The 253,206-nt window shown below is 37.5% G+C and overlaps 3 protein-coding genes and 1 long non-coding RNA gene across 7 annotated transcripts; 3 read left to right on the top strand and 1 right to left on the bottom strand.

Annotated features, from left to right (window-relative positions):
- Positions 1-13,167: 13,167 nt before the first annotated feature.
- PDCD10 (programmed cell death 10) lies at positions 13,168-57,186 on the bottom strand. 3 transcript variants are annotated; one of them, XM_043473815.1, is made up of 9 exons: positions 57,036-57,109; positions 45,803-45,873; positions 40,996-41,203; positions 32,180-32,233; positions 25,215-25,332; positions 23,501-23,627; positions 18,129-18,207; positions 17,745-17,827; positions 13,168-14,235 (listed from the first exon to the last, which is right to left on the bottom strand). In XM_043473815.1, the coding sequence occupies exons 3-9, from the start codon at positions 41,089-41,091 to the stop codon at positions 14,154-14,156; spliced, it is 639 nt and encodes a 212-aa protein (XP_043329750.1). In that variant the 5' UTR covers positions 41,092-41,203; positions 45,803-45,873; positions 57,036-57,109; the 3' UTR covers positions 13,168-14,153. The 3 variants fall into 3 exon arrangements, with proteins under 3 accessions (XP_043329750.1, XP_043329749.1, XP_043329751.1); XM_043473814.1 differs by lacking the exon at positions 45,803-45,873 and having other exon boundaries at positions 57,036-57,186; XM_043473816.1 differs by lacking the exons at positions 45,803-45,873; positions 57,036-57,109 and adding an exon at positions 56,492-56,639.
- Positions 57,187-57,543: 357 nt separating this feature from the next.
- Positions 57,544-131,969, top strand: SERPINI1 (serpin family I member 1). Of its 2 annotated transcripts, none has more exons than XM_043473812.1 (9): positions 57,544-58,024; positions 102,827-103,094; positions 104,104-104,334; positions 106,160-106,354; positions 108,180-108,384; positions 115,028-115,125; positions 129,787-129,873; positions 131,320-131,409; positions 131,639-131,969. In XM_043473812.1, the coding sequence occupies exons 2-9, from the start codon at positions 102,845-102,847 to the stop codon at positions 131,713-131,715; spliced, it is 1,233 nt and encodes a 410-aa protein (XP_043329747.1). In that variant the 5' UTR covers positions 57,544-58,024; positions 102,827-102,844; the 3' UTR covers positions 131,716-131,969. The 2 variants fall into 2 exon arrangements, with proteins under 2 accessions (XP_043329747.1, XP_043329746.1); XM_043473811.1 differs by having other exon boundaries at positions 57,545-58,035.
- Positions 131,970-145,424: 13,455 nt separating this feature from the next.
- Positions 145,425-152,979, top strand: LOC122445096. The gene is made up of 3 exons (XR_006270449.1): positions 145,425-145,467; positions 150,651-150,744; positions 152,804-152,979. It is a non-coding gene; the product is annotated as an uncharacterized LOC122445096 (long non-coding RNA).
- A 56,591-nt stretch (positions 152,980-209,570) lies between these two features.
- Positions 209,571-238,176, top strand: LOC122445176. The gene is made up of 8 exons (XM_043474136.1): positions 209,571-209,680; positions 217,012-217,156; positions 220,078-220,171; positions 225,961-226,079; positions 228,567-228,709; positions 234,263-234,460; positions 236,803-236,864; positions 237,986-238,176. Exons 1-7 carry the CDS (start codon positions 209,655-209,657, stop codon positions 236,846-236,848), a joined length of 771 nt encoding a protein of 256 aa, XP_043330071.1. The 5' UTR covers positions 209,571-209,654; the 3' UTR covers positions 236,849-236,864; positions 237,986-238,176.
- The last annotated feature ends 15,030 nt before the right edge of the window (positions 238,177-253,206 follow it).

Here is a 253,206-nt window from a genome sequence, read left to right as displayed (position 1 = left end):
GAGAATGTATTTATTCTTAGAGATACATGGTGATTGATGTATTGAGGATAAGGGTCATGATGCTTGTAACGTTTGCAAATGACTCAACAATAATGATCACATATTATATAACAATTCTAAATATTGATACATAGACATATGTTATTGAATTATTCTTACAATTCTGTAGCTTTAAAATTGTTTTCAAAAAATAAAATAATAAAAGTTTTCAAGATAAAGAGCAAATTTCAGGATTTGAGCCTGAGCTGGGGGAAGTGCCCACCGGTGCCCAGCTGAGTGTCTGGGGGTCATTTTCATTCAGGGAAGCCATTGATTTTGAGGTCACTTCAGTTTTTACAGTTAGGAGTCACCCAGCATCCTCCTTCAACCCAGGTGCCCACTCTCCAGCACAGCTTGCATCTCATAGTACTCATTATTAACTTCTCCAAAGTCATTTACAAAGTCATTTGCAACTTCATTTGTGGCTCAAATTGAAAAGAATCTGTCTGCAATGCAGGAGACCTGGGTTTGATCCCTGGGTTGGGAAGATCCCCTGGAGGAGGGCATGGCTACCCACTCCAGTATTCTTGCCTGGAGAATTCCACGGACAGAGGAGTCTGGGGGTCTACAGTCCATGGGGGTCCCAAAGAGCTGGATACGACTGAGTGACTAAGCACAACACAAGTACAGGTGCTTGGACTGTGACAGTCCTTAGAAACTCGTTTTTCTTAGGTCCAGGATACATAAACTCCCTATAAATCCTAGAGTTAATGTGGCAAGAGCAATTCTAAAAAAGGTCAAATGCAAGACATTTCGAGGCTTGAAAAAGCCACTGAACCAGGTGTAAATTTTTTCTCATCATCTTGCAAGGACTTTGGGTTTCCCCCTCAACATTCCTTCCTTGTCCCTTCCTTGCTAAGAGAATCCCCTTTTCACAGAGAAGTAATTCATACCCAACACAAGGCAAGACAGGTTGTTTTCCCAGACTCCCTCGCAGGCAGAGATGATCACGTGACACAGTGACATAATTCTGGTCAATGAGACTATAGGTAGAAGACTGTCAGGGCCCTGGAAAGTTCTTGTTTTACATGATAAAATGGGAAAGGCACCCCCTCTTCTTTAATTCCTGCCCTGAATCTGGACTCTACCACTGAAGCCGCTGAAGGAAACACTTCAAAAATCTCATAGGTGTTGTCACTTAACCAACATCAGCAACTGGCTTTTTTAAAAAAATTCTTGTTATATTAAAAACAAACAAAAAAACCTCTCCTGTTGCTACTCGCAAACTAGTATGTTCTTAATGCGTGTGTGCACAGTAAGTCACTTCAGTTGTGTCCAGTTCTGTGTGACTCCATGGATTGTAGCCCGCCAGGCTCCTCTGTCCATGGGATTCTCCAGGCAAGAATACTGGAGTGGGTTGCCATGCCCTCCCCCAGGGCATCTTCCCGACCCAGGGACTGAACCCATGTCTCTCTTTTTTTTTTTTTTCCAATTATTTTTATTAGTTGGAGGCTAGTTACTTCGCAACATTGCAGTGGGTTTTGTCATACATTGACATGAATCAGCCATGGAGTTACATGTATTCCCCATCCCGATCCCCCCTCCCACCTCCCCTCCATGAACCCATGTCTCTTACGTCTCCTGCATTGGCAGGCATGTTCTTTACCACTAGCACCACCTCGGGAAGCCTTGTGTTCTTAATAGATACAATTAGGAAGATGATAACACCATTCGCCTTGTTAGAAAATACTAGAGAATACACAAGGTTAAAAGTAACAATCGCAGCTTTAGACTTTGAACCTAGGTTTCTGAGGACCAGCTAACTGGGGTGTCCAATCAAGAAGAAGCTATGAGTGTTGGAGTGTTTCCTTAGGCATTTTGAGTTTGGGAATGATGGATTCAGGGGAGGAAGGAGAGAGCTCAAGGTGAGAGGATGATAGACATCAGCCTTCTGACCACTCACCACAGATAAGTGACACCCGAAGTCATTTTCCCATATTTCTCCACTTTCTGTATTTTTGGACATAAAGGAGGCACAGAAAGAGGTAGGGATTGTTTTTCCTTTGTGCTATTTCTGTGACCTGGAAAGTACCTGTTGTGTATGGTTTTTGTTTTTTCTTTTAAGTAGGAAAGAAAAAATGAGAAACAGTGTTTAGAAATCTAGTTGTCTTTTATTAGAGAGTGGTAAGTACAATTGAGGGACCATTCTTTTCTAAATTAAAAAGAAATTCTGACTAGTCAGGAGAGTTCTGTAACTGACAACTCTCCAGATAAGCCCACCTTCTTTTCCTGCCTTTACTTCAGTGATGATTTATCAGCAAAAAAAAAAAAAAAAAAAGAAAGGAGGGGATGGAGAAATTAAAAGAGAATAATGGGTTAAGAAAATTAATGAGTACCTAAATATCAATACTTCACAAATAGAGCTACTGAAACACTACTATTAAGCAACGTACCTCGGGCTATATCGGTTGTAAGAACCAGGCTCACTCCAACAACCAAGTAATGGGGATTTGTTACATAATATGACTAAAAGGAAGGAGAGAGACACATTGGGCACCCCTGAAGAAGTAAGGAATTACTGGTATACCTTGTTTTACTATACTTCACAGATATTGCACGTTTTACAAAATGAAGGTTTGCGGCAACTTTGTGTCAAGCAAATTTTCCAGTAGCATCTCTCATTTTGCATCTTCATGTCACATTTCAGTAATTTTTATATTTTAAATTTTTCCATTGTTATTGTATTTGTTATGGTCATCTGTAATTTGTTATCTGTGATATTACTATTGTAAAAAGATTACAACTCAAAGGCTCAGATGGGCTTCCCTGGTAGTTCAGATGGTAAAGAATCTGCTTGCAATGCAGGAGATCGAAGTTCGATCCCTGGGTCAGGAAGATCCTCTGGAGAAGGAAATGACTACCCACTCCAGTATTCTTGCCTGGAGAATTCCAAGGCCAGAGGAGCCTGGCAGGCTATAGTGCATGTGGTCACAAAAGAGTCAGACATGACTGAATGACTAACAGTTTCATCTTTCAAAGGCTCAGATGATGGTTAGCATTTTTAGCAATAAAGTATTTTTTAATTAAAGCATGTACATTGTTTTTTAGACATGAAGCTATGATGTACTTACTAGACTACAGTACAATATAGATATAAATTTATATACATTGGGAAATGAAAAAACTTGATTTGCTTTATTTTGGTGATCTGGAATTGAACCTGCAAGATCTCTTGAGATATATCTGTACAGCAGAGCCAAGTCTGATGCAGTACTGGAAGGTCATTCTAGAAACAAACTAGGGCTGAGAACTGGATTATTTTCTTTCAAGAGCAGTCAATTGAATTTTCACCTAAATGTAACTTGAGTGCTTCTGCTGTTTATTTTTGTTTCTACACCTACTTTTTCACTACAAACTGACAATTTATCCTCTGATCAATTTTCTCCACCTCTTCCTTTCTGCTTACTCCTACTGTGGGCTGGTATGTGCTGCTTCTGCTTTATAGCTTCCTTGTATCATTTCAATTTCCTTTCTCATAGTCAGGTGACTTTCAGAATTACCTAGCTTAGAATTTAGAGCAAGATCGAAGGGGCCTGGCTGTAGTGGCCATGGTTGAGCAGAGATGTACTACAGAATAGCTATCTCAAAAGCCAATCCCAGTAATTTTTGCCCTTGGATAAGGTTTCCACCCCTGTTCCAACCAGGGTAGATGCAATAATGTGTCTGGGAAGTGTAGATGAGTGTAGATGGGAGACGTCACATTGAAGTAGCCAAGATCCCTTTTCTTCAGCAATGACCATGAATGCAGCAGTTTCCTTCAAGGATAGAGTCTGGAGGAAGTAACTCACGGGGGGCTTGTGTATACCATCAAAATAAGAGAAAAATAAGAAATATGCTGGTAAGTATAATGGTATTCAGAGAATGGTTTTCTAACTATATTCGCAAAGCCAGACTCTGTAGGGTAGTTGTAGATGAAATGAGATATTAAATATGCTGTTATGAATAGCTGATGTGATTTAGAAAGATGACTGCTATTTCCCTGCAGTGGTATCAAATGACCGGGTTTATTTTCTCAAAGACCTTAGTAACACATGCTTGAAAAAGCTTAGCACTTCTGCTTGGAATATAAATGTCAAACTGTCAAAATCATAAAAATGCTCTAAAACAATTTCTGGAAAATGCGTAATAGAAAAGAGAAATGCATAAACATTATAAAAGAGGTCAAATATAAATGTCAATCAAGAAAATAGGTGAAATAGATGCTATAATTGCCCCCACCTTAAATCTTAATTTCATTTGGAATTCAATCTATACAATTTCTTTTTCAAATTACATTTAGAATAATATCCTGTTGATAATTTGTAGCTTTTCATGCAGTGTGCCAGGTGATAAGACATCATTTTTGAAGCACTCTGTTCTCTTATTTAGCATCTTTACAAAACAAAACAAATATCTTGATTATTTCATGCTGAGTGAAACATTTGAGCACATTTACAAGGTAATGTTATTTAGAATCATCTTCAGAACATTTTCCTTCTGCTTATTTCTTGTAGTTGAAAGGCATGGTATGCAAATTCATTTTTAAATTCTTGAGTGTTTCTTTCATGGGTTCCCTCCCTCCTTTAGTATTAATTTTAGCAAATGAGACCATCTATCTTAGGTCTTCCTTAACATAGCCGAAGTTCAACAGTTTTCCTAGCATTCTCTTTGCTGATCCTCTTTTCTGTTGCTGATCTCAGCCTTCCAGCCTCCAAATCTGTGAGAAAATGAAATTTTGTTGTTTAAGCCATGCAGTCTATGATATTTCATGACAGCCAGGGTAGGCTGATTCTGCTGGGCCTACTCCTCATTAATAACACCAAGTTTTACTCAAAATGCATGCTTTTACACTTATCACAGTTGGTCTGCATAGTTCACTGGAGGGCTGGAAATGACCTTTGGGCTTTCCAGACACATTATTGCTTAATTTGAAGCCCAGGAATATCCCAGTTTTGCCAACATGAGGATGCCACTTAGAACTTTCTCAGAATAGAAAACTGTCTCCCACCGCTAACCTGCAAGACAACAGCTAGTCAGCCAAGACCAGAGCAAGACCAGAAGCTGGCTTCTGACCAGTGCTGCCTGTAGAGGAAGGATACTGGGAGGACTGAGGGAGTCCACAGCTTCTCAATGAAGCCTGCCTCCCTAAACACGGAGTCTTCATTTACCTCCAAAGCTGAGTCTTTTAATCCATAGGTTTCAGGAATTTGGGATTTCACAAACCAGCAAAATTACTGGAAAAACTCAGAAAGGAAATGCCAGGTTTGGAGAACAACAGTGGCTGTCTAATTCTTAATATCCCAAAAGATATTTGATATCCTAATTGAAAGGACAAATTCAATAAGAGTAAACGAAATGTTAGCTGATTTATGCCTTCAGTGTAACTAGGAGACAGCAAATGCCACAACTTTCAAATCACCTGTGAGGAGAGAGGAAAAATCCGCCAGTTCTCACTTCTCTCCTGCTGTTGGCAAGCCTGTGAGCCAGGAGAGCAGGTAAGGGGAAGTTTGAGAGTCTCTGAAAAGGAGCAGAAAGGAAAAGAGGACTTAGAAAAAGCAACAGTAAAATCATCCCTAGAAAGAGAAAGTGCAACATTAAAGGCCAAGACTCTGAGCACAGGTGGGTACTTGATAGAAAGTTCACAATATGAGTTGCAGGGGCTGGATGCGGCAGCTCTGGTGAAGCATTGCATCCAGAGAACAAGGCAGTGGAAGAAAAGAAGGAAAGTAGAAGCGGAAACTAAGTATCTAGCAGTCATAGAAAAGAGACAGGGTAGACTGGGCTCTTTCCCCTACAGCAACACAATCCATTTTTTGCTGCTATAAATCCTCCCAAAATAAGCCACTGAAGAAAACTGGGCCAGTCCACCCCAACTAAATAAAATATCCTCAAATAAGCATGTGGTATATGAAAAATTACTTCCACTCCCCCCCCCTCTATTTCCTCTTCTTGGACTCTAAAATCCCTGTGGATGGTGACTGCAGCCATTAAATCAGAAGACGTTTGCTTACTGGCAGGAAAACTATGACAAACCTAGACAGTATGTCAAAAAGCAGAGACATTCCTCTGCCAACAAGGTGCCTATAATCAAGGCTATGGTCTTTCCAGTGGTCACATACGGTTGAGAGAGCTGGACTGTAAAGAAGGTTGAGCGCTGAAGTATTGATGCGTTTGAACTGTGGTGTTGGAGAAGACTCCTGAGAGTCCCTTGGGCAGCAAGGAGATCAAACCAGTCCATCTTAAGGGAAATCAACCCTGAATACTCATAGGAAGGACTGATGCGGAAGCTGAAACTCTGGTATTTTGGTCATCTGATGCGAACAGCTGACTCACTGGAAAAGTCCCTGGTACTAGGAAAGATTGAGGGCAGAAGAAGAAGAGGAAGAGGGCATCAGAGGATGAGATGGCTGGATGGCATCACGGATGCAATGGACATGAATTTGGGCAAACTTCAGGAGATGGTGAGGGACAGAGAGGCCTGGCGTGCTGCAGTCCATAGGGTCACAAAGAGTCAGACATGACTGGGTGACCGAACAACAATATGAAAAAGTAGACTAAATTAGAAATACAAGTACTAAGGGCAGAAATGCACAAAAATAGGGAGAGATGAGAGCTGACTAAATGTAGGGGGGAAAATTACACCAGAAATAAAGATTAAATTACTAAGTGTCTGAGAGAGTAGACTTGGATAAAAAATTAACAAAAAATCTTGATGAAAAGCAGGAAAATAAATAAAGCAAAAAGTAAAAGAAGGTCACAAAGAAAGTAGAAGACAGGCAAAGAGAGTTCAACATGTTAATCAATGTCCCAGAAAGACAAAAGAACAGAATAGAATTCGTATTTAAAAGTGTAACCCAAGATCACTTTACAGAAATAAAGTAAGACCTCTATCCACACATAAAAAGGACCCATTACGTACCAGGAAAATTGACCTGGAATGACTAACTCTGATACATATCCTAACAAAACTATTAGACTCTGAAAGTAAGGCAAAAAATCCTTGCATTTCCAGGCAAAAAGACAAATAATGTAAAGGCAAGAAAATTAGATTTACATCAGATGTCTCAGAAACAACATACAAAGCAAAGCAAAAGTGAAGCTACAATTTTCAATAAACTGAAGGAAAGAAAATGTGAACTAAGGATATTATAGACAATTGAAATAGTCTTTAAGAAACAAGACTAGAGGAAAATAACGTTGAACCTGCAAGAGCTCAGAGAGTACTATATAAATGTGTAGTTATAGAAGCTTCTAGATGATCTTCATCCAACCAATAGATGACTGAGAAAACAGGCAAAGGGACCATGACATATGTGAGCATTCACATGTATGTGAGCTCACAATATGTGAGTATTCATATGTTTAACTGTAGCATTTACACTGAAATAATGGTGGATTATTTCTTCTACCTTTGTAGAAGAAAACAAAGGTAGGAGAAAAACACGTAATATTCTGTATTTTGATAAAGTAGAAAAACGTAATTAAAAATAAGAAAAGGGAGAGAAAAGGGGGACAAGATGTAAAAAAAGAACACTGACTCTCATTTAGATAACAGGTGAGATTTAAAGGATATGATTTAAAACTGACACACCAGATAATAAAAATTTTAAAAAGATTAAAGAAAAAAAGACTAAAAATACTATATTAATACAAAGCCACCACTAAGATAAAACTATAAATCTTCGTAAATACCAAAAGGAATTTTTTAAGTAGAAAAAATAAACATAATACATAATTAGCCCAAACATAGTTAATGGGGCTTCTCTGGTGGAGGTTAAAAATATAAACCTTCCTAAATACCAATAGGAAATTTTTTTTAAAAAGCAAGTAGAAAAAACATCTATAACATAATACATGCAGAAATTACAACATAGCAGAATTAGCCCAAACATAGTAGTCATGACAATAAATGTGAATGGGCTCAACTCAAGGTCAAAAGACAAATTTTAAAAAACACTACTAAACAAGAAAAAAAGAAAAGGACACTTTATAACATTAAAATCTACATTCACATTTAGGATGTAACAGGTATGAATATCTATACAACCAATAACACAGTAACCACCTATGTAAACAAACACAGCAAGAGATGCAGGGAAAATACACAGAGAAATACACTACTAATAGAGACTTTAACACGGAGTACGTGACAGGTCGAGTAAATCAAACAAAAAATGTATGTATGTATAACACAGTAACCACCTATGTAAACAAACACAGCAAGAGATGCAGGGAAAATACACAGAGAAATACACTACTAATAGAGACTTTAACACGGAGTACGTGACAGGTCGAGTAAATCAAACAAAAAATGTATGTATGTATGAACTGAACAAGAGGGTGAAAATATACAGAATAAGAAATGACAACAAAGAAACAGCTATGATACAGAGAAAAAGTTTTTAAAACATTAGTTTGCTCACTTCAAGAGAAATACACATGTGAAAACCAGAAGAAATGGACACTTTCCTAGAAAACTGACTCCTGTAGAGATAGAAAGCTTAAAATTTTTTGCATAAAATAAATAAAATTATCAAGCAATTACTCCACAAAAAAAAACACCAAGCCCAGATGGTTTCATGGAGGAATTAATAAATTTGTCTACATAAACTTTGCATGGTAAAAAAACAAGCAAATTCAAAATCACAAAGATACAGAATTGGCCCTTAAACATGAAAGATGCCTAACTTTACTCATAGCAGTGAAGTGCAAATGAAGGTATAATGAGTTACAATTTCTCACTCATCATGTAAAAAATTCAAAAGCTTGACAATTTTAAGTGAAGTTTTGGGTAAATAAAAGGCCTCATACATTTTTAGCGGAATAAAAATTGCCTCAACGTTTATGGAATTTGTCAATATCTAGTAAAACGTCATATACATACGTTGTTGACTAGTACAAGCCCACTTCCAGGAGTCTCCTCTGAACGTATACTTCAAACAAACCAGAAATAGGTATGTAAGAACATTCACTGTAGCATTACTTGTAGCTTTGCAAAATACTGAATACTATCTGAATGCACAAGCATAGGAGATTGATCAGATAAATAAATTAGGGTACCTACACACCCTGCAACACTAGGCTGCTACCAAAACAAAAAAAGAGAGAGGATCTCTAATAGACTTAGGCATGGAGTGATTCCTGAAGATATTGTGAAAAGAACCATGTGGAATACTAATAAACACATGAAAAACACTGCACTTCATTCATCATTAGGGACATTTCCCTGTGAGATATCATTTTATATGTACAAGAATGCCTATAATAAAAATAGTCATTAACAAATGATGCTGAAGACGTAGAGATATGGGAACATCCTTCAATTGCTGCTGGGAATGTAAAATAGTATACCACTGGAAAACAGTATGACATTTTCTTAAAAACTTAAATATAAATTTATCAAACAACCAAACATCTCCACTCTTAGGTATCCACCCAAAAGAAATAAAAACCCATGTCAATAAAGACTGGCAGGTGAATGTTCATAGCAGCAATGTGCATCATAGTGAAGAAGGAAGCAACTCAAATGTCTATCAACTATTTAAAGGATAGATAAAATATAGGAGATTCATATAATGGAGTATTCATTAGCATTGAGTACTGATAGAAATGCTAACATGGCTGAACCTCAAAAACATTATGCTAAGTAAAAGAAGCCAGACTAGAAATGTAACATTGTGTGATTCTATGCATATGAAACATCCAGAAAGTGTTTAAGGGTTGCCTGAACCAATATCTGGGAATGAGGACTTTTGCCATAATGATAAAAGTATTCTACAATTGTAGTCAGTTTGCACAACTCTTAAAATGGGTCAATTTTATGACACTGAATTATACCTCATTTTTGTGAAGGCACATATGTAAACCATGCACCAATAAAGTTGCACTTTATAAAAGCAACTATATTAAATAACTAATTCTCTCAATTTGTCTGATTCTTCCAGTTTTTGCACTAAATACTCCATGTGCCAAGAAACAGCGGTCCTAAGCAAACTGGGAGGGTTAGTTCCCTGCATGAATTCTACCTTTTGCATAAGAAAGGAGGGATAAGAAAACACATTATTTTTCTTCATAAAAAGAAACACGGGATAAAGACCAAAAAACAGTGGAGTTGGATACCTACTTGGCAGGGTGGGAAATGGCACAGACGGGTAAGAGTGTGACACTTCTCTAGTAAACCTTTTGGTATAGTTCTTATGTTTAGAAGCATGCTAATGTTCTATATATTCTTAATAAATAAATGTATAAGGATGCGAAGTGGGTGGTGTGGGTGAGTCGGGGGAAGGAACCTTAAACCTGGAAGAAAACTGAAACAAGTGAACCCAATTTATTTAGAATAAAGTACATAATCACAGTGAAGGAGAAAAAAAGGATTGATCCAAGTAACTCATGAACACAGAATGTAATTGCATATCCTTAGTCTTGGGCAGAGTACAAACAGTGAAAGAACTGCAAACGATCTTACAGTCTTTTAAGTTTGCCTTCTACAGTGATAGGGCAAAAGAAATTCTAAAACTATTTCAAATGTACTGTAGGACTGAACAAGTGAATAAATTGATGTTTCAGTGAGTCGGGATTCTGGGGGAGGGACACAGAAATATGGAATGGGAAAGTAAGAATGAATCCTAGGAGGATGGATTGCAATCGGAGGTATTACTGTGAACTCACGACTTCTGAAATCACACATAATGTGCATATGACATGTAAAATGTATGTGTACACGTAGATTTGTGTGTACGTGTTTGTACATGCACATTTCCTAGTTGTCTGAATAAGCCTAGAAGCAGACGACGTCCAGTAGTAATGAGCCCACTCAGTAGCCAGACCTGTGTATCTCTTATCATCCCCCAAGGCTCCCTGGAAAAACCGCAGATTCCAAATTGTGGGACATACTTAAGATAATGTACTTATGATAAAAAAAAAAAAAGATTAAGTGGAAGTCACAAGGACACAGAAATCAGATTGAAATAGAAGGTCCTCATACTGATCAAAATCTAAGACCATTTAAGTATCAAAATAAGTAATGAACTCTAAGCCATTGAAAAAATAGAAAACCAAAATAAGTTACTGTAAAAATTTATGTGGATAGATATGGATGAATGAGAGGATGGAGAGAAAGGAAGGTTCATATTTAGACAGTAGAACACTGTGAGTGGGTACATAAGATATGCTGGCATTGGGAAAATCACCATTTTGAAACTATCAAAGTAAAGACTGAATAAGCAAGAATCATCAATTGATACTAGATGCTGGGGGTAAAACATTGATGTTGCTATTTAGCTGCTAATCGTGTCCAGCTCTTTGCGACCCCATGGATTGTAGCCCGCCAGGCTCCTTGTCCATGCGATTTCTGAGGCAAGATTACTGGAGTGGATTGCCATTCCCTTTTCCAGGGGATCTTCCCCACTCAGGGATCCAACCTGAGTCTCCTACACTGACAGACAGATTCTTTACCACTTCCTCAGGTTGCTTATCAGGTGCAAGATGAAAATTGTAACTATACATTTGTGAAACTGACCACCACCTTGACTGAGTGACCAAAATTAACACCAGTGAGGAACGGATGGGACACCGTGTAGTATTCTGACCAAGAATGCATAAGTAGAATCTAATCACAAGGAAACCCAAAATAAGGAACATCCTATTATAAAGAGAGGAGGGGGCAGGAGACAGAAGACTGTATTTTTCAAAAACATAAGTAAACACCATGAAAGAAAAAGAGCCATGGAAATGACCCAGGGTAAACTGACCCAGGAGTTTAAGGAAAGGAAAACAAATAAACAAATGACAATATAAAAATGGTAAAATCTTAACAATAGGTCAGTCTGGATAAAAGACAAGTTGATGTTCTTTGCACTATTCTTCCTCTTGCTAAGTTTTGGTAAATTTGCCATCAACTTGAAATTATTTCCATATGAAAAGCTAGTAACCAATTAGGAAGGCCTTACATTGGGTTACCAACCTCATTTTGCCATACAAGGTTATCACAATAGTGCAATCATGAAAGAAACCCAAACTACAATTGTATCACTTTGTTTAAAAACAGTGTGAGAAGACATTTTAAACATCTAAAACATAGTTATGGTCTCAAATAAAAGGAGACCTCTTTAAATAAATTTAGATTTATGAAAAAGACTTATCACAATGTCTCATTTCCTGCTATGTCAGCTTGGTCAAGGAAACTATTCTAAACACTGCATTTTTGGCAGTGTATGAAGTACAGTTCAGTGAAAAGAGTGTGGAATCTGGAGACAAATGTTGAATTCAAATCCTGTCTCTGGCAATTACCAGTTTTGTAACTGAAGCTCTCTTAGCCAGTTTCCTCAACTGCAAGGCAAATATGACAAAGTCACAGGACTACAAAGAGAATTGTAAGAAATGGATGAGTCTAGAAAAACGCTTGATACAGAGGTGCTCAACAAAGGTCTCCTTTCTTCCTTCCCTCGGGAGCCACTTTTCTGTTCTCTGGAGTTGTATCTGACTCCCTGATTCCAAAACACAAACCACTAAGATCATGTAAGAAACTGAATTATCCTGAGACTAAATCTCCTTTCTGGAGGTAAATTTCATGAAAACAGAAAAACGGGATATATTGCATAGTAGAATAAAAAGATAAAAGAAAGTTAAAAAAAAAAAAGATGAGCTGAGGCATGACTGGTTAACAGGTGAGTTCTCTTAAGGAGGGAAAGACAACAGGAAGAAAGATAGTACTCATTCACGTTAGAAAAGTCTGCTGCTCAATGAAAAGAAAAGCAGTATTTTTTTTCTTCATGTATTCACAAGTGTTTTGCAAATCACCATTCATCTGCTTCCAAGAGTGAAAAACAGCTTATGCCTAAAATACACAGTATTAAAATCACCAATTATATGTGTTTTACTAGCTAAGTGTCACTGAAGAAAAAAATCAGTATGTCTCTAAGTTATGATATTTCATTCAATTGTCTATCAGTTTTTTTGCTTTCCTACACATTTCCTGTTTACATCTAAGTGGATGATTTCCTTTTGTATTGCTAATGACAGTAATTTTTAAAAAATCTACTTTCTAAAATGGGGGGAAATTTTTAAAGAATAATTAAATTGCATTATAGCAAAAAATTGATATTGTCAACAGAAATTAAACATTTAAAATCTTTATAAAAGATAAACAAATTCTGATTTTTTCCTTTATTTTATCATAATTGAAAAATGAAATCACTTAACATGAATACTTGATACATAATTTCCTTAGAATTTCTCTACGGTGAACCAAAACTGTACATATTTAAAGAGTGTATATAATATTATTAACACTCATGACAATTTCAAACCAACTAGCATTGGTATAGCTTCAAATTACTATTAGTTGTGGCTATTTATGGAAAAAAGGCGCAAAGCTTATTAGGGCCCAGCATACCAGAAAGACTTAATCTTACATAGTCACAGAGCTCAAAAATGGCAGTAGAATGTGAAGACACTATAAACCGCCATCTGCTTCTCATAAGTCTCTTAAAACAAAGGTTGGAAAAATACTCAGTACCTCAAATATAGTAACTAACAAAAATATCTCCATCAACTACTTTTTGCCCAGAGTGATTAAGGACAAAAAAATAGGAATTCTTGTTGCTTTATTATCTGATAAACTGCTAATAAGCTCCCCTTAGAAGTTCTTTAGACATTACACCAAGTCTTCTTGGTCTTCTGATCATATATATATTCACATATATATATGCATTTTTTCAAGTAAAGAAATGTTTAACAGATGTAAACTATTTATTGAATATTTGCCACCAAATATTGTTAAATACATTATCTTGCAGCATATCGCTTTCAAGTTAAAATGTCAGAAACAAACACCAATATTTACAATTCTTTTAAGGAATGTTATATAATGACACATTAAGGCGTAAATTCTTTTGGCTTATAATTCTTAAAAGAATGATAATAGCAAAAGTGATGCAAAATCTTCAGTGTGAGATTATGATTAAGCTACATTTTACAAAAATATGGTGTAAGATGGCAATAATCCCATTCAACATCCTGGATTATTAGATCCCTACAGGAGGGACTGATAATTTATACAGTCAAACTTTAAAATTTACAGATAAAGGCAGTCCAATACTGCCACTGAGAAGTACATCTCTTAACATATACAACTCTCAGGCCACAGTTTTGAAGGTCTGAAGTATCAAGTTGGTTTGATGAATTAGTCGGTTGGCACTTATGAACACATTTATTGCCCTGTTTCAAAAAAAAAAAAAAGAAAAGAATAAGCATTAATTTTATCCAAAAAATTAATTCTTTAAAAATATTTATACTTAAAATGCCAAACTAGCAGCAGCAATACAATCAATTTAGGACCAACAACAACAAAAAAGGCAAGTTAGTACTGAGTAGCAACGTTTATCCCAACTTGGAAGTTAAGTGTCCTGCATCATTGGAAACTATCTAGGAGTTACTGCCCCCTAGTGGTCCTGGCTGCAATAAGGTGTTGGTGGGCTGCTAATGATGGGGGGGTGCCTCAACAACCAGAGTGCATTTTATAGGAGTTCATTTTACAGGTCGAACATGTAACTGGCCAAAGAGGAGGATTCGAATGTAGTCTCCAGCTGTGGTTTCACACAAGTTATCAAAATAAGACCTGCTAAAATACCATATTCAGTCTCAAAATCTCAATGAGATGATACTTGGGAAAAGGTTCATTACTTTGATTCATCCCTATCCTTACCTTCCTTCAAAAACAAAATAATTGAATTACTTTTAGAATTAATAAACTTTTAAAATAAAATAATCATGTGGTTTCAATATTTAAGAGTTGACAATGTGTAAAAATATGTTCTTAAAAATTACTTCGTTCTGAACCACATTCTATCAGCCCATCCTCATGCGATCTGGAGCACAGAGATGATGCTTAGTCCCCCTGCGTGGCCTTATCAGTTTTCAGGAGCATAGCTAAAGCTTGTACAATCACCCCTCAGTATCACACAAGGACTGGTTCCAGGAGTCCCCTCAGAAACTAGAATCTGTGGATGCTCAAGTCCCTTATATAAAATGGTGTAGTATCTGTACATAACCTAGGTACATCCTCTGATATACTTTAAATTATCTCGAGATTACTTGTTATTCCTAATACAGTGTAAATGCAATGTAAATAGATGAAGTACAATATAAATGCCATGAAACTTTCTGGAATTTCTTTCTCCAAAAATTTTCAACTGGTTGAATCCAAGGATTTGGAATTTCCCAGGTGGCTCAGTCGGAGAAGGCAATGGCACTCACTCCAGTCCTCTTGCCTGGAAAATCCCATGGACGGAGGAGCCTGGTAGGCTGCAGTCCATGGGGTCGCTAAGAGTCAGACACGACTGAGCGACTTCACTTTCACATTTCACTTCATGCATTGGAGAAGGAAATGCCAACCCACTCCAGTGTTCTTGCCTGGAGAATCCCAGGGACGGGGGAGCCTGGTGGGCTGCCGTCTATTGGGTCGCACAGAGTCGGACACGACTGAAGCGACTCAGCAGCAGCAGCAGCAGGTGGCTCAGTGGTAAAGAACCCGCCTGCAATGCAGGAGATGCTGGCTTGATCTCTGGGTTGGGAAGAACCCCTTCTCCTGAGGAGAAGGCTACCCACCCCAGCATTCTGGCCTGGGAAATCCCGTGGACAGAGGAGCCTGGAGGGCTACAGTCCACGGGGGGCAAAAGAGTTGGACACTGAGTGACTAAACAATAACAAAGGGATTTGGAACCTGTGGATATGAAGAGCTGACAGTATCATTATCTTAGGCATTCCTCAACAAAGGGGGCCTAGGAAAAATTAAATGAATCAATGCAAATTCATCCTCCTATTGAAAAATGGCTCAAAGATCAGGCTCTATTAATAATTTTCAACTCTGAGGACACAGGGAGAAAACTTGTGGTATGTTATTCATATGCAAACAATGGTAATTTTAAAAAGCTGCTGAATGGAGAAAAAGTAGTAGCAGGGAGCCTGAATAATCCGTATGCCTGTTTAAGCTGTTAGAAATAACTTTGGGACCAAGGACAAAGATTTTTAAAAACTGAACCCAAGTGATTCTACTGTACAAACAGGGATGAGAGTAAATAATTTCACATTAATCAAAGTTATGCTCTAAATGAATTTCTACCTTTTAATGTGCTTATCCCATGTTGTTCTTAATTAATCAGTATCATAAATAATCTCCTTAATGCAAATTATTCTTTTAATGTGCTTTTTGGTTATTTGGACTTAGCAGAGGAGACCAAGGAAAAACAGGTGTAAGTTTATTTTCAGAACACACCTGCCAGCTTCTTAAACTAAATCAACAAGGTACGTTTTCCTTCACACAACCTGAACGGCAGCATTAAACAACACAAAATCATTAACAATATTTAGCACAACATCTTTAATTTATAATAAAATGGAAATATTTCAATCTGTTTGAACTATTAAAAATGGCTGAAAATCATTATACCACTCTAATGTATTTTATTACTTTTTAATATTACTACAATAATACTGTAACAATTTGACATGGATGTTAGGATCTTAAAATGTCAGCGGTGGGACAGGATGTTAAAGCTCCCTGCCAACTATATCTGAAATAATCACGATTTATTCTTCTGCTTCAAGCATTGATAGAAAATGGTCTTGTCCACAAAATTCTATTTGAGGTACAAAGAATTCTCTATAAAGTATGAGGCTGCAGAAGACATAGCCTTTGGATCAGTTTATACATCGTATGTATGTATATGTGTATGATACATAAGTCACATAGTATTTCTTGGTTTTCTAGAATGTTCTGTAGCCAAGTGTATGTAAATTTTAAAATAATATCTAATTTACTTTTTTAGTATACTTTCTGTCTTACAGAAAGCCTCTCTTCTATGACAGTGGATTACAACCTTTTGTGGCTCTTTAAAAACACATGAAGCACTTTTAAAAAACACCTTAACCCTGGCCCCACTCAAGCCAATGGAATCAGAAGCTCTGGAGGTGGGGTCGAGGCACTGGGATTTTAAAACACTGAATACAAGTGATATTAATGTGCAAAAAGGATTGAGAACCACTGTTTTAACTATAGTACAACAGTTCTTAACAGAACTGTCGCATTCATATCATCTAGAAATTTCTTAGAAATGTTAATTCCTGGGCCCATCCTAGACCGACAGAATCAGAAACTCTGGACCCAAAAACATTTTGTCTATAACCAAGCCCTCCAGACGACTCTGAAGCTGTTCAAGTTTGAGAATCACTGCTTCAGGGGTTGGTAAAGTAGCCCAGTAAGCCAAATCTCACTACTGTGCGGCCTGGAAGCTAGGGATACTTTTACATTTTTAAACAGTAAAAATTCTTTAAAAATCAAAGTAATGAGACAGTTGAAAATTATTCAATTCAGTGTCTATAAAGTAAGTTTTTATTAGAACACAGCCACAGAAATGCTCACTTGTCTCCATATTGTCCACAGCTGCTTCCGCGCTACAGCGGCAGAGGTGAGGCGCTATGGCTGCAACAAGCTCGCCACGTTAAAACATCTGCCACCGGGCCCTTTTCAGAAAAAGTCTGCAACTGCAGCTCCAGACTACCGTCATGGCTGGATTATCAAACACCCCCTTTCCATTTTTAACAGTCTATCTTAGTAGTTGGCTTAAGTATTAACAATATAGTAGAAGAGTTAAATATATATGGTTTCAGTATCATAGAAAGCCACATAATTTTACAATTTTAAAAGGGGGATAAATGATAATACTTACTTGCCATCTTTAAAATAGGTTTTCAGAGTATCACTGAAACTTTTAGAGTACTTTACGAATTCTTTCTTTTGGTGTTCAAGTGCCTACAAACATCAAAAATAATAAGGAAAAAAAAAACAAGTAAGAAAAGAGAAATAACACAAAAGCCAAAGTCAGGGACAGAAGATTACACAGAATTAAGAATACACCTTATATTATAGATAATCAGTTTTAGGAGTATTCACTTAAATACACGTTTAACAGCACATTCAAATTCAAGGACAAATCCAGTCATTAATGATACAAAACCATTTTCAATAATTCAACAGTCATATTATTCAATAAAACAACTAGATGTAAACCAACATCTAGGGTGGCAGCTTGTAAGGTTTCTACTAAACTTACCCTGCGGTTCTGGTATTGATATTTCTTGAAGACATTGTTTACTGTATCAAGAAGTTCTTTTATTGCACTAGCTATATCCCTGTTGGGTGAGGAAAGAAAGGATCTTCTTAAAATCAGTTTCATTTGAAAGAAGTCTCCATACACAGCTATGTTTAAGAATCACTATACTTAATTACCATGTGAACACTGTATCAAGTCAAATATTTGACTGGCTGGTTAAGTGGGGGATTTTTAGCCTGTATCCTCCTGTGATCCCAGCTACTCCTGCACTGCTGAGGAAACACTACACAACTAACATCAACTTCCCCAGATCATTTTCATTTTATTCAGCATTACCTACTCAGTTAAGAGAGACCTCTGACTCTCATATTTTCCTGTTGTGACTTTTCCCTTCTCATGTAGGTGAATTTGAGCAACTGTATTATTCACTTTTGCTATCTCATGAACAATTATATGAAATTTTGCTATTACATGTAACTCACTCCTGTATTTAAAACATTTCAAATTATAGACCTGATAGTTTCGATGTTTAAAATATTTCCTCCTCAGATGTAGCTATTCTCCCTTAAGACACATTTATCTAGCCTCCTCTCTAACAACCATGTATTCTCCTCTTTCAAATCTTTGTGTCACTATTTTCCTTAGAAAATATATTTATATTTCTGGGAGAGACAAAATCAGAATATTCTTCTACCTTAACCTTTCCAACAATCATCCTTTGACTGCACGTGCATCACCATTTCTCTCCCCTTTCTAAAGAGAGAAGAAATCAATCATTCTCATTTGAGTTGACTTTTCTTCCTATCCCTGTTATCATTTTTAAAAATTCTCATCTTTTCTATCTATGCCCTTTTCAATTTCCGTGTTCTAACTTCACAGCAATATTCTAGCAAACTGAACTTATTGTAAATTCTGCATTCTCAAACAGCCTCTCAGTCTCTAAGGCAAACCTTCTCTTTTTCATATCCATTCTCTTAGCTGTTAACTGCTACAAACTTTTGCTGTTCAAATGCAATGCAAGTGTAAAGATACGAATTAGTAAAACATCAATATATACTACCCAAAACACAACCTTTTATTACCTACCTTTTAATCACAAATGTCAGATTTTAGTTATTTCATACTTAAAACATTTCAGCTAAACTATTTAAAGAAAACCTAAAAGCTCTGTGTCCAGATTTTTCTGTGTGTTTCACAGTTTATTTTTAGTAAATAAGCATATGGAAATTCTAAAAATTACAAATATAAAGGCTTTTGGTATAAAAAAGCATTTTAGCTTATTCTGCAGTAGTAATGACCTTCTAATTCAATATTTCAATAAATATTTCCTTATTACCTCTTGTAAGTCATACATCGGTAACAGGTTGAAACATTAAAACATTAGATATTCAAAAAGGACAATAAATTTACATAGAAATTATACCCATCCACTCTCTTTTTTTGACCTCTAGTAATAACAATTTTTAGTTACATTAACTGTTCCTTTGTGTTTTCAGGGAAGCTGTATCCCTGTACTGCTGTGACAGGCATTAAGCCCCCTACTGCTTAATGATGGTGTCATACAACCATCCTATTATGTGAGAAAAATGACAATTTCAACAAATTAAAAAATGTCCAATCTCTGGATATGGAAGATTCTTCAAACCCACAATAAGCTTATTCAAAAGGAATACAATAAAGCAAATTACAGTAATCAGACAGCTGTTTATAGACAACCATATTCTGTAGTGTACCTTATGGAATATTGGGAATCTGTCTGTTCTTCAAAAGAGAAGAAACTTCCCACATGATTCTGCTGATGAACCAGGTTTGGAAACTATTGTTTGGGAACTCAGAACCTAGAGCTGAAGTTTGATCCACTATTTGCCACAGAGCTTTATAAAGACCAAGATTGTCTGTCCCTAGGCCTGGCCTTCTCTAAAATAATCTGCAGCAATTTATGTCAAATATTAGATGATCTGTATGTACACAGAACAGCATCTTCATTTACGGCACTAAGGTTCGCGCCAGAGAAGGTAGTTAACTACTTGAGGGTTTGTGTCCTAAAGAGAAAATACCAGCACACACACACACACACACACAAAATACTTCAGACAATTAAATAAAAAACTGAGGAAAACCTGAGGGGTAAAACAATTGTAGTGCATCCCTGGGTTGGGAAGGGGAGAAGCGCATGGCAACACACTCCAGTATTCTTGTCTGGAGAATCCCCATGAACAGAGGAGCCTGTCAGGCTGCAGTCTACGGGGTCGCAAAGAGCTGGACACAACTGAGCGACTAAGCACAGGCAGAGTTTGGAGTTAATGAATTCAGCAATGAGAGACATATAGGATGGCAGAGTAGGAAGGAATTTTAGCAACTTGCATGTATTTAGTGGGACAACTTTGGGGAAACATATATGCTGAAAAGGGCAAGAGGCATCAGAAGAAATGTAATACATCTTACAAAAAAATTGCATGGGACAGTAGAACTTCTGGCACCCAAATCTGTGTAATTATGTTTACACAAACATACTGCAGGAAGGAAATTCCTGTGCTGTATGTTCAATTTGATCTAGACTGGACACCCTGGAAAAGCTATTTTGAGGCCATCATCAAAACCAACCCTTACAAACCCTCACCTATGAATATCCAAATATAGATAAGGGTAAAGAGATAAATGCAGAGATTTCTGGACTATGAAATCCAGTTTCCACTAGTTATCCATTAATTGGAAAGTATCCTAAGAACTAATTTCATAAAGTATTTGCATAAGCTCAAATGTAGTCAAACAGAAACATTAATCAAGTCATTTTTACTATCCAACTTCATAGAGGGAAAAGACAAATCTTATTTCACAATGCTTTATGTGCTGTGATGCGAGGTTCTGTGCCAGGCACTGTCTACCATTTTAAACTCACAACTGTTACCCTCATCTTCACAGGAAGAAACTAGTCACAGAAGCTAAGCAACTTGCCAAGGTCACAAAGCAAGATGTTGCAAAGTCAAACCTAGGTTTGCTGGTATATACAAAAATATCTGGATATTTGTCATCTGACAAGAGTACTTTCTCATACAGCATTTTGGACAGTGCTAAGACAGTAAGTATTTGATACAGGTATATTGAAAAGTATTGTTAAAATAATGAGAGAAGAGGATATTCACCTTAAATATGAGAAAGTAAAATAATAACTGCACAATATGTTGTGCTTGAAGGATAAACTGTTTTTATTTCGGCTCAATTTTATCCACTAATTTGTCAAACAATTAATAGCAGTAACAATATATATCAAAATTTACCTACATGTGTCAGTGATACAAACAGCCATAGCCATCCATGCTAATACACACAGGGTTAAATTTCAGTCTTAGAAACAATACATATTATCAACAAAATTTCCATGGCAAGTGATCCATCTTAAAATGGATACAAAATAAATTTTAATTCAGTTGTGCGGAGCACACTCCAGAAAACGGAACTGAAATACTATTATTGCCCCGCAAATGAGACAAGACCCTAATTCAGCCTCTGTCCATGACTAAGGACAAGACTCAGAGACCCTTGACCTCAACTTCCTTATGATTAAAATGTGGCTGGTAATAAAGAAGTTTTCAAACTCCCTCTCTTTAGAGTAACAATGGGTTTAGCAGAGATGAGTCCAGGAGTCCTTGAAGTGGAAAGAGGGTATCAAAATAGCAGGCTGAGGGTTCTGGGTGTACCATCTCACTCCCAGCTTCAACCACAACACTATTCTCCCTCTTACCTACCGACATCCAATACACAGGATGCCCTTTACCAGGCCTCTTCCAAACAGCAGAAACATTCTTTTTTTCAATCACCTGATTAGATCGACATTATGAATCTCTATGATTGGAAAGCACCAGAGAAGTCCTTGGAGTCAGTCTGCTTAGGTTCAAACCAGGTTATATAATGCAGCATATGATTATCAAAATAAATTATATTATTTGAAAATTCTAGAAATAAGTGTTTAAACAGTTGTGTTTGAGATCACTGACAATTATGCTTTTACAGGCCAAACATGTTCACTTTATACAAAACTGAAAATAAAAATCTGTAATAAAAACAACTAAGGAAAGCTGAGGCTTTCCAATAAAAGTAAAATATTTACCTTAAGGTTTTAGTCTTTGTGACGTGGACTTGACTAGTCAATGGAGTCTTTTGTACTCTCCGATACTCAATCAGAGGACCAAAAAGAACACGGTCATTCCTTGATAGTTGAGTTGGTACCTATTACCATTATTTTCTAAAATGGGTCACACTCCTCCCTCTATCCCAACAAAATGTAGCCAGTCAGCTAAAATATAATTTTGCTATGTGAATTACAGAGAACACTCTTCCTGTAAGATGTATGGTAATATTTATTCCAGGGGAGCCTCCTTCAGTTCTTGAAAGATGTAATGTTATGATGCAGCTTCTTCCAGAAAAAGATTTGTGCTAAATCCTTCCTTTCTAGCAATATTTTTTTTTAAAAGTCTGGTTCCAATAGTGCTTACCTGCTTTTTTTAAACTTATTTTAATTGGAAGATAATTGCTTTACAGTGCTGTGTTGGTTTCTGCCATACAACAACATGAGTCAGTCACATGTAGACATTTGTCCCCTCCTTCTTGAACCTCCCTCCCACTCCTCCTTTCTAGCAATTTCTACTTGTTTCACCAAAAGGTTGCACTGATAGTCCCACTAGTTATTCCCAGTTCTTTGGTCTACCCATTGAGGTGGAAGAAAATTATCAGACTCTTTAGTTTAAAAACACTCATCTAGAAATTACATTTGGAGCTCCCCTCTGATTCCTCCGCCCTCTCACCGCTGAGAATGCCCCCGGGGGGAGGTACTGGTGTCCCTGTTCGAGAAGAACCCTTCTTGCTGCTGCCCATCAGCAGGCTTCTTGCTGAAGTGAACTGTGTCAGCTCAATTTCTTCCACTCTGCATCCCAAATGCAAGGATTTGGGGAGGTTCACAATTTGGTCAGTATTAGAAAGTGCTATTTACAACTAAGAGTACTTCATTATGCTAATAACATGAACTATTTCTGAAATAAAAAACAGTATTGGTATCCTTTGTTATCAATCTCAACTACCCTCTTCACTTTAATCTGACATTTACACTCTTCCACTTCTTATGAAGTTCAAACTGCATTCTAGTTTATGTACATTCCATTCTCTGCTTTTAAATGAAACATTCTAAAATATTTTACTGTACTCAGAAGCCAGAGGCAGTTTAGAAATTAATAAAAAAATATAGCAATTTTCAGATTTTTTATTTCAAATTAATATTTCAACTTAACATTAATGTCATACCACAGTAAAATATCTAAAATGAGTGGCCCTTTTGAAGTACTTAAAAAAGAAGAAGAACCAAACCAAAAGCTGCTTACTTGATTGTCTGCAGAAACCTCACTCTGTCGTTGATCTCATCTGGGATCTTACTGAGAATCTGTTTAAGTGCTCGTGCCTTTTCATTTAGGTCCTGGAATTCTGGCTCTGGTCGTTCAATCATATACTCTGATGAAATAAATACGTAGTAAAAAACACCATGCAGCTTACTGCCAAATTCAAGTCTAAGAATTTCCAATGTGTTGGTCAAGGAGGTGAGTGGGAAGATAAAAGGCTAGAAAACTAGGAAGAACAAGGTTACAAAGCAGAATTCATTACAGTTTAACTTAGTTCAGTAATTGTATTAGGGCTCCCTCCAAGTAAAATATCAGAAGATAAAAAAATGAACATTTTCAATATGGGATAAATGGAAATTCCATGAAATCTTAGAAATAAATAAAATTTAAAAGGAAGGCTTACTCAAAATTTTCAGGCCTCTCAAGTTACATTTCACAAAGAACATTTAGTAAGTAATGACATCTATAACAAATACAGTGGCAATATATATCTGCCAATGGTGAATATGAGTTTAATGAAAGAAACCTCTACATTGAACATACAATGGCTCATTACATCAAAACTCCAAACCTACTGAACTCTTCAGCACATTCTTGAAATCTCACTTAAAACAAAAATACCACCATAGAAAGTCCAACATAAGGCTTGGCATCACAAAACAGCAACTTTGGTAAGGAAGTTTAGTCAGATGCAGCAAAGGCAAAAACTTTACAACCAGATTCACTGTAGACTTGGAAACATTACAACTCTACCAACTCGTCAATACAACCTGGCCTGAGAGGCTGTAAGTGCTCAATCCAGAATAATAATGTGGACTTTCTCATAATTTACAGAATCAGTTAAAATAACTATTTTTGTTCTCCCTTAATAAACACATGAGAAATTATACCTCTATGTTTTTCTAAGTTAGAGGGAAAATGACTACTAAATTTAAGTGAAACCCATGGCTTCCTAGGTGGCTCAGTGGTAATGAATCTGCCTGATAATGTAGGAAATGCAGTAGACAATGGGTTCGAACACTGGGTCAGGAAGATCCCCTGGAGAAGGAGATGGCAACCCACTCCAGTATTCTTGCCTGGAGAATCCCATGGACAGAGGAGCCTGGCGGGCTACAGTCCATGGGGTTGCAGAGTTGGACATGACTTAGCGACCAAGCACACATACATTTCTAATTATTTAAAAAAGCAAAAACATGAAAAGAGGCCAAAAGGATGATTAGTAATATTGTTCTCTCAAATCTGTATTTGAAAAGAAAAACAAAAAAACCCCACAAACATGCTATACTAAAGTTTAAAAAGAAGAAACTCATTACTTTCAAACTGGTATCTGCATAAAGTCAACACAATAATAAAACCACCATTCCAAAGAGCTTCTCTCTTCATTAAACTAGAACTCATCAAACATATTAATTAATAGGGGGAAAAAATAAACCATGTAGCATAAACAAATGCTTTACTTCTAGTAACTCAATCTGACAAAAAATAAAAAGAATTACATTTCTATTTTATATGGGTTCCTCCCTGCCTCCCCCCATTTTCATTTCAAAATAATAACAATAACACTAACAGTAAGAGGGAAGGGAGGAGAAGGGGAAGGGGAGAGGAAGGGAGGGGAGGAGCAACTTTTATCAAATAAGAAAGATTTGGAGGAAGAGCTTTTCAATATCTGTAAGAAAACTAAACAAGACTTTCTGATTACCTTCTACATCATCAGCTGCCATTCGAAGAAGGGATTCTGTGAAGTTGACTTCTACACTTTTTTTCTCTAAAATTTTCATAATTATGTCTTGTGTGAGTCCCGGATTTTCTTTTTCAGCCTATAAGAAAGAGAAAGCTAGTTTTGAAATACAGAAACTGAATCATTATTTTAAAGCCAAAACCTAACCATTCAGAATCTCCTGGGACCTCCTTAAACTGATCAACTTACATATAAGGGCAGAAATCTTTGCAAAGCAAGCGTCGTGATGCCATTCACTTATATGTGGGGAGAGTTTGTGCATCCATAAATTACTACAGTCATGATCCAAACTTCCATCTGAACATAATGTATTTAACATTTCCTACTTCTCACTTATACTCACTTGCAATAAAACTAATAACAAACATAGAAATAAAGAGTAAATATATGTACATGTATATATATATAGATAGGTTTTCAATTACTTTTTTCAATAGTTTAAAGACACTGAAGATTTTTAGCTCTTTTTCATTAAGCAGTATTTCAACTTGAAGATCAAAGAGTAACTCATCTCACCAATTTCTTTGCTGCAGATTCTCTGCATTTAAATTAGCAGACTATCAGGAAAAACAAACAAACAAAAAAACAGGATTCATTTTGGAGGTTTTATTGAAGCTATATGATCCCTTAACTACATTCTCACACAATGATTTTCATTTCCTACTTTATTTTTGCAGCAAGAATATTTCCTTCACTAGCTTTCAGAAAACCATTAATCCTTTTACTACCTCCTAAGCTTGTTTCACTAATGAGTTTGCACTGATTCTGTTACTTACGTTCCCTAGGGCACTAAAATCTTCTCGTCATTTCAAGAATGAACATAAAAAGTCCTGAGTTTACCAAAGCTAGTTTTCAAGATTTGGATTTTCCCTTGTAATTCCGCCCCATTTTATTATTTTAAAAAAATTTTGTAATCACACTCTGTTTCTTTTAGGATGCCTGCCAATTTTAATCATCATGCTGATGATTTCCTCTCTTTTTTGCCCTGGTACTACATAGTAAATATGATCTATCAAATGGCAATCTATTTGCTTCCTGATGGGCCAAGTTATGTTTAGCTTCTGCCGCCTCAATTCTGGTATCACTGCAGTTTCAGCTTGCTTCAGCTCTTTACATTATAACATCTTGCTTCTTATTAGATTTCAAGCACCAAAAACTGAAAGGTTGTGGAATGAAAGCAGAAAAGAAAACATACACATTTAGTTCAATCCTGGGATCATTTTAACTGTTGTCAAATGCTTACAGGAAAGTCATTTTGACAGTTAATAAAGTATGTCCTACTGAATTATTCTTTAAAATCTGTTTGATTTTCCCTCTCATGAATGTATTTAAAAATCTATTTTAATAAATAAGAGTTGTTGAAAGATAAGCTGTACAAAAAAGGCTTAAGATGGTGTCAACATTATTAATTTGGTAAACTGCCACAAAATAACATAGTTATTGGATAAGAGTGAAACAAGCCAGTATTTGGTAAGAGTGGTTTATTTTCTGAGTAACATTATATCTACCTACACAATGAATTATCTTAGAAAGTGGGGGAGATTTTCTATGTGCTTCCAGAGAATGCCAACAGAAAAATACAACTTCTTTGGTTAAGTTACAATGAAGTATGGAAAAAGTAAAATGCTTCTCCAAGTGTGAGAATGATGCTTTCAGTACCCAGCTCGTCTGGAGCCCTCAAATGCCATAGTTGAAGCATTAGAGTCCTCACAGATGTCCCTACTTTAACTCAGTTCAGTGTTCTTACTGCCAAAAGAAATACCAAGATACCTAACACTGCTGTGTAGTAAGTAAAGTTCAAACAGCTTTAGTAAGTACTTACGTCCTAACAACTGAGTAGCCTTTAAAAAATCACATGAATTGAAAGAAAAACATTTTATTTATTCTTAAATAATCATGATTTATTATTAATGAGATGTGAGAACCTGTTGGGTACTGCACAATTTCTCAAATGTTGGAATTAGATTAGAACTTTCTACCCTCATTTCCTATTGTACACTGATTTTCTTGTGAACTTGCTTTCTATCAACAGCAGTGGCCAAAGTCCAGTTTCACAGATATGACATCACTGAAAGGAATGCAGCCCAGGTGAAGATGTTGAAACTGCAAACTGTCTCAAGCTTGTTCACACAGTGTCAAGTTAATGCTGAAGTCCCCTATTCCTTCAAATGTTTAAAATATCTCATGACACCCCTCTGAGTTTGCTGCAGGGTCCCGAGGTACCTTGGCACATATTCTGGGAACAGTAGTTTAGCATCTTCTGGCTGACGTCCTAGTTAAACTATTTTTTATCTTAGAGGCCTCAAACATAACCAGTGACTCTAACTGAAAAACCCTTAAATCAGACACTGTATCTATACCTTCAAGTTTTTCTTCAGAATACAATCTTAAACTCTGTGCTATCCAACTTTTATGAAAAGCCAAGGGCAGAAATACCCTCTCTTGGGATCAATGATCCTTAACACTATCAGAAACCTCCCAGAGGGGAAAGCAGGATCGATATCATAAAAGATAATAATCACTATTATCTTGGGAAAAATTATTTTTCTCCAAATAACAAAAATAGGTATTAAAGCTTGATAAATATCACTGGTGCTATGAACCAAGAACTGGAAACATGAAAATATAACTGGATATAAATACAGATATATGGCTGGGCAAGGTTTTTTTTCAAGTAAGTTAAAGTTTAAAAATCACAAAATCTTAATGTTTTTAATGCATGCCCTCCTTTAAAATCATTTGAAATTTTAACAAACAGCATATAGTAATTAAGAATAAATCAATGCAAAACTAATATACTTTCCTCCAAATAACTCTCACTATCCCTAATTAAGAATCAGTGCCATGCTGTTTACAACAGCTAAGACATGGAAGCAACCTAGATGTCCACTGGCAGACGAATGGATAAGAAAGCTGTGGTACATATACATAATGGAATATTCAGTTCAGTTCAGTTCAGTCGCTCAGTCGTGTCCGACTCTTTGTGACCCCATGGACTGGAGCACTCCAGGCCTCCCTGTCCAACACCAACTCCTCGAGTTGACTCAAACTCATGTGCATTGAGTCAGTGATGCCATCCAACCATCTCATCCTCTGTCATCCCCTTCTCCTCTCGCCTTCAATCTTTCCCAGCATCAGGATCTTTTCAAATAACTCAGTTCTTCACATCAGATGGCCAAAGTATTGAAGTTTCAGATTCAGCATCAGTCCTTCCAATGAATATTCAGGACTGATTTCCTTTAAGATGGACTGGTTGGATCTCCTTGCAGTCCAAGGGACTCTCAAGAGACTTCTCCAACATCAGTGTTCAAAAGCATTAATTCTTCAGCACTCAGCTTTCTTTATAGTCCAACTTTCACATCCATACACAACTACTGGAAAAACCACAGCTTTGACTAGACGGACCTTTGTCAACAAAGTGATATCTCTGTTTTTAATATACTATCTAGGTTGGTCATAACTTTTCTTCCAATGAGCAAGCATCTTTTAATTTCATGGCTGCAGTCATTATCTGAAGTGATTTTGGAGCCCCCAAAAATAAAGTCTGTCACTGTTTCCATTTTTTCCCCATTTATCTGTCATGAAGTGATGTGACCAGATGCCATGATCTTAGTTTTCTGAATGTTGAGTTTTAAGCCAACTTTTTCACTCTCTTTCACTTTCATCAAGAGGCTCTTTAGTTCTTTCTTCACTTTCTGCCATAAGGGTGGTGTCATCTGTGTATCTGAGCTTATTGCTATTTCTCTCAGCAATCTGGATTCCAGTTTGTGTTTCATCCAGTACAGAATTTCTCATGATGTATTCTGCATATAGTTAAATAAGCAGGGTGACAATACACAGCCTTGACATACTCCTTTCCCTATTTGGAACCAGTCTATTGTTCCATGTCCAGTTCTAACTGTTGCTTCTTGATCTGCATATAGATTTCTCACAAGGCAGGTCGGCTGGTCTGGTATTCCCATCTCTTGAAGACCTTTCCACAGTTTGTTATGATCCACACAGTCAAAGGCTTTGGCATAGTCAATAAAACAGAAGTAGATGTTTTTCTGGCATTCTCTCACTTTTTCGATGATCCAACGTATGTTGGCAATTTGATCTCTGGTTCCTCTGCCTTTTCTAAATCCAGCTTGAACATCTGGAAGTTCACAGTTCATGTATTTGTGAAGCCTGGCTTGGAAAATTTTGAGCATTACTTTGTTAGCATGAGATGAGTGCAACTGTGTGGCAGTTTGAACATTCTTTGGCATTGCCTTTCTTTGGGACTGGAATTGAAAACTGACCTTTTCCAGTCCTGTGGCCACTGCTGACTTTTCCAAATTTGCTGGCATATTGAGTGCAGCACTTTCACAGCATCACCTTTTAGGATTTGAAATAGCTCAACTGGAATTCCACTACCTCCACTAGCTTTGTTCATAGTGATGCTTCCTAAGGCCCACTTGACTTTGCATTCAGGATGTCTGGCTCTAGGTGAGTGATCACACTGTCATGAATGGAATATTACTCAGCATTAAAAAGAATGCATTTGAGTCAGTTCTAATGAGGTGGATGAAACTGGAGCCTATTCTACAGAGTGAAATAAGTCAGAAAGAAAAACACCAATATAATATGCTAACACATATATAAGGAATTTAGAAAAATGGTAATGATGACCCTACATGCAAGATAGCAAAAGAGACACAGATGTAAAAAACAAACTTTTGGACTCTGTGGGAGAAGGCAAGGGTGGGATGATTTGAGAGAATAGCACTGAAACACGTATATTACCATATGTGAAATAGATCGCCAGTCCAAGTTCGATGTGTGCAATAGGGTACTTAAAGCTGGTGCACTGGGACAACCCAGAGATAGGATGGGGAAGGAGGTGTGAGGGGGTTCAGGGCAGGGGTACACAGGCACACCCATGGCTGATTCATGTCAGAGTATGGCAAAAACCACCACAACACTGTAAAGTAAATAGCCTTCAATTAAAATAAATTAATTAAAAAAAAAAAGAATCAGTGCCATGAATAAAATTTACCCAGATCTATCACATTTAACCAGATTTATCATAACCACATACTTTAAACAGTTTGCTTTTTAAGTGTACTTTAGAGGTAAAACGTCAGCTTATATATAAGGATATTACAAGGAAAAGCTTAATAAAGTTCATTACTTTATGTCTTTTATGACTGTCAGTGGGTATATAATAAATACTTGAGAGTGAGTCTTCCTTATGAGGACACATTGGAGAAGTTTCTCTCTCTTTTTGATATCGGAAAAGCCAAAAAACTGACTTTTGCCTTATCAATACTACAGTGTGCAAGGGATCACTTTCCCTTCTTTGGCCACAAAGATGGTTAAAATATTCCCCATAATGCCACCCTGACAACCAAATATACCATTCCAAATCACACTGATACTTAACGCAAAGAAGAAAACAAAAAACAAATAAACAACAAAAAACTCCACTAAGGATGGTGCTGCTTCATTCATTCTCTTCATTGAACCAATGATTTGGCAGGATATATTTAAATAAAATTAGTATGCATGTGTATACAGGCACTGCATGTTAGAGTATTACATCAAAATAGTACTGATCAATACACAAAATGTAATTTCTAGTAGTGAAATAGACAGATGTCTAATGACATTATTTATGCTACCAGGTAAGAGAGGTATCAATAAGCTAACCTTTGCCATAAAGAATTCAAGCTGAATATTCACAGTTTCAACTCCAATGAGATTCAACTATAAATTTATTCTAGATTTAAACATTAAAATACTTGAAATATAAGTTGTTTTAGCTATTGATGGGAGCAAACACACAAAAAGTAAATAAAAATTAAAAATTTGGGCACCCTGATATGTATCTAGGTCTTCCCAGGTGGCGCTAGTAGTACAGAACCTGCCTGCCAGTGAAGGAGATATAAGAGAGTCAAATGTGGGTTGAATCCCTGGGTCGGGAAGATCCCCTGGAGAAAGAAATGGCAACCTACTCCAGTATTCTTGCCTGGAAAATCCCATGGACAGAGGAGCCTGGCAGGCTACAGTTCATGGTATCACAAGAGTCAGACACACCTGAAGTGATTGAGATGGATATATATTTAGGATGAAAAGGATTAAGTCTTACATGTAAGGCTGCACTCAGTAAGTGGAGTAGGGCTATCCAATAGAAATATTCAGTAGGAGCCTATCTGATTTTAAATTTTTAGTAGCCACATTAAAAAAGTAAAAAGAAAAAAACACATGAAGTTATTTTAAGAGTACACCCAAAATATTATCATTTCAACATGCAATCAACATAGTACATATTACTGAGTTGCTTATATTCTTTTATTGGTACTCATCTTCAAAACCTGGAGTACAACTCAATTTGAACTTGCTATATGTTAAATGCTCAACAGCAACATGTAAGCTAGGAATTATCAACTTAACATCTTCAGGGCAATGAAACAATAAGACAATGAAAAAGTTCATCCTGAGTGACTCAGCTGATCCTCAAAATATCCTTGATGTGATAAACACAGAGGTCTTATTTTCCCACTCAAAACACAGTTTTACACTTACGTTCTATAGTTAAAAAGAGCATGAAGAAAATCTTTGGGTGTAACTTTATGAAAGTTTTTAATATATCAAATAAAACCGAATTTTAAAATATACTCTAAAGCTAAAGAGAAAATATTCTGAAGCACGAAGTGATGAAAAGCTGAATGCTACTGAAACAGCACTTGTTCCAACTCACTTTTTCAGAGTGTTTTAAGCTTTAAAAGTGTACACTAAAACAGGCACAAGATGACTGAAAAGGTTTTCACTAAACAGCAAAACAAAAACAAAAGAGAAAGGTATCCAGAAAGGTTAAAAAGAAAACTGACATTTATGACATGGTATATAGATTTCTTTGTAAGATACATTTTAATCACCATAAAAATAAATTATCTGTGCCTCACCTTAATGAAAGCTGCTCTCAGTGTCTGAGCTGCAGACAGATTTACTCGTTCTAGCTGCAATAAAAATTTTAAATCATTAATATCAGTTTTCTGGAAAAAATACATTCCTGATACTGCATTTTGCAGTAATCACACTGATACACCCATCAATTAACAAACACAAATTGCTAATGATTCTGAACCAACATAGTTCTTCAAACAGATGATATAAAATTTTCATTAGAAAGGATGAAAAATTAAGATATTAGTCCCTTATTTATTCCTTTGGGGCTTCCTAGGTGGCGCTAGTGGCAAAGAACATGTCTGCCAATGCAGGAGACTGAAGAGATGCGGGTTTGATCCCTGAGTTGGGAGGATCTCCCGGAGGCAAGCCATGGCAACCCACTTCAGTATTCGTGTCTAGAGCATCCCATGGACAGAGGAGCCTGGTGGGCTAAAGTCCACAGGTCGCAAAGAGCTGGACACAACTGAGGCGACTTAGCACACACCACCTTAAGAACGATTTAAGGTAAGCACAGAATACAAAATACTATACATCCCTAGTAGAAATAAACATTCACTTAAATTTTTGAAAATGGGTGGAGGATTCAAGATTAACTTTCAATGTTCTGTTAAAAAGAGATGGCAAATTATGTGTGTATGAACTATAAAATGACCAAAACAAAGAAAATATGTATTACTTAAGATTTTTTGTGTTTACTACTTTACTCTTTTATTAACTGAAACACAGTTGACTGACAGTGCTGTGCCAATCTCTGCTTACAGCAGAGTAACTCAGTTATGCACACACATTCTGTTTTTAATATTCTTGTCCATTGCAGTTTATCCACTGTATATGTAGATTACAATACACCATTGTATATATGCACCACATCCTCTTTACCCATTCATCTGGTGACAGACATATAGGCTGTCTCCATGACTTGGCTGCTGTGAATGGTGCTGCTATAAACACAGGGGTGCATGTATCTTTTTGCATTGTAGTTTTGTTCAGGTGTAGGCCCACGAGTGGGATTGCTGGATCATATGGCAATTTTATTTTTAGTTTTTTGAAGAACCTCCACACTGTTTTCCATGGTGGCTGCACGAACTTACATTCGCACCAGCAGTATAGGAGGGTTCCCTTTTCTCCACACCCTCCCCAGCATTTGTTATTTGTAGACACTTTAATGATGGCCATTCTGACTGGTGTTAAGTGGCACCTCACTGTAGTTTTGATTTGTATTTCTCTAATAGTGATGTTAAACATCTTTTCATGTTGCCTATTGGCTGTCTTCTTTGGAGAACTGTCTATTAAGATCTTCTGCCAATTTTTCAATTGGGTTGTCTTTTTGTTGTTGAATTGTATAAGCTGTTTGTATATTTTGAAGATTAAGCCCCTGTCTATAGCATCATTTGCAAATATTTTCTCCCTTTCTGTAGGTTGTCTTTTCATTCTTTTATGGTTTTCCTTTGCTGTGCAAAAGTTTGTAAGTTTGATTAGGTCTCATTTATTTTTGTTTTTATTTCTAGTGCCTACTACCTAACTCTTTTAAAACTGCTTTTTCATCTCCTCAGTTAGGCATTAAACTAAGATTAGTCTTTTTTTTTAATTAATTAGCAAACAGTACTGGTAAAAAAGGTTTGTTACTTAAATTGAAGACTGTGGGTCATCTGAATTTTATAGATGGTTTATATCTGTCTTTTTTTGAACCAGAATTTAAAAAATGGCTACCAAAAGTTCTGAATCGACAGTTCAACCCAAATGCTTTTAACTTTTATTATCAAATGTATAAGGATTATAATTCTGAAAGATAAACGTCCTTATTAAACACTGTATAAGTTGCTTTTCATTGGGCTAAAGAAGGTATACAATTTCATAAAAGTTACTAATTTCTTGAAAAATTAATTGCCAGGCTTAAAATAACTAGCTTCAGTTAAACTCAGATTTTGTTAGTCCCTAAGAATTAGGCCAGTTAACTCAATAAAACTCAATGTATGTATTTTTTTATTTGGGACAATATTAACCCTTCAAAATCAATGTAATCTTACAAAGATTTTTATGCAAGTATAATATTTCTAAAAAAACTTATGGTTATAGATCAGTTATGCAATAACTATTATTTTTGATTCTTTAAGGCAATGAAAACAGTTTTACATACACACATACAATCTAGTGACTCTCCAAACAGTTTAAATCAATTTATTTTCTAAATAAGACAGAAATGCCAAGAACCTTATCTCCCTATGAGTTACCTGCCTTAACAAAAAGAAAAGCACCAAAACTGGCCAAGATTAACAATTTATCTCCAAAATAAACAATGGGCCATTCAATTTTGTATTTATTTAACTTGGCTTCTAGAAATCTTGTAAAATCTAACACCGCCCTGGTAAGTAAAAGGAAAGACACAAGGGGATCCAGGTAGGCAAAAACAGCAAGTAAGCAACTAAATAAGATAAGTGTATTTAATTACCTAATGAAGGTATATCTCCAAAAAATTAAAATTTCCTTCTTCCACCAAATTCATTTAATTATAATGAATCGCAAAGAAGATTTAGCTCTTCTGATCTCAAGTTCTTATTGTGCAAGTGAGGCAGAGGGAGACAGACAGAATAAATGTTTCCTCCCTGATAGGAACCCATTTCCTTGTTCAAGTTTACACCATACTGACCTCTTTCGCCAAGTCAGAGGTCTGAGTCAGATGAGTGCCTTTCAAGCATCAGCATTAACTCACTCTGTACTGCCCTGACAGGTATATTAAAGGGTCAACTCAAGTAAAAGGGGCCGCCAGTCAGTGAGGAACTATATAATTAGCCAAGACAGACATCTACAGCTCTAGATTTCTAGATTAAGTTTACATATGTATACATGAGAAAGGAGAGAAAGGTCAGACTTAACATACTACATCGAGTCAGGGATCTGTGAAGCACCTGACAAGAACTCTGCTGGGAGTCATTTGGGATACATTATTTACCCACACATCTTACAATAATCCCACCAGGATTTATTACTCATAAGATATTCACAATGCCCAGGCAATACCAGGCATATAGGCACCTACATACATTCAAAAAATACTCTGAATGAAACTTAACCTTTCATCCACAAATTTACCTAAATTGGTTTTGAATCTATTTATAATTTCAGCCTCTAATACTCAGGTAGCAAGGTATGTTTACACCTTCCCTGTCATAATGTGCTTCTATTTCAGGCCTCTCACATATGATAGATGATTTCATAATAAAATCATGTTTACCTTACCTGTACCTTTCATTACAGTATCAGGTTCCAGTAATATACCAGTAACAGCTACCACTTTACTAAGCACATACTATGGACTTTATTATGTATTTTTATAGAGTATGTCTAACTAACCCTCATAATAAATCTGTAACAATCTATCATCATCTCCATTTTATAGAGGAATAAATTCAGTTTGCAAAAATTTTCCCAACATAAAAGAGCTAAAAAGTACAGAAACAGGCTTCATACCAGATCTGTCTGGCTCTAAAACCAACACACAAGCCACTTAGCTCCCTGTCCTCACCCACCCTGTACTCATCCTCTCCAGGCCGGCTTCTGTCCCATCACTGAATCTCTTCAACTGCTTAAGAACCAACAATGTACTGAATTTCTACCATGTGAGAGAAGTCAGTGTGAGAGATAGAAAGAACCCGAGAGAGATATTCCTGGAACCCCAGAAGATTAAGTAGGTACACAGAAGCTGATGGGACCACTGTTAGCTGAAGTATGAAGATGAAATCTAAACTGGTCCTTGAAGAATGTGACCTCCTAGAATCCTCCTCCTTAGTGTTTCTTCAGGGTTGCTAACATCCTGCGGATATAATGAAGTTATGTCAGTTTGGAACAGATAATAATATCCACTTTGTTTCCAATACTTTTACTACTGGGTCCAGTATTTTTCAGCTTTTGGGATAAGGGTCTTTGACTGGCGTATGTTTAAAGAGCCAGTGCAATCATTTTTCAGCGGTGCCTGACAGTGCATATACCATATTTTAAAACCAAAGAAGAAAAAAAGGGATATATGATGACATTTTTGTATTAACGGATACTGGGACATGGAGAGGCACTCCTAGATCTCTGCCATGTTGGATTTCCATGTCGCCAGTAAAAAAAGTTAAGACAGAGGGAATCAGAGTAAGAGAAAAGAGCACATAACACCTCTCCTCACTCAGAGACGGAAGTGCAACTGGAGGGAAACTATAGGCTGGGTGAGCTTAACATTAAGGTCTCACCTCAACCTCACATTTTGTCTCCTCTCAGTTGTGTGAGCTCCTCCTGCAACTTATTCTTCACAGCTTTTGCGACCACTTACTGTTAACTAACTGCAAACTTTTCAAATTTAACTTTTTGGATCACTTATAAACATATTTTAAAAGCTTATATAATTTTGAATTCATAGAGAGCTTTTATTATATCACTCCCTCTAGAAATAACAGTTCATTCCTATACTTTATTTTCTAGTATCAAGCCAATTTCTTTTTAAAAAAAAAAATACTTCAAAAAAAATTTTTGATCATGCTATGCAGCATGAAGGATTTTAGTTCCCTGACTAGAGTCTGAACCCCTATCCCCTGCAGTAGTGGCTTGTAGTCTTAATCATTGGACTGCCAGGGAAGTCCCTCAAGCCAGTTTCTTAAACCCGATATTAAAAAAATATATATCCACTTAACACTTTAGTTGGTCAAGTTTTAAACAGTCTTACAAAATCTTTTAAGTATTTTTTTTAGGTCAAAATAATTAGTTGGTTCCAAATTGTCTATAAAACCTGCTTCCTCAAAACCAGGCCTATTTCCCCCACGCTGATACCTTCTTCCTTTTACCCACCCTCCTCCCAATGCCATCAAGATTATTGATCATATTATTTAAAAGAAAGTTAAACTGAGCCAAGAATATAAACTCCACATACATCTCTTGTGATTTAAATGATAAAGGATGAGTTAGGTTTTAAAAAAAAGCCAGAACAAAAACAGAAGTAGACAGAATCAAGAGGCCACCCATTAAATTTTATGAGTTTACAAAGGCAAAGTGCAATCATCTATTCTGTACATAGTAAGTCCAATAAGTGGCTCTAAAAGAATCAGTTTCTGGGGTTGCTAAGTTGTCTAGCAAAAAAATGAGCAGAGCCATCTAACTACTATAAGAATATTCCACTAAAACACTGCCTAAAAATGTGCACACTCTCAGGTATGATCACAATTTTACATAAAATTATGTGGAAGACTCCTTAATAATAAGATCTAATACTTACACATGTCTGGTATTGTTCTAAGCACTACATCAATTCACTTACTTCCCAGAGTTGTGAGAATTAAATAAAATATTGTTTATCCTCATTATGCAAAATAGAAAACTAAGACAAGATTATATAGCATAGTAAATGACAGAAAAGTAAATCAAATCCAAAATATTAACTATGATCACTTCTGAATAGTGGGATTATAAGTGAAGCCCACACCTTCACTGTGGAGAAGTGTAAATATTTACTTAAAATTTGAGGTTTGATTTTTTTAATAGGAAAAATATTTGTATTTGCCTTAAAAGTTTTCTTTCAAGTCACCGGAAAAGAACATACATGATATGTCTTTTCCTGGAATGAAGAACAGAACCATACATCCTTCCTTCTCCATATACAAAGAATCAGCAAAAAAGAATACAGTACATGAGAAGCTGATCTATATAAGACTTGGCATGAGGTTTCTATAAACTCATTATTCCATAATGCAACCAGGAGACCTATTTCACAGTACATTTACAACACATGCAATATACTTGGACTCTGAACTGTGCAGCAGCTGACTAAACAAGAAGCTTACTTTCGGCATAGCTTCATTAAGTTTAGCAAGCATCTTGCTCCCAGAATGTCATAAATAACTTTCTCCTGTGAGCTGGAGTAACAGTACTAAAATTTCCCCAGGTGTAAGGATATCCTACTATCTAAAAATCTGTTCTGCAAAATGGCTTCTAAGCTACCATTGTTACTATTATGAATGTAATATTAAGGTGAGCATGCATAAGTTTTTTAACTCTTCCCTACAGAGTGGACAAAATTTAATGAATCATTTACCTTCAGAGTAAAACTTTATCCCATTGTGGTGCTACTTTTTGTAAAATTAATTTGACATCCATTTTATCTTTAAATATGCAAAGCAGAGAAAAGCAGAGCCAAAGTAGATTCTAATTTCCCCATTACTAGATTTATAGAAAAATCCATGTTTGAACTAGAGTTAAATAAAGGTATCTTATTTAAGATGTTACAATAATACATTGGAATGCCAGAGAACAATGCTTGTATTTTATTAAAAAAAGAAAAACAAACTTGATACCATGATGTTAGATCAGTAAATTCAATTTGAGATATTAGACCCTGACAACTTGACGTAGTATCTCTCAGTCTGACACAACCAGCCACTTCATTTCCAAATTTCACTTCAAACAACAACTATGAATCATCTGGCAACATGTTCTAATCTTGGGTCCATTATACCCCACATGTTGTTCAAGTTTCAGATTGCTGAAGAGATTTGCTGGTTCATTTATAGCCATTTCTTTTTCTTTCAAGTTAATTCTTCTTACATATGAACAAAGTAGAAAAGGTATTACCGATATTAATCTCAAGAGTTCACGTGAATCCTACATCCTGTACAACTGTTTTCCAAAGTCAAGCAACAGTGCTCGCTTCGGCAACACATATACCAAAGTCAAGCAACACATAAAATCATTTCACCATGTGGAGGAAAAGGTCACTCAAATTTTTAGAAAAAAAAAGCTTTTCTCATTCCTCTTTCATTAACTAGAGGATTAAACTGAAGTTTCGCAATGCAAATTGACCTTCCTTAAAGACTCAAGATACCAGATAAATATAGAAAGTGCCCCCAGACAACTTGATCCAGTAGCCTACAGAGTTAGCTTTACATAAACACGAGAAGAGGGAGCATCTCTGGATGGAACTGTCATGATGGCTCTTAAAGAACCTGAGAAGTTTAAACACTAAATGTCAAGACAGGTTACTCATCTATCCTTCAGTGACTCTCTTTACCTCATACCTGGTACAAGCATAACTGAACAGTTAATAACTGATTTGCTTAAACATCCGTGTTCCCTGCAACTCTTGACAAGAAGTATGCTGACTCTTTCTTCCTCGTATCTCCAGACTCTTGCAGCGGACTCAACAAATAGCTGGTATTTAGTAAATATTTACTGAACAGCACTGAAGCACTGCTTCCAACAATAACAATAGTCTTGCAATGCCTGGGTAAAGTGTTAGAACAAAATGGCAAAATTAATGACTGGAGTGTTGGCTACAGCTACCAGAGATGGGTATAGCCAGCCCTAGAAGAATACTTCCAATGCCATCACGATAGCAGGATAATCGTGACAGGTTTTCCAAAAGATGCCTCCTCTTTGCTTCCTCTTCAGTAAACTTCTAAATTTCCTAACTGCCCAGCTAGGTGTGGTCATAAATCTATATTCTTGCCAATGAGATGTAAATGGAAGTCTCAAGTACGACTTTCAGAAAGGTTACTTTAACGAAGCTTTATCAGCTGGAAATAAATCCCCACCCCCTGCTTCGTTTTTTCACCCCTTTCAAACAACTTAGGACAAAGCAGCAGCCATCCCACATGCTGACGTGACCTTGACAATGGAAGGCAAGCACCAGGATGATGAAACAGAAGACAGGAACCTCAGTTTTTGATGATACTGACTCATAATACTATTAGTCCTGGACCGCTTGCCAACAGAATTTTTTATGTAAAGAAACAAACTTTAAAGCAAAATAATCTCACATATCAGGACCTCAGTTCACCATTAAAAGGAGGGGACAAATTATCTCTTTCAGAACTTCCAGTTCTAAAAACTCTACATAGCTTAGCCTATTAAATATCAACTTAAAAAAAAAAAAACCCAAAATGTATCAGCATTATTAAATCCTGGAAAATTCCTCAAATAAAAAAGCAATTATATCTTCTCTAGATACAAAGCAATGGCATCTTCCATATATCAGTAAAATTATGTTTTGTCACTACTCACTCTAACTTTAACTCAGGGATTCCCTCATAGCTCAGTTGGTAAAGAATACGCCTGTGATGCAGGAGACCCCAGTTCCATTCCTGGGTCGGGAAGATCCGCTGGAGAAGGGATAGGTTACCCACTCCAGTATTCTTGGGCTTCCCTTGTGGCTCAGCTGGTAAAGAATCCGCCTGCAATGCTGGAGACCTGGGTTCAATCCCTGGGTTGGGAAGATCCCCTGGAGAAGGGAAAGGTTACCCACTCCAGTATTCTGGCCTGGGGAATTCCATGGTCGCAAAGAGTCGGACACGACTGAGCGACTTTCACTTTCACTGTAACTCATTAGGATATTTTCGGGCCTGCTCTTCCGGCTACCTAAAAGGTGCTAATCCCCAACTCTTCAACACACTAACCCTTATTTACCTCTTTCAGATGTTCGCATATATGTCTCTTATTCCAGTGAGGCCTGTCCTGGCCCCTAAAATAGGTCTCACCTGCTACTTTACTTAACACATTTTGTTTTTACACTTCATAGCACTCATCACACTTCTTCATTTATAAAATTACTTCTATTCTTCTGTCCAATGTCTCTCTCTTCTACTATAGTGAAACCTCCAGAGGAAGAGCAAAAGCTCAGGGCTTTTCCCTCACTGTTTTATGTCCAGCCCTGGAACAATGCTTAATACAGAGATGGAGTCCATTTATATAAGTACTTGTTATATGAGGGAACAAACAAACAAATGAATAAATGAAGCAGAAATAAAGAAATCCCACAGGTCATATGAAGAAATGTTTATTCACTTACCTCATTAAACACAGGATACATGACTGCATAGAGGGGCATAGAAACCATAGAAGTGGTCTCAGCTTCATTCTTCATCTCTTCCATTGTCATCCTCATTCAAAAACCAACTACAGCAGAAAAAGCAGTGCTAAAATGCAGAGGAATCTTCATTCACTGCAGTCTTTCTTCTCTTCTTTGTGATAAAATAAAGCACAAAACATATACTGACCTGGTTAAAGGGCAAGAAAGAACAGATATTTACTATATTAGAATTAGGAATAAAAACTTCAAATGTTTAACATTTTCATTAAAATTTTTTGCTAATCCTTCACTGATTTTGTCACCTAAAAAATAACAAAAACATAGCAACCATCAGAGATTTAAGGCTAATTTTTAAATTGGGAAAATTCCACCAAATGTGATCTATTTGGGGGAAAAAAATTGATCTAATTTCTTAATTAGATAATTTATTTAATATTATTTAATTTTGCCAGGGCCATTTTTTGAATCTTTGTCCAAAGTTAACACAGAAACTCGGAAGAAAAACCATGGGTACTGGAAGTTTGGAAATAAAATATTGAGAATTCAACAATATAAGAGAAAAATTTTGCCTTGAGGAGTTGAGGAAATGTGTTGCTTTTGAAAAGAAAGCGACTATATTTTAATTCCTTTGCTAGGCTGAACACTAAGCCTAACTATAAAGTGAAAGAGTAATAGTAGTTAACATATTTATATATTAAATGATACATAATATATGTTCAACAAAATATGTTCAACATAATATAAGTTCAACAAAAAAAGCTATCAATTTTGAATAATTTGTACCTTTTATAAAGCATTTTCAGATTATAAAATATTTTTCACATGCATTCAGTCCTCCCAATAACTTACCTTATAGTAACTGTCATTCTAATTTTACAGATGAAAAAGCAGGCTCAGATGGTAAATAACTTGCCTAAGATTGCACATGCAGAGGTCTATGAATTCAGATCTGACACTCCCAAATCAAGAAACAGAGTATCAAGGGAAAACCAAGAACCTCATCTACCCAAGAAAGTACCCAAGACGTTATTCATTTACTGAATAAACATATGTTAACCACCTACTACACGCAAGCGCAGTGGGGGATGAAAAAGATCCCCCTAATCTTTGGTTAGGTTCTAATTGTTAAAAAATTACCTGATGCAGACTGTGGAAGACCTAAGCAGTTTGAAAGCTACAAAGGCTAGTGCTCATAGCTTCAAACAAACTCTAATGACCTGTCCCATCTGAGAACTGCTTACTATTCCTCCACATTCCTACCAGTGAAGTGGAACTCGACACTGACTGACAACAACTGAAAGTTTAGTCTTGTTTCTGGTAGTTCTAAACATGGAAATTTTTTCCTGTTTCAGAGCTTACAGCTGCTTCCTGAATTCACAGAATAAAATAATTAAATAAATAATAAATAAAAGGAAGAAAAGGCCAATCCCTAAATTTTATCCTTTAAGACAAGTGAAAACCATTATCTGATGAGTCAACTGGTACTTAAATAGACTTCTTTGGTCATACAGCTTAAGGACAGAATGGAGGAATGAAGCTGAAGGCAGGAAAAATCTTAAGACACCTAATGCATCCAGATCAATAGAACCTGAATAATAAAAAGAGCAAGTAAATATCTGCTGTTACTCTCTGACTACTTAATAAACCATTTGATAATCTGCCTTTCCACGTAAAATTAACTGTGAATACCTTTTCATAATAAACTTGGAACAAAAAAGAAGGGCTGAAATGCTGTGATACTAATCAAAGTGAAAATGATGGATACCAGATGTACAGTATCGATAGTAAATGAAGGCTTCAGTATCTATGAAAAAAGAAAGTGAAAGACAGCAGGACAGGGCCAACAACAGAACTTGAAGAACTATTTTACAGAATGACAGGGAAACAAATCTTTCATTTATTTAATGAATATTTCTTTTAAAAAAAGAAAAAAATTTATTGACTATGTATACAATATTGGGTCTAGTACTAATACAGAACAGTGAATAAGACAAGACCTCAGAGAGCTTATACTATAGAAGGAAAGATGAACAGCTGTGAAAACCACACAAGATGCTATGCTTTTATGGGAGAACTAGATAAGAGGACCAGTATCAGGGGTTTCCAAGAGAAGGAGGTCAAAAGTTTTAGATGCTTCTGAATATGGACAATAACCTAAAAAAAATTTTTAATTTCATTTCTTGATGAGGTCAAGTACAACACTCAAAGAGTAGTGTCACTTGTACACAGAGGGCGCTACCAGCAGAGGCTGGGCTGGTGAGCTGGCAACTCAGAGTCTGAGTTTTAAAGGAGCTCAGTCAGAAGGAGGGACAAACTAAAGGCCTAAGATACTGAGCACGCTCAGTGGGGTCATTTCTGTCTTTTACTCTTGGGAAAACATGCCTATCCCTGCATATACAAAGGCAGACACAGGTGAGCAGATTAGTAAAGTGGCTAGAGTCACTTTCTGAATTCCTGCTGGTATCTCCCTATCTACCCCACTAAACTTGCTCACTTAACTTTTACCTTTTCAAATACTGGCATTGATTTTTTTAAAAAACATTTTGTCTAATAAGTGGTACTGGACCATGTTGGAAATTTTCTCTTAAGATATTATTTAAATTAACTGTCTCTCTGTATAACTGTCTCTTTCTCTAATTTACTTATAGGTATATAAATATATACATAGTTTTTCTTGCCTCTAAAACTAACTTTACTATCAGCTACTATTTGTCATCAAAAAGACAGTATTAGAGCAACATTATGGGCTACACAGGTGGCTGGTTACCTCAACACTTAACCACTCTTTCAAAACATTGTTCCCATGGGAAAATGTTCCAAAGAATCAATTTATATCTGAACTTTTCAGAACAGACAATCACAAGCTGGGCCAAACAGTTTCATTAGCGTTGATACGTGAATAAAAATCAACAATTCCAATAAGGCTTTTTAAATATTAAACTGTTCTGCCAATTTTAACATCAAGTTAAAATTCTGTTGTCAATCCTTCTACATGCTTCTTCACTTGAATAGTTCAATAAACAATGTGCAACTCTATGCCACTTTAATGCCAAATTTAGTCTTAAGAGTTTCTGCCACACACAACGCAACCAACCAAAGGAGTCTGTTCATTTAAAGAACCACACGGGTGTATCTCAAGGCTCAGAACCAGCATTCCCTAAAACAGCCTCACTTTCCCCCTCTGGGGCACAGCAGGGCCAAGGCTATTTACTCTCAAATAAAATGTGTGAACAAATGGGAGTTCTCGGAATTGATGCATACAGTCCTTGGGAAAAACAGAAGCTTCCTAAGTAAAGGAAATTCTAGACTGAAAAATATTTGTAGGCAGGTTGTCTTGCTTTTCTCTATAGTCAAATCTAATACTAGCCCCCTTACATGATCCCAAATTCTTATAATTCCTTTCACTTCCCTCCCTAAAGGAGGAAAGTTTTATTTATTTTTGTTGGCTCTCCAAACTGTCCATAATATTTAGCTAAAAAAAAGTTTATTAATTCCAGCAGTAAATAGAATCCATGAGTTCATGCTATAATTTATAAGTGTATTTCTTTTCCCCAATAGTGACATTACCAGTCAGCATTAGCAGGAACACAGTAGACCTAACTTAATAAACGTTTGCTGAAAACATAAATTAATGAGACAAGAGATGGGCAATTTATAAGTTGAATCAGTCTTGCTAACACTGTTCAAATATTAAGTCTAACGAAACAAAAACAAACACAAATCTAAATAATTCTATTAACGAAGTCTGGACCCAGTTACATTTACCAGTCATCATGTCTTTTGGCTATCCCAAGCTCTTCCTACTGTAGTAAGCTGAGAGAATATAAGCATCAGACTACTGCAAATAAAATCAGAATTCCGAAAGAAATTACATGAAAGCCAAAGGAAACCAAAGGAAACTAAAACAGAGATTATTAATTCTAATGTCTTAATTAAGGCTACAGCTGGCATATAATTTAATAGTTCACAAAATTCTCAAAGTGGAAAGCATTCCAACATTGGTTAACCTTGCTTTACACATAACCAAGATCCAAAAAGTCACCCAGCTTTCAGCAGAAAGCAAAACTTTATGAGAAAGAGTGGAAGAGTGCTGCAGTTTCCAAATGCCGAACAACCTAAGCCATCACAATCACTTCAGAGCTTATTAAAAACATAAGTTCTCAAGATTACTCATAATCTCCAAGAAAGGACTAAGGAAGCTGTATTCTCAACAGCCAGCCCAGATGATTCTTGTGAACAGGACAGGTTGGATATCACCAGTATGGAAAGAACAGTGGCTAGAGTCAGAAGAAAGAAAAAACAAACTGCTAAGGACAGTCTCCAAGACACAGGTAAAATTAAGTTTGACTCAGCACCTGAGACAAGGGTTTTTGGTCCTCCTGACTTGACAGAAGTTTCACTTAATCACTGGCCTTGTTTCCTCATCAGAAAGTATAAAGGAGGTAAAAACTGTATCATCTTAAAGGCCATGGAACTTTAAAAATCAAAGACAGTAAAACTTTATTCCTGGTGTCTACCAAGGGTTCCAAAGGAATCTCATAAGAAATTAAAAAAAAAAAAAACAAAAAAAACTCACGAGATCATAGAAAATATTTACAAATTCTGATAAAGGAGATTTTCTTGAATGATTGACTCAGGGTTTCAAATAACTAGCACCACTTTGCTTTCTCTCAAGCACCCAGCATCATAAATCATACCCAGAAACTGAATTTATTTCAAGGTAGGAATAGATCAGTCTGGCCAAGTCACATAGCTGGAAAGGTGAGTATTTGATATCACAACCTACCTTTTAGAACCTTCTCAGGTCAAAATGTTGTAGCCACTTCCAAACAAGAGACAAAGGTTTAGCGGAAGATGCTAGGAAAAAGGCAAGCAGAGGAAGAGGGTAAGCAAGAGATCCTACTTAGACCAAAATGAATTTGGTAAAGAATCCACCTGCTACACAGGAGACATGGGTTCGATCCCTGCATCAGGAAGATCCTCGAGAGGAGGAAATGGCAACCTACTCTAGTATTCTTGCCTGGAGAATCCCATGACAGAGGAGCCTGACAGGCTACAGTCCACGGGGTCGCAAAGAGTCAAACACGACTGAGGCGACTTTTCAAGGTTCTAAGAAAGGCTTAACACTTCACCTAAAGGTGAATGGGAATAGGGCTGTTTGAATTACACAGTGGTTTACCCCTTACTTTAACCAGTTTCACTTACCTAAGGTCGACCAAGGTCCAAAATATTAAATAGAACATTTCAGAAATAAACAATTCATAAATTTTTAACTGTTCGCCATTCTGAGCAGCATAATTTAATCTCATGCCCTCCAGTCTGAGACCCCCCAATCATAGATATCATCTGCTCCTAACATGCTCACATCATCATGGATTGATGATCCTCCTTCAGATGTATCATCAGGTCAATAGTAAAAAAACAAAAGAAGGTCAATAGTATCCTAACACTAAATCACAATGCCTATGTCATTCACCTTGCTTAGTCTTATCACTCAGACGTTTTATCAGCCAGTATCACTCACAGGAAGGTAAGTACAGTACACTAAGGTATTTTGAGAGACCACATTTGCATAACTTTATTACACTGAATTATTGTAATTGCTCTATTTTATTATGACTGCCAATCTCTTGCTATTTATAAATTAAACTATCATAGATATGGATGTATAGGAAAAAAATAATAGTTAATATAGAGAGCTTGGTACTATCTGAGGTTTCCAACATCCATTAGGAGTCTTCAAACCTACAGACATAGCAGGGGGGAAGGTGTGAGGGGGCTACTGTACTTAATTAACATTATTAGCACTGTCATTAGAGTGGTGAGTAACAAGCACAGTGACTCTAGAACCAGACTTGCTCGGATTCAATAAACTTTTCATTCATCCAATAAATGTACTGGGTAATAACTACCACTCGCCAGCCCGTTCACTCACAGGCGCCCTCTCTCTCCACAATTTGAGAACCACTGCTCTAGGCATAATCACTACACAAACATTATGAACAAAGGTCAGTGGTCCGAATAGTAAAGGTAAGGGCTGGCAAAAATTATCCAGACTCAGGTTTTTTCCATAATTCAGACAGTTTCAGATCTCAATCTCTCACCAGTAAATTTATCTGTACTGTTGTCACACACTCATGCATTTAAGAAACCTAAACATTAAGACTATAAAATTTTAAAGCGAAAACAGCCGTTAGCACATATTCCTCTACACTATCAAATCCAATCTCCAAACCTCACAATTTAGAAATAAAAGTCTCCAGAAATTCACATTAAGAAACTAAACAGTGACTTATTTTAAGTATACATTCTATAGAGCTACTATAACCGATTGTATGGGACACGTCTGCCATGTCCAAACTGCCTGCCATGTCTTCTATCTGCCCAAGTGATCTACTTCTAGGATCACCTGCCCTGCTCTCTGCATCCTCCACCGATCACTCAACTGAGAGTCAAGACCCCAGACTCAAGGCAGAATGTTTAGAGACGAACGCCAATGGGAACATGGCTCTGATTCAAGGTCGCCCTAGGGTATACAGCAGCACAAGTCTGTGGATCTTCCATTTTTTGATACCAAGACCTCTGACTCATGTACTTTAAAAGTTAACTGCATAAAAAAAAAAGCTAACTGCATCATGTCAGTGTAAGAATATTTGGGGGGAGTAGTTTCTAAATACAGAAATCATAAACGGACAAGTAACTAACATTTTCTACATACGGATGGATAGCACAGAGTAGAAGGTAAGTGCTCAGATTTGAAACAGGTTTAAGTTTGAATGGGTGATATCACTTAATCTCTTTTTAAACTCAATGAGAAATTTACTGGCAATACTGACTGAGGTACTCACATCACAGCGTTATTAAGAGTACAAAATGCATGTACTTATTGCAGTATCTGACATACAATAAACATTCAAATTATTAGTTACTGATATTTCATCCAAGATTCTAAGAATCTGACACAGCATCAGGACTGGAATGAGTGTGAGGCAAACCAGATGGCTAGAGCACAAAATTAAGCTCTTCTAGGACAGACAGCGAGTGCCTCCTGAATTTTGTACACTAAACTCTTTGCTTGCCTCACCCTCGTCCTGCCCCTGCACAGTACAAGGATGGGCCAATACTGATTACCACAATGTCAAAAAGGACACATAAAATAGCCTTTTAAAACCTTTTCTTCCCCACTTGCCAAAATGAAGGCATATATAAATTACCTGGGCCACCCCAAAAAAGTTACAGGTGTCATCCAAAGCAAATTACAAAGTTTAGGAATTCTTAAAACATGTGATCATCAAATGCATTTTAAAATTATTTGCTAAGTCTTTGTTAAAATTCTTATTCTCTTAATGTACGTAGATCAATTTAATAAAGAAAGTTGTGGCCCAGAAGCAGACTTTTTAGAAGAGTGAAATCAAGATGTGGTCAAAGAGCTTCCCAAAAAATCCGTAAGAGGGGATAATCTATACAGGAAAACCAAAAGAGAATAGAATCAAAAGGCTTGCTACCTCTGATGGGAAAGGGGGACAACAAAAATAGCAACAACTGCTATTTGAGCTTCTAAGATATTTCTGCACAAGTTCAGGGGAAAAGACACATCTCTTTGGCAGTGACAATACTCTACTTTCCCCCCATTCGAATGCCTAAAGTTTCGTTCAATTCTGGTCTGAACAAAATTTAAATGAAAACATTTGTTGGAAGGCAAGAAACAAATTTGTTCCCTTGAATGTGTTCATCTTTTGCCCACAAAGTTCTTAATCTAGTGGTTCATGAATTAAATAATGCCTAATTGCCTAATTTAGTGTTTGAGGTACATCTCTGTATTCTCTTTATCATTGGTATTTGTGAGTTTTAATTTCTCTAATACAACTCTAAAGCCCTCCTTTAAAACCCCTTAGAAATTCAACTTAAGCTCTCACGGGCTCCCTGGTGGATCAGATGGTAAAGTATCTGCCTGCAATGTGGTAGTACTGGGTTCTGTCCCTGGGTCGGGAAGATCCCCTGGAGAAGGGGACAGCTACCCACTCCAGTATTCTTGCCTGGAGAATTCCATGGACAGAGGAGCCTGGAGGGCTAAGTTGCAAAGAATCACACACAACTGAGCAACTAACACACACACACACATCACACGGGTCAGGCTCACCTGCTCTGTATCACTTATAGTCTTACATTTTCCTTAATAACTCCTTACTGCCCAAGGTTCGCTACAGTATGCAATGTGTATTTTCTTTATCAAATTTCTTTGCACCACAACACTGCCACAAGGCCCTTAAATGTTGATAAAATTATTAGCCCCAGATATTAGATTGGTACAAATGTAATTGCAGTTTTGCACTGTTTAAATTTGCTGTTTGATATTGGAATATATTCTTAATAAATGTGGTTATGCTATACATCATTTTAATGTGCATTTCTCACTTTATGTTTTTTGCTAATGATTCATTACTTGTTGTTTATTTTATATTTATTCTGGACTATGGAAATGATGTTAGACAAAATGCAAATTCAAGCAATTTTCTTATCTGAGTTCAAAATGGGTCATAAGGCAGCGATGACAACTCACAACATCAACAAGGCATTTGGCCCAGGAACTGCTAACAACACAGTGCAGTGGTGGTTCACGAAGTTCTGCAAAGCAGGTAAGAACCTTGAAGAGGAGGAGCACAGTGGCCAGCCATTGGAAGGTGACAACAACCAACTGAGAGCAATCATTGACGCTGATCCTCTTACAACTACAGAAGAAGTTGCTGAAGAACTCAACATTCAACCATTCTACAGTCATTTGGTATTAGAAGCAAACTGGAAGGTGAAAAAGCCAGTTAAGTGGGTGCCTCATGAGCTGACCGCAAACCAAAAAAAATGATTGCTTTGAAGTACATCCTTCTCTTATTCTATGCAACAACAACAAACTGTTTCTCAATTGGATTTTTACGTGAGACAAAAAGTGGATTTTATATGACGACTGGTGGTGATGACAAGTTTAGTGCTGGACTGAGAAGCAGCTCCGAAACACACCCCAAAGCCAAACTTGCACCGAAGTCCTGGTTACTGTTTGGTGGTGTCCGATCCACTATGACATTCTGAATGCCAGTGAAACCATTACGTCTGGTAAGTATGCTCAGCAAACTGATGAGATGCACTGAAAACCGCAATGCCTGCAGCCAGCATTGGTCTACAGGGCCTAATTCTTATCCAGGACAACGTCTGACCACACGCTGCACAACTAACACTTCAGAAGTTGAATGAATTGGGCCTTACCTCATTCGCCAAGTTCACCTGACCTCTCATCAACCGACTACCACTTCTTCAAGCATCTCGCCAACATTTTGCAGAGAAAATGCTTCCATAACCAACAGGATGCAGAAAATGCTTTCCAAGAGTTTGTCGAATCCCAAAGCATGGATTTTACACTACAGGAATAAACAAACTTATTTCTCATTGGCAAAAATGTGTTGATTGTAATGGCTCCTATTTTGATTAATAAAGATGTATTTTAGCCGAGTTATAACGATTTACAATTCACAGATGAAACTGCAATTACTTTTGCACCAACCTAATAAATGGACTCTGACTCATTTGTTTAACAGTAAGTGAGAATAAGGACAAGATTCTATCACGATAATGACATTTAACTTCACCTTTAGCTCCAAGTGATCTCAAATAAAAATGCTATTAGTCACAAGAAGAAATGAAGGAGACAGAATGGTATCTGTTTGTATCATATATACAATTCCTCCCATGACCTTCACTTATAAAACTGTAATTCATTTTTCAAGGAAGAACACCAAAATTAAGGGAGGACCTCAGAAACCTCTCAAGTTTTGACAATACTGTCAGAATGCCAATTTTATTACGGATAAAGGCATCTGCAAGTGTCTACTCCTGAATAAAAGGCCACAGCATTATTCAAAATCCTTTGGAATTAAATTAGACAGCCTTGTAACAATGTGAACTGGTATAGGGAGCAGTTGCACTCTGGAGGCTAGGTATGACTCATTTACCATTCCCAAAGGCCTTTGGTTCCAGCAACATAATGAAGTCTAAGAAGGCAGCAAGGGTTTAACACCTGAGGGTTTTGTCCTGCCTGGACTCCAAACTCCATTAGATTTCCAGTTCATCCTGAAGACAGGATGGCTGAGTAAGGCAGAAAGGCGTATTTCAGTGCCAGGGACCAGAAGGTAACTCAGAGAAACTATCATTTTTTCCCCTTTCCTATTGGCTCTGATGCGAAATTATCAAATGAATTGATACACGGTCAAGGACTTAATATATCAGAAAGACCAAATGTCCATATAATGGTCTTTCCACCCCCCTACTATCCACTAAATTATAAACATGTAGAGAAGTTTTATTCCTTTCTCTATTTCCTAGTACCTAGCTTGGTACTCCGCACAGTCAGTCTAAATCAGCAGCAGTGTTGGAGATGCGATGATGAAAAGCTAGATACAGTCGATGCCCTTGAGGGTGTGCAGTCTTGTAGGGAAGAGAGATGATAAAGAAACACATGTCAAGCTGCCACTTCACATAACTCCAGGGAGCACACCTGTGTCACACTATACATATACTTGTCCTATGCAAATTCAACAGGCACGTTTAACATTTTTCATTTTTGAAGAAAACAAAAAGAAAAATAACTATTGAAATACTGGGTGATTGTAATTCCATTCCACAAATATAAGCCCCTGAATGAAAGCGATAAAGTCATGGATCTGCTACCCACTACTGGACTGAGGGCCACAGCTGTCCCCCAAATGAGAGGCTCATCACACTGTGATTCTCGTAGTATAATGTACATATTTCCTTTCCAGAAAGATCTCTGAATAGCAAGTTAAATACTTGACCCAGCACTCAAAGGAAAAGTAATTCTATCCCAATGCAATAGGAAAAATGATGTTTATTAATGCTATGTCAGTTTCCAATGTGGTAACTTGCAAAGTGTTCCTTTTAGAGTAAATTTTAAGATAGGTAATTTTTGCCTGCCACCTTGACTTTAGTATCTAAGACACAACTTTTTGTAACTGGAACTCTAGTCTGAGTTGAGCCCTCCATCGATGCTCAAAAACTAACATCATTTTTACTGCCATGATTAAAAATGTAGTGCCTTAACTTGACCAGCATGGATTTAAATCCTAATTCCAAGCAATAAGTGGTTGTGTAACCTTGCGAAAGTTACTTAACCTCCCTATACTTTAGTTTTCTTAAATTGGGGATAACAGTGCCTCTACATCACAGGGTTGGTACAAAGATTTAACGCAATTTTACACATAATATATATTTAACAAATATATGATAAATGAATAAATCATAGTATCATTATTATACAATCTACCTTTTTCTGGTAAACTTATTTCCAAAGAACTGGCCTGAGTAAACAGTAATGACTACTACTTAATATGTTCCACTACTGTTACCCAATAATTCATAAGCCAGCTGATGAAAAAGAAAAATCTTTTTTTTTTAAATAGCAACACCTGATTCTAGACAACTGTAGAGTGACACTGAGTTTGAAGACTTTTTAAGTGGTTAAAAAAAAAGATTATGCACACCAAAAAACATAAGCATGACCTTAAAAAATATGATTATAATATTACATTGTATCCAAGATGCAATTAGCTAAAATGAGAAAACTAAATTCTACATACAAACAAAAACGGACCACCAAACTACACAGTTTACCTTTCTGCCAATAAATTATTTCTAACTGCTACAATAAAGGTGCTTACACTTTTTACATCGTGTGTGCGCGCGTGCTTGTACTGCTAAAATATAAATCTCTAATAAGACTGCAACTTTCTGTAACATTTCAACTGCAGCAATAAACACCGTCAATCACACTATTTAACTTCTAAATCACTTCTGCAGTTTATATTGTGGAGAAAAAATTGTTTATCATGGAATTAGCTTAAAATGTTATGATGTTACCAATCATAACAACCTTAATCATTGAACAAGATATAAGAAGCAGTACCTCAGTTTTATCCTTCACATATTGGTATGCTAGGTCAATATGAATTTTATTATCCTTGATTCAAGTAACATAGGGACTTACTTAAAAATCTAAGTTTAGGATTTATCAGAGACTTGTATTAATAACAAAAAACTGGACCAAATATGAGCAAGCACTTTTTGACAATATTTTGTGGGAGAGTGAGTTGGTAAATTCATGAAGGCATGCAAGGCTACAGCAACTCTGAGCTGCTGAATTTATTCTATACCATTATTATAGTACTCTGAAGGATCAAAGAATTTGTTTTCAGAACCAAAACCTAACACAATTTATTTCTGAATTTAGTCTTCATGTTTTGAAAATAACAGTTTTACTCTCGTTAAGTACCAAGGTTTAAAGCAAATAAGATATTACCTTAAAACCCACTGAAATGTGACAATTTTCATGAAGCTCAAACTATAACCTCCTTTGAAATAAACACCACTCAGTTTTATAGTCACCTTGTCTAAGGCAAGTTATATTAAAGGTAAAATTCAAAGGAAGATTACTGTGTTAAAAAACAAAACAACAAGGAAAAGGGAAAATCATGAATTTTGTTGAGGACAGACAAGCTAACAAGGAAGAATGCAATTCACAGAAAGTTAGTTTCTTGCATATCTGTATTTTATTATAATGAATGTTGCTTGCAAGAGCAGGATAGTGATAAGGTCTCCACAACACTGTTATACAGAAATTTTGCTGTAATAGAAAATGATTCCTTTGCCATTTCCACACAGAAAACTACCCTGATTTTACAGACCTCCAAGAAAGAACAAACATCTTTCTACAATTTGTATCCAACTTCTGTCAATAACCTCTTTTTATCCAAAGGCAGGAAACAAATCTCCTTTATTCATTTTTGTATTTCTGCCCCTTGCAGAGTGCTGGACGCACTGTGCATGAAAGGACTTACATTTATTCATACATTCAGCAAATAATCACTTACTACTTAACTTTCTGCCGGGCACTGTATAAGTAATGAGGTAAGGCACATGACAGATAAGAGCCCTGCTCAGGAAGCTTACTGTCTAGTGAGGGAGACAGACACTTATCAAATAAACACAGAAATAATTAAGTTCCTATTGTGATGATGCTACAAAGAAGTACAGAGTATGGTGAATATATAGTAGGAACTCAGTCTGGGGAAGGAGGAGTCAAAGGTCAGGGAACATTCCCCTGAGAAATGACACCTAAACTGAGACTTGAAAAGTTAACCAGGAGTTGGCCAGACCTGGGGCTTCCCTGGTAGCTCAGACAGTAGAATCTGCCTGCAAGGCAAGCAGGAGACCCGGGTTCAATCCCTAGGACGGGAAGATCCCCTGGAGAAGGGAATGGCTACCCATTCCAGTATTCTTGCCTGGAGAACTCCATGGACAGAGGAGCCTGGTGGGCTACAGTCCATGGGGTGGAAAAGAGCCAGACTTGGGAAGGGGAGGTGAAGCAGTCCAGGCAGGAGGAGGAAACAGGTATAAATGCCCCCAAGTCAGGAAAGAGCTTATGCAGGTGGTAACTGAAAGGCACAGTAAGCAAGACAGGCTGGGGATAAGGCTGGAGAGCTACACAGGAAACAAAAGAGAAACTGTTAGCACTGAACAGAGTAACAGGGTAAAAGTACCTGAATATTTAGGGCATTTTAAGTCTTTCTCTCATGTAAAAATAAACAAGGAAACTGAGTCTTTATCTCAAAGTATTAAAAAGATCTATAGTTAAAAAGACCTGGATTATGCCTTGATCCCACCAGTTACTAGTTACAGAATCTTGCACTTAAAACCAATCTGAACTTCTTTCTTTATTCTCTTTGTAAACCACCACAGTACTCCAGCATGTGACTGAAAGATGATAAATACAAAAAAAAATTATCCTACCATTCTGTTACTGACCAGACAAAATGCCAAAACTACGATGACGCTCAGAGATGAAGAAAAGTTAGTGGTAGAATCTAACCAAGGACAAAAATTAGCATGCACTAGACAAGTGTGTTATATTAATTTTACTAATTCCCAAATTTTGCTGACTTTTGGTTCAGAAGTTCATTCCACAACCTTCCAAATGCATGCCAAAAATTAGAACTCATTTCTCACTTCCTCCAGCAAACCAAATGCCTGTATGTGGCCATATAGAAAATATATTAACATTCTTTCTTTACTATCACTGACTCATGATCAGTTTATGGTTTACTTAAACTACCGCACCCGTCTAACACAGCACTGAGTCAGTTATCTCCACATAATTTCCACTTGCTTAGTTAGGTCTTCCTTCCTTGTGCAGTACATTTCTTACTCATGGTGCTAACTATTCTTGATTTTACTTTATTCTATAGTATTCCACCTCTCTTTTATTTTACAAGTCATTTTTATTTTAAAAGGAATGTAATAGTACTCCTGATCCTAGGAAGTGTTTTTGCATTCAAAAGTTAGACATATTGTGGGTAATTTTAATAACTGCAGAGTACATTCAAACGTGCCATATTTCAATGGTCAATGCATACAACAGTAAGCCATGACAGATTACCTGCGATCAACAGATACCTGATTCTTATATATAAACTTATCAGGAACAAATGTCAATGAATGTACTACTAAAAGTCTACTAAAGAACTGTCTAATATTTATGCACTAATTATAGTTGGTCACAACAATGGATAAGACTGGAACAAGCACACTACTTTCTGCTCAATACAAAACATAAATGTACTATTTTTCCATTCTTTAACATAAAACAAGGATGAGTTAAAACTCATAGATGGTAAGAAAAATAAAATGTACAAAAGCTTGAGGTTATTATTTACACACACACATACGAAAAGAAAATGAGAGGAAGTAAAAACAAAAACAAAAATGTCATGTTACCTCCAAAAAATGCAGCGCATCTTCTTTTCTAGTAATGAACACACTAAACTGTCTCTTGCTGCTGTATTATTTGAAAAAGTGTAAAATAAGTTTTGTGGAAGAATCCCAATCCCATTGTTCTCAGTTGAGAATAATAATAATACAATCCTAAAGTAGAAAGGGAAAGGAGTATCTTTCACGAGTAAAGACGAGCCATATCTCCTGTCCCATTAACTACCCCTTAAAACGGTAGCACCATTCATCACTTAATATACCTCTAATACAAGGAAAAAATAGCTACGTCGTAATTGCTTCTTATTTTTCCAATAACAGATTAGAGTGAGTGCTTCTTTTATTGAGGAATTCACAGATGGCTTCTTAGAAATACCTAAAATGCATTACTTTGCAACTTCCTCTTCAAAAAACACAACCAACCTCCCCACTCTTTCTTTCTGGTGCGGCAGCTCTCAGATTTAGAAGCTGGATTACAAATGGATTAGAGTCAGAAGATCTGTCCCTACGTGTGTGACCTTGTGCACATCATTTACCCCCTCAGTTTCCTCATTAGCATCCCACTAGGAAAACTTGAAACAGCAAAGGTGTAAATACATATTAGGAATTACATCTTTATAAAGTTAAACTTGCCTATTCAGGGCAAAATTACCTCCTTAGAGGGACCACATCATGAAACTGGAACTGAATCCGTAGATCTCTGTCAACATTTTGACTGCTCCTTCTACAGTTCTCTTCTCTCAAAGGGCATAACCCGAGTCACCTCAAGAGTCGACTCCAAGTGCCCCTTCCTTCCTCCACTCCTTCCCTATCCTACTTCTAAAGCTGGGGGAAAACAGCAGTCTCATCTCCCCGCCCCAAGCCACACCTTCAGAGGACCCCACCCCAGGCACATCCGCCCTCTTCCTACTCCGGGGGCAGCAGAGGCCAACCTCGCCCTTCCCCTCCCGCCCCCACCTACAGGAGACTTCCTGAAGGCGTTCAGGCCCGAGCAGGGCAGGCGGCATTTACAAACCCGCTTTACGCCACTCGCGTAGGGTAACCTCACTTACGCCCATAGGGCCCCGTTCCCAGCCCCGTCCGCTCCGCCTGCCAGAACCAAGCCCTAGTGCCTTAGCCACGGCCCCTATGTGACCCCAGACCTCTTCAGCTCCACGCGGGACTACGGGGACTGGGACAGAACAGCCACACCTTACCGGTTACTGAGGTACTGACTTCACTTCCCACCTTTGAAGCCCTCTTCAACTCCGGATCAATTCACTCCGGCGACGCCGGAAGGACCCGAGAGGAACCAGGCGTTGTCCGGAATCCTGCCCAGCCGGAGTCGCGCAGGGGCCTATGGGGATTCGTAGTCCTGGTCGCCAGCATCGTCGGCAATTCCTGCATACCCAGGACTACAATTCCCGTCAGGCTATGCGGTGCAACTGAAGACGATGGGTGGGGACACTTTTAGCCAATAGGGGGAGAGTCCCTGCCTTTGCGGGAGGAGGTGAGAAGAAGAGAGAGAGCGCACGGAAAGAAGAGGAAGGGAGGGGTCAGCTCTCACCTGCGCCAATCAGGATGCAGGGTCGGCCCGGCAGGCGGCTCACCCATTGTGGGGGCGGGCTAGCGGAGGCGAGGAGGGAACGGGGGTGGGGGAAGAGCTTCAAGTGGCTAACGTGGGGCGGCTGAGCCTCGCGGGCGGCGGGGAAGTCGCTGGGGAATCGCCAGGGTGGAGGGAGAGCGAGATGTGGGGATGCGCTCTGGCCGAAGAATCAGTTTCCCCGAAAGCGGCCGGGCACCGAGCGTTCAGACCTGCGGGTCAGGCAGGGATAGCTTGAGGCTAGGCTACTCGCGGATGTGCCCTGATGGGGCGGGGAGCTGCTCCAAGTGTCAGGCTACTGCGTGAGGGGAGAGGGGGTCACCAGAGAAGGGAAGCGACAGAGAAGCTGCAGGAGTGTGAGGGAACGCGTAGGTACCCGGGCAGCAGCTTCCCGCTGCCTCCAGCCAGGACAGCAGCCGGAACAGCAGGGGGAGGAGCAACAGCTGCTGAATTCGCCAACTAGAGGAGGGGGAGGCGGAGCTTGGGTCCCTGTAGCAGCCGAAGGCGCAGCCTGGACTGTAGTTTCCCGGGAGAGAGAGCAGGAACAGGAGCGGAGCGCAGTCCTTGGAAGCCTCAGGTCCAGCATCCCGCCAGGGGTTGCAGGTGTGTGGGAGGTAAGCGTGGGTGCCTCTCCTGGGCATCTGCTCTGCCCAGGAGAAAGCGTCTTCCAATAGGAATTTTATCAAGGCACAGCTAAAAAGAGTCTCTGACTAAGGTTAGCGAACTGGTGCAAACCCTTTTAGGTGAAAGATGTACGTTTTTGGAGTTTAAGGGGGGATAAGGCAGCAAAAGGTGGCTTGACTCAGGGCATTAAGGGCGTGGTTAGTTTTTGATTTGAGTTGTACCATTAAACTGTTCTGGGAGATTTTAAATTGAGGAAACCCTGCTAATTGAGGACAAGGTGGATGATATTTGGGTAGGTGCGTAGCTGGTAAAATACAGAAAATTTTGTCATTGATAGAGAATTACTTCGGAACTGTTTCGCCGGTCAAATAACTTTGCAGTCTTCCTCACTATGTACCCTTTATGTTGTTTTTATCAGATTGTCCTGCTACGGACCCGTTTTCGGTGGTTATACTGCAGGTTTCTAGAATTGCGAGATCTCTATTAAATAAGCAAATGCAGTCAGGAATAATCAAGATGACTGAACCTATCAGAAGTATAACTTTTGCCAGCAATCATGTAAAAATGCTTTTTATAATAGAGGGATACTTAGCTTTCCCTGCCAGTGGCTCTAGAATATCGGAACAAAGACCAGGACTCAGCCTACAGTGGGAACGTATGTTGTACTTCACGGCTGCACCTTATTCTCTCATTTGTGTCTAGTAGGATTTGTACATTTTAAAAAACAAAAGTACCAGAAGAGCTGTGCAAGGATCTTTCCTGTTTAGAGATCATGTGCTAAGTGTTTTCCCTTACTATGCATTATGATGGGTTCAGACTTAACACACCGTAATGGTATCATAAAATAATAGTTTATTCTCAGTAGGAGAATAAACCATGTGTGGTTTGATTATAATTAAATACCTGTAGATGGAAATGTGTTTTTAATCCTAAATAAAGATGAAAATCCCATCTACCAGTTACCATTCTGTGTAACTATGACAGAATTACAGCCTTTTTTTTTTTTTTTAAAGGTGGTAAAAAGCTATTTGCCCAGTTCATTTTTCTTTTTCTTTTTGTTAAAGAGGTTCCCCCAGATTACATAGCTTTTAATCATAGTAGCATATTGCAGCACATTTTGCCCTGAAATGCTTTCTTTGTGACAGTTGTGTATTTCAGAGTCTGCCTGAATACTTTAATTTGGGTTTGTTTGTGTTTTTTTTTTTAAACTAGGGTCAGTAAAATGGAGTAATTGCGTTCTATTTTTTTGTTTCCATGGTTTGCTGATTCACTCATGATTTTTGGATTTTATTTCTGTAACACACACAGAATTCTTTTCTGAAAAGAAATGTCTGGAAAGAATTCATGGCTTCAAGTTCAATCCTACTGAGTGCTACTACCACTGATGCGCCTCAGTGACTTATCAGTGTATATACTCCGAAAGCCCCTCCCATACTCTCACACATTAGAGAGATATATAGGGGACACATCTTAGAAAAACAGTGTCTTTTTAGATTGTACTCAAGTAGAACAAGTAAGTATTAGAAGCAACAAAGAGCTTAGAAGGAAGAAAAGGCAACAGTAGCCACTAAACTTCGCAACCATGCTTAAGAACGTATTTTATCTTTGCTACATCACCAGAGAGTCTGTGAATCTACATATAGCTGATATGACCTCTGAAAAAGATTTTAGGTGGAAAAATGGGTACTAGGGTGTAGTTAGGCTTGGAAAAGATTGTGTTTGCCCTTATTATTTCTGATTAAGTAGATCATCCTGAATCAGAGTCTCAGTTTCTGTCTCAGGCTTTGCTACTGATTCATTTTGTGAAACTGAATACTTGCTGTCTACTGGGTTTTCTACCATGTAATAATAATAATTAAGAATAATACTGGCACTGAAGTTCTTTCAGGGTCTTTATCAAAAGATGTTTTTGACAGGGTTTGGTTGGAAGTCAGTTAGTAATCAAGTAAATAAGATAGAAAATACGTACCAAAACAGTTGAAATTCAGATGTACTTTGAATCCCAACTATTTATATGTCTTGATGCTTTGAAGCATCAAAAAGGAATTCTCATTATGAATGAATGAGTCTTTGGTATTAAAGAACAGAATTTTTCACCTTTTCCCAAGATATGAATCTTTTTTATTGTGTCAATGCAAGAGATTGGGTTTCTGTATCATTTGAGAATAAGAAAACCATGTTTTTATAAGGAAGAAAATCATTGGCAGTATGTGGCACTTGAGTATTTGTTACCTTGAACTCTTGACACATTTTAAATTGGTATTCCCATTAAATCTCAGAATTCTTAAATGTTACTGGTGAGAAGTTCCTCGTATGACAGTTTATAGTTTTCTGTGAAGCATTACTTGGTTTAAAAGCACATTATTCTGCTCTTTATTTTTACTATTTGCGTATGGCTATCAGAGTATGTATAGGATGAGAAATGAAAAAAATCAGCAGAATGCAGAATGTCTCTCAAGTGGAAGATGCTCATGGGATTAGTGTCCTTTAGTTGAAAGACCTGGTTAATTTCAAATTACAATATATATTGGACTTTTTTTTTATGTAACATTCTAACTCTAAGCCTATTGAGTAAAAATAATTGAGTAGCATGGATTTCTCTCTAACAGGAGGATTCACTGTTGCATGCAGCACAAAAGAATAAGATTTAAAGGTTCAAGATCAAATGGTTTTGATGTGGGACAGGGATAGATAGGTGGCATAGAGGACAAGGGGGGATAGATATGAGGAAAACTGTATGAGACACATACCCTTAGCAAGAGAAAAAAGAGATTTGATCCCTTTTTTTGGTTGAATGCCTGTAAGTGATTTCATGACCTTTTTTTTCCCCCCAGTTATTAATTTCTAGAGGCCTATACCCATTGTGGGAGACAGTACTTTCCTACATTATCATTTTAACTGAAGCCAAATAGACATGAATTCATTACATTTTGAATAATCATGGGTTATTGAAGCAAAGTGGAAAGACTACTGCAGGTATATACTTATACATGAAACTTAGTATTATTTGGATATAATATTAAAAAGTAAAAACTGATGTTTTTCCCCCTTAATAACAGAAGTACGTGAACTGGACACTAAAGCAAGATACCCCTCGCTTCCTGCCCCTGCCACCTTTAAAAAAGCCATCTTCTGAAGTTAAACACTGCTTTGAGGATCAAGATTGTCATACAGAGGAAAAAGATTTGTTTATGTTTTATTTTCAGTTTTATGTTTAATGTCAGCATTTAGCCCTTGAAGTTTGGTTAACTGTGTTTTAAGTAACAAGTATTAGCTCCTGGAGACTCTATGCTCCTTTCCTATCTTTTGCTCTTAGCACCAACATCACGCCCAGCGGAAAGAAGTTGCCCTATAACTACTTACTATTTCAAGAACTTGGGACCAGGACTTCTTTAATGTATGTGTTGAGACATCTTGCACTTTGATGAAGAAGTCAGTTGCCCTCACAGAATAATTACTCTCCATTAGGCCTTCTGAGAATGTCTTTGTGCTGTTTAGTCTTCACAAAAGTGTTACCTGAGCCCGATTTGATTCCGACTGTTTGGGCTGCAAAGATTTACTTACAACTTCATGTGCCCCCATTTCTAAATTCATCCCAGAGACAAGGAATTACAGGTAAGGAAAAGGGCTCTCCTGCTAGTCATACTTAAGATCTGCCTTCTACAACCAGAGGAGCCTATGGCTTACCACCACACACCTCAATAAGATATACCTTTGTTGAAGCTTATCTATTAAAATCATATTTCATTCTATGAAAATTGAATTTACTCCTCCATTTTTTTTAATCATTCTTTTTGAAAAAAGTCAGATTGATTGTGTTTAAGCACATGTGGAATTGGGCATTTATTGTTTTTGTACTGGACCTTCCAGAAACAATCTGATTAGTGTGAGAATTAAGAATTCAAATGTGATTTTCCTTTTATTATTATAAGATCTGGAGAATTTAATTGTAAATAGTTCTTTAGCAGTGAATTTAATAATAGCAGATATTTAACTTGTCTTTTGTTTGCTTTTTAATGTGCCTTTATTAGCATACTGATAGAGTTTGACTTAGAATTGATTAATCTTCATGTTTTGAAGGCATTACTCTTTAGCTCAGAAAAGTGTCTTGTATAGAATTAGCTGAGTTCCTGTCTTCCTCACCAGATGCATACTATCTTCAGAATTAAGACTGCGTTTCATTTCCCTTGGTATTTACTTTGAGAGCCTTATATATAGTTTAACAGTAACAGTCATTATATTTTGACAACCTATAATGAAGCATTTTATGTTTTTCACAAACAAGTACAACTAGAAAAATGAATTTTTTTTAGACATCTCTTTTTACACTAAATTCAGCCCTCTGCCCACAACAGTTACTTATATCGAGCTAAATATAAATATCACTGCCTTTTCCTGGATTTCTAAATGAATAAACATTGCTGTTAGTGGCAACTTTGCATGTGTGTATACTTTAAATTTATTAATTTGAAGCAGTTTGGAATTTGTGTGGTCTCTCGTTGTCTCTAGAACTGTGCTGACTTCAAGGTGTATTTTTAAGTAACATTCCTCACTATACATATATACACACATTTATGACCTTTTTTCCCCTTAACACCTGGAAGTAGACTTAAAGTAAGTGAATGTAACCTGGGGCTTTCTCTTAACTAAAACTTAATTGCTCTTGAATATCTATTTTCAGTGAAATGGTTACAATGGGAGACGGTACTCAGACTTATTAAATTTGAATTATGCAAGTATTTGTCATCTTTGAGCCGGCAGGGGCAGAGGGTGAGTTCTGGGACAAGTGCGCGTGGTACCTCAAGCTCAAGCCACTGCTTCAAGGCCCTCTTCTGGTTCAGGCTAAGAAAGGAAAGCCTTCTGATCCCACAGCTCATAATTTAGTATGGGAAGGAAGGCAGATGGAATTTACTTTGACTTAATAACGTCATTTTCCTAAGTGTATTGTTTTTCCCAGATATACCAAAGTTCCCAGTAACAGTAACTCAAGTGTCACAAAGTATTTCTGTAACACAATCTGGCAATTCAGTGAGTACTTACCAACCCATAGTTCGTTTTTCTGTTAGTGTCTTAGCATTTTTGAATGGACCTCCAAGAGCTCACTGGGATACTTCTGATATTTGCCCCCATTGAACTGCTTCTGTCTTTTTCTTGGTAACCTAAATTTTGTTCTGAAACCTAAGTTTTATTTGAGGTCTTTTAATCCTACATAACTTAAAGAGTTAATTTTATTGTTTTTTCACCTTTTAGTAGTATGCTATAGATACTGTATTATGATGTATAATTTTTGCCATTCACTTGAATTAAATCAGTTATTGGAGCATTTAATTGTTGTGTACTTCACAAGGCAATTTAAAATCACTGAAGCAATTAATGCCTTTTAGATACATCCAGCCTCCCAGTTAAGTAACCTGTAGTAACTATCCTAAATCTCTTTTAAAAATAAAATGTCAGTAACAAAATTATAAAGACCTAATAATAGCTATTCATTTTTAGTATAACAGCAGATTTAGTTAATAATTATTAATATATAATTAAACATTTTGAAGGAGAAAGAAGTCTTTTGTCCAGGGTTATCTTAAAAACCAAATTTCACTTACATTATGTGGCCAAAATTAATTGACAATTTAAAAAGTAGTTCGCAAGTATGTATCAATTAGAAATGCTTTCAGCTGCAAGTTTCATGCACAGTGACATAAAATAATAGGGATTTATTTTTTTCCAGGGCAAAAAGTCTTGAAGAAAGTGGTTGTGTCCTTTTGTCTAGAGGCTAGCTGAATGTAGTCAGGATTTTGTCCTCATGCTTTCTCTTGTGCCTGATACAAGATGGATGCTTCTGCAGATTGAGACATCATATTCTAGTTTAGGGCAGCAAGACTGAGGAACAGCTTGTACCTATTGAGTTTTTCTCTTTTAATAAGGAAATAAAAGCTTTTCCAATGACCTCTACCAAATGTCCACTGTGGACCTAGTGGTCCGCAACATGTAGCTACCCCTAGCATTAAGGGATGTTGAGATATCAAGGACTTTGGGCCTTTCCAGTGGATGAAGCAGGGGAACAATGGTTTGAATGTAATTTGGCATAACCAATCAATAGTGTTAGCCATAGTCTGATAATTAAAATCATACTAACTTTACTAACTTTAAAAGGTATTCCGTCTTCTTCTAACTGACTCATTGTTTCCTGTTTGTTCATTTGGGTTTTTGTTTGTTTTCCTCCCCAGGTTAGAAAACTCTAATCTTCTTACACCAAAGTTTCGTTTCTATGACTACCAGAGTTGAAGTCTCTGGGCAAAGGCATTTCCCAAAGACTGATGGTATCTCTAGTTAAAAGACCATCTATCCAAATCACATATAATACTTGTCCTGTTCTGTTCATTACAGATATTTTCTGTAACATTGAAAGGATGATTCTATTTTAAAATCTGCTTTAAGCTTCAAAGTATCAAAGAATCTTCATATAGATCAAATTGAAAAATATAGGTGTAGTGTAAACGAAAGAACAATTGGATAGTAAACAAAGCTTAAAAACAAATGCTATCTGTCAAAAAAAAAAAAAGCCAAAAAAGCCATTGCTTCATAGACAGGAACTCACTCTCAATAAATTTAATCCTGGAAAATGGTGGTGTTACCATTTTTAAACTGTAAAAAATATTACCAACATCTATACACTGATTATTACCTAAAGTATTACTCATTCTTATAAAAATACATCATAGGACTTATTAGAGTTTTGATAAATTATGATTCCTGATAAAGTGTGAAAAAAGTTGCAACTGAAACAATGGAAACAAGTATTTCTTCTACATTGAAAGAGCTCATAGTCAAAGATGTTGACCATAGGACCTTGGCTATATTGCAGTTGTCTGCATTTCCATATCAACATCTTTATTGTCCAGTTCTTAATATTTCTTTTATCTGAACTTAGATCAGTGGTTTTATTGAGGCAAAACTAGATATAGTCATGTAAATTTCTAAACTACTGCAATCTGAAGCATGGAGTTGGCTGTTACACAGAGATACAACAAAATACATAAAATCATTGGCATAATCTTTTGTCAATATGGTTAACAAAAAGATGACAGTGTAAGACATATTTGTATAAACAAGGACACATGATTTAGGATGATGGCATTACAACAGTTGCTGTGACACATGTCCAGAAGCAGAAGAAATTGATCTATGTGGTAATAAGGGAAGGCTTTGAAAAAGAAGTAGGCCAGTGTGGTGTGCTGGTGAAGAGCCAGGGACCACAACCTCTGGCCTGTGGCATACTATGTTTTTTTGTAAGTCAAATTTATTGGAACAGCTATGCGCATTCATTTACATATTGCTAAGACTGCTTTCTTGCTACAATAGAAGAGTTGAGTCATTGTGGCAAAGACCATATGGCCCACAAACTTAAAATATTTACTATCTGGTCCTTTTTAAAGTTTGTCAGACACTGGTTAAGAATGTGGGTTCTGTTGTCGTACAAAACTGGGTTAAAATTTGGTTTTGTAATCTGTAGCTTAAAGGATGTTTATGTTGGTAGAGGGAAATTTCACATAAAGTACATTGTATAATACTTGGCATGTGTTACATACTTACTAAATATTTTATTAAATGTTAGATTTTATTTTATTATGACTTATTATTTTAAGTGAATTATAACTTTTAATTCAAGTAGGAATTAGAATTTCTAAAGTTAAGTACTCCCTTCCCCTAAAAGAAAAGTTCAGGAAGCTGGGAAGCAAATCATCTAATCTTAAGAAATTTTCAGGAGTTGCACAAAATATTATATAGAGACAGGGATCTTGATGTAAGAGACAAACAAATGTACAGAATAGTAAAGCCAAGACTTTAAAATACAATTAATAAAGACTGACTAGCATATTGAATATTGTAGGAAGCTATGAGTCAATTAAAGAGAAATTAAGATACTTTAAAACTTAGAGGAAAATGAAATTTTTAAGTGAATTTAATAAAGAAGAGACATTAGTACTAGCCTTGGAAAAATAAAAGATAGTAGTATGGAATACTATGAACAATAATATAACAAAGTAGATGACCTAGATGAAATAGACAAAGAAGTACAAAAATACAAACTACCAAAACAAGAAGAAATAGGAACTCTGAATGTAAACTCAAAAGTCCTTATGTCAAATCTGACAACAGATAAAAATTATATACCGTAATCAAGTGGGATCTATTACAGGAATGCAAAGTTGGTTAAAATGAAAATCAGTAGTGTAATATACCATATCAGTAGAACAAAAGTCACATGATATCTCAATAGATACAGAAAATCATCTGACAAAATCCAATACATTTTCTTGGTGAAAACACTCAACAAACTAGAAATAGAAGGGAACCTCCTCAACTTACAAAGAACATCTGCAAAAAAACCCATAGGTAACATCTTTCTTAATAGTGAAAGACTGAATATTTCTCCTTAAGATCAGGAGGGATGTCTGAAGAGATGTCTTCCCTTATCTTCTATTCAGCATTGTGCTAGGGGTTCTAGCCAGGGCAGTTGTCAAGCAGAAGTAATTAAAAGCATCCAGATTGGAAAGGAAGAAGTAAATCTATCTCTGTTTATAGATTAACTTATATTTTATATAGAAAATTCTAAGAAATACACACACATACACAGACTTAAAGTTCAGGAAGGTTATAAGCCATAAGAGCATAATAAAGATTTCAGTTGTTATTTTTTTATACACTGGTGAACCTTCAAAAACAAAATTAAAAGCAATCCATTTACAATAGCATCTAAAAGAATTAAATACTTAGGAATACATTTAATAAAGGAAACATAAGCTGGAAGATAATTAGTGTTCATGAATTAGAAGACTTAATATTAAGATGGCAGTGTTCCCCAAGTTTAATCTACAGATTTAATGCATCAAAATATCAGCTGCCTTTTTTTGCAAAAATTCATAAGCTGATCTTAAAACATTTAAAAATGCAAAGGACCCAGTGGAATAGAATTGAAAGTTCAGAAGCAGACCCTTACATTTATGGTCAGTTGATTTGCAACAAAAGAACAGATAGTCCTCAGCAAATGATACTAAGACAATGATGCATTGTGTTTAGTCGCTCAGTTGTGTCCAACTCTTTCTGACCCCAAGGACTGTAGCCCACCAGGCTCCAGGCTTCTCTGTGTGTGGGCATTCTACAGGCAAGAATACTGGAGTGGGTTGCCTTGCCATCATCCAGGGGATCTTCCCAACCCAGGGATCAAACCCAGGTCTCCGGCACGCAGGTGGATTCTTTACCATCTGAGCCACCAGGGAAGCCAAAAAATGCTGGAGTGGGTAGCCTGTCCCTTCCTCAGGGGATCTCCCCAACCCAGGAATCGAACCGGGGTCTCCTGAATTGCAGTTTTCTTTACCAGCTGAGCTACCAGGGAAGCCCATGATAGCCACATGTGAAGAGTGCAACTGGTTGCTAACTCACACCATATGTAAATGTAACTCAAAGTGGACTGCGGGCCTAAACAGAAGAGCTAAAACTATGAAACTCTTAAAAGAAAAGGAGTAAATTATCATCTTGCATTAGTCAGTGGTTTCTTAGGTATGATGCTAAAAGCACAAGTGACAAAACAAAATAAAAGTAATCAAATTTAAAACTTTGTGTTTCAAATGACAAAATCAAGAAAGTGAAAACATAAGCCACAGGAGAAATTATTTGCCAATCAAACAAATCTCTTCTAGAGAAGAGATGTTCATAGCACGTACATTCACAGCCACTAGATGGCTAAAATTAAAAAAACAATAACAAATACTAGTAAGGATGTGGAGAAAATTGAACCCTCCTAAATTCTTTGGTGGGGCTGTAAAATGGTGCAGCCACAATGAAAATGGTTTGCGTGCGAAGTCACTTCAGTCATGTTCAACTCTTTGCGACCCTGTGGACTGTAGCCTGCCAGTCTCCTCTGTTCATAGGATTCTCCAGGCAAGACCATCAGAGTGGGTTGCCATGTCCTCCTCCAGGGGATCTTCCCAAATCCAGGGATCAAACTCATGTCTCTTAGGTCTCCTGCATTGGCCAGTGGGTTCTTTACCACTAGCACCACCACCTAGAAAGCCTGAAAATAGTTTGATTAATCCTCAAAATATTAACCATATATTTAGCATATGACCCAGCAGTTCCACTCTGGACACAAGCCTGGAGAACTGAAATAAAAATATTTCCATGCAAGAACTTTTACACAAGTGTTTATAGTAGTGTTATTCATAATAGCCAAAAAATGAAGACAGCCCAATGTCCCTCAATAAATGAATGGATAAGCAAAAAGTTGTACAACAATGCAATGGAACATTACTTAACCATAGAAAAGAATGAAGTACTGATAGATGCTACAATGTGGATGACTCTTGAAAATATTGTTCTAAACAAAGCCAGACACAACAGGCCGCATTTTATTCCATATAAAATATCCAGCATAGCCAAATCCATAAAGACAGAGTAGATTAGTGTTAAGCGGCAGGGGAAATGGGGAGTGACTGCTAATGATTATAGGGTTCTGGGGTAAAATGTTCTAGAACTAGATAGCAGTGATGAGTGCAGAGCTTTTAAAAACTACTGACTTGTACGCTTTAAAAATGAACATATAAAAAGTAGAAGTGAATATAATATGAGGTGATTGTTTTTAAAAGTATGAGTTATAGAAGATCAAATTATAAGGAATCCAGACCAGCAGGTAAAAATAAAGGAAATATTCTCATTATACATGATTTGGCCTTAGAATACCAGGCAAAATTAAGGGAGACTGAAATCTAGCCACACTTTGGTAAAGTTGTTTTATTTTTTAATTTTGAAATGAAGGGGGAGAAAAGAACCTAAAGTACTCCAAACAGATAAAAATAAAGGGAGTGAAAACATTAGTTTGTGATCAGACTTCTCTTCTGTGGCATCTAATGACAGAAGGTAATGGAATAATGTATATAGAGTTACAATGAAATAAGTTTATGATACAAAATTGCTTATCGAGATGAGCTAGGATTCAGTGTGAAGACAAAAGAATGATCTTCTCAGCCATACAAAGGCAGACACACACACATACACACCACCACTGCTACAACAGCAACAAAAAGTGCTTACTTTACTGGCCAAGTAATCAGAATCAGGGATTCAGGACTGGAACTATAAAGTGATGAAGTGGATGACATTTAAATAAGCTATTCCTATTTTGTTTCTAAACAACTCAGATGTTAAAAATGATTCTTATTAGGTGCCTTATGGTAGAAAAAATAATGTTCTGGGTCAAATACCCCAGATCACTTCAAAAACACAGAGAAGGATGTATAAGAAAGAATATTAAATCCCTTATTTTACAGATTGTGGAGTCAGTAGATGTTGTTTTATTCTTCCTATTCACAGAAAAACATTATTTAAGAACAAAGGAAATTGTCATCTATGCAAAAAGGAAAAGATAAACAAGAAGCATGACAAAATGCTAAGCAAATGTATTACAGTTATCAACAGATTTACTCTCTTATTGAAAGGTAGAATCTGCCATGGTGGGTGAAAAGCAAAAACTTGTTTTTAGAGACAATGCTAAGCAATAGCATCAGTTAAAGTAAAAGAATGGCATTGCAATAATAGACAAATAAATTTAATAATACAGAGTGACATATTTGTAAGGTGACAAAATTCAAAGCAAAAACTTTAATCTGGTCAAGAAAGACAATTTATATTGGAAAAGATATAATACACACTGAAGCTTTAATAGCCATGAATCTATTCACGCTGGTCATGTCACCTTAAAATACATAAAACAATCTGACACAGAAAACATGGCTTTTGTTATCAGAGCTGGACTCTAGGGAAACAAGTAAATAAACATGCAAAGCTGAGAATAAAGAAAGGACAAAAGTAGAATTTGGGAGGAAGCAGAAGTGATCACAGTGGCCCAGAGGTGGTAGCAGTGACCATATAGACTCAAGGAAGATCTGGAATATAGAATCAACAGGTTTTGTCCCTTTATTAGCTACAGTCCAAGGATTTCAAAACAAGTCAGAGGTCAGCCCACACGTAAGCGTGCGTGTGTGTGTTTAAATGTCAGTTCTCCACAACCATTCTCTCTTGTCTTATACTGAACTCCTTGGGGCACATTTACCTTGCCGGCTCCCATTTCCCACGGCAGCCTCTGTGGGCATTTCAGTGTATGACCCCAGGGATGCAGTAAGGGAGATGGATAAGGAAGAATGACTAAAATGTTGTGAATCTGAGTAATAAGAGGAAAAGGAATCATTGTAGTGGTTCAAAAAGTAACAATTGTATACCCTTAAAAATGTTAAGATAAATTATTTTTTTACTACAATAAAAAATAAGTTTAGAGACCTAAAAATCTAGTGATAATTATATCAGCTAAAGCATTTAAATATGTCTTAAGAGGATTATGTTCATTTATCTACATTCAATTTGCTTCATTTCATAAATAGTACTGGCTTACTTGACATCGATACATCCCTATGAAAAAAAAGGGTCTCCTTGCTTTTAGATTAAGGAAGTCAACTTTAATTAAACTATGTCTCATTTGCTTTCTTTTCAGTCTTAAAATTTTTGTCGTTGCTTTAGTTTACTTTCATATCATCTTCCTTTTTCTGTCACCCTAATTGGAAAATTTTAGTTTTTGATTTGACACCTGCTTCTTAACTGCCACAAAACATATTAATTATGCTTTTACTATTATAGAAACATAATGTTCAGCTAGCTAACTAGCATGAATAATCCATCACTAAGAATCATTAACTACAGTAATTGCTGTCTTTATACAGGTAGAGACAGTCATTTGATGATATGGCTGACAACTTAAAATCATAAGCCCAGTTTCACTTTAAATATAATAGTGTACCAGCTGATATTTCAAAAAATGTTTTCCTCTTTCCCTCTCTTAGAATAACTTTCAGAAAACCTTTAACAGAAAGATCTTATTTATCAAGTCGATCCAGAATTCATTCACCAAAACATAGCTTAGAACCCAGCTTTCTAATCCAGCCAGATTTCTTGCGGTAAAATTACTTTATGCATTCATTAGCCCCTCAAGCCCTTATTCAGAGCCTGTTTACTTTTAATAAGCTGTTTAATTTACTGTTTAATTTGTGTGTTTAGACAAATTGGCAATGATTCAATAATATAAACCCTCCCAATGAAAATGAGAGGGGGGAAAAACTGTGAAACTAAAGAAACGTAATCATCTGAAAGGTACATGTCTTGAAACCTCAGTGAAGACCTGTGACAGATGTGCCCTAGGATGGTGAGGGGTGCTTAGTTGGATGAACGAAGAACAGTAAATTGAGTGACAAAGAGGTTAAATAGTTACATTTCCAGTTTTCTGAGAAAAAAAAGAACAGACTATATGTTTTCTTTGTTTCATGCAAATGGTAATAGAAATTTTGGTGCGTAAGTAGTAAATTAACAGCTATTGGTAAAACACCCAGCCAGGATGACATTTTCAGAGAAGTTAAGAAAAAAACAAAATTTTGCTTTTTCTATGTATAGTTACATATCTATTTATTTGAGTATCTATAAAATAATGGTGTTAATGTTGGTATATTTACTTTAGATATGTGCATATGAAATGACTAATTGTACCTTATGTCAGCTTTCTCTTGTCTTGGTTGAGTTTTAGGAAGCTCTCTGAGAAGCATAATCTTATCAGCACAGTTTAGGGTGGAAAAATAAGAACAGGATGACTGCACACAGAAATTAGTGAAATAGAAAAGGCCACATTGAACAACGGGTTTACAATCCTATGTTCCTGTCACTTGTTTGCAGATCATGTAGAGACTATTATTGTGAGAGAAGGTAAAGTGAAAGGTTTTGAGGAGGCAGTGGATATTGTGCAGAGGGAAATCCAGGTACTTTATTGTTTTTTGAGTCTGGGTGTTTACCTCTGTCTACTCACTCTGCTAGTATCTTTATATACATAACATGATTCCCCTTAATTTCTATAATAATCCTATGAGACAAGTACTACTTTAGTCCCCATTTCACAAATGAGGAAACGGAGGCACAGAAAGTTATGTGGGTTATCTCAGGTATCGCCACACAGAATCAAGTTTGTGTTGTTGTTTTTAGCCTAAACATGGCTTGCAGTCATTACTTCAGAAGTGACCAAAATCCTCTGTGTGTTTCTGTAGACTTTTCCATAGTTACTACACAGCATTTGTGTCACGCACCTTGCATCCTGCAACTATGAAGTCTTCTTCATTCTTAAACGAATGAGAACATTTACAATTATAGGTCTTAACCCTTTAAAAAATAAAATCAACATTTTAAAATTCTAACTTCAGATAAAACCAGAGGATGTCCAGTGATAATACCAAAAACCCACTACAAAGTTACTTTAAATCATATGTGTCAAACTTCCAGCTGGGCAGACTGAAATCCTGCCACCTTACCTCACCTGGATTGTTTTTGCAGAGTTTGTGTTTTAGGGGGAAAAAAAAATTTCTTTATTTGCTGCAGATGCCACTCCTGTCTATTACACTGGTCCCATTTACGCATTTGACATCTTGTAATCCCAGCTTGAAATCATGAAAATGTGAAAATGAAAGTTGTTCAGTCGTGTCTGACTCTTTGCGACCCCATGGACTCTACAGTCCATGGAATTCTCCAGGCCAGAACACTGGAGTGGGTGGCCTTTCCCTTCTCCAGGGGATTTTCCCAATCCAAGGATTGAACCCAGGTCTCTGGTCTTGCAGGCAGATCCTTTACCAGCTGAGCCACAAGGGAAATCACAAGTCCTTGGTAAATTGAAAGTATATTGAATTATTTTGGGGGTGAATGTGTCTGGTAAAATGAAAGAGACCTATGATTATACAGAGTAACTCAAACTTTCAAAGCACAGTCCCTACAAACTAAGATTAAATTATAGAGCTGTCAACCATGTCTATTAGTTTCCTATTAATGTTTTTTTTTCCCTGTAGAAAGAACTGGGAAGTCAGATTTTTCTTAACTCAGACGGAAAATTCAAAATGTGTGAAATTGAAAATGCTTACCCTGATAGATATGTAGATTTCCCAGGGAGTAGTGGTTTGGGGATTGTCAGTAGTCAGAGTATGATAATAAGTTGTCAGTGACATTTTCAGGCTGTCAGCTTGATTGCCAGGGTGAAATTAATTGGTTAAGTGGTATGCAGCATTACCATGTATGATTTTTTTAATATCTTTTATAATATCTAAATTAATAATGAAGCTTCTAAAGTTAGCAAAAGATTACTCTCCATGTGTGAAAGGGCAATGTTTTAGAATTGTATTCTGTGATATAATGGATTTTCTTCCAACTTATGTTTGTATAATAATAAACTTAAATAAAATGCTAAAATTTGACTATTTTTGACCTACAAAAAAGAAAAAGACAGTTGACTTAGTTTAATGTAGTACAGTAACTATTCCAGCCTAGACATTATACAATTGTTTCAAATTGGGAAAGTATTTTTCACTAGACACTAAAATATGGCTTTGTTTCTTGGCTAGTAATAAACAGGCATTGTGTCCTTGCTTTCTGCCAGGCCCTGTGTTCACGTGGATGGTCATTTTCTTACTTCATCCTCCTAGGTCTTGTAAGTATTGGAATTTTCCAATGCTTGGCCATTGGCAGGCTGTTCACCACCCCCACCCCCCCCACCCCCCACCCCCCAGGAAATCTCATTTGTCTTGATAGGCCTAAATGTGCTGACAACTCCCAAATATCCCTCTCTCCCAGACCTGTATTCTGAACTCTGTGTGCATTTGTGTTTAATCATTCAGCTGTGTCCGACTCTTTGCAACCCCATGGACTGTAGCCCACCAGGTTCCTCTGTCCATGGGATTTACCAGGCAAGAATACTGGAGTGGGTGCATTTCCTCCTCCAGGAGATTTTCCTGACCCAAGGATCGAACCCAGGTCTCCTGGTTTGGCAGGTGGATTCTTTGCACCACCTGGGAAGCCCCACTCTGAACTCTAACCTCATTTATCTAACTACACTTCTTTGACTCTTCAAGTGAATGTTTCAAGGACATCTCAGATTTACCTATTCAAAGCAAAATTTCTGATCTCTTTCTTCACTTCTGTCTGTTCTTGGCTCAACCTCCTGCATCCTGGAGAAGGGCACCTCCACCCTGCTTTTTGGTACAGGAGAAACCAAGGAATCGTCCCTCCTTTCCATTATCTATGTTCTATTCAGTCTATCTCTTATATAATAACATTGAGAATCTACTTCTCTTCTATCTCTCTTTTTTTTTTTTTTAGCCACCTTAATCTAGCTACTATCTCCTTTCACTCAGATTGTTACAGTAACCACCCGATTTGTTTTTAGGATTGTACTTCTAGACTTCCTTGAAATCCATTCTGTAAACATCAGCTTCTTATACTGTTCTCCATTTAGGAGAAAATGCAACATACTTGCTGCCTACAAGGCCTTATATGTTCTGACCCCTAGCTATTTAAGCCAGCCTCTTCCCTCCCTTTTGTTGAATGATGTCTATCAGTTCCTCACAGTCACAAAACTCTCTCCTGAATTCAGGCCGTTTTGTGTTATTTCCTCCATCTGGAATACTGCTTCTCTTCTTAACTCTTGCTTATCCATCAACGCTCAGCTTAAGTGACACTTGCTCAGAAAGGCCTTTCCTGCTCCCCTCTCATCTAAACTAGGGCCCCATGATTCTGACATAGCACATTGCCAACTTTTCTTCACTGCACTTAACACAGTTTGTTATTGTTGTGAAGTCATGTCTGACTCTTTGTGACCCCATGGACTGTAGCCCGCCAGGCTCCTCTGTCCATGGGGTTTTCCAGGCGAGAATACTGGAGTGGGTTGTCGTTTCATTCTCCAGGGGACCTTCCCAATCCACATAGTTTGCAATTAGATATCTTTATGTGTGATTCATTTTGTTTGATATAAACTCCATAAGGCAAGCCCCTTGTGTATTTGTGTCCAGGGCCCAGTACATAGTAGCTGCTATCAGCTTGAAGTGAAAAACAATCTATCTTGACATTGGTGCTCAAAGAAAACCATATTGTTCAGAAGAGCATGCAGTGATGAGGGGCCTCTGAAAGTGTGTTGTATGTCACATGAAACATAGAGTGGTCTCAAATCTCATCTTTATTTGGGGTGAGTTAACTTTTCTGAGCCCCTAAATTAACCCTTAATATAAGATTTTGAAAGTGCATACTTTATTTATTTTGTTCACTGCTGTATCCCCAACACCTAGAAAAGTCCCTGGTGAATAGCAGATGTTTAATAAATATTTGTTGAGTAAATAAACTTCTGTTTATTCTTTGGCAGATTTCCTTTCTAGTGACACTCTGAGAGGGTTAATAAAAGAAACCATAGGAAGTCCCTAGTACATGGCAAGTACTCAATAGATGTTGGAAACCCTAATGCCTTTTTCAGATAGTAATTTTTTTTCCTTTTTCTTTTTTTTTTTTTGCAAATCACACAAGTGGTTCTCAAAAGCCTTGGATCCCCATGAGTATTAAAACAGTGGGTAGATGCCTTTGTAATTTCTGTAACATTTTTCAGACTCCTTACACTTACACCTCACCTCCACTGCTTACTAGAGAGTAGGTATTTTTAAATATATTATATTCCTCAGGTATATTGAAGCAAAAGTTGAGAAACACATTTTAAATCTTGCCTAGAACCAATGTCACCGGAATAACTGATAAAGGCTCCATATTAGAAGGCTGTCAATTTTAGGCAAAAGTATTTTTAAAAAATAAAAGAAACTAGGCAATGGTTGTATAGTAATGCTACTGTCTCTCTGTAGATAAAACATGTCAGAATGTGTGCTTGATAGAGTGTTCCTCTGGGTGTATTACTTTGGATTTAATCCTGAAAGCAGTTGCTAGCCCATAATTTGTTTGTTTTTCTTTAAAGAAAAGGGAGAGAGGACAATAGGTTTCTTAACCCTCCCAAATCATGTCTTAACCTTACTTCAGGCCCCTTTTGTAAGGGAAATATTTATATTCCCAAGGACTGGTTGGAAGAGACTCAGTCATGCCACATTTACCTTTGTGTTATTTCAGTTTAAGAGTTTGTGAGCTCTGCATTCATTTTTATATCAGTTAATTAGGCATGAAATCCAGGAGGGAGAGAAGGATGAGGGTTAGAATCACCAGAGGATGTCCACACATCCCAGAAATAAGGGAAGTGAGAATTCATCAACCAACAGAATCACATATTACAGCCCAACCTTGGGCTATGAGAGGTAACTTGAGCCATCAAGATAGATGAAAGTGCCTCTTAAAGCCCTCTACTAGTCTATAATTGTAAAATGTTTACAAGCATTTTATGCAATTGAAATATTAAGCAGTTCTAAGTGCCCTACTTCTATGGGGCATATATTTTCACAGGCTGCAGTTTTGAGCATAAAGCTGTGCTTTCTGTGGTATATGGAGGCTCTTCAAATTTGAATACTTTAAATGTCAACATAGAATAGTATTAAAGTTTAGGATCTGGGTTTAAGGAAATATATGGTGCAAAATCTGATTTTACATATCATTGGAACACACTGGGAGTGTCACTAACCAGATTCGTCCATTAGAAATAAAATTACTTCCAGTAGAGCTATATTCAAGAAATTCATGGAACACATCCTCATCATTTGTTTAATGATAGCGTAATTCATTTTAATTGCAATTCTATGTGTGTGTTAGTCGCTGGGTTGTGTCCGATTCTTTGTGACTCCATGGACTTTAGCCCTCCAGGCTCTTCTGTCCATGGGATTCTCCAGGCAAGAATGCTGGAGTGGGTTGCCATTCCCTTTTCCAGGGGATCTTCCTGACCCAGGGATCAAACCCAGGTCTCCTGCATCACAGGAATATTCTTTACTGTCTGAGCCACCAGGAAAGACTGTGACTCTATAGTGCTCTCACAAGGGATGAGCTAAATCCTTTCATTTCCTTCCACTTTGGGATTTCTCAATGTTCCATTAATGGTCTGGGGTCCCATTTCAGTTCAGGGCTAAATTGATCTTGGCCATGTCTTCTGCAGCCCCATTAGCTGCTTGCTTCCTGGGTTCCCACCAAAAGTTTTTTTCCTCTTACTGACCACCTAGTTGGTCTCCCTGAGTTACTTTTCTTCCTTTCCTGCTGTTCACAAACATCATCAAAAACCCTTTTCTGCAGCCTCTAACAGCTCAGTGAACCCAATCTGTTGTCTCAACTGGTATTCCCAAAAACATATTCATTCAACCAATCTAAATCCCCCTTCACTTTTAATTTTTCAACTCTCCCAACAGGTTACTAGGTCATATCTGCATTAGAAGAATTAGACTTATTACCCCAGGTCTACATTTCATAAACTTATCTGTAGGGGTGCGGGAAGTGGTACATTTTTATCCATTTTTATGCATTTTTTCAGGATGATAGTTTTGAAGTGTTTCTCCATTAAGAAACTGAAAGAAAGCCAGTGATATTGGTATTAAAGTGATTACTCTAAACTGACCTCCCTTTAGAATAAGTTCAAATTTTTATCTGCAGCACCCCTTTACCTCTGATTTAGAGTAGGCAAGTAAGCAAAGATATACTGGTAGATTCAATATTTTAAATCAATATACAAGTGAAAAATCTGTTCTTGCTTTAAAAAAATGAAAAATAGTTTTAAAACTTCTTCATCCAAGCCCATTGTGATATGGCTATGCTTTATGAAAAGATTTGTTATTTTAGACTAAAAGATTGGAAGAGAGGGAACCATAAGAAGACTGTGATTAGTACTGGGACTTTGTACAATGCAGACCAGTATCACTCACTGTTCATATTTGGAACTGCAGTAAGTGTAAAATGCAAATTTGATAGTGTGGTATCAGTAGTTTTTAAAATATCTTGGATTTTGTCTGTTTTTCTACTTTTCTTCTCTGTTTTCTCTAAGATACTAGTCCTGCTGTCATAGTTTAGATTTAGATTAGTAAACTTAACACCTGTATTATTAACTATTAAATGTGTTGCTGATTTTCTAAAATTGTTTTCTTAATAAACTTCCAAATAAGTATATCTTACCATAAAAAAATAAGGCATCTTTCTTATTTTGGAAGATATAGATAAGCATGTGCCCCTTGTAATGAATATGGCAGTCATAGCCATGAAAGCAATTTCTCTCCACCACTAAAATTATTTAGATTAGCTATTTGATTTCTATTCATCAAAAGAAGACAAGAAAACTAAGTAGCTACAATATGCAATATGTATACAACATACAATATGTATATTGTATATTGCGTATACATATACAATAAGCATACAATATACAATATGCTTCTGACTTTAAAAACAGTGTATTCTGAGTCTCAGCTGACTTTTCATCATGTCAGAAGTCTAAGCCACTGTGTGAAAAATAGAGTTGGTGACTGTATGTAAATGAGAGTTTCTACCCCAAGGGAATCAGCTCTGTGAGACTCAGTAAGCAGCTACAAAGGATTTATTAAAGAGAAAAGTGCATCTATTACTGATTAGGATATTTTGAGAGAAAGGCACATTAAGCAGTGATTTTTAAATAATCAGTTTAGCAAATTACAATATCAGATGACTTCAATGCTGGAAAGAATCTTAAAGATCAAAGACCAACTCTCCCATTTTACTGATGAAGCCCAAAGCTTTCTCTAAGACCACCTGGAACATTCCAGCTTTCTGAAATGACCTCAGTTCCACTGAACTGCAAGGTCAGCAAAGACAGTGTTTAATTGTTGCTTATATCTGTGGTGTTTGCACAGTGCTAGGAGCATATTAAACATTCAGAGTGTGAGTCCGTGTGATGAATTAATAAGTGATTTTATGAACAAACATGATCACCTGTCTGTTGCACAGGGATTTGTGTTATACAAATCATATTCAAGGTTGATTCTATCTGTTTTCAAGAAGTTCTCTCTCATTACAGTAGCCTAATCTGCTGATATCTTAATCTCTCCCTGTACTACGCACTCTGCCCTCTGTTCACACTAGAGAATGCACAGGCACACACATGCACTCAAACATACATATACCTGTGAGATAAAGTTATTGAACTTGTAATTATGACTTCTGGCTGACCTCTGTATATTCAGATGATACAGACATATAAATATTTTCTTAAACCTTCTTGCCAATTGCCAGATGGTCAGATCTCCAGCCAGAGTATAAATGTCAGGGGTGTTTGGTACCCTGAGCTTCTGTATCCATGTCTTTTGTCTTTCATTCTTGGAGCAGCCAGGATCTGGGTTCAGTACCCTTGTCCTTCATACCCCGGGCATTTTTCCTTCTCCACCTATACATTTTCATTTTTTTCCTCCTATACCACATCTCCAAACAGGCATTTCTTGAAGTGGATTGATTTTTAGCAAGGCATTGATCTGTGAGTTGAATCATCTAAAAAAGCCATAGCAAACCTAGGACAATTTGTGAAATAAAATAAATAATGATAGTAATGGACTGTAATGCATATAAAACAAATATCCATGAGTCCATACTCATACAAATAAATAACTTAAATACATTAATACGGAAGAAAAAAGGGACAGCTGTTGCTTGCAGGAGAAGTCCATTTGATGAATGAAGAAAGAACAATAGAAGTTGAAAAATCACCATTTGGCAAACACTGTGTTCATTGCTTCAGATAAGAATAATCAATGGATGTTAAAATTAGTGGCCAAAAGTATGATGAGAAATAGGATATTTGCAGTCTTAATGCATTCACTCATGAGATACTTTTTAAATGTTGGAGGATACTAAGGGGACATAACAACAAAATGCAACATGGGAACCTGGACAGAATCCAGGACCAGGAAAAGGACATTAAAGGAATAGTTAGAAACATTTGAATGGAATTTATAGATCAGTTAGTAGTATCATATCAGTGTTAATTTCCTGGTTTTGATCATCGTGCATCAGTTATAAGTAAGATGTTAATATTTGGAGAAACTAAGTGAAGAGTATATAGGAATACTTTGTACTTTTCTTAACCTTTTTCTAAGTGTGAAATTATTTCAAGACTAAAATTTAAACCTAAAAATAAATAAATAAAAAAGCTCTAACATCTGAAATTTGAAAAAAAAATTTTTAATGTTAAAGAATAGAGAAGTTTTTATGATCCTCCTTTGACAGAGGAAACAGATGCCTATAATTTCTGTGATTTGCTCAAGGCTACCCATTATAGACGGCTTCCCTGGTGGCTCTGACAATAATCTGTCTGCAATGCAGGAGACCCGGGTTCCATCCCTGGGTTGGAAAGATCCCCTGGAGAAGGGAATTTCTACCCACTCCAGTATTCTTGCCTGAAGAATTCCATGGACAGAGGAGCCTGGTGGGCTACAGTCCATGGGTATTCCCAAAGAGTTAGACATAACTAAGCGACTAACACTTTCACTTTCCCCCATAATAAAGCCATGTGTTCATCACAGCCACTTCGTTATCATAGCTACTTTACAAAGTGGAAGGAGAAGGCATCATGATTGCCATTTTGTAGACTTGGAAACAGAGTCCCAGCAAGAAGAAAAGCTTTACCGCCACAGAATGGCCGTGGGGGGTTGGGGGGGGTTAGAGCTCAAGTTCAGGTCTGCTCATTCTCAGTCCAATTTTCTTTTCATTCATATTCCCTGAATATAGTTCTCTTTCTCTACTATTCAACAAACATCTGTATAGAGTTTCAAGTCAAGGCATTGCACTGAACACTATACATACAAAAATGAAAATTACTTTCTGTAAGCCACCTTCAATGAGGTGAATTTTTGAAAAGGAATAGAAGTTAGCCAGGTTAGAAAAAAAAAGCTAAGGACATCATTCTGGGCAGGAAGGAGGGTAACTTGGCTCTAAAGATGAAGCAGGAGTGCAACAGAATTGGCCTTGAAGCCCAGCATAGTCACAGTTCCTTTTATTTACAACTCTGTAAGCATTTAGCACCCATTCACCAGTGAAAGGTTCTTACAGACTGCTGTTTAAATGTCAAGTTCTTTTTCTTCACCTTAACTTTGCTTTGGAAATTGTTGTAGAATTTACTTGCATTCTGCTTCACTGACAAGCTTCAATTAGTCTTGTTGCCTGTACATCTCTGTGATCCAACCACAACAGTTCCTCTGTATGGTACCACCAATGGGATCGTCTCACCAAAGTTATAATAGTACCCGAGAAGGGTGGCTGGATAACTGATGTCAAGAGAAGATGCACCCGCCTGGCCTTAGAACTCAGCATCACACACTGGTTTGACATAGGGCAGCAGGAAACAACTGACCAGAGAACAAGTGTGACTCCAGTCCTCTCACACTGTGTCTCTGGGCTGATCATATCTCCCAGCTTAAATTCTCCAGCTGGCAATGGGAGATTCTTCCGTTCTGGTAGCCTGGCTCCAAGTTGTGTGTGTGCATAGTCTTGACTGCTTTACAAGCTTTAACCTGCTAAACCCTCTCAATGGAATGCCTTTCTTGGATTTATCCAACCTGGCCACACATTACATATTTCAAATTGTTTCATATGTTCAAATTGTCTGAGTTTGCCTTTCCTTCACTGGTTTCACATGTGCTCTTGTTAGTCTGTGAGGGAGTATGAAATCCACATTGTGGGGATTTAAGGCATTAAACTCTTAAGAGTCATTTATCACAGTCCCGCAAATAATTGTATCCAAGTTCAGGGATAATAAAACCAGATGATTAGTCTCTGCATAATGGGTAATCTTGGATGTTTAGCCTTGGAGTGCCATTGTTTTGGTGCATATGTAATTTATACACCTATATTTGAGCAAGATTTAATACTAGTGCAACAACTATTTCTGATGCACAATTACGGCAGATTAACTCTTTGCTTGTACAAAGACTCTGTTCAATTTGACCTAGAGGGGAAGAAGACAGTGCTTTTTGAATGGTTTATTCAGTTGTGATCTTTGTTCTGAGCCTGCCTTCAGACATTAATATGATAGACTTTTGGGATCATCATAGGTTTTGTTAGGTTTATCTGTTTAAGACTGGCCACCGAGTTTCAAGAGCTTTGAGACTTTAAGAATACAAATAACAACTGAAAATTCAGTAATGCCTATATCAATTTGTTAAACCATCCATTGGCCTCAGGTTGAAAACTTTATGGGCCTCTACTTTATGGCTGAGGAATTTGCCCAGATTCTATGTTAATAAAACTAAATTCCCAACTGTATCAGTTTCCAATTATATTATCTGTTGTGTTGGCATAAGAACTTCAAGCCATGTCAGCCTTACAGATTTGATTCATATGATAGTGTGGAGGAATGGTGAGTAATACTTTTATTATCTAACTTATGTGATGGTGGTTTAGTTGCTAAGTTGTGTCTGACTCTTGTGACTCCATGGACTATAGCCTGCCAGGCTCCTCTCTCCATGGAATTCTCCAGGCAAGAATCCTAGAGTGGGTTGCCATTTCCTTTTCCAGAGAATCTTCCCAACCCAGGAATCAAACCCAGGTCTCCTACATTGCAGGCAGATTTTTTACCAACTGAACTATAAGGGAAGCCCTGATCTAACTTATGTATGTCTTTAAATAGTATGCTAGCTTTCAACCAAAATTACTTGTTCTTCATTAACTCTCCAACACTTGTATATTCTACTGATGTCCTAATTTCATAAGACATTAGAGTGATTTCTGTTGCATAAATGATAGCTTTCACTGCTTATAAAATGTGCTTTGACACACTCGATAATGTCTTCTTCACACTTACACTGCATTGATTACATCTGGCAACCCCATATGGTAAAACTTAGTTACGACCCTTCTGATTAAATTATAGTTGGAAACCCACTTCTGGGGTGCAGCTCAGCTATCTACTAAATTTCTCAGTGACATTCAGGACATGAAATAATTTTGAGACAATAAATTTGCAATATGAGTGAGAGCAGATGAGAAGGTTTTCAATCTGTATTAATTTATTTTTCAAAATTCATTACTTACACAGTTTGCTTTCCAAGCTAATTCCAACCAAAGATGAGTAACACTGCATTGGCAAAAGTTTGTGCATAAGGTATTTCCATATGCTTAAGCAGAAAGTCCCAAGTGCCATGCTTATATATACGAGTAGAATGCAGTGAAAGATGTTCTTAAGGCAGGTTCTCTAGCACATGCTCCCAGCCTTGTTCTCAGCTAATGACTCTGCATCCTATTTCATGGAAAAAAGAGAACCTATCAAAAGATTGGCACAGCCTCTCACTACCGCAGCGCCCTACCTAATAGCTCTCTACCCATGTACTTTGCTCTTTTCTTTTTCTTTTTTTTTTTTTGGCTGCACCACACAGCATATAGGATCTTAGTTTTCCAACCATGGATCAATCCCATGCCCCCTGCATTGGCAGCATGAAGTCTTAATCACAAGACTGCCAGGGAAGTTCCTCCACATACTTTGTCTTTTCTCCTGTTTCTATAGATGAATTGTCTGTGCTTCTAAGGCCACCCCCTACCAGTGCACAGGTTCTCAGCCTTCGCAACCTCACAATTCCGCTCCTGCAATGCCCTTTTTTCCTGAATCATCAATCCCCCCCTCTTCCCCTGGAGCATTAATACCAGAAAGCAGGCATCTTGTGTTTCCTCCTACCTTAAGCAAACAAAAGAAGCTGTCTCTTGACTAACCACTTCTCCACCCAGCTGCTGCCCAATTTCTCTGTTCTTCCAAAGTGCTGTCTGGGCTGTTCCTGAATCATCTCTTCCAGTTCTTCTGTAACTCATTCTGATCAGGTTTCTCCCCGTCCTCCCCACCCTCTCTGTTCCATCTGTGTTGGCTTTTTGTAGATCTGTGGACTAAACAGACCACTCCTTCCTCAGGCATTTGCTCTTGGTGGTCCCTGGCCTCTGACCCCGAGTGTCAGTGGCTTGCTTCTTCCTCTAAGGTTGTTCAAAAAATCACCTGTTTAGTGAAAACTTTCCATCATTTTATTTAAAATTGAAATAGTTCTTCACATCCCCTCACTTTCTTATCCCCTTGTGCTGTGTTGATTTTTTTTTTCACACATTCTAAAGCACTATAAAACTTATTTTGTCTTCTAAATAAGCTCATTAATTGGGCTTTTTGAGGATTTGATTGTTTAACAGGCAAGCTGATATAGATCCCCTCTACCACCAAATTGAACGTCCCATGAGAAGGAAAGGGCCTGGGTGTGGAGCCAGCCCGGAAGGACTTTCTCCTCACCCTCTGAGTGGCTTTGGGCTGTCTACCTTTCCAAGCCTGTTTTCTCACCTTGAAGTGGGCATAATATATTTAAATCATTCACCCAGTGAATGTTGAGGGCAGTCTAGGTCAAGCAATGGGTTAAGTCCCCAGACAATCCTGGGCAAGACAGAGGTGATTCCTGCCCTCATGGAGCTTGCAGTCTAGGAAGGAGGTAGGTATGTTTAATACCTGCTGCTGCTGCTGCTTCTAAGTCACGTCCGTCGTGTCCGACTCTGTGCAACCCCGTAGACGGCAGCCCACCAAGCCCCACCAGGCTCCACCATCCCTGGGATTCTCCAGGCAAGAACACTGGAGTGGGTTGCCATTTCCTTCTCCAGTGCATGAAAGTGAAAAGTAACTAGGTATGTTCAATAATCCTAGAAACAAATGTAACAATGTTACTCCTTCACCACCACTGCCTAAAAGCTCAGTTTTACTGAGAAGCACATGCTAGTTTGTAATCTTCCCAACTTGATTTTAACACTTGATTGCATCCTGAACTATCTCATAAAAAGTACAGGCGAGAGGGCAAGGGGTGTATGTCTAGAATGATTCAAGAGGTTGGTAATACGGCCTCCAACCTGCATTTTCACCATCTCCTAGGAAATTCTGATGCAGACCACACACTGCGAAGTGCTGATTTAGAGAAAGAGTTTTATCATCTTTCTTTTTAATAATAGGTAATAAAAACATTTTAAAGTCATGTCATTCTGAATAAATTATGCTCTCCTAGAAGCCATTTATTCTAGGACTTTGCCTCATATTAATGATATTAATGATCCTTAGAGGCTACACAGATGCTATCTAATCCTACTAGGGTCTCAATCTTAAAATAACTCACCCCCCTGAGAACATCTTTGGTTGCCTTGTAGCTTTATTGCAAAAAATACAAAAGGGTTTTTAAATGTCATCCATTTATGTGGCTAAGAAGTACGGATGAGCAAAGAGAGCCACAACCAAAAGGAAAATTGACCTCAGAGAGCCTTTGTGCCGCAGACACTAAGGAAAGCAATCAACAGATGGTGCTGACTGCTGCCATGATTGAGCCATGCAAATTCAAATGTGAGCATCATTTCACTCTGTTAACATAATTATGCTAAGGCAAGTAATTTTGATGTGTGACATGTGGCCATGTTCTACAATAAGGTCATAAACCCACAAAATTATTCCTTTGTAAATAATCAGAAGGTGTTAGATATTACTCAATTCAGAATGATTGAAGGTGGAAAATCTGACTTGTGAGTTAAATGCAAAAGGCGGAAAATCTGACTTGTGGGTTAAAAGCACACCAATGACAATTTATTATTTGTTTCTCTTATTTTTTGGCCTCTCTGCGCGACTTGTGAGATCTCAGTTCCTTGACCAAGAACTGAACCAGAGCCACGGTAATGAAAGCCCAGAATCCTAACCATTAGGCCATCAGAGACCTCCCTGTTGTTTGTCTTTTATCCTATGGTAATATCATAGATAGCTGTGTCCAAGGAAAAATTTGTCTTCCTATATGTCTAGAAAAAGACAATTGAAGTATATCCTGGTAAATATCCCAGTATTTTGTATCAGATGACTTACAGTAGTTTGTCTATTTGTTATTTATATTCCTCCAGAATATACTGAGCAGAATAAGCTAATGTTTTTGAGGTGGTTCAAGGGCATCCTCATGAATATCTAAAACTGGGCACTACGTTAATACCCCGATCCTCATAAGAAATGTACCTGTAAAAAAAAAAAAAAGAAATGTACCTGTAGTAAGTGGTCCTAGACTTTAAGGCCATTGTGTTATATCTGCATAGTTTAGGCCTAAATATTACTTTAATCAATCTGATAAGTAACTAGTGGTACCTCAGTGTAATTTTACTATAATTAATAATTGTAGAAAAGTTTGATCATCTTTATGTGTTTAAGAGCTATTAAAATCTTTTGATGTCTATCCTTTGCCTATTTCTCTATAGGATTTCTGTTGGATTTCTTAATTGATAGAGGTCTTATATAGAGTAGAGAACTTATCCCTTATCTTTAAGATTTTTCAGTTTATCCCTTCTGTTTTGACTTTACCCATGTGGTTTCTACTGTGCAGAATTTCAGAGAAGGCAATGGCACCCCACTCCAGTACTCTTGCCTAGAAAATCCCACGGACAGAGAAGCCTGGTAGGCTGCAGTCCACGGGGTCGCTAAGAGTCGGACACAACTGAGCAACTTTACTTTCACTTTTCACTTTCATGCATTGGAGAAGGAAATGGCAACCCACTCCAGTGTTCTTGCCTGGAGAATCCCAGGGATGGGGGAGCCTGGTGGGCTGCCGTCTGTGGGGTCGCACAGAGTCGGACAGGACTGAAGCGACTTAGCAGCAGCAGCAGTGCAAAATTTTAATCTGTATATATATATATAGTAAAATTTATTAATCTTTAATGGCTCCTGGGTCTTTGTCACACTTAGGCCTTCTCCATTCAACACTGTGTGTATAATACATGTGTATAGTATATATACATAAAATATAAAGATAGCACAACATAAATATCTGTAACCTATATATATAATATCAATATATATGTATTTACATATATATATGAACTATATATACACATATTTATCTTTACTTATGAATGTACACACATATCTTTACTTATGAATGTATGTTTTAAAATTCCCATGCTTTCTCCCTGGAAATTTCAAGTTTCAGTTTTCACTTTTAAAGTTTGATCTATCTGGAACTTATTTTGATTTAAAATACAAACTACTCATCTCCTTTATTTTTAATACCTGGATATTCTCCTCTTTCTAACACCAGTTATCACTTACTGAATAATCTCTGTTACCCCACTGATTTGACATGCTAAATTTTATCATATACCAAATTATATTTCTCACCATTCTAATTATTGTAGCTTTTTAAAAAAATTTTTTTAATTGGAGACTGATTCCAATATTGTGGTGGCTTTTGCCATACATCAATATGAATCAGTCACGGGTGTACATGTGTCCCCCATCCTAACCGCCCCCACTCCCTCCCCACCCCATCCCTCTGGGTTGTCCCAGAACACCAGCTTTGAGTGACCTGCTTCATGCATCAAACTTGCACTGGTCACCTATTTTATGTATGGTAATGTATATGTTTCAATACTGTTCTCTCAAATCATCCCACCCTCACCTTCTCCCACAGAGTATTATCGTAGCTTTTAAGTGCATTTTAGTATCTGATCACTATTGTATCCCCAGAGCTTTTCTTGCTATTACTGCTTTCTAATTTTTTTCTATATAAACTTTAAATTAGCTTGTCTAATTTTTTGAAGTTGTTATTTTTATTGAAATTGCATTAAAGGTACAGAGTAATATAGGGAGAACTTATAGCTTTAGGATACTGAATTTAAGAATAAGATATCAATTTTCATTTATCCTAGTCTTTCCCCTCAATTGTCTCATAATGCCGTAAATGATTTTTACAGTTTGTTTGCTTCAGCCAGCATTCAGATAAAGTCCAAAAATTACAATTTGTTGATGTGTCTCTGAAATCTTTTTAAATCCATCTGCCTCGCTGCATCTCACTGCCCTTTATTTTTACATTTTATTTGTTGAAACAATCACTTGTCCTGCGTAGTTTCCTGCCATCTGGATCTTGTTGATTATACCCCGTTGGTGTTGTTTAACATGTTCATCTGTCCTTATTTTAGGAAGAATATTACACAGGAGATGAAATATTCTGTGTTTTTTAAAATCTGTTTCTCAGCGACATTTCCATTTTTCTTGTGTATATCTTCCTTATTTCTTTCTGAGTGTATTCCTAAGATTTTTTAAATAATGATATAACCTCTAAGGAGAGCAGCTTGGCACCATTTATCAAAATTGCAAGTACTTGTGTCTTTTGACCTAGCAATTTACCTTCTAGGAATTTATCCTGCAGAGGTAATTGCACACCTGTGAAATGATGTATTTCTGAAATTACTCATTGCCTCATTATTTGTAATAGCAAAAAATTGCAATAATCTAAATTCCCATTGGTAGGAGACTAATTAAATAAATTATGGCTTGCCCATGCAGTGAAATACTGTGACACTGTTAAAAAAAATTAAAGTGAGGGACTTCCTTATGTACGGATAAGAAATATTTTCCAAGATATATTGCTGAATGAAAAAATGAGGTTGCAAATGAGTATGTATATTATGCTATTATTTCTATAAGAAAAGGGGATGTATATATACTGAATATATATAAGATATTTCTGGAAGATAACATTGATTCACCAAGAGAAATTGGCTGACTGAGGGACAGGAGAGTGTGGGAAAGAGAATCTTCATTATATGCCTTTTCACACCTTTGAATTTGTCCTCTGTGAATGTTTTACCTATTTAATGATTTTTACTTTAAAAGTTTAAGTATTATAATGTATTATATAACAGGTTAAGATCCATATTAAGATGCTTTATGTTTAAAGCCTGTTGTAGCATCATTTGGCACACAGAATTCACACAGAGTCGGCGTTGTTGAGGGAATTCCTGCCCAACATGGTTGGCATGGCACAGTAAAACTAGGAAGGGGTTTGAAGCCCTCAGGCAAAAGTTCAGCCGCCTTTTCTCTTCCTTAGTAAACTTATCAATGTTGTAAAAATATCTTAAACTTACTAGGTTTCAGTTTCTTATTCTACAAAACAGAATTACCTTCACTTAACTTCCAGCTTGTTATGAGGATGAGCAATAATTTACATTATGCCCAGATGCCTGGTCCATTATGTTATTTTTTAGCTCTAGAATTCCATGAATTAATTAGTCCCTGGGGAGAAAACTGAGGTCAAAGGATATATTTTATGGGAAAATTTGAAACTGAGAGGTCCCTAATTGTGTTCTTGAATTTTATTAGCGATGCCCTCCTCTTCAGGCCCCCAGCAGCCACATGTAAACTCTCAAGCAATCCTAGACATGAGGAAGCAGACAGTGTCTCCCATTCTATTTGGGTGGCCTCTCAGCCACTTCTCTTGACTTGAGCTCTGCCTTTCATTGTTTTTCTCCTTGGGCCTATAAAACTGCATATTTAAAACTATAGTTCTATAGCTCTGTTACAGGGTAAAATCTATGAGGCTTAGGTTGCCCACCATTCAGTCATTCTCTGCAAGGATTCTCTGCCAATTATCTGAATTTTTAAAAAGCTAAGTTGAGAGAGCTATTTCATTTTATTCCAATTTACTTATAGATGTCTCATCTGCAAGATAGACTCTGACAGATACCTTGGAGTCATAAAAATATTCTCTGAAATTTCTCTGACACAACTAGCTTTAACATTTTATAAATCTTAAGATGTGTAAGAGGCAGCCCACAAGATAACAAAATGAAAAGCCAGTATCCTTGCCTCCATTTCCCCAGACTCTTCTGGGTCCTTCAGTTGTTAAGCCAGAGGAAGACAGCTGTATCATCACAGGGTGCCCATCAGTGCTGGTTCTCATGATATAAGAACCATGAGATAAACCCCTCCATCTAACTGTACAATGATGGGGAAAGCCTTAAGTGGCTATGTAAGGAGCATGCTAGGGACCATTTCCTGTCAGTGAAGACTATTAAACTTGGAAGACATTCAAAAGAAAAGAATTAAAATCTATTGATACATCTCTACAGATCTCTGAAAATAAGACACACTGGTTACCATTTGGAATGATTTAACTCTGCCTTGTGGAGAAGTACCCTAGCCGTCTCTATTTTTATTTTTTTTTTTTTGCCTATGCAACATGTCATTGGCTGATTTCCTTGATTCATCTTTCTACACACTTCCTAAAGCTGTTACTATATTGTAAATATTGTTCTGAAAATTACAGGAAGTGAAACCAGGGTACTTTCATATAGCCCATATATCTGCATACACGTTTCACTTATTTGCCCACACTCAGCAAGAAAAATTACATGTTGCTTTTTCAGTCATTCACAGTGATGAACAGGAAGAGGAAACCAAAGTACTTTTAGAAATCCCCTGTTATGGTGTGCGGCAGGTTTATAAATAGAGTTACCAGGTGGATATTTTCAAATAGCATTAATACAACGTTAGTCAATATCAGGAAAATTTTGTATTTTAAATTTTAAGAGTTAAACAACAAAGCAGTGAAATTTTTTTGACATGTTCTTTCTCACTTTCACTTTCCCCACTGTCTATAGTCCAACAAAAGGCCATTTAAAAAGTAATGTATGTATCTGCCCTTATTTAGAATGTTTTCCCTTATAGGTCTGTATAACTGATTCACTTTGTTGTACAACAGAAAGTAACACAACATGATAAATCAACTATACTCCAATACAAATTTAAAAAATAAAAAAGTACTTTTTACAACTGATGTTTAAAAAAAAAAAAATAAGGCATATAACAATTTCCTCGGGGTACAGAGGGTGCGAGCTACAGGGATTTTGTGGGTTTTCTTCTAAAGAAAGAGCCACCTAATTTAGGTTGGTGTTTTGTATTGGTTGGAGAGTTCCTTCTGTCAGTTTCTAGCATCTCCAGCAAAAGATAAAGAGAGAAGAATTCTAAGAGGAAATCATAACTGTTTCCCCAGATTTCTTAACTAGGATGCATATTAAAAATATGAGATATTGTAACCTCTCAAAACAGTAAAACAACTGTATGAAATACTAAGTAACAAAACAATCTGTTAATGTTTTAATACTTGGCCTGGGACACAATAGATGCTCAGTAAAGTGTAGTTGGAAGCATATGATGTTGCTGATACCTGACCAATTTCACTTATAAAAATGGCAATTTCACAAGACTTGATCTAATATATTAACATCTTGCCTTATTCACCTTGGTGTCAGAATTCCATGAGCCTAAACCATATTACTAAAAGGGCAAGCTGATCTTAGGAACATTATAATTATTAGCCAGGATAAAGAAGTAGACTTGTGTAGCCTTAACAGACCCTGAGGCAAAGAGAACCTATGCATTTCGCTTCAGGATAGTTTAGCTGTCCCCAAACCTCACCCACGATCTCTTAAAATAAGGCGAGAGGGTAAAGCTAGGGGAGCAAATTAACAATAGCTGTAGGGTTGCATTATCATGGGGAGAGACAGAGAATCAAAAAAAGGAAAGGAAAGAGAGAGGAAGGAGGAAATGAAGGAAAGGAAGAAGGAAGGGAGAAAGGGGAGTTGAAAACACTGTAATTATAACCCGAATATAATTTTAAAAACATGCAAATATACTGAATATCTGAAATTCTGCGTCTGGTCAAGAGCCCTAACCACTACTGTTCTCTGTTAGAAGATCGTCACGTTACAAAATTGTATTTACACTTCTGATTGTACATTATCAAGACAAGTTTAAAACTAGATTTGAATGTTCTGGAAATCTTTCTGTAAAAATTTTTTTTTTTTAAGGTTAGCACACCACAAAACTTCTCTGGGTATTTTACCTGATTTCTCAGTCTTTCAGGGTGTACTTAAGTGTTAGTGAATGATCGTTCGCGCGATGAGGTTACTGCTACTTATTTCTACTTTTTCCACTGGCAAATAATTGAGAAGCAACATTACACCTGGGTATTCGTTAGTTTTCTAGAGACATATTCAACTTTAAAAGCTTTATTACACAAGCAATATTTTAATATTTGAAAAATAGAAAATCCAATATTTTTTATTGAAAATAGAAAAAACCTGAAATCTGAAAAAACCTGAATATTTCTTTAAACAATGTAGAACACAAGAAGGAAAATAACCACAAAGGCCTCTCTTGTGTTTCTCTGTTCTCATCTACATCCCTAGTAACTAGTGTAGGGTGTGACATGTAGCTGTCAAGGACAGGTATTTATGGAATGAGTGAATGAAATTCAGTATTCACATCGGAAGTTTTGGCTTTTTCTTTAAGTGTCTGTAGTAGCTCATTAAATATTGTTTGTGTACAAGATGTTCAGTACAAATGACTTTGTTTCCTCATCTATAACATGAGGGTCTGGGCAAAGTGTTTCTGGCAGAAATGTTCTACAGTCTTATAAACAGCTAAACCTTCAGGCTAGGGAAGAGAGTGAGAGGGAGGCAGGGATTTCTTAAAGCCTTAATGGGTAAGCTCAGACCATTAGTGTCTGGCTTAGTTCCAACGTGGCCTTGGGCCATGCATGACCTTGATTGATGATGACTTTTTAACCTATCTCTCTGAAACTATTCACTGAATTTTGCTGTGGGGCTTGCATGTCACTTGTTTAGCTTTCCTGACAGTATTCCAGAGGAAGTTGTTTGTTGGCCAGTACAAAGTCTCTCCCAATTGTGCCAAACAGAATTATTCATTCCCATTTTGTGGAAAGCCCACATCGTATTTCTAGGAGGACCAAGCACCTGCCAATTCCCCAGGTTTTGTTGACATTGACTTTGTTTTCCTCAGTAATCACCGGCATTAACCAAACGTTTTTGGAATTCTAAATGGAGCCTCCTCATGAGTTAAGATCTCCTGAAGAAAGGGAGTATATTTTTAAAGAAACATGTTTTGTGAGGTCCCTGCTGACTTTTCTGTTTTTGTTTCAAACACTTGTATCATGGTCAGGTTATGAAGAGTAAATGTGTTTCGCCTACTTGTAGCTCTACACTTTCAAATATGGTAACCACTTGTTCAGGCACTCAAATATGTGTCTGTCTTTTTACACCCCATGGACTGCAGCACGCCAGGCTTCCCTGTCCTTCAGTAACTACTAGCTACATGTAACTATTTAAATTAATTTAAATTAAATTAAATTAAAAGTATTATTCCTCAGTTGCACTAACCACATTACTAGAACCCAGTAATTACATTGTCAAATGGCTATCTTGTTGGACAAGGACACATAAGTAATATTTTTATTATTGCCAAGAGTTCTTTTGGACCACATTTTCCTAACTTTTTGAAGGATACAGAGTAAACAATATTTTGGCTTTTAATTTTAGAAATTTCTTAGGGCTTAAAGTAGGAAAAGTTTTGGTCAGAGATTTATTTATTCAGAATTTATTTACTGAGTCAAAACAATTTCCCAAGAGGTTATCTTTGTTGTGAAATATTCTTGAAAGTTTATGGCCCCTGCTTCTTACTAGATAGATGATATTGTGGCCCAGGGAGATTACTGAGAAAACCCAAAAGCTCCTTGGAAGCCTTAGATACTGCCAGAGAAAGCCAATCTTCTCAGTCACTGTTCATCTTCATTACAATTAGCCTGAGGACTATATGTTAATTGTATTAACATATGTCAAAGCACTTTATAAATTCTGGGAAGTTTTGGTACCTTTAATTATTTCTCAGCATTACCTGAACTAGTGAGTCCCTAAATGACCAGACCTCCATTGTCTCTTCCAGGCCTAACCTTCATCTGGGATGCATGCAAAATACTCAAGAACTTTAAAACTATAGGAGAGCAACTCAGTGCTGGCTGCTATATAATCAGTAATTCCAAACCACAGAGTTCTATGAAATCACTTTGGGATACCCCTGGTACAATGCTAATTCAACCAATAATTAAGGAATAGTCAGTGATTAAGTAAAGGCTAATATCACAGTTTTTTCCTATTCTGCTTATTGGGGTATCCCATGAAAATAAACATTTTTTGGAAGAAAGAATTCTAACTTCAAGGATTTAAAAAAATAAAGAAAAATTACCTTTTAAAAAGATTATAATATTGATTTTCATACAAATATAAAATGAACAAATGTCAAAGATTTTATTTAGCTCGTTAATTAGTAAGAAATCCAGTAACATGTTACAAACAATTCATGAGAGAATCCAGGAAGCAAATGAATACATAAGTCTATCAGGACTATTGAAATGTATTTGCTTAATAGATGCAAAGCTGGTCACTACCACAGGGCAATAAGCAATTGCATTCTAACCATTCATGTACACTGTGCATTTTATAGACAAGACTCATTTGCATCACTATCAATTCTCTGTAATTTAGAGAGTTGTAAAATTGTTCAAAAACAATGAATGGCCCAAACCCACAGTTAGATAACTTGGAAGGGTATGTTCTAGATAATGCATAATTTTTCACTGAAGACACCCAGGAATCATCCTGCTCCACTTCCAAGTCTTTTATAATTTTTTATGGTAAATTAAATCTCTATAGGTTTTCTCTCTCCCTACCTCCGGTCCTTTGATTTGCCTGGCCATTTCCCCCTTGTTGGAGAGATATTTGATGGGCTTTCTTTTTTTTTTTTTTTGCTTGATGCAACGGAACAGGAAAAAGAACATAAATATGTATCTTACAGAAAAATCTAAGTTAAGAGACTATCAAAAAGAGTCCCAGTGGGCTGAATAGCTGAAGGGAAAAGCAAAAGAAAGAAAAAGATGATAAGATGAAATCATTGATATCATAATTTCATAGATGTTGCAATTACAAAATTAAACCTCTTTGTTTCTCTTATTTCCTTGCTTCTGACCTTTTGGTTTTAATACACATCTCAATTTAATAACACCTGTTTTTTTAGAAGGGATATTTAAAAAGGAAAAAGGTGTACATGTCTTTTTAAAAATAACACAATGAAATATATTTATTCATTCCATAGCATATTATTCCCTTAATAACCAGAGTTTAACTCTAAGGCTTCTTGTCATCCTTCTGAATTAACACTGGGCCATTATTTATCATGCATATGACATGATACTTTACATAATGCATTTTTTTGATCAAAAACTTTTGGTGCTTTTGTGATTGAAATGTAATCTTTTTTTTTTTTTAAATGTAATCTTAAGATATTAATTAGCCTCCAACTAATAAAAATAAATGAAAAACAATTATCCTGAGGTGCGGGGGAAAAAAAGATATTTCAGAGAGTAGTGATGTGTTCTCTACATTTCCGTTTGATGATTTGATTACTCCGTCACCATACCCCTACACTTCACCTAAGTATATATCTATTTTTGAAAGTTATCAGGATGATTTTGATAGCTTAGCACCAGAGCAGTAGTCCTTAGGCTTCTCTCGTGGCTCAGACAGTAAAGAGTCTTTCTGTAGTGCGGGAGACCCAAGTACGATCCCTGGGTCAGGAAGGTCCCCTGGAGAAGGAAATGGCAACCCACTCCAGTTTCTTGCCTGGAAAATCCCATGAACAGAGAAGCCTGGCAGACTATAGTTCATAGGATTGCAGAGTCAGACGCGGCTGAGCGACTTCACTTCAGTAGTCCTTCACAAAGCATGCATAAGTAATTCATCTTTGTTGCTTTGAAAACACTATGATTTATCCTGAGAGATTTGGCGAATTCTTCTGCCTTTAATTGTACTGCTTGACATCCAACAGACAGTTCCTTGTATATATCCCAGGAATAAAAGATTCATCTACTAGCACAAATTAACTCTTTGGATGTGTCTACTATTGTTGGGTGCTCTGTAAAAAAATAAAAAATAAAAACTTGGTTGTTGTTTTACAAGAAAATCAGTTAGTTCATTTCTCCACTAATAAATGCTTGCATCACTTATAGTAGTTTGCATTCTCCTTTTTATTCTCTTCCATGTATGTGGTTCTCTTTCTTTCTAGTACTGCCATCATACTATATTACTTTTGAGGGCAATTCTAGATCCAGCTTGAAGCAAGAATTTAATTATGGTAGCCAACATCAGTGAAAATAAGTCAGCTTAGAGAGCAAGGGTAAACAAATAGCCTAAAGTTCACATTTTCCAGGCTATGATGCTTATACAGGTAATGGCAACTTGTCTCTCTGTCTGAGGACCAGCTGGTTTCATTGAACATTGATTAAAAGAATCATTCCAATTTCAGAAAAGTTAAAATTGGGGATAAGAAGGAATACCATGCATGTTATAGTTGATGAAGCTTGCTAAAATATAGGTTGCTTAAATACATATTATTTCACAAGGTAATGACTCTTTTTTTTTGTATGTGACAAATTCTTTGAAAAATTTCCCAGTTTCATTTCTGCTGATCTAGCTTAAACCTGTCTCTTAATCAGGAAACACAGATCCAGAAACGTCAACTTTCTTGTTCCAAATTTCGCCAAGTGAGCTAGAACTAACCAAAATTAGAGTAGTGATTTCCAGCTACTCAATACCTTCTCATGGGGGAAAAAGAAGCTTCATGAATTTAAATATATACTCTATAAGTGACTGTCTTATTTTCATTTGGAAATGCTTGTTCTTTTATGTGATTGTAAGAGGCATTATTGTTGTGAATTTTTTTGCCCCCACCCCAATATATGTACTTGGTAAAGTAAAAATTTAGCAAACCTAAATTTAGTTCCCTCAGTTAAAAAATTTACATGCAAAAATCTGAGAATTAATAGGCCAGAGGGCTTCAAGACAGTGTTGTTTAAAAAAAAAAAAAACTTTTTATTGTACTAGGATATAGTTGATTAACAAAAAAATATTGTGATAGTTTCAGATATTCTTTGCAGTAGACATTTCTCCCTAGTTAAGTCCCATGGCTGTTTCTTGCTGGAGAAAGGACCTTCTTCAGCTATTTATCTCACCTTCTAAAGAACACCTCCCTTGCTTTCTCAACTCAAAATATGAAACCACTTTTTAAAAATTTCAAATAATTGGATTATCAAAAAAGAAATGCTACATATATGAATAATCAGCCTGTCTATAAATAAGACTACTATCTTTTTTTTTAAATTGTTCTAGCTTTGGGTTCTGCGATTCCTCATAAGTGAAGGTGAGTCGCTCAGTCGTGTCCGACTCTTTGCGACCCCATGGCCTGTAGCCTACCAGGCTTCTCCGTCCATGGGATTTTCCAGGCAAGAATACTGGAGTGGGTTACCGTTTCCTTCTCTAGGAGATCTTCCCAACCCAGGGATTGAACCCAGGTCTCCCGCATTGTAGGCAGACCTTTACCATCAATTTGTAAAATGATTTCGTTCTCTAACCTGTTTCAGTGAAGTGTTTTCTGAAGCAAGATACTCACACATGTGTCCACAACCTACCCGACCAATAGCAATAGAAGGAAAAATGCAAGAATTAACATAGTTCATCCACAGCTCAGCTGCCTTTGCCTTTCCTAGCACCACAACACAGTTCACTATTAGTCTGGTACTGTAGCCCCTTGTTTTTATGAAGAAAGGATTTTATTCAGTAGCTTGAAAATAATCTACAAAGTGGTGTTCCATGTGAGAGTAATATATTTCGGAATGCATGGATTGTTATGATTAATGGCAGGACCCTGGCATTTTGTAGACAACTGTTAATACAGTAACATTTGGGTATCACCTTTTGCGATTTTTCAAGGTGGTATACTTGTTTGTTAATGCATCCCGTGTCCAGCCATTGCATTACACCAGCATTGGTGACAGTGCCACCTTGTCAGGCTGGAAAGACCGTCTCAGACTCAATAAGGAAACACTTTATCACAGGGAGTAAAAAAATGGAAATGAGCTACTACCTGTGGGCTCAAATTAAATGAACCTCAAGAATTGTAGAAGCAGCAGCTACTCTTGCTGTTCCTTCTAATGCAGCGGTGTGGACCTTTAGATCTCAGGCTCTGTTCATACCACAGATATTTATTGGGCACCTAATATGTGGAATGCATTAGGTGCTTATTCTGATTATCCTAAGATATAAAAGATGAATGTACTTCTATTGTGCCTTCAAAAAGCCTCGGAGAAGACACATGTACGGAATTGTCTGTGATATAAGGAAGCAATGGTACACCCTGTTGGAGAGGTAGAGATAAAATGTGCCAAGATTTCAGAGAAAGGGGAAATAGCTGTTTTAACTGAAGAACTAGGAGGGTACTCATAAAAGAAAAGGAAGCGGTTAGGAACCCTGATAAGTGGTTAGGATTTGAACATATGGAACCGGGTTGAAGTTGTTCCAGAAAGAAAACTACACAAGCCAGAAACAGGAGAGGGAAATTCTGGGATATGTATTGCAAAAGGGATTCTCACTAGAAATGCAGGATCCAGGAAGGAGAGTAATGGATAGAAGGAAACGCTGGCATGGCATAGCAGTGAGTTAAGTTCAAGACTAAAGATTTGGGCGTTTAGTCTCCGGGCATAAGGGTGATTCCCAAGGTTTTGTAAATATAGGAATACCTGTTCGTAACAGCACATCAAGACAGTTCATCGGGAGGATATGCAGTTGTTGGAATGAGGAGGACCGTAGCCTGGGGTTCAGAGAATGGCTGAGGGTTCTTGGTGGAGTCCTTAGGAATGCATTAAAAGGAAGAACTGCCACCATAGTCAGGGGAATGATCATGGGATGACGGCTAGTCTAGAAGTGTCAGGGATGCAGTATGGAGTAAGTATTGACCATTCCTTGAACATAAGGGGAAAAGAGATGGGAAAGTGTTAAATACTTTGATATTGACATTTTAAGGAAATAAAAAAGGGTGGGTTTGATTGATAAGACAAAGATTCTTATTTGAGCCACCTTGAATTTGAAATGCTGGCAAGAGTCAAAGACTAAATATCCCAAGAATGATTTGCAATGCACATTGGCAATGAAGATAAAAATAAAGTCAGAGCTAGAATTTTACTTATTTGGAGATAATATGAATAGGAACAATAGTTAAAGTACTTTTTTGTTTTGAGAGACATTCACCAGCAGGAACAGGAATAGCATTACATGGGAGAAGGTCAGGAACAGATCCAGAGAGTATACCTACTTGATAGAAGGGGAAAGGAAATCTTCCCCTCTCCTTTGGGAAAAACAAACAAACAAACACTCAGGAGGAGTCAGAAGCAGCAGAGGTGAAGGGGGCCAGGGACCAAAGGGTAGTGTGGGTGGGATCACAATAGCTGGATCAGGCTAGCAGAGTTCATTTTGCTTGCACATGATCTTGCTTTTAAAAGAAGGAAAAATCACTTAACTTTAGATCAGATGTCTGTTTCCAGAGGAGTGTTCGTTAACTCTTTATTAAGGAGTTTCCTGATATCACTTGCTTCTGCTAGAGAATTTCTAATTTATTAGAGTTTCTAATTCTCTAGCAGAACATGTAAATCAGTGTCCTGCTGCTTACTCCCCTGGGAAGAGCCCTGCCTCGCAAACATATGGCTGGTCTTTCCAGGAATCCTCTAGAAGCTTGAAGGGACGTGATAGGTTTGGACATTTCTTTCCCCCAGTAAGGCAATGTTGCAGAGTGGTGGGTCCATCAAACACTTCTTTCTGCAATGGACCATCTGCTGTAGATCAGGGATTCCTAATGCGAAGCCAGCAAATACCCTGGCCAGCGAATATAATGTTCTGTTCCCCCTGCATGCATTTCTTGAGATGATTTACCCTTCACCTGATTCTTAAAAGCATCTCTTTTCTTAAAAAGATAAGAAGCACTGTGATAGATCATGCAGTGTTGCACAATGATGCGAGTTCCTTGAAGACAAGAGCCGGTCCTTATAAATTTTGGTATCTTCCTGATACCTCTGTCAGTCTTGGCTGAATGACTGGGTAATGGTGCTGCATTCAGTGGGCCAGCACTAATGATAAAATTCTCATTTTGTCTCTACAATCTCTTGCTTAACTTAGCAATTATACAAGCCTAGGAAACATATTTTCTAATAATTTTCTAGTGTCCTGTACTAGTATAACTTTTAGCATAAAATGAGTGCTTCAAACATACACACTGTCTCATTTCTTTCTTTAATAAGTGTGCAGAGTAGGGATTGGCACCTTCATGTAATGAATGAGGAAGCCGAGACACAGAATGCACGTGACTTGTCATAAGCCATATGTCATATGTCAGCTATGATTATTATTATCTCATGGTACATACGTTAGTCCTGGAGAAGGGAATGTCTATCCACTCCAGTCTTCTTGCCTGGAGAATTCCACGAACAGAGGAGCCTGGTGGGCTACAGTCTGTGGGGTCGCAAAGAATTGGGACACGACTGAGCAACCAACACACACACACTCATATACATTAGTAAACAAAAATATCTACAAATGCAATAGATTTGGCCATATTTCCTGAAATATTTATTGGTTGGCAATGGGTTTTACTTTTATATGAATGAAGGCTTTTTATTAGCTTAAAATATAACACTCATGTTAAACGCAGTCATTTCCCAATAGTTGTGTTATTGAATGACAGACTACTATCCTATAGTGACTTTAATTTCTTGGTGTTGTACTAGATAACATTAAATGAAAACAATGTGTCTTTGCTGGGTAGAGTGAAGATGGCACATCAGATAGCAGTATGGTGTCATGATGAAGAACATGGGCTTTTGAACCCCATTTGGATTTCAGACTTCCCCTAAATACCATTACATCTTAAGTATTAAATACCAGCCATGTTTTTTAAGTTTTCTTTCAGCTTAAGAGAGTACGTGCTAAATTTGTTCCATCTGAAACTAGAGAGAAAACTCATATCTTCTACTTTGATTTTCCCTGGAGAGGACGGAGGAAAAGAGAATGCCACAGCAGCCTCTATGGTGGCTGAAGTCTGTGGACCAACAGGGCAGCTGTGCCCTGGCATCTGGCTTCTGTCTGGATACTGTTTCCATGGCAGACTCTGTTCTGCAACCATGCGCTTCATCTCCCACCAGTAGCCATTCTCAGCGTCCTCACTGCATGGGTTGTGAGAGTTCATATTTACATACAGGCTAAACGTTATCCTCCTAAACAAGCAAGAATTATTCAAACCTCACTACAAAGTGTGTGGGCTTCCCTGGTAGCTCAGCTAGTAAAGAATATGTGAGCAATGCAGAAGATTCCGGTTCAGTTCCTGCGTCGGGAAGAGCCCCTGGAGAAGGGATAAGCTACCCAATCCAGTATTCATGAGGTTTCCTGGTGGCTCAGATGGTTAAGAATCCACCTGCAATATGGGATACCTGGGTTCTGATCCCTGGGTTGGGAAGGTCCCCTGGAGGAGGGCATGGCAACCCACTCCAATATTCTTGCCTGGAGAATTTCACGGACAGAGGAGCCTGGCGGGCTACAGTCCGTGGGGTCACAAAGAATCAGACACGACACACACACACACACAAAGTGTGTGTGGGGTTGGGTGCTGGGGTGTGGTGATGGGTGCGGGGGTGAGGTTTGGAACTTCTCAGACAAAAAACTCATACCTGAAACTTAACCCTAAAATGTGAAGGATTTGCAAAATGGCTAGGCAAAGTTCTCTGAAATTGATCAGAAATATTACAGGACTGGCTAAGGCACTCTGACTCATAAACCTGTAGGAAGCAGGCTGCTCTTAGATTAAATGTGTGTTCACTCTGTAACTGAGAAACGGGGGCTGTTTTGCATCATACTAGTTAAAATACAATTTTCCAAATGTGTTTGCTCACTACCACTTTACTTGTTGTTTTAATGATAATTTGTTTTTTTTAAAAATTTCCAGAACAAGGAAGCTACTTAATTGTTTGAACAGGCAGTTTACTTCCAGGTGCCTACAACGACAGACAGTGTCAGAATATGGGGAGAGAGGGAATCCTGTTTCCAGTGTGTGACAGTCAGGCTCTTTGTGGAAGGACAGGGCATGTGGAATACTAGTTGCCAAGAGGCAGCAATATCATTCTAAGATATCTGGGCGCTGACACTGCTTTCTCTTCCCAAGAGAAAATGGTTCAAGGACCAGATGAGCTTGATACTTTGAATAGTTATTTAAATAGAATCACTAGTTTACTGGTGCAAGCTGAAATAGCCCTATAAGCCTGAGTATGAAAGGACAGTGTTGCTAAAGCGAGGCTCCTCCCTGCACAGAGATGGGCATCGAGGACAGCAGCCTCCTAGGAACTGATGCCTAAGGAAAACCACACGGAATCTGCCAAATTTGCTTTTTCTCAGGGTTACCACTTCCTATGGGTTCAGCAGCTTGGGCTGACTAAACTGGGGCTCCTGGCCAGTGTGTGTCTGATATCTCCCCTCTAGCTGGTAACCCAGTTAGTGCATTAACTTCATGTGAAATTGTTCATTGCTCAGTCGTGTCTGATTCTCTGTGACCTCATGAACTGCCAGGGGGAGTAGTAGCCCCGGTAGCCCTCTAGGGTTCTCTGTCCATGGGGATTCTCCAGGCAAGAATACTGGAGTGGGTAGCGATTCCCTTCTCCAGGGGATCTTCCCAATCCAGGGACTGAACCCTGGTCTGCTGCATTGCAGGCAGGTGCCATCAAACTGTAGTAAATGGGAAAGGGGCATTTGAAAATGCCTAACTTCAGTAACTGATCTTAAACGCTGTAAATATTTTTTGGTTTTCACTTGGGTTGTCCTGGGCCTACATAATTTAGTGTTAGCTAGAATAAACTGTTTCAAAGTCATGACCAAAATATATATGATGAAAGTGGTAGTCGCTCAGTCATACCTGACTCCGCGACCCCATAGATTGTAGCCAGCCAGGCTCCTCTGTCCATGGAATTCTCCAGGCAGCAATACTGGAGTAGGTTGCATTTCCTTCTCCAGGGGGTCTTCACAACCCTGAGATCAAATCTGGGTCTCTTGCATTGCAGGCAGATTCTTTACCATCCGAGCAACCAAAGAAGCCTCATATATGATGAGGCTGTGAAAACTGATAAATTAGCCTCACCACACATTATTAAATATATATCTATATATACTTAACCTCATGAAGATGGGACCAGGGCTATCTTGTTCCTGGGAGTATACTCAGTATTCAGCAGCATTATTTGCTCATTTGACTTTTAATTGATTAATAGGATCTTCCAACAAATCCCTTAATGAGTTTTTATTATAGAGACAGTAACACTGCATGTGTTTAAAAACTTTTGGTTTGCTTTACAGCTTTCTCAAGAAATTATTTTTATTATTTTATGGTTCCATTTCTCTGAGATAATAATTGATATGTAAATTATTGTTCTCCAGGCTTGAGATTATTCCAGCATGGCTTTTCTTGGACTCTTCTCTTTGCTGGTTCTGCAAAGTTTGGCTTTAGGGACCACTTTCACTGATGAAACCATTGCTGAGTTGTCAGTGAATATGTATAACCATCTTCGAGCCACTGGGGAGGATGAAAATATTCTCTTCTCTCCATTGAGCATCACCCTTGCAATGGGAATGTTGGAACTTGGGGCCCAAGGGTCTACCCTGAAAGAAATCCGTCACTCAATGGGATATGACAGCCTGACAAATGGTAAGTGTGCTTAGGTCTGATTTCTCGAAATAGTTTGACTTTAGCTTTCAACTCAATTGTGTTGTCTATATCTGAGGCAGCAGTATTTACACAGGGTAAGAAAGTGGTCTCACTAAGATGGTATGTGTAAAACAAGCATTAGGAAACCCAGGAAAGTTCTTTTTCTTAGCTGCTTCCCTGGCTGAGTTAATCTAAGGAAATGATATCTTTATTATTATTATTATTATTTAAATAAACTTCACTGTGATTAACAAAAGCAAACATGGTTCTTGCTCTGATGGCATTTCCAATTTAGAGAGAGATAATTAATCATTATCACATAAATAAATGAGAATTTACAACTATGAGGAGTGCTTTAAAGAAAAAATTCTCTAAATATCGGAAATTTTTACTTAAAATCAACTGTATCTTCATTGTTCAACTAGAAACCATGAATTTTTTTGGGATGTTGTGTAATACTATCATGAAAATCTTTTGTATTGGAGAAAATTTCTAGCCAAAATGTATTTTGTAATCACTTTGCTATGATGTACCATTTCTATTTAATATTTCTAATATATATAAGGATTAACTCATTAAAAACTTGAGAAGTAATACAATTTTGACTGGATTTTCTATTTATAAAGTTAAAAAGTTTACTGAAAGTAAAATTTAAAGGAATATTTTGATTTTTAAACTAGATAATAAAAATTAATTCATATTTCTGATAATTAAAAGACTAAAGTAACCTAAGTACTTTGAAAGAAAACAACCCAAATATCTCTACTTTATAGATAATCAATAAAAATAAAAATAATATCAGTAATAAAACTGCAAAAGTTAATTTGAACATCTAGAAACAGCACAAATCTTGCAACTTCCTCATCATGTCAGTATGGGGAAGAAGCCAGTGCTTTTTCTTTGGGCCTGTTCTCTTAATCCTCCTTGCTGTATTTTCATGCTCCTGCACTCTCCAGGATCTTTCACTGTGTTTATTCCACTAATAAACTTATCCTTTGTCATTTTGCAGGTGAAGAATTTTCCTTCTTAAAGGATCTTTCTCACATGGTAACTGCTGAAGAGAGCCAGTATGTGATGAAAATTGCCAATTCCCTCTTTGTGCAAAATGGATTTCATATCAGTGAAGAGTTTTTGCAAATGATAAAGAAGTATTTTAATGCAGAAGTCAATCATGTGGACTTCAGTCAAAATGTAGCTGTGGCCAACTATATCAATAAGTGGGTGGAGAATAACACAAACAGTAAGTCATTTGGCTCCTTTCTTTCTCTAATAGCTTAGTTTGAACTTTCTTTTACTTCTGACATTATTTGTCCCTTTGCTCCTTTTACATTTTGAATGTTAGATTGCATTTAGTTGAGTATCTACTAATTATTTTATATAGATTACAACCGATTTTAGAAACCTTATTCATGAATAAACATTGGAGAAAGATGTTAAATCTTTTGACATATATAGAATATTGGCACTGATAAATTAATATGAGATGTGTGTCTCCAGTTGGTGAGTTTCATCTGAACAGTAGTAGTCTTATTACTGTATGGAATTTTACTAGAGCTGACTATTTCATAAGTTAGATACTATTTAGAATGACAGTTGGTGACTCTCTTAACAGTGTGATTAAAATAGAATAAGAGAGGTAAAGATATTTGTTGACTTTTAAACCAAAGAACTTAATTGGTAATCAAAAAATTATACAGGATTCCTTTAAAAGAAAGAAGCCCATTTTAAGTCAAATAAATGAAGAGGGATTAGAAAAAGATTCATTTGTTTTAATTTTTATCTCTAAATCTTATTATCCAAATGTATTCAAACTCTCCAAATGTTTCATGTTACCATTTTATTTTCCGATTTTACCAACAAAATAATTGAAATTGGAATTAAAAAAAAAATAAGACCAAACTGAAAGTAGATTACTTTGGCTGTTCATTAAATTAATTAACCCATGTTGTCAAGACTCCAAAATTAATATTAGTCTTAATACATTTAATGCTGGAACAACCACAACAAAAGACCCTGATCACATACTCTTTGTCCCTTAATCCCCAAAATGCTGACTTAAAAAAAAAAAAAGTGCTGACTAATAAAATGAGAGAGTGCCAAGCGAATGTTAGTTCTGTGTTTTCTAACTATGAGATTAAAATGTAACATAAAAGAAACACAATTGTGTTTTAACATTCAAAGACTAAGTTAAGAATAATAATTCACCTGCATCAGACTGAATTATTGAAAGCTGTTTAATTCCAAACTCCCCTTAAACAATTTCAGCCATCACCAAAGTCCCAATGTCTTTCACAGTAGATTTAGATAGGAACATTTAAATGATGGGAAATAAGATATCATGAGTTAAACTGGCTTTTACACATCTGTTGTCACTTACTCAGAAGCAGTTGTTATATTTGGTAAAAAGATATCCAAGGTACATGAAGAAAACGTTTGAATTGGATGACATTTAAATTACATACATTGTACAAGAGTAAACTCAGAAATGTTTGTTGAATGCTTACTCTGTGTTGGGGGGCTTTCCAGGTAGTTCAGTGGTAAAGAATCTGCCTGCCAATGCAGGAGACTGGGTTCTATCCATGGGTTGGGAAGATCCCCCAGAAAAGGGAATGGCAACCCACTCCAGTATTTTTGCCTGAAAAATTCTGTGGACAGAGGAGCATGGCAGGCTATAGTCCACGGTGTCACAGAGTCAGACACGACTGAGCTACTGAGCACATACATGCTCTTTGTTGAGTTTTACATTTATCATTGCAACTAGGAAGTAGGGAAGCCTGAGATTCTGTTGTATGTGGTTCTGTAGTTTGTGCAAACGTCAGAATACTACTGGTGTTATTTTAGGTGGTGTGGGTGTTTTAGATGCCTTTCGTGTGTAAGTGTGTGTATATGTGTGTGTGTGTAACATTTTTTCCTTTGAAAGTTAGGTACTTTTAATTTTTATTGTAAATATTACAATGGTATAAAGTTCTTAATCACTCTGTCAGATGATAGTTTGACAGTCTTTTGATATTCTTTCATCTTTTGATTTAATATGAATTTTCATCCATTTGTCTTTTCCTGAATAGGTCTGTTGAAAGATTTGGTATCCCCAAGGGATTTTGATGCTGTCACTCATCTGGCCCTCATCAATGCTGTCTATTTCAAGGGGAGCTGGAAGTCACAATTCAGACCTGAAAATACCAGAACTTTTTCCTTCACTAAAGATGATGAAAGTGAAGTCCAAATTCCAATGATGTACCAACAAGGAGAATTTTATTATGGTAAGACATTTTGGCTTTTTATCTCTCTTCTTACAGTATATCAACAAATTTCTAAGAAAAAACATGAAATATTCATTATTCAGATTTCTTGTCAATCTGATTTGGGCTGCAATTCAATTTTCTTGGCCCCATTTTCAAAGACTTTTGATTAGATCCTGAGTGAATATTATATGTTGTGACAGTTTTCCAATATGTTTAGTTTATAAAGTTGATTACACATACAGAGTGGCTTTATTCATGTGAAAATATCTGACCTTGTATAAGAATGTTCTGAGTTCCTCCAGAAAGCCTTTCACTTTGGGGTAGTTTTCAGTGATCCATATGTTCTACCCAGGTCTTGATTTGTACACCCCATCACTTTTTGAACTATAAGCATCCTTTTAAAATTTGGCTTTCAGACTTGTGTATGTATGTGTGTGTGTGCACTCGGTTGCTCAGTCATGTCTGACTCTTTGAGACCCCATGAACTCTAGCCCACAACGCTCCTCTGTTCACGGGATTTCCCACGCCAGGATACTAGAGTGGGTTTCCATTTCCACTCCAGGGGATCTTCCTGACCCAGGGATTGAACCCATGTCTCTTGCATCTGCTGCACTGGCGGGCAAATTCTTTACCACTGTGCCACTTGGGAAGCCCATAAGTATGCATGGTCAGGCATAATTATTCATAGTTTCACTTACTGAGAATCTATAATTTGTGATACAAGTCAGCATCTTTGACATTATTTTCAGGGATAGTTTGTTGGACTTTTCAGAAGTTTAGGGTGCTAATCTTCTCTACATACCATGCTGAACTGTGATAATTTATTGTCTTAAACAGAAATGTAGGTAAGCTAAGTATATGTTAGAACAAATATCTTATTCTATGCAAAGGTACATTATAAAAGTAACAGATTACAATCACAATTAATTAAATTAACAGAATATGAAAGGAAAATATCCATTTATTTGAGAACCAAAATATTTAATGTGATGGCTAAAGGATATCAGTTAAATGAAAATATTCAGAACAAAAACATTACCTTTGTTTTGAAAATGGGGCAAATTTTAAACTAGTGGCAGGGCTATTTATTTTAAAGACTATATTATTATTATTAGTGAAAGCCTGGTCAATTTAGCTAAATTCATAGAACACTAAACCAATTAACTAATTATCTAATTTGGAGATTTTAATCACCATAAATGCTCTAGATTTCATGTTGGCTGTGCTACCTTGGCCTCAAAACTTTTAGCTGTGGTAATAATAGAGTAGGCTTCCCTGGTGGACGACCCCTGGGTTGGGAAGATCCTCTGGAGAAGTGAATGGCAACCCACTCCAGTGAATGGCAACCCATTCTTGCCTGGAGAATTTTATGGACAGAGGAGCCTGGCGGGCTAGAATCTATGGAGTCAGAAAGAGTTGGACACGACTGAGCAAGAGTACCAGGTATTACATGGTCAGTTTTTCCCTTCTTGGAAATCAGGTGGATACTGGTAAATGGATTCACATCCAACTTGGATCCAGAGCTTTATTTTTCTAATCATGACTTTTCATTTTTTTAATGATATCCTTAAAATATATTCATTTGCAGTATCTCACTTAAAAATAAAATGTAAATCTAGAGAACATGCTTTGACACATGTGAAACAGTTCTGGAGATCCTAAAATTAATTTGGTAGGACTGAGGAATCACTTGAATTTCAGGGCCTACTTTAAAATAGTCTTCTTCTCAGATGCCTGAATTTTTTTATATTCTATACGTTATTTTGGAAGAAAGTTATAACAAATTTAAACATTTTATTCCAGCCTTGATGGGGGCCTTTTACCTCCTTTCTGTCCTCTTTAGGGGAATTTAGTGACGGCTCCAATGAAGCTGGTGGCATCTACCAAGTGCTGGAAATACCATACGAGGGAGATGCCGTAAGTATGATGCTGGTACTGTCCAGACAGGAAGTTCCCCTGGCCACCCTGGAGCCATTGGTTAAGGCACAGCTGATTGAAGAGTGGGCGAACTCTGTGAAGAAGCAAAAGGTGGAAGTGTACCTGCCCAGGTGAGACTCCTATATAACTCCTTCTGATAGCATATGGGCAGAGGGTACCAGTGAGGGTTCTGACTCAGAGGAGCCCTTGTCACTGCTTTTGAATTTTGTCTTCTGTTGCTCTTCTCTTCCTCCTTTTCCTTCTCCTCCTCCTTCTTCATCTTTTTAAAAAGTATTCTTTCACACTCATTCAGTTCTGCCCAGAGACACAGGCTGACTCATTGATTCATTCAGTACTACTTATCAAGACCAAGTTTCAGATATGAGTCAATATCCTTAGCTTAATTTTAGAAGATTTTTCAATAGATTGTCTCTGAATATCATTTGCATTGACAGTCTTCTGGTAGTTCATTAATATTTGAAGTGGATAATAGCTGGGGGAAAATAACTTTCTACTTCGTTGGAAGTGCAAGCAAGTCATGTTTTAGGTGTTAAGATGCAATCATAAATAAGCAGGAAGAAAGCTTAAAATTCTCCCTGTGGCTGAAAGAATAAAAGCTATTCAGGGCCTAGATATTCTGACTACCATCCACTTCCTCAGCCCTATCTCTGGCCCCTCACCATATCAAATCCTTTGTAGTAGGTACTGTCTGTGTGCTTGTAGCTATACCTCAGTCATCCTGCCCCTTTATGCCTCTAGGTCTCTATGTACATTTTTGCATTAGCCTAAAATGCCCTCTTGGAGTCTGCCAGGTATTGTTCACTTGGCCTTCAGGTTACAACTCTGGCACCAGTTCTTCTAGAACCAGGTGATGGAGCCGATGACCCTCACTTTGCCTCATGTATGCACCTCCCTGTTATGACAATGCATTTGTGTTACTGTGCCTGTTTGCTAAGTCACTTCAGTCACGTCCAACTCTCTGTGACCCTATGGACTGTAGCCCATCAGGCTCCTCTGTCCATGGGATTGTCCAAGCAGAATACCCGAGTGGGTTGCCATGCCCTCCTCCAGGGGGTCTTCCCAACCCAGGGACTGAACCCACATCTCTTACTGTCTCTTACATTGGCAGGTGGGTTCTTTACCACTAGTGCCACCTGGGAAGTCTCAAATTACCACCCTATAGCAGAAATTAAATTTTTTGTAGGTCTTGCTTTTTTTTCTGTAAATTCTTTTAAAGTCAGTTGTCTCTCCCATCCTAGAAACACAATAAGTGTTTGCAAAAATCAAATCCAACTGAAGATATTATTCTAGCCTGAATACCTTAACACCTAATAGGGGAGCTAAACCAGTAAACACAAACAACAAATTTATAAACATAATGTGTAAATTCTAGGCTAGAAAACAAGACACAGATAAACAGCCAATAAGCATACACATGTGTATATGTGGAGTACAGTTCCAATATTCATTCCATATTAAGAAAATTTTTAAAATATGATTAATATGAATACTGAAGGATGATAAATAAAATATTAGTATTAAAGTTGAATTACTAAAGTTCATTGTGCATGCATGCATGCTAAGTCGCTTCAGTCATGTCCAACTCTTTGCAATGGCCACCACCCCATCAGATTCCTCTGTCCATGGGATTCTCCAGGCAAGAATACTAAAACTCATTAACTCATTCATATTTATTCCTTTAATAACATTAGGAATTATCATTTGAAAGTTACATTTTATATAAATACTTATTTTTCCAAAACTTTAGCTGATGTTTGTTTATGTTAATGAAAGATTGTTTGAAACTATATAAATTTTTAGCTAGAACTACATATGCACTTTCAGAGAAGGCAATGGCAACCCACTCCAGTACTCTTGCCTGGAAAATCCCATGGATGGACGAGCCTGGTAGGCTGCAGTACATGGGGTCGCAAAGAGTCGGACACGACTGAGCGACTTCACTTTCACTTTTCACTTTCATGCATTGGAGAAGGAAATGGCAACCCACTCCAGTGTTGTTCTTGCCTGGAGAATCCCAGGGACGGGGGAGCCTGGTGGGCTGCCATCTATGGGGTCGCACAGTCAGACATGACTGAAGTGACTTAGCTTAGCATATATGCGCTTTATTTTAAAGTTGTATATTCATAATATATAGCCATGTATTTCTTAGTCTACATATGAAAGTTAAGGTAATCATAACCCCAATTTTTTTTTTCTGGCTAAGGTACTTAACTTGTATAACTTCCCATGATAACATATTTATGAAGAAAGATTTCTATTCTCAAGGAGAGATAGCCAATGCATATCTAACAAACAAAACCAAGGGTTTTTATAATAGGTAATCATTTATGTCTGTTATTAGGTACATGAGGGCTTCCCTGATGGCTCATTGGTAAAGAATCTGCCTGCCAATGCAGAAGATGTGGGTTCATTAACTGGGTTGGGAAGATCCCCTGGAGAAGGAAATGGTAACCCACTCCAGAATTGTTGCCTGGGAAATCCCATAGACAGCGGAACTTGGCAGGCTATGGTCCATGGGGTTGCAAAAGTGTAGGACACAACTGAACAATAACAACAATTTAATATATGAACAAGTTATCTTAACTCTAAAGGAACCATTTACTTTTAAATATTAATCTTTAAATAACTAAATCTGATTTAAACTCTTATCTACTGACCTTTTATCATTAATTTTGTATTTTCCCTTGTATTTTATAAGGAATTCTTTTTGATGATATCAGAAATTCAGTACAGAATTAATGCATCTTTTACTAAATTCTATGAATTAACTGTAGCATTTCCTCAAATGTTTAATTCTATGAGGATGCAAAGTTATTTAGTAGTTTAAAAGAATTCTAAATGAATGCTTAATAAGTATCATATATTGTAATTCAACCGTATTCGCTAGAAAATGTGGCCTCCAGGTCCCGTCCACTGAGAAATTGAATGTGGCAGCAGAAGAAAATTAAATTTTCATTTTCTAAGAGATACTCTTCAATTATGAAATAGTTTAGCTTGCTTGCTTGCTCATATTAATGCCTGCTACTAAACTAGGCACAGTTAATTACCATGTATCCATTTTGCCAGAAGTTCTATGAATTCTCCTTCTGCATGGCTAATGCACAGAGTGGGAGGCTAAATAGCTACATAAGATAAATTGGGTTTCCTTTTTTAAGAGATTGACTGTTTTCAAATGCCAGTGTGTCAGTAATAATCAATGGGAACCATCCACCCCTCCATTTTACAGCTTTAGGACCCAGCAGATGTTCATTGAGGGTAATGATTTATGGGACTTAATTTTAGCAAAGGTAAAATTTTCTAATAGTTGTGTTCCAGCTTTACTCAAGTGTCTGTCTTAAAGGGCTTATGTAGTTTATTTGTTTGTTTGTTTTTTCACATGAAGACATTAAGAATTGAACTTAGTATTTCTGAATTTGCCCACATTCTGGTCCTATCTGACAGGTATTTACTTTCTATTATATCAGATTTTATACAAATTGATTTAAAATGCTTTCCTTAAGAGGCATAGGGTATTTGGGGGTTGGGGGAGTGTAGAAGAGGCAATTACTTCTGTATTGTTATTTTTTTTCCCCCTGAACAATAAATCCTACAGGAATCAGATGCTGAACTGAAATTACATTTTTATCCAAAATACAAGAATCTGTTCAGAAGAGGGTAAGATTTCTATCTCTACGTGATATTACCAAATCCAGTGAAATACCACAAGGTTTATACATAGTCATACATACATCTCTAAGATTTAAATGAGATTGCCAAATATTCTTCCAATTTATCCATGTTAGAAAATATAGTTTGGCTACTATATAAAATATATATTATTTATATATGCATAATATATGTAAAATATTTAAAAAGCACTGTGGAATAATGCCTGCCCTAAAGTAAGGATCATGTAATTATTATCTATTATTACTATTGTTTATTTCTAAGTCCTAGTATTTATCTTTTGTTAATCTATCTTTATACATACTTTAAGTAGGATTTTTAAAATCTGATTCTAATGAAATAGCCATCTTCATTGTATGTTTTTACTTTTCTGATTTTAGTGATACAGTTTAGGTATAAAAAGATTTTTCTAACATCAGAATCAAATCTCTACTTGTAATGCAGATGGACTGGCTGTAGTATCTTTCCACTCTGACCTTTGTAGTCTCAGATTTTTCATTTGTGATCAGAGTGCTAGAAATCAAAGGATAAGTAGTTCTCTATTTTGTAATGAGAACCCATCCTGCTACTTTGAAATGCTTGTCTACTAATAAAGCACTTCAATTTCATGCCTTAAAAGAAAACTGGTACATAAGCCATCTGATTTTGTTCTTTAACATGAATGCTTTTATTAGATTTTTCTACAAAGGGTTTGATTGATTCTTACACATATTTTTTTTTTTACAAATGTCCTTATATGTAATATATATTTGTTCTTTTCTAACACTTGCTTCACATAATCTCCAATGTTTCTGCCCTCCACATACCTCTTTAATTTATTCAGATATAATAGAAAGTTGCAAATACAAGATTACATCAAATGCCTTTACAAAAACAGCCATGCCTTATGGTTTCAAAAAAGCAGTGTTGTGGCTTTTTATTTTTAAAATCAGTGGGTGAAATGTAAAATCTTCCTGTAGCTTGTTTGTCTGTTTTTAAAGAAGCCATTGTTGGAATTATGGTGATTAGTGGTGGGGGGACTTTTCAGTCGGGAAGATCTCAGCTCATATCTTTATTCTGCCACCTACTAGCTGTGTGATTAGTGCAAGTTGCTTAGTTTTGTTGAACTTCAGTTTGTTCTTCTGTGGAACAGAGATAATAATACCTATCTCATAGGACTGTGTGAGATTATCATAGGGATGATTAAATGAGATAGTTAGCATAAAAGAATTTACATAGTGCCTAGGATATGTTGGCACTGGCACTAATGGTAAAAACCTCTCCTGCCAATGCAGGAGATATAAGAGACGTGGGTTTGATCCCTAAGTAGGGAAGATCCCCTGGAGAAGGAAGTGAAAACCCACTCCAGTACTCTTGCCTGGAAAACGCCATAGAGAGACGAGCCTGGTGAGCTACAGTCTATAGGGTCACAAAAAATCAGAAATGACTAAAGCGACTTAGCACTGCACTGCCCTGGGACTTGGTAAATATTCAGTGTAAATGTTACACATAACTGCAATATAGTAAGTATTGTTAACAGTATCTGCCCTTTATTTCATGCCTCCTACATGATAGCACTGCCCTAAGACATTTGGAAACCTTATTTCATCTCCTCAATGATGCTGTGAAGTAAGCATTATTATTGCCATTTTCTGCATCCCAAAATTGAGGCTCAGAATTTAGGGAACTTGCCCAAAATCAATCTCTATAAAATACCATCTTCATCTGAACAGCCTCAGAAGTGTGAAACAAATGAAGCTGGTTTTAAGAAGTAAAAGGGATTCCTTACTGACACCTTCCTTCACGTCCCTATTTTAGGCGGATCAGGATATACATGCTAACTGGATCATATCTCAGCTCTGCCACTTATTAGCTATGATCCAAGGTGGAGCGCCCCTGGTGGCTCAGCGGTAAAGAATCTGCAATGCAGGAGACCTTGGTTTGATCCCTGGATCAGGAAGATGCCCTGGAGAAGGAAATGGCAACCCACACCAGTATTCTTGCCTGGGAAATTCCATGGACAGAGGAGCTGGGTGGTCTACAGTCCATGGGGTCCCAAAGAGTCAGATACGACTTAGTGACTAAACCACCACCATCACCACTTAATCAAGTTATTTCATTTCTCTGCCCCCTCAGTTTCCTCTAATATTAACTGAAGATAATAATACCTATCTCAAAGGGCTGTAGTGATATTTGAATTAATCTGTTTTTATTGATCTGTTTTATACTGTTGGAAAAGTTTCTATTGTATAATAAGCTCCATCTGTGACCAATAAATAAACCAACAAATAAATAAATGACAAAGCACACACAGAAAACAGTTTAAAATTTCACTTAAGTCATTAATATATTCTCCAGTATATTTTCCTACTCACCCCGCTTTTTTATTTTCACAGTCACTGTCTGCTTTTTGTGGTATCAAAGTAAACAATGTTTAACTGCAAGTTAAACTGTTGGATATAGACAACATTTACTACTTAGTTAAATACGTTTGCTATAAATTTACTCATCTGTTGGTTTTCTCCTGATCATTCCTCTTGTTTATAGCAATCATTCTCTGTCATTCTTCTTAAAACCAGAAAATCAGAAATGATGCTAGTATAACGTTTAGTGACTATTACAGACTTAGCTTTTTAAGGACACAACCCATTGCCTAAAAACTTATATTTATGATCTGTTTTGATTATAAGGCAACATATTTTAAAAAGGAAATATTTAGTACTAACCAGCTGTTTTCACTTTTTATAAAAAATTAATAAAAAGCCTTTGCTTTTAAAAACTGTAGTTGTTTATTAATACAGTCATGTTTCGTCCATATTTTTCACTGGAAATATGGGTGATCCAATTCATTGATTTGGAAGAGATTCCATATTAAGACCAACATGGCTTCCTATTTATTAATGAAATACTATTCTGTTATGTTACTCTTTTTAATACTCCCTCTTTTTACAATAATATTCAAATGCTACATGCAGTCAAAATCCAGTTTTAGCATAATTTACCCTCTATAAAATAGACTTTTAAAAAATCAACATATCCAACATTTTATTCTTGCCCCAGGTAACAATATGCTGTAATTAAGTACTTCTTCCCCTCTATGTTCTCCAGGTTCACAGTGGAACAGGAAATTGATTTAAAAGAAGTTTTGAAGGCTCTTGGAGTAACTGAAGTTTTCATCAAAAATGCAAATCTGACAGCCTTGTCTGGTAGGAAATAAACATCAATTAAATAAAAAATATTCCAAAAAGCTTTTTTATAATGATGTTGGTGAAGCCTCTGTTTATTACAGAGTTCTGAGGTTAAATATATTTATCAATTGCCAGATAAATATAGCAAATATATTTAACTTCTATAAAAAAATTATATTTACAGTCATAACATTAAATTTATGTTATTCTGATTCATGTCTTATCTTTGATGGTAGATTATATTCTCCAGAAGACCTGTCTTATACATCTTTGAATTCCCCATAACATCTGGCAAAATGCCTTGTAGATAGATAATCAATAGATGTGTTGATTGAATATCTCAATATATCTGGTTATAATAAATCATATAGGAAAGAAAGAAGGAAGAAAGAATAACTTAGTACCCACTGTGAGAACTAGATGTTTTAAGAACACCTGAGAGATGATGTAAATATTGTCCTGCTGCTGTAACTAAGTCGCTTCAGTCATGTCCAACTCTCTGTGACCCCATAGACGGCAGCCCACCAGGCTCTGCTGTCCCTGGGATTCTCCAGGCAAGAACACTGGAGTGGGTTGCCATTTCCTTCTCCAATGCAGGAAAGTGAAAAGTGAAAGTGAAGTCGCTCAGTCGTGTACGACTCTTCGTGACCCCATGGACTGCAGCCTACCAGGCTCGTCCATCCATGGGATTTTCCAGGCAAGAGTACTAGAGTGGGGTGCCATTGCCTTCTCCGAAATATTGTACTAAGTCGTCAATAAAAAACAGTGGTTTTGAAGAAATAGCTTCAAAATATACTTGGCATACTGGCTGTTGAGTAATTTATTTTAAATATCCCACAGGAACACAACCAGTTAAATTATTTGATTTCCTAATTTGATCAGGATAAAAATATTAACATATTAGTAATAGTAATGTTAAGGTACTTAGAAATGTAAAATTCTTTTGGAAATATTTTAAAGCAGCCAACTCCAAGACACTTGTGAGTATAAGTCTTAGTTAGACAAGATAATTATTTTCCATTATTTCTATAGAACATGGGAAATAATCCTATTTCTGATGAGATAAAGACAGATATATATCAAGAAAAAAGATACTGAATGTATAGGGCTTCTTTACATGCAATTTATTGAATCAAAGTCTCTAACTATAGAGAGAGTAGAGGTGATAAAAAAAAAATTCCTTAGCCTTTCATGTGTTTATAGGAAAGAATTTAGATTTTTCTCTCCTGAAGCAGCAACCTATAGAAAAATGAAGCTGACTAAATAATAGCTTCTCAACCTGGAGTGTGAATGCTCATGGACTGAATTTAGAGAAGTGGATGCCTCCACCCCTGAAATTGCATTTGGGGTACATGTGTGTATATGTGTGTGTGTGCAAGAGAGAGAGACAGGGCAAAGATAGCAGGTGCAGAGCTTTCAAGAATTTCTCAAGGAGTCTACAATGAAAAAAGGCTTTAGCTTCCCAGGTTTTGGCTTGGGAAGATTGTTTTCTAACCAGCATTCAGCTTCTAGCAATGAGATGATACTGATGTATTCGATACCACAACTTCTACCCGTGATTTAGACAACTTACATCCCAAAACACTTATGGAATTTTTCTACATGTCTACTATATAAATGTTCCTGTCCTCATGAGAGAAGTGAATGTTCCCTGAGGAAAGGTCCTCATGTCTCACATCCAGGTTCCTAGGGCTCTGAACTTTTGAGTAGGGTTGTCAAGAAGATAGGACTGGTGGAGATTCAGAAGGTAATGGGTACATTGTACTTGAGTCAGAAATATATTCATGGTTTGAACATAGGATAATTTAAAGTTCTTACACTTCTTTCCTTAGAAATTCAGAGAATCTGTCTGCTATACTGGCCAAATTCCAACCGGATAATTATATTTTACTTTCTTACCATGGCTCTATTTTCAGTTTGATTAGAGATTCCTCACTGTCTCACCCAAACATCTAGGCAGTTATTTCACACACACAGAATATTTGCTGCTTTTCAGTCCTGAGGGAGTATCACTGTAGTAGCAAATCAATTATTGTGATCAGTGTGGCTTAAATTTTTTCACATATCTGGAAGGTTTATAAGGTAATATTTAATTGCCTTTACTGTCAGAGACAGTAGAGCATAAATTTACATATTAGTGCAAGTTTGAAATCACACTAGTCTCTTTCAGAGTTCACATAGTCTATAGTGGAAAGTCTCTGCTCTTTGAACAGAACTCTATCAGCATTGAATTTGTCTCGGCATCCTGCTCACAGAGGCATTCCCAGTACCTGACCCAGGGCTGACACATAGTTGGTACACAACAGACATCTGCTAGGGCTTCCCCGGTGCACTGCAGGAAATGTAGGAGATGCGAGTTCAATCCCTGGATTGGGACGATCCTCTGGAGGAGGGCATAGCAACCCACTCCAATATTCCTGCCTGAAGAATCCCATGGACAGAGGACCCTGGTGGGCTGCAGTGCATAGGGTCACAAATAGTTGGACACAACTGAATCGATTGGGCATGCACGAACATCTGCTAGAGGATAAAACAAGAGAGAGAAGGGAGGATAGGTTTATCTGGGGCCACCTTGTCTGTTATATTTCTTGGATCATTTAACTCCTTAAAATATCAGTAAGAAATCCAGGATTGGCCTCAAACACTACCCAATTCAGATTTTCAGAATAACTGATCTAAGGTTAACTTCTCAAGCTTTCAGTGAGAATTCCTTGATTCTTAAATTTCTAGTTTTGCCAGAGTCTTGGAAATCCTGGCATACCAGCCACCCCAATGAATACATTCTTCATTCTCTTTCTCTTTCCCTCTCTCTCTCACAAATATACACATTACCTTATAAATCATTCATTCAGAAACCTTCTAGTGATGCAACTATAAAACTTGCCTCTCCATTCCTCTAAATTCAATAGCATTTATTCCCTGCATCATTTTGGGGGCACCATATGCTCTGTCTTATGTGGTTGGTGTCCTTTTCACACATATCCTTCTTTTCCCCAAATAACATGAAAACCTTGCTGATTACAATGTTTATGACGCTTAGTAATCCTCACAAGTACCCAGGAAAATTTATAAACATGTATTTGGTTATTACTTTCTGCTTTAATGAGAATTTCATGGTGTTTAAGTTATACAAATCGATTATATTCAGTGCCACGTCTACTCCTTTCACTTAACAACTCTTAGTAAGCAGAGAGGGTGAGCAAAGGACTAGGTCATAAAAATGAAGAAATGATTACGATGGTATACCTGCTCTGAAGAAACACGCAGACTTGTGAGGAGAGAGACATAAGCAGCTGGATTTCATAAAAGGAAGAGTGAGAAAAATGTTTTATTGTAGAGTGGTTCCTTTTTTAAAAATGATTTTATTTATTTATTTAATTTTGTCTGTGCTGGGTCTTTATTGCTGCTTGCGGGCTTTTCTCTAGCTGCAGGGAGCAGGGGCTGGTCTCTGGTGGTGGTGCACGGGCTTCTCACTGCAGTGTCTTCTCTTGTTGCAGACCATGGGCTCTAGGGTGCACAGGCTTCAGTAGTTGTAGTTCCCGGGCTCTGGAGCACAGGCTCAACGGCTGTGGCTCATGGGCTTAGCTACTCCATGGCATGGGGGGTCTTCCAGGATCAGGGATCGAACTCCTGTCTCCTGCACTGGCAGGGGGATGCTTAACCACTGAGCCACCAGGGAAGCCCCAGGCTGTAGCTTTTAAGGTATGCAAGTCCATGCAGCCCTGCGGGCCCACAATTACAAACACTGCTGATCTGCAGACCAGATCTCAATGTGTCCCTGGGAGAGAGTTTGCAAAAATCAGGGCTTCAGGGGAGTGAATAATTTCTTTCTGGGGAGGTACCAGCAAGTTGTGGCGAGGCCCAGGGAGAGCTGAAGGAGGGTGTCTTCCTGCCTACATTCCCTGCGAGCGCCTCTGTAGCCTGTACATGGAAACACACCTGCAGCCTGTCCCTCAGGGTGAAGCTCCAGGACAAGGCAGTGAGCCTTTTTCACAGGCAGAAGGGGATGGTTTTAATTTACTGTCTATGCAGTACCCTGAGGGTAGGAGCCTCACAGAACTGTCTCTCTGATTGTTACAATTTGGGGGCGGGGGCCCAGAAATGCAAACCCCTCTGACCATGAGGGCCAGGCAATTAAGGGGCATCCCTGCAGGGACTGTGCTCACTCCCCAGCTTTAGTGATGCAGGTGAAGATCACTGGGGGAAGGGCACACCCCTGCCTTTAGAAAGACTGGGGATGGGGCACACCCGAGACTTCAGCAAGGCTGTGCCTGTGCAAGCCAGGCACAGGGAGAAAGCAAATGCAGCACTCATCCATGCCACTCTCCAACTGCTGCCTTTGTGCTGAATCCTGGAACAAGCGAGACCGTGTCATTTAAAAGGAGTGTCTCAAGTCTCCCCAGCCCCTGGGTCCTCTGGACGTAAGTCCCTTAGGTTTCCAAAGGCAGATATTTGGGAATCTCATCTCTGCAGTGCAGGTTCCTAGGGTTGGGTGAGTAGCTCTGGACCGGAAATCCCTCCCTACCAGGGTGTGTGATTTTTGGTGAGACTGACCCTCTGCCCCTCGTACCTGGCTCATGAGGCCCTTTGACTCATTGTGGCCCCTCCCATTGGTCAGCTGCTTATTAATTCTTTTCTAGCAGTCATTGTTCCATACATAGCAGTAGGTTTGGTGTCTGTGAAAGGAGAGTTCAGGATTTTGCTCCATCACCATCTTAGACCACCTCCTCATAAGTATGTATTTAAGCTTTTAAATGAGCAGAACATTATGAATATCTTAGAAAATGATAGCAGAGGTTGCCTCAAGGATAGAGGCCATTAGGTGAGAGAGGGCTTTTCACTTCATAGGCCACTGTATTTGGTTTGGAAATTTACCTTGTGTATGTATGATTTCTTTAATACTCTTTGGTAAAGAATCCCCCTGCTAAAGTAGGAGAGGTAAGAGACACAGGTTTAATTCCTGCATCAGGAAGATCCCTTAGAGAAGGAAATGGCAACTCACTCCAGTATTCTTGCCCGGAAAATTCCATGGACAAAGGAGCCTGGAAGGCTGCAGTCTTTGGGGCCCAAAGAATCAGACATGACTGGGTACACACGCACACATATAAAAACTAAAAAAATCTTTTTAAAGTAACATTATTAGCAGAATTTATAAATTTGAAAGCACCCAGAAACAATTCAGTAGTGTTGGGATGCTGTTACATTTTTAAATTGTGTAATGAAAATTTTATCTTCTTCAAAAATAGTAAATGTGATTTAGCAGTGAACAACAGCAACAACAAAATACCCTGCTTCACATTCTCTTGCTTCTGGAAAAACTGAGTGACTCAAGAGTCCTTTGCTAAGACCCCTTGAATCCACTCTTTCATTTTCTGTTCCATGGCATCTACTTTCATTTTAGACTCTCATTACTGCTGCCCTAGACTATTTCAATAGCCTCCTAAACAGTTTCCAATCTCTCTTCCATCTAATCTGTCTTATCTACCACTGCCAAGATTAATCGCCTTAAAACTGCTCTCAAATCATTCCAGTTCCTGTTCAAAGCCTCCCTTCCGTCTGCCGTGCAATATCCACCTCTCATCAGGACGTTCAGACCTCAGCTCCCTCCAGCCTCAGCTCCATCTGATTCCCTACACACAGCTTGTGCTCCAGCCAAACTGAACACTCGCTCGGCACCCCACATCCCCCCAGCACCCCATCTTTATGAAATCTCTCCCACCCGAATTATCTTTTGAACTGAGCCTCAGGTCAGATATCCCTAACTTTATTAAGTCACCATGATTATACCAACCAGAAGCTACCAGTCCTTAACTACTACAATATTCTATTATTTTTCTTATGTCACATATCATGTCTAATCTCCTAAAATCATTTATGTATTAGGTATCCCCTGCCAGAATTTAAGCTCCCCCAAATTGATCCTTATGTGTGTTTAAGAAGCACCCAGCACTGTTGCTTTCTGCTTTGTACTCTCTGGATGAAAGAACAAATAAGATGAGACGTTCTGTATCTGTTGTGTTTATTTTTTCACCTCAGTTTGATGTCCATTACTTTTGACGCTAAATTCCATTAACATAAAACATAGTAAAGACTCATATAATAAACATGGAAGCTAGAGAGTGCTGAGAATCATTTTCTTCTCAGGCTTTATTTAAAATGCTCATCTAGTTGCAGTGAGGATCCGGTTATAGAGTAGGGCTATTTTTGTAATGGAAATGAATGTCAGCATTTGGATTAATAGATAATCCTCTTGGAAGGTGTAAGGGGAAAGAGAAAGAGAATACTAAATCCTTCAGCACAAAGTATGAGCTTTAATAAAGGAGCCAATAAAATAAAGGAATTAAGAAGACACAGCAAAAGCCATATTCAGGTCAGACTCAAGTGCGGGGATTTGTGCTGGACTGACTCTTACATCTTGCCCTGTTTGTTCTTTCTTCTGCCTGTAAGTCAGAGAGCTGTCTTTCTCTTCCAGCTATGGTTCCAACTGAAACCATAATTCCATTTCTCCCCCTACTTTTTTGCCTGGACTGTTGCAACAGCTGACAAAGTTGATCTTCTTGCCCCCAGCTAATTGCTCATCCAATTCAGGCTTTACAGCTGCTGCCACAGATATCTGCTAAAATCAGAGCAGCCGTGTCCTTTTCCTTCTGAACGAACCCCAGGCTCTCTAGCATCATGATCCAAGCTCTTAATATCGAGCACATCCTCTGCCACTCCCCTGCTCCTATAGCCGGGGCTTCAGGTGGACCTTCCGCTCATCCCTACTGCTTCTCTCACCTTGCAAATATAATTCCTGACTTGGAATGCCCGTGTCCCCTTCTCTAACTTTCACTCTTCTACTTATTCTTCAAGAACCAGTTCAAATGTCACCATCCCTAAGCAGCTTCCTGGACATCATTCCCTTCCTAGATGGTTTTTCTCTCTGTCATCTGAACTCTGATAGTGCAAAGTGCTATCAAAGATCTACTTTTCTTTAGAATGTTTGTCACTAAGCTAGGAGCTCCTCAGAAGCCCAGAATGTGTCATAGACATCTTTCTGTCCTCAGAGCCCAACACAATGTGGGAAGCGGGATAGATGCTGGGTGGGAGCGTGCCCTTAGGAGATGATCCTGAGCCCTGCCTTGCTCCAAGTTGGGGGCTTCTCTCGAGGCTCTGGCCCTCCTCACTCCCCTTGTTCCAGTCTCACAGCCTTTTCTGGGTCCTTGAACACACCTGGCTTGTATCTGTATCTACACTAGCCCTTCTCCCATTTTACCGGAAACTCTGCCTTCAGGTCTGCCCGGCGCTGACTCCTCTGTATTCTTTAGGTCTCAGCTCAAATTAATCTCCCCAGACAAACCTTTCTTAACATCTGATATCAAGTATTTCCTTTTACCTGCCTTAGTCACAGCTAACCCATCACTTTATCTTATTTCTTATACTTAATATACCCTGAAACTGTGGTCTTTCATTGATTCGCTTTTTAAAAAATCATCCTGGTTATTTAATGTCTGAACTTGCCAGGTGACTCAATGGTTAAAAAAAAAAAGTTGAGGTGAAAGTGTAAAGAATCTGCCTGCTAATGCAGGTGATGCAGGAGATGTGAGTTCAGTCCCTGGGTCAGGAAAATCCCCTGGAGTAGGAAATGGCCACCCACTCGAGTATTCTTTCCTGGGAAATCCCATGGACAGAGGAGCCTGGCAGGGTCGCATGGGGTCGCAAACAGTTGGACACAGCTGAGTGACTGAGCACGCATTCATTTAAGGTCTGCTTTCCCTCCCAGGAAGGAACTATTTAGTGCAACATAGTATACCCAGTTCATCAACAATATCAGGCACACAGGAGGTGCTCAGTACATGACTAAGTGAATGAGTGAATACATAAATGAATATTTGCTGGTCTATCACAAAATCTATGTGGAAAAACAAACAAGCAAACACTATTCCCACCTTGAAGGAGCTCAGATTCTTAAAACCTTTCTAAAGGTCATGGGTGGGGCTGAAGCTCAAAATATTTTAGCAGCTAAAGTACAGAGACAGAGATGTTTTTGGTATCCCAGGGTTCTGTTATGGAACTCCGTTCATTTTGTTATTTTAAGCCTGTCCTTGGTGACGCAGCCATCTATTTAAATTGGCTGTTTAAGAACAGTGCCACGAAGAAAGCAGTGGCATCCTCCCGTACGAAGGCCAGCCTGCCAGCGTTATGTCCATCACAGACACTCAGAGCCTCTGGTGCCCTGAACAATACCTCATGCAAGCCAGGTACTCGACAAATATTTGCTCAGTAGCTGAATGAATACCTTAGTATTTTTGCTCTGCTTTTTTTGGAAGAGTTTGTATTATCTCCCAGCTCTTCTCTGGGGGATCTAGGGTTTGCTGGCCCTGTTCCCATCTCATCCATTGTGAAAAGCCTTGCACCATGCTGCCCGGAGGAAAGTAGGGCCAGTTATTTGGCAGCAATGTCTGCAGTGACTAGAAGACTGCTTGGGAACAGTGTGTGGATTTCTTTTTTTTTTTTGTATTTCTGTTTCCCAATGGTTTCTTTATTTCCATTTTTAGAGAATAGTTATCTTTTCTCTAAGCAATAAGGTAAACTCATCAGTGTGAATCTCTTTAACTCCCCTCCCATACCTGAGTGCATGTACCTAGTGGCTGGCAGTGTGCCTGAAATTGGGGATTGAGACAGGAGGTGAATAGCACAGGAAGGTGCAGGCCTTCAGGGAGTAACTGTCTGGCCTAGCTGGAAAGATGGTCTTGATTGACACATAATTACATGAGGATGAGCAATATAGGAGGGCAAACACAGAAGCTGTGATCTTGCCTGTATTCCTGCATGATCTTATCTCCTTCTCTGATGTGGTGGCAGCATACTCTTTCTTAAACCATTTACAGCTTATATTTTATTCCAGTGTAACTGCTTGAAGTTTGTCCCAAAAGAAAAAGGTTCCATTTTCTTTTGTCCCCTCGGTATTCATGATGTGATTTCTCACTTTTTACATATTCTCTCCTACTTGTTCATCCAAAGAGGTGGCATTTCTCTTAAGGTTAAGTGTCCCGAGATCTTGTTTACAACTGCAGAAACCTGCTGTCTCTGGTGGGGTTGGGACATTGGTTTCAATCTTTATTTGCTGTCTTTGAAATATATATGGTAACATTGGTTATTGAGTCACATTCCCTCTGCTCTTCCACTCAGATTTTCTAAGTTTTCTAGTGTGTGTGAGGTCTTTGTATTCTTTCTGTCTCTCTGGGACTGTTTTCCATCTACTCTGGATTACTGTCATATGTTTTATTTATTATAAGAATAAACTCTGTAGCCATAATTGTGAACAGAATTGTGGTCATGGGGCCTGTAGAGTGACAATACCCACAGTCTGACTATTAATATATGAAATAATTAACCCCTTTCATTTGGGCTTTCGTGGTGGCTCAAACAGTAAAAAGTCAGCCTGCAATGCAGGACACCCGGGTTTGATCCCAGGATTGGGAAGATCCCCTGGAGAAGGGAATGGTTGCCCACTCCAGGATTCTTGCCTGGAGAATCCCCATGGACAGAGGAGCCTGGCGGGACACAGTCCCTGGGGTCACAAAGAATTGGCCATGACTGAGCAGCTAACACTTTCTCTTTCTTTCATTCAACAATTACTAAATGTTGGACTGTGGGCTTCTCTAGGCTTCTCCCAGTGGTAGAGGAGCCGGGCGGGCTACACAGTCCATGGGGTTGCAAAAGAATCAGACACGATTTAATGACTAAAGAGCAATAACAAAATGTTGGATTAAATACTGGTAAATTACACATTACCAGGAAGCTCCCTCTACTTAGCTTAGTTCACCCCTTAGGCTCACTAGATGCTAGAAGCCAGGGCCACTAAGAGGAAGGACACAGTCCTTGCCTGAAGGAGGTGGAAATCCACTGGAAGAGAGAGAACAGTACAAATATGATATATTATGAAGGCTTAAGTAGAATTAGATCCTGGGTTCAGTGGGAAAGAGTGGTTAGTTCTACTTTAATGGGGGATAGGAGAAGGCAGTGGCAACCCACTCCAGTACTCTTGCCTGGAAAATCCCATGGACGGAGGAGCCTGGTAGGCTGCAGTCTATGGGGTGGCTAAGAGTCGGACACGACTGAGAAACTTCACTTTCACTTTTCACTTTCATGCATTGTAGAAGGAAATGGCAACCCACTCCATTGTTCTTGCCTGGAGAATCCCAGGGATGTGGGAGCCTGGTGGGCTGCCGTCTATGGGGTCGCACAGAGTTGGACACGACTGAAGTGAGTTAGCAACAGCAGCAGCAGGAATCAGTGGAGAGCAGAAAAGTCCTGGTAGGGTTGGGAAAAAAGTGAAACTGTTAGTTGTTCAGTTGTGTCTGACTCTTTGTGACCCTATAGACTGTAGCCCACCTGTCAGGCTCCTCTGCCCATGGAATTTTCCAGGCAAGAATACTGGAGTGGGTGGCCATTCCCTTCTCCAGGGGATCTTCCTGGCCCAAGGATCAAACCTGGGTCTTCTGCACTGCAGGCAAATTCTTTACTTCTGAGCACCAGGGAAGCCCAGGTAGGGGTGGAAGCTGAGCTGAAGGGTTGGAAGCTGAAGATTAGTGTCTGACTGTGCAAGGGTTTAGGGAGTTTCCAGGGAAACAAAGACACAGAAGTGATAAAGTGTGGTCTGCTCAAGCCACTGTAGTTCAAAAAATCTGGAACACAGTGTGTAGAGTGAAGAATGCTAAATGAAAGAGGCAGAGTCAGCCTCACGGCGGCCTTCATACTGCATCCTGAGCAGGCATGTAGGTGTGTGGTATACTGGAGGGGAGCTGGGAGGGCGGGCTAGCAGGTTAGAGGATAAGGGTTGAAGTAGGGGAGTAGCAAAAATTGGTTTGTGGTTGATGGTCATCCCAGAGGAAGCCTGTGATGTGAACTGGAGGCAGAGCAGTTTTAACTGCTGACATCCTCAGAAACTCATTTAAAAAAGGATTTGTATATGCTTCTAGGTTTAATTTTCTGATTTTAAAGAACTTTGCCTCCATGTTAATAAGTGAGTTTTGTCTACGAATTTCTGTTTTTAGACAGTCCCAACCTAGACAGCATATTAAAAAGCAGAGACATTACTTTGTCAACAAAGGTCCGCCTAGTCAAGGCCATGGTTTTTCCAGTAGTCATGTATGGATGTGAGAGTTGGACTATAAAGAAAGCAGAGCACCAAAGAATTGATGCTTTTGAACTGTGGTGTTGGAGAAGACTCTTGAGAGTCCCTTGGACTGCAAGGAGATCCAACCAGTCCATCCTAAAGGAGATCAGTCCTGGGTGTTCATTGGAAGGACTGATGATGAAGCTGAGACTCCAATCCTTTGGCTACCTCATGCAAAGAGCTGACTCATTTGAAAAGACCCTGATGCTGGGAAAGATTGAGGGCAGGAGGAGAAAGGGTGACAGAGGATGAGATGATTGGATGGCATCACCAACTCAATGGACATGGGTTTGGGTGGACGCCAGCAGCTGGTGATAGACAGGGAGGCCTGGTGTGCTGCAGTTCATGGGGTAGCAAAGAGTCAGACACAACTGAGCGACTGAACTGAACTGAACTTGTTTAATTTTAATAGCAAGGTTAAGACTACCCAGAGATGGCTTAGATTGCTTTTATTCTCTTTCTAGAGTCTGGAATAGTTTTATCTCAGAAAACTCTATCTATTCCTAGAAGGTTTGGTTAAAGTTCCCTAGAAAACCATCTAAGCTTGGAGTCTTTAATTTTGAGGGCTGGGGAAGATTCTGTCTACTGATTCAGCTACTTTAATGCTTACTGGACTATTCAGACTTTCTATATTTTTCCTTGATTCAACTTTCTAATTTATGTATGTTTGTAAATTTGTCCATTTGATGGCAAATCTTTTATTTCAAAGTTATCCACATAAAGGAGCACAAGAAATTTTGAGGGGAGGTGGAAATATTCTTTATCTTATTTGTGGAAGTGGGGTCATAGATATACACATCTATCAGAATTTACCAAATTGTGTATTATAAACAGATACAGTGCATAGTAAATAATTTATACCCCTCAAAGTTGATTAAGCTTCCCAGGTGATGCTAGTGGTAAAGAACCCGCCTGCCAATGCAGGAGATGTAAGAGATGCAAGTTTAATCCCTGGGTCAGGAAGATCGCTTGGAGAAAGGAATGGCAACCTACTACAGTATTCTTGCCTGAAGAATCCCATGGATGGAGGAGCCTGGTAGGCTACAGTTCATAGAGTTGCAAAGTCAGATGTGACTGAAGCGACTTAGCACACACACAAAGTTAACATTTATCTGCAGAAAATTATGCACAGTATTCTTTGTGATTTTTAAAAATTCTCTTCTGTGGACACTCCTTACCTAGGTGCTGCTACTTTCACGCTCAGGGCCATTGATGTGTGGCCCTGCCTTAACTGGCAGACTGATAAAAATGGACAGCAGAATCTGAAAATACTACAGCACCATTTAAATACTAAATAGTTAATATGTTTTACTTTCTTGGAGTTCAGTGTTTTGCCAACTAAATTGTTTTTTACTAGTTACTTAATGCAATTGATATTTTTCTTTTCATTTGCTAAAAAAGACTAGTCGTCTGGATTTGAGAGAGCTAGTTATACTTGTTTAATGTAAAACTTTATTCCTTCTAGTTTTCTTCTAGTTATCAAATGCATTCTAGAAGAAAATATCATAATATGTGAGATGGACTATTTCATAATGCAGGGCTTATATCTTATTGCTAAATATGAGCTGAAGAAGGAATAGATCTATGAAAAGTATAATCAGAGATGCCACCAGTTCATCTTGAGGCTTATTCAGAACAAGCAGGAGCTTTCCAAGAGGTGTACCAAAAATGTTGTCGAACATCATTTTCTAACCGTAGCAGATAATTATGTGTTTTTGAAAGTAGTACTAAGCAGTTTAATGGAAAATCAATTCTGCTTTTACTGAGTGGTGCTCAGCATCAGCAACAAAGCTAATTATCTTAAATTTGAAGTAGACCTCCTGGGACGGAAAAAAAAAGGTACAAACTTGAGTAATCCTTTCTCTTGCTTCCTTGTGCTATTTTTTCTTTTTTCTGTATTTGAGGTACCTCCTGGTTGTTTTGTTTTAATCTTGAAGAGAAGTTGGAAGCCCAAGACTGAATGCTGTTGTATTGTATCATTTGCTAGGGCTCGCATAACAATGCACTGCAGACTGAGTGGCTTAAATAACAGACATTTATTTCATCATAGTTGTGGAGGCTGAAAGTCCAAGATTAAGGTGTCTTCAGGGTTGGTTTCTCATGAGACCTCTCTCTTTGAGTTATAGATGGCCATCTTCTATGTCTTCACATGTTGTATTAGTCAGGGTTCTCCAGATAAAACAGATCCAACAGGATGAATGGATACACACACACACACACACACACACACAGATGGCTATGTGCATTTCTGTCTATATAGACATTTACACAGAGAGAGAGAGAGAGATTGGGATTGATTTTAAGGAGGGCTTGCACAATTGTGCAGGAAACGTGGGTTCGACCCCTGGGTTGGGAAGATCCCCTGGAGAAGGAAATGACAACCCACTCTAGTATTCTTGCCTGGGAAATCCCATGGACAGAGGAGCCTAATGGGCTAGAGTCCATGGGGTCACAAAGAATAAGACACAACTTAACAATTAAACAACAACAACAGTTTTCAAATACAGTCCTATTATGAAATCTTGGGGGTTAGAGCTTCAGTATATGTATTTTAGAAAACAAATTCAAGCTGCTGCTGCTAAGTCACTTCAGTCGTGTCCGACTCTATGCAACCCCATAGATGGCAGCCCACCGGGCTCCCCCATCCCTGGGATTCTCTAGGCAAGAACACTGGAGTGGGTTGCCATTTCCTTCTGCAATGCATGAAAGTGACTGAAAGTGAAGTCACTCAGTTGTGTCCGACTCTCAGCAACCCCATGGACTGCAGTCCACCAGGCTCCTCCGTCCATGAGATTTTCCAGGCAAGAGTACTGGAGTGGGGTGCCATTGCCTTCTCCTAAATTCAAGCTACAACAGCCATTAACTTAAAAGTAAGCATAACTAGAAAGACAATTCAAAGGGAAAAACAGTCCTCCTAATATTAAAAGTGTTATTTAGCCTGACTTTAAGATAAAGCATGTTTTTGAAACCTGAGATAAACCAATTAACTGGAATGGGAAATAACTTTTTAATATATTCATATTTCTACAATCTAGAAGTCAAGTTTGTTTTCCTTTGCCAAGGATATTTGTATCATCACAGTAATTAGAGATTAGATTTTTAAAAAACTTCTTATTTTGATTATATGTGGATTTCTACCCATTTTCATTTTATGTTTTTAAGTTTCAAGTTAGAGAGAAACAGGTAGGGAGTTTTTCTTGAGTTATGAACTAATTTGAAATTGTTATTAAAAGCAGAGCCACGTTTTGCTTTTCCTGGCAATATAAAAAATAAACGATGGGAAAATTACCAATAAAATGGAGGAGAAAATTAGCAAGAGAATATAATACAAAAGACAAAACAGAAAATACATCTTCAACAGTTCTCTCAAATCATAAAAGTAATCTTACATTATCTCTTATGTTTTATATCAGTACCTTATATCACTTATGTTTTTCAGATCTGTTTAACTAAAGGGTAAAGTGCTTCCCTATCTCTGATACCAAAAAATGCTCCTATTATCTCTCTTTTTTTTGCAGATAACAAAGAGATTTTCCTTTCCAAAGCAATTCACAAGTGCTTCATAGAGGTCAATGAAGAAGGCTCAGAAGCTGCTGCTGCCTCAGGTGCCAAATTATGGTTTTCCCAAATCTCAGCTTTTCTAGATCTGTATTCTTAAAGCAGTCTTGGGTAGGGGAATGGGAGTCATTTTTAGAACCAAGTCATAAAACTGATGCTGCCCTCACTTAGAAGTCAAGCTAATGATGAACCTGCTAGGATTTTCCAAATAGGATATGAAACATGCATTCATTTCAGTGCCCCATACAGAGTAACTCCCATCTCTAATGAGAGGCAGGAGGAGATTGTCAGCTCTGCAGAATAGATTTTCCTGCTGTGCTGTCCATTTAAATATTTAAAATATTTCCCTGCTGCCCGGTTAAACTTTTTTTTTCTATTTAATTATTTGTGGGAGTTAGTTCTTAATTTTGTCAGTGAAGAGCATTGATTTTTTAAAAGCCCATGCACAAACAAGCATACATGATAGCATGCAATACAAAATTTTAAGTTAATAATAAAATAATAATTTTAAATGAAAATTTTAAAAAATTTACCTAAATCATCCATCAAAAAAAAAAAAAAAAACCAACAACAGTAACAGTAAATGTCCTTAATTAATTATTTTGAACATTCTGATCTCCTTAGTTAAGTGAGAAGGATTTTTCTTTTCTCATTTATTTGTTTGGTTTTGTTTCAATATCGTGTTCAACAGCCGTCACCAAATTTTAGAAGGATTTTTCCCTTCTCTAGTAAAATGTAACACATCATGTTTGTACACATTATGTTTAACCTCTGCATATATTTACCCATTAAAAGGATCTTATCAGTTAAAATGGTGTTTGGGGGAGGAAATAGAAACAGTAGTCTCAGGCATTGAGAAAGCTTCAAATCTTACATCATTTAATCTTGGCCTTTTCCTGACAACGCATCTCCCTGCAGCGAGTATAAAATGATTATCCCACAGTAAAGATCTCAGGGGAATTCAGTTTCCCAGCTGTAGGAAGCATCATTGAATCTCTCCCTGCTGTATTTTCTCTTTAATCACTGCTGTCCTGGCTGCTTGCGAGAAGCCTGGTGACTTGCTATGTAAAATCCCCATTTCAGATAAAAGAAATGATGATTTGATAATATAAAGAAACTGGGGGAGGGGAAAGCTGGGGACGGTATTTGTTTGTTTGTTTTTCCCACTTTCCTTGACTTAAGTCATTTTATTAAAGCCATAAGTATCTGTCTGAGGCCGAGAATAAAAATTTGTGATAGGCAGAATAAATTATCCTCTATTTTCGGTGGGTGATGGGAGGAAGTGTGTACATGTGTGTGTACGTATTTGTTTTTCTTTAAGATGAAATAGAGATGTTAGCTCATTTACAATTTTTCTCTCTTTAAGCCTTTAAGAGAGAAGCCTTGCTTCGTAAAAATCATTACCTTTGTGCTGAACATAGATGGTTTGGAGAAATTGCTCATTAGTCCCTGCATATCCACAGACATGTAATTACTTTCTCACTGTGCTACAGGAATGATTGCAATTAGCAGGATGGCTGTGCTGTATCCTCAAGTTATTGTCGACCATCCATTTTTCTTTCTTATCAGGAACAGGAGAACAGGTAAGTCTGTTATGAGAACAGAACTTTATTTATGGCCAAAAAGAAATCATTTGTTAATTGAAAACATACTTCTGCATTTTTATCAGATAATTTCTAATGTTCAGATGATTTTTTAAGTGACAGTAATTTATTCACATTCTTATCTTTAGAACATTGCTAATCGTAAGCAAGAAGGAAAATAAATAGCTTTTGTTCAACTCCTTTTTTGTTCACTCCCTACCCAATGCAGGTACAATCCTATTCATAGGACGAGTCATGCACCCTGAAACCATGAACACCAGTGGACATGATTTTGAGGAACTTTAAATCATTTTATTTGAGTAACAAAGAAAATAGTAACTAAGCACATTATGTTTGCAACTGGTATATATTTGAGACTTGTGTTTTACAATATATCTTAAAATAATATTTAAAATAGTTCCTGATAAAAATAATGTATGTAAATTATAAGCCAACTTGTCAAGGAATGTTATCAGTATTATCAAGGTAATGGTCCTGTCATTTCATTGTGTTTGTTGTGCTAGTATTTAAAATAAAAATACACAGTGAACATGTCAACAGCTCTGTTTTTCATTTTAGAAGTATTATTTAGATACCTGTAGGTAGAATTTGGCAACAGTGGTACTTCTGGGCATCTTAAGCCCTTCATAATTGTGCAGAAACAAAGCACCAAAGTAAATTAGTGTTATTCACTTATACCTAACAAGCAACAACTAGTGAGGTATTTTTGTGGACAGCTACTCCACAAAAACTCCGATTGCTGTTTTTCTGAAGACAGTGTATAGTTTAAAATAAAACCTGCAAACTGAGCATCTTTTATGTGGCTCCATGAAAAAAACTTGTTAGGAAAAAATTGGGGCTATGCCAACCCATAGCTTATACCTATAGCTTATTGACTGTGTCTTTAAAGATCCACTTGGCTTCATAAGGGTGATATAGATTACAAGCCTGGTATATCACCATGTTTTACTGCTGCAAGTAAAATCTGACCTACAGCTTAGTTCCCCCAAGTCCCCAAATAAGCCAGATGAGCAAATTAAGAATAAAAATATGCCCTCTGGTATGTCACTGGAGAATAAACTAGAAAAACTCTGCTGGTACAGATACTGGAAACTAGCAGGTCACAGGCCGAAAGCTGCTCACAGGGATGTTCTTTTTTGTTCTGTGCAAGAGGTTTTCCTTTTTTGAACTTAAAAGATCTGTAACTGGACTATCACATTCCTTGTTTTTCCCATTGGTTCCTGATGGTTCTGGAATACACTTGTGTTTGAGACCTCTTGAGAGATACGTCCTTTGCATAATGTTTTGCTTTTATTTTCTAGTACAAATGTTGCCAATTCAGTGGGGACAGTATCAATTTTTTTAAGTTCTCTAGTAAATTATTTTGTTATCCTGTGGCTGAAACAACTTTGTTGTGGGGTGGGGGCGGGTGCGTGGGGGAAGGAATAATCTCATCAGATTCCATGAATGGAACCAGACTCATTTAATGCCAAATTTTTGATTCTTTGATTAATAATTTCTGAAAAAGTTTGAAATGTCTCAAAATTTAACAGAAACAGTTTGTGACTTGCTTGTATGTTAGGTATCTTGCTGTGATTTTGAGCTGTTAAGAGGATTGATATTATTAACTTTAATTCTGTTCAGGAGAGCTGTGGTTTGGAGCACGCAGGCCTGACTTTGACATACTGAATTCTAAACTGAGAGGAAAAACTTGAAAGTCTGCATTTTTAAACAGTTCCTTTGGTGATTTTGTTATACACTAAATCTTGAATATTGCTAAAATAAAGGATACATGTGGAACACTTAAATATTATTTGTTTGCATGCATGAGTGCTCAGTTCAGTCATGTCCAACTCTTTGTGACCCTGTTGTCTGTAGCCCACCAGGCTCCTCTGTCCACGGGGATTCTCCAGGCAAGAATACTGGAGCGGGTTGCCATTTCCTCCTCCACGGGATCTTCCTGACCCAGGGATTGAACCCACATCTCCTGCGTCCCTTTGCATTGGCAGGCAGATTCTTTACCAATGAACCCCTGGGAATCCTCACTAGTTGTTTAAATGTGGTTAATTTATAGAAAATTAGATCAATCAATGAAGTACCCTAAATTGGTCTTTTATGTGTAATACAATCACTTGGGTATCTAATTAAAAATGCAGATTCTCATTTAGTAGCTTTGGGATGGGACCTGAAATTCTACATTTCTAACAAGTTCCCAGGCGATGCCATTACAGTTGGCCCATTGACTCAGGTTGGTAGCAAAGCTCCACTTAACATAGGTTTATATGTTTTATATTTTTACATATTGAAACAGAAAAGTTTTATAATTTTCATGCAACTTGGAGAGATTCAAGAGATAGGGTTGTAGTTTACAATAAGAGTTCAGTAAATTTATTAAAAATTGAGTTTACTCGAGAGTTCTTTTTTCTATTACACATTATAGAAACATGCAGACTTCCTTTGCATATTAGAACACTTGAAATATAGTCTTTAAAAATATAAAGACATTTATAGGCAATGCCCACAAAAGAATGTATGAGTATCCAAGGACACAGTACTTAACATTTAATCTTTTACTACTTGTATATTCAGAAGACTTATAGTTTATTCATAAAGCTGAGGTTATTGGAGACCAGCGTTCTCATTTTCATTTATAATGTACACAGGCTGTTGATTCAGTATTGATATTCTGAGTTTGTGATGTTCTTTATTACCGTTTCCCTACTTCTTAAGCATTACCTATATTGTTATACCTCTGTAGCCATCAGTCAACTAAATGAGTTACCTATAAGGGACAGTAAACATCATTAGACAAGCATGTGGATTTTATAAAGTCCAAAATGCAATTTTCATTTGCTGATATAAGATTAAACTTTACCATTCAGAATGTTTACCTTAAAATATTTCAAAACAATTTAGATGTCCCGTAAATGAAAATGGAGTCTACCTTATTATTAGCATGTTTATGGAGGGCTTAAAAATAGAATATTTGATAGTACCAAGGTTTTCCTATTGTTTTGTCTTGTTTATAATTTCTTCAATATTTCCTTTCTATTGACAAATAAATCTTTTTTTAGTTTCTTTTTATTTAAATTGGGGCATAGGTGATTTACAATATTATATTAGTTTCAGGTATACATAATAATTCCAATTTTTTATAGCTTATACTCCATTTAAAGTTATTATGAAATACTGCCTATATTCCCAGTGCTATACAATATATCTTTGTTGCTTCCTTATTTGTACATAGTAGTTTTTACCTCTTCACCTCCTGACTTTATCTTACCCCTCCACTCTTTCCTCTCCCCATTGGTAACCACTAGTCTGTTCTCTACATCTGTAAGTCTGTTTCTTTTTCATTACATTCATTTATTTTATTTTTTAGATTCAACATATATGTGATAACATACAGTATTTGTCTTTCTCTTATTTTACTTAGCAGAATACCCTCTAGGTCCATCCTTGGTTTTGCAAATGGCAAAATTTCTTTCTTTTTATGGCTGAGTAATATTCCATACATGCACATATGCCACATCTTTGTTATCCATTCATCTATTGTTGGGCATTTAGACTGCTTCCATATCTTGGCTGTTGTAAATAATGCTACAATGAATCTTGGGGTGCATGTATCTTTTCAAATAAGAGTTTTCATTTTCTTAAGCTGTATGCACAGGAGTAGAATTACTAGATCACTTGGTACTTATATTTTTAGTGTTTTGAGGAGAAAAATTAAAAAGTATAGGCCAGTTTCATTTCCTTTAAAATGTGTGTTAGCACACAAACACATACACACACACATATGATGTGCACAGCCAGCTTACAAAAACTTCTTTATTTGTCTCATATCTGGGAGGAGGAAATCAACCACAATCACATATTTTCTGCTTTTACTTTAAATCATTTTTCCAGCTTCACTAAGGTATAATTGACAAATAAAATTGTATATATTTAAACTTTACAACACAATGATTTGATATACGTATACGTGTGATTAACACAACCAAGTTGATTAACAAATATATCACCTCGTATGGTTACCTTGTGTGTGTGTGTTTGTGTGTGTGTGGTGAGAATGCTTTAGATGTATTCTTTTAGCAAATTTCAAGCATACAATATAGTATTCTTAGCTGTGGTCACCATGCTGTGCATTAGACCTCCAGAACTTATGCATCTTATAACCCAAAGTTTGTATCTTTTGCTCAATATCTCCCTACTTACCCCCACCCCAGCATGTAAAACCACCATTCAACTCTCTGTTTCTATGAATTTGACTGTTTTGGGGGGGATTCCACATATAATTGATACCATACAGCATTTGTCTTCCTTTTTATGACTTATTTCACATAGCACAAGGCCCTCCAGGTTTATCCCTGTTATTATAAATAAGCCCCTCAGCCCTGGCAACCACCATTCTATTCAGTTTCTATGTACTCTTACTTTTTATTTTATTTATCTTTTATTTTTAGATTTTTCATTATGAGATCATACAGTATTTGTCTTTCTCTGTCTCTCTTATTTCACTTAGCATGGTGTCCTTCAGATTCATCCATGCTATTGAAAATGGCAGGATTTCCATCTTTTTATGACTGAATAATATTCCTTTGTGTGCATGTGTGTGTATATATATATATATATTTATATATATGTATTACACAGGAATACATACATTACACTTGTATATATATATATTTGTGTATATATATATATATATATGTGTGTGTGTGTGTGTGTGTTACACAGGAATACATATATTACATTTCTTTATCCATTCAAACATCAATGGATGTTTAGGTTATTTTATGCCTTTATGAATAATGCCTCAATAAATGCAGGAGTACAAATATCTCTTCAAGATACTAATTGCTTTTCCTTTGGATATATACTTTAGATATTAAGTCCTTGTCATATATGGTTTGCAAATAATATTTTCTCCCATTTTTTAGATTCCCTTTTCATTTTGTTGATGGTTACTTTTGTTCTACAGAAGCTTTTTAGTTTGATGCAATCCCATTTGTTGTTTTTGCTTTTATTACCTGTGATTTTGGTGTCATATCGAAAAAATGATGGCCAAGATCAAAATCAGGATCTTTCCCCCTATGTTTTGTCCTAAGAGAACAAACATAGAGAATATGAAACTTAGCTGCTTTGTTTCGTGTCTGCCAACTAAGTTATTCCTGAGGGAATTCTGAAGTCTCTACATGAACATAAAAATACCTCATGTAAAGAACTCCATCTTATGAAAACTGGGAGAGATATTTCCACAAAATAATCAGTTTACAGATAAAATATAGTTTAACATTAATAAGCTAAAAACTAAAGGTGCATCCTAAATATATTGGCTTCTGATTTTGATGAGACAAAGATGCACAGAGTTATGAAAAAAGATGTTTAGTTAATGAAAATAAAACTAATTGCAAATAAGATACATACTGTCCTTTGTCCAAATCTGGGCCTTATTATGAGTGAAATATAGATAAACTTTTCTTCTTGTTGAAGATTGCATAGATCTTTCTCTATTTGGGGGAAGATTGCATTATTATTTGTGACATATGGCATGTTCCAGAAAATGTCTCTTTAGCAGTCATCATAGCTACTGGCTGATATAGCAGTTTTTTCTCTTCCTCAAATAGAAGACAATGTTTCATCTCTCCCCTCTTCTGAAAGTTTCGTGATAATTCACAAACATACAAATCTGATATTTGTTCACACAGTTGCTCTTTGTCTGTTATTTAAGGAAAATTGCCAATGGAGAGCATATTCTTTTCCATATGATTGAGTCACCCCTGCTTCAAATATTTTCTGCTTAAGTATTTATAACCAGATTCCTATGGAAAAACACAGACCATGTGGCAGGAGAGAAAACCAAATTTAAACACCAGATCTGCCACTTACTAGATGTCTGTCTTTAGAACCAGTCGTTTAATTTTCATCTGTGTATTCAAATAGTAACATCTACTTCGTAGGGTTATCTGAGGATTAAATGATATAATGTGTATGAGGAATACAATAAGCACTTGACACAACAGTCAGTCATGAAAGGCTAGCTGTTAGCATTAACATGACCATATTGCAGCACTTCTAAGGCACGTCGTTTTTCAGATTTTAACGTTAAGAGAATGGAGTGATCAATGGTGTCTTACAATTGCTGGTGACGGTAACAGCCATGACTTAGATGGTATTGCTTGTGTACGCAGCAATCTTGTTACATGATGGCGGTCTAACTCTTGACTTCTCAGTCCACAAACCACGGAGAAAGAATCATAATGACTGTCTGAGGAAGCACTGTGAATTGTCTAAAAACTTTCCATTGATTTTTCTGTCAGATAAAGTGCCAGTTTCAAAACTTGTGAAACAGGTGTCAATAGCTTAAGGGAAAGTTCTAGAGACAAAAAGTGCACTCTGGGAATATCTGTGCCATGCCCCGAGCTCTTAATAGCAGGAAAAAATGGTGTGGGCAAACACAGACCTCAATCACAGCATAGGAAGTGACTTGGAGCTGGACTCTGTTGAAGAAACATTGTATTTTGTTCATATTTTCACTTTAAAATATTCATAAGTATGATCCATGATAAAACGTATTTAAATAAGTCTAAAAGATATACTTAATGTTTCAAATGAATTTGAAATACACCTTCTGTTTAATGTGTCATAGTTTAACTGAAAGCAGTTTTCTCCTTCTAAGCTTACATAAAACAAAGGGGTGTCCTAAAACTGATGTCTTGAATTGGACGAAATATATTATTCACAGCAAGGTTTGTGAAGGAATCATATTTGTTAAAGTACATAGTGAGTGGAAATGTTGTTGAATATAATTTTCAAAGGAGATTGCTTCCCAGACTTTTAAAAGAGGGGAGGGAGGCAGTGTGTGAGCAAGAGAAGGAAAAGGGGAGTAGAAGAACAAATATGCACAAGCTACCTGCAAATGGGAATTATTTTCAGCAAAATGACTCTACTGTATCTGAAGTAGACTGAACTTGGTCATTAAAAAACATCTGAAAGAAGAATTTTTCTGGCCTTCATCACACGGAAGTGAATGTTAATGACTGGAATATGTGTGAGGAGGGCAGGGTGGGAGGGTGGGAATATTGAATCTAGTTTTTCTTTTTTTCTTTTTCTAAAATTTACACCTCTTAATGTAGTTTAATGACATTCTCACCTTACATACTCTACATACTAATTAGAGGCAGTCCATGAGGAAGCTGATAAGTATCAGATTAAATGGCAGAGGTCTAATTTTGTCCTGAAAATTTTTTTCCTTCCAATAAAAACCTTTCTTCCAATAAGACTGTTTTTAATTAGCTGGTCTTAACCATTCACAGAAGCTATAATCACACAATACTTCGTTAGCGATGGAATTTTAATTTTTAATTTCATTGTCTGCATGGATCAATTTCTAGGGCATTTCCTATGTCATGATGCCGATGGAAGAAAATTTTAAATGAATGCTAGATCGTGGTATTTTTGAAAGAAAATATTCTTCTAATTGAAATTATCCAGAAGTATTTACTTGAACCAGATAAACTGGATTGCATTTTATTCATCTGACTTGTACTTCAAATAGTACTTACTGAGTTTTTTCATTAATATCTATTACATTAATAAAACTAAAACTCTTTAGCAAGAACTAAAGTCTTAGATTTTGACCTGGGCAAGTTTTAAAAGGGAAAATGACATGCCACAAGATGTCACTGTAATCCTAATAAACCAATAAGGGTAGTAACTGCTTTTATTTCAACATTAAAAGAAGTTAGGTGAGAGAAAACTCACAATAGGCACAAAGCAGGCGGTAATGTTACCATCTATCTTTTCAAATCTATACACAACTATAAAAAGTACACCTTGGAATGAGCCTCTGGTATTCAATGACAACTTTCATAGAATAGAATATGAATCTTTCATTCTTTTGAAATAAAATTGTCTTCATTTTTATGACAAAATTCTATCTAGCCTATTTCTGATGTAGATTTCAAGTAGAATAATACTTTGGACTGATTGGAAATAAAAACTCCAGGTTTAAGATCCACTGAAAGCTCTCTATACCAGTTCTATGATGCTTTTGATGTCTATGGAAGACTCCATTGCCAGCCAGAATGGAGATAAAAATGTGAGAAAAACACAGTGTGGGCCATTAAAAAAACGAAAAAAAAAAAAATCTCTCTGGGTAATATACTTGAGACAAAAATCATAAATGAACTACTCATTCTTGTTAACTTCCCTGTAGAAAATCTGATTCACATCCTACAGTCAAAGCACACAGATTAAAACGGCATCTATGAACCTCTGTTTCAACTATAGTGACAAACTCATGGGAAAAAGTGAGTTTAGTTGGTTATTTTACTGATAAAACAATCTGTCATTTATTAAAGAAAGTCCTTTTAATGCTCTGAACACGTAAAATGATACTGCATTCAGAAGTTTTATGCAGTAGTTACAAGGAACTGATTGTTTTGTATATGTTGATTTGGGGACATTTTTTAAAAAGTTGTCCCTTTTTTAAAAGGAGTGTTTCATCAGATACATTTTGAAACACAAATTCTTCCGTACACCTGAAACTAGTAAAATACTGTAAATAATTATACTTTAATTTTAAAAGTTACAAAAGCAACTCATAACCAGTTATGCGAAAGCCTTTCCACCAGTAACTTTGGTCATCACTTTTCTTTTACTAAAGTTTTTCCCATATGTATTCACTTAATTACTAATTTATCATGCTACAGAGAGCTACAAAGATGAATGAGACACAGAGCCGCCAGACTTTTAAGGTTCTTGATATCCAGCTGAAGAAGGCAACTCTATTAGCAGATGATGTTGGGGTAGGAGCTCATACTGGGTGCAGCTGAGGGCAGAGATAAAAAAGTGAGTTCCCCAAGAGGCAGATTAAAGAGGTCCAGTCTATATCAATCTCAAGCAGGAGGCAACGACCTTTAGATGGCTGCTTTTTGTTCACTAGATATGCTGATTTATTTTCCTCTACAATGAAAAAAAGACCTGCCAAAATGCATCATTTCAGCTTTCTTTCTGGTTTGATAAATTTACTTAACTCATCAAACCATTGTTAATGTGAAAGAAATGTAAGAGATTGTTTACTGGGAGATAGAAAACATCCCTAAAGAGAAGTTCTCTGAAGCAATGTTCATGTGGCTGCATAACCATATTGAATTCCACACTTGCTTGCTTCTGCACATAACTTACTGCAAAAAAAAGTGCGTGTCTATTGATCTCCTGGTCTGTAAAAAAGGAAAAGGTGAAAAAAATTAATGGAGAATAGAGATACAGCAAAGCTTAGGAGTTTGTCTTGTCAGCTAGAAGTTCTCTCCTCATTAGTAAAGCATGTTTTGATCCCCAAACCTAGTCTCTGGAGTTAGAAAAATGAGTTCTCCTCTGTAATAGCCACAGCTAGACCTTCCCTTTGGAAAGCCCCAGCACAGGCATAAACAGCCCCGTTGGCCTTCACATTCAGGGTCATTATTCCAGTGCTGGCACAGAAAGATCTCTGTGGTCAGAGCTTGTATATCATTACAAGGTGACAAAAGTTTCTAAGTGGTAGATTTAAAGCCATGGACAGCATACTAAAAAGCAAAGTCATTATTTTGTCAACAAAGGTCCGTATAGTCAACCTGTGGTTTTCCCAGTAGTCATCCAGTGCGGATGAGAGACCTGGTCCATAAAGAAGGCTGAGCACCGAAGAACTGATGCTTTCGAACTGTGATGCTGGAGAAGACTCCTGAGAGTCCCTTGGACTACAAAAAGATCAAACTAGTCAGTCCTAAAGGAAATCAACTCTGAATATTCATTGGCAGGACTGGTGCTGACGCTGAAACGCCAATACTTTGGCTACCTGATGTGAAGAGCTGACTCACTGGCAAAGACCCTGATGCTCAGAAAGACTGAAGGCAAAAGAAGAGGGTGGGAGAGGATGAAATGGTTAGACAGCTATCACTGACTTAACGGACATGAATTTGAGCAAACTCTGGGAGACATTGAGTGAAGGACAGGGAAGCTTGGTGTCCTGTCACCCACGTGGTTGCAAAGAGTCAGACACAACCTAGCAATTGAATAACAACAACAGATACGTGAGCTGTTTCTGGGCGATGACCTGGTTGGAAGTAAACAAGAACAAGTTCATTCTTTTGGTCTTCCAACTTTGGGTCAATCCCTTTCCAAAAATGTCACCAAAACCACCAATTCCTGGGCAACCCCTATAAGGGAGCCATGGAGTACAGTACCCACCTACTCACATCTGGCATTTGCATCTTTTGAACAGCTTCTTTGCTGTATGGGGGATAAACCTAAGTACAGGCAACCTAAACTAGGTCTGAGTTATTTCCATATCCATTCTGCAACCCCAACTATCTTCCTTGATCTGACCTGGCACCTGCTGTCTATTACTTCTTTTTTTGACTTAAAAAAAAAACTTTTTATTATTTGTATTTACAAAGTTGAATGTAAATGTTTTATCAGTCTTTAAGTGTGTGTTTTGTTTGTTTGTTTTAACTTTTTATTTTGTATTGGGGTATAGACAATAAAGAATCCACCTGCAAAGCGGGGTATTGAAGTTCACTCCCTGGGTTGGGAAGATTCCCTGGAGGAGGGCATGGCAACCCACACCAGTATTCTTGCCTGGAGAATCCCATGGACAGAGGAGCCTGGCAGGCTACAGTCCATGGGGTTGCAAAAAGTCAGACATGGCTGAGCGATTAAGCACAGCACACACAGCCGATTAACAATTTTGTCAGTTTCAGGTGAAGAACAAAGAGACTCAGTCATACATATATTAATACATGGATCCACTCTCCCCCCAGCTGCCCCCCATCCAGGCTGTTTATGGCTTTCTCTTAGAGTAAAAATGTCAGCTACTATCAAACAGAAGATATTTTCTTCAGAGAATTAGATTTTTAAAAATTAAAAAACAATTGGCAAAACAAAAAGCCTCAATAGCAAAAGAAAAAAAAAATCCCAAATCATCTGATTATAAAATAAGCAGAGGACCAGGGTAGATATTTTTCCAGAGAAAATATTCAGATGGCCAACAGGTACATGAAAAAATGTTTAACATTACTAATCCTCGGGGAAGTGCAAATCAAAACCTTTTAGAATGGCTGTCATCAAAAAGACAAGCAATAACAAGTATTGGCAAGGATATAGAGAAAAGGGAACACTATGCCTTCATAGGAATGTAAACTTGTGCAGCCACAATGGAAAGCAATATGGAGGCTTCTCAAAAAATTAAAATTAGAACTACTATGTGATTCAGCAATTCCACTTCTGGGCATATATCCAAAGGAAATGAAATCACTATCTCAAAGAGATAACTGTGCCCGCATATTCACTATAGCATTATTTACCATAGCCAAAACATGGAAACAACTTTAAGTACCCATGGATGGATGACTGGATAAAGAAAAGGTAATATATTATTCAGCCATAAAAATCCAGGAAATCCTGCCATTTGCTACAACATGGATGGTCCTTGATGGCATTATGCTAAGTGAGATACTATATGATATCACTTATATGTGGAATCCAAAACAATTGAACTCTTAGAGAATAGATTGGTTGCTGCCAGAGGCCAGGGTTTGGGGGAGTGGAGGTTGAAGGTGGTCAAAAGATATCCCCAAAGTCAACAGTTCATAGGAAAAGATATGACTAGCTCTATGACAAAAAATGACTACTTTTCACCACTGTTTTATTTTCTCCTGGTGTTAGCAGAGGAGGGTCTGGAGACTACTCCTCCCATGGGCCTCCATTGTTAAAGAGGCAAAGAAGAATCTGAGGTCTTATCCACTGTAAGAGAATGTACTGAAGATAAGGAAAGAGACAACAGAGACAACACCTCAAGAAAGAGATGGGCTTGGCCACGGGAGGCAATGGCCCCAGAGAGCTGGAGTGCAGAGTTTTTAAGGCAAGGTTATTTGCATAATCCAGGAGGTCATTGACTGACAGTCTTGATTGACAGCTGCAGGTTATGTAACAAGAGGCTCCACTCTGCACGTCCTTCCCATAATTCGGTCTGTTATACTTAGATGCATGTATTCATGGAATATTTATGAACATTTAATGAGTACAATGGCCGCCAAAGATTACCTAAGTACATGACAGTGTGAGGTGTGTGCATATACCAGAGTAAGGAAAATCCTGCCAGTCAGTCAGTGGGGGGTTTTTTCCAGTCCCCTATTTTGGAGTACTGATGCGGGCATATCTGGGGTGGGTTTGGTGAGTAGCTTGGTAGGATTAGGTGGCCATTGAATGTTTAGCCAATGGGGTCACCTGTTTTTGCTTGTAGCTAACTTTCTGCCTAACACTCCGAACCCAGCAAATCCCAGCTTGCCCCAGTTATGTGCAGTCAGGTAACTAAATTTTGGTCAGCTCTTTCTCTCCCCTTATCTGTTGACTGGGTGCAGAATATCTCCAGAATATCTCAGGCCTTCAGAGCTGGAAGAACCCCAAGAGGGATGGAGCTTGATTTCCTGAGCTGCCGCTTGTAGAGGAGATGTCCAGAAAAGCCATGAGACCAGGAAGACGCATTTGACCTGTGCAGGAGAAAAAACTAAAATATGTATAGTTGAGTCACTAAATTTGAGTTTGTTTATTATAGCAGTTTGCCTACTGTGACTTTTCTAAGCATACATATGACTGATTTATTCTTATAAGCATGCTGTATACCTTTACACTTTTTTCCATTTTTCTTTTCCTTGACATTTTGTCAAAATAATACACACATAGTGTACTTACTCCAGATACCAATGTGGTCTCCAATCAACATATTTATTTTACATTAATGTTTGATCATTATGAGGTTGCTTTCATTAGAAACTGAATAGAGTTCCCCTGGTGGCTCAGATGGTAAAAGAAACTGTTGAACAATGCAGGACACTATTTTCAGGAAGGATTTTCAAAGGCTGGCACCTTGTGCAACCCCCTTGCACAAGCCTACTATGTCAACTAATAACTATTGATAGGATTTTTACCACTTCTCTATTTTTGATTCTAAGAGAAAAGTATTTGAAATAGCTCTTCGTTTCCTGAACCAGTCAGTCCCAGGACACTCCGTCTTTTGCCTGATTATCTTTCTCAGGAACTTCAGACTGCACTGAAGAAGATACCTGACTGGTAGATCACCCTCCAGCACCCTCAGGCCAAGGCTGTCACAGGTATTGACAACCCTTATGCTGGAATCACGATGGCCAGGAGAAATATCAATAACCTCAGATATGCAGATGACACCCCCTTTATGGCAGAAAGTGAAGAGGAACTAAAAAGCCTCTTGATGACAGTGAAAGAGGAGAGTGAAAAAGTTGGCTTAAAGCTCAACAGTCAGAAAACTAAGCTCATGGCTTCTGGTCCCATCACTTCATGGGAAATAGATGGAGAAACAGTGGAAACAGTGGAAACAGTGGCTGACTTTATTTTTGGGGGCTCCAAAATCACTGCAGATGGTGATTGCAGCCATGAAATTAATAGACGCTTCCTCCTTGGAAGGAAAGTTATGACCAACCTAGATAGCATATTAAAACGCAGAGACATTACTTTGCCAACAAAGGTCTGTCTAGTCAAGGCTACGGTTTTCCCAGTAGTCATGTATGGATGTAAGAGTTGGACTGTGAAGAAAGCTGAGCGCTGAAAAATTGATGCTTTTGAACTGTGGTGTTGGAGAAGACTCTTGAGAGTCCCTTGGACTGCAAGGAGATCCAACCAGTCCATCCGAAAGGAAATCAGTCCTAGCTGTTCATTGGAAGGACTGATGCTGAAGCTGAAACTCCAATACCTCGGCCACCTCATGCTAAGATTTGACTCGTTGGAAAAGACCCTGATGCTGGGAGGGATTGCGGGCAGGAGAAGGGGACAACAGAGGATGAGATGGCTGGATGGCATCACTGACTCAATGGACATGAGTTTGAGTAAACTCCGGGGGTTGGTGATGGACAGGGAGGCCTGGCGTGCTGCTATTCATGGGGTCGCAGAGTCGGACACGACTGAGTGACTGAACTAAACTAACTGATTCCCCTCTCATCTCTTATCAGGTCTGAGCCACCAAGAAAAGCAGCCCGGCAGGATAATAAGGTATCCTATTCATGAATATTTATTCACTTATCGATTTATTCATCTTTTCACTGATCACCTTCCAGCTCTGTGAAGTCACAGAGAAGCCAGAGAGCTTGGCTCAGACCTTACCCTCAGAGAGCTTACACTTACAGAAGGAGGTGGAGACAAATGTCCACTAAGGCAGTTAAAAGCCTTAAGAGATATGTGATAGAGGAACGCTCAGGAGTGGGTATCTGTTAAAATTAGGTCATGCAAACTTTCGATTTGTGCATTTTATTGCATGCAATGTAAGACTTTTAAAAAACATTGTCTAAAAAGGAGCCTATTAAAGCATTTTTTAAAATAGCATTTGTTATTAGCCTTCTGCTGTAAGAAACACTTCCTGTAGATTCATTTTCATGCTGCATTTATTTAAATATATTTTCCTGTTATTTTGATTTTTAGTTTGGATCTTTATTTTCTCTAAAAAATCAAGATGTTTACTGATCTTTTATAAACTAACCTACTTTGGGAGTATTTATGGCATTCTCATTTCACAGGCATAACACAAATTAAAACAGTGCTAAGATACTTTGAAAATATAACATGCAGTGGAAGCTCCAAGTGATAACAGAGCAGATGAGGAGACTTGCAGGCAATTAGTAGTTTTGTGTGCCTTTCTCCACCAAGAGACAGAGTTCAAGCTGTCAATATAAGAACTCAGCTCTGAATTCTTAAGTTTCAAAATCAAAACAGAATTGATGAAATCCCAAAACCCCAAATGTCAAGCAAAAACAAATAAAAGCAATAGCCTAAAACAAACAATCTGCCCCAAATATTATAAGTGGCAATGATAAAAATAGAGCAAATTTTAATAAAAGTTTAGGAAAATAATAGATCACTGAATATGACCTTTGAAAGATATTTTAAAATTGATTTTTAAAAATAAATAGTTCTATTTTTAAAGTTCTAAAATCATGACACATTTAGTAGATACAATTATCAAGTAATAATTTACCTGGTATTAAGACTGTGCATGTTTACAAGGTAGACCTTAAAAGTTTTGCAAGTATGAAAAGAATATAATCAGAGTTCCTCTAATGGTGACTATTCAGCTTTGATCCTGGCCAAGAACACTTTTTATTTCACTGTTTTAAAGAAAATATGACCACAGCTAGGTTCTGACATGAGACACAAATGTGGCAACGTAAGCATTATGGACACTTAGCCTGTGCACACCTCAGGAGCAGAATTTTTATCTTTGTGTGTTTTGCAACTAGCCCTTAAAGGCCTCCCAGGATGCCTAATTTATTCTAAGGGAATGGAAGTACAAACGTTTTCTGCTAGTAGTTCTTCCCCACCCATGGCCCCCATATAATCAATTATTTGCACTTAAAGAGAACCTGGTTCAACTTTGCATTTTTATAGTTGAAGAAAAAGAGACCCCAACAAGTGCAGTTCTTGCTGGACTTAACCATTATTATCAACTTCACCATTGTGTTGACACTTGCATTCTCTGCGCTGGCCACTATGCTTTATATATTGCACCATATCATCCTCTTACTCCTGGGTGCTGTTTTCATTTTCATTTATCAATAAGGAAACTGATGCCCGAAACATTGTATACTGTGCTCAGGATCACTCAGCTAAAATGTCAGTCATGGGGCTTCTTTCTTCAGAGCCAGCATTCTGAATCATTGAACCAACTGCTTGTTGGTTGTGGAACCCCAGAATCCAAGCCTCAGGACTTCCAAGTATAGTTGGTATAGTTATTAAACAACTTGCCACATTTTAGGCATTCAGAGATGCTGCTAAGCAAATGAATGAATGAAAATTAAATGCATAAAACATAGTGCTTTGTCATCATAAATTTATCTGTGGCAAATTTTCACCAACACATTTGAAGGAGTGGTTCCATCCATATAATTAGTTAGACATCAGTTTCAAGATTATCTTTCAACAATTACCTGTACATTACAATCACTATGTTGACAGAAAATAAAATATAAAGTAGTTCAGAGAGGGAAAATGTGTGCTATCTGTTAAGAAGTTGTGATTTGAGAACATGGCTGAGATATCTGAGTGTACCTTGAAGAAAATAAGAATAAATATAAAGAAATTATCAATGATAAAACTGAAACTCTAACATTTTAAAAGAATTAATATAACATCAATTGTTTGAAATTTCTAATAAAAATCTATGTAGAATATAATAATAATATTTATGTAAAACATATCCATATTTCCCTAAATGGGAGCTGATTTCTATTCTAAAATAGTGCCATCTGATACTTCTTTATTGAAGCTTCAATGTCATCTAGCAGGTATTGAATGAAAGGGACAGCAAAGCATACAAGAATCTGTTGTAATCTACCAAAATTATGTCTCAGATTTTCTAGGAAAATACCAATTTAAAAGAGATATTCTGCCCACACTACTTTGTATAAAACACCCAAGTGTTTCTGAAATTTCCAAGTTTTGATGACAACATGCCCTGTCCTAGACGTTTTGTCAAAGCCAAAAATCAATAGATTCAATATCAACTTATTTAATTAATATTTACTGGCCATCTATTATATGCCAGTCCTCAAGAATAGAGGAGTGAGAATTAGTCCTACCTCTAAGTTCAGAAAAATAGGTAGTTTTATGTCAACTTGATGGTAAATTGTACATTAAAATTCAGTTGACCTTTAAAAAAGGCTAAAACTGTCTCTTTCTGCTGGATGTGTGACTGCCTAGGAAGCTTCCATCACAAAGAAGCTAAAATAGTTTTTTCCTTCTATGCTCTTTTTAGTATTTCAGAGAGGAAATGGTTTTTTAAAATTTAAAGTGAAAAAATTATAAGTCATTATAAGTTTAAATAGAATTTACCTTTATATAAGGGGAATTTATACAGGAATATTTACATTTTAGTGGCAAAATCAGATAATCCCTGCAAGATATCACAGCCAATGTATTATTTGAATTTCATCATGTAATATTTTTTAGTAGTGCTCAGTAATCTCAATATTTTTGTGATTTTTAAAAGATAGTATCTATTTGTTTGTATAAAATATGAACTGGTTATTTCAGAGTCATACAATTTAACACCATATATCATGGAGGAATATGAAAAAAATCTCAAAAACATAGCATTGAACAAAGTTTCTATAAAATTTTAAGCCACACAGAACAGTACCGTATAGTACTAAATGGATGTACACAGTAAAAATATAAAACTCTGTGATGATTGGAAAGATAAGAAATGAGATCAAACAAGGGTATCCAAGGGAGGAAGATATCAAATGTATGTGTCCAACAGTCCAACAATTACCAGCAAGTAGAAGTGATTTTAGGGCTCATCTGCCTTTCCTCAAGCGTCCCAGTGCTGTCTGTAGTCCAATGTCAAGAAGTGGTTGTTTCCTATCATTTAAATTTTTAAGTTGTTTAATCCTCTTATTTCCTTATGGTTAGAAGTGCAAGTATTAATTAATTCTGAAAAATAACCTAAAAGAAGGAAAGAAGGAGGAAAGGGAAGGGAGGAATAAAGTTGACATGGTAAAAAAGTTGTTAAGACTTGGCACTTTGAGTTTCCAGTTCTGGGATGGTTGTTATGTTATACTCCACACTTTTCTGTAGGTTTGAACTATGTCATAATTTTATAAATTAGTTAAGATAGAAATAAGAACATTTAAAAACTTTCTGACAAGCCAAAGGAAAAACAAATTTTCACTATTCTTCCACCATTAAGTCTACCATCTAGAAATAACCACTGCTACATTGTGGTTGTGTATTCTATAGTCATATGTATGGGAAATGACGCCATGCTTTTCATTACCATTTAAAAAGTTATGCTATACATCTATTTTCAGAATATTAAATGCTTATTCTTACATCTTTCCTGAATGGCATTTCATTATGTGTCTATAACATACTTTATTTAATCAATCCTCCCTTCCTGAAAATGTAGGCTGTTTTAATTTTCATAATTTTAAATAATGCTTTAATGAATATTCTTGGATATGTATTCTTATTCATAACTGTGATAATATCCTTGTATATAGAATTGTAAGTAAAATTTATGGGATTAATCATGTTTTGAAATTGCTTTCCAAAAAGATTATATTAAGTTATATCAACAGACTATGTGACAGCCCACGCACTCAGAGTAGCATCTATTATTTTTTAAACATCTCCAATAATTACATAAAGTGGAATTTTACTCTTTTAGAACATATTTCATGCCTTTTGTCTATACCTTAACTAGACATTTATCTGTTTTAATAGTTCTGTAAGATTTTGGTATTAAACACAATATTTTCTCATATGTTGTAAATATTTTTCCATGTTATGTTTTGCCTTTTATTTTGGTTTAGAGTGTTTTTAATATCTCATATTTTGTAAAGTTATATCTATCAATATTTCTCTTTATGTTTTTTCATATATATATATATATATATATATATATATATATATATAAGATCACTTATGTAATTGTTACCATTTCTGATTCATTTCTATTTCATTTTGATATTCAACCCATATGGAGTTTAATAGTATATTTGGCCATATGGTGCTAGGATCTATTTTATTATAGATTATTACAAATAATTGATCAACTGTTTCAAAAGCATTCATTGAGTAATCCAGACTTAACCTGCAAACTTAAACTTTTTTCAATACTTAATTTTTATATTTCCAGTTTGTGAATTCTGTATTTTCTTCCAATATTCAGACCAAATATCAGTCCACAAAAAGATATATTTTTAATACAGTTTTGAAAAAACTTTAAGAATAGGTTTGTGTTAAAATTTTTAACACAAACGCATTGTGGTAAAACTAATGCAATCTATATAACTTAAATTATTGGTTTTTCTTACTTTCACTGATCTTAGAATTCTAGTCTTACTCATGCCTAAAGAAGAAAAAAGTACTGAAACACGATCTATTGGTTACTGACACCTAGAACAATTATACCAAGAATCCCAGGAATCTGAACTCATAATGAAAATAATTAAAATATACTAAGCACAAAGACAGACGATACTGGCTTAAATGTTAGTAACAGGAAATCACAAAGCTGGAATATATTAGCCTTGACTTAAGCTACTGTATATTATCATTTAAGAGATTATCCAAGTTTTACATCCCTATGATTTGTTTCTCCTTTGGGTCAGTGGATAGAACGAAAATTCATAGGACATGATCTGAACATTCTTATTCTTATCCTTTTTCTTGCCCAGCCCACACAGAAGAAGTACCTGCACTCATATGTTACCCCTTCTCAAATTACATGGAATAGGCTGCTATGACCATGGCAGAGAGAATGTTCGTAAGGTATTTCTTCATTGGACAAGCATCCCTGAGCCTTAAGATCTTTTTCATCAACTGTACTGTGTGTATGTGTTAGTGGCTCAGTCATGTCCGATTCTTTGTGGTGCCATGGACTGCAGACCGCCAGGCTCCTCTTTCCATGGAGTTCTCCAGGCAAGAATACTGCAGTGGGTAGCCATTCCCTTCCCCAGGAGATCTTCCTGACCCAGGAATTGAACCTGGGTCTCTTGCATTGCGGGCAGATTCTTTACCATCTGAACCACCAGGGAAGCAATGTGTACAATTTAACTGATAAAAAATGTATGGATGATTAGGCTGAATCTGCTCCATAGATGATTAGGGCTGAATTTCAGCCCTTATCTTTCTAGCTTTCTAGAAAAGTTAATTTTGCTGTATTAGAAATTTTTCAAATTGGAGTATAATTCCTTACAATGTTGTGTGGGCGTCTGCCGTGCTAACTGTACACATGTATCTCCTCCCTCCTGAGCTTCCCTCCCACCTGCCTGACCCCACGAGGTCATCACAGAGCACAGAGCTTAGCCCCTTGTGCTATCAAGCAGCTTCTCCCCAGCTATCTGTTTTACAGATGGTAGCGTATGCATGTTAATACTACTCTCTCAATTTGTCCCACCCTCTCCTTCCCATGTCCACAAGTTCACTCCCCACATCTGTGTCTCTGCCCTGCAAATAGGTTCATCAGTACCATTTATTCTACACCAAACTTGAGAGAGAATAATTATGATAAGCTACCATGTGTCCATCACTGAATTTCAGAAACTGTCGACATTTTGTGATTTTTGTCTCAATAGTCTTGTGATTTCTGTCTCAACACCTCCCTCCTTTTCTTCAGATAACACGTTCTCCTAGTTTCCTTTTTATTCCTCTGGGAGCTGTTTCTCAGTCTTTTCTTTAAATTGTGTTTCCCCTTACACGCAACAACTCCCACAGCTTTATTTACCAGCTCCTAAATTCATATGTCTGGCTCAGATATCTGTAAGAGAGAATACTAAATGCAATGTGACTGAGTGTAACCCATCATCTTTCATCTTCTCCTCAGTTCAGTTCCTCATTTCATGCCTCAAGAAATGATATATCTGTCTAATTATTTATTCCAGAAACAGAGATATGATTCTTAATAATCCTCTCTTTCACAATAAATTATCAAATTACTCAAGTCGGTCTCCTAAATGCTTTTCAAATATGTCTACTTCTTTCCATCTCCATTGTCAACACAATGAACACTGTCTGATGAAATGTAACGTAATCCATACATGCAAGTCACCCATGTAATTTTATATTTTCTAGTAGTTAAAAAGGTAAAAAGAAATAGATGAAATTAAATTTAATAAGGTATATTAACTCAATATATCCAAAGTATTATCATTTTTAAGATGTAATGAATCTAAAATATTGTTAATGCAGTATTTACATTCTTTTTTTTTTTCCTTACTAGTTCTTTGGAATCTGATAAGTACTCTATACTTACAGCACACTGTCGTTTGGACAAATCACATTTCACAAGTGCTCAGTAGCCACCTGTGGCTAATGCCTCCCATATTGGTCTGAGCAACTCTAGTCCAACCTCTGACCATCTCTTTTTGTAGGTTCTGTTAGTGAACTTCAACCATGCCCACTTGGTACCCTTTCAGTTCATTCTTCATGGGAAGCCAGAGTAATTTTTTCTCCATGCAAAACTGCTTTTATGAGTAAGCTTAAATCCTTTAGTGACTTCCCATTTTTCCCTTTGGCTAAAATTTGAAACTCCCAACATAACCCACCACACTTTCTACAATCTGATCCCATTTGATATCTCCAATCTGTGTATTTCAAAGATTTTTTTCATTTCATAGCCTCCATACAAGCTTGAAATATTTTTGCTCCTATCAGCCTTAATTCTTAAAGCATAACTTACAGAAATTTTCTTTGATACCCCTTTCCTCTTGCTTCCCCCAGAACAGTTGAGAATTCCAATTACATAGCCTTACTACATACAGTACATTTATGTTATTAATTGTTCAAAGTAGGCCTCCCATTCTTTTTGTGTGTTTGTTTGTTTTGGCAGGCACTGCAGAGCATGTGGGATCTTACTTCCCCAACCAGGGATGGAACCCACCCATGGAACCCAACCCCTGCACTAGGAGCGCAGAGTCTCAACCACTGGATGACCAGGGAAGTCCCAGTCCTCTCATTCTTCTTCATCTTTATTTTCTGGCATCAATAACAATGTTTAGCAGTGAATAAATAAATATTGAATGTGTGAATTTGACCCTCTTAGCATTATTCAAGAGAATAATGAGAAATAATGAGAAAAAGTCAAGGTTGTCATGATCAGATTAGATCAGTTGACATCCCTGGGCTAGGGGATGGACTCTTCTTTCTTGAGCACAAACCTACTCCATTCTTGAAGAAAATTAATGTTCTGCTGAGATGAAAAAGAGGAAAGAGGTGGCTACTGGGTAGGCCACCAATATCATCTAATAGAATTTCCAATTTACCATTGTGATAGACTGCTCACCTACTTTGGCTTACATTAGCACTGAGAAAAACAAAGAAGAGCCATCTGGAGATAAATTTGTGGATGGAGGAGTTTTTTGTTTTGAGCTGTAAAAATAAAGAGGAAGAAATACTATTTTTGTCAGGGTTCACCAAAGACACAAAACCAATAGGATATATAAAGATACATAAAGAGAGCTATTATAAGAATTGACTCATGTGGTCATGGAGCCTGAGAAGTCCCACAGTCTGCTGTCTGCCAACTGGAGAACCAGGAAAGCTGATGATATAATACAATCTGTGTTTGAAGGCCTCAGAAACAAGAGCTGTGTTGTCCAAGCACCGGAGAAGATGGTCATCCTAGCTCAAGAAGAAGGAGAGAGAATTTGCCCTTCTTCTGCCTTTTGTCCAGTCAAAAAGGGACTGAGGACATCCCTTAATCCAGTCACGTGGACACATAAAGTTAACCAACACACATGAATTATTAACCAGTATTCACAAACATTTTCTTGCATCACTGCATTTGGTCCTCCCAATAATTCTGGACAACTTCATTAACTTGGCATTATTACTATTATGCCTAATTTATAAACAGTGAAAGTGAAAATCACTCAGTCATGTCCTACTCTTTGTGAACCACCCATGGACTGTAGCCCACCAGGCTCCTCTATCCATGGAATTCTCCAGGTAAAAATACTGGAGTGGGTTGTCATTTCCTTCTCCAGGGAATTTATAAAAGAGAAGTCGCAAATCAGGAGGATTCAGTGATTTGTCCAAGGGAATTTGGCAATTAGATGCTATGACTTAAAGACACAGGTGATCTTATTCCCAAATCTAGACTCTCTTCCCCACACCAGTGGTTCTCAGTTTCAGCCTCACCAAGCAACTTACTTAGTAAATCAAATTCTTGGGTCCCACCCGCAACTAAAGAATCAGAAACTCTGGGAGTCCAGCACAGCAACCTGTATTTAACAAGCCTTCCAGAGGATTCTGACGCACGCTTAAGTTTGAGAATCACTTACAACACCCTGCTGCCCACATTTCCTGCTCCCAAGTTGATCAAAATTTTTTCTAGTTATTTTATGATTTGGCAGAAGAAAAACACTGCTATTCTTGGAGATGAACCCAAGAGATCTTGATATGGACACTCGGGTACATCATAGAAAGCCAAAGTTGTATTTACCCTACTTTCAGATTCAAAGGGCTCTTGAAATTAAGAATCTATCCAATAGACTCCTTTCCCAACGTTACATTCCTGAATTAATAACTAGTGGCCAGTTATTCCCCCAAGTTAAATTTTTGTGTGAGCAGACAAGGAGAATTTATTTTCTTTTACTTAACAATGAGCAACATTAAACTCTTTCCTCTGCCAGAGAAGGAGAAATATTGTATGACATCCCTTCTATGTGGAATCTAAAAAGAAATGATACAAATGAATTTATTTACAAAACAAAGGGACTCACAAACTCAGAGAATGTACTTATGATTGCCAGCTGCGGAAGGGATAGTTAAGGACTTTGAGAAGGTTAGGTACACATTGCTTTATTTAAAATGGATAACCAACAAAAACCTATTGTATAGCGCATGGAACTGTTCAATGTTATGTGCCAGACTGGATGGCAGGAAGGGTGGGGGGTTGGAGGAGAATGGATACATGTAGATGTATGGCCGAGTCCCTTCGCCATTCACCTGAAACTGTCACGACATTGTTAATTGACTATATCCCAATACAAAAGTAAAAATTTTAAATAAAAAAAATCCATAAGATCCTCCTTTAAAAGAACTTGTACTATTAACTTGTTATCTTGATTAAAGGTACTGTAATTATCTGGGGAAAACAAACAAACAAAACTCTCTCCTTTGCTAAAATGAAAGCCCTTTACTTTCTAGTTTTCATATTCTTCTGTGACCCAAACTTTTTACCACAACTTGCAATGTTTCCTGCTTCTTAAAAAAACAAAAATATTTCTGGAACTAATAATCATCTCTGACAAAGACGCTCTAATTTGAGTACAAGATAAATTTGTCTTCTTCCAACTTTTCCTTTCTTTTGCCATTATTTTCAGGACCACAAGAATCCTAACCCATAAATCATGGGCTTACATTTTGTGTACTAGCTATTCTCCACCTTTCCAGTGTATTTTGTGAGAATAAAAGGAATCATAGATTCAGGGTCAATTTCAAGCCCAGTGGCTATATTGGGAAAGTCTGTCTACCTCTCCTAGTTTTGGAACCCTGCTTACACTGCTGGTAATCACCTGGCCATAATGATTATCCACGGGCTTCTGCTATTGCTGGATTTTCTGAGTCCTACTCTGTCTTACTTTATCATATTTTCTCCCCAACAGCACATCTCATACCTTGGATCCTATTAACATTTATCTCCACTCAAGGAAGAAGCACTGTGCCGATTCTGAAGTCATAGCTGGTGACTTTGAACAAGCTACTTAGTCCTTTAGTTCCTCCCCTATGAAATGGGCATATGCTGTGGTTCTCAAAATGTAGGGTACCTTAGCATTACCCGGAGGGCTTGAAAAACAGAAATCAGAGTGCTGGGCCCTCCACAGAGATTCTGATTCAGCAGGTCTAGGGCAAGGCCTGAGAATGTGCATTTCTACGAAGGTCCAAGTGATGCTGATGCTACTTTTCTAGATCTCACACTTTGAAAATCACTGAAATAATGTCATTAGGATGAAAAATACTGTTTATAAAGTGCTTGATTCAAAGTAACCACCTCGTGAATGTTACCCTCCTGTCCTCCACCTCTACATGTCCTCGAAGCAAAGGAAATAGATGATAAAAATGAATTAATGACATTGGATTTGAATGAAATTGAGCTAAACGCAATTATCTTTGGGCTAGGCTTTTCTGGAAGCTAACCAAAAGAGATATTTCTGTGGAAAGAAACCAAAGAAGATATTTTAAGTAAATGAATCTTTAGCAGCTATTAATAAATATTGGCAAGGGCATCAGACAAAGGACATTCTTAAACATCATTAGTAGAAAAAAAATGCATGTAATTTTAGAAGTTGATTTGGTAGTATCTACCAAAATGTGAAAGATGCGTATCTTTTGATCCAGCATTTCACTTCTAGAAATATATCCTAAAAAGAAAAGAAATATATCCTTCAGAAAGACACATGAATACACAGGAATATAGTGCAACATATTTGCACAACAGCTTCTAAACTCAAGAAATGTAATTTTTTTTCCTCTAAGTCAACTTGATTTATACTTCAAGCCCATTTCACCATGTGGTAAAAATAAATCTAATTCATTTCAGGATTCATTTCCTGACATTTTTCTGGAATTGCATCTGAGAACCAGGAGGCATGCAGAGAAAACAGGGGTTGGGGTATGCGTGGATACTTGACTTTTTGTCATAATCCAGCCATGCTATCATCTTCTGACTTGGCCATCTTTCTATAGGTACTTGGTAGATTTATACACAGATGTCTACTCCCTTATCACAAGATTTCCTCCTTGTGGTCCCATCCTGCCTGCTGCTTCTACAACCCCCATACAAGATGCCAGACACTTTTGGGAGACCGGGACCCTCATTTCTTTGCTGCTAGTTTCAGATGCTCGGGACATTCTGATGTTTTTGTGTCTCAGAAATTCTGAGGTTATCTGGGGCTCTAATCAACTACATAACTACTTATTTGAGTCCCGCTAATAAAGTAGATTAATAAAGTTTAACTGTTAATATTCAGGGTCACAGATTGCCATTTGAAATCCCGAATTACTTTTAGTTGTTGTCAAATACTAAAGAAAAGAAGATAACCCGTTTGATGGTGAAAAATCTTGTTTTCAAGACAAATCCCAGATGTAAGCCACCCTCAATCAGTGACTCAGTGATTATAACTTAGCAACATGCAAGTCAGTGTTAACTATATTTAGCTTTATTTTTGTATGCATTGAAATGAGCCTCTGATGGTCAAAATAGTTTTATGTTTTCAAAATGATAGCAGCTGTTTATCCTTAATTTTGAGAATAATTCGGGGAGCTATGTACTCTACCTTTTGCCCAAAAGACAGGAATGACTTCACTGTTTAGATGCAGAAAGAAATATTCAACCAATGCTACTTGGAATAGACTTCTTTAAAGCATATTTTGATTGTGTAACTGTTCCGAACTAAACTTGGCTTGCCAAGTCTCTGACTGTTATGTAACCTCTGAGAAACTATTCAATACAAAAGTAAGAAATAAAGAGAGAATTAAATAAAAGACAATAATGTTGAGGCATTTCAGCATATGCATTTTTAAAGCACACATAATGTGCCAGATGTTGCAGATTCAAAGAGATATTGAACACAGTTCCTGTCAATGAGATCTCAGACTAGGTGGGGAGATAATCAAGTAACAGAAGATTCCATCAAATAATAAATACAAACTACAGAGCCAAGCAGCTTTTATCTTATTTGAAAAAAAGCTTCACAGTGGAGGTAATATTTAAGCTGTGATGGAAGAGACACATATTCAAGAAGCAGGGACAGAATTTTACCAAGACAAAAGTACCTTACTTATTAGACTGTTAGCTCTGTGTTGAAAGGAAATATATCTAACTTATCTACTACATCCTTAAAGCCTAGAAGAGTGCTTGGATGTTTAAGAAATGATATACATTTGTTGAATGAATGAAAACATTATTTTAAGCAAAAATGAGCAGTTCCTGGTGGTTCTATTTGGTTAAAGCAGAAAAATTGGTGTTAATAGGTGAGAGGCTAAAAAGTTGGGTATGGACCAAATTCTATAACTATGGTCTTCTAAGGAATTACAATTTTGTCTTCCAGACAGTGAGAAACCATTAATAGCCTTTGAGTAGGACAATGACACAAATGAGTCTGTAGCAGAATGTTGGGACTAGCACTGTGTGCTTGGGACTAGAGCTCATAACTGAGAACGAATGTTAAGTACTTCACATTATAAAAAGAACAGTCAATGATTCAGGCAACAGGTTTTACCTTGACCTCCCTTGATCATCGCCTCCCTTCCCACACATGTGTACAAGCAGCACTGGGAAAATGAAGAGGGGGAGTGCAGCATTCCTGGTGAGATGGAATGTCCCCTCCCTTGGCCAGGATGCCTGGGCAAACCTATAGCCTCTGCTCCCTCCTGTAGCCTCCATGCCCCTTTATAGGAAGCCATGAGAATAAAAGTGGTCGTCTCACATTCTTTCTGAGGGCCATGGGACTTGGAAATGGCTTCTTCCCTTTGACTTTTCTTTACAGGAAAATTACAGAACAGTCTCTTTTTCTAGGCAAACTATTACAGCAAGCATCCTGCTTTCATGCATTTCTAGACTAAAAGGAGAGACCAGTTTCCATGTTTCAATCCAAAAGCCACCTTCAAGCTTTCCCAATGATACTTTCACCACACTCTCCACTGCATTCTGATGCCCTACCAGTGTGGTGCCAAGATCCTGCAACTGATCAAACATTCAGCCAGGGATAGAAGCAAAATGCGTAGCTCCGTCTCTTGCAGTGACCTTCAAGCTCTAATTTCCACCTCCTACTTTCAAACCTTATCACTTGGCTTGAAAGTGGATGAGATATGCATGCAGGAAGGAGAGGCTAAAAGCCCTTTTCTACAGACATTGCCCTTGGGAGTGTACTGTTCGGTTGAAGTTGGGATTGTAGAAGAGATAGTTCCCCCACATCCTAATTTAGAGGGTTGTTTAGCCCAGTTTCTGGCTGCTGTTTTTGGAATGTGGGGCGAAATAGCACTTGTCCTTATCTATAGGTCCTAGAAGCCAATTTCAGGGCAATAGGAAATGTTTCACTCAACATTCAACATTGTTTCCCAAAAGAAATATAAAGTAAGCCACTTGGGCAATTCTAAATTTTTCTAGCAACCATATTAAAAAGGTGAAGAGAAAGAGTTTGGAATTAATTTTATAACATACCTCACCCCAGCTTATCCAAAATATATTTAACATGTGATCAATATAAAATATTAATTTAGATAGGTTTTATTTTTCATACTGTTTTCAAAATCTAGTGTGTATTTTATAGTTTCAGGACCTTTTAAATTTGGGTTAGACTCATTTCAGTGCCCAGGAGCCATTTTAGACAACTCTGTTATAGATTATCTTGTGAGGAAACCTAACAATGGTTTTTATCGCTCATAGAATAAATCCAACTTTCTGTTACAAACATGTTTGTGCTTTAGACAATTGTTCTGAAGGGTGAAGGGGCAGGCATCTTTCCTTATCACAGGCTTGGAGATTTCACCCTCTTAATATGTCCTTACCTATTAGTCAGTTATATAGAAACTCAGCTCTTTTAAAATATCCTTTAAAAAATATTTTTTTTCTAACTCAGGTTATTGCCCAATTAAACAGAGAAAAATATCTAGAATAAGTTTTCTTTGAACTTTGTATCACAACTTTTAGAAAGAAACTGGTGAAATTTATTATCTCTTAAAACACAAATCAAGCTTTTCTTCCATGAAGGCAGCTCAATATAGCTCTTTGCAGATGGATGGGTCTACTTCAATGGCCAGGTAATCGAACACAGGCTGGATATGCACCATCTGTTCTGTTTCAGATTTATTTCTTCAGACAGAGCAAGAAAGAATCAAACATCAGAGGTAAAATTGAAGTCATTACTTTTCAGATTTTTTTTTTCCTGTTTTTTTGGTTTGGCAGCTTGCCTCATTCCACAGAGACTTTATGAGGTATACTTCTGTCTTAGATTTTTGAAGGTGAGAACTGTGGTCTAATCTGTATTCTGTAGGTTACCTAGCACACGGAGGGTGCCCAATAAATATTAAACAAGAAGACTTTATTGAACCACTCTACACCATACACTTCCTAGTTCATCCATCATGCCAGCTTCCAGGGCAGAATCATTATGAATAGATGGGTGGTTGGATAGATTAATGAGAGAATTTATTTGATAGTTTGCTGCCAAAATTTTGCTACCTATAATTAAATCATATTTCTTGGTCTTCTCCCATGAATCACAAGGAGAATACCTTCACTTATATTAATAAAAAGCCTAAGTCTGTATAAATACAGAGTAAGATCCTTGTCTCTGAAAATTTTAAAGGAAGTTAAAGCCCAGTAAACTCCATTTCCATCAATCCATAAAACTAGAACCCCCTAAATGAACTTCTGACACCTCAAAATCAAAATACTTTAATGATGTTAGGATATGTGGAAGTCAATATAATATTGACTTCCAGTTATTCAATACTGAATTATACTCAGTGTAGTTTTAATGCTAAAAGGATTTTATTTCTCCAAAACTATTAATTTATTAAATTCATTGATTTTAAAAGATTTTATAGAATATCTATTATCTTCCAGGCATTATTTCCAGATCTGGACAATAGATAAAAATTCCTGCTTTAAGCAAGTTTACAATCTATTGGAATACTTAATTCAATAGGTACTCAGTTAAAATAGTTAAAACATTTAATTTAATCAACTATTTTCATTTAATTCCAGTATGTAATGATTTAATTCATTCTTACAAAACAGAAAAGCCAAAAGGTAGGTAGTAGAACCAGGACAACAATCAAGAATATTTGATTTTAAAATGTATGTTCTTTTCACAGTACTGTGACAAGTACTTGTCTTTCTATTCATTTGTTCAGGATTAGATTAATAAAGCTATAAGATCTCTTCCAACTCTGACTTTTTTTTCTAGCTCTGTAATAAAATATTGTAATGCAAATTAAATCTTAAAAATGTGGATATCAGTTTGAAAGTGAAAATAATAAGGCTAAAGATAATACTGAGAAAGTGACCCACACCTAAAGAGTTTCTACAAGAGAAATTTATGAAAAACTTGAGCATAAAAGGAAAGTACAGCATATCTTTATAAATTTGATTAATATGACACAAATCATATGGTAAACTGGAACCATTCTAGTTGATATTCAAATATATTACCACCCACACTTCCAGAATTTGTCCAAAATGTGTTTCTCAGACAGATTAAGATTCAATTGTTTTCTTATAAATCATATGTATGCAATTCATGATGAATGCCCTCCTCAAATATCACCTTCTCCCTTCACCTGAAAGCCTCTAACAGTTGAACTGCTTTATATTACACTTGAAGGCCTGTAACAAATATATTTATGTTTTAAAAGGTGGCTCAGATAGTAAAGAATCTGTTTGTAATGAGAGAGACCTGGGTTCAATTCCTGGGTTGGGAAGATCTCCTGGAGAAGGGAATACCCACTCTAGTATTTTTGCCTGGAGAATTCCACAGACATAGGAGCCTGGCAGGCTATGGTCCATGGGGTTGCAAAGAGCTGGACACAACTGAGCAACTAACACTTTCACTTTAAAATATCAGACCACAGAGGGACTTCCCTGGTGGTCCAGTGGCTAAGAATTCGCCTTGCAATGCAGGGGACAGAGGTTCAGCCCCTAGTCAGGAACGAAGATCCCCACGTGCCTGGAGTAGCTAAGCCCATGCGCAGCTACTCCTGAATCCTTGAGCCACTGGAGAGTCTGCATGCCACAATGCCAGATCCCACACGATGCATGAAAATCCCACATGCTGCAACTAAGACCCAAGCAGCCAAATAAGTAAATAAATGAAACAAACAAAAAAATTAAAGGTGGTAGAGGGGAAAAGTCATGTTGAGAAGGAGTTGGGAAACACAATCTCTTAAATATTAGAGACCATTCAATTATTTTAAAAAATCACTTGTCATTTAAAAAAAAAAAAACATTTGTTTTAAAAATTCTGAAAGATGTGCTATTGTTCTGGCCTCACTGACTTATTTAAATAAAGGCTAGTTTCTAAAATTAATTTGTCTTTGAAATTTGAATCAAAACTTTAAGAAAATTAAATAACTCTGTTTTCTCTTACACCACCCATCAAGTTTCACTGTGTACTGAGGCAAGCCAGGGCACCCCACTTGTGAATGAGATAATGGATACCCTCAGTGCCATGGCATTATGAGCTCCTCAGTTTCACTCTATATTATAGCTGCTTTCCCAAATTTTGGTTTCTTAAAGAACTTGCTGGTACCTCAACATCAAAATGATACCTTCAAGTTCCCTTCCTGAACTTCTCTTGATTTCATACATCTCAATAGCATTTATTCAATAGTTTTACATGCCAGATGCTATTTCCCAGAGATGCAAAAATAACTGTTTTTCTACTTGCTTTCAATTTACTCATAACCTGGAAAAGAAAAGAGATATAAGAAAAAAAAAAAAATGGAGTTGGCATAGTGATAGAGACAGGCATATCCTAACAGAAGTATCATGAAAGGGTCTCTAGTCTAACTAGGACTCAGAGAGAAGGTGTCCTCAGGGAACTGGGGAATGATGCCCAAGAGAATCCAAAAGAGCAACTGGGATTCCTCAGTGAGGCACGAAGGCAAATCGCCCCTGCATTTTTCTGGAATGTATTCTCATCGTGTGCTCATGATTAGTACATTCCATATGGCATACCTCCCATTCTAGACAGTGAGTTCTATGAGTCAAGGCCCATATCTGGCACAAATCTTTCTTTCACTGGGCCTAGAATGATGTCTTTAAGCATCAATTCTCAAACAGTCCCATTCTGCAGTACACAGGTGATTTGGGATTAAGAGATCTACAAGCTCAGCAAAAAGGTTTATGTTAATTACATCAGAACTACATCTTGCAGGACTTGACATTTTCTCACATTAAAGCAGATATAGACATCTGAAACCTTTTAAGAAATAACTAAGTAACTCAGTTTTCATTCGGTTACTAAATCAAAGGCCATGAAAACAACTCTAAAGTATCATTTCCATTTTGTGCAGTGTGCGCATTTATCAAACCTCCCCTAGAACAGTGTAGACAGGGTAAGGGAATACTGAATTAACCATCACTTTAGCACTGATGGTGCTAAAGAAGGTAACCTGTCACACCATACGTCAAAATGATAGCATTGAAAAGCAATGCAAGACAAAGCAATACCAACTGAAAGAGGCTGATTGAACTGTAGCCTCCTTTATCCCTCTTCTCTCTCCTCTGTGGTCAGTCCCAGAAATTCACAGAAGGATACCAACACATGTGTATATATTTGAGTATAAATGCATACAAAATCCTGGTAAATACAGTCCTAAATGCTTACAGCAATTATCTCTGATTGGTATGTTAGAATCAAATAGCTTCTTTTATTATTTTTCTTTTTTTTTCCTATTTTCTTTTGTCAGTGGATACACATTACATTGATAATCAGAGGATCTACTATACCATTAAAATTTGAATCCTGGCTTCTCTCTCTCTGTGTATGTAATGAGTGTCCTGATTCAGCCTGCGATTTTCTCTCTCTCCAAAGTCTCATGACTTGGACCCTGGTCTCTAACCAGGATATTTATCATGTGTAGGACATCCCGTGGTGTTGGAGAAGACTCTTGAGAGTCCCTTGGACAACAAGGAGATCCAACCAGTCCATCCTAAAGGAAATTTTCCCTGAATATTTATTGAAAGGACTGATGCTGAAGTTGAAATTCCAATACTTTGGCCTCCTGATGCTAAGAACTGACTCGTTTGAAAAGACCCTGATGCTGGGAATGATTGAAGGTGGGAGGAGAAGGGAATGACAGAGGATGAGATGGTTGGATGGCATCACCGACTCAATGGACATGAGTCTGAGTAAACTCCAGAAGTTGGTGATGGACAGCGAGGCCTGGCGTGCTGCAGTCCATGGGGTTGCAAAGAGTTGGACACAACTGAGTGACTGAACTGAACTGAGGACATCTTCACGAAAATTTTTTAGCTAGAAGAGAAAGAGGGCATTTGAAATTAGAAATCCTGGGAGAGGCATTTTGGAGTTAATCTGCACACAAATGCAAATATTTTATTCCCATTCCCACATTCAGTGTAAACCCTGACTCTATTTATGTGGAATGTTCAAGTTACACTTTATTACAGCAAGTGACAGACTCTCTCTTCTTTGACCTTCAAGGTACATAGTACAATCATGAAACAATATTCAATTTTCTCTATTTTATGGATGTGATTCTAGACTGGAAGCTCTTTGAGAGAGGTTTTGTTTTTCCTTTTTGTAACTCCACAGAGATGAGAAATCAGCTGGTTTAAATAGAATACCCTATTCACTTCTTCTGTATTGTGGTGGGAAAGTTGAGTGCCCTGGGGTATTTGAAAATGCGATATTTAAAAAAAAATATTTTTCTGCTCCTTTTTAAAAATGGCCACACCAAACACAAGTTAAAATAGATATTTGGAAATCTTCCTCATAATGAATGAATTATTTACCAATCTATACTTCCATGTAAATAAAATGACGTGTATGCAGTTATTGTTGAGATCATACCTTAGAAGTATAATAGGCTGTCTAAAACAAACCTAGGAACATAAGAAAACACATAAAAGTGCCCCTTCCTGAGCAGTTAATTTCTGCATTTTTGACAATTCTTGGCTTGCTTACAAGAGATTGTTTCATTTGGAAAAAATGAGATGAACAGTTCACATACCTGGCAGGTGACTGTCGTGTAGGAAACAGAAGTAGTGAAAGTAAGGTGGTATTTCCTAATGAATTTAGAATATGAAGCCCTGACATTTTGTGAGATGAGAAATTAACTGGTTCAGGGTTCTGAAAAGGATGAATTCATCAGGAGATAGTCCTTTGCTGTCCAACTGAGTGGCATTTACATTACATTCTTCAAACTGCAGGGCCTCAGAGGACCTGGAGAGCTAGACATTAGAATCAGATTCAGGGCTCCAGGCATGAATGAGACAGGCCATGTATACTGACAGCAATTCTCAGTAATCCTCAGGGCTTCCCCGGTGGCTCAGATGGTAAAGAACCCACCTGTAATGTGGGAGACCCAGGTTTGATCCCTGGGTTGGGAAGATCCCCTGGAGAAGGAAATGGCTACAATTCTCAGTCTTCCTTAGTTCAAGACTTTTTCAGCAACTTAAACCTGAGAAAAGGTAGTGAGTGGGGAACCACACACCACTCAAAGATCTTAACTTTAAAACAGTTTCATACTTTTTCTTGGCCTAACTCTAACTTAGAAAGGAGATGGTTTGGTAGGCAGTGTTTCTCAAATCCAAATGTGCACACTGGTCACCTGGAGGTCTTGTCTCCCAAATGCTGATGCTCCTGAACTCAGGACTGGGTAGCAAGCACCCAGAGTACCACAGAGTCCCGCAAGGTACACTGAATCTGTTGGTTATGAAGGACTAGAAAAGTTTTGCCTTTTTTCAAAGCCAACCATCTAAATCAGTGGAAGGTGGCATTGGGTGGGGTGTAGGCACTTGCTCAGGCCACATCAGATGCATGTGATGTTCAAGGAGAGGCCAGCTTCATTCCTGGTGGGGCTGGAGACCGACAGCTCCCAGGATCACAGTTTAGACAGTGGAGGTCACCTGCTGCCCCAGGATCACAACATCTGCAGCCAAAGCATCATGACATAAATGACAGTGTCCTCTTGTAAAGGAAGCAAGGTGGAGCACAGGAGAGAGAACTAAACCCCTGCCCTTGTGGCTTCCCAGAATCCAACTTTCCAGAAGAAACTGGGTCCCTTCCTTCTGTCCCCACCTCCTGGTGGAGTGTTGAGCTAGACCTTTGCCTCAGTTCATCACTGCAACATCTGCAGGGCTCCCCAAATTTCTCTCTGGGACCAGAAATGTGGCAGCATCTGACCTGTACATCAGGCAAGATGCCAGGCTGTATGAATCACAAGCTGGAATCAAGATTGCTGGGAGAAATAGCCACAACCTCAGATGTGCAGATAGTTCCACTCTAACCACTGAGTGGCAGAAATTGAAGAGGAACTGAAGAGCCCCTTGGTGAGGGTGAAAGAGGAGAGTGAAAAAGCTGGCTTAAAACTCAACATTGGAAAAACAAAGACCATGGCACCCAGTTCTATCACTTCATGGCAAATAGAAGGGGAAAAAGTTGAAGCAGTGACAGATTTTACTTTCTTGGGCTCCAAAATCACTACGGACAGTCACTGCACCCACGAATTTAAAAGATGTTTGCTCCTTGGAAGAAACGCTATGACAAACCTAGACAGCATATTAAAAAGCAGAGACATCACTTAGCTGACAAACGTCCATATAATCAAAGCTATGGTTTTCCCAGTAGTCATGTATGGATGTGAGAGTTGGACCATAAAGAAGGCTGAGTGCCTAAGAATTGATGCTTTCAAATTGTGGTGCTAGAGTAGAGTCTTGAGAGTCCTTTAGACTTCAAAGAGATCAAACCAGCCAATTTCTAAAGGAAAACAACCCTGAATATTCATTGGAAGGACTGATGCTGAAGCTGAAGATCCAATACTTTGGCCACCTGATGCAAAGAGCTGACTCACTGGAAAAGACCCTGATGGCTGGGAAAGATTGAGGGCAAGGGAGGAGGAGGAGACTGAGGATGAGATGGTTGGATGGCATCACTGACTCATGGACATGAGTTTGAGCAAACTCCGTGAGATAGTGAAGCACAGAATGGGATCACAAAGAGTTGGACAGGACTTAGTGACTGAACAACAGCCTCCCCTCAGCCCAAGACACATTTATGCAGGTCAGAAAATGACCCTTCATGTGGGGAGAAAGATGTGGGCAAACTGAGGGACCGTGTGTGTGTGGAGCAGGGCTGGTCCCAGGTGGGCACTTGCAAGGCACCACTGCATCAGTGCCTTTCCTCCGGCAGCTCCCTAACCCAGAACCATCAGCCTGCTGAGAACCACCCAGATCCTTGAGAGTGTGTCTAGCTGCCAGCGAGTAGATGATGATTTGGGGGGAAAAAAGTGCTTGGAGCTCTTCCAAAGAGCCCTCATCCCCCAATCCCAGCAGCATCCTGCCTTTCTTGGCTCACACTGGGCTCCACCTTTGGGTGAGGTCACTTCTCTCAGAACCCTTCCTGCCAACCTACAGAGCCTGCAGGAGGCCTTGAGGAGAACCCAGAAGGAGGCCAAGACTGCTGGTGGTTCAGGAGCCAACAATCTGGGGGAGATGCCTTAACACTTCCCTCACGGGACTGAGATGCCTCATCTGCAATCCTAGTGGGGAATCCGCCCTGGGCCCTTCAGGGCCAGAACAGCCTGACTCATTCTGCTGCTTGTGCCAGAAAATTCATCAGAAATAGGCCTGAATCCTTGCCAGGTCTGCCTCGCCATGAATTCTGTGTACTATGACCTTAAAAAGCCTAGATAAGCCAGAAGCCTAAAATAGTTCAACTCTTAGAGTAACAGAATTTAGTCTTCTCCTTCCTTAAGTTGAGTTCTTAATTGTCAAATTGTAGGCTTTCTTTGTTGCTGTAAAATGTTCAAGGCCATAATTCTATAGATTTTGAAGTGAACTGCTCAGAAAATTAATTAATTTGCCATTAATTAGCATCTGATTTCTACTCTGATCTGATGTCTGTTTAGAAGAGTACTTTTGGTTATTTATTCATGATTTTGTCATTGAATCCTAGTTTTACTGGATTGACTAAAGAAAAAATAGCTTCTATTGCTCTTTGTGAGATGAAGTATATGACTCATAATTGAATATGCTCTAAAATATGGGAAAAGAAAGCATATTCCCTTTCAGTAAAATATGAATGTTTTAAATATATGTATGTGTAATTGCAAATATTTGAAAAGGAGTCTGCTGAACTTAATTTTAATGCATTGTATCTTTAGTTGATTAAATTATATTTGTGAAAGATTTTATTTTATGTATTTTTGATGCTGTGTGCCTGGCAAATAAAGATATCAACTTTGCTTTGTACTTTAGCTTTTACCGTGATAAAAGAACCCCTTTGTCTTGTATATCTTACTTCATTTGATATATCAATATTGCCAGCCCTTCTTACATTTTTATTTGTATTTGCCTCTGTGACCTGCACATCCTTTTCTCAATTTTTACCTTCATTTTTATTTCAGGTGTGTTTCTAATAGATAGTATATATCAGTATACATCAGTATATATTTTAAAATTCAATTTGATATTCACTGTTTCATGATAGGGAATTTATTGTGAAGATTAATAGTTTTTTTAGTCTCATCATATTTAATATTTATTAATTTTCTCTACTTCTACTATTTATTAATTTTTCTATTTTTATCTCTCCCTATATTTTTGCTAATCATATTAGGCCTTTTTATGGCAAACATTAATCATTAAATTAATGGTGTTTGATGATTCCGCATACCTCTAAATATTACCTTACTAATGTCAGAATAATACTTTATGTGTCTTTGTTGTTCGATTGCTAAGTTGTGTATGACTCTTTGCAACCCCATGGACTGCAGCAAACCACGCTTCCTTGTCCTTCACTATCTGTCGGAGTGTGCTCAAACTCATGTCCATTGAATCAGTGATGCCATCCAACCACCCCGTCCTCTGTCGCCCCCTACTCCTCCTGTCCTCAATCTTTCCCAGCATCAGGGTCTTTTCTGATGAGCCAACTCTTTGCATCAGGTGGCCAAAGTATTGGAGCTTCAGCTTCAGCATCAGTCTTTCCAATGAATAGGGTTGATTTCCTTTAGGATGGTCTGGTTGGATCTCCTTGCTGTCCAAGGGACTCTCAAGAGTCTTTTCCAGCAGCACAATTCGAAAGCATCAGTTCTTCAGTGCTCAGCCGTCTTTATGGTCCAACTCTAACATCTATACATGACTACTGGAAAAACCAGAACTTTCACTAAATGGCCCTTAGCCATCCAGTGATGTCTCTGCTTTTTAATACACTGTGTAGGTTTGTCATAGATTTCCTTCCAAGGAACTAGTGTCTTTTAATTTTGTGGCTGCAGTCACCATTCATGGTGATTTCAGAGCCCAAGAAAATCAGATCTGTCACTGTCACCAACTTTTCCCCATCTATTTGCCATGGAATGATGGAATCAGATGCCATGATCTTTGTTTTTTGAATGTTGAGTTTTAAGCTAGCTTTTTCACTATGTTCTTTCACCCATATCAAGAGGCTCTTTAGTTCCTCTTCTCTTTCTTCCATTAGAGTGATGTCATCTGCATACGTGAGGGTATTAATATGTCTCCCGGCAATCTTGATACCAGATTGTGATTTTGCATGATGTACTCTGCATATAAGTTAAATAAGCAGGGTGACAATATACAGCCTTGACATACTCCTTTCCCAATTTTGAACCAGTCCATTGTTCCATGTCTGGTTCTAATTGTTGCTTCTTGTCCTGCATACAGGTTTCTCAGGAGGCAGGTAAGGTGGTCTGGTATTCCTGTCTCTTTGAGAATTTTCCATCGTTTGTTGTGATCCACACAAAGGCTTTAGCGTAGTCAATGAAGCAGAAATATATGTTTTTTTTTTCTGGCATTCCCTCACTTTTCTATGATCTAGTGAATGTTGGCAATTTGATCTCCAGTTCCCTTGCCTTTTCTAAATCCAGCTTGGGCATCTGGAAGTTCTTCATTCACATACTGCTGAGGCCTAGCTGGAAGGATTTTGATCATCACCTTGCCACCATGTAAAATGAGTGCAATTTCACAGTAGTCTGAACATTCTTTGGCATTGCCCTTCTTTGAGATTGGAATGAAAACTGACATTTTCCAGTCCTGAGGTCACTGCTGAGTTTTCCAAATTTGCTGGCATATTGAGTGCAGCACTTTAACAGCATCATCTTTCAGGATTTTAAACAACTCAGCTGGAATTCCACTATCTTCACTAACTTTTTTCATAGTGATGCTTCCTAAGGCCCACTTGATCTCACATTCCAGGATGTCTGGCTCTAGGTGACCAACGACACCTTAATGGTTATCTAAGTCATTAAAAACATTTTTTGTAGAGTTCTTCTGTGTATTTTTGCCACCTCTTCTTAATATTTTCTGCCTCCTTTAGGTCCTTGCTGTTTCTGTCCTTCATTGTACCCATTTTTGCATGAAATGTTCCTTTGGTGTCTCTAATTTTCTTGAAGGAAACTCTAGTCTTTCCCATTCTATTGTTTTCCTCTATTTCCTTGCATTGTCCACTTTAGGAGGACTTTTATTATTTTTTTGTCTCTGCTTGCTCTTCTCTGGAACTCTGCATTCAGTTAGATATATCTTTCCCTTTCCCTTTGTTTTTTATTTCTCTTCTTTTTTTAGGTATTTGTAAGGTCTCCCCAGACAACCACTTTGCTTTTTTGCACTTCTTTTTCCTGGGGATGGTGTTGGTTATTGCCTTTACACAATGTTACAAGCATCCGCCCCGCTGTAGTTCTTCAGTTCAATTCAGTTCAGTCGCTCAGTCCTCAGTCGTGTCTGACTCTTTGTGACCACATGGACTGCAGCACGCCAGGCCTCCCTGTCCATCACCAACTCCTGGAGTTTACTCAAACTCATGTCCATTGAGTCAGTGATGTCGTCCAACCATCTCATCCTCTGTCGTCCCCTTCTCCTCCTGCCCTCAATCTTTCCCAGCATCAGGGTCTTTTCAAATGAGTCAGCTCTTCGCATGAGGTGGCCAAAGTATTGGAGTTTCAGCTTCAACATCAGTTCTTCCAATGAACACCCAGGACTGATCTCCTTTAGGATGGACTGGTTGGATCTCCTTGCAGTCCAAGGGACTCGCAAGAGTCTTCTCCAACACCACAGTTCAAAAGCATTAACTCCTTCAGCACTCAGCTTTCTTTATGGTCTAACTCTCACATCCATACATGACTACTGGAAAAACCATAGCCTTGAGTAGAAGGCCCTTTGTTGGTAAAGTAATGTCTCTGCTTTTTAATATGCTGTCTAGGTTGGTCATTACTTTTCTTCCAAGGGGTAAGCGTCTTTTTATTTCATGGCTGCAGTCACCATCTGCAGCGATTTTGGAGCCCCCCAAAATAAAGTCTGCCACTGTTTCCACTGTTTCCCCATCTGCTTGCCATGAAGTGATGGGACTGGATGCCATGATCTTATTTTTCTGAATGCTGAGCTTTAAGTCAACTTTTTCACTCTCCTCTTTCACTTTCATCAAGAGGCTCTTTAGTTCTTCACTTTCTGCCATAAGTGTGGTGTCATCTGCATATCTGAGGTCATTGATATTTTTCCCACCAATCTAGATTCCAGCTTGTGCTTCATCCAGCCCAGTGTTTCTCATGATGTACTCTGCATATAGGTTAAATAAGCATGGTGACACTCTGTCTACCATATCTAATCCTTTGAATCTATTTGTCACCTCTAATGTATAATCATAAGGGACTTGATTTAGGTCATACCTGAATATCTAGTTGTTTTCCATACTTTCTTAGATCTAAGCCTGAATTTTGTAATAAGAAGGTGATGTTCTGAGCCACAGTCAGCTCCAGGTCTTGTTTTTCTCTGACTGTATAAAGCATGAGATGTAAGAGATGTGGGTTTGACCCCTGGGTTGGGAAGATCCCCTGGAGAAGGAAATGGTAACCCACTCTAGTATTCTTGCCTAGAAAATCTCATGACAGAGGAGCCTGGTGTGCTACTGTCCATAGGGTTGCAAAGAGTCGGACATGACTGAAGCAACTTAGCATTCATACATGCATCTTCACCTGCAAAGAATATAATCAATCTCATTTCTGTATTGATCATCTGGTGATGTCCCTGTGTAGAGTTCTGTTGTGTTGTTGCAAGAGGGTGTTTGCTATGACCAGTGCATTCTCTTGGCAAAACTCCGTTAACTTTTGCCTGCTCCATTTTGTACTCCAAGGCCAAACTTGCTCATCAAGCCAGGTATCTCTTGACTTCCTACTTTTGCATCCCAGTCCCCATAATGAAAAGGACATATTTTTTTGGTGTTAGTTCTAGGAGGTCTTATAGGTCTTCTTAGAACTGTTCAACCACAATCATGGAAAGCTAACCAAAATGATCACATGGATCACAGCCTTGTATATGTCTTTACTAACACAAAAAATTAGTATTTTATTTGCCTACCATCTCCTGCCCCTTCTTCCCCTCACTCCCTTTCAGAGGAAACATTTCTACTTGTTCCCACCCCTCCATTCTGAGCCAATCCCCACCCTTGCCAACAGCCAATGCTTTGATTTTGTAGTAGCAGTTTCATATTTTTAATGTTTTATATCCTGGCTAAATATTCTCAGACAGCATTTTCCTTGGTTCAAGAGTAACTACTCATAACTTAAATACATTCCATGCATATTATCTTATCCATTTTTTATCTCTATATTTTAAAATCCATCTCATGGTTCAGCATTGGAAAATTCATCACTATGATTCATTAAGTAAACGAATTAAAAAGTAGAACATCATATTGCATTTTTATGCTTTTGGTTTTAGTAGTATCCTTTCACATTCATAATCCAGATCATGAGATAGACAAGATTTTATCCATCAAGGCTCCCCTTCATTACTCTGCCAAACAGAAAAAACATTGCTGCCATTTTAGTCAACAGTTAATCTTTACTATAAAATATGCTAACACTAAATGAACCTGCAACTCACACAGTGATGCTGAATTCTCATCTGGCAAATCACCAAACTAGCAGATTCTGAAACATGGTATTCTATGAGCTTCAGGGTGTGGATGTATCTAGGCCCTCCATGAGAACTGACCTTAAATACTTCACAAATACCATACCATCCAGGAATTCACATTTTCTTTATTTAATACAGAATTGTGAAATCTGTAGGAAATAGCTTAATCATTATTTCTTAACTATCTCCTGCTATTAAAACAGAAACTATGAAACAGATCAAGGGAAGAGAAATTTCTTTGATTATATTCAATAGCTTGCCCCTGTCCAAATCACATATGAAAGGATGTAGACAAATAGAAATTAATATTAAACTTTGAAGAAGTAGCTGAAGAACTTCCCTAGGATATAGTAAATGTATAAACTGAAAAGTGATGTATGTCATGAATTCAGTCTTAAATAGACTGAAGGATCACAATGGTTTTGTGGACATTTTTCTTTTCTTTTTTCCTACTTTCCCAGACTTCTACAAAGAGATCTGCCAGGAGTAATAAAAAGATAAATAAATTTTAGTGATGCTAAAGATATGTATAAACAAATTCTCTTCACTAATGGTAAAGGTGTAAATTAGCATAGACTTTCAGGAAGATTGAAATGTATATACAGATCTTTCTCAACTTACAACGATGGGGTTACATCACCATAAACCCATCGTAAGTTGAAAATACTGTAAGTTGAAAATTTGTTTACATCTAAACTACTAGGCTAATGTCATAGCCTAGCCTACTTTAAACGTGCTTAAAACACTTGAATTAGTTGGGTAATGGGTAAGATTGTCTAACATGAAGCCTATTTTATAATGAAGCGTTGAGTATCTCATGTAAGTTATCAAATACTGTACTGAAAATGGAAAACAGAGTGGTTGTAAGTTGTTGTTTACCCTCATGATCCCATGGCTGACTAGGAACTGTGGCTGCTGCTGTTTCCAAGCCTCACAAGAGACTATCACACTGCATACTGCTAACCCAGAAAAAGAGCAAAATTCAAAAATTCAAAGTACAGTTTCTACAAAATGCGTATAGTGTTTGTACCATCGTAAAAATGAAAAAAAATAAGTTTAAACTACTATAACTTGTGGATCATCTGTATTTTTTTTTTTTTGGTATATAATCGCTTTACAATTTTCATTAGATTTTACTGTAAAACAAAGTGAATCAGCTATATGGATACATGCATCCACTCCCTCTTAGACCTCCCTCCGCTCCCCCATCCTACCCAACTAAGTATTCAGAGCACCGAGCTGAGTTCCTGGTGCATACACTTCCAAAAACTTTAATTTCATACTTAAAAAAACTTAATTTAAAACTTAAGGAACTCTTTAGGCAGTTGGGCCAAAATGTATGTAAAAGTAGGTTCATTCGTTGTTCTCAATAGAAAGGTAATTGAAAAAATTTTACAAACATCTCTTAAGAAAGGCCTGGTTAAATAACGTATTGTATATATTCAGCAATTTAAATCGCTATATTTTTTTCTTTTTATTTTAATTGGAGGCTAATTATTTTACAATGTTGTAGTGGTTTTTGCCATACATTGACATGAATCCGCCATGGGTGTACATGTGTTCCCCATCCTGGACCCCCCTGCCACCTCCCTCCCCATCTCAACCATCAGGGTCATCCCAGTGCACCAGCCCTGAGCACCCTGTCTCATGCATCGAACCTGGACTGGTGTAGATCACTATATATTAACATTAAATAATATCCGCAATATACTGAGTGAAAAAGCATAAATATATAGAGAAATATGTCTAATTAGAGAAAGTCATGTATACGTTTATGAATATAGTACGTGGGAAATGTCTGGAAGGCTGTGATCTAAAACCTTATTGGTGCTGTTTTTCACAGGAGTGGGGACTACTTTGACCATACCGATTATACTGTGAGCATTTTTTTATGAATGGCTGCCAGTATTTTTTGCTTCTTTTCCTCTTTATTATTTCCTACTTCTCATTTTCCTCCCTTCACTGAATACTGACTCATTTGAAATGAATTACACATTCATATTCCAATGAAGCAGAGAAGAGATTAAAATAGGATAAACATGAGAAAAATATATGATAAAAATGATAATGATATGATACATAAAAATGATAAAAAATGAGAAAATCTTATACAGCATAGAAATGTGGATACCGGCACCTTAAGTTTTGCAAAACGAAAAGGAGAAAGAAAAGAGTCATTGATTTTTTTCAATTCTGACGTTTTAAATTCATTCCCATTTGAAGTAGCAAGAAGGATGTTTGCTATCACTACTATTATGCAACACTTTCTGGTAAAGTTATGTATTACCCTTACAATTAAAATTAAAGTCCACATATGTAAACATAGACAGCTAGTGGGAAGCTGCTGTACCGGCGCGGGGAGCTCGGCTTGGTGCTCTGTGAAAACCTTCAGTTCAGTTCAGTTCAGTTGCTCAGTCATGTCCAACTCTTTGCGACCCCATGAACCGCAGCACGCCAGGCCTCCCTGTCCATCACCAACTCCCAGAGTTTACCCAAACTCATGTCCATTGAGTCGGTGATGCCATCCAACCACCTATCCTCTGTCGTCCCCTTCTCCTCCTGCCCCCAATCCCTCCCAGCATCAGGGTCTTTTCCAATGAGTCAGCTCTTTACATGAGGTGGCCAAAGTATTGGAGTTTCAGCTTCAGCATCAGTCCCTCCAATGAACACCCAGGACTGATCTCCTTTAGGATGGACTGGTTGGATCTCCCTGCAGTCCAAGGGACTCAAGAGTCTTCTCCAATACCGCAGTTCAAAAGCATCAATTCTTCAGCAACCTAGAAGGGTGGAATTGGGGCCGGGGTGGGGGGGTCCGTCCATGGGATCACAGAAGAGTTGGACACGACTTAGTGACTAAACAAAACAAAACAAAATGGCTGGCATGCTGTTGTATGGCAGAAACAAATGCAAAATTGTAAAGCAACTATCAAAAATAAATTCTAAAAAGTTAAAATCCAACACGCTTTCTAAACCAACACATTATAATCAAGACTAGATTTTGCCTTATGGAGGTAAAATTTTAAGTATATTTCATTGTTAAAATCTCCCAAAATAAAATTATATAAATGAGAAATTATGAACTAGTGCTGTATGATATGAATTCTTTCCAGTAGGCTGGAGGTTGGGAGGACCACGAGAGAAATTTCCAGAAACAGAAAACAGCATTAAACTTATTGCAATTTATTTGACATTTTAAGTGTAATCTCTCTTCATTTTTATAGCTACACATAGGGTTGATTCAGGCACATACTAATAAGATATACAGGGTACATCATGGTGAAACTTCTGGTACTTTCCCAAGTCTCTGCATTTATTCTTATTTATTCATGTGTAAATTATTCATTTTACATATATCTTCCTTCCTACTAAATTAACATTTAGGATATAATCAAGTTTTATTTTTTAGATTATTAATAAATTAAAATGTTAGTGACAAACACAAACTTTCTTTTCAGCTTTACAGTGTAAACATGATCTCTTAAGCTTTAGAAGAGGTTAATGATTAAGAAGACGCCAAATATTAGATGGAAAATGCTTCCTTTACCCTGCTTGTTAGAGAAAAAGTATTGAGTTTTCTATAAAATGATAGATCCTTGATATTCGACTGGACTGAAAAAAAACAAAAATGGAACCTCTTCCAAATGTACTCTGTCAGTACATATACTTCAAATAGTATTTTTGAAGAGTGCTGTTTTATAAATATAAGGTCCTTCAACAACTTCCTGCTTCATAGCAGAGAGTATCCTCTCTCCACCCAGAGTATTACAGTGCCAGTCTGAGTTTTAACATCACTCACCTCTTCTTCGAGGTCACAAGACAATTGTTTTTCATTAAGATGCTGGAAAGAATTGAGGTTGGATGTGGCCAAGCGTCAGCTGGTGAGACTCTCACCCTTCATTTTGTTCCTGAAAGCAGATACTTAGTAAATGACAAAACTGTGTTTTGAGTTGTATTCCATGGTGACTACAGAGCATAGAATTATTCAAACATGTTATTTTAGCAATCCAGACAAGTAGATTTGTCACTAGAGAGTAGAAGTATTTCTGGTACCCATAGAGATTAGATTTCATATTTACCCATATGAGAATTTAACAAGTCTTCTGATAATACTTTCCTAAATTATTCTTGAATATAGTCAGTATGAAACATATGATATTCAACTGCACTGAAGTTTTTAACATTTGCAATTTAGGAAATTTTGACGTAATTAAAAAAAAAAACTTTTAACAAAGGCAATTAAAAGTAATTGCTAATTACTCTGGGTCAGAAAGATTGATGTAAACTTTTCAAGTATCTTTCTTCCCTAAGCCCACATTTTGCTTTTTTCTTTGTACAACTGCAATCAATGACTGTCCTCGAGCTTCTTTGCTTTCTTGCATCCCTTTGCTGTTATTTCAGGAAGGATGGATACAACAAGCTCTGGGGAAAAACAGCAACAACTCAAACTTAATAGTTGAATTTCTAATGTAAAAGAAAGACTTTACTGAGATTCAAAACAAATATTTTCTCAAGTTCCAACTACGTTTTTTGTCTGTCTCCTTGGTGGTTTCTGACTTTCCAGTCAGAGCTGAAAAGCTCCTTCCCTGTCAATGCAAGCCAGGAACGCTAATACATCATCTGTCCTTGAAGTGGAACAAATATCCTTTACTAGCACAACTAATCTAAAATGAAAAAGAAAATATTACAGCAAACTGTGATGGTTGTCAATAAGGACATTTTCATTGTGACTATTCACTCACCACATCATGAACAACTGCAGTATTCTCTTATCCAAATGAGAAATACCTTTCCCACTCAATCATGTCTTTACAAAGTTAGGGAGCTCTATTTTAAACTTTGATGGAAGAAAATTCTAGTTGGAATAGATCATCATATACACATTTATTAATTCATTTTTTTCCCCTGAACTCTACCCCTTCAGAAGGCCATGTGATGCCAATGATGAACATGATGGTTAAGAATTTTGTTGGTGAAGTCTTTCCAGGCTTCAGCTAGATCAGCACAAGAACTGACAGGATGATAATCCCCAGTTCACAGGGATTGTGAGAATAAAATAAAACAGCCAACATGTACCTAAAAAAAAAAAAAGGAACAACAGGGCCCAGATGGATTCACTTCCTTCAGTACAGGAAATAAAGCTTAAGACCTAAACTAACTTCATTTCAGCCTCTCCCAAGAATGCGACCTTTCATCAGTTAATCTGAGATTACCTGATCAGAATTGATCAATCAGCTTGATAGACTCCTGCCTCTCCCCTAAAGGATGGCGACCTTGCCTGAAATGGTCCACTCTTTGTCAGAAACTTCCTTTTTCATACCCTCCTGCCTATAAAGGCTTCGATTGTATACAGTTCCCTGGATATCTCTCCTACTTGTTAGATGGGATGTTGCCCGACTCATGAATCACTGAATAAAGCCAATTATATCTTCAAATTGACTCAGCTGAATTTGGTTTTTTAACAATGGAGAGTGATAAAATAAATACTAGCTGATTTTTCAGTCATAATTTGAGGGTACTATTTGTATTACTTTATTATGAACAATTGAAAAATATTTTATTTGCTGTGAAAGTAGCCTAGAGTACTCAAAAGATCTCTGCATAAATAACTAGGTCCTTAGTACTGCCTTTTGAGATACAGTTCCCATACTGCAGTCTCACAATTGTATTTATAAAATGTGTCAGTGCTGAAAAAAAACAAAGGAAGAACGAATTTTAAGAAATGCTCCTCTTTAAAGGTCTCGCTTACATAAATGAGGAAGCTGTGATGAGGGGTTGTGCCCTCTCCAGAGGGGTTGCCCACAAAGAGCAAATTCCTGACTGTTCCCTCTGTTCATCTGATGCTTCAATATTGTAGACATTAAAATAGGGCCAGTTCACTTACTTCCATTCTCATTGGCCCAGTCTTTACAGTTTACCATAGATTCTACAAAAATGTGATGAGTTATTTTAGCAAACAGTTCTTAAAATACATCCTACATGAATAACAATATTTCAGTATCAGAGACTTCTATCCCATGAGCAAATATTTTTCACCCCAAATCCAGCACAAATGATCTAACAAAGAATTATTTTCCCAGTAATAGACATTGTGATCTGATTTGTTGCCCCCACTCTGCACTAGCAACTGCACTATATTTTATTGCCGCTGTGGACTGGGACTGTTGCCTGGCAATCCAGTAAACAAGCAACGCTGCCTGCCTATCAGAGGCCACTGCACATACAGCCACCTCCCGACCCATCCCGAGGGTGTGTGTGTTTGTGTGTGCATGCTCAATTGTGTGCAACTTTTAGTGACCCAATGGACTGCAGCCTGCTAAGCTCCTCTGTCCATGGGATTTTCTAGGCAAGGGTATTGGAATGGGTTGCCATTTCTTCCTCCAGGGAATCTTCCTGACCCAGGGATCCAACCCTCATCTCTTGTGTCTCCTGCACTGGCAGGTGATTCCTTACCACCATGCCAGCTGGGAAGCCCCTCCCAAGGTCGTACCCTGAGGTGAGTTCAGGACAGAGAAAAACAGTAAGAATCTGTGCTTTGGATAGTGGCCCTCAATAATTTTGATACATAGCTAAGGAACAATTTCCATGAGCCCATATTCTTGCATCTTTTCATACATAAAAAAGCATTACATTCATTAGTTAAAATGTCTATGCTTTGTGATTAGCAATAATCTTTTGATATTTGGCTACATGTCTTTTTCCAGCTAAAAATTCCTTTATACCCTGGCTCCTCTTTTCCTTCTTTGGAGCAGTTTTTCAGAGCTATCTGAGAGGCTGTCTCCTGGGCTATACTCCTCAGTATGATCCCCGAACAAAACTTAATTCACAACTTTTAGGCTGTGCTTTTCTCACGGCTTCCATTGGCTATTTCAGGTTGGGCGTGAAAGGGTTAAACCGTGAACTTTCTGAAGTGTCATGGCGTTCTCATTTGCATTTCTGTTCAGTGACGATGGAAATCTGCTTTCAATTCAAACCCCAAGAAGAAGGTTACTCTTATTGTTGGTCTGGACCAACTAGGCTAAAAAAAACCCATCATGATGGCACAAAAAACAATGGGCAAAAACCAGAGGAAGCCTGCAAGAGAAAGGCAGCACTACCAGCAGAGAGAAACTAAGAGCTGCAGCAACATGCGGACCCAGGGGAAGACAAGGCTTATTCCTAAAAGCGCTTATCTGTAGGAATTTTGTACAGAACAGATGGGGGAAAAAGCAAAGCTTCCTTAGCAGCACTCCGCTGCCCTCGCAGCAATTTGTCTGTGGCAACTCACGTGAGGGCAACGGGGTGGGAAAGTCACAGCCCTGGAAATAAGTGGGTATTCATAGAAGAAGAAAGTGCAGCTGAACGTGCAGGGCATGAGGAAGACAAAGAGACCAGCCTGGGTTGAACAGAGGTCAATACGTTAATTGGATAAATCTAGCAAAGTAGTTTTAACAGTTCTTCACCGAAGGGGTACTAAAACCCAAGTGTCTTGGACATGTGCAGGCTTGTATTGCATGATTAAAACCAAAGTATAATTTTCAAGGTACACTGTAAGTTCAGCTACCGAAAAAAAATGCTCTTGTTGTCTTCTTCGAATTTAAATATAGTCTTTTAAAAATACGTTTATTTATTTATTGTTGCTGCACACAGGCTTTCTTTAGTTGCAGTGAGTAGTAGCTACTCTCTAGTTGTGGTGCATGGGTTTCTCATTACAGTGGTTTCTCTTATTGTGGGCTCTGGGGTACATGGGCTCACCAGCTCTAGCGCTCAGGCTCAGTAGATGTAGCACATGGCCTTAGTGGCCCTGCGGCCTGCGAATCTTCCCAGACCAGGGATCGAACCTGCAGCTCTTGTGTCTCCTGCATTGGCAGGCAGATTCCTAACCACTGGACCACTGGACCACTGGACTACCGGGGAATTCCTAAATAGAGTCTTCAATTATCTCATTTATTTATGGTGTATGCTTCCTGATTTTTTTTTCTCTTCTGCACTAGAATGTAAATTGCAGACTGCAACAGAGGCCTTCTCTGTCTTGTTCATCTTCATGTCCCCAGAATAAATTACAGTGCCTGACACAGAGCAGGCACCAAGTATTTGTACTGCAATATATGCCAGGTGCTCTTCTAAATTCTTTAATCCTTACATCAATGATATGATGTAGGGTCTATTATTAGCCCCATTTACAGATGGGTAAAGTGCTAAAGTGCTATCATGGTCTGAGAAGCCCTCAAACTTGGAACAGTAGGTCATACAGATTAAGCTTAAAGAGTTATATGCTATAATTCATTCATCTTTAAGATTATTCGAATAGCGAGTCAGGAGAAAATCTATTTGTCAAAAGTCTGTCTCAATTGGCTAAATAAACCTCTAAGGAAGTTAAAACTGCATGCCTGTTTTGGGATGTTGTTGTTTAAATAGATTTTGAACAAGAGAAAGAAATGAAGGGCCCCTCTCAAAAGAAAGCCCAGTTTGGCAGTGAGAAAACTTTGGGGATAGTTGAGTAGAATGAGAGTCAGTAACTAGCTTTCTCATTGTGGGGAAGAAACACTAAGGGTCCATTCAGAATTGAGAGGCAGGAGAGAGGATGGAGGGAAGATGAAAGATGCGGTAATAAGAGGCTGTCATCATTCACCACTTCCACCTGAATAATTTTGAAAAATAAAATAGTAGAAATGAGGAGAAAGAGAAAAGTCACCATTTTATCCCCCTATTGTGATTCAATTAGAAAAAACAAGATGCAGATACCAATAATCTCAGGTTGTGTTCTCTTGGTGGCAAGATTTGCTTGGTTCTATGGCTCTCTGAAGTTGAAGGCAGTTTCTGCTACTAGAAATAAAATAAAATATGTGGCAACAGTGGCCCAAGACATGGAGATCCTTAGGGTGGCTTCTGAGAGGGTTCGGTGTAAAGTTGGAAGAGTCTAGAGAATTCATATTTGAGCAATTATTGGGAAAGAATAAACTAGGTTAGACACTGCTTGTTCCTAGACTTTATGTCTTTGCCACCTGCAAATGAGTTTTTTTTTCATATTCATATCAAGAATAATGAACATAATGTTTTGTGCAGCTTCTATATTCCAGACACAGTGTTAACCACTTTATTGCATTTTATCTTATTTAATATTGAGCAGGTGGAATTATTAGCTCCATTATATAGCCCAAGAAACCAAAGCTTAGAGAGATTAATTAACTTGTTCATAGTCACACAGCTGGTGACTGGTAGAAATGGGATTTGTAATTATTTGATGCCGTACTTGACGGTGAACATAGCCTTTTATATTTTGCAATAACTTTTCATTTTGTTTTATCTTTGAAATATATGTTCATTGTAATAAACAAAATACAGATAGGCAAAATAAATATATTTTTACATTAAAGGGTTTAATTTGCTTAAGTTATTTCAAAATCTTACTCAGCAGTTTTGCACACTTCTCTTCCTAAGGAGAGTTAACTTTTTGAGGGTTTTCTTTTGTCCACCTACTAATCCTGGGATAGTTCTTTTACCCATTGTGGGCAATCAAACGTACGTGGACCAAATAAGTCCAAGAGAAAGTTGCTTGTTGGGGCTGTCACACCAGCATGAGATCACATTTTTTAACTGTAGTTTCCAGAGTTGGGTGATGATACTAGCCCAGACAACCCAATTTCTTGGATACAGAGCACTGTGATGCTATAATACCTTCACAAGTGCTATCAGAAAACTTGGTTAAGAGTGAATATCATGGAAGTGTTTGCTTCATAATTTTCTACTCTCAAAACATCTTTGAGTGGTAACATTCACAGACAAGAACATTTTTTTATCTTCAATTTTCTCTTATTTTTGAATACTGTACTTGATTTTGCAGGAAATGTGCTCAGTGAAAGAAAGAAGAAGAGAATATGGTTGACAAAGAATAAGATAATAAAATGTATGTATCAATCTTAGAAAGTTTAGGTTAGGGAATTTTACTCTTTAGGTGAGTCCTTATTTAAAAAATAATTAGAAACAGGAACCCAAAGATGAAAGCATTCAAATAAGATTCCTGGTCAGCTGTTTCTTTTGATTGATGTATTTTATCATGCATTTGAGCTACAATATTTATTTATCAGGAAGAAGAAAAATTTAATTAAAAAATTATATAACATCCTTTCAACATTTGATCTTACTGTTTTCTTCACATGCATGTTGGAGAGTCATTCCTTTGTGTTAATATGTCCAGATAAGATCTTTGTTGTCTTGGGGAGCTGCTCCTCTCACTTTTCAAAATATGGTCCTCATGGGGGCTGCTAATCACATTATTCTTCCCCCATCTCCACCCCAGGATGGGGCACGGGTGCCAGACTGGGATCAATCACATATGTCATCTTTCTAGTCATGAAAATTAGCTAAGGGACAGATGTATCAATAGGACTCGGGCCAATCTGAGTACCTGCATGGAATTTTTCTAAGGGAAACTGGCAGGAAATAGCTTTGTTTCTTGTTAGTTACAAGCCTTCAGAACACAAGCCCAGAGCTTTCTGCTACCAGTTCTTGCCTCATGGGGGTCACAGGCCTAAGATGATGAAGACATCAATCAGAAATGGAAAGAAGTGTGTGTGTGTGAGAGAGAGAGAGAGAGAGGGAGAGAGAGATAGAAATCCAGTGTCTCTGTGGCTAAATCTACTTTCCAAGGTTTGCCTTTTTGCCTTTCAGAGCAAATAGATTGCAGAGCAAGTTCAAGCTAAGTTTCTGTCATTTAACTAAAAGTCCTGACTAATAGCCAAAACTCAGGGTGCTAAGTAAACAAAATCTGCAAGACATCTATTTTCTAGCTTCTATTCCCCTTGACATCTGTCTTGAAAGATTTATATAGGAAATGTTGAAGTCTTTTTGGCAACAGCATAAAAATCATATTATTCAACAAACATATTCCATGCCTCTTTAGGGCCAGGCATTGTGCTAAGCACTTAAAATATTCAAGAAACTGAGGCAAGAAAGTACCCTATGTCCAAGGCAGAAGCATACATAAAAGCCAGTTTCTACAGAACTGTGTAAGGAAGGTTTTTTTTCTTTTTAACTTTTTGGCCGAGTTGGACAGTGTATGGATCTTAGTTCCCTGACTAAGGATTGAACTAGAGTGCCCAATGTTGGACGTGTGGAGTTCCAACCAATGGACCACCCAGGGAATCCAGAACGGCTTTAATAAACATCTGTGGAAAGTGTCATAGGAACTCAAAGGAGCAAGCAAGTTCAAGCACTTGAACTCTTGAGTGTATTTTGAAGAACAGTAGAATTTAACCAAGCACAGAACAGAGAAAAGGGCACTATGGACAGAAGAAATAAGTTGCTAGGTCACGGACATATGAAAAAGATACATGCCATGTTTGGGGAATAACAAAACCTTTGACGCAACTACAGCATAATGTTTCAGAGTTGGATAATGGTAAGGGAGAAGGAAATGGCAACCCACTCCAGTATTCTTGCCTGGAGAATCCCAGGGACAAAGGAGCCTGGCAGGCTGCAATCCATGGGGTCACCAAGAATCAGATACAACCTAAGCGACTTAACAACAGCAACAATGGTAAGGGATTTGGCCAAACAATTAGGCAGAACTCTGTCTAAAAAGTCTTAAATGCCATGCTATGAAGTGGACTTCATCCTACAGGCTATGAGAAGCCATCTGAAGTTCTCAACCAAATGAATGACACAATCAAATTTGGACATACATGGATATGATGAACATGCACAAACTCATCACGCAGTAAACAGTTATATCAACTCATGTGTGAGGTTGGATGACTTTTCATACTGTTAAGAGCAGTTTATATATCTTTTTCTATGAATTTTCTGTAGACCACTTCTTGGCCTTTTTCATCTCAATTTATATATCAGTATACCTTTCACTGTATATTTTGCAAATATTTTCCCCAGGCTGCTACTTGTATTTTTTATTTTGTGAATGGTATGCTATATTTTTATAATGAAAAAAATTTAACTTTTACAAAATAAAAATCTGTCAATCTTTTTCCTCATCGCTTCTAGATTTTGAGTCATATTTAGGAATGTTTTCTCATCTCCTGACTATAAAGGAATTCATAGAAGCTTTTTCTGCATGGTGCTTTTTTATATCTTTGATTTAAATATCTGATCTGTTGGGAATTTAATCCTGGCTTATGATGTAAGAAATGGATCCAATTTAATTTTTCTCCATATGGCTACCCAGTAATCAAAACAACATTTATTTAAAGGTCCATCTTTTCCCCAATGATGTGTGATGGCACCTATAATGTATATTAATTTCCATATGCAATTGGATCTATTTCTGGATTTTCTACTTTTCCCTTTGGTTTATATGCCTATTCATGTGCTAATACAAATGGTTTAACTTACAGAGGCTTTATAGTACTGTAAAAAGTCTGATATGCGACTTCCCTGCAGTCCAGTGGCTAAGACTCTGTGCTACCAATGCAGGGGGTGCTGGTTCGATCCCTGATCAGGAGCTAAGATCCCACATGCCAAGTGATGCAGACAAGAAAAAAGAAAAAAATCTGATATGGCTTTTTCTCCCAGCCCTTAAGTCAGGGAAAATTGACATCTTTATGATGTTGCCCGTCTCCTTCTCTCCCAGAATTGATATGTTTTTCCATTCATTAAGATCCAGCTTTTTGCAAAAACAATCCCCAGTTTTGCTTATTTAAGTTTTGGACATTTCTTGTTAAATTTATGTTATTTTTTTGTCTTTTCTTTATTTTCTATCATAAATGGAGCCTTTACACTCTATTTTTGTTTATACATATATATGTTTATATGTGGTTATAAACATACATACATATATATCCTGTTAATTTTTGTATCCTTACTTTATAAACTGGGGCTTCCCTGGTAGCTCAGACAGTAAAGAGTATACCTTCAGTGCAGGAGACTCAGGTTCGATCAATGAGCTGGGAAAATCCCCTGGAGAAGGGAACGGTAACCCACTTCCGTATTCTTGCCTGAACTCCATAGACAGAGGAGCCTGGCGGGTTACAGTCCACAGGCCTGCAAAGAGTCAGACACGACTCAGCGACTAACACACACACACACACACACACACACACCCACACACATTTATAACCTATTATTTTATCCAAATTCTCTCACTGATTATTGTATTTTTTCCATAGATCCTCTTGAATTTTCCAGACACATAATCACATCTTCTCTTGATAGAATTTTACCTACTTGTTCCCTTGTCATAATCCAGTAGTTGCTTGCTCACGTCTAACTGCTTTGGTTAGTATCTGCAATATGATGCTACATGTTATGGATATGGTAGGTATCTTTGTCCTTGACTTTAGAGGAAAAGCACTACAACATTAAATATTAAAATCAGTGTCCTCAGCTTTGGGGAAACTGATTCAGGGATTGTGATTCAGGGATTGTAAATTGATCTGTAAGATTTAGATCTATCATCTTAAGGCTTCTGTAAGACATCAGAGTGAGGACCTCCAGTGGATAGGGATGGCTCTATTTTCTGAGAAAAAGCTCTAGATGGGATATTTGCTAGGTCCTTATTTTTTGCCAGATACTGCACTAAGTGCATTACACAAATTGCTTCATTCTAATCTAATCACAAGATATTAGAGTTATTATCATTCTCAAATTCCAGGATAGGAAACTGAGACAATGAGGTTAAGTAATTTATCAGTATCATCTAACCATTAAGTGGTCAAACTAGTATTGGAATCCAGGCAGCCTAATGTCAGAGCTTAAATATAACTCCTATGTATGTGATGCTGACTCATAGGATTTGGAGAGAAACTAGTTCTTCATTGCAGCTGAAACACTGGGAATGAATTATATCCTTAAGATTGTATAGAGGAAGAGTGAAGAGTGACAAGAAAAGTGCTGAGGGCCAAAGCATGAAAGAAGCAGGCAGAAGAGGAATCCAGGGGAGCCAGTGAGAGGGGGCAGGTAGAAAAACAAAGAAGAGAGTACATACCATGGAATTAGAGAGAAAAGAGTCAGGAGTGATGGAGAATTCTAGTAGGGAATATGGTTTATTTTCTGACCCTGATTCTTTATTTTCAGTTTCCAAAATTTTTCCATCAAGTTAATCAATTCTTATTTGTTTGTTTTTTTTCCCCATTATTTCCAGGCAAGAATACTTGGCTGGTATGAAATATTGCAGGACAGTTACAGCCAGCTTAATGAAATGTTCAAAATTGTAAAACTGAAAAAAAAATCCCTTATCATAAGGGTATCATAATGTTACCTTAGGAAAATTGCAAACTAACAAAGGTTCACGTTTTGCTTAAATACGTTTCAAGTTATCAGTCAAAACATAAGTAATATGCAATCCCACAAAGGAATTTGGTTAATTATAATTATAATCTCTAGCAGATTTTAAACGGTGGCTCAGACGGTAAAGCGTCTGCCTGCAATGTGGGAGACCCTGGTTTGTTCCCTGGGTCGGGAAGATCCCCTGGAGAAGGAAATGGCAACCCACTCCAGTACTCTTGCCTGGGAAATGCCATGGATGGAGGAGCCTGGCAGGCTACAGTACATGGGGTCGCAAAAGAGTCAGATACAACTGAGCGACTTAAGTTTCAGTTTCAGCAGATTCTGAAAGTCAACCTTTATGTATGGGGAACAACATTAAATGCTTCAGTACAACATTATTTTAACAGCTCTGGTTTCTTCCTCGTCACCTACTCTTTAATTGGAACTGCCATATAAAGAATAAGAACCAACACAGTGATCAAAAGAACAAATGACTTATCAAAGCTTTTTTTAAAAAATGTTCTATAACTAGCTTAGCATAGCAGTAAATATATTGGCTTGTTTTGTGATGTTTATGTCATGTCCTTCTTTGTAAGATATAAAATGCAAGATCAATGTGGTTATCCATTTGGCCTTGGTTGAAAACATTCCAGTACAACATTGCCATTCATCTTCATAGTCATTTAAATGCAATCTGTTACTCAGTTTTGTGATTTAATTTTATATTTTATGGAGTTGATAGGATTCCAGAATTGCTTTCTGAATCATCCGTCTTATACGCATGTGGGGGAAAGCTTTAATCCTTCCATCTCTATGCAAGGAAAACTGTCACAGAAATCGAGCCCCCAGAAGGAGTTCATCAAGAGCGGGGAGGATGGAGAGAATGAATCAATAGGGTTTTATTTTTCCGCAACTCATAATTTTGAGTAATCTTCTAACCAGTTTCCTTTTGAGAACGATTTGTTGAATATGGTAACATCTGCCATCTAGTGGCTGAATTAAAGTACTACATAATGAACTCCAGTTGAGTCGCTCAGTCCTGTCCGACTCTGCAACCCCATGGACGGCAGTATGCCAGGCTGCCCTGTCCATCACCAACTCCTGGAACTTATTCAACTCATGTCCATCGAGCCGGCAATGCCATCCGAATATCTCATCCTCTGTCGTCACCTTCTCCTCCTACCTTCAATCATTCCCAGCATCAGGGTCTTTTCAAATGAGTCAGTTCTTCGCATCAGGTGGCCCAAGTATTGGAGTTTCAGCTTTATCATCAGTCCTTCCAGTGAATATTCAGGACTGATTTCCTTTAGGATGGACTGGTTGGATCTCCTTGAAGCCCAAGGGACTCTCAAGAGTCTTCTCCAACACCACAGTTCAAAAGCATCAATTCTTCGGTGCTCAGTTTTCTTTATAGTCCAACTCTCACATCCATACATGACTACTGGAAAAACCATAGCTTTGACTACACAGACCTTTGTTGGCAAAACAATGTCTCTGCTTTTTAATATGCTGTCTAGGTTGGTCATAACATTTCTTCCAAGGAGCAAGCGTCTATTAATTTCATAATGAACTAGAAAATTTTATTTTTATGTAAATAATATGGGGATGGGGTGGCTTCCCAGGTGGCCCAGCAGTAAAGAATCAAAGAATCTGCCGCCAATGCAGGAAACACAGGAAATGAGGGTTTGATCCCTGGGTCAGGAAAAATCCTCTGGAGTAGGAAACGGCAACCCCGCTCAAGTATTCTTGGCTGGAAAATTCCATGGACAGAGGAGCCTGGCAGGTTACAGTCCATGGGTTCACAAAGAGTCAGACACAACTGAGCGACTGAGCATGCATATAGAGGAGGGAAAAGGTTTTGGTCATTGTATTTCACCTACATTTTCTGTTGTTGGTATCATACAGATTTTTAACATACTATTTTTTTGTGTGCCAAATTTGATCTAATAACAATTTACTTTCTTTGTGTATGCATGTTCAAAGTAAAGGGGGAAAAAAGCAGAAAGTAAATAATAAGAAGAGAAAGAAAGATAAACATTTTTTAACCTGCCACAACAGAAGATATAAACAGTAATAATTTAACTATATTTCTTAAATTATTTCACTTTTAGGAAGATCCCATTTATCATTGAACAAATGCTAATTTATTCTTGAAACATAATTAGACTATTTAAATTAAAACATCACAGATAAAAACGAGTGTATAAATCTTGCCTTTTATTTTTACTATTGTTAACCTATTATACAGATGGTAAAGAATCTACCTGCAATGCAGAAGACCCGGGTTGGATCCCTGGGTCAGGAAGATCCCCGGAGAAGGGAATAGCTACCCACTTCAGTATTCTTGCCTGGAGAATTCCATAGAGGAGCCTTGCAGGCTGCAGTTCGTGGGGTCACAAAGAGTCAGACACGACTTAGCTACTCACACAAACTATTATATGCAATACTTTATCATCTCTGACAGAACTGACTTTAATTGGATAGTCTCCGTGATGAAAGTAATGATCGATTTTCTGTCCTTACCTTATTCAATTCTCAGCAGCACTTGACGTAGTTGACAGACTCCTCCCTCCTAGAAGCACTTTCTTCACTTGGATTCCAGGACACTATATTCTTCCTGCGGCGCCAGCTACATAATTTGTGGGCCCAGAGCAAGATGAAAATGTGGGCTTTCTTGTTCAAAAAGCAAGGGAAAAAAAATATCTAAAGGTCATAAGTCATAAAAAAGCTTTTTCCTTTCTTCCACAGTCTCTCGTTCAACTTATCATTTTTTTTTTTTTTTTGCCTTTCAATGTTGTTCATAAATAAAGAAAAATTTAGAATTTAAATTATCAACATGAATTTTTCCATTCAATTTTACAATATGCAATGCCAGAGTTAATGAAAATATAAGAGTATTTAAGTCATATGAATTACACAGTTGATAGTTTGCAACCCATGCATGCATATATATTTTTTATTTTTCCCAGAACAGTGGAAGTGCTGCATAAGACTAATTCAATTATTTTTATTTCACTTCTTGTGGTACATTCATTCTATCAATACTCTCTACTTTGGCTAACAGATGAGAAAAGGAGGACTGAAAGGAAAAGGCTGTGTGGATTCTGTCTTTCCCGCTCCTTCTACATTACCCTTTCCAGTGTAAATGGTTGGCTAACGCAGAGAAGTAATGTAAGCAGCTCTTTGCAGTAGACAGTCCTCAGCAGGAGGCCCCTTTTCTTGTCCCTTTAACAAAGCTATACTGTAACTAACTTTTAAACCAAGCACCACCATTTTCTCTACTCATCTCTGGCTCTAGCACACCTTTCAAATTTCTTAATCACACAATGCCTTGCCTAAACTGTTGGTTCTTTTTGTAGATCAAAGAAGTAGAAATGAAGAATAAGTAATGAAGAAATGACTAGATCTCTTCCCTAGCTTCCCTTTCAGTAATATTCCTAACAAATTGTGTGACCGAACCCTGTGAACAAGATAACTTCTAGAGGAATGTCTCGAGGAGTGATAAGCCCGCACAAGTCTGCAAAAGTGGGGAATGGTGATGACCCTGATCCCCATCTCAATGATTAACTGATTACTTCCTTCCTTTCCTTTAAAACTTTCATGGCCCAGCAGAATCTGCAGAGATGGTTTTCAGGGAACACCGAGTCTACCTCAGCCTTTCCTTTCTACCATTTGTGAGAAAATAATTGATATTGTAAGCGATGAGCTGCAAGACCCGATCAAATGTTAACAGTAACATAAGCAAGAAAGGACAGGATAGGGTTCTTTGGCGGTTCATGCTTTTTAGGTCACCACTGCCTTCTTCTGCTCCAAAAGCAACTTTTGGTTTGAACAGAAGGTACCTCCTCTAGACGCTGTCAGCCCCAGAACCACCGCTTGCTCTGTTGGAGGTGTAGTCCGCTTACCTGTCCTTGATTTGAGTCTCACTGAGCACCCAAGCAGCATGGGTCCCCTCGAACTCTGTGCTCATGAAGCATCAGAAATGTGGATGGGGGTGTCAAGGAATGGCCAATATACATAATGTGTGTATCTTCTCTCCTCACTTGCACACTCCATTGTCCCATCAAACTTCACCTACGAAACATGAGTTCAAAGATAAGTAAGAATTGGTGGCAGCTGAGCAACCAAGTATGGGGCCCTTCTGAGTGCAACGCGCTGTGTGCTGCATGGGTCACACACCCAAGAAGCCTGATCTGCTTCCTGGGTCTCCTCCTCTATCATTGGCTGCACCTTCTCAATCTTCCTCATTGGCTCTAAATATTATGACTTGAGTCAGAGCTAAGCCTCTTCTTTCATTGATTTCTTCCTTAGGTGATGTCATCCAGCCCCTAGGCTTCAAATGTCATCTATGTGGGGATTGCTCCCTAATTTGTTCTACCAACCCTGACCTGTCCTCTGAGCTCCAATTGTACATATCAAACTGCCTACTTCGCCTTTCCACTTTGATGTCTAGGGTGAGGGTGAAAGTCGCTCGGTTGTGTCCGACTCTTTGCAACCCCACGGACTATATAGTCCGTGGAATTCTCCAGGCCAGAATACTGGACTGGGTAGCCTTTCTTTCCTCCAGGGGATCTCCCCAACCCAGGGATGGAACCCAGGTCTCCCGCGCTACAGGCAAATTCTTTACCAACCGAGCCACAAGGGAAGGAAGCCTCTTATATCATCTCAATTTCTCCACAGACTTCTGCCTCCTCTTACCATCTTAGCTCACTATTCATTATTTGCTTTATCATTTAAACACAGGAGTCTTTATTATTACTATTATTATTACTCTCCTCCAATGCCCTTAAATCTAAATCAAGCACAATGCCTATCAGCTTTACCTTTATAGTATATCTCCAATTTAATCACTTCTATCTACCTATGGGGACTTCCCTGGTGGCTCAGTGGTAAAAAATCTTCCTGCAAGGTAGGAGACGCCAGTTTGATCCCCGGGTTGGGAAGATCCCCTGGAGGAGGGTGCGACAACTCACCCTGGAGAATCCCATGGACAGAGGAGCCTGGTGGGCTACAGCCCATGGGGTTGCGAAAAGTTGGACACATCTGAAGTGACTGAGAACACATGCATGCACATCTACCTTTGGAGAGAGATTTAAGACACCTAAGACACTTCTGTTTATTTCCTGAACTGCTGTAATGGCCTCTTAACCCAAGCTTTGCTTCCATTTGTTTCTCTGTGATTATTTCTCCACATGGTAGCTGATCTTTCTAAAAAGATAATCATTTCACAAACTTTCCCTGCTTAAATCTCTTGAGTGGCTTCCCAGCATATTTTAAATAAAATCCAGACTCATCAAATGATCCCCAGATCACGTCTCCCCTCCTGACCTTATGTTCTACCACCCTCTACCTGGGTCCCTGAGTTCCAGCAGCTTCACCTTTCTCTTTGCTGAAAACACCCCAAGTTCAATCTCATCTTAGAGTCTCTATATCTGCTGCTCCCTCTGCCTGGAATACCCCTCCTGTCCCATTCTTCAAATTGCTCACTTTTCCAGTTCTTTCAGTTCTCTGTTCAGATATTGTCTTCTCAGAATGGTCTTTCCCGGCTATTGTACCTAAAATAGCATCCTCTCCTGCTCCCCGACCTTATGATGCCATTACCCCGTCTTGTACTTTTCAGATCACCTATCTGTAATTGTACTCCTTACCCATTTGTTTACTTGTCTGTCTCACCCACTAGAATATAAACTCCAAAAGCACAGGTCTCTGTCCATTCACTGCTGTATCGTCAAGGCTTAGGACAGTGTCTGGCATGTAGAAGGTGCTGAATATTTCTGGAATGAATAAAGGAATGCTTTATCTTTGTATCCATGGAACCTAGCATAGCACAATGTTTTGCTCAATGCAACCACTCAATAAACATTGTGGAAGGAAGGAGGTTGGAAAAGAATTTCCATTTCTCAGGTTATTAGTTCTGTATAAAATAATAAATAGCTTACTTAGTTCTTGTGATTGGCATCTAAAATATTATTTCAAAATTAGATGAATTCTGCCAACATACTTTACTTTTTAAAAAAATATATTTTATTATTCTAATAAGATTAAAATTTCTTTTTATTGGAGGGTGAATGGAATTAGGGTTTAAGTTGCAAGAACTTTTTTTATGGTCCATGATAAGAATTATTAGTCTCTCTTTTTTTTTCTCTTAAAGCTCTGATTTACCCTACTACAAAGGTATATACACAAAATACTTAATTTTCTATTTGGTTGTAATAGTCTCACAGGCAAAAGTCAAAATGAGATTTGAATTATGTTTTGTTGATGGGTGACTGATTGCCTAATGAATATCTAAGTAACATTTCGTTGCCTTTGTTGATAAATATGACATTGTATTTTCATCTATTATTCATGAAAACTGATAAATATGATTGCTATAACTTTTGGAAAACAAGCATTTAGGAGATCTCTTTAAGTACAACAAAAGCAATATTACATCTTACTAAGACTAACCTTGTACTAATAGATTCAGTAAATATATGGTGACCAAATTTATATGGCTTTTTCATTTGAATTCAGTATATACACATTTAATGAAATAGCTATTTTATTATGAATAAATTCAGGATCTGGAAAGTAGATATAGATAGGTAAATATAGTTAAATGAATGGAGCTGTAGTAAAATTTGGTTTGCTTACTCACCTTTCAGCACTCTCTTTCTGAACCAGCTTTCCACACCTTCAGGAATAGTCACCTCCTTCTGGGTTAAGTTCAATAAGCATTTTTAAATAACTCACATCCACAACACGAAGTGTGCTAATACTTGGAAATGTAATCATGAATAAGATACATTTTCTATTTTTTTGAGGTTCATAGCTTATTGGGAAAAGTAACAGATATCTTCTTATCTGAAAAAAGTTAAAATATAGGGGTACTATAAAGATATTGCCAAAGTAATAAGAAAACAATGTGGGCTAAATTATCTTGAAGGACAAAGAGGACAGTATTAGGTTGTGTTAAGGTATGTGGAGAGGGTTAGAGAAATGGCAATTAGAATGAGACATGACACTTGTGCCTTGGAAATATTAATATTTGAAATGTTCTAAATAGGCAACCACTCTGAAGTTCTCAGATATCACACTGTATACAATGAAACCCACTGAAGAGTTTCAGGCAACGGAGTGATGGAGGCTAAAGTTATCATATACAGCTGAGCTTCTCAACCCTTCAAAGTTTATACAAATTACTTGGGGATCTTCCTAACTGTGAATTCTGATTTAATGTGCCTGGAGAGACCTGCATTTACTACAAGCTCCCAGGTGGTGTGCTGGCTGATTACTGTTCTGTGAACCACTCTTTGAGAAGCAGCATTTTAGGGGACTTTCCTTAGGAAACATGATAGTTTAAGTAAGAGATGAGGGTCTAAGGTAAAGCAGTGGTGGAAACTAAAGACATCTTGGGGGCAAATTGAAATACTTTTTTTCTAACAGATTCAATAATAATAATAATAATAAACCTTACAAAATGTTTAGTATCTTATAGTGAATACCCGTATTTGTTGTTGTTCAGTAGCTAAGTCCTATTTGACTCTTTGTGACCCCATGGACTTAGCATGCCAGGCTCTTCTGTCCTCCATTATCTCCTGGAGTTTGCTCAGATTCATGCCCATTGAGTTAGCAATGCTATTCAGCCATCTTATCCTCTGCTGCCCTCTTCTTCTGCCTTCCATCTTTCCCAGCATCAGGGTATTTTCCAATAAGGCAGCTCTTCCCAACAGGTGGCCAAAGTATTAGAACTTCAGCTTCAGCATCAATCTTTAAAATGAATATTCAGGGTTGATTTCTTTTAGGATTGACTGATTTGAATTCCTTGCAGTCCAAGGGACTCTCAAGAGTCTTCTCCAGCACCACAGTCTGAAAGCATCGATTCTTCCTTGGATGCTCAGCTGGGTCTTTATAGTCTAACTCTCACATCTCTACATGACTACTGGAAAACCATAGCTTTGACTATACACAACTTTGTCTGTAAAATGATGTCTCTGCTTTTGAATACGCTGTCTAGGTTTGTCACAGCTTTTCTTTCAAGGAGCAAGCATTTTTTAATTTCATGGCTGCAGTCACCATCTACAGTGATTTTGGAGCCCAAGGGGGTAAAATATCTGTCACTGCTTCCACTTTTTCCCCTCCTAGCTGCCATGTCATGAAGTGATGGAACTGGATGCCAAGACCTTAGTTGTTTTTAATGTTGAGTTTCAAGGCAGTTTTTTCACCCTATCTTGTTTCACCTTCATTAAGAGGCTTTTTGGTTCCTCTTCTCTTTCTGCCTTCAGAGTAGTACATCTGCATGTCTGAGGCTGCTGATATTTCTCCTGGCAATCTTGATGCCAGCTTGTGATTCATCCAGTCTGATATTTCACATGATGTGCTCTGCAAATGTTAAATAAGCAGAGTGACAATATAGAGCCTTGTAATACTCGTTTCTGAATCTTAAGCCAGTCTATTGTCCCATGTTAAGTTCTAACTGTTGTTTCTTGAATCGCATACAGGTTTTTCAGGAGATAGGTAAGGTGGTCAGGTACTCCCATCTCTTCATGAATTTTCTACAGTTTGTTGTGATCCACACAGTCAAAGGCTTTAGCATAGTCAATGAAGCAGAAGTAGATGTTTTTCTGGAACTCTCTTGCTTTCTCCATGACCCAGTGAATGCTGGCAATTTGATTTCTGGTTCCTCCACCTTTTATAAAATCAGATTGTACATCTGAAAGTTCTCAGTTTACACACTGGTAAAGCCTAGTTGGAAGGATTTTGAGCATTAGCTTGCAGATATGTGAAATGAGTGCAATTGTACCGTAATTTGAACATTCTTTGGCATTGCCTTTCTTTGAGATTGGAATGAAAACTGACGTTTTCCAGTCCTGTGGTCACTGCTGAGTTTTTCAAAGTTGTTGACATGTTATGACTTTTCTTGTATAGTTCTTCTGTGTATTCTTGCTGCCTTTTCTTAATCTTTTCTGCTTCTGTTATGTCCTTACCATTTCTGTCCTTTATTGTGCCTACCATTGCATGAAATGTCCCCTTGATCTCTCCAATTTTCTTGAAGAGATCTCTAGTCTTTCCATTCTGTTTTTTTTCCCTCTATTTCTTTGCTTTGTTCATTTAAGCAAGCCTTCCTATCTCTCCTTGTTATTCTCTGGAACTCTGCATTGGGTTGGGTATATCTTTCCCTTTCTGCCTTGCCTTTCACTTCTCATATACCCATCACCTAATTCTACAATTAACATTTCATTATACCTTCTTTATCACATACCTATTCATCTATCCATCTCTCAATACATTCACCTGTTGTTCCTTTTTCAATGTATTCCAATGTAAGTTGCAGATGTCTCCTTGCAATAAAAAAAAAATTAAGATTAATTGAAAATGTGGGTAAATGAGTTTGGGTTGTTTCTTAAGTTAATGTTGATGAGGAAGAATGCATAAACAAAATTTTATGGGATGTATTGAGCTCAACCCGATAACAATGAGCTAGAGATGACCATTTAATATATGTATTATGCATATATACATGTAACATCTATTGTTTTTGCTGTTGTTCAGTCCCTCAGTTGTTTCCAGATATTTGCGATCCCATGGACTGCAGCATGCCTGGAATCCCTGTCATTCACCATCTCTCAGAGTTTGCTCAAATTCATGTCCGTTGAGTTGGTGATGCCATCCAATCACCTCATCCTCTGTCATCCCCTTCTCCTCTTGCCTTCAATCTTTCCCAGCATAAGGATGTTTTCTAATGAATCCGCACTTCACTTCAAGTGGCCAAGGTATTGGAGCTTCAGCAACAGCACGAGTACTTTCAATGAATGTTCAGAACTGATCTCCTCTAGGATGGACTGGTTGGATCTCCCTGCAGTCCAAGGGACTCAAGAGTCTTCTCCAACACCACAGTTTGAAAGCATCAACTCTTTGGTGCTCAGTCTTCTTTATGGTTCAACTCTCACATCTGTACATGGATGGACCTTTGTCTGCAAAGTGATGTCTTTGCTCTTTAATATGCTGTCTAGATTTGTCACAGCTTTTCTTCCAGGAAGCAAGTGTTTTTTAATTTCATGGCTGCAGTCACTGTCTGCAGTGATTTTTGGAGTCCAAGAAAATAATATCTTTCACTGTTTCCCTTAGTTATGCTTCTCAGTTAAAGATACAGACTGGGAATCATTAGCTGGTGGTTAAAATAAGAGTAAATGTGAGTTTTCAGACATAGAATGCACAAATAGGAGAAGATCAAGGGTGATAGTTTGAAAAAATGACACTTAAGACATCAACAGAAGTAAAGTGATAAAATAAAGGAGATCTAGAAGGGATTAAGGAAACAAAAAAGAATCAGCAAAGGATTCAGGGACAGAAAATTTTCCTTGTAAATCTCTTCGCTGCTTGGGAATAGTGGTTTTAAAAATGCTGACATTACACTGTATATTTATGATATAATCTATATTATATTTATATATTTATATTTTAAAATGCAGACATTATACCATCATTAGTCAATCTCCACTTCACACTGCTTTGTGTGCATACCAGTGGGAGTAAAGAGCCATTCAAAAAAGAGGTTATTAAGTCACTTTCTCACTGACACATCAGTAAGTGTTCCTTGTTTTGCCTGGAAAAAGGAAGGCAACTAACTGGACCCCCCGATTCTTGTTTCTCAAGTAAGAGATCCTTTTCTTTAAGGATCGCTGACCCATAGACATAGGTATACATCACAATGAAAAGTTAACTTCCACTTAACTTTAGACTCTTAGGGCATTAGATGTGGTGAGAAAAAGATCTCTTCTTGCTTTAGATTTAATAAGGAATCTAAAAATTCATTTCATAAATTACTTTTAAAATTTTATATTTCAGTTCCACATTATAGCTATTTAATGGAGAAAGAAAGAGTTAAAGAGGAGGAAATATATGAAAAAGAATTATGGGTGACAGGAAGAAAATATGGGGTAAACCAAGTAAAAGAGAAGAAAAAAATAGAAACAGGAAAAGCAAAAGATCTTCCCAGGAGGAATAACTCTGTGTTTTATTGGAGAACCATGTATTGTCTAAGGAGGTACAGCCAAACTTTTCTTAACAAGGATCACACAGTCAATGTGCTGACTTTGCTCTGTTATAACTTCAATTCTGCCACTGTAGTACTAAGACAGCCATAGAGAGTACATTTTTAAAAATGCATGTGTGTGTATGTCTATGTTTCAATAAAACCTAACTTAAAAACTCATGCAACCATCTGGACGGCTGGCATGTTTTGCTGGCCTCTGCAACAGAACAAATGTCAACAAGTTGGATCAACAACCTACTTCTATAAGGGCCACATCTGTAGCATGTTCTTCTTTGTTGCTGTTGCTTGGTTTTTGGTTTGTTTTTACCACCCTTTAAAAATGTAAAAAGCATTCTTACCTACAGGCCCTATCAAAATTAACTGTGGGGCAAATTTGACCAAAGGTCAGGAGGTTGCCTGGCCTTTATCTAGAACACACCTTCCTGTCTTATCTAATTTCAATTTGATGGGAGCTATTAACTCCATGCTTTGTAAATAATGGATACAATGCAGAATAATTTTTGTCTATAGTCAATGATACCCAAATTCTGTTCCACAGAGGTCCAACTGTCTCCCCTCACTTACTATGGAAGAAGCTAGTTTCACTTCTCTTCGCATATAATTTTAATATTCCAGATTTATGCCATTCAGGTATGACCTAAAGCAAACTCCTTAAGATTATACAGTGGAGAAGATGCATAGATTCAAGGGATTAGAGCTGGTAGACAGAGTGCTTGAAGAACTATGGACAGAGGTTCGTCATGCTGTACAGAAGGCGGTGACCAAAAGCATCCTGAAGAAAAAGAAATGCAAGAAGGCAAAGAGGTTGTGTGAGGAGGTCTTACAAACAGCTGAAAAAAGAACCTTCTTAAATGAACAATGCAAAGACATATAGGAAAACAATAGAATGTGTAAGACCAGAGATCTCTTCAAGAAAATTGGAGATACCAAGGGATCATATGCAGAGATGGGCACAATAAAGGACAGAAACAGTATGGACCTAACAGAAGTAGAAGAGATTAAGAAGTGGCAAGAATACACAGAATTATACAAAAAAGGTCTTAATGACCTGGATAACCACGATGGTGTGGTCACTCACTTAGAGTCAGATATCTTGGACTATGGAGTCAAGTGGGCCTTAGGAAGCATTACTACAAACAAAGCTAGTGGAGGTGATGGAATTCCAGGTGAACTATTGCAAAGCCTAAAAGATGCTGCTGCTAAAGTGCTGCACTCAATACGTCAGCAAATTTGGAAAACTCAGCACTGGTCATGGGACTGGGAAAGGTCAGTTTTCATTCCAATCTCAAAGAAACGCAATGCCAAAGAATGCTCAATCATACAATTGCACTCATTTCACATATTAGTTTTACTGAGTCTATGTTTGCTCTGCTTGCCACAGGATAAGTCAATGAATCCAAGACAAGGTGTTGGGATCAGGAAGGGACTTCATTCAGAGCAAGCTGACTGAAAAGATGGCAGGCTAGTGCCTCAAAATAACCATCTTATCAGGGCCTGATTGCCAGATTATTTTATGGATCAGAGATGGGCAGTGGAGGTGCAGAAACAAAGTTTAAAAAAGCTATTCAATCCTTGCAATTGTCCCCTAGTATGGCAAGCCTCAGGAAGGGGAATGTGTTAGTTTCATTTCCTTACAGTCTTTCACAAGTGGGCATTTGAGGTTATCACCCTGAGGCAGGCCATTATTTATCTTACAAGAGTGGCAAGATGAAGGTTAAAGTCACAGAAGCAGATCCAGCATAAATTCAAAATTAAACTTTCTAACATGGTGAATGAGTGCAATTGTACAGTAATTTGAACATTTTTGGCATTGCCCTTCATTGAGATTGGAATAAAAACTGACTTTACCAGTCCTGTGGCCACTACTGAGTTTTCCAAATTTGCTGACATAATGTGTGCATCACTTTAACAGCATCATCTTTGGGGATTTTAAATAGCTCGACTAGAGTTCCGTCACCTCCACTAGTTTTGTTCATAGTAATGCTTCCTAAGGCCCACTTGACTTCACACTCCAGGATGTCAGGCTCTAGATGAGTGACCACACCATCATAGTTACTTGGGTCACTAAGACCTTTTTTTTTTTTTTTTCTTTACTAAGACCTTTTTAAAATAGTTCTCCTGTGTATTCTAGCCACCTTTCCTTAATTTCTCCTGCCTCTGTTAGGGCCTTACCATTCCTGTACTTTATCATGTCCATCCTTGCATGAAATGTTCCTTTGATATCTCCAATTTTCTTGAAGAAATGTCTAGTCTTTCCCAATTCTATTAATCTTCTTCTCCTAAAAAAGCTGGAGGAGGGCATGGCAACCCACTCCAGTGTTCTTGCCTGAAGAATTCCATGGACAGAGGAGGCTGGCAGGCTACAGTCTATAGGGTTACAAAGAGTTGTAAGTGACTTAGCATGCACACCCCTAAAAGAGCAACTCCTTATGACTGGGAAACATGACTCATTTTACTGGAGACTGGCAAAACAAAGTAAAATTCTTGGCATATATATTTTTGCAAATGAAAAATTTTTTAAATGAATTTCATTGGGATTTGGCTGGTTGCCACTTCTACCATAGAGAGCATAATCTTCATAACCTATTAGTTGGCATATATTAAGTAAAAAAGATGATATATGTATAAGAAAAATTTTAATATTCTAAGAATCAGCAGTAATATAACATCAGATGTGAGGCAACTCCAAATAGAATACTATTTAGTTTATTTTCTTACTTCTTTTATCAGAACCATCCTGTACTCAAAATTTAGGTCTCCAGAGTTGAGCTGTTAACTCATCCTATTATTTATCTGAAAGCAAGACTTTCTTCATATTTCACATAAACCCCTTGTGTACACATGATGTTATCATACCATAACACATGAGTTATATTAGCATGACATGCCCTATGGCTCTCTGTGAGTTTCAGGATGATAAATCTGCTAAATAAATATCAATAAAATGGTCCTACTCCATTATGCACAGTCCAGCAGACTGCTTCCTTCTTAGAATTGACTCCAGAGTAGTGACTGCCAGAGACCCAAAGAAGGACCACAAGTTAGTATCAGCAAAGCCAAGGGCAAACAGGGAAAATAAAGAAAACATAATAGAGTATTTTTTTTTTAAAGGAGACAGTTTGTTAATTTAATAAAATATTTTTTACTTTAAGATAGTGTTTTTCTTACATGGATTATGCAGGCTTTTAATTTTAGAAATGATGATGAAATATAGTATTTTTGCTGTTTTTGGTTATTTTATATAAAAAACTGTTAATTCATTGCCAATTAACTAATTTTTTTGCATATTTATAAAAGACTCAAAATGGAAAGTACTACTTTACTTTATGACTTTGCAGCATGAGCTACTTCTAAGTGAATTAAACTTTAGATTAAAATTTTATATTATATATAAATATACACATGCAAAGGGGCTTTCCCAGTGGCTCAGAGGTAAAGAATCCACCGGCAGTTAAGGAGATGCAGGAAATGCTGGTTTGATCCTTGGGTTGGGAAGATCCCCTGGAGGAGGAAATGGCAACCCACTCCAGTATTCTTGCCTGGGAAATCCCATGGACAGAGGAGCCTGGCGGGGTCTAGTCTACAGGGTAACACAGAGTTGGGCATGACCAAGCTACTGAACATAGCACAGCACAGGCAAATATACATATAGAAGATTTCTCATGTAGCAAGGATATTTAAAAAGATTTAAAGACATAAACTGGACCCATCTCATACATTCTATTAATCATTTTTGTCTAATAATAATTTCTTCCAGCTTAAGTTTAGAACTCTCTTAGTCTGCCTTTGAATGGGTGCTGCTGAAGTCCTTGTTCTGCTTCTCTGAAGCTAAGATCTTTTTCTCTCCTAATTAATCAAGTCATCTCTCAAAGCACTCCCAATTCTCTGGTGTCACCTCCTGATTGAGGACCTGTTAGGTACAAGACCCTAGCCAGGTCCTCAAAATTCTGTTACATGGAGCACAGAACTGTTCACACCACAGGAAAAAGAAAGGGCAAAACCTTGATTGGTCTCCAATTTAACCTTACAGGAAGGAAATGAATGGTTTGTCTCATTGTTATTTTCTCCCCAAAGAATGGAATGTGAGGCAGAATCCATGCATCTGCATTAGAAATGCCATGGAATTTTTCTCAGTTTTTCCCTTATTTCCCTATCAGTTATTCTTCACACTCTCATAGGAAAATATGCACTTCTTTTTCTGAAGATTCCAGATCAATCTGTTAGGGACTAAAGTGCATTTCTACTGAAAGAAGCCTCTTGAAATGCTTTCCTTAAGTGATGCCTTTGTAAACACACAGACTTTTCTCAATAGTAAACCAGAGAAGTATCCTGCCGCTTAGTGACCACTTCTCAGCTGTAGACTCCCTCCATCTTCTGATTCAGAAGGATGGCTCCAGACCCTGCACTGTCGCTCATTCATTTAGCCAGGACTTATTCCTTGCTTATGATATTCTAGTCACTGTCTTTGGCAAGAGAGATATCAAGTAGTGGATGATATACACAGGGAAACTACTATGGGTATTAGTTACTTAGTATAAGGCAAAAAGATCATTATGGAGAAAGAGCAGAGGATGGCTAGTTAGTTACTCATTTGTGTATGTCTGGAAGATTTTGGTAGAGGTGTAGAAGGCTGTCCCCAAGAAATCTTGTTTGATAGTACTCGCTATAGGGCCCCGTCTCCAAACCTACCCTCTCAATCTTACCCTTCACTTTCTGAGTGCCCCTCCGCTTTCCCCTGCTGCCTTTTTGCAAACTGGCCTGCCCTTCCCGGTACCAGATTCTGAGTTCATTTTTCTGCTATTTCCTGGTTTCCATTTCCATGGGAATTGCCCATTATTAACCAGCTTTTTATCAATCTAAATGTTATGCAGAAATCCATTTATAAAATAGATACAAGCACAACTCTGCCTGAAGTGTTGAAGGGGAGGAGGGGGCTTAGATGGATCACCTTGCCTGCCTAGCAAATCACCATTTCATGATAAAATACAATAAGTCAAAATGTATTAGCAGTACTCCTAGTAAATACTCAGGTTCATTTTAGAAGGGCTTTCTGAGTGTCAAAAACAAAGCAAAACAGTATTTTTTCAATATCTGTAAGCAATGCATCCCTGTAAAGAAATAACCACTTAGTGCAACTCACATGTATAAAAGATTAGAGCAGTAGGCTGTTCATTTAAGCTCATTTTGAAGTTCAAATATACCTTACTGATAAAGATAATCAGTGAGGAAAACAGGGCTATTTCCATGAGCACAGAAATTTGAGATTGAGCTTATGAGTGGCTGTTATAGTTTTATTATACCTCCACATCATTTTACTTCTCATTCTATTTCCTTTTTCCTTCTCTCACTTGTCCTCCTGTCATCCTTCTTCCTCTCTGTGGCTCTGTCTTTCTCTCATACACGCACACACACACACAAACACATCCTCTTTCCCTGTCTCTCTGTGTATGTGTGTGATTGACGTATAATAAACTGCACAGATTTGAAGCAAACAATTTGATAAGCTTTGACATATGTATATACCTGTGAAACCATCACAATCAATATAACATACATGTCCATTATCCAAAAATGTTTTTAAGTACACCTTCATAATCCCATTCTTTTTTTTCTCAAAGATGAAACACAAGTCAAATTTGCTGGGTTTGTTCAGAAAAGTCAGCAATGGTGATATTGCTGGTTTTTCTGTTTCAAGGCTTTCCATGGCTTCCACAGTATTCTTGCCCTCTTTCACCTTGCCAAAGACTATATACTTGCCATCAGTCTCAGCAGGGCAGATGAAAAACTAGGAATCATTTTTGTTAGGGCCAACATTTGCCATGGATAAGATGACAGGACCTGTGTGCTTCATGATGAAATTCTCATCATGAATTTCTCCCCAGAGATGGCATTGTCACCAGGGCTATGATGGCGTCTGAAGTCACCACCTTGGCACATAAATCCTGGAATTATTCTGTGAAAGCAGGAATCTGTATAACCAAGTCTTTTCTCCCCAGTTCTCAGAGCATGAAAGTTTTCTGTTGACTTTGGAACTTTGTCTGCAAATAGCTAAAAGGAGATGTGGCCCAAGGGCTTGTTGTTGACGGTGATATCGAAGAGAATGATGAGGTTGACCACCGCTGGGCAGTGCAGGAGGCTTGGGGTAGGACCATCTGCAAGGCCGTAATCCTGTTCTTGCCCTGGTGAATGGCGGGCATATTCCCTGCCCAATTTCCAGACAAACAGATCTCTTTCTGTCACTATAGATTACATTTCATTAGTTAATTTGTTTTTATTGCGGTGTAATTCCCTGGTATGAATATATCATAATTTTTAGTCCATTCACTTCTTTTGACTAGAAATTTGGTTTGTTTGCAGTTTTTTATTTTTAATTTTAACCATTCTAATAGATGTGTGATGGTATCTTGTGGTTTCAGTTTGCGTTCCCTTAATGACTGATGAAGCTGAGCATCTTCTCATGTGCTAATTCATCATCCACATATGTACTCTACTCAAACTTCCTTTCAACTATTTTGCCCACTTTTTTAGTTCCTTTCCCTTTCTCCTTGCTATTGAGTTTCTGGATATATTATATATATTTGCAAATAATTTTTCCAAGTTGCTTGCCATTTCTTTCTCTTACAAGTGTCTTTTGAAGAGCATAAGGTCTTAATTTTGATGAAGGCTAGTTTATCAATTTTTTCTCTTTCATGGATAATGCTTTTGTGTTACATGGCCTCTTTATTTGGCACATGGCCTCTTTCCATCTGCAAAGCCAGGAATGGCTAGCTGTCTTTCTCTGACACTGATTCTCCTTACTTCCTCTTATGTTTAAGGGCATTTGTGATTACATTGGGTCCACCTGGAAATCCCAGAGAATCTTCCCTGTCTTGAGGTCAGCTAATTAGCAACCTTAATTCCATCTGTTATCTTACTTCCCTTTTTCTATGTAAGGTAACACATTCCCAGGCTCTGGGTATTCAGATATGGACATCTCTGGGGGAGATATTACCTGACAAAGGATGAATTGTGAGTCCTTCCATCTAGAGATGCTATTTCATATTATAAGACCTTATGTTTTCCCTTTTATCTTTGTCTCCACATCCTAATTGCCAAAGGGAAGTTCTCACTTCTTTTCTCACATTTTTTTCTCTCCCAGAAGTTACATATTTCAAAGATGTCCCCTTTATATCATGCCTGGGCTTTTTCATCTGGCATACGCTGAAATCTCTTCCCTAATAACCCTTCCTCTGATTTGTGTGGACATTTTTATAACACATTCTTGTTAGGTGGGACTTAATCTTTTGTTGTGATAGTTTTAGATCGACTTTGGACTCCATCTTTTTCTGTCCTTTCCACAATGTTTCTTGGTCAGCTTTTGCTTTCCTTGACGTACTGCTGTGGAGAGAGGCTAGGACTGACGAGTGAGAGACACATGAGATGAAAAAAAGATTCATCATTTTTTTTTAAATTCATAGTTATTTTGAAGTTTTAGCACTCTCGGTTCTCAAGGTCTGCTGAGTTTTTGTGTAGACACACTTTTCCCTTCTTTTTGTTTTGTATACTTCTCAGAGGACCTATTGCATGTGTGCTACATGCTAAGAGGACCCCTTAGGGATCTGGTAACTAGTATATGCTACCATTGTCTGAAGCTACCCACAAACTCTACCTTTTGTTTTTATTTCACAATATTGAGAAAACACTCCATTAGACAGAGAAGCACTTGTAAGTGGTAGCCTTTTTATAAATAGCATTCCAAATTTGGGACATTTCTTATTTTAACTGGTCCTGAAACTTAAGAGAAAAGTAGTGTGCATTCTTAGTTGCCTAATTGTGTAAGGCTCTTTGCAACTCTTTGGATTGTAGTCTGCCAGGTTCCTCTGTCCATAGGATTTTTCAGGCAAGAATGTTGGAGCCGGTTGTCACTTCCTACTCCAGGGGATCTTCCCCACCTAAGGACCGAACACAAGTCTCTTGTGTTTCCTGCATTGGCAGGCAGATTCGTTACCGCTTAGCACCACATGGGATGCCCATAAGAGAGAAAAGTAGAAGGATTTTTTTCAAAGAGTTAATTGTCTAACATCATGTATTAGCCTGGGCTTCCAGGTAGTTGTCAAAGAACCTTAGTTAACTTGAATCTTGATTGTTTTGAGGACATGTCAAAAGTAGTTTTAATTTTGAGACATTACTTTCTTTAATGCCAGACATATCAGTGCCTTGTACTTCCTTGTAAGGATGCTGGTCCTTTCTTTGTGAGATAGATAACCGTTTGAGTGTTTGATATGAAGAATGACTAACAGAATCACTCTGCATACTATGTTTGAGGACAGAATGTGAAGGGCATTGTTTGAAGCAGGAGGCGAGTGATGTGTCTGTTGCAATAATACTGTTAAGAAATATGGGGGCCTCACATCAGTGTTCACAGAAGCACTACTTACAATAGCCAAGACATGGAAGCAATCTAAGTGCCCGTAAACAGATGACTAATTTAAGAAGATGTGCTATATATGTACATTGGAATATTACTCGGCCATAAAAATAATGAAACATTGCTATTTGAGGCAATATGGATGGACCTAGAGATTATTATACTAAGTGAAGTAAGTGAAGCAGAGAAAGACAGATATGATATGATGTCACTTATATATGGAAACTAAAAATATGATACAAATGAGTTTATTTACAAACGAGAACTAGACTCAGACTTAGAAAACAAGTTTATGGTTACCAAAGGAGAAAGTGGGGTAGGAATAAATGGTTTGGGATTAACAAATACACACCACTATATATAAAGTTGATAAACAACAAGGACCCATTGTATAGCACAGGGGACTATATTCAATATCTTATAATAACCTATAATGGAAAAGAATCCGAATATATATTCTGAATATCTTTGCTGCACACCCAAAACTAACACAATATTGTTAGTGTTCATTACTATAGTTTCTATAGTTCAATAAATAAATGAGAAATATGGAGTCTTATGGTACCATAAGAAGCACAGGGAACTTTGCTCAATATTATATGGCAGCCTGGATGGGAGGGGAATTTGGGGAATGGATACATGTATGTGTATGGCTGAGTCCTTTTGCTGTCCACCAGAAACTATCACAACACTGTGAATTGGCTATATTACAATACAGAATACAAAGTTAAAAAAAAAAAATATGGGGTCTTATGGTAGCCATGGAGTGGATGAGAAGTGGCCAGACTCTAAATATATTTTGAGTTAGAGCTGAAAGGATTTCACCAGGGATTGGATACAATATTTGAAATTAAAGAGTAGTTAGGATAATTCCATGATTTTTGGTTTGTATAAATGAAGGATATAAAAGGGATTGATTTGGATAGGAGATTTAGAAGTTTATTTTGGGAATATTAAGATGGAGGTGACTATGAAACATCCAGAGGAATGTCAAGTAGGCAGGTAAATATATAGCCCTGGAATTCAAGAGAGAGAAGGGGGGTCTAGGATGGAGTTATAAATATTTGAATCATTAGCATATAAAGTGTTTTTAAAGCCATGAGACTGGATAGGATCATTAATGGAGTGAGTTGAGAGAGAAAGAAGTCTAAAGACTGAGATTTGGGCACATCAGTATTAAGACATTAGTCGGATGAGTAGGGAATAGCAAAAGAGATTATAAAGTAGAGAGAAAACCAGTTGAGTGTGGGGTCCTAGAAGCCAAATGAAGAAAGTGCTTCAGGGAAGAGAGTAACTCGATATTTCAAATACAGTGGCTAGATCGAGGAAATGAGAACTAGGAACCAGCCACTGAATTTAGTGACTCGAAGGTCATTAGTGGCCTTGCCAAATGTAGTTCCAGTGAAGCAGTAGAGTGAAAGCAACAGCTGAATGAGTTCAAGAGGGATGGGAAGAGAACTGGATGCAGCAAGCAGAGACAACACTTGCAAAGCTTTCCCCACACTGTAATGGATGTAAAGGAATGCGATGAAGCTGGATCGAGAAATGGATCCAGGGCATTTTTGTTCGGTTTCTGCTTTAAATGGGGAAAATAACAGCATGTTTATATGTTTGTGGGAATGATGCAGTGAAGAGGAGAAACTGATGATGCAGAGGAATTTCTGGACCAATGGTCTTGAGGAGAGATGAAGGGATAGGCTCTAGTCCACAAATGAAGAAAGAAGTGCTGACGTCATACCTGTAAATGAGGAGAAAGCATGGAATATAGGCAGGAAGATGAGAGTAGGTGGATGAATGGATGATGGGACCCTGAGGAAATTCCTTTCTGTTTGCTTTGTGGAAGTAAGGATGGGAGCAGAGATCTTGGAAGTTAGAAGATAGAGAAGAAGGTGTGAGGATCAACTGGGAGACTGGGGGAGACATTGGATCAGAGGATTCTGGCAAAGTCAGAATGAAAACATTTGAGCATGAATAGCTTTTGCCTGAGATAGTGGAGCTATGGTGTGTTTTGGGGGGCTATAAAGCTAAAAAGATTAATTAAGACCAGTTTATAATTTAATTAATTCATCTTGGGATAATACTGGTTTACAGTTTTTGGAGTTGGGGAAATTTTGAGGATGCTTAGAAATGACAAGGGTAAAGAAATGTTTGCCATTTGGCGTCTCTACTACTATCATGGAAAAAATATTCAGAAAATTTGAGATGTAACTTTTATAGATATTTGATAACTTTTCTTAATTATACTAACTTGAACAGAAACAAGTCAATTATGGGTCTTTACCAAATATATCAAATGATATTTTTTAGCACAGAAAGTTTTTACGCTAAGTTTCAGCCTGAAACATTTTGTGTGTAATATAAGTTCTAACAGAAACGTAATGTAGAGAATGTGTTTACACTCTTTTGATATGAAACACATTTCAAAGGTTACTGAAAATTTTTAGCCTATGGATGGATTACCACTGCTTGGAAAGAGAAATGAAATGGAAACATAATGCTCTTTTCCAGGACATGCCAAATATCTTGTTTTGAAATGAGCTTTTAAATAAAATGGTTTCCCAAATGTCTTGTTCTCTGAATCAGTAGAGACTATGAAAGTGTTTACTGTGCTTCCGGCAAACAACAAATTCTCAGTCCTCAAAAGCACAGCTAACATTTTCTATTTGGAGGAAAGAAGGCATGCAAGTAGCAGGCTGAACTTTTGTTTTATCAGCTCCTGAAGTTAAAAATTCACAGTGCTGTCTACCTACATAGCAGGCACTCTAAGCAGACTTCTTGAATCAGTAAATGAGAATACAGTATGATATTATCTCCTTTTTCTGTGACAGGCTGTAAACATTTGCTTGGAAATACTTTTTGTTTTCTTGTGCTGAACAAGGCAGAATTCCCTACCTTCAATTCCAAGGTGTTTTATCTGACCAAGTTTCAAGCTGGAATTAGATAACTTCCCTTTTGCTCCTTCTGCTTGTTCTGAAACTTCAGAAGAGGAGCGCGAAACCAAATACTGAGGGATACATGGCATCAGTACCACTTCAACTAAACCCAAGCCAGATGTAGACAATTCAAGAAATAATAGAGCTGAAGACAGCACACTTTTCAGGGGTGCCAGGGCCATTTGCTCCCTCTGCTATAATTTATGTTTCTGTAGTCAAGGTTCAGTTATACCACAGTTTAGAAAACTCCCTGGAAACAGCATCCACCATTAGCTGCTCCAGGAGCCCAGGAATTCCTTTGATGAGCACTAACAGATTGGTAACAATACCTCCTAAAGGGCCAGGTTGCTAGGTAACAGCTTGTTTCCTTGGTCACGGTGAATACATGGAAGACCCCAAAAGAAGGCTGCTGATTCTTGCTGGACAGCTCTTCTGGGAATGGGATGAAAAATGTCTTCAGAAAAATAAGTTTAGGAAGGCCAGAGGAACTTTATGCACCAGCAAGACATGTCCAAAAGGTAAGCAAACAAAATGTTAGAAGTAGTCTTATTCATTCCTTAAAAGAAAACAGACAACCACAGCTTTGTGTATTCCTGGATTAAATTTCATTTAAAAATGTAAAATCATGAAATCTGGGTTACTGATGACTGTTGCTTAGAGAAATGAGCCACCACCTCTCCTATATGCAGGCAACTGGCTACAAACGCAATTCAGGTAATCATTGCTGTAACAGAGAGCTGGACTTACTGTCTAGTAGTGGTACACTAATAGCTACACACGGCACTTTAAGAGAGCGTGTGTGAACTTCAGGGGGAAGATCAGATAGGACAACCAGAAGGAAATATCTATTAGTTAATACCCACTAATTATAGTTAATATTAGTTTTATCTATTAGCTACATTTAAATGAAATAACTACCAGAAAACAAGACTTTTGCTAGATCAATAAAGTCATAAACCAGATTAAATTAGAGGCCAAAATCCAATCCTTGTTTCTTCATTCCTAAATTTTATAGCTGTTTCATAAACGTTTCTCAAAGCATGCTGATAATTAGACAACATATGATTAGGTCTCTTAAGGACTTGAATGTTTTGTCCTTATATGAGTTTCAATTGGCTCTCATCCTTTAAAAAGTGAGATTTGCCCCTTCAGTTTTCAGGATGAAATACTTTGTGCTTTCATGACTGTGTGAAATTTATTTATAGCTCCCTAAATTTACCCCCTGTAGTTAAGATAGGACTCATGCTTAAGTAGGGATTTAAAGGCTGAAGCAGTTATATTACAGACGTTTTATTTTAGTTAGCAAACTCTGAACATCTCATCTCAGCAGTATGTAGACGTTATGTTGATTTTAATGTCAAAAACTGTGAAATAATTAGAAATGGGCATGTGAATCAATGGTTTTTAAATGTGTAGAAGTTTTGTGACCAGTTATAAATTAATTTTTCCTAGTTGCTAACACCCTTGAATACACTGTACCAAGAGGAAGTTTACTCATGAATTCTGTAAAAAAAATGATATTTATGATCAATATTATTATTTTTAAGCTAGTACATTTTATAAAATTATTTCAGAGACAGGGTAAAAAGCCCAAGCTGCAACTTAAACTTTAATCTTCAAATTTTGAAGGAGTGGGGAAAGAGTGGGAGGAGGGAAGGAAGAAGAAAAAAGAAAAAAAAAAAATGTTTTCTTAGTGCCAGTATTTGTTCGATCACATTTCTGCACATCATGAAATAAGTCTTGGTCAGACTACCTTCCTAATATACTGTTAATTTCATTTGAAATTTTCTAGTTTTGTCTCTGTTGACAAAACTACCTAATCACATATTGTCCTTTAGTGTCTATATTCTTCTTCTCCTTTGCAGTGTTGTATGTGGTTGAATTCTCAAAACTATAACAATATAGGGAGTAGTAAAACATTCCTCAAGAACTGGGAACCTTCTAAATAGCAGCTATATATGTTGCAATAACATTCTAAAAATTTCTAAGTATAATTTTATAAAGAAAACATAGAGGTATCTCAGTTTATCTTCATTGTTCCTAGGATTTTAATATAACTTTGTGTTTCTAAAAATGTCAATGAACCCATTAATAGGTACTGAAGTTTACAAGCTTTTCCTCTAAAGAATTTTGATAACGTTTGTCCTTTTACTTTTGTTGTATCTTAAATGGGGGCCTATTTGTGTTTATAGGAATGTACATGGGGCTAGAGCAACAGGGACAGGAAAAATTCATTAGAATACAAGGTTACATAAAATTAAAATCAAACCACTAAGAGAGAAATAAAGAAATGACAATTTTAGTTGTATATTTTTCAAACTTATAATTTGTACCTCTGTGTTTTTAGAATCAAAAATCTAAATAGTTTCAGATATATCTGTTAAAACTCTGGGCCTTAGGTACTAAAATTTTAAGGATATTTGTAAAACACATGAGTTTTTTAGAACATTCATTGCTATGTGATTATTTACTTAATTTATGGGTTTAGTTCTAGGAACTTAATTTAGAGCCATCAGAAATTGGAATGCAATAATATGGTATGCCAAATTTGCTATTTCAGACATTAACATGTTATAATTGCAAAAGACTTCTTGATTTCATGAAACCTCCTTTTTCAGTGTTTTACAATATCTCCTCACCATCCCTAACATGTAGATAGCACAATCATCACCTGTTTTACAAATGAATAAACTTATATATAGGTATAGAGAGGACAAGGTCTCTGGATTTTAAAAGATAAGAAGAATGGTCAAAGTAGTCAGAGATTGGATTGATATATTCTTTCAGCCAAATTTAATGCTCTAGAGTTCATGGTAAGTTTCCTCTAGTTGATAGCCCAAGTGCATGGGTTTAGCAAGATCCCACTAGATCTGAGAGCCTAGCTCAATAATGTGGGGGGAGTAAGAAAGCATCTGAGGACTTGGGGAGCGTCCTTTGCTAACTGAAAATATGATTGAGCTGTTCTTTTTTTCTTCTAAATACAAAGCTTTCATGATGCAGCACTGAATATAAATGGAACATTTAGAAATGGAGTTGTAAGCAATGCCATCTTGACCATGTTGACTGTCTGAAGGAGCCCCCTGGCCTGCTGGATGGTGTGTGTTCAATACAGCCTCCTTCATCTCAGAAGCTCGGCTTCACCTTAGAAACTAGGCCATCTGCCACTTCCTCCTTTCCTGTCCTTGCAAAGCTACATAATCACCAACTTGACATTTTAATTAAATAGATAGCATCCCTTTGCAGCCAACAATTTATGAGGCTTATAAATTCCTGATTGTAAACAACAATGCAATCTTCCAAGGAAAGGGGCTCATGAATTGATAACTCATATTATTATTGTTTTTCGTCCTGCAGTCTCAGCTCACCAGATTCACTCTTGTTGGCCATTCTACACTTTTTGAAACCAAGAACAGATGGCCAATTCAGATAATACCACCTATTTTAAAGACATTATAAATCACTCCTGGCAAATGTTGTACTGTTTTAGTCATGGCAACTTTATATTACAGCATTAATAAAATTAATTTCTCTCTCATAAGGTTTAGAGTTGCAATTTATGATACTTATTTGTTCAATGCAGACAGAAAGATTAAAAATGAGTAAACCAAAATACCAACTAAACTACAAGCCTGGTTTTATTTTCTTTGGGGAGGGGAGACATGAGAGGGTTTTTAAAACAGCTTGATGTTACCTGGAATGATGTTCTCATAGGTTCTACTACTAAAGGCTTACCATTTATTTTCAGTAAAGAGTCACTGCTCAGATTTACATGTTCTATTAACTAGTGAATTATTTATCTGTAGTTAAGTGAAGCAATCAGAATAGGAAAAATCAATATTAATGATTTTCGTTAATAACAACTGCATCCAAATAAATGATACAGATTTACAGTTATTTAAAGAATCACAGTAACTTACCTGAATCTTATTTGAATTGTAGTAATTAAAAACACTTGATCATTTACTTGTTTGACTTGGACAAGTTATGCCACCTCTTTGGGTCTCTGCTTCCTCATCTCTAAAATCAAAATAACGATGTTGTGCACTTTGGTGATTTTAATGATTAAATACTTTGGCCACCTGAGGTGAAGAGCCAACTTGTTGGGAAAGACCTTACTGCTGGGAAAGATTAAAATCAAAAGGAGAAGGGGGTGGCAAAGGATGAGATGGTTGGATGGCATCACTGACTCAATGGACATGAATTTGAGCAAACTCTGGGAGATAGTAAAGGACAGCGAAGCCTGACGTGCTGCACTCCATGAAGTTGCAAAGAGTTGGACACAACTTGGTGAATGAACAACAACAATGATTAAATAAGTTAATCTCTGTAAAGTTCTTAGAATAATGCCTAGCACATAGCATATGATTAATAAATGTTAATTATAAAATCATTATATAAGTAATAGTTGTCATCCTATTAATATTGTTGCCAAAAAAACACAAAACCAAACCAGAAAAGCTTTTCACTCAGGCAGAGTCCACATCATCTTCTGAATATTAAATGTAAGGACCCACCAGAGGTGCTAAGTGACCCAAGGTCACAGCAGTAACAGTTTTAGATTCTCGGGACTCATTGTTTTGCACTCTGGCCATCAGTGACGTGTGCATGAAGGCAGATGGGGTAGAAGTTTGGATTAGTCAGATAACCTGGAAGATGCTCTACCTTTTCTTTTTTTAAACTAAAGGATCACAAATTATCTTTCTTGGCTGATATTTTCCCCCCCAAACCAGACCAAAATAAACTTCTATATAGAATTCATGATAGAAGTAATGGAACAAAGAAGAGCTTCAGAATTCCCCAAAGGTTTTACTTCACAATGTGAGCACACCGCTCTTCACCACTGCCCTCTGGTGTGGTGTCCAGGAGGAATATATGAATGTGAGAGAAAGAATCCAGCCTTTGGGACCCACAGAAAGTCATCACACTGGAAGAGAGTCACACTAGTTATCTACTGATTAGAATCTTCTCCAATACTCTGTCCTTAGCTGAAACTCTAGACCAAATTTATTTCATTCCATTCTGGCAGGAAAACAGCCGGTGAAAGAGAAAGGTTGTTATTTGCCTATTTATTTCTGTTACCAAAGTTTTAAGTACTTTCTGTTATTCATAAATGTCTAGTGCAGTCAAGATAATGGCACAAATAGTTCTTCTAGTTTCAACGTTCAAACAATCTAATATAAACTAAGATAATGAGATACTTTTCAGTTCTTTGTAAACGTGATTTTACCTTGAAGCTGTTGTGCCTGGTCTTGCAGCACTAAACAACCAAAGTACAGTGAAAACCCGATCAACTGGATCCTTCTTATCCGACGTTTTGGCTTTGTGAACTTATGGTTCCCTGTGCTCTCCTTTAAACAAAGTAAGACCATTTCTCACACTTTAGGTTTCAAAACAAGAGAGAGAGAGACACTTCCAGATTTTCCTATTGGGCCTGTTTCTCATCACCGTGTTATTGTTCAGTTGTGAAGTCGTGTCTGGCTCTTGGCAACCCCGTGGACTGCAGCACACCAGGCTTCCCTGTCCTTCACTACATCCCTGAGTTTGCTCACACTCATATTCATTGAGTCAGTGATGCCATCCAGCCATCTCATCCTCTGTGGTCCCCTTCTCCTTCTGCCTTCAGTCTTTCCCAGCATCAGGGTCTTTTCCAATGAGTCACCTCTTTGCATCAGGTGGCCAAAGTATTGGATCATCAGCATCAGCATCAGTCCTTCCAATGAATATTCAGGGTTGATTTTATTTAGGACGGACTGGTTGGATCTCCCTATAGTCCAAGGGACTCTCAAGAGTCTTCTCCAACACCACAGTTTGGAAGCATCAGTTCTTTGGTGTTCAGCCTTTTTATGGTCCAACTCTCACATCCATACATGACTACTGGAATAACCAAAGCTTTGACTATACGGACCTTTATTGGCAAAGTAATGTCTCTGCTTTTTAATACACTGTCTAGGTTTGCCATAGCTATTCTTCCAAGGAGCAAGTGTCTTTTAATTGCGTGACTGCAGTCAGTGTGAGCATTGATTTTGAAGCCCAAGAAACTGAAATCTGACAGTTTCCTTGTTTTTCCCATCTATTTGCCATGAAGTGATACAACTGGATGCCATGATCTTAGCTTTTTGAATGTTGAGTTTTAAGCCAGATTTTTCATACTGTTTATAGGGTTCTCAAGGCAACAACACTGAAGTGATTTGCCATTCCCTTCTCCAGTGGACCATGTTTTGTCAGGCCCTCATCACTGTGTAACCATCACTAAAGTTCAGAATCACAGGAGTCAGTCATGTCATTATCCTTATTTTCCTGATTTCATTTTGGCAGAAAATGGCTAGCATATTTTCATAAAGACAAGAGAACCAAAAGTCAGTTAAACATTTATCCTCTCTTCATTCCCTGAAATACTATTCCATTTTGCCTTATTTTATTCTCCCTGATTGTTGGCCAAAACTCTGGTTAGAGACAGCAGGATTTACCTGCTTCAGGAATAATAAATTTTGCACACTGTAATGTTTTTCTAATGTTTGTTAATTTGTTGCCATGGTAAGATATTCTTTGGTATGTCAAGAAAACCATATCCAGTTTATTAAAGAATTGCTCAATTGGGGAATATTGGAGAGGTATATATTTTCTGAGTTTTTCACATGATTAAGACCAAATCTTTTGCTATTTAGTGGTAGATGGAGGGTAATTTTCTCCTTGATAACACAAGGAGACAGTTGTTTTATTTTCTTAATGGCACAATAGCACTATTTTAAGAGTATGATGTAATGGCTATGCTCTTCTACTCTAACGCATCAGTTAATACATGAAAAATGAAAGACATTTCTACATTATACTTCATGAAGGCAACTTCAATATACAAGAGATGTGTCAGTTTCTTGTAAGCAAAATTGCTACAGAGCTTCAAAATAACTGTGCCATAAAATATAGAATGCTGTCTCTTAAGATTCTTGGAGCCTGAGAAATAATCCATCAAGGGTAAAAGGAGGCCAGAGATAGATACAATTTCTAGTTTTACTTAACATGAAAAAGCATACTCAGATATTATTTTTAAATTGACTTAAAGTAATATACAGTACCAATTACAGAAAGGGAAACATAACCACTCTGGAGGAGAAAGGGAAAAGTGCAAGAATAACAGTAAATAATAAATACAGGAAAGCAAAAAGACATTTTATATCTCAGTGGCATAACAATGGGAATACAGAGGGAATAAGACTGTTTTTAAGTAAAATATTTGAGCAGTATTTCAAAGTGAGTAAAATTGATTAAAGAACCTGAATTTTTAATATGTTTGCCACCAATTTGAGGAAATATAATAGGTTTGGGGGAAATTTCAGAGAAAATGGAAGACCCAGATCAATGGGAAAACCAATAGAGAGTTTAAAGCTTATTTGGCACAAGCCAAATCTGTAGTACTAGTTCTACTAGGAATGGTATTACAAAATTAGGGCTGGTTTCCTTATTTATATCCTACGAGTATGTATTTGTGTGTACTATTAGATTTACTTTTCAAAGATGTGCAGTCTCTGTAGACACTCTTTCTTACCTGGAGGAGAATTTGCCTTAAGTGACTGTCAGCCATAAAAAATGTGTTTAGGACTATGACAGAATTCCTAGGGTATCACTTACCTTTCCTATAAATGGAAAAGATGGTGCTTCTCATTTGTGGCTATTGTTGTTTTATACAAAGATATTTGCATTTAAAAACTTAAAGCATTTTTTAAAATGTTTAATTGGAGGATAATTGCTTTACAGTGTTGTATTGGTTTCTGCCCTGAAAAAATGTGAATCAGGCATAAGTATCCATATGTCCCCTCCTTCCCGAGCCTCTTAAGCATTTTCTTTCACTCAGCTCCTCAGGTCAAAACACAAGTGATCAGGAGACTTGTCCATCTAATTCATCCTACGGCTCCTATCTGAGTGAGACACACACCCCGTGGGCTCTCTCCAGGAACAGAACACTGTATTCTCGTTCAGATTCTGGAATATCATCCCTGGTAAGTATTTTTTAATTTGTTCTTTACTTAGTCTTAAGTTTAACATGCATTTTACTTAACACTTTACACTTTTTAATAAGTGTAAAGTCTTCCAAGGTGGCGCTAGTAGTAAAGAACCTGCTAGCCAAGCCAGGATCATAAGAGATGAGGGTTTGATCCCTGGGTAGGGAAGACCCCTGGAGGAAGGCCTGGCAACCCACTTCAGTATTCTTGCTTGGGAAATCCCATGGATAGAGGAGTCTGGCAGGCTACAGTCCATAAGGCCACAAACAGTTGGACATGACCAAAGCAACTTAGCACACACGCAAACATGTCTTAAATCTATCCTTGTAACTGGGAGAAAATGAAAGTTGTTACTCTGAGTCCCACCTCAGAGAGGAAAGAATCTGGGGGGGAGGAAGGAAGACAAAAGAGATAGAGATGAATAGAAAAGATAATGACCAGAGACATAACAATGGTGTCCCTTCCTTTCCCCACTGAGTTCAAATTCTGTCTCTAGTCTAAGAATTATCTCCTTTCTTTATGGAATATCCTTTGTCCACAAGATAAAAAATTTTCCTTCTAAACGTACCATTTCCAAGACTGTTCTTTAACCCATCTAAGTGGAATCACAAAGTTTTGTCCCTCCTTTCCTTCATTCAAAACTTTTCCACTTTTCCTTGGATGAAAATGAGTTATTTCTATGTTTGCCTCTCAAATTACAGAAAATGAGTTTTTCAAGCACAAATACCATATTTTATTTAACTCTGTATCTTTAGTGTCTGAGATAGTGCCTGCCGCATAGCAGGGGCACCATATTTATTTCTCAATAAATTAGTGAGCTGAAGCATTTTAGTTTCAAAAATATTTATTGAACCAGTGGATTAATCACTTGGTCCATCAAAATCAAAAAACAGGGTAAGACACAGGAATATTCACCAGTCCTTTAAGAAGAAAGCATGGTCACACAACTGCAGTATGTTGACAGCCTTTCACAGATATAAACAAAGAAATGCAATGGCTCATTTTCCTGTGATGTTAGAAACCCCCAAATCAACCACATAACTCCTTTAAAAAACTGACAGTTTTTTTTGCACAAAATTAGATATCAGTTGAAAAACAGAAACCTTATTTTCAATATAACTTTAGCTTAGATTCATTTTTTCCCAGCTAGAGTCTCATGAAATAGCACAAAAAGGCAATTGGATGTAGCAACTATAGGAAATTTAACTTCTAAAAAATTTTTATTCTATGACAGTAACAAGCAAAACAAATTCCAAAAGCATGTAACAGATTGGGAAAGACGCGTCCACAACCATGTAAACCAAACAGCCCAAGATAGACTACATTTTTCAATAATCTAAAATGTGTTTGTGCTTCTTAGTTTTTAAAAATGGCTGATTCATATCAATGTATGACAAAACCCACTGAAATGTTGTGAAGTAATTAGCCTCCAACTAATAAAAAAATTAAAAAAAAAAAATAGTTCTGAAGAATAAGTGAATTACTTGAAAGTCTGTTAGCAAATCCTCAGATTGTCCCAAAGAATTGCTCGAGCATTAATTAACTTTTTAATGTTGCTGTTAATCAAGTTAGAGAATTTTGCTATTTTTTAAATGAATATATTTAAATATTTATGGAACAACTAAGGTCATTCAGTAAGTAAGTAATGAAGGTAAAAGACCAAAGCTAAATGATTATTAAAAACCCACTTCTTCCCAATTTATTTTGAGGCAGCTTGCCCCAAATTTTTCTTTATAGGATGAGCTAGTTCCATGTGATACACTAAGAATCAAAGGTTCTGTGGTTTAAAAGTCCAGGAAAATACTTTGTAGTACAGACTCACAATATATTTTAGGATACTAAAGGTTCAGAGAAGTCCTGTAGTAAAGATAAATGCTTAGCTTGGTTTAATCCAGTGTCTCATAAGCTTATTTAATGACGAAAATGTTTTTTATGTTAGTCACACAGCCTCAAGCAAAGAAAAACTATACAAAATACTGTTCTGTGAGATGAATGTAGTTGTCCCAAATACTGTAATGGCATTTCTTCAAATCAAATATCCTTGGTTTGTCTGTATAGGTATAACATGGCTAACAGAAGAATGAATCTATGGTGTATGTATTTAACATAATATTCTTTGTTGAGTAATATACCTTTTTCTTTGTGCTAACCTTGAAACTATCATAAGTCATGTAAGATACTAGGAATTTTGATTGACTACAGCTTCAATAGTAATAAACAGCGTACAATTGTCCCAGATGTGATCTTGACACATATTCTGGTCAGCAATACACTGTCCAGAACAAGGAAGATGACCAGAGACCTGAAATATTTCATTCAATATTGGCCACACATTTTAGGAACAATGTCAATAAAATGGAACTCTTCTCAAGGAGAACCACGCTTTTCCTGAGTGGGCAATAATTTGTAAACCATGATCTGTAAGTAATAACTAAATGACAAAGAGGATGACAACTATTATCAGACACTTAAAATGTGAAGGGATTCTTCTGTGTAGCCTCAAAAGGCAGAGCTTGTACAACTGGACTAACTTAGAAGGATTACTTCGGACCCATATAATGAAGAACCTTTAACAATTACAACTATTCTAAAATAGAATGAGATTCCTCATGAGCTATTCAATAAATATCAGAGGACAGATTATTAGAGGTGGTGTAAAGTGGATTCATTAATGGGTACATATATTTATTTGTGTTATCATTTGTCATCAAACATAAATCAGCTATAGATGTTGAAAGATGCAAAATTGAATAAAAACAAATAATTTAGATTGGACTAACATAACATCAATAAGTGTGTCATTAGGTACCTAGAGTTCGATTTAGCTCAATGTTTGGATGGGTTCACATTACTTGTACACATAAAGTAAGTGAACCATTTATCACCAGATGATATTTCTCTTCTCTCTTACTTTAAAGCTTCCATCAGATTCTTTCAAGTACCTCACTTGGCACAAAGTAGAACAAAATGACATCCAAGGAAGTCAACTGCGTTGCCCACGAGTAAGAGAAGGTAAAGGAACTGAAGTGTGTGATCTTTTCGTACACGCTCTTAGTAGATGTTTTTTGAGGATAACAAGACATTACTGGGGGATACAAACCTGTATGACCTAGAGGTAGAAAAATTCCCTTTTTCAAAACCACATAGTTGTTAATATAGTGAAATGACCTTTAAAAGCATACTCTTTTTCTTTTAAAATTTATTCATTTGTTTATTTCTTTTACTTCTGGGCTGTGGTGGGTCTTTGTTCCTGTGTGTGGGCTTTCTCTACTTGCCATGAGTGGGGACTACTCTTCATTGCAGTGGACGTGCCTCTCATGGGGCTTCTGCTTGGGCTCTAGGGTGCAAGGGCTTCAGGAGCTTCAGCCCGTGGGCTCCGGAGTTGCTGTTCTCAGGCTCTAGAACACGGGCTCAACTGTTGTAGCTCATGGGCTCAGCGGCTCAGGGGCACGTGGGATCTTCCCAGACCTGGGATCAACTCAGTGTCCCCTGCATTGCGAGGCAGACTCAACCACTGACCACCAGAGAAGCCCTAAAAGCATCATCTTATAGCTGATCACATAAATAATAACGTTCAATATTAAATATTGGAAAACAGAAACAGAAGACCCTGTAATTCAATTATCCAGAAATAATCACTGTGAGTTTTATTTCCATTTAGTCTGTTTTTGAAAAGCATGTATCTATTTCCTTACAAAATAATGTGGACACCTGTATTTCTTGAGTTTTTTCATCTGATATTGTGAGCCTTTCTTTCCTCCCTGTTATAAACATTACTCCAAACAAATTGTTTAGAAGTTGCATATCTTTCCATTGTAAGGATATTATTAAATTTATTTAACCAATGATATTTGTTGGACTTTTATGATCATGAATAACACTGTTAATTCAGTGGATGACTTTAAACTGGTTAATCCTACATTGATTAAAAAAGCATTAAAAGAGAATCTAAATAAACCAGTAGTCTCATTGTTCATTTTCACTAAACATTTTAAACTTGGTAAAATAACCAATGCTTTATTATTCCTCTTTCATACTTTCAGATTTTATAAATATGCTGGTGTGACAGTATGAAGGATTTTTAATCTGAAGCCCTGATATACATAATGTTTGATTTCTAGAAGTAGCTGCAATAGATTATAAGCTCTGTAGGAACAGAGACTGTTATCTTTTTGCATCCTTCATAAGTGGATGAAATAATATTAGACATAATTCCTGCTAAAGTGAGTATGAGTGTTTGGTCTTTATAAAATATCAAGTATCTTGGCTAATTTACATCTCTATTTGTAGACTTGCAGATACATTGTTTATCATACAATTGTAATATTGATTTAAGAAAAGTTGCTATAGGTATATTCATCTGCCCATTTCCACTTCTCAATTGCATTACTTTACCCACTAATGCTTTCCTTCTTTCACTCAAACTCAAATGATAAAGGTGATTAAAATAACATCTTTTTATGAAACTGTGAGTTAAATATGTTCTTATGGTTTAACTCTACCATATCTATTTTGCAGCTAAGCATTCATTGGCTTATATAATAAAACATATTTTATGTAATAACTTAGATTATATATTATATTAATTTATTTTATAATAATAAAATGTTATTAGATAGTACTATTAGAGGTAAATTACACTTCCCTTTGGAGACCTTAGAATATTTTTCTAAGAGCAACAAATTATGGGAAATTAGTGACATGTATGCACTTCTATATTTAAAGTTAATAACCAATAAAGACCTACTATAAAGAAATTTTAATGAAAAAATAAATAAACAATAAAAAATAAATTATGGGGAATTAGGAAGGAAGGAGATCGGAGGCCATGGAGGCCATGTATGTCACAGGTATAGAGTTCATCAACAAAAGAAGGAGAAAGGGTTACATCAGGGGCTAAAGAAGGCAGGGTTTAGTAGGCTCTTAAACTTCTGTGTGTGCGCAAGTTACCTGGAAGTGTGCAGAAAACACGCATTCCCAGGCCCTATGCCTGAAGCATCTGATGTAGTTAGTATGCAGTGGGGCCCTGGAATCTGCATTTATTAAAATTATTATAGGTGATTCTGCTGCAGGTGATCTGAGGTCCATACTATGGGAAAAACTGGTTGAGGGGGCTTGGAGAGAGGCAGGAAATGAAGACATTTGAATAGGAAGTGAAACATGGGAACGGAATGTAAGAGTACTGGCATTTATCCACGTGATGTTGGGGGAGGTCGTTGATAATTGTGGCAGCCACCATGAGGCAGAATAAATTGTATTTGGAGTGACAGGTGGAGAGTTGAGATTTAGAGAGAACTGCAGAACTGAAGAACCTGGAGGAGATGACAGGAGAATAAAAATCCAGGAGTAAACTGAAAAGGAGCATGTGTAAAAAGAGTCCAGCGGTCTCCCTTCTTCTCTCATCTAAGAAGCCAAGTCATGTGCTGAGGTCATCGCTCAGCAAAATCGGCCCTCATGAAGATCCCAGTGGTCATTCATGCAGAGGATATCATCGCTCTCCAGAGATAAGGCACAATTTGCTTCCATTAGGCCATTAACAACACCCAATCTCTCGCAAGTGAACGGTCGTAAAAGGATTGGAGCATGTTCTAGGGGAGAGGAAACAGTGAAAAATCCCATCAACTCAAGCCATGAGGAAAACAGATGTCCTTGTTCGTTGCCCTAAATTTTGTGTAAGTGTTTTTTTTGTGTGAGATGGAGAACAAGTGCATTTCAAAAGCATTCTGATAAGAATGCCCCTCTTTCTAGATTAGATCCTGAAACATCCATCAAAATTACTGCAGTTGATCTCAGTTGCCCCAGTTGTACATTCAGGAAGAGTTCCCAAGAAAAGAAAGGTTAGCTGGTGTGTGATAAACAGCAATTTCCCAGGGCTTTGATTGCCAGATAGAAACTGACTTAACTCCTCCCAATTAAATGAAGCCAAAGAGCATATTGTTGGCAGAATTCTTTTAAAGAATAAATTCTTCCTGTTTGAAAATCCCCCAGCAAGTTAATTCAGTCACTGCTGTTAAGAGTTACAAATCCAGTGAAGGGACAAAGAATAAGCTCAGACATGGCAGGTGTGAGCCAACATCCCTGGGCTGTCAGATATTCCAGACTTCAGTTCTCAGCTGCTGAGATATATCTTCAATTACCAAGCAGGTCTGAGTTTTTTGTTGTTTTTTTTTTTTTTTTTAAAGAATCCAATTTAATACATCTCCTCACAGTGGAAGTGACCTTTGGCTTCTAACTTCAAAGAAATCTTTGCAAGCTGCTTTGAAAAGAAATAATTGAAACAGCAGAAGATCAATAGATATCAAACAAACAATACAGGGCAGAGTTTAATAACTGGTATAGCTATTACACAAAGAAAGCTACCAAATTTGGTGTGGGGGAGAGGGTGTAAATAAAGACAATAAACTTGAGGTCTCCCCAGTCAATGAGTTGACTGGTCCAGTTTTTCCAGTTCTATAACTTTTCATTCCAATCATCCTAATCAATGAAGAAGGTGATTTCCTAGCACAAGGATATTTTATTTGTAAAGTAGTTGAGATACTACCACTTTCAGGGTATGTAATTTCCTGAGTGGCAACATTACAGCTTGTTATGAGAGAAATGCCTGAAAGTGCAGGTTAGATTCTTGACTTCCACCTGTGTCTGATGAAAGAACTCATGTTTTTGTCAAAATAATGAAGTATTGGCCTCTTGCTCTTATTGCCTTCCATAAATCCTTCATAAATGGGCTCATTATCGCCCATCAGAGTCCAGACGAATTTGCCACAAAAAGCAAAGTTTGCTCTCGATACCTTCAATATTGTTTCTGTGTTCTTTTCACCTTTGAAATCATGCACTCCAGAAAAATGGATTGAGGAGAAGTGGGTACAAATGGTGCAGGTCTGACTCAGAAATACAAGATGTTAGAGTTGAAAGGGAATTGAAATCAAACCTGGTGGCTCGGTGGTAAAGAATCTGCCGCCAATGCAGGAGATATGGGATCAATCCCTGGGTGAAGATCCCCTGGAGAAGGAAATGACAACCCACTCTAACAGTCTTGCCTGGGAAATCCCATGGACAGAGGACCCTAGTGGGCTACAGTCCCTGGGGTCTCAAAATAGTCAGACACGACTCAGCGGCTAAACAACAAAGTTTAGGGTGGCTTTCAGGGGCTTGGTTGGCATCAGGAAAGAGTGAAGTTTGCCTGTGGCAGCATGATAAGGGTGTTGGGTGTTTATAAATTAGAAATTTATAAAATCTTTATAAAGTATTGTGAATTTCAAACATAATTTCTCACCAAATTCAGCCCTTGATGGGCCCTTGATGCTAGACTTCCCCATATTTTTGCAGACGTGGAAAACTAAACAGCTCAGAAAATTAAAATTAATCATCTGGAGTCAGACAATTACCTGCTACTTAACTCCAGACTAGAAACAAAATATCCTTTCCCCAGCCCTGGAAGTTATGTGCAAACCTGATTTAGAAGACAATAAGGCTGGAAAATAGTAGGAAATGAGTTTGGAAATGGAGACTAGGATAAGATTGTAGAAAACATTGCCTGATGAACTAGACTTTTCCATCTTTATTTGGTAAGCAATAAGAAACCTCTGAAAGGTTTTGAAAATATCAGTCCCATGGTAAACACTGTTTTTAGGAGAGCTGGATAGCAATTTGTGTCATTTATGCTGAAGAAGAGAAGATTACAAAGCAGGAGATCTAAGAAAAAGTAGCTACAGTTCCGGTAGGAAGATGTGAGTGTCTGGACATTGAAAAGGAAAGGACATATTCTCAAGGGGGAAACTGGTAAGATTAGGTGGTTTATTGAATCAAGAGACAAAAGAGAAAGAAAGTCAAGAGTGACTTCATGATCCCTAAAGAGAAATTTATATGAAGATTAAAGCCACTATACTGGTGATTTTTCTCACTTGCTTGAGCTAGAAGTAATTGATGTAAGATTAAAAGTTAACTCTACATGTTGACTTTTCCCTACAGTTAATAGAGGTCATTCCTCCCTTTTAATTACTCTAGAAAGTCATCAGATTATCTCTGAACCTCAAATTATTTGTCATAGTAATGTGGTAAATTGCATTTAAAAAGAAATCTATATGTGAGAATTTAAGTTAAAGCTGACTTTTGATTCTCTGCAGAAACCTAGACCATAGGTAGCAGACTTGTGAACAATTTAAGTTAAAATAAACTGTAGCCCTATTTTTTCTGATAATTGTATTTACTTTATTGCAAACTGAAAAAAAGTAAGTAAAACAGATGAAAAAGAAATAACATTGCTGATTGTTTGCTATTTCCTCTCTTGTATAACTCATCTGGTGATGGGAGGGCCTAGAAAGTAAGCCCATCAGAGATGGCCACAAGGCTTCTGGCAGCAGGAAGAGAAACACAGGAACTGGGGGGGTTTAAATATTTAATAATAATTTCTTGATTAATCTATTATTGGTATACCTGCGCATTTGATTTAGTGTTTTCACATTGGAGGTTTCACTGTATTTTGTTTGGAAGACATGAGAGTTATTCAGGAAATTTCAGGAAAAATAATTTTAAACAATTAGAAAGTGTTCATAGTGATCAAGTCCTGGTTCCTCTTCTGTCCCCATCTCTCCCCAGCCTGATTAGGCAGGCAGAAGTGTATGTAGTCACATACATCACATTTTGTTACTGCTCACACTACTGGGGCATAAGAGTTCAATCCTGTCTCCCTCAGTCCTGATATCAAGTGGAAACTTAAAACAACCAGTCAGGCATTCAGTGAGGGGGTTGGTCCTGTCTTCCTGAACCTACTTCCAAGATCTCACCTTGTGATTTCTGCCCAGGACCCTCTGCCGAAGAGTTGCTCCTCAGACAGGAGGAATGTACTTTGCCTTCACAGAAAAGAGTCCTTGAAAAAAACAAACGGGAAACGTGGCTGCAAGAAAACTGGGAGGACTGCACGGTGAGAGCTTAAAAAAAAAAAAAAAAGAAAAAATATATTTCCTTCACTGACTAAATTATGGCATTTTTTTAAAAGGTCAATTGCCAGAATAAACATCAAACCTTTAAGCACATCTCTAGAAATTTCTCTGAAAATAGTTTTGACTGGCATTCCATCTCTTTTTCCACCCTTTCTCTTCATCAAGGCATGCTACTTATTTTCTAATCTTCATTTTATATTGATATTGCTGAACTTTAGAAAAAGTTTAAAAGAACAGAGAATGAAATTGGATTTTTGATAATAAAAAAGTCGTCTTGAATGATAATCCTTATCAATGAGTATATGATGTAATCTGGACTCCTTTGAATGATGTGGTAAAAGCTAAAAGTTTTGATGATCTAGGGCAGCCATTGGGGTCTGAACAGAGCTATCCTGGAACAAACCAAACTTTCAGCAGTGAAGGATTTGAGGTGTGGTTTCTTGGTGCTGAAAATGACTCAGCTGGCTGAGCCACTAGCACTGAAACAGTTCCCATGGTTAGCTCTCAACCACTACCCACCTCTGGAGTTGCCATCACTCAAGCTTTCAAGTCATGGCTAAGCAGAGGACTGAAGACTTAACTGTGAAAAATAAGCATTGGTAGCAATAAAAGAATAAGTGAATAAAAGAATAAATGAACTTCTTTATAACAGAGTAAGATGCCAATATTTTTGTTTTTCAAAGTGATCAAATTGCATGTGAGGATTTTAGGAAATCTTCCAGAAATGAGACTTATTGGGATCTCCCAATGCCTCTTCTGTTTCACAGATGAATCTTGTATGTCATAGAATTCTAGAATTAGGGGTTGTGAAGGAGCTTCAGATTGGGTCTGGTCCAAACACATTCCTTTCAAAAAGGAAAGGAAAGTTTAGAAAAAGAAATGATTTGCCCACAGTCATACAACTTATTCAGGGAAGCAAGGAAAGTAGAATATTGTTTCCCAGTTCAGTGGTGTTTTTTTTCTTTCTAAAATCAATTTTAATTAGTCACATATAATGGATACATTCCACTTTAAAAATTTATATAGTGCACCTACTTATTTATTTGAAAAGTTTAAACAACACACCTAAAACTTTAACCTCCACTCCCAGGATTCTTTTTAAAAGTAATCATTCCAGTGTATACATGCATTTGTTCTTTATAGCTGTCATTTAAACTGTGGATATATTGCAAAGGCCAGTGGTACCTTGCTAAAAATTTCTCATAGAAAGTTAAATTGGTCTTTAGTTAACTATACTGCAAGTGTATGGGTGAATGAACCCTAATCTATCACAGAAAAACTTATTGGGAAAAGCAGCCTATTTGAGAAGGTGATGTTTAATGTGGAAATGATAGATATAATCTCAATATTTCTTTAGTTTACTTTAGAATGAAGACCTTTTATACTTTGGGAAAATAGAACTTATGGTATCAAATTTCATAATGTTTAATGAATATATCAAGACCTTTTTTAGATAGAGATATCTGTATTTCTTTAAACTTATGGTATCAAATTTCATAATGTTTAATGAATATATCAAGACCTTTTTTAGATAGAGATATCTGTATTTCTTTAAACTTATGGTATCAAATTTCATAATGTTTAATGAATATATCAAGACCTTTTTTAGATAGAGATATCTGTATTTCTTTAAAAATAGTAAATTACTTTGCTTCACATTAAAAAAAGGAATGTCATCTTATGCAGTAATTTCTAGTCACAGAAATTGATGGCAAAATTTTGGAAACAAAAAAAGTAAAGTTGACTTTTAGAAATAGAGTTTACAAGAGCAATGCTACCACTGAGAGTGGTTTTAATCTCCTTGACATAAAAGTTGACTGATGTTAAAAGTAAAAATAAAATATCCACTATCTCAGAACTATGCCATGTTATGTATATGTATATATCCCTGGTTATTTTAAAATAAAATCATATTTTCCATCTTTTGAATGATGGCATCTTACTCTGAAATTTTTATAAATGAGATATCTGAGTATTTCCAAGGAGGCTAAAGACCTGGGTTTGATCCCTGGGTTGGGAAGATCCCCTGGAGAAGGGAATGGCTACCCATGTCAGTATTCTGGCCTGGAGAATTCCATGGACTGTATAGTCCATGGGGTTGCAGAGTTGGACACAACTGAGTGACTTTCACTTTCAAAGATAACTAATCATATAAACCCAAACAATGCTTTACCCCCTCTACTTTTCATACCTAGAAAAATTTCAAAATCTAAGGGTCTTTCCATCTCTACCTGCCACCTCCCACCTGGTGTTGAATTCTAAACAATCCCGTCAATATCTTCACCCTCCTCCCCTATCTTGAAAATCTCTGCAATAATTGTGAGTGTTTGGATGTGTGAATATTTTACAATACCAAAAAACAAAACAGTAAAAACTGCTGACTTAAATATATAACAGTTCAAATTAATAACTATTTTTAAAAGTTGATAAAGAACTTGCTTTTTCTTTTTATTTGTTTTTCCCTTCAGAATTTGAACCTTTCATTTCAGGATTTGGGGGACCCTTATCAAGTTGAAAATTTTAACAGGATTCTTAGAAGACTAATTCGAGTTGAAACCCTCTGGTTAGTGGACAATTCACTGGTGGATTTAAGCGCCATAAGATTGCCAAGGTACCTGCTCCCTAGCATGTCCAATTACTAAGTTAAAGTCAAGTCTTTATTATATGGGTTCATGTGATCAATGTCTTTACCTATTGTGGCTCCCCTCATGTGGTCAGGCCTTGAAAGTGAGAGTGCTAAGCGATGTCTGAGCAAGGCAAAAAGGGAAATTTATAAATCAAACTGTCACACTTTAACAGGAAAAATCCATTCCTCTTCAAATTAATACTGCTATTACCAGTTCTTAGGGGAATAATTAATAATCATATGACATATTGGCAGAAAAGCTTGCTAGGTTCCTTGTGTAGTGAACTGGAAATACAATTACATTATATACACATTATCGTTGTAAGATAGTGATTTTTAGTCATGTTTATTGACCATTTACAGGGAAAGACTCTATAGGTAGTTGACAAGCGTCTTGACTTCAGGTTCACAAGCTTTTAAAAAAATTTTTTTAACCGAGAACATTTATTTTTAATTTAATCTCTTATTTGACTTAAGATAAAATTCTTTACATTCTAATAGAGCAGTAGAAGTTGTCAATCAGAACAGTGACAGAAATAAAATTTTTTTTAATTGATGTGGACTCTTTGATGTCCCAAGGACACCAAAGATAATGTTAAAGATAATCTGCCTCCTTGCTCAGGATTGCTGGAGAATTCTGTGGAGAGTTGCCCTTTGCTTCACCAAGCAGGTCTGTAGCTAGAGCAAGCTGAGGTAGACATCAGAGGGGCAGACAAGTTCCCAGAAAAGAATCAGAAAAAATCAAGCAGCCAGAAGAAGAAAAGGTAAATCCTTGAGCGGGTTAAGCTGTATCTCTGAGCCTGGGCTGAGGCAGGGCATCGAAAAGAGCTCATCACAGTTACCAGGGGAGCGAAACAGCCCAGCAGACAGAGGAAGTGGCAGAAAAATGCAATGGTCCCTGAGGATCTTCAGTCATTTTCAAAGTCACTTCCCAACGTTAGACAGACTTGTATAACATTTGATTTTACTTATGTTCTTTTCAAATGACAAATTTAAAAATACCAAAATAAAAATTTTCAGAGGACTCTTAATTATCACTGCCATTTTAGTTTATTCAGTTTGTTGCTATTCAGTCACTAAGTCATGTCCGACTCTGTAACCACATGAATTAAAACTTGCCAGGTTTTTCTGTCTTTCACTAACTCTCTGAGTTTGCTCAAATTCCTGTCCACTGGGACAGTAATACCATCCAACCATCTCATCCTCTGTCACCCCACTCTCCTCTTGCCCTCAATCTTTCCCAGCATCAGTTACTCGATGTTAATTTGTTCAATTTTTTGCCCTACACTCTCTTCTAGGGATAAAATAAGGATGTATTAGTTGTATTTTCCAGTATTCATTTAAATAAATGTACAAGAACAAATATTAATAGTCACATAACATACTTTAGAAACACTACACAAGAAGACCATTAATTTGGTGTATGTGAATTTGACTTGATCCAAATCAGTAAACCTCCAAATTTTTCCTATCTTATATAAAAAAGAAGAGAGAAAAAGAAAAATTCTTATCATTAAAGAAAAGACTTGATGCAGTTTTAGTATTCTTTAGATGTATTTGTTTGGCCTTTCTTTCTTCAGAAATACAATGTATAATATAAAGTTATATAATTGCAATTCAGACTCTACAACTGTCAAATCAATGATTCAGGAGAGCAGAAAATTGATGCATGTAATTCATAGCCTCCTTCTCTTCTGCCCCAGGAGAAAAATCACACTTGGTTTGTCAGTCATGTCCCCTAACATTATCCGACTGACTGAGGATCTGTGATACAGTGAATATGAGAGGCTGATTTGGCCTTGGAGTACAGAATGAAGCAGGGCAAAGGCTAGTAGAGTTTTGACAAGAGAACACACTGGTCGTAGCAAACACCCTCTTCCAAAAACACAAGAGAAGACTCTACACATGGACATCACCAGATGGTCAACACTGAAATCAGATTGATTATATTCTTTGCTGCCAAAGATGGAGAAGCTCTATACTGTGAGCAAAAACAAGACTGGGAGCTGACTATGGCTCAGATCATGAACTCATTGCCAAATTCACTCTTAAACTGAAGAAAGTAGGGAAAACCACTCGACTGTTCAGGTATGACCTAAATCAAATCTCGTACGATTATACAGTGGAAGTGAGAAACAGATTCAAGGGATTAGATCTGATAGAGTGCCTAAAGAACTATGGATGGAGGTTCATGACATTGTACAGAAGGCAGGGATCAAGACCATCCCCAAGAAAAAGAAATGCAAAAAGGCAAAATGGTTGCCTGAGGAGGCCTTACAAATAGCTGTGAAAGAAGAGAAGCAAAGAGCAAAGGAGAAAAGGAAAGATACACTCATTTGAATGCAGAGTTCCAAAGAGTAGCCAGGAGAGATAAGAAAGCCTGCCTTAGTGATCAATGCAAAGAAATAGAGGAAAACAACAGAATGGGAAAGACTAGAGATCTCTTCAAGAAAATTAGAGATACCAAGGGAACAGGTCATGCAAAGATGGGCACAATAAAGGACAGAAATGGTATGGACCTAACAGAAGAAGATATTAAGAAGAGGTGGCAAGAATACATAGAAGAACTAATACAAAAAAGATCTTCATGACCCAGATAATCACGATGGTGTGATCACTCACCCAGAGCCAGACATCCTGGAATGTGAAGTCAGGTGGGCCTTAGGAGGCATTACTACATACAAAGCGAGTGGAGGTGATGGAATTCCAGTTGAGCTATTTCAAATCCTAAAAGATGATGCTATGAAAGTGCTGCACCCAATATGCCAGCAAATCTGGAAAACTCAGCAGTGGCCACAGGACTGGAAGAGGTCAGTTTTCATTCCAATCCCAAAGAAAGGCAATGCCAAATAAAGTTCAAACTATGGCACAATTGCACTCATCTCACATGCTGGTGAAGTAATGCTCAAAATTCTCCAAGTTAGGCTTCAAAAGTATATGAACTGTGAACTTCCAGATATTCAGACTGGATTTAGGAAAGGCAGTGGAACCAGAGATAAAATTGCTAACATCCATTGGATCATTGAAAAAGCAAGAGAGTTCCAGAAAAATACCTCTTTCTGCTTTATCGATTATGTCAAAGCCTTTGACTGTGTGCATCACAACAAACTGAAAATTCTTCAAGAATAGGACCACCTGACCTGCCTCTTGAGAAATCTGTATGCAGATCAGGAAGCAATGGTTAGAACTGGACATGGAACAACAGACTGGTTCCAAATTGGGAAAGGAGTATATCAAGGCTGTATATTGTCACCCTGCTTATTCAACTCCTATGCAGAGTACACCATGAGAAACGCTGGGCTGGATGAAGCACAAGCTGGAATCAGGATTGCTGGGAGAAATATCAATAACCTCAGATATGCAGATGACACCACACCTATGGCAGAAAGCGAAGAACTAAAGAGCCTCTTGATGAAAGTGAAAGAGGAGAGTGAAAAAGTTGGCTTAAAGCTCAACATTCAGAAAACTAAGATCATGGCAGCTGGTCCCATCACTTCAAGGCAAATAGATGGGGAAACAATGGAAACAGTGACAGACTTTATTTTGGGGGGCTCCAAAATCACTGCAGATGGTGACTGCAACCATGAAATTAAAAGACACTTGCCTCTTGGAAGAAAAGTTATGACCAGTATAGACAGCATATTAAAAAGCAGAGACATTACTTTGCCAACAAAGTCTGTCTAGTCAAAGCTATGGTTTTTCCAGTAGTCATGTATGGATGTGAGAGTTGGAGTATAAAGAAAGCTGAGCACTGAAGAATTGATGTTTTTGAACTGCAGTGTTGGAGAAGACTCTTGAGAGTCCCTTGGATAGCAAGGAGTCCAACCAGTTCATCCTAAAGGAAATCAGTCTGAATATTCATTGGAAGGACTGATGGTGAAGCTGAAACTCCAATATTTCGGACACCTGACGTTAAGAACTACTGACTCACTGGAAGAAAAGACCCTGATGCTGGGAAAGGTTGAAGGTGGGAGGAGAAGGGGACAATAGAGGATGAGATGGTTGGATGGCATCAGCTACTCAATGGACATGAGTTTGAGTAAACTCCAGGAGGTGGTGATGGACAGGGAGGCCTAGCATGCTGCAGTCCATGGGGTCACAAAGAGTCGGACACGACTGAGCAACTGAACTGAACTGAACTGAGAGGCTGAGAGAGTAGCAGAGTATACACTGAAAATGAGAGAAAATGACTAGCAGATAAGGAAAGAACAGATTTCAGATGAGGACAGAGAGAGAGGTAGAGAGACAGAATCTGTTTGAGATAGGTTTTCAGTTAGAAATTGCAGTAGGACTAAACTGCATCAAATGATTATGTGTGGGGCTCTCTGATGGCTCAGCAGGTAAAGAATCCACCTGCAAAAAGGAGACACAATAGACACTGGTTTGATTCCTGGGTTGGGAAGATCCCGTGGAAAAGGAAATGGCAATCTACTCCAGTATTCTCGCCTAGAAAATTCCATGGACGAAGCAGCCTGACAGGCCACAGTCCATGGGATGGCAAAGAGTCAGATACAACTGAGGATACAGCACACAAAGATTACATGCAACCTAGGAAAGAGTGGAAACCTGAAGTTATCAAAGATATGGTTAAGAGTGCAAAATATCCCTATGGAAAACAGAAGGAAGCAAGGGAAATGAAAATAATGGATGTGAAAAATTACAATGAAATCTGCAGGGGGCGGGGGGAGTTCACACTGAATCTGTATTTTTCATGCTGCTGTGTGACTGTCATCTCTCTGTTTAGCACCATGTTTACTATTAGCAATAATCAGTTACCAAGTGTCTTTGTGGGCTATGAGGTTTATAAATAAATACCCTGTGTTTCCTTCAGAGTATTAAATCCCAGGTTATACATAAAGGAATTTTTCTGTAAGGCAAGGTGTCAGTGATAGATTTGGAATTATTTTCTTTAATGGCATGGTTTTATACAATTATGGTTTTAAGGCAAAAATATTAAGAAGCATTATATTCTGTCTGGAAAATGTATTCAACCTCAATGCTTAGCACATATTTCTGTTCCCAAAGATAACTTTTAGTTTTCTTTTGCATAAAAAAAAGACTTTAAAAAAATTTTAATGCTATTTTCTCAATATCGAATTTAAGTACAGAAAAGTAGAAAGAAAAGAAAACAATTATAATCTCACTAGTTAGGGGCAATATACTCTTCAGAAACTTTCATGTGTCTTTGAGTGAACTTTTCACATTGCTGAGATTTCAGCAGCCCCTTACTCTTTCATCCAGGACTTATTGAGAAGTCACCAGAGACCAAACACAGTGTCAGGTATCTAGTATATACATTGGAAAAGAAAACAGATTCTTGCCTTAGACAAGCTTTCGGGCTTATCCGCCCTGTTTATTTTCTCTTACTATTTTAGTATACATATCCTTTTTTCTTCCCAACCATATTTGTAGAAAATGTCACTTTCACACCTTTGAGGGGTCGTAGTCTAGGTGAGGCATGCTAGTGCTTTGCAATATTTGGTAGTTCACCATCCTCTTTAAGAGACAAATGACAAGATGTTTATATTTTATATACAGTTGCAGAGTTTTAAATATGAACAAAAACCATCTCACATCTTTCAAACAATTGCCAACGATGCCTCAGATTCAGCATTTATTCTTGGCTGACAACCATATTGAGACTCTGAATGGGCTGTCCAGTTTAGAGCACACGCCACTGGAATCCCTTATGCTCAAGAGGAACCCTTGTGAATTTCACCAAAACTACCGGAAACGGTGAGGTCCCAAATGCTTTAAGTCCTCTTTTGTACTTCATTGAATATTTTACTTTTAACCATTGTTCCCATCTTGCTTAAATTTGCTCAGCAGGTATTTAGCTTATCTACTGTGTGTTGAACAATTCATGCTTCTAATCGCACCTAAAGAACTTTGAACTGATTTTGTGTGTGTGTGTATGTTTAATTTTTAATATACTCTTCTGTCAGTTAATTTATGATGCTGTGCAAATTTTAGGCTCCTCCTATAATGGGACTATACCTAAACAAATATTCATTTTAGACTTTCAAATCCCATGCATTTTTTCTCATGACGTTCAACAGATGTCTTTTATAAAATTTCTAAATGTAGGTTCCCATCAAGACCCAAGTGACCATCTTATAAATTGTTTATTCTCTGGTTTTGTTCTCATATCTTTGGGCCACAAGGGCACCATTAATTAAACGAATACAAAAAAGTAATTGATTCGATCTGCTCTAGTGGTTGAAAGAGCTGGAAACCTGCCAAGAATAAACCATTTTTATTTCTTTGTCAGCATTAAGAACATTCTTAATGATGATAATAATGGGATCTAAACAACCTTGAGCGTGCACCAAGTAATATAGTAGTAGTAGTAGTGAAAGTCACTCAGTTGTGTCCGACTCTTGCAACCCCATGGACTGTAGCCCGCCAGGCTCTCTCTGTCCATGAGATTCTCCAGGCAAGAATACTGGAGTGGGTAGCCGTTCCCTTCTCCAGGGGATCTTCCTGACCCAGGTATCGAACCCAAGTCTCCTGCATTGCAGGCAGATTCTTTTACCAACTGAGCTATGAGCCATGAGGGAAGCCCAAGTATGAGGGAACCAAGTAATATGCCCCCCTATTTATCTGCAGCTAATTTCCAGCACCACTATTAGTATATGTGTGTGCTCAGCTGCTACAGTTGTGCCTGAGTCTTAGCGACCCTATGGACTGTAGTCTGTCAGACTCCTTTGTCCATGGGATTCTTGAGGCAAGAAAACTGAAGTGGGTTGCCATGCCCTCCTCCAGGGGATTTTCCTGACCCAGGGACTGAAACCGTGTCTCCTGCATTTCCTGCAATGCAAGCAGATTCTTTACCACTGAGCCACCTTGGAAGCCCACACTATTAGTATACTTATGGAAATTAAAATGATAGAAACAAGGAACTGATTTCTAGACCTACATTTGCCCCCAGATGACCACAGTCATCTCATCTCTCACTCTGAATCTGTCACACGAAGGGTTAGATCATTTCTAGGCTCCATTCTGTTCTGTGATTATAGTCCTTCCTCCACATCCAATTTCTACAAAAGACAGTTCTCTTACCACTTTCCTTTCTCATACTGGCATTTTCCCATAATAGCAACTATATTCTAGAGGCCTGCATAACATCAGACTCTTCAGTCCATGATGTGCAATGAAAATTGTCAAAATAAAAATTTTAATCTCTGTTGTTACTACATAAATCTCATTACTGCAATTGTTTTCCCTCTGACTATAGTCTGAAAGCAAAATTTCATATTCTGTGACAATAAATTCTCAAATTGATACTATATAAGCAAAATCTAGCAGCACAGTTGCTTTAATATTGAACTAATATTTAACCAAAATAATGTTTTGAAGCTTAAAATTAATTCTATTTCCTACAGTCAGAGGAGTTTTAGTTAGACATTTCAACATCATTCATAAAATAGCACATGTCTGTCTTAAAGATAATTTATTAGTATTATATTTCAGTTTGGTTAATTAATATGTGGGATTTTAGAAAACACTTTGGTCCCAACTCAATCACTTGCGTCTTTTCAAAGAATGCCTTATAACAATAGTGTTAGATTAACTGTCTGAAATCTGAAATGCCCTGAGGTCTCACTATAAATCTGTCTTCAAAATTCATGAGGTGGTATAGAATTATGTGGAAATGAAGGATATAATGAGGTTCTTCTATTTTTTTAGTATTAATTCTTTTGGATTGAGTCCAAGGTGCATACATACTGACAATCAGACTACAAAAAGCCAGGTTGTATTGACCTAGGTAGTGAAGGGTTGCTTTAAATAGAAAGATGTGGTCATTTTAAAGGATGAAAGAAGGATTTAAGTATTCACTCCTACTGAAGCACTAAGCCGAAGTCTCAGGTTCATCCAAATTTAGGTTTAATTATCTAGCCAGAAATCCACATGAGGATTACAGCAGCATTCATTTTGTCACTGGATACCTTTGTGTTGAGGATTTAGGCCAGACTTTCCGTGACCCTTTACATCACGATCAGAATATTTAAGTATAAGCTTTTCTTGATCACTGACACCTAGAATTGTGACTGTCTTCCCTTCCTCCTTTGTTTCAGATCCTCCAATAAGAAGACAGCACAGTTCAAAAGAGAAAGGACTTAATGATAGAGCTAATGGTGTAAGTCCCAGGAGATAGAGGGCAGCCCACTTCTCGGGACACCCACAGGCAAATTCTTTTACCCTTCTTCAGAAGCCAGGGTTATCTTAGTTCACCAATAGTTTGACTGTAAAAAAAGAAAGGGGGGGGGACTCGGAGTTCCTGCCAAGTCTGAAAACTGGAGCCAGAAGACAGATTTTAATCTTTACTCCAATACCTACAGGCTTTATGATCTTGGATAAGTTACTTAAAATAGGGGGTAAAAACTAACTTGACGGGATTGTTGTGAGGATGAGATAATGTGCACAAAGCATTTAGAGCTAAGAAAATCACGCAGCCAATGGGAGCATTCCAGGAGGTTGGCACCATCATTAGTTGACATGGCTTGTCTCCTGAGAGGTTCAGCATCTTCCATCCTGGGCCAATGTCACTGCCATCCATTTCCTCTGGCCTGAGCCACCAGAACTCCCCAGTCAGGAAAGCTGTCCGCTCGAAAGAAAACGCTGCTTTAGAAAGCTGCTAGGCATGTGGCCACTGTTTAACTGGGTTGACATGAAAGACCACCTCCTGAAGCTGGAAGTGACTGTCTAAATTTGAAATGTGAGCTTCTCTGTCAAGAGAAAATAACTCAGCCCAAAATTATTTCCCACCCCCTCTTATAACTCTCAGCCAGAATTCTTCCTTAACTATCACTAGACAACTCGGACTTGCTTTACTTTAAAAAACAGCTTCCAATTTTATAATGCGTACATATCTCATGATCTCATTCTTTCTCTCATGGTTAGTTAGCTAAATCCACTCATTGATTTTTTTTTTTTTCTTTATAGGACATTGTAAAAACCAGAATGACGTTCTCTTATGAAAACAGAGTGTATGCAGTTTCACTTCTCTGCTCAATACTTAGAATCTGCTGAACGATCTAGTAGCTTCCAGAGAGGCAAGCTATGACAGGGTCATCAGCTCAATGAACACGAATTGTATTTTAACTTAATGTCATTGCAAAGATAAGGAAAACAGAATAAAGTGATAGCCACTCATCTTTCTTTTGACAATAGGCAAAGTCCACTCATTTATATAGAGTAAGTGAAATACAATTCATTTGTTCTGTACAGTTACTTTTTTTTCTTTAATTTTTGCTTTAGAGTGTTCTCCTGTTTGCCAAACTTAAAAATGCTGGATGGAATCCTGAAGCTACCAGAAGATACTTCACCACCAGAAACCAATATTTTTTCAAAAACATGTACTGTATCCTAATGAAATCTGTATAGAAAGAAAGCCATCACCATTGTTTTTAAAAACAATGAATAAACAAGAAATGTATGACTAAATATTATGACTTATTATGTATATATATACATATATTATATATTTATATATCTATTGCTTTCCTTTTATCCAGTCCTCTCCAGTTTTCTAAATTCTATGCCTTATCAGTAAATAAATTTTGAGCACTGAATTTTAAATAATTTTAATAATTTATTATGGTTTATTAATTTATTATTTTTAGAAATTGTATACATAAAATCACAAAATAAATATATAACATATATTTTAAAACATGCAATTAAAGATTTTTAAATGATGGTGATAAAAATATAACATAAATAAGGGCTCTAAGGTTTTCCCATGCTCCAGGGACTACTCATCTGGTCCACCCATAGGACTATAAGCTTCTTACTTAGAATGTACTGCTTTAAATATCTGAACCTATCAAAAGGAAAAGGGACAATTAGAAGTACCTTGTACAATTTTAAACCACATGCACTGGATTCTTCATTTTAAATATTCTGTCATTTATTAGTGATTTTCACACAGCAGAAATTTAGGGAGGTCCTAAACCATATGCTATTCATGAAGTGCTTAGAAAATAAACAATAATGGTAAAGCTTCTTTTTGATCAGAGAATTTTACAAATATCATTTTAAGACTGCTTTCCCTACGTGCTAATAGGAAAGAACACAATTCACTTTAATTGCTTTCAAAATTTAGAGAAAGGTCAATACCCAGAACAACTTATGACTATATTTTTTTATTTATAAAGATCAATGGAGTTGCAGAATTAAGGTTTTCCTAAGATGGTTTATTGATTATCTAGAGACCTAGCATGAAATAAATAACATGCTTTCTGAATCATTCTGCCAAGTAAATTCTGCTTGTAAAATTATATAACAAAGATTCTAACAAGACCAAGAAACAGGTCCTTCCCTCAAGGATCTTATGAATGATTGAAGATTGCACACAAAGAGGACCTTAAATTCAAAGAACTGTGTTATGAATAGCTATTATATGAATGAGTGAAAGGAAGAGATTTCATTTAAATTACAGGAAGCCATCTGAGACGGAGTCTACTATTAAAGAATAGTAGACCTTCCCAGGTAGTAGCAGGTTCTTCCAGTCAGATAACACAACATGAAAAGGGATACAAAACCTAGAAATTGTATCTAAGTTAGGAATGGGCCTGGCTAGAAAAGTCAGAGAAGTATATTGACAGTGGTTTAAAAAAGAGTAAAATATTGATAAAAATAGCCATAACTTTTGAATATCCATTATGCATCAGACATAGGACAGATATTATACATTCATCTTTAAGTCCTCAAAAAAACTGTGAGGTTGTGATTATTCTCATTTTATAGGCAGGAGTATCTGAAGCTCAGAGGGGTTAAGTAATTTGCTTAAGATTGGTGATAAAGGTAGGTCACTACCACATGGCAAACCCAAGATTCAAACCCTGAACCCCTTTCAACACTTTTGCTGCCTCTTCTAATAATTTGGTTCTAATTTTAAAATTCAAGATGGTACTTTTATATTTCTAGGAACAGCTTCATCTTCCCAAATTCTAGCATCACAAATCCTAGTATTTAATCAGAGTCAAGAATTCACTATTCCTTGAATGTATCCTAAACTTTTCTTGTTCAAGTTTTTCCGTTTCTGCAATACTTTTCCCTTGAAAACACCCCTGAGAACACCTTTCTCCTTTCAACACTCATGAATAGTATTTCCTCCAAAAAATCTTCCCTCATCATTTCAATCAGATCTGTTTTCTCTGTAAAAAGTACTTTAAAAGAAATATTGGTCTTATGGCATGTTTTCTCATTGCTGCTTCAATTTGATTTAAAAAGAATTAGACTTTGCCTGCTTTCAAAAAAACAGGGACTTTACTCATGAAGCAAATAAGAAAGTGGGACACATTTCATTTTAGGTGTTTACACATGTAACCTTCTGCCTCTCTAACTCAGTGTGAGAAAATGTTTTCAGTAAAGACCCAGAGAGTAAATATTGTAGGTTTTATTGGCCATATGATCTCTGTACTAACCACTCAACTCTGCCATTTTTAGTGCAAAAGCAACCATAGACCACATGTAGATGAGTGGGTGTGACTGTGTCCCAATAAAACTTTTGTTTAAGAAAGTATATGATAGGCCATCATTTACTGACCTCTGCTCTAAATTTTAAGTTCATATGGTGGGTTTTTTTAAGATTTTTTTTTTTAATAACATGTTTCTGTTTTATGTTTTGGTTTTTGGCTGCTAGGCTTGTGGGATCTTAACTCCCTGACCAGGAATCAAGCTCACACTCCCTGCATTAAAAGGTGAAGTCTTAACCAGTGGATCACCAGGGAAGTCGCTCATGTGGTTTATTGCTTTACTCTTTATCAGCATTCACTGCCCTCCCCAGAACTGTATACTTCCCCCTACTCTTTGAAGTCAGATGTGTCAAGCAAATTGATTTGACCAGTGAAATGCAAATGAGTTTGACACAAGTCACTTATAGGCAGAAGCTTTGAAAACAAGTTCATGCTTTGTCACACTTTCTTTTCTTGCACTACATTAGCAGGCAAATTTCCAGATAATGGCTTCTCCATCAGTCTAGGTCCTTAGGTGAATATGATGTGAGGCAGAGCTACAGTCCACTTACAAAGGATATACAGCAAGAGAGGGTGGACCCATGTCATCAACCTATAAGATTCCATTTGATGATGCACCATAACCTAGCCTTTCCCGACTAACATACCTCCTCAAATTTCAGTTCAATTCAGTTGCTCAGTTATGTCCGACTTTTTACAACCCCATGGACTGCAGCACTCCAGGCTTTCTTGTCCATCACCAACTCCCAGAACTTGCTCAAACTCATGTCCATCGACTCGATGATGTCATCCAATCATCTCATCCTCTGTCGTCCCCTTCTCTTCCCATCTTCAATCTTTCCCAGTATCAGTATCTTTTCCAGTGAGTCTGTTCTTCCCATCAGATGGCCCAGATATTGGAGTTTCAGCTTCAGCATCAGTCCTTCCAATGAATATTCAGGACTGATTTCCTTTAGGATGGACTGGTTGGACTCCTTGCATTTCAAGGGACTCTCAAGAGTCTTCTCCAACACCACAGTTCAAAAGCATCAATTCTTCAGTGCTCAGCTTTCTTTATACTCCAACTCTCACATTCATACATGACTACTGGAAAAACCAAAGATTTCACTAGATGGACTTTTGTTGGCGAAGTAATGTCTCTGCTTTTTAATATGCTGTCTAGGTCAGTCATAGCTTTTCTTCCAAAGAGCAAGTGTCTTTTAATTTCATGACTGCAGTCACCATCTGCAGTGATTTTGGATCCCCCAAAAATAAAGTCTGTCACTGTTTCCATTGTTTCCCCATCTATTTGCATGAAGTGATGGGACCAGATGCCATGATCTTAGTTTTCTGAATGCTGAGTTTTAGACCAACTTTTTCACTCTCCTCTTTCATTTTCATCAAGAGGCTCTTTAGTTCATCTTCACTTTCTGCCATAAGGGTGGTGTCATCTATGTATCTAAAGCTATTGATATTTCTCCCAGCAATCTTGATTCCAGCTTGGATTTCATCAAGTCCAGCATTTCACATGATGTACTCTGCTTATAAGTTAAATAAGCAGGGTGACAATATACAGCCTTGATGTACCCCTTTCCCGATTTGGAACCAGTCTGTTGTTCTATGTCCAGTTCTAACTGTTGTTTCTTGACCTGCATACAGATTTCTCAGGAGGCATGTCAGGTGGTCTGGTATTCCCATCTCTCTTTCAGAATTTTCCACAGTTTATTGTGATCCACACAGTCAAAGGCTTTGGTATAGTCAATAAAGCAGAAATAGATGTTTTTTTCTGGAACTGTTTTGCTTTTTCGATGATTCAGTGGATGTTGGCAATTTGATATCTGGTTCTTCTGCCTTTTCTAAAACCAGCTTGAACATCTGGAAGTTCACGGTTCACGTATTGCTGAAGCCTGGCTTGGAGAATTTTGAGCATTACTTTATTAGCGTGTGAGATGAGTGCAATTGAGCATTCTTTAGCACTGCCTTTCTTTGGGATTGGAATGAATGCTGACTTTTTCCAGTCCTGTGCCCACTGTTGAGTTTTCCAGATGTCCTGGCATAATGAGTGCAGCACTTTAACAGTATCATCTTTTAGGATTTGAAATAGCTCAACTAGAATTCCATCACCTTCTCAAATTTAGGGACTGAAACTTTACTTATTCAATACAATAATGTGTTTGATACTTGGTATTGCCAGCCAAAACAGCAGAGTTGGCATGTAAAATGTTGAATAAAGGGAAAATTGCCTACCATCAGAAACCATAAATAGGGTGGTATAACTACCAGGTGGGATACAGTTATAATACTTTGGGTGAAATGTATTAAAAAAGATTTAATTAGGGCAATAGTACTGGAAATAGATATAAGTTATGAAGACATGAAAAGCTGGGGAGTTATGACAGCCAGTAAATTGTTTTATTATTTAAATTACTTTGAATTAAGTTATTATCTGCAGGCAAAAACAGTCTAATTGCAAGGAAAATCATGGGTTTCATAAGAGGTGCTGGGTTCTAGAAAGCTATGAAGAAAAATGGCTAAATGCAATGTAATTAGGGTCTCAAAATATGTGTTACACTCTTTCTAAGAGAAAGCTTGTAGTGAATTGAAATCTGATTTTCTGATCTTAAGAGGTACAGGTCCTACAGTCAGTGTGGCCAGAGCAGGTTGACTCGTGTTGGTGATGCTTACCTACACCAGAGGGAACCAAATGGACCAAGGACAATGGACTAAATAAAAGCTAAATCCCAAATTGAGGCTATCTATACATTGTGGTGCCAGCAGTTCTGATAGCTATCAGCAATGATATTATATGTCCAAGGGTGGTATTGCTATTATTTCAAATAAATCTATTCACTTGACCTGTCTAAAATACTTCCTTGTATATTCTATAATCCCCAGATATCTGAACCACTCACTCCCATAGCCTAAACATACTAGCAGGCATACTTTGTTAGGAAATATGCAGGGATTTTAAAAAAATCAGCAACAGAGCTATTTTTGTAGGAATTTTGTACATAGGTGCCAAAAATTTTCTGGCCATAGTCTATTTAACTCAACAGAACCATATTAAGTTTCTATTATAAAATTTTAGGTACATTCATCCTTCTAACAGTTCTAATACTCAGTTCTTCTTCAAACACAGGGTGATTGGCATAAAAGGATTTCCTAAGACCATTCACTATTTCACGTCTCTGTTTGTGTCCCAGTTTCATTCTTCCCCTGAATGAAACACGTGTCAGTTCATGATTATCTTAACAGCTTTAGTTCAAAATAGTGGCAGGAATTAATTGTGTAGATATTATTCACAACTACCACTTCCTGAGAGATGGCACAACGCAAATAACTCGTTAGAAAATAATTTCAGGGAGAGAAGCTTATCTGTGTACAAAGAAATCTCATGTATCAACTAGTCCAGCTTCTCAACAGCATCCAGTGAATGCTTGGATCAACTCTATATTACCCAGTAAAAGGCTTCCCAGCTTACACTGGAACAAATTGAAGGATTAGAAACATTGAAGAAAACTATTTTTGATCCAACTGAATCTCTGGGAAGTTCATCCTGTATTGAACTGATGTCTGCCTTTTGCAATTTCCAACTAACTGTTCAAATCTTTCAAATAAGTGTAATTAATTTCATCTTGTAGGGAATTTTCTTCAGCTTCCAGGTTCTTAAAAGTATCCTGATATTTTCTCTTATATTATGAGCAAAATGTAAATGGTTAAACTAATTTATGGGGTGAGGATGATGAAGGAAGAGCAGAAAAGCTAACTAGAAATCCCCAAAGTTAGAAAAGAATTTTTACCTTTTTCAAGTGTTATGTACATCTAAAGAGGAAAATTCCTAAAATGAATTCCCTGCGTCAACTTTAAAAAATTAAGTTAGCAAGCTCATTCTTCAATTCCTTTAGAAGTCATCTGCTTCCAATTATTATTTCTTTCCAGAATAGAACAATTATAACTAATTGCTTGTCATTATACTACCAAACTGTGTTAATAGATGCCCATCTTCTTAAAGGCTAATTGCAGTCATGAAACAAAATTTCTAATTGGTTTTAGAGCTTTGGAGCAGATGCATCAATATTTGAGTTGTGCAGGTGTATATTTGCTTAGCTGCTTTTTTCTCTTTAATAGAAGTATTCTATCATTTCTGTGCAGAATTTCTAAAATTCTGTGCTGTGTTGTGCTGTGCTTCATCGCTCGGTTGTGTCCGACCCTTTGCGACCCCATGGACTGTAGCCAGACAGGCTCCTCTGTCTGTGGGGATTCTCCAGGCAGGAATACTGGAGTGAGATCTTCCCAACCCTTGGAATCAAACCCAGGTCTCCCACACTGCAGGAGGATTCTTTATCATCTGAGAGGCCGCCAAAACATATTACATTATAATTATCATAATAAAATGTATTATTGATAATTTTTTAAAAAAATGTTTCTCTAAATTCTCAGTGTCCTTGAGCTATAAATATTTTAGAATACTTTTCATTTTATATTTTATAGTCTAGCTATTTTGATAATGTCTAAAATGCAAGTTGCTTCAAGAGCTAGATTCATCTTAATCCTTCTTTACTGCTGCAGCTAAGTCGTTTCAGTCATGTCCGGCTCTGTGCGACCCCATAGATGGCAGCCCACAAGGCTCCCCTGTCCCTGGCATTCTCCAGGCAAGAACACTGGAGTGGATTGCCATTTCCTTCTCCAATGCATGAAAGTGAAAAGTGAAAGTCAAGTCGCTCAGTCATGGCCAACTCTTAGCGACCCCATGGACTGCAGCGCACCAGGCTCCTCCGTCCATGGGATTTTCCAGGCAAGAGTACTGGAGTGGGGTGCCATTGCCTTCTCCGAATTCTTCTTTATACCACTCCAAAACAAAATTTTGTTCTTAATGAGTATTAAGTGGATGAATGTGAAATCTGAGTATATTCTCCTTGAGGTTAAATCTCTAGGGCTGAAGAAAAGTTATATCTAAAGAAATACGTTATAGGGCTGACAAAATATTTTATGAACACCAAAAATCTCACTGAGACTAGGACTCTTGTGGGACAAAAGAGAGCCTTGGCATTGCTCCAGCTTCTTTTCCGCCCATTTTCTCACTCCTCCCGCTACCCAAATCAGACCCCAAGCCAGCAGTTCTGCCCTGCTTCTTCCTCCAGCCCAAGGAAAGAGGGCTGAACTGCCTAAACACTGATGACTGACTCCATTGAATTTTTTATGGGTGGAGCTTTTGAGGTGGCTTTGATTTTCCTTTTCCTGATTCTCCTTTTCAGGTATTTGGAAAGTGGCAAGGGCGTCATCTTTCTTCTCCCTTCCCTCCCTCCCCGTCTCTCCCCCTTCTTTCTCTCTCTCTCTCTCTCTCTCTCTCTCACAAATGAACACACATACACATACTTTGCTTGTCACTCTCCTGCTTGCAGGGGACTTTGCTTTGGTCTGGGAGATATGTATGCCAGTCTGGTGGTCCAGGTCTGGTCATTGCTGGGCAAATAGAGCCAATATTCTCTTGTTTGCTTTCGTTCTATAGGAAGAGTCATTTCCTAAAGTCAAATCTGGGCTCAGCAGGATGGCACCCCCTCACATATCGAGCTAGTGTGTAAATTCTACTAAATCACACTGTGTGGAATTTACTAGACTTTGCCAATGGTCTTTGGGGCAGAGACTTAATTTATAACAAGATTTCTTTTTGTTCAACTAGTTATTGCTCTTTTCATTTATCACCTTCCTGAAAATTGTGGGAGGTAGGATTCTAGAATTCCTGAGTCCCATGGCCAAAATACCATTTTAATAAATCTTACTCTACTCTGAAGATGAGAGCATGCGTTTGCTTGCGTGTGTGTGCATGTGTGTGCTGTCACTGCGTTGTGTTAGACTCTTTGAGACCCCATGGACAGTAGCCTGTGAGACTCCTCTGTCCGTGGAATTCTCCAGGCGAGAATACTGGAGTGGGTTGCCATTTCCTCCTCCAGGGGATCTTCCCAATTCAGGGATTAAATCCACATCTCCTGTGTCTCTTGCATTGCAGGCGGATGCGTTACCACTGAGCCACCTGGGAAACCCCATGTGTTTGCATATATACATACAAATATGCTGATAGATTTTGTATTAAACATTGAATAGAATTTTACCTAAGTAAAAGTTATAAACAAAGAAAACAATACCTTGATTAAATTTTATAGATCCAGCTCTTACAGAGTCTCAACTTATTGCCAGTCTGGTCAGAGAGAGCTAATGCTATTCTCTCTGCCTATTGTATAACACAGAGAGCTAATAAGATGGCAAAGCTTTGTTGTGCAAATTAAGGATTAAAATAAGGAACCAAAATGAATGTACATTTATCTCACACCAAGCTATAAAATTCAAGCAAATAGCTGAATACTGGTCTGTATTATTCAGAAGAATTATGGCTTCTCTCTTTGGCTTTCTAAACTAAAAATAAAGACAAAGCAATTGATCACTGGGTAAAAAGATCTAGGATGCCTTTCAAATGAATTTATATTAAGTATCTGCAGGGTATATTGCCATCATTTTTTAGAAGTAAAACTCATTTTGGTGAAAAATTGTGTTTTAAAAGGTTCATTTATTTCCCTTTTGCAAGCACACACCTGTTCAATGACTGGATATATTTCCCCTGCTTTTAAGACCATTATCTGTCTAAAACACATTTTTAAAAAGCTGTGTGTTTTTTCTCTCAGTAAATTATCATGGATAAACATAGAAAATGGCTCATTGGTGAGAGGAAATAAATTTATGAAAAGCAAATGAATTTTATCGTCATTGTTGTTCTAATACTCTAAATTTTAGGTGAGGGTTTATGCACATCTCTGGCCTGGCTCCTCCCACACTTAACTCTCCACAGTTCTGTAACCTACACAAAAAAGCACACATAATCTAGCTTTGATTTAAAAGTTGTAACAGTGTGTGTTTCACTCGATAAAAATCTGATATTTTATAATATTTTTAGGGCAACTAACATTTACTTAGCAGCCACGATATGCAAGACTCTATGCTAAGATTTTTCAAATCACCTGTGTAACTTCTACGCCATCCTGTTTTATTCATTTATTTATTTTTGGCTGCACTGGGTCTTCAGTGCCGGGGGCCGCTCTCTAATTGCGGTGTGTGGGCTTCTCTTGTTACCGAGTACAGACTCTGGGCACTTGGCTTCACTAGCTGCAGTACAGGCTCAGTTGTTGCGGCAGGCGGATGCAGTTGCCCCACAGCCTGTGGGATCCTCCCAGACCAGGGATCGAACCTATGGCCCCTGCGTTGGCAGGTGGATTCTTCACCACTGAGCCACCAGGAGAGCTCTACCCTATCCTATTTTTTAAATGTAATTCTAGCAGTAGATAAGATTTAGGGATTTGAGGATCCTCATATTGGCTGTTCAGTCTACAAGCTCTCAGGATTGTTTTTTTGCATTTGGGCCTTCAAATCCACCTGGGAGCAGACATTCTTCCCCCCTGAGTCTTGACTGGGCACAGTGGAAAGGAGAGAGAGGGAGGTAGATGTGGTCTAAGCATAATTGGACATGTATCAGATGTGATAGTTAATTTTATGTGTCAACTTGATGAGATCATGTTGCCCAGCGTCAACTTGACTGGGTCATGGTGCCTAGATATTTGGCCAAACATATTTTAGATATTTCTGTGAAGTGTTTTTTTTTTTTATGAAATTAATTTTTAAATCAATGTATTTTGAGTAAAGCAGATTGCTGGCTATACTGTGGGTGACCTCATCCAATAAGTTGAAGGCTTGAATGTAACAAAAGACCACTTCCTCCACTCCCTTCTCTCACTCCCACTGTACCCAGCCCACCCCCCACCTCCCAAAATTCTGCCAGTGGGTGGGCGTCTGACTGGAGCTGCAACATTGGCTGTTCCCTGGGTCTCCAGCCTGCCAGTTTACCCTGCAGATTTTGGACTTGCCAGCCTCTATAATTGTGTGATCCAATTCCTTAATAATAAGTACATAAATATGTTATAATAAATAAACACACACCCATGTCCTATTGGTTCTGTTTCTCTGAAGAATCCTAATACAGTAGATAACCAGACTATGATGTGTATCTCTTGCATGCTTCCTATTCTCTCTGAGCCTTCTACCTGCCACCAGATAAGTGATCATCATTTCTGTTTTTGTTTTAATTTCTGTGTGGTTGGAAATGACTTCAACATATCCCTAACCCTTTCTCTCCTGTGGTTTCATTACACACCATGCCTGAATCCATCGGCATTTAACTTTTGATACTTAAGGTTATTTTGAAATTCAAAAAACCATTTTCTTGCTCAAGTGTCTAGTTCTTACCATTGAAAGGCAAGTTTTCAAAACTATTCTTTTTCTTATATACTTTCTGAAGTTCATCTTGAAAATCAAGGTGGAACACTGCTTTTTATCCTTGGTTTTCATCTGCCCACCCTAAAGCAATGGCTGCTTCATCATTTATGCTAACAGAGGCAAAGCAAAATAATTTTTGAAAAAAATTTTTGATCCATGAGCTAATATTTGTAAATATTCTCACTCTGCAAGAGTTGCATAGATGTGACTCTCAGACTTGGCTTTATACTGGAATCATCTGGGGACCTTCAAAACTATGAATGCCCTAGCTTCATTCCCCAGAGATTTTGATCAGGTCTATGAAGTTCAGCTGTCACGATTTTTACTAAGCCTTTTAGGTGATTCTAACGTACAACCAGAGGTAGGAACTGCTGATGTTAAGCAAAGGCTCAAGGACTGGGTTCCAATGCCTGTTTTGCCAAGAACCAGCTCTGAGACCTGGAGGGATGCACTTCACTTATCTGGGCCCAGTTTACTCATGTGCAAAATGTGGAACTGAGTTTCAAGGTCTTCAGTGAACTGCCCAACACTAACATTCTATAAATCCATCACTGTGATGACTAAAAGGGTGACCTCCTTCAGTGACTGGTTGGAGTATCACAAAAAGAGTTAGTGTAGTCACACAAACACGGTTTCTACTTTGCTCTGAAGTAACACACAACAGGGCTTCCCTGGTGATTCAGATGGTAAAGAATCTGCCTGCAATGAGGGAGACTCAGGTTTGATCCATGGGTCAGGAAGATCCCCTGGAGAAGGGAATGGCAACCCACTCCAGTATTCTTGCCTGGAGAATCCCATGGACAGAGGAGCCTGGCAGGCTACAGCCCATGGGGTCCCAAAGAGTTGGACATGACTGAGCGGGCGACTAACACGCATACAACATATAACAGCTAAAAGAACTCAGTGCTCTTTCCAGTACAGTGGTCTTTCCCTGCTGTAGACTGTGGGATTATTTAGGGACCAACATCAATTTAGAAGCACTGCTCTATGCAGGGCCACACCCTCTGTTCCTCAGCTAAATTCAATGACATAAGCCTCAAGTACTTTTTATCTTGAAAGCTTGTGTCTCAAAAAAAGTAGAGAAATTGTCCTGCTGTCAATAGTTAAGTATTTTGAAAATGTGGATTGTGTACAAGGAATTTCAAATGGTGAGTTAAATAACATTGAATTGCATGGTAGATTCTTTCTTTTTAATTGTTTTCTTTCTCTTGATTAGTCAAGAAAAAAACATTACTTTATGCTATGATATCTTTTTCTAAATTCAAACTTCTGTTTATTGTTCAATCATTGCCTTTTACTTCTCCAATTTGAAAGATGAACATAATTTCTCTTGTCTTTACCTTTCCTGCCCTTTCCATCTCCCAACAGCTGTCCCTGTTGGGATATCTTTGTTACACAGCTAATATTTCCTAACATATTTTCAGAAAGAGATGTTTCATTTCAGACTCAAAGTTTCATGTAGGGAACAGTATTTAGTTAATATGCAATAAATGTTGTATTTTCACTCTAAGATATGTTATATATATGTAGGTAGATTTGTATTCAAATAGATATAAAACTTCCTTTTAAAGTTCTTCTATACCACTAAAGAAGAATTCACCTTCCTGTCATGATAAGATTCAGATGAAATTATTGAGAAAACATTTACTTGTGAAAAGATGCGTAAGAGTCAGACCTGAATTGGACTGGCTGATCAAATAAAAATTGCAAGTGTTTAAATGGAAAAATAAGGAAATCACTGAAGTTACGCTAGTTGGGAATTGAAATATTTTATTTTGTTATTGGCTGGATCTGCATTGGAAGTTGGAGATGACAGTACCTTTTTCAATGGGATGAATAATAAATTTTGATTGGCCATGTCTTACTATTCTACCTTATCATTAATTATAAATAAATTAATTTTTAAAGGATCCAACTATATGTGTCTATATGAGACACACTTTAGATTCAAAGACACAAATGGGTGGAAAGTAAAAGTATAGAAAAAGATGTAATATGAAAGCAGTAACCAAAAGACAACTGGAATGACGACACTAGTATCAGACAAAATAGACTTGAAAGACAAAATTGCTAATGGTGACAAAGAATAGAACGACATTTTTTAATGACAGAGTCAATCTATCAGGACCTGTATTAATATTACAGGAATTTTTTGTTTGAGGAGTTATATATTCTGATACTGTCTAGCTAGTTGTATGTAATGTTTGGACTTCCCTAGTGGCTCAGTGGTAAAGAATCTGCCTGCAATACAGGAGATTCGGGTTCACTTCCTGGGTCAGGAAGACCCCCTGGAGAAGGGAATGGCAACCTATTCCAGTGTTCTTGCCTGGGAAATCCCATGGACAGAGGAGCCTGGTCATAAAGAGTTGGACACGACTGAGTGAGCATGAACGAGGACATTCTTTTTACTTGCCAAACAAGTCCATTCTTCTCACTCAAATTATTTTTAGTGAATGGGGGTCTTAGGTGAGGTTCTGGTACTTTGGCCTAAGGAGCTTATTGGTATACCCACCAGTATCTAACCACATCATCTGATTTGCATGTAGCCCAGAAGACTTGAAGAATACAACCTGAACCTAGTTTCTATTGAGGAACAAGAGAGTCTAGACTAGGGAGAACCCCAGTGGAATTCCTGAAAGAATAATCCCTGTAAATAAGGAAAGACCCTGGCCTGATAGACCAGATCCAACTGTGTAGTCTGTCCCAGGGAAAACTGCAGCAGACTGGAAGTGAGAGTGAAGTAGCCAGGAGGTGGGTCTGTGTGGAAAGTCCATAGGAATGCTCTCAGTAGAGACCTAGAAACTTCCTCACCGGGCAATTTTATTCGTCTTCTCCAAGAGAAGAAAGTGAAGAGTGTAATCTAATCAACTGGAAAGAAAGGTAAATTAGACTCTGATACTGGGTGGGAAAATGGATGAGAGACTAGATTATCCAGAGATACCAGAGATCAAGTACAGATCAGGACCAAGATGAGAAGCCAGAGGAAAGCCTGAGCCAGGCAGCCTGGAGCCGTGTACATAAGCAGCTAGCCCACAGCAAGAGCGGATGCTTGAGCAGAGGAAAGGCAGATTCATCTGAAGGCCTTCATACTGAGCTAGAAGAGTCTTCTGGGGGAACCCAAGAGAGATTCAAAAGGACTAGAAATGCCAAAAAAGTCTAGAAAATCATACAAGGTTCAAGGAAGGCCATGTCTCATCAATAGCTACTGATTGGTGCAGCAGCCTTAGGCATAAACTGCAAAATGAACTCATGAGAGAAATTGAGAGTACCTAGACTGTGTACACTGCGTAAAATGTTTTCTTCATATAAGATCATATGTAATCTTCACAATTTGTCCATGAGGTAATATTATTTTCATTACATGGCTCAGGAGACTAAGACTGAGCAGTTAGAGTGACTTCTTTGATATAACTCAGCTAGTAAGTGTGATTGCTAATTCAATCCCAGGTCTTATAACCCCCAAGCCAATGGTTTTGCTGCATCAACTCCAGTCTTCATAGCTTTCAGTATAAATCTACCAGGACCCAATTTTATAGACATTCTTCAGGAGCCCAACATGCATTTTCATCGCTCACAATGAACAGACTAGTATAAAACTGATCACATGCTGCCTGGAAGGCAAGATTACTTTCACCTGGGGCCTAGACCTAAAATTCACCCTCCTCATCCCAATACATGTAAAGCCTGGACATTGCCATTCCCTACTGACATATAATCTCAGTAGCAGAAGCCTTTCAATCTTATAAAAGTACAGTATCTGGAGAGATATATTTCACATTAGGGTGACTAGGGAAGCAGACAGAGAGATGCATGTGTGTGGTTGGTGTTGCATATGTGTGTGTGTTCAATTGCTCAGTTGTGTCTGACTCTTTTGTGACCCCATGGACTCTAGCCCACCAGGCCTCTCTGTCCATGGGATTTCCCAGGCAAGAACACTGGCACGGGTTGCTACTTCCTTCTCCAGGGGATCTTCCCGACCCAGGGACTCAAGATTAAATGTGGGGGAAGAGATCTTCTTATTCTCTAATCTCTTGGACTGAACAAAAAATAGAACTAAGATTTGCTTCAAATCTTTAAACACCAGTATTTGTACTCTACTATGGATCATTAAGGTGGGATCTGGCACCTTATACCTGCACTATTCTCCACTAAAATGCCATTTTTAAAGCTGCTGTTGAATTATACCAAGATATCTCAAAAGACTAAACGCGTCACTTTTTGGTGACAGAGTCAAGTGGTGCACTCAAATGTAAAATTAGCTATTCCAGGAAGAGAACAAAAGAGACACATATTTTAGATTTTTAAATTATAGTCATCTACAGCAGTACCATCAATACCCCAATCACCACTACCATCATCATCATTAGGGACCACTGAGGCATATATGACAGAGAAGAAAAATAATTTAATATGCTAAAAAAAAAAGTTTAGGTTTCTTTTCTTTTTTAGCAAAGAAATGTAATCAATATTAAATGACATATTCTTTATGCTATTTTAATATTTCTAGAAATTAAACAGAGGGGAACCAAGCAAGAAAGAACAAAGGCCAAGGTGAATAGAACAAGAATAATTTCTTATGAGACTTTCCTGGTGGCTTGGTGGTAAAGAATCTGCCTGCAAAGGCAGGAGATGCAGATTTGATCCCTGGAGAAGGAAATGGCAACCCACCCCAATATTGTTGCCTGGGAAAGACCATGGACA

The sequence above is a fragment of the Cervus canadensis genome, chromosome 7, assembly GCF_019320065.1.
Source record: "Cervus canadensis isolate Bull #8, Minnesota chromosome 7, ASM1932006v1, whole genome shotgun sequence".
NCBI lineage: Eukaryota > Metazoa > Chordata > Mammalia > Artiodactyla > Cervidae > Cervus > Cervus canadensis.
This window is presented reverse-complemented; position numbering and strand designations above follow the sequence as displayed.

Coding starts and splice junctions, on each gene's coding strand:
- PDCD10 (XM_043473814.1), bottom strand. CDS start 41,091: ATGAGGATGACAATGGAAGAGATGAAGAATGAAGCTGAGACCACTTCT. Junction 32,234..40,995: donor TGTATCCTGTGTTTAATGAG/GTAAGTGAATAA, acceptor TTTTTATTGCAG/CTAGAACGAGTAAATCTGTC. Junction 18,208..23,500: donor AGGTTTCTGCAGACAATCAA/GTAAGCAGCTTT, acceptor CTCACCCAACAG/GGATATAGCTAGTGCAATAA.
- SERPINI1 (XM_043473812.1), top strand. CDS start 102,845: ATGGCTTTTCTTGGACTCTTCTCTTTGCTGGTTCTGCAAAGTTTGGCT. Junction 115,126..129,786: donor AAATCTGACAGCCTTGTCTG/GTAGGAAATAAA, acceptor TTTTTTTTGCAG/ATAACAAAGAGATTTTCCTT. Junction 129,874..131,319: donor AGAAGCTGCTGCTGCCTCAG/GTGCCAAATTAT, acceptor ACTGTGCTACAG/GAATGATTGCAATTAGCAGG.
- LOC122445176 (XM_043474136.1), top strand. CDS start 209,655: ATGCACCAGCAAGACATGTCCAAAAG. Junction 209,681..217,011: donor CAGCAAGACATGTCCAAAAG/GTAAGCAAACAA, acceptor TCTTTCACTCAG/CTCCTCAGGTCAAAACACAA. Junction 220,172..225,960: donor TTGCCCACGAGTAAGAGAAG/GTAAAGGAACTG, acceptor ATTTCTGCCCAG/GACCCTCTGCCGAAGAGTTG.